At 38.8% G+C, this 227,898-nt stretch overlaps 2 protein-coding genes across 2 annotated transcripts; one reads left to right on the plus strand and one right to left on the minus strand.

Moving 5' to 3' along the window:
* Window positions 1-3,381: 3,381 nt before the first annotated feature.
* Window positions 3,382-158,956, minus strand: LOC126809984 (glutamate receptor ionotropic, kainate 2). The gene is made up of 14 exons (XM_050534870.2): window positions 158,555-158,956; window positions 59,263-59,424; window positions 41,228-41,482; window positions 38,939-39,114; window positions 38,097-38,150; window positions 37,054-37,227; window positions 31,788-31,940; window positions 31,198-31,299; window positions 30,524-30,628; window positions 16,007-16,207; window positions 13,304-13,864; window positions 12,525-12,750; window positions 10,362-10,621; window positions 3,382-9,197 (listed from the first exon to the last, which is right to left on the minus strand). Exons 1-14 carry the CDS (start codon window positions 158,649-158,651, stop codon window positions 8,910-8,912), a joined length of 2,814 nt encoding a protein of 937 aa, XP_050390827.1. The 5' UTR covers window positions 158,652-158,956; the 3' UTR covers window positions 3,382-8,909.
* A 46,534-nt stretch (window positions 158,957-205,490) lies between these two features.
* On the plus strand, window positions 205,491-222,947 carry LOC126809970 (uncharacterized). The gene is made up of 11 exons (XM_050534855.1): window positions 205,491-206,060; window positions 208,295-208,361; window positions 211,791-211,916; window positions 212,652-212,701; window positions 212,850-212,942; window positions 214,735-214,911; window positions 215,858-215,936; window positions 218,102-218,125; window positions 220,669-220,716; window positions 221,590-221,661; window positions 222,094-222,947. Exons 1-11 carry the CDS (start codon window positions 205,624-205,626, stop codon window positions 222,496-222,498), a joined length of 1,578 nt encoding a protein of 525 aa, XP_050390812.1. The 5' UTR covers window positions 205,491-205,623; the 3' UTR covers window positions 222,499-222,947.
* The last annotated feature ends 4,951 nt before the right edge of the window (window positions 222,948-227,898 follow it).

The raw sequence follows: 227,898 nt of genomic DNA on the forward strand, positions 1-227,898 counted from the left end.
AATCCTTTATAAAATTTCGAAACAATATGCAAATCATAAGACATTAAAGGGGATTTTTTTAAACGACATATTTGAATTTCTTTTAAAAGGTCGGTATTAGATTCAGCCACACTCTCCTTCTGTGACCATAAAAGGAAAAGCTTGTATTTTGTAAAGAAACTTACATGAAAGAAGGGCGTGGAAAAAAGAGAGAAGCCAAACGAGATATCATTAATGGATTTAAGTTCAAAAAGCGCTCAGGGCGTACTGGATACGCGAGTACAATGTTATGAACTGAAATGGAATTGAGAGAGAGAAAGAATGGGGTTTAACTTCCACTCGACACAGACTAGGTCATTTAGGGACTAACATATGGTTTATTTTTATTTTAATAATTCGCTTACGCCTAGGAGTCTTAAGCAGTGGGAGGAAACCGGAGGACCCGGAGAAAACCCACGAGGTTGAAATGGAATCGAGTTTAGCGTTCTAATGTTCTGCTCCGACTGGGCTAATGAAGACGGGCATACGCTATCCAGTGTGTTATGAGGGAAAGTTTGCCCAGACTACGACTTACTCTTATTTCGAATTCAAACCGTCATGGGTTAGTTTACGTGCACTCCAACGTGAAAACGTGACTTCGGGTTTTCGTCCCATCTGAAGAACTATGCCGTGTAGAATGTTATAGGTTCCAATACAAGGGTGGGGAGAGAAGAACCATTGAAATTTTTCAAGGCCGGCCTTAACTTAGTCCTTCGAATGAGACGAAAGCCGTGGTTTACTCGTGTAGGCATTTGCATGCACATAAAGGAACCAATGACAGCTGGCCAAAATGCCGCTTTCCGGGCAAAATTCTCTTGACCCGCATTGACTAAAATAACAATTACCAACACACTATGGACTGGTATGTACGTATGCATTTGCCGATTATCTTTGTTTTTACACTTTTTGCAACTTTACATTTTCTCTGAATCCACATGCAGCCGCGTCTATAGCTATATACCCACGTTATTCCCTGTGAAATTCTTTTTTATTGGCACGTGGGATTTTGTCTTGGTGCGTGTAACGTAAGATGAAATGAAACAATGTTTAACGTTCTACTTGTCTGCACTGACTGGGATAATGGAGGCGGGCATACACCATGCAGTGGGCTGTAATTTAAATTTTGCCTGGATACTATTTGAAGAGCCCCGGGGAAGAACGATCTAAGTCACGTTTTCAATGAACCCCAGTAAATGGCGCCATCTGGTAGCAAATTGTATAAGTTTCAGGTAAAAAAGATCGGAGTCACATCGAACCAAGGCCCTTCTGAAATGGCTTCCCGGACAAATACTTTCATCAAACCCCTTGTTTGACCTTAATTTGGCTGAAAAGTGGAAGTCAGTTGTTGTACTGCTAATTGTGATTCGTATTAAACATCATTTTGAAGTTGTAATTAAACCCACTCGTTGCTCTATTCGCGTCACGCATTCTCGTCCAAAAGTCTGTTTTGCCTTTTATACGTAAAGTCCAAAATGTGACTTAGATCGTTCTTCCCCTGGGCTCTTCATTTCTTATTTCCAATGCCAGAACAACCTACTATTACCAGAGCCAGATTATGGTTTTAAGGGACCCTCGCTATAATTCGGACTGAGGCCCCTCCACCTTATGCCCCCGTCAGATCGGAGTGGCGTCCTTACTGCGCGTCTGCGACCGTATGGCAACCAGAAAATGCCCAAGGTCGCCGGCAAACGTGAACACAACGCGAGAAAAAAGTCGCGTTCTCACAGCTTTCCAGGTCAAATTGCAGGATTACTAATAATATGGCGTCCTCGTAATTTTATCGATATTTTGGGACTAAGATTTACGAATATTGGTATTAAGAAGGATTGCCTTTTAGACCACAGTTTACACACCGTAGCATCATGACCTCGGTAAAACGTCTAGTTATCCGACAACTTACGTTGTTGAAAAAACTGAGAGAATACTCTTCGAAACCTACTTGCTTGAAAACGTAAAGAGAATACTCTTCGAAACGTCGCCTAAATAAAACAGTAATTGTCCTCCCATAAGTATGTGTTATAGTTTACTGATTTATCTAAATGCCTCTAAAAAATCATAAACGCTCCCATTTAATAAAATTGCAATGGTTTTATTTGATTTGTGTATGTGTGTGTGTGACAGATGTGAAACAGAGTAGAACCGCATTATAAAAAAGTATTGTTTCGATATGGTTGTTATTTAGAGAAGAGATCTATTCTCGAAGTAGGGAGTTCTGTGTGCAGAATGGTTAACCGCCACACACCACATTGCTGACAGTCGACCTGACAAGGACAGCTGTCTAGTCGTTCGCATGGGACGCAAAACCGAGGTCCCGTGTATACATTGGCGTGCCGGTAAAAGATTCCTTGGCAGTGGAATTCGATATAAGAGTAGGTCATAGTGCCGCTGTCCGGGCAAAATTTCCCTCATAGCACACTGTATGGCGTATGTCCGTCTTCATTAGCCCAGTCGTACCAGAAGAGTTATTTCAGTCGACACCCCTTTCTCCTCTGATCTATCTAGGAAGAGCATATATTTTACACACTATTTTGTTTTTGTCATACAATTCGTATAGCCCCTAAAAACAATTACCCGCTCCCCCTGGCATCCTCCCAGTTCGGCACTGCTAAAAGAAATAACCCCTGCCCCGGGCATCCTCCCAATTCGACACTGCTAAAAAAATACCCACTCCCTTGGACATCCTCCCAGTTCAGCACTGTGGAAAAAATACCCGCTGTCCCTGACATCCTTCCAGTTCGGCACTGCTAAAAAGAATACGCCTTCCCCCGGGCATCCTCCCAATTCGGCACTGCTAAAAAAATACCCCCTCCCCGGGCATCCTGCCAGTTCGGCACTGCTAAAAAAAATACCCCCTTCCCCGGGTATCCTCCCAGTTCGGCAAAGTACCCCCTTCCCCGGGCATCCTCCCAATTCGGCACGGCTAAAAAAATACCCCCTCCCCGGGCATCCTGCCAGTTCGGCACTGCTAAAAAAAATACCCCCTTCCCCGGGTATCCTCCCAGTTCGGCAAAGTACCCCCTTCCCCGGGCATCCTCCCAGTTCGGCACTGCTGAAAAAATACCCTACCAACTCCCCCGGGCATCCTCCAAGTTCGGCAATGCTAAGAAAATACCCCCCCCCCCCTCCTCGGGAATCTTCCCAGCTCTGCACTGCTAAATAAATACCCACTCCCCGGACATCCTACCAGTTCGGCACTGCTAAATAAAAAAAAACCCACCCACTCCCCCGTGCAGTCTCCCAGTTCGGCACGACTAAAAAAATACCCACTCCCATTGGCATCCTCCAAGTTCGGCAATGCTAATGCTAATCTGTGAATTGATGCACAACTGAAATAATCCACAATTCAGTTTTTCATGTAAAATTTATTTGTTCTTGCATTATTTACAGTCTAAATCACACATAATGCGACAATCGTCGGTTCATTCATACAAAACTAAAATAAAAACTAAAATATATGAATAAAACAAAATAAAACAATCTTTAAATTTTACAAAATTATTCAAATTGGAAAGACATCATTAACAATATTATTTGTCATTCTTATTATTATTTAAATCAATTAAAACCTATGGGCTACATTTTTGTACACGAAATACTAATTAAAATTCTTTTTTCTTTTTTTCTTTTTTGCCTAATCCATGTCAACAAAGTGATTCAACATATTAAGATACTTTCTTTTTTCTAAACATTCGGGAAATGTTCATTCGGTCGTGTGTTAGTGTTATTGTCATGGTTCAATGGCTGTTGACCTTGACCTTGACAAATCGTGCAGAACCTTCAGGAGATCGTATACAGGTCACAATTCTATGGAATACAATTACAATAAGCAGTAAATGTATTCCATAGAATTGTGACCTGTAGACTCCAGTTCAATTACTAAATGCCATTGAAACAATTTATTCAGTAGACCGTGTTGGTTCTTTTGCTATTCCCATATGTACAATATGTTGTATAGCGGTGGACTCTTGCACCCGTGGACTATTTAACCTCTTCAAACAATCAGGTTGATATATCTACAGATCTGATTAGGTGGCATTATCTGTATCCCCAGTGGCATGGTCCCGGTCTACTCCACTAACCCATTGGTCCATCCACGGGGTTTTCACGAATTTAAATTATCTTCCCTTTATCGTAGCTTGATCCTACGAACTATTCAACAGTTTACAGACCTGGGGCCTGTTTCACGAAATTTGAACTAAGATAAAATTCAAATTTTAGTAAATTGATTGGGTAATATTAGATTGATTTTAGTGCTTAGCCGATCAAAATTGAAGTATCTACTAAAATTTGGATTTTATCTTTAGTTATGATTTCGAGAAACAGGGCCCAGACTTAGCGTCATTGTTTACGTTCCGCACAATAATCTTGATCGAAATCTTTCGCTCACTTGATTGATCTATATAAATAGTAGAAGTATCAAGGGCAGATAATTTGACTATGTGTCTCCCCTGTGAATGGATCCAGGGGTTATCGGAGTAGAACGGAACGATACCACAGGGGATGCCGAGAATAATTAGGTGGAGATCTTTAGTAGCGATCATAGGATAATACTTGTGTTCACCAATTAAAGTCTGTGAACACCAATTGAGGGATTGGGCATCCCTCGCCAAATCATAAATTTGTGATGGTTTAATCTCATATAAAAAGGAAATTAATTCCACAAGTTTTTCAATTAATGTTCAGTATTTACAATGATATGATGATATTAAGCCGTGAAAAATTCGATAGGACTCACAGAGGCTTTGAAAATAATTACAAAGTGCTTTATTAAATTTCATTAAATAAAATAATGTGGTTGAACCATCTCTGTATATTAGTGCCCACAAATTTTACTTATATTAAACATATTCCAAATATAGCTATAACATTACATTTTATAGAGAGAGAGAGAAGAGAGGGGAGAGAAAGAGAGACTAACGTCCACTCGACGCAAACTTGGTCATTTCGGGAATAACATATGGTTCAATTTTATTCCAATAATTCGCTTGCCCGTAGGTGTCTAGCAGTGGGGGGAAACCGAAGTACTCGGAGAAAACCCACGAGATTGGACAGGCGACCCTACTCCTTGTCACGTAGAACCGAGGAATCGAAACCACGCCAGTTGGCTCAATGACAGACCTACCATTCACCCACCCAAACTCCCGATTAGAACACCGAAAAAGTCTTCTATGTTTCCGAGCGGTAACAGCCACACAGACGATTTCCAGTGCATTGATATTTCCTGTTGAGATTAGAAGAGAACATTAGTTCGAAATCCAACTATTCATAAAAGTATTGACTGTCACGAGACCAGAGAGAGCGAGAGAAATGGGGTTTAACGTCCACTCGACACAGACTAGGTCATTTCAGGACTAACATATGGTTTAATTTTATTTCAATAATTCGCTTGCGCGTAGGGGTCTTTAGCAGTGGGAGGAAACCGGAGGGCCCGGAGAAAACCCACGAGGTTGGATGTATTAATGAGACTTAGGTGTGACTACAATCTATACTAATATTTGTGACTGTCGTTTGCCCCGCTGCAGAAATTTGGTGTATAGAGGTATCTTGAACCGGAGAGGAACATAGGCCTGGTGATGTTACTTCCGGTTCACAGCTAAACCGGAGCTACGCCGGGTCAATCGCTATTGTCTTATAATAGATGTATATCGAATCCCGGAATTTCAACTCAGTTTAAAGGCCACTCCACTTTTAAGACCAATTATATTAAATGGTCCTAAAATCAGGATTACACTGTAATCTAATGGGAACTTTGGCATTTTCGGTTTAAAGACCATCCCCCCTGTTAAGGTCAATTTCATTAAATGGTCTTAATATCAGGATTAAACTGTAATCTAATGGGAACTTTGACATTTCCATATTATCCAAGATATGTATGAAATCTATTGTATTATCCAACAGCAACAGTAAAACTCTCTTGTAATCCAACTCTGTTTAAAGACCACCACCCTGTTAAGGTCAATTTCATTAAATGGTCTTAATATCAGGATTAAACTGTAATCTAATGGGAACTTTGACATTTCCATATTATCCAAGATATGTATGAAATCTATTGTATTATCGAACAGCAACAGTAAAACTCTCTTGTAATCCAACTCAGTTTAAAGACCACCACCCTGTTAAGGTCAATGTCATTAAATGGTCTTAATATCAGGATTAAACTGTAATCTAATGGGAACTTTGACATTTCCATATTATCCAAGATATGTATGAAATCTATTGTATTATCGAACAGCAACAGTAAAACTCTCTTGTAATCCAACTCAGTTTAAAGACCACCACCCTGTTAAGACCAATTTTATTAAATGGTCGTAATATCAGGATTAAACTGTAATCTAATGGGAACTTTGACATTTCCATATTATCTAAGATATGTATGAAATCTATTGTATTATCGAACAGCAACAGTAAAACTCTCTTGTAATCCAACTCAGTTTAAAGACCACCACCCTGTTAAGACCAATTTTATTAAATGGTCTTAATGACAGGATTACACTGTAATCAAATGGGAACTTTGGCTTACCTTTGGCATTTCCATATTATCCAACATATATATGAACTTTATTGTATTATCGAATAGGAACAGTAAAACTGTCTCTTGTAATACAATAAATGTAGTTCACCTCAATAAATATAAATCAAAAGATGAAAAACAATGGAACAAAAAAAACATATCTTTTAAAAACTGTAATCTTTAAAGAGCCAGGAGCAGGTATGTCGTAAAACTTTAATTTGGATGTAGTCGGCTCTTCCCAGTCTTATTCATTTAGCAATTAGCTGCTAAGGAGAATAATGTGTCGTCATTAACCAGTCTTTGGTCATGTACATCCTTAAAATATACTTATTGATTTTGACATTATAATATCGTCTGTGTTTTTCATTCGTTAAACCGGGGAATACAAGAATTTAAAACAGATCAGAGGGACACAATATATGTCCATCGCAGTAAAGGTAAAGTAAAATTCAGGAATTACGCAAGAGACGACTTTGCTCCGGGTTCTTTAAAAAATTACAAAATAAAACCAATTTACTGAAATAAATAGCAAAAATACAAGATGGTTGATAAAATGACAAAAATTCAATATTACAAAAGCGATATTTTAGAAAAAATAAATGATATTTGAAAATCTATTAAATCTGAAAATGTGTCAAATAATAAAATCACACTTGTGCATATTCTTTCTACAAACATACAGAATTATATACAGAATAATCCAGGTATCGGCGAATAACCCGCGCCTTTATCAATATGATTACATACTAGTAATAATTTAATTCATTATTATCATTTACACCACAGCATAATAACACTTAAATATACATATAATACATCGTATTTAGTAAAAAGGGTGGGGTAAAATACATTCCACGACACTTATGCCTATGATAACTGGTAGTTCATTGGTGCATCATTTTGAGTCTTGGTTATCAAGTAAGAAGTGTCTCGAGTCTTAAGGGTATCTTGCACCAATACGGATGGGGAGGGTGAAGTGGGAATTATGATGGCGACGGTGACGCAGTAATTTGTTTTCTGCCTTTGTAATTTACAGAAATCATAATATCCAGGTTTTAGAAAACCCTTTCGTTTATTTTAATAAGAAATATATTAATAGATTTAGATTTTAGTGGGGGTAAACGTGCATTTATCAATGAATTCTGGCCTCACTATCCCCTTCGGTCTTTTTCCTACGACATCCCCCTTTTTACGGGTATTAGAACCCTATATCTATCAATGCGCCTGTTTTGGGGACATGCTCTTTAACGAATGCACTGAAATCACATTTAATTATTATAGGTGTCTCAGGGATATCAGAGCCTATAATAGGCCGCGATAAAGTTAGGAATCTGACCAAGGGAGATAATTAGGCTGGACAACCCACCCGTGTTCTAAACACCGTCAATACTGTGTAAGTGGGTTTAACCAGTTAATTAGTTAATGACTGGGGGGTTAACCGGAATATAAAGGAACATAACTAATACTATCTATATTCAAAATTATATATCAATTAATTACAAACACATTAGCATAAAGATCCATTAATTGGAATGATTTTCATTTTGTGCTTAAAATTTTACAAAATGCTTTCAAAAATATGTGTTGCATGAAAGCGAGTGTCTAATGTGGAAAAAAAACTGTTGATGTTCTTATGAATAATACTGTCTGGATAATCAAGGCATAACAAAACGTTACGTCATTTTATCCTGATACGTCATAGCACTCGCCATGTTACATGCTCTTTTAGTATCTCGTTATCAGACTTAAATTGTATATGATCACACACGCATGCGTATTGATAACATTTTGTCTCTTTTGATATGCAAATAACTTCTGTTTGTTGCTCGATTCGTTGCTAGGTTACATCATCGCAATTGTTAGCACTGCATCCGTGAATTTTATCCTCGGAGCCTTGTCCTTGTTGCATACGGGGTTTCGTTGCTAAGGCACTGAATCTTATGTTACCACCCCGCTACAGCACCACAGTTTCGCATTAACCATCCATTAATAAATTCAGCATCGGCGTCGTATCTTTTGTATCATTAAACGAATGATGCAATAAAACTTGTGCCCTTTCACACACACAAGAAAAACAAAATAAAACTAATTAAGCTTAATAGATGTTTGATACGAATGTTGCCAAATGCTGTGACCTTGACTGTTGGTAATCTCCCATAAAAAGAGCGGAATAGAGTAGATGACGTCATTATCACCGGAATCATAGCGTTACGTACGTGGTCTTAGGCGTAGTTACTTTTTATGACGTTTTCAGCTAGTAATAGCATTTCACTGACGTCATCTGCTTAAAGTGATTCTATATTTAGGAATTGATTACGTCATCTCCATCACCCTTTATACTGTAATCTGATTGGTCCAATAATTGAACTTATTACCTGTTTCAAGAATCCTGGTCACTAAACTCCACGTGCAGATAGTCACCATTAAAGTCTTTGGAATACCCAGGCCGAAATTCCGTTTCGAATTCGCGACCCGGTAATGGCGATTTACGAACTTCTTTTAACTGAATGATGCCATTTGGTGAATTCGATGACCCTGCCACGCCGTGATCTTTGCCGTCACTTCCCTTCACACATTTCTTACAATTGTTTTTATATTTTGGTTTTACTGCAGAACCATGGCAACGCACTGCAAATGAGAGCTCCTCCGCCATTTCTGAACACAATGACTGCTGAAATGAATTTATATTAAGATAACCACTATCAAATAAAAATACAAAACTAATACTTGTAAACAAATATGAAATCGGAAAATTTAGGATTTAAATACTCGGCGTTGCTATTAGGTTCCCACTATCACGATTCACACGCTACGATTGAAATCGTGGTTTTAATCTTGAAGTAATCGTGGTGATCCTATCAGGTCTTATTATATATTGTGGTCAGTCGTAGCAATCGTGTTGATCGTATCGAAACGTATCCGAATGTGTCTGCATTTACCAGATCGAGGATTCCATAGGGACAATCCTATCGCAACGCATCACACGACAGTGGAAACCTAGCATGAGTAAGACGTGGAAGTCAGGTGTCCGACCCCGGTGTTGTTCATCTGGATTTTCCGGCGTGGTTATCTCTTGTCAGTAGTGCAGGGCAAGGTATAGTCCATTGGATAGGACGAACACCTAGGTTCCGTGTACATTGGCGTGCACGTAAAATAACCCTTGGCAGTTGAATTCTATAAAAGAGCAGGGGATCTCTCTACACCGGACCTCGGATTTCCGCCCTATTCCAACGACTTGACGCATCCCCCCACTCCACCGTTTTGATTCAGCTGAGATAGAGATCGGTCAAGGGAAATAACTAAGCATTAAAGTCTTAATTCGGAATCAACTGTGGTGTATTTTTGTGAGGCATGTGTAAAAACTCTTTATAAACAGACGTGATAATCCTTGCTGACCAATATAGGGTTAGGGTAAGTGTCTGGATCATTAAGTCTAACATCCGTGGCTTTCACCACTATTAGTAAGTATAGGAGCACCGACAAGATAAACCTGCGGACAAGACAACAAGACAAACCCGCGGACAAGACAAACATGGACATTAGAAGAAATAAACATATCAAGTTCAATGATCCGGGAGGGGGGGGGGGCGGTAGCAATAAGCGTCCTCTGAAACGACAATCTAACTGTAAATTATTAAGGCCATTGAACACCAACGGCGGGAAAACTAACTGTATAAATTGCGTTACATACAACATACTTACCCTATCGTTAGATACAACACACTTACCCTATCTTTAGATACAACACACTTACCCTATCTTTAGATACAACACACTTACCCTATCGTTAGATACAACACACTTACCCTATCGTTAGATACAACACACTTACCCTATCTTTCTCAGCATTCTTTCTCGACTTCCATATGAATTCAAACATGGCCACCATGACAGCTAGAGCTAGGCCCGCCAACAGAACGACGAATATACCCCCGACATTTTCTACACCTAAAGCATTGGCTTTTTGATCTTTCTGGTCATCCCTGGTACACGTTCCTGTTGATTTCCACCATTTATTGTAAAGCATCTGGATACGACCATTCTCCTGTAGTTCTAATATGGCCATGGATAACTTATCTCGGTACGGTGAATCTGAAAACAGAAGTACAACACGAATGATAACAAGTTCTAACTACTGTATGGATTTAGAACTGCGACGTCCTATACATTGTGGGGAGGGACAGAGAAACGGGGTTTAACGTCCACTCGACACAAACTAGGTCATTTCGGGACTAACATGGTTCAATTTTATTTCAATTATTCACTTGCGCGGTGGGGTCTTTAGCAGTAGGAAGAAACCGAGGACCCGGAGAAAACCCACGAGGTTGGAAAGGCGACCCTATTCCTTGTCACGTACAACCGGGAAATGCAAACCATGCTAGATGACTCAATGACAGACCTTATGTCGCAGCGCGCACGCGCTAACCACCCGGTTATCAACCCCGCGTCCCACCTATACTTAGGCCTAACCGAACTAAAGACGTAACATTGCGTGAAATAAAATTGAAATTTGTTAAACTGTTTGTTTTTGGCTCCAATCTTCGAAATGATTCTAGATTTAAGATTTAGTTTTTTGACGTTCGTTCGTTTCGTTCGTTTCTGGTGTTTTACGTCCACTTCCACCTAAGGTGATATCGTCGACAAAGTTTTTTGACAATCAAACGACCCCTTTATACTGTACTCCCATCAACCGCCGTTAGAAAAGGCGTCACGTGGAGATGACGTAATCATAGTGACGTGTTGAAATGATGTATGTTAAATGAAGGCGTTATACGTCAAGTCAATTCCCATTATTACAGTTCAATATGTGTTCCACCAGACGATATGTCATGACAAGTTATTCACGTGGAATGATGAAGAAGATAGCGTGTGTTTCTATTTCACACTTTATGCCACCATGCCACTCTATAAAAACAATTGATACGTGAAGATACATGGATTCAAACTTTTCGTTCTTAATATTATTCACTTTTGTGTGACAGCTATATATGCTCTATAGACATACTGTAATATGAGAGAGATAGAGAAATGGGGTTTAACGTCAACTTGACACAGACTAGGTCATTTCGGGACTAACATAATAATATGGTTCAATTTTATTTCCATAATTCGCTTACGCGTAGGGGTCTTTAGCAGTAGGAGGAAAGCGGAGGACCCGGAGAAAACCCACGAGGTTAGACAGGCGTCACTACTCCGTGTCACGTACAAGCGGGGAATCGAAACCACGCTAGTTGACTCAATAATACGATTCGGTCATCCAACCTCTATGTACCGAGTGTGTTAAGATGTATTATGTATGACACGACTGTTTTAAAACCTTAGGCTGTTCACTTTCTTTTAGATAAATAGATAGCCACGGTGGCTAAGTTTCCGACGTGGTTTCCCCTTGTCAGTGTTGCAGGACAGACAGCCTGACAAAGACAGCTGTCTAGTCGTTCTGATGGGACAAGCAGCCGAGGTCCCGTGCATACATTGGCGTGCATGTAAAAGATCCCCTGGCAGTTGGAATTCGGTATAAGAGTTAATAACTAGATAATGTAAGGGAGAGAGCGAGAGAGAAATGGGGTTTAACGTCCACTCGACACAAACTAGGTCATTTCGGGACTAACATGGTTTAATTTTATTTACATAATTCGCTTGCGCGTAATAATGTAAGGGAATATGTTAAAAAATTCATTCAGTCAAATTGCTCCACACTGAACCGAGATATTAGCCTTTGAAATTTGGGCCTAGCCTCGATCATCATTACTAAAGTCGGTATGGTCTCGAGTATCAATTTTTGGATTCAGTCATAAATTAGCGTTAAGCTGCAGATCGGATTCAAATCCAGTGAGAATCCAAAACATAAGATGGCATCGGGAGTTGAATATGGTTTGGATAAGTTAATAAATGTCTAATTAATAGTTTATATAACATTTCAGGCCAAATGAAAGACCTGCAATAGGTAGAGTTACCTCTTGCATGGTGTATGTTAAAAGTTATATAATATACTTACTGATTGGTGTTCCTATACCATAACCTTTAGTATCTAATAGTCCGCCAACTTGCATGAGCTCACAGTTCCGTTGTATGACGTAATCAATTGTCGTCGACTCCATCAGAAAAGCGAAGTTTCCTTCCAGAACCTTATTGATGCCATCTGCGTAGGAATCCATCAGTGCACCCGGTTCGTGGTCCTTCATAAAGGCCCACATTCTTTTATATATATCTATACTAGAATCCTAGAAATATGAAATAAAATGGGGTTTAAAGTCCTACTATTCTGCTATGACCGGGCTAATGAAGACGGGTATATACACCATACAATGTGCTATGAAGGGAAACTTTGTCCGGGCAGCGGTGCTATATACGGCCTTACTGGCTGCCAAAACTATATAATTTCGGAATACACTAGTGGTTCAATTTTATTTCAATAATTCACGTTGGCCGGGGGGGGGGGGGGGGGGGGGGCTTTTCGCAGTGGGATGAAACAGTCCGTAACTGAAAAATCCACGAGGATGGATATGCGGCCCTACTCCTTGTCACGCTCCAGTGTGGGCTCGAAACCACGCCATTATACCCAATTCCAGACCTTATTATGTAAATCGTACGCCTTAGACCATTAGACCCCATAGCTTCCCGGATAAAGATAATGCAGATAAGCATTTTTACTAGCAAACCGGTTTTTGAATACCGACCCATTTAAGGAAATGAATATATGATGGCACCTTCTCTTTCGGGACATGACACGCTATAGTATCTACCTAAATATAGATATGACATGGAGTTACCTACCCTGAAAAAGGTCATGGTGGAGCCACTTTTAAGAGTTCCGTATAAAATATCCGTCTGTTTCGCCAAGTCTTCAGCACTTTCGATAGGGGAGACCATTCTCTCCACAGTTAAAAACGCCGCTAGGTTCGCTGTATATGAGGATATGATAATTAGGGTGAAGAACCACCACGTGCCACCCACTATTCTAGTAGACACTGCTCTGGGATTCACGTCCGAACCCTGCTGCATCAACGTTCCGACTGTAAACCAAAAACTGTTGGCTAAATTAAATGTATTCTCCACTGTATCCGTGTCCGGATTGCAAGGGTGCGGATTGTACCATTCGTACGGGCTAAACCTCGCCAGAATAAATATTGTAAAACTCACTAACAAGTACGCGCCGATCACATACAGCCAAATCTCTACGGCTAACGGATTTAAAAACGAAAATAGTCCGGGTTTTTCACCCTTGGGTACTTTGAACAATATCGTTATCCCTAAATTTAAAAATGGTTTAGTAAAATCAATGACTTGTTCTCTAACATAACTAATGGTTAATGGCGCCACAGCTAAATCAGCTTTCTGAAATGATAAGAAAAGGATTATTTTAATATTTTGGCAATCGATACAACAAAAACTGACCAGTTAAACATAGAACAGAGACAACATTCCACACACGGACCAGGCTACGAGTTCAAAAAGCATTCTTAGACTTAAGTTGAGAATTTACTCAACTTTCAATCACTGTTTATAAGAAATATATGTGATCCAGGAACACAAAACATTGCACAACGTTCCTATTGGTCTATTTGATACATTAAAAGAAAACAAAGGTTTTATAAAGGGTTATATTTTAGCTAAAGTAAGGCGAACAGTTTTGAGATTCTTAACTTAAGTTTGAGAATGCGACAGGCGACATGAGCCATGTTTAGTAATGGTAAATAGATAATAGCTTAACAACAACATATAAGATGCTCTCTTCGCCTATGCTTCACTGAAACAAACCCCCTCTTGATATCGGACAAACCTGACCAGTTTCTGTGTTTAAGTCAAAAGTCTAGACGTGGCTATTCACTCGAGGTTTTACCTAATTTTATGTTATTTTATAATTATCGTTATGGTTCCCTAGTTACCCCTTTTTTTAAATTGTTGCTATACATTCTGATTAAAATACAGATCTATATAGTTTTGTTTTTTATACTTTCGATGTCAGGGGCCGCGTCAGGATTGTAAAACGGATTTTGACCTTATGACGTCAGACATTGATCAATCAATCAGCGTTGACGTTTCTAGTGGTTTACCCACAGTTCCGTGCATCGCACACCAAGAAGTCGCCGTAACAGATGGTTTCATTGACTAACCCCTCATGCCATCCAGAACGCAGGTTCCAGGTCCTAGTGTAGTGAAGACAAATAAAACGAAATTTTGAACTATATAAAAACGAAACGAAATAGGATCTGTGTTTTAATCAGACTGGTTGCTATAGTATGCACATTCATTGGCAGCTCTGTGTATGAATCTCATTTAGGCAAGTTTTGATTGAAAGATGCACTATAACTGCTAAAATAATAATACAGTTTTTTTTGTCAATTCACGAATATATTAGGGTCTATAATATTTATTATGTCTATCATGACATACACCAAAGGAGTCTATAATATTTATTATGTCTATCATGACATACACCAAAGGAGTCTATAATATTTATTATGTCTATCATGACATACACCAAAGGAGTCTATAATATTTATTATGTCTATCATGACATACACCAAAGGAGTATAACACGACATTGTAACATGCTTAAGGGTGAATCTTGCGTTTTGATTGGTCAATTAGACACTGTCGATTGGACAATAACACCTCTCTGTTATAGTAATTTCTTTTAAAATGCTAAAATAACATGTTACAATATCGATAACCACTTGCTGTTTCGCATTTAGAGGGGTGTTATTGTCCAAAAAGACATGTCCTGAGATTTTACACTAGAACCTGCATCTTGGGTCCTAATGATCTCAGGACATGTCTATTGGACAATAACTCCCCTCTAAATGCGAAACAAGAAGTGTTTATCTCCTAATTGAAACATACAAGGTCACAAGACACATGGATTTTCAGTAAGCAAATTCGTCATACATTAATATAAACAATTGAATTCTTTTCAAAACCGAGATAGACTTTACTGGCAAAATAAATATTAAAAGAAGCGTGTGTGACCTTTAAAGAAAATTCCGATTAAGTTGTCGGCCCCCCCCCCCCCAAAAAAAAAAATAAAAATAAATAATCATATTTCAGTTAGAAAAAAAATACAAGATCATTTATTAGATTTATCAAAACACTGGGATTTTTAGTTACTGTGGATAACCCATTAGAAACGTCAACGCTGATTGGTTAGTCAAATATCTGACGTCATAGAGTTAAAAGCCGCTCTTCATGTGCAAAATCGTCAACAAAAGCAAATAACAGTGATTAAATAGGGTTTAACGTCTTACTGTTCTGCTCCCTCTGGGCTGATGAAGACGGGCTTGGAATTACGATATGCCTGGAAAGCGGCTCAACGAACTACTCCTATTTCAAATTTCAGCCGCCAAGGGTTATTTGCGCCCAAGACAATGTTCATACAGAACCTCAGTTTATCGTTCCATCCGAAAGACTAGACAATTTTGCTGTCAGGCCAATACGGACAAAATAAAATATAAATAAAACATTTGTGACGATATTTACCCTATCTATTATTTGTCTTACTAAACCATTCCACTCTCCCGTCTCGTCATCTTTAGAGCCAAACATTCCATCAGGTACTTTTTCTATTTTATATTTAAAACCGACTATTCTGGATATTTCATCGAGTAAATCTATACAAAACCCTTCATATTTAATACCGTCGGAACCAATCATCTCTTTCTCTTTTATGTACGGCGCTTCCTGAAACAAATAAATTACTGTTTATTAGGGCAAATAAATAAAATGGGGTTTAACGTCCCACTTTTCTGCACCAACCGGTATAATGAAGATATTAGCCATATAGTGTGCCATGAGAGGTATTTTTCCTGGGCAAACACGTTGGAAAATCCAGATGAACTTTCTCGGCCAATGCAGGGATCGAACACAAGACCTCCAGGCTAGCGAGCCAGCGTCTTAACCACCTAGCCACCGTGGCTCCCTTACTAAATGCCTATCAAAGAAGTTATACGTCATCAATATGGAGATGTGGCTACCAGACTAATGAACCGGAAGTGAAATCAGAGGGCAAGTATATTACAGTTTGCAACAATGTGACATTTTTAATGTAGTAGGGATAGTGCTACTATTCCCAATGGATTACTTCCCAAACCACGCCACTTGTCTCAACCACTTAACCATTCCGTCACCCAACCCCCTTCAAAAATAGATAATGAAAAATGAATAAATTGAAAATGTCAGGCAAATTACTTGATTCTGGGCGAAGTTATGAGACGATAAGATTTATAATCGATGTAGGAATATAATTCGGTATCTTTTTGATGCTCTTTAACATCCTAGTTATTGTTAATTATGATATCCGTCCGCGATCAAAAACAAGTACGGCATGCTAATGACTCTTAATAAGGAGTTTCTCTGTGTATTTCTTGGTACTTAATGACGTAACATCATAGATCAACCAGATATTGGGCTTCTTTATTTATCCCTAATTCCTTACTTTGATCAAAACCATTTCCGCCCAGTCTGGTCATGGAAATACGAAACTAATAAATAAACTAGCTTTCGTCTTGCCTAGGATATAAATCCCTGTATATAACTCCCAGTAAAAATTAAAATTATTCTTAAGTCAATGAGCAGTCAATCATTCATAATCAGTACCAATGCAATTTATCACTATTTTCAATATTATACCCATTAAGTTCTAGTAAATTTCTGAATGGCGCAACATTAGAATAACTTTATTTCTATTTATCATAGGTCATTATGGTTCTGGTGACTTTGATAAAGTAGTTCACAACGTGATTCATTAAAGATGGCTTCAGCCCACTGATTTCGGGAAAAACAGGTTTTGATTAAAGATTGATTGGTCTTAAAATCGGTCAGATTGACCGGTCAACCCCGTAACATCTTATTGGACAACGTCCTTTACATCTGTGTTCCCAACCTGGGGATCCTGGAAGTCGTTGGGGTCTACAGTAAAATTCAGAAAAAAAATTGTGGTATTCGGAGAAATAATTTTAGTGGTTGATACCAGAGTCGCATTATAATAGGAATGGCATCGTCCTTTACATTAGTGTTCCCAACCTGTGGAATCCTGGAAGTCTTTGGTGTCTACAGGCGGTCCACGGGTCCGAGTAAAATTCAGAAACAAATTTGTGGTATTCGTAGAAATAATTTCAGTGGTTGATACCAGAGTCGCATTATAATAGGAATGGTGATCATCTTACCATGGGATGACGGGGATGTATTATTGCAAACTGAAATGAAATAAAATGGGGTTTAAGGTCCTACTGTTCTGCTCCGACTGGGCGTATAAAAACGGGCATACACCATACAGTGTGCTATGAGGAAAATTTTGCCCGGACAGAGGCACTACGGCCTACTCTTATATCGAATTCCAAATGCCAAGGGATCTTTAACATGCACGCCAATGTTTACACGGGACCTCGGTTTTTCGTTTTCGTCACATCCGAGCGACTAGACGGAGACAGAGAGAGAGAGAGAGAGAGAGAGAGAGATGGGGTTTAACGTCCACTCGACACAAACTAGGTAATTTCGGGACTAACATATGGTTCAATTTTATTTCAATAATTCGCTTGCGCGTAGAGGTTTTTTAGCAGTGGGAGGAAACCGGAGGGCCTGGAGAAAACCCACGAGGTTGGACAGGTGACCGATGTGTAAATATGTATATATGAAATGTTGTTGATTAAGTATTCATTGTATTGTTTTGTAGTTTATTCACTTATTTCTTTTATATATCCATATTAATTCTTGTATTTAGGATAGAGGTCATATATCAGAACAGTCCAAATACGCCTATTTATATAGGAAACAAATTGCCTAATTTAAAGACTTTTTTAACATGTTGCCAAGTTGTTATTCGCATAATTCAAAAATACAATTTATACTCGATACTTCTATGTTCTAACAAATATGCTCGACACATTAGCTAATTTGTGTTTTATATCGAACATATAACATATATACAGTCTTTAAAAAACATATCAGTCTTTAGGGTTCGGGGAGATAATACATTTTTTAAACTTCATAATCGGTTTACGTTTAAAAAGCACCATTGGGAACAAATTGTTCAATTTTCAGTCTGTTTTTTTTTTAAAGTTATATACACACATATGTATATATATATACATTGTATATTCAATTGTTTTGTGTTTTTCTTTTTAAGTTATATATATAATTGTAATTCTCCTTTTTATTTTATTTTTATTTTTTTTATATATAAAAATATATCTTTAGGGATTGGGGAACAATCATATCCGATATTACCCCCACCCCCTCCCCTGTCAGATATAGATACATGTATATATATTTTATTAATAAACAAACAGTATGGAAATATAATTACAGTGAATGTGTTATAGTTGTCCCTGGAACCGTCTCGTGATTCCGAAAAACCAGTGGACAGTTTTAAAAATATTGAGTGAGCTTTCTGTGTCGTTAATTCCGTGCATTAAGATAGTAGTGTTTCGATGGTTAGGCGGTAGATTATTTATTATTTTATAGCGGGCATCAGATGGGGTGGGGTGGGGTGGGGGCTAACGCCCACTCGACACAAACTATGTTTCAATTGTCTTTAGCATTAGGAGAAAACCGGAGGGCCCGGAAAAAACCCACGAGGTTGGACAGCCGGGAAATCGAAACCACGCCAGTTGACTCAATGACAGACCTTATGAGTGAACGCGAATGCTTTAACCATTCGGCCATCCACATTTACAAGATGGATTGTCAGAAATACGGAGTAAAAGTTTATGTCCGTTTTTGCAAGAGAGGCGTAGTTTACAATGAATGGTTTGGTTTAAAGGCTCAATACCACTCTTGTTGTAACTGAATAATATGTTCCAATCTTTATTCTGGTCAACAAATTGTACTATTTTACAATATTCCAATTAATTGATGATACAAATTTTATCTTAACACACCTAATTTAAAAAAATTGGAAAAATTCAACTAAATGATTTGAAAAGCCCGACGTAAAGCTTTTCAAATGTGACTTGGATTTAAAAATATTTTTGAACCCTCTGGACAAGTAAAATAGGATTTAATGGATAATTTACACAACAGGTAAGACACTAACACATCTAGTACTTAGAATAAGGCTATTTTTTTTTATTTTTTGGAGCTGTCAAGCCAGCAAGAGTGTTATTGTCCCTTTAAACGGGATCCACACAACAAAGTTTGAGGTGGTGTTGAGTATTTAGAAATAATGAATTTTTTTGTGTCTGCATTTAAATTGTTCATCCTACCTTTTTTTCAAAAATACATTTTATGTTCAACACGGGTATGTTCTCATTAATTTGTTCCATCCCTTACTTAATGCGATTTTTATATTCTCAATTGATATTTACTACCCAAAATGTGTTCAACACCATTACCTAACGCGATTTTTTTTATATTCCTAATGTATATTTACTACTCAATATTCTCAAACCATTTAATGTGAAATGGACGGAATATACAAATATTCATACCTTTATGAGAATTAAATTTGCTGGAATTGTAGAATGCGAGAACGTACATGAATTAAATTCTAATATATCTGACATGACAACACACAATAAACACTGCGAGAAAAAAAACCGAGGATCCAATCTAGCTTTACATATAAAATAGAATATATTCTCGTGGTGCAAGTCTCGTGAGGAGCACGTTCTATATAGATCGCGACTAGTTGATTTGATCGCTAGTAGAATAAATTGCTTTTAAGTAAAGTGGCACGCGTTCTCTATAATTTCGTTATTTGTCTTGTGGGACGAACTGACATTCATTTTTCGCCTATTTTTTTCTCACAAATTATAACACGAAGCAATATGGTTACAATTACCGACATTCCCTGGTGATGTGTTCAATAAACAGGAATATTTTCCCAACCAAATTTCACACCTTGAGCAGGTTCGTGTAGATTTTGGAATTAGCCTAGGGAAATACCCCAGCTAGCTACAAATGCAAACATTGAAAGGCCACATAGATAGGAATCTCTTCTCTCTCCCTCTCTTTTTGGTTCGTTTCGTTTTTTTTAAATCAGGTTCTTTTTATTGCTGCAACATATATTTGTTTTTCTTTTACCAGTCATCCACATAACATGACACTGGTGTGATAAAATGTCGTCACGAATTCTGCTTCTGATTCACAACTAGAAGATGTTACTGGACTGCGGGGGTGGTGTTAGAAGTTGACCAATCCATTTCCTCATTTTCTTTTCTCTTATATCTTTTGCCAATTTATCACTCAATCTGATACTCGTTTGATAAAAGACATAAGTTACCTTAGATTGGTCATGAAGAGGTTACTGAACTGCGGGGGTGGTGTTGGTCTAAAAAAAACAACAACCTTAGAACAACTCTAATCACGTGCTTGACGGATGTTTATCATTAATTATTGTTTATATTTTGAATTACATATATTATGGTAATCTCTAGCGTCTGGTTATGCCAGTCTACACCGATAGTATTTATTGCCCATACTCTCGAGATAAGAATATGGCGTCACCGTTGACATGACTTATGGAATATGTCTAGCTATAGCCTCGTTTATCGAGTCACTTGTTACAAACGGCTCTGAAACGCATTATGGTACACGAATCGTATATCAATGATAGAATGTTTTTTTTTTGTCTTACCCTATTGGATATCAGAAGCCCACCCTTTCCTTGTAAGATCACAACATCAATGTTGATTTAAATTGACAAATAATTTGTGTTTTCAATGTCGAAGACTTTGGATGATATTGAGTTAGAGAGAGAGAGAGAGAAATGGGGTTTAACGTCCACTCGACACATACTAGGTCATTTCGGGACTAACATATGGTTTTTAATTTTATTTCAATAATTCGCTTGCGCGTAGGGGTCTTTAGCAGTGGGAGGAAACCGGAGGACTATTGAGTTAGAGACTTAGCTACTTTAATTACGATCGTATGAACGAGCTCTGGATCTTACCCTAGTGCTTTATTATCGATATTTTCATTCGGCGATTATTTTCACATAATTATTAACTCCATCAATTTAACCTGGGTTCCGGAAACATCGCGATCATGACTTTAATTCAGTTTGACGGGAAATGAAATGAAATGAAATGGAGTTTAACATCCTACTGTTCTGCTCCTAACCTGGGCTAATGAAGACGGGCATACGCCATACAGTGTGCTATGAGGGAAATTTTGCCCGGACAGCGGCACTACGGCCTACTCTTATATCGAATTCCAACTGCCAAGGGATCTTTTACGTGCACGCCAATGTGTACACGGGACCTCGGTTTTTCGTCCCATCCGAACGACTAGACAGCTTTCCTTGTCAGCCCCTCCGTCCTGCATCACTGACAAGGGAGAACCACGCCGGGAAATCTGGATGAACTTTCTCGGCCAATGCAGGGATCGAACACCCGACCTCCAGGCTAGCGAGCTAGCGTCTTACCCACTTAGCCACGTGATCCCCAAGTTTAACGGGAAACATGGTTCTTTGTCGTAAACCCTCGGATCAGAGAGGATACCTGAGAAATACGCAATATGAAAATTGTGCAAAAGATTAAAAACGAGAATTTACAAATTGTACAAAAAATAACCGGAGATCAAATTGTATCGATTTTTAATAATTAAAGAAAGTACTTAATTTGTTCAATATCTTTCCAAAAAAAGTTCAGAATTTATCGATTAGGGTCAATTTTCTACGAGGTCTAAAATCGTAAGTCAAACAGGTTTAATAACAAATGTAAATATCAAAGACAGCCATCATCACACTATCGTTTGATGGTAAACCGAAGCGAATGGCCGCCATTTTATCCTAACTTCACCCCTAATAACCTCTGTCAGTAACCCGCCTAAGAACCAATTAAAAAACAATGCGACTTAATTTTCTTTGCACTGCTTTCTCGATGACTGGGTCGAGTTTGACAAATTGAGATAAAGAGATGCCATAATTCTCCAATAAGATGAAGATCTGTAATTTACTGCGGGATTGTAACAATTACTGCGGACCTGTAACCTCCATTAAACGATCAAAAGATAACACTTGGGTAGTTTATGTAATTTGCAGGAAGTTCGGTATTGGTTTATCGATTTCCTTTTAAAACAGTCAAAGTATGTTTTCTTAAGAGTTACAAAATAAAAGATCTTTTAATAGCTAGTCAAATACACTCGTAAAAAATTGAAAGATGTTTTTGATAATGAAAGAAAGGATCATAAAAACATTTAAATTTATTCAAGTTTTGAATTACAAGCAACACAACGTTATAATCTGGGCCCTGTTTCTCGAAATCTTAACTAAAGATAAAATCAAAATTTTAGTAGATACTTCAATTTTGATTGGTTAAGCACTAAACTAAATCTAATATTATCCAATCAAATTACTAAAATTTGGATTTTATTTTAGTAATTTTGAAATTGAAATTTTAACTCCAATGTGTACAACCCATATGCTTATTAGAGATATGCTATTCAAACAGTTGTCTATTTCATTGTATACGCTGGTGGGTGGCGTACATTTGGCGAGGTATGCTTAGTATGTTCGTTGGATGGCCGAAATCACGCTACCTGACTCAATGACAGACCTTATGATTCGGCCACCCTACCGCGCGAGTCCCCCTTAGAACACGCGGTACTATTATATGATGTATATAAATTAAATAACATGGCGTTTAACGTCCTACTGTTCTGCTCTGAGTGGGCTAATGAAGACGGGCATACGCCATACAATGTGCTATAAATTATATCGAATTCCAACTGCCAAGGGATCTTTTACGTGCACGTCAATGTATACACGGGTCCTCGGTTTTACGTCTCATCCGAGCGACTAGTCAGCTGTCCTCCGTCCTGCACCACGGACAAAGGGAAGCCACGCCGGAAAAATCCCGATGAACTTTCACGACCAATGCAGGAATCGAACACGCGACCTCCAGGCTAGCGAGCCAGCATCGTACCCACTTATCCACCAAGGTGTATATATACATGCACCTTTGTCATGATGTTGTATTCATATCACAAACTTTGAGATATAAAACTAGAAATAAATACTTTGAAAAACAATAAAACTAAAATCTATGATCCACACCCATTTAAATCTTCTGGCAATCTAAACTAAATTAAACAAAATCCCAGATAGCCGTGGTAAAAAACATGCATGGTGGGGTGGGGGTGGGGGTGGGGGTGGGTGGGGTAGGAGAGAGAGAGAGAGAATATCATGCTTTGTTGGAGGACCGGGCGGGGCGGGGCGGGGCGGGGCGGGGCGGGGCGGGGAAGATAATATTATGCTGTGTTTGAGGACTAGTTCTGGAAAAGAATTGCATGACATGTTAAAAGGAGAAAGAGAGAGAGAGAGAGAGAGAGAGAGACGTCAACTCGACACAAACTAGGTCATTTCGGGACTAACACATGGTTCAATTTTATGTCAATAATTTGCTTGCGCGTAGGGGTCTTTAGCAGTGGGAGAAACCTGAGGGGGTAGTGTTTGTGGAGGGGAAGAGAATCAGAAGCAGTATTTGTAGAATTCTAGACAGCACATAGCATGGTGGTTTAAATACGTACAGCGGGGTGGGGCGTGGGAAGAGGCGGGGGGGGGGGGGGTAGGGAACAGGGAATATTGCTGGTTTTCGATGTTGGGAATAGGTAGATAGCGCATAGCATGGAGAAAACCAAATCAGTCCCAGGTAACACGATTGACATACCAACAGAATCGTTGCTTTTAGAACTAAAGGTTCGTCTTTTCCCTACAAACAAAGTTGTTAATAAAAATAAACAATTAAAATAAAACATAAATATTAGACATGAATAAAACATAAATATTAGACATGAATAAAACATAAACATTAGAAATATAACATAAATAAAACATAAATTACACATTAGCTGTTTAACGGTAATAAACCTCTATGATTTAGTCGATATAAAAATATCAAATTGGGCTGATCAGTTCTGTTGGTGATGCAAGGTTCCCACAGTCGTGCGATGCGTTACGATAGGAATGTCTACGATCTGGTACGTGCAGATAGGTTCGGATACGTTTCGATACGATCAACACGATTCCCACGACTGACCTCAATATATGATCAGACCTGATAGTATCACCACGATTACTCCACGATTAAAACCACGATTTCAATCGCAGTATGAATCGTGATATTGGGAACCTAGCTTTAGTGATAATTGGTGAAGCCCTATCCGATTAAATTTTTGTTAAAAAAATAAATCTGAACATCAAGAATAAGAAATATTATGATTATCTACAGAAGAAAATAAATCTACATAAATGTTTAATGTACTTTATTTCGATTTATAATAGGACAAGCCCTATTTGATTAAATATTTCATTTTTACGCCCCCCCCCCCCCACCAAAAAAAAACCAAACAAAAAAACCCAAAAAACCATTAGCAGATGTAGGTTTTTCGACTAATTCTAGTTTCATTTTAGGCTTGACACGCTACCGACAGTTGAACCCAAATAAATAACCACGTCACAAAACAAACCAATATATTAAACTGATACGTATATTCTAAAACCAAATTACAGAGGTCTATAGTCATATTAAAAAGATAACAAAACAAATTCAACCACATAAAATATCACTGAAATACACTAAGATATAATAAACATAATAATAGGGTCGGGAAATGGTTATTAATTAACTGGGTTATTTAACAATGATTAAAACCCTCTGAATGTTTGGTAGGTTTTTTGTTGTATTAATAAATAATAATAATCGTCTATGTATATCTACAGAATGCTTTTAGCTGAGTATTAGGTGTGGTTTAATTGTCGAGAGCGAGACATTAAATTATATTGAAGCAACACGAGGGACATTATTCCCGAGTTGTTGTTTCGATATATTACACAATGTCTTAACCTTTGCAATGGAATACGTCACGCGGGTCCTATAGTTCAACAAGTATAAATAATGTACGCTTGGCACGTTGTCCGTACCATTATTTCAAATAATGGTACGTCAACACCAAAGGATGACGTCACATCTGTATTTTAAATGCATTTAAGGAGTCAATGTTACTGATATTGTACATTTTAAATAGAAGGCTTGATCTCGTTTTAACCCCACACATCTTATCAAGGCCTTCACGTAATTATCTACATATTTCGTCACTAATTTCGATTAGTCATGGATCCAGCTCAAAACCCGCCAGATTCCTCGATAGAAAATAGCATCGCAAATACCAAGTCTCACGCATTCCTAACAGTTTAGGAATTTAAGACTAATCTAGCAACGGCTAGTTTGGGAATTTAAGACTAATCTAGCAACGGCTACATGCCGTAAAACTCGTAGTCGTTGCTTCAGGAACATGAATATTGTAAGGCAATGTATTCCATAAGACCAGAGCAGAAAATGACAAAGATCATTTTTGTAAATTCAAGATTAATTGATGGTTGATGGAGAAATTGTTTATCTGTGGATATAAATCATATTGCCCACCTGATGAGTTAACGTGTCTGGCTTTTGTCCGACATTAACCCAACTTAAAGGGGGCTTATGTTAAGCTTACAACTGAAAGCAACTGGCGTTTCAGCAACTGGGAGCATCTGAATGCAAATCAAAAAGGTCGACCTGCGCGCTGGCAAATAGACAGATGGTCATTGCACATTTTCCCTTCCATGTTTACCTGTAACTACAATAGGGACCGAAGAATGTTCTAGGTTGATAATTTAGAACATTAAAAATAGCTGTAATACCATCTTGGCATAGATGTTCGTGGATACGAATAAATATAGTTCAGACTATGTGGACTTAAGTTACGGTACGTTACATCACGACCGCTGTGTATTCAGCTTAGACTGTTTTGAGCTTTTGCGCCCCTAGCAAAAAATCACGCGGTTTCAATGCCGATTTTAATATTATAATCATAATGTCCAACATATACCGCGGGTCAGATATGCTACAAATCGACTAAAGCATGTTCCACACACCCAGTGGCACTGGGAGGGACTGCCACCCCCCCCCCCCCCACCTTCGCACACACATATAAATATTGTTTTTTCGGGGGCGATCCATTGAAAATGAAGCAGTCTACATCAATCATGGCTGCCTCAAAAAGTACGCACGACTATTCTTAAATCTATAGGCTTGTTCGAATCCCCATTATTGTATGCCAGGTTGATTGTTGTTCGAGATTTGGTTTTCGTTGTATTTCTCTGATGAAATGTAAATGTAGACTAATTTTAAACAAAAATACATTTTACAAATCTGATATGACAAATGTCTGATTTGTAAAACAAATATTGATTTTAGGAAAAAATTGTTAAGTTTAGTGTACAAATGTCGAAATAAGACAACAAATGTCGAAATAAGACAACAAATGAAGAAATAAGAATTAAGGACTATGAATTAAGAACTAAGAATTAAGAACACTGAATAAAGAGGTATTTGTTCTTCCATATATATCACCTAAGCTTCCTAGTTTAATCTCTTAACTCTCATTTTATGTCACGCCTAAACACAATCTGATTAAAACACAGATCCTATTTCGTTTCGTTTTTTATAGTTCAAAATTTCGTTTTACTTGTTTTCACAACACTAGGATTTTCGAGGAGGTGTTATATAACAGGAGTTCTAGTTGATGTGAAGTATTAGCCAATGAAACGGTCTGTTACGGCGAGTTCTTGATCTGCTCAGCACGGAACTGTCAACGCTGATTGACAAACCAATGTCTGACGTCATAGGGTCAAAAGCCGCTCGGATGACCCCTGACGCGACCCCTCTAGTACAACTGGTCAGATCCTCATGTAATGTAGGCCACCGAAAGTATAAAAAAACGAAACGAAATATAGATCTGTATTTTAAACAGATTGGTCTAAATAAGAAAGAAAGACATTAAAATTAAGTAGAACGAAAAATTAAAAGTTCAATAAACAGCTGAAATATCTTGAATTAGCCTAGGTGAGAGAGAGAGAGAGAAATGGGGTTTAACGTCCACTCGACACAAACTAGGTCATTTCGGGACTAACATATGGTTTAATTTTATTTCAATAATTCGCTTGCGCGTAGGGGTCTTTAGCAGTGGGAGGAAACCGGAGGACCCGGAGAAAACCCACGAGGTTGAACAGGCGACCCTACTCCTTGTCACGTACAACCGGGGATTCGAAACCACGCCAGTCGACTCAATGACAGACTTTCTGGTACAGCGCGCGCACGCTAACCATTCAACCATGCAACCCCCGAATTAGCCTAGGTTTAATAAAGCCGGATATGTTTTATATCCAACCAACAATTGTTTCCGAATAAATGGCAACTGTGTTTTTTTTCTGTAATATGGAATAATGTGAAGGTTATTATTTAATATTACAGGTATACTGAATGATCTATAATCGCCAACTATTAAATACAATTATTTAATAAGCTGTCAGCTATTTTCATCAAACATCCAATCCAACTCCATTAAAATGTTTCTAAAGGGTTGCTCATGTCCGGTTGTATTGTAAAGTCAAAGCGACCTGTGCACTTTCAAATTAAATGGCGACGCGATCACCCACGCTGCAGAAAATACACGCAGATGAATGTGAGCATAAATTGATACGCTTCCTGTTCAAAATAAATAAATATATTGTTGTGGCGAAACAGCTTTCACGAATCATATTATTTTTCTTACAATCCAAAACAAGCAAGATCCCCACTTTTTCTGATGTAACTGTGGCAAAGTTTCCGATCGTTTTCTCGGCGCCTATTTGGTCTAAAGGTGCTGTCTATATATATTTTAATCTGATTAAAACGCATATCCTATTTCGTTTCGTTTTTTATAATTCAAAATATCGTTTTACTTGTCCTTATTACACTAAGATCTGAAAGAGTTTTTATATAACCCGCGTTCTTGGTGGCGTGAGGGATTAGCCAATGAAACCATCTGTTATGGCGACTTCTTGGTGTGCCATGCACGGAACAGTGGGTAAACCACTCGTAACGTCAACGCTGACTGATTAATCAATGTCTGACGTCATGGGCCCAAAAGCCGTTCATACGACTTCTGACGCGACCGTTTACTACAACTGGTCAGATCTTCATGCAGTAGAGGCCATCGAAAGTATAAAAAAAACCGAATCGAAATATAGGTCTGTATTTTAATCAGATTGTATATGTTTATGTGTGGTTTGTTATGTGTAGGTTTTACTGTACAGTTTACATGTATTATTTAATAAATAAAAGAAGCCAAATGAAAGTACGATTCAAAATCAATTTCATAAATTATGACGCGTGCGCATCTTTGTTCCTCGTGTCCTCTTCGACAACAACAAATACTGGTCTGCACAAAATAACTTTGAATTTTATACAGTGTCAAACGTTAAATAGATATCCTCAATGTCCGATCATTGGCTAAAATTGCCAAATGACCTTCACTTTGCATTTCCTGATTTGGGACATCATTTCTTATGCCAGAATGTCCAGTCTATAGTCATTATAGTTGTATATAGAATAGTAATATTATGGATTATATAAAACTCTGAAATAGGTTTCGAACAAGGTTGCACTGGCATTCTCAGTGCAAGGAAACCGGAAGACCAGGAGCAAACCCACGAAGTTGGACAGGTGATCCTACTTCTTGTCATGTACCAGCAGGGAATCGAAACTACGCCACACGACACAATGACAGTTCTTATGATCCAAAGCGTACGTGTTAAATAATTTTGCACCCCCCCCCCCCCCGACCATTGTTGTGCATTGACCTCATCTGTGGATTATGGAACTAAGGTTACATGTGAAAGAAGGTTATAAAGTGATGAAATAGCATCAATGTCGAAGAGTTTCATTTCAGGTAATTAACGGAAGAGTATAGGGCCTGCTTCTCACCCCCACCCCCCTCAGTGAGTGTGCAACGACCTCATCAATCTGTTTCACAGAGATCTCCTAATATCTCTGAAACAGATAACGCGGCGTCAATCATTGGCTCAATAGCGCGTGCATTGTTTACATAAGACGTTACTGATTCGGGCTAAATGGTCAATTTTACTTATTTTAATACCTATTTACACTAAATAGGAAATGATTTTTACCAACAAGCAATTCAAACGTCTTTATTTTTTTTTCTAATAAATGAAAATATGTTTTAGAATTTAATTTGACGGAAAAAAAAGGTTAATATTTGGGACTCATTTAGTCGCATCGATGTCATCCTTATCAGTGATTGTCGCGGCCTAGCGAAAATTCACTTCTGATCAGTGTGCGACCGCATCTGTAGATTATGGGAGTAACGTTGCACGTGGAAGAAGGTTACAGTACCAATGTCGAAGAGCTTCATTTTAGGTAATTGATGAGATAGTATAAGGCCTGATTCTCAAAACCTTAAACTGAAATATATTTTAAGGATTCAGAACTTTCATTGGCAGAGAGTTGGTTCCTAACCAATGAAAAGGTTGCTTTCTTAAAGTTAAAGTAAGCATGAGTAAATCCCAATACTTTTACAGATAATCTGCGTGTACAGTCGAACTTTATCTTGGCCTTCTCCACGCTACACTTCATAAAAGCCGGTTTGTTTTCATCGTGAAGTCAAAATTTCATTGGCTGCAGACCGGAAGTACCATTGCTGGTTGTTAATGGACCTATGCTAGTAATTTACATCCCAATGACTTCAATGTTAAATCCAAGACATTTCTGGAACTATTACATTTTACGAACATTCCCCGTGATCTTAATCTTATAACCATAAACAACACAATTAATTGTGTTCCGGTAAAAATTGTCCAGATAAAACATACATTATGCAAGAGGTAAATCTGCCTATTGCAGGTCTTTCTTTAGGCCTTAAATGTTATCTAAATTATTAATTAGACATTAATTAACTCATCCAGACCATAATCAACCCTCGATGGCATCGCTAGCCTGCGATACTTACTGGATTTGAATACATTTTGTGATGGATGATTTAACTTCAAAATGGATAATCGAGACTTTGTGAAGCAATTTGACTGAAATTTTTAGCATATTCTCTATATGCTATCCATTTTTAAACTATTATAACGAGAACTGTCAGCTCTGTATCTAATCTTACATAATGCTCCTTTAATGGACTTCTGGACGGCTGAAGTTTGGAATATTGACGTAACTTATTATATTTACTTACCAATATTGTTGTGACCACTAGACTTTTATTACCAAATGGATTAGAATTACTGTTTATACCAAAATCTGTAAAATTAACACCTGTATCATATCGCCACGTACCAGCCTAAAAAAACAGAATTATTGAAAATAATAACATTAAAAACACATATATTGACAGACATATTTCACACATTTTAGGTTCGACTGAAGTTTTATTTAGATCACATTGGAAGTAATTTTTCTGATGCGTTTTATCCGGGTCATCACGTGTCAACTTGTAAAAAATGCCAATAGTCAAAATAACAACGTTATTTAATATACATTCACAGGAATATCAGTGAAGCGTTTTAACCGGGTTATATAACTCTGGTATCCGACTGAAATTATAAATACTCATTTTCACTGTAATACTTGGATTCGGAATCCGGTTTGACTTGTTCCAAAGGTCTGTCGTAGCAAACGTGTTGATCGTTTCGTATTCGTATCGAAACATATCCGAACGTATCTGGAAGCACCGGGTCGTGGACTCAATTGGGACAATTCTATGGTAACAAATCGCACGAGATTGGGAACCTAGCATTTACATATAGATGCTACAGAAGATAAGATCATTTAATACCGCCTATACTCATTCTAAATATATAGTGCACTTCAATAATTCTAATTTTATAAAAATAAGGTTCATTGGCTTACCTTTTCTAAACCAGATTGTTTTAGTTGTAAAATATCTAACTGGAAGTCATATCTACGACCTTTATGTAGTTTTATGTTACCAGTCATACCGCGCATTGAAACCTATAATAAAAAAGAGATATTTTTTATATAAAAAAAAGAAACGAACAAGAAAACAAAAGCAACAACTTATAGAGAGAGAGAAAAAGGATTTGACGTCCACTCGCCACAAACTAGGTCATTTCGGGTAAAAAATATGGTTCAATTATATTTCAATAATTTGATTGCGTGTAGGTGGTCTTTAGCAGTGGTAAGAAACGTCGAAAACCCACGAGGTTGGGCAGGCTATCCTACTTCATGTCATGTACAAGTGGGAATCGAAACCACGTCACTTGACTCAATAACAGACCTTGTGATTTCACGTACACCCGTTAAACAACTAGACCCCCCCCCCCTTAAATTCAGTGATACTAACTGATGGAAACTCAGTTTTATTGTATATAGTGGCATGATTTTATGCGCACGCGTTACACAAAAAGACTCCGCCCCCCCCCCCCCCCTCTCCCAACGAATAATAATATATAAAACTAAAGACACTACACAACACTCACCTGAGTAAGATATGTATATAAATTCGGTCCTGAGGACCAGGGTTGGGGTGTATCACAGCTAACATTTACGGGCCGTAATACGGCACCACGATCATACGCTTCCAGCGCATGCGCTAATAAAAATACTGCATCGAAGATCAGCGCAACTTCGTGCTGAAAAAAAGAGACAATATCAAATAGTTAAACATATAAGTAAAAATCTTTTCGGGATTGTCGTTTGTTTGTTTGTCTGTCTGTTCCGGGTTGACTGCTACACTAGGGCTGTCCCGGGGTTGGCATTTGGTGTATAAGGGATAGCTCGGACCGGGGAGTAACATAGGCTTGGTGGCCATGGACTATCACTTCCGGTTTCGGAGTTATGCAACTTCCGGTTCATGGCTATACCCGTGCTATGCCGAGTCAACCGCTAGTGTTTGTTAATATTCTACTGGACGTGTTCGAGGGGGTGGGGTCGTTTTGTAGTTTAAAATATCCTTTTACTTATCTTCACTAGTAGGATCTGGAAGAGTTGTAAAATAACCCGTCAGAACATCATTTAGTGCAGGCCAACGAAAGTATACAAAACGATGAACATAATAAAGATGTTAAAAAAGAGTGTTATTGTAGCGAGACATAACACACTAGGTCATTTCGGGATTAACATACGGTTCAATTTTATTTCAATAATGCGCATGCGCGTGAGGGTTTTAGCCGTTAGAGGAAACCGGAGGACCCGAAGAAAACCCACGAGTTTGGACAGGCGACCCTACTCCTTGTCGCGTACAACAGGGGAATCGAAACCACGACAGTTGACTCAATGACAGACCATATGATACAGCGCTAACTATTCGGCCACCCCCCCCCCCTGCCACTTTAAGGAGAGAGCGAAATGGGGGTTAACGTCAACTCGACATAAACCATTTCATTATGTCATTTTGGGACTAACATATGTTTCAATTTCATTTCAATAACTCGCTTAATCAATGTCGCGTGCACGGGGTAATCGAAACCAAGTCAGTTGACTCAATCACAGAAACGCGCACGCGCTAACTATTCGACCATCCAACTCCCCCTGGTGATTAGAGACTTTAATGTTGCGAACTGAGCAGATTGTTATCTAAATAGTTTGTCTTTTGTGTCCATCAGCCGTTAAGATGGTATATATACTATATTTTATAGCACTAATGGAGGACAATATCTTTCTCCATATCTCACCCACTATGACTAACTATCCATATTACTGTAATATTCACAGCCCGAATCGCAATCCACGTGATTTATAAGCCAATATCTTCAACTAAATAACATCTCATTTATTTTAGATCAATCCGCGACAAGAAATATTTCCCTCTCTAACCTTTTCTACGCGTGATATATAAATAATGAAAATTGGTTTCTGTCTTGAGAATTGCCCAGTTTTATTTCCTGGAGATCAAAATCAAAGCCGACACGCTCTGGAATCAGGTTAATCACGATTATTATAGATATTGCAATAAAACGACCTCTATATAAGAAATAAAATAACAGATTCTATGAATATGTATGTCCGGCGTGGTTCTCCCTTGTCAGTGATGCAGGGCGGAGGGGCTGACAAGGAAAGGTGTCTAGTCGTTCGGATGGGACGAAAAACCGAGGTCCCGTGTACACATTGGCGTGCACGTAAAAGATCCCTTAGCAGTTGGAATTCGATATAAGAGTAGGCCGTAGTGCCGCTGTCCGGGCAAAATTTCCCTCATAGAACACTGTATAGTGTATGCCCGTCTTCATTAGCCCAGGTTAGGAGCAGAATAGTAGGACGTTAAACTCCATTTCATTTCATTTCATAAATATGTAAGGTTAATCATTTCGGATCAATGGGGTGGTGCGGGGTGGTGCGGGCGGGGCCGTGGGTGTCATTTTAAGGCCAGTATCTTTCCAGCAAAATCTAATTCTACCTGTTCCTATGCTACCGACACTTCATTTGGAAATGAAATGAAATGGGGGTTTAACATCCTACTGTTCTGCTCCTATACTGGGCTAATAAAGATGGGCATACACCATACAATGTGTTATGAGGGCAATTTTGCCCGGGCAGCGGCAATATGGCCTACTCTTATAAAGAATTCCAACTGTCAGGGGATCTTTTACGTGTACGCCAATGTATACACATCCGGATGACTAAACAGCTTTCCTTGTCAGGCCCTCCGTCTTGTAGCACTGACAGCGGGAACCACGTCGGAAAATCCCCATGAACTTTCTCGGCCAATGCAAGGATCAAACACGTGACCTTCAAGCCAGCGAGCTAGCATCTTACCCACTTAGCCACCGTAGTTCATGTGGAAGTTGCGTTCACCTATAACACGTGACAACGCCGACACGCTTTCGATTTAGTTTAATCGGGGCTATAAACAGATTATGTGGTCAGAGAGAGAGAGAGAGAGAGAGAGAGAGAGAGGTCCACTCCACTCAAACTAGGTCATTTCGGGACTAACATATGGTTCAATTTTATTTCAATGATTCGCTGAAAGGGGAGGGTGGGAGTGCATGTAATCAGGGCTGTACCCTTCCCACAAGAGTCAGTTCAATCTTTCTAACTTGTCAACAGTTTATTGGGGCATTTACAAGAGTTTTAGAGTCTTGGTTAATCGGGACTATAAAACGACGCCGACGTAACGAACCCAATCGGCAAGTATGACAATCGTTTTTCAAACTGTTCAAATGGGGTCATTTAAAACACCGAGTGCACATAACCCACGCGACAACGACTGGATCCATATTCTTCATAGATTTGCTCCAGGAACTGGCTCCTGGAAACGGGAGAAAAAAAGTCAGAATGAGTTTCCTACCAGTAAAGGTTTGACCCCGGTAGACAGAAGTTGTTGAACAAATTTATTGTTGTATCATGACATTATCTTGAATAATTAATTTAAAGTAGATTGTCATTGTCACCTTATTTCAGAAAGTGATGCAATATTTACAACATGGCGGGTATAAAACATCTGTCGATGGATGTCGTTAATTATAACCATTAAAACATTTCACCGACGGCTGTCGTAAAAACATTCTGAATACTATGATTAACCGAGGAAAGGGAATAATTTAATATTTAGTAATACTTATTGTACTCAGCGAGCCAGAAAATGTTTTATCTTAAAGGAAACGACTCTCTTTGATTCGGGTGTTAAAGCTACAATTTCATATTTTTAAGTTATATTTTTAAAATTTATTAAAATAAAGCCTTAAAATAGATGGTATCCATAAACAGTCCTACCTTGTTAAAGAATAATCCTATTAATCATATAAGTCACTATTGCCAGCTGAGAAATTGGCAAAAATATTATTTTCACCTTCAAATTCACACGTTTGAACATAGCTATTCCATGGAGGTAATAGGAAAACAAGGGAGGTAATTGTTTTGTTATTTCCTGTGTCAATGATTTTTAAGGGTGGGAAATAATGCCCATGGTCGTATAATAGTGAGTTGATAACCTATTGAGCAAAAGACATAGAAATAATTATGTTTTGACTTTCTTAGAAAATATGAAATTTCCGCTTTAAATTGGTCTTATCTGATGTTATTTCAATTAGCATACGCTAAGGAGGGAGAGAAATGTGGTTTCACGTTCAATTTGATTTTAATAATTGGTTTGCGCTTAGGAGACTTTAGCTAGTGGGGGAAACCGACCCTAATCCCTGTCACGCGACAGGCCATTCGGACACCCGAGCGCCCTAGTGATAAGGAGAGTTCTACACAGTTAAATGTAGTTTTTTTTTAAAAAAATAAGACGAACCAGGTTTGCTTAGAAACTTCAGATTAATTTTTGGTTTACTATGTCGACAGTGAAACATAAAATCTGTCACTTATTAAAACCCCAACAAATCAACGTTTTCGACCAAAACCCATTTTGAAGTGGCATTATGGGAGATTAGATAAAGAGTTGACTGCTGTTCTCGGTATAATGGTTAACAAATAGATTACCTAAATAGAATATGCTAAAAATTCCAGTCAAATTTCTCCACTCTGAACCAAGATATTAGCTTTCGAATTTTTGGCTAGCCTCGATCATTATTACTAAAGTCTCGATTATCCATTTTTACTTTTAATTATTTTTTCAAAATATTTATTTCAATCCGCTGAATATCTCAGGCAAGTGATGGCATCCAAGAGTTGATTATGGTCTGGATAAGTTAATTAATGTCTAATTAATAATTTAGATAACATTTCGATAACAAACAAAGACCTGCAATAGGCAGATTTAGCTCTTGCATGATGTATGTTTAATGACCACGTTTAGTATAATATTCACAACTTTATGGGGGGTTGTATGGCTGAATGGTAAGCACGTGAGCGCTGTATCATAAAGTCTGTCATTGAGTCAACTGGCGTGGTTTCAATTCCCCTGCTATACGTGACAAGGAGTAGGGTCTCCTGTCAAACCTCGTGGGTTTTCTCCGGGTCCTCCGGTTCCCCCCCCACTGCTAAAGACCCCTACGCGCAAGCGAATTATGGAAATAAAATTGAATCATATGTTAGTCCCGAAATGACCTAGTTTGTGTCGAGTGGACGTTAACCCCCCCCCCCCCGCCCCCTCTCTCTCTCTCTCTCTCTCTCTCTCTCTCTCTCACACACAACTTCATGGATTTACTACTTCTTGGTTTATTGCGTTTAGATTAGTCACATGTGTAACAGATAATTTCATATACGTAAAAGATTCGAAGATTTCACCTGAAAGTCTCATTCTAGAAATTGTTGGCAAGTTTACAAAATATTAAAATTCCTACAGGAATAGGAGCACTAAAATGTGTATGCCGTAAGCGCAGAATTAGCTTTGACGACGCTGTAGTAATAGCAGGGGTTGTCTTCGGTGACTCTCTAGTAATAGCACGGGTTGGCTTCGATGACGCTCTAGTAATAGCACGGGTTGGCTTCGGTGACGCTCTAGTAATAGCACGGGATGGCTTCGATGACGCTCTAGTAATAGCACGGGTTGGCGTTGGTGACGCTATAGTAAAAGCACGGGTTGGCCTCGGTGACGCTCCTGTAATAGGTTGGCTTCGGTGACGCTCCAGTAATAGCACGGGATGGCTTCGGTGACGCTCTAGTAATAGCTTCGATCACTGGTAATAGCGCCATTTAGCTTCGACGTCGCTTTAGTAAAAACGCAACGCGAGTGAGCTTCGAAAATTAGACTTGACGTACAGGTCGGCGAGGGGTAGGCGAGGGGTTGGCGAGGAGGTGGGAGTGGCCGAAGTGGCAGGAGGCCAATCTGTTTATTAAAGAAACGTCTATAGATAGAAATGTACTTACTGGGACAGATAAATATCCACTTCTATTTAAAAGTTTTAAATCTGTTTGTATTTCATAAATCTCCATATCCTGGATTATTGACTGCGTTAATCCGTCTTGTGGATTAACTAATCTAAATCCAGTTAGATTAACATAATTATGTCTGAAATCTTCCATATCTAATGATTCTATATCCTGGAAAGAAAACACAACAATCATTAACTACTTAACTGGCCCGCCACAAATCATGTTGAAGGAAAGAACAGAAACATGCTACTGTGACTTAACAGAAATTGTCTTTTAAAACAACAGAATCTAATTTACAGAAACAAAAATCCGGTAAATCTGCTGCCAGGATTTTTCTAGTTTTTTTTACAGAATTATTTTTTTGCAGTGCAGGTAACTGGGCTGATGAAGACGGGCAGACGCCATACAGTGTGAGAGAGGGCAGTTGGGGGTTTAACGTCCACTCGGCACAAACTAGGTTATTTCGTTACAAACATAAGGTCCAATTTATTTCAATAATTCGCTTGCGCGTAGGGTTCTCTAGCAGTGGGAGGAAACCAGAGGACCCCGAGAAAACCCACGAGGTTGGACAGGCGACCCTACTACTTTTCATGTACAAGTGGGGATTCGAAACCATGCCAGTTTACTCAATGACGTAAAAAATTTATATAACATTTCAGGCCCAAAGAGAGAAATGGGGTTTAACGTCCACTCGACACAAACTAGGTTATTCGGTCCTAACATAAGTTCCAATTTATTTCAATAATTCGCTTGCGCGTAGGGGTCTCTAGCAGTGGGAGGAAACCAGAGGACCCCGAGAAAACCCACGAGGTTGGACAGGCGAACCTACTCCTTGTCACGTACAACCGGGGATTCGAAACCACGCCAGTTGACTAAATGACAGGCCTTATGATACAGCGCGAACGAGCTAACCATTCTGCCATCCACCCCCCCCCCCCCCCAATATTACACAGACTGAGGATATTCCCAAAAGACTAAATGAAAAATATGTTGATTGTTTTAGCCGCCATGTTAAAATAGAAACAAAAAACACTTACTAAATTACTAATAATATAATGATGGTACGGGTCTATCATTCCTTCTTGTAACGCCTGCAATTTAAATGAAACAATTAAAATATTTCAGACTGCTTGTCCCGGCGGACATTTCAGACTGCTATTCTACTTGTTCCGAACATTCCAGACTGCTAAATCTACTTGTCCAGGACATTTCAGACTGCTTAATATACCTGTGACGGACATTGTCATGGCTCCAAGTTCATAAGAATTTACCGAACTTTCAATCACTGTTTATGAGAAATATCTTTAATCCAGAAACACAAAACTTTGCACATAGTTTCCCATTGATGTATTCGATACATTAAAACAACAAAAAGAGTTTTATCAAGGACAATATTTTAGTTAAAATAAGGCGAACAATTTTGAGTAGTAGGGACAATAACACTCTTGCTGGCTTGACAGCTCCAGAAAATAAAAAAAATAGCCTTATTCTAAGTACTAGATGTGTTAGTGTCCTACCTGTTGTGTAAATTATCCATTAAATCCTATTTTACTTGTCCAGAGGTTTCAAAAATATTTTTAAATCTAAGTCACATTTGAAAAGCTTTACGTCAGGCTTTTCAAATCATTTAGTTGAATTTTTCCGATTTTTTAAATTAGGTGTGTTAAGATGAAATTTGTATCATCAATTAATTGGAATATTGTAAAATAGTACAATTTGTTGACCAGAATAAAGATTGGGACATATCATTCAGTTACAACAAGAGTGGTATTGAGCCTTTAAGTCTGAAAATGCTTTGGGAACTCGGGGCCTGGACATTTATTACTAGAAAACGCCTGGTAGTATTACGTCCTATTGATGGACTAGGTCTTGTACTCACCATTTTAAGTAATAAACCCGTGTCATCAATAGAAAGATCAATCAGTATATTTGTCCATTTTTTCTCTTTACATTCTTTTAAAACAGTTCGCATATTGCCCGCGTCAACTTGGCGTACCATTATTTCAAACGAGGGGTCGTAACGACCCCTTATCACAGACTGAACTTTTAATAAATCTGAAAATAAAGAGAAAACAACAATATACACATCTGTACTAGTTGTTATCAGTAATTTCAAGCTGGTTAATTGCAATTGATTTCGTTTCGTTTCGTTTGTATTCTTTATTGTGGGGGCAACTGTAAATCACCGATCGAAATAGCATCTGTGATTTAACATGATTCATAATCAAGGAAAGGGTGACAAACATTTTTCCTAGAGCCCAGGGCACAAGGGCGATGGTTTCTCCCAAAATGTGAGGCAACCAACAAAGCAATCTGTTTCACACAGGATTACGAAAGTCTTCTAATTTCTCTGTAAAAGATGACTTCCTTCAACACATGACGTCATATCTCGCGGTGTCAATCATAAGCTCAATGGCGCGTGCATTATTTACATAAGACGTTACTGATTCGAGCAGAATGGCGCCTTTTACTCATTTTAATACCCATTTACACTAAAAAGGAAATAATTTTTACCTACAAATACGTCAAACGTCTTTATTGATTTTTCTAATACATAAAATAAAATGTTTTAGAATTTGATTTGTTGGAGGAAAAAAAGTTAATATTTCTGGCTCATTAAGTCGCATCGATGTCATCCTTATCAGTAATTGTAGCGGCCGAGCGAAAATTCACTGCTGATTAGTGTGCCAACAAAGCTGTCGAAATCAAGCACATTATAAGTGTGCGTGCAAACAACGTGCAGGCGACAGATCGGGGATTGCCACCGCTGATTGGTCAATGAAAACGAGATTATGTGATGACACATAGGCCTACACAGCGATTTGTGAATTATTTCAGAGCGACGAGAACTGGCGGCAAAAGTCGATATCGGCTGTCGTCGCAATAATGTGATGAGATTACGGGCAATATTTATACCAATATGGATGCATTTAAAACCGTTTACCAACAGCTAGGTTTAACACCAAATTGCTTAGTTGTCGGACAATTCTGATGAATACGCATGCAATTGTTCACTTCCTCACTTCCAACCAATTGAAATGTTTTGTTGGTATATTGTGTGATTATCCACGACGGCTAAATCTATTTGTTAAGGCCAGCTGAATTTTTGTCAAGGTCGTTGAGATTTAAATAAGGTTAGGGCATGTGATTGTGAGATTGTAGGTTAGGGTTCTGGTAAACATGGGCGGGGTCTATGTCCAGGGTTAGGTTTAAGAATTTGGGGGAGAGGTTAAGTCTCCACATAAGCACTGACCTAGGATGATGACCCAGTCGACAGGTGGTATATGTAAACTTACGACAGTATAGGACACCACGTGAGTAAATGACATGCTACACATGCATTACCCCGAGATTCAAATTAGAAAGACAGTTTAAAACGGACCTAGATTAGTCCTGGTCATCCAGTTTTAATCATTGAGTCTCACAGGGATTACCAGAGTGGTTTCCCTTTGTTAGTGGTGCAGGATGGGTGTTCGGATGGTACGAAAAAACCGAGGTCCCTTGTACACATCGGTATGTACGTAAAAGAACCCTTGACCGTTGTAATTTAAAATAGGCCATAATGCCGCTGCCCGGGTAAAATTTCACTCACTTCTCCGAAAAACACAAAATAGCACGACGGTTTGCAGACGCGTCTAATTGTGTCCCAATCATACGGTTTTAATTATCAGTCTGATTATAACACAGATCCTATTTCGTTTCGTTTTTATAGTTCAAAATTTTGTTTTACTTGTCTTTACTCCACTAGGATCTGGAAGAGTTGTTATATAGCCCGTGTTCTGGATGATGTGAGGGCTTAGCGAATGAAACAGTATATTGCAGCGAGTTCTTGACACATCAACACTGATTGGTTAATCAAATGTCTGACGTCATAGAGTCAAAAGCCGCGCATGACCACTGACGAGAACTCCCACTACAACTGTTCAGATCTTCATGTAGTAGAGGCCATCGAAAGGTAATATAGATCTGGACCCTGTTTCTCGAAATCTTAACTAAAGATAAAATACAAATTTTAGTAGATACTTAAATTTCGATTGGCTACGCACTAAAATCAATCTAATATTATCCAATCAAATTACTAAAATTTGGATTTTATCTTAGTTAAAATTTCGTGAAACAGGCCCCTGTATTTTAATCCGATTGTTTTAATTTATCACAGTACACTCACCATCTTTGGTACCATATAACACAAGCATTTGTCTCCATCCATAATATCTGATGACGTCAGTAAATGCTTTACTTAATGTCTCTATATCCGGGTATAGGTTGATTGACAGGCCGGGGGCGGGGTAAGCGATGGTGTCCATTCTAATTTCGAGATGAGGAATTTGTAAGGAGGCACACAATGAATTAACAAAACCTGCTAAATTACTATTTCTGGGTCCTAACACAGATACGGTATTTAATTCCACTTGATAACAAACTGAAAGTAGAAGAAAAAAATTCATATTATTAGTACATGTACATAATGGATACTCTAACCTCGTGGGTTTTCTCTGGGTCCTCGAGTTTCCTCCCACAGCTAAAGATTCCTACGTGAAAGCGAATTATTGAAATAAAATTAAACCTTATGTTAGTCCCGAAATGACCTAGTTTGTGTCGAGTGTACGTTTACCTCTCTCTCTCTCTCCGTATATTCGTATACACAAGCCCATCAGACAACTCTGAATTTCGATAGGGTTAAATTGAACAAAACCAGCAAGAGTGCAGAGTTGTGTTAAGAACAAACAGACGGACGGGGTAGACGACACGACAGAGCCACATAAAACATATATCCTCACCAGAATGGACTTAAATCAGTGTCTAAGTGAATATCATCAATTTTGATTTGATCATTAGCAACCATATTGGATCAATCAAATATGGCGCCTCTATTTGTATTAAATATCCTTTAATTTGGATAACAAATGTTTAATGTAAATGACATGGGACCATATTTTATGTCTACACAAAAGCGAAAGAAAGACTGGACAGTTTCTTACATGCCTAGTCTATGTATAATACAGATTCAAACACGTGCTGCCACCACACAATTGATATTAAAGGAAATTGCTTTTTTTTTATTGCCTTTCTATTTAATAAAATATTAAAGGTCAAGTGGCGATAGTTTGTTTTCAAGAAATAGACCCAAATCAAAATTTAAACAATGTTATTTGGAATGACTGACATTCCTTTTCTTGCAAATTCAAACTTTGTAGGGAATCTCTTTTTTATATTTTTTACTACAAATTCCCAACACAAAATACACCTTTTATACTGGTGTTACCTTAAAGATACATTATGGGACATTAGATAAAGAGCTGGCAGTTCTCACTATAATAGTTAAAATATAGATAATGTAAAGGGAATATGCTGAAAATTTAGCGATTGAAGTTTGGACCTAGCGTCGATCATCATTACTAAAGTCGGTACGATATAAAACATAGTCTCGGTTATCCATTTAATGATTTAATCATGTATGAAAGTTTAAAATTGCTGGACCTATATCTTGGATATGAGTGAAAATAGAGATTGTCTATTATAATGGATTTTGTTTTTTGTTTAATTGTTGATTTGTATTCTGTTTTTGTTGAACTTATAACGGCTATTGACAAAGTCAATGTTGAAACAATAAGTCAGAATTGGTGTTTACATCTGTTAAAAAGCCGACTTTCTCTTACATGTAAGCACAGATAAAATAGGACTATATCTTTACACAGATAGTAAAGTTTTCAATGGACGCTAAACCTTATTCCCTCATTCCAGAGTGGTTTCCCCTTGTTAGTGATGCAGGATGGAGGGCCTGATACGGACAGCTGTCTAGTCGTTTGGATGGGCGTGCATGGAAAATATCGCTTGGCAGTTGGAATTGGATATAAGAGTAGGCCATAGTGCCGCAGCTCTGGCAAAATGTCGATCATTGCGTATGCCCGTCTTCATTAACCCAGTTGGAGCAGAACCGTGGGGCGTTAAACCCCATTTCATTTATCCTCTTCAGTTAAACGTGGCCATTCTGCATGCACCAAGTCTTCAGCGTAGGAAAACACGTTGTTTGTTACGTTTCGTAAAAAAAAAAACAATTTTAAATAAGATAAAATCCAAATTTTAGTTATTTGATTGGTTAATATTAGATTGATTTTAGTGCTTAGCCAATCAAAATTGAAGTATCTACTAAAATTTGGATTTTATCTTTAGTTAAGATTTCGAGAAACAGGGCCCAGTTCAATATTTTATTTTGTCCTAAATCAAAGAGACTTAGTTCCTTTAAACAGAATTGAAACAAGCTTTTGTCTAATATCAACCATTATTGAGATTGATATATATGGTTTTATCAACTGGATCAATACGTCTACACATATATCATATAAAATCATAGTCTCGCTCCACCAGAGACATCGGATCAATTTCAAACAAACGAAGAGTCTGGTAGAGCGAATATAATCTAAGCGATCGTATCAAAGATGGCCGCCGTCATTTATTGTCACGTAACTAAAGTGATTTGATAGTAGTGGAATAAATTTGACGTAAGGGTCAAAGGTCTTCGTTCAATAAGGATATTAGTTTGTTCTGGAACAGACAATGCAACACAATAGCCTCCATCTATTGTTCAAGCATCGAAAACTTTCTGTCAGGCACAGCCGCCATCTCTTGATTGAGTGGTTTTGTGTCTGTTTCAATAATAACAAACAACATGTACTCCTACGCGAAGGATTTGGTGCATGCAACTCAGGGGAAATGAGATGAAATAGGGTTTAACGTCTTACTGTTCTGCTCCTGACCAGGCTAATAAAGACGGGCATACGCCATTCAGTGTGCTTTGAGGGGAATTTTGCCCGGACAGCGGCACTACAGTCTACTCTTACATCGAATTCTAACTGCCAAGGGATCTTTTACGTGCTCGCCAATGTGTACGCGGAACCTCGGTTTTTCATCCCACCCGAACGACTACACGTTGCCCACTGTTCTGTATCACTGACAAGAGGGGATCAAGCCGGAAAATCTGGATGAAATTTCTCGGCCCAATTGCAGGGATCGAACACCCTACCTCCAGGTTAGCGAGCCAGCACCTTACCCGCCTAGCCACCGTGGCTCCCATAACATCCAATAACACTTCACTATTTGCATTAATACATGGTACTATTGGTTTTCTTTGCTTACACGTACAACGCAATAATAATAAATAACCTGTACTCCGACGTCAGTGGAGCTGACATGGTTTCGATTCCTCGGTTGTACGTGCCTGCCTGACCAACCTCGTGGGTTTTCTTCGGGTCCTCCGGTTTCCTCTTGATGCTAAATACCCCTATGTACAAGCGAATTATTGAAATAAAATTGAAAGAAATGTTGGCTCCGAAATGACCAAGTTTGTGTTGTGTGTTGAGTAGACGTTAAACCCCATCTCTCTCCCTCCCCCTCCCTCCCACCCTCTCTCTCTCTCTCTCTCTCCTACGGCAGTGACCTCACACATGCATTTTTTACTTGAGGAGAATACGGGTTAGCGTCCATTAAAGCCTTTACTATACATTTACTTAGATTTTCGTTGGTTACACGAACAATGTTTGTACGTAGATGGTACAGGCGCTTTGCTTAGACCCGAAAACTGATCATGAAGACATTTCCTCTACGACAATCAAAATTAAAACCAGACATGATAAAAAAAATATCAAATTGTAATTAGTTTGCGATTCCACAAACACTTCTTCAAATTTCTACAACTATCTATACAAGGGGTCTGATCTTTTTCATCCATGACCAGATCAGCTAGGTATACCTTTCGTGGGACTTTGTAATGTATTTCTGAATTATGTTTTTGATGTCCATTTGAAGTGATCTTTTACGTGCACGCCACTTATTAGACATAAATGAAATGAGACGAATTAGGGTTTAACCCTTAACCGGTCAACGTCATTTTACGTGCACGCCACTGAATACACATGAAGGAAATGAGACGAAATGGGGTTTAACGTGCTTTTTTTTTCTTTTTTGTCTCTTGTTTTTTATTAGAATCATTCAACTTATTTTCCTTGACTAATTTACCACGACATACTACCCCACCCCACCCCCACTACCCCACCTCCAACAAAAACAAAAACGTAAAATTCCACCCTTCGTCCACGCCTCGTCCACGCCTCGTCCAGACCACAGGAAAGGTTTATTAAAGAAAAAGAGAGAACGGGCAAACACACCCTATAAAGAGTAAAGGAATGTGTTTGATGTATTTGGTTTTTCGAGTTACATTTCTTCTATCGTTCCAACACGAAAAATACTACCTGGTACCTACCCCAACCCCTCGTCCCCGCCTCGTCCGGAAAACACAGAAAAGGTTTATTAAAGAAAAAGAGAGAAAGTGCAAAACATACTATAGGATGAGTAAAGGAATAATGTTTGATGTATTCGGACATTTTCGCGTTACATTTCCTCTATCGTTCCAGCACGCTTTATCAAAATATGTTTTTTTCATCATTGTGTTGTCCTCTATACGAAATTGTACGAAATTATAGAGTCAAAAACCAAAATATGCTGTTATTCGAAAGTCAAAACAGTAGTACATATCTCCTTTCCTGCAAATTACCTTGCCGCCTCTTTTTTTCCAGAGGCCTAGGAGATAAAAGGAGATTGGAAAGAGTTAATAATCATGTTATTTTATTGCTTCGATAATAATGTTACTTTGAATCGATAGTTTAAACTGTTTTCAAGATATAAATGGTTGACAACATCGGTTAACTTCAACCATTAAGCTATATAATGCGAAGAACAGACCACTTTGATGTGTGCACGTACAGATCTCCCGTCAAAAGGCAACACCTAGTAACTCACGTTTTTACAAAGGGAAACTTAATGAAAGAATATTAAACCCCAGCTTATCCATTGATTTGACTATTGAGTTACTATGTTTTTCTGTGGCATACTAGTCAAATGAATGAAGTTGCTCGGTTGTGTCATGGGTGTAACTGCTTACAAAATCAAAAGATCGGAATGTCTAGTACAACAACAGAAAGCACATACCCTAGTACATGTAACTATAAATTTGGTCATAATTTAATATAAAAAAAAGTAAGTTACTAGGTTTTGACTTTTGACGGGAGAGATAATGTATTATTATTCAAACGTATTAGATTCAATAGATTCTCGGTATCTTAGTTTTTGCAGAAAATGTGAAAGGCTAAGAGAAATATACTGCATTTACAGCACGTTAAAATATTTAGTAAACAAAATTTAACGTCCTACTGGGCTAATAAAGACAAGTTTGCGCCATATAGTGTGCTATGAGGGACATTTTACCCGGACAGCGGCGCTACGACCTACTCTTAATTCGAATTTCAACTGTCAGCGGTTATTTTGATGTGCCCCAGAGAGAGCGAGAGAGAGAGAGAGAGAGATGGGGTTTAACGTCCACTCGACACAAACTATGTCATTTCGGGACTAACATATGGTACAATTTTATTTCAAAAATTCGCTTGACCTTATGATGCAGCGCGCGCTCTAACAATTCGGCCATTCAACCCCCTAGTACCTCATCCACGGTAAATGCAAGTCCAGTTTGTCCAAATCCCTAAGGGCCCTAAAGATATTTCGTACTAAATAGAAAATTATAATGGGTGTTACACGGGGACAGAAATTCCATCTTAAGATCTCATTAATGTGCGCCCCCGGAGAAAAGATGTCCAAACATTTCAAAAAGAAAATGATTTTTTTTGACACAGAGCTATTAATTTCCCATTCATCTGTTTCCTTACTACAAAGAAAGGATGGTTTTTATTCTCCCTAGTCATCCATCTTGTGGACAAGTTGTTCAAAAACATTGATAAAAACTAGATGAACTGATGAATGGAGGAGAAGAAAATAAATACATTAGAGACCGAAATGAAACTGAAATTAGGTTTAACGTCCTTATACTTTTCTATACTAACCGGGCTCGTTAAGACGGACATACGTCACCCAGTGTGGTTGTGGTGGTGTGTGGGGCGAGGGGAAATAAACAGGGAATGTAAAGCCGGCTATACATTGTGGCAAAAGCTTAATTAACCGGGCTCGTGAAGATGGGCATACGTCATGCAGTGTGGTAAAAGCTTAATTAACCGGGGTCGTGAAGATGGGCATACGCTATACATTGTGGCAAAAGCTTAATTAACCGGGGTCGTGAAGATGGGCATACGCTATACATTGTGGCAAAAGCTTAATTAACCGGGCTCGTGAAGATGGGCATACGTCATGCAGTGTGGTAAGAGCTTAATTAACCGGGGTCGTGAAGATGGGCATACGTCATGCAGTGTGGTAAGGGCTTAATTAACCGAGAACGTGGAGATGGGCATACGTCATGCAGTGTGGTAAGGGCTTAATTAACCGGGAACGTGAAGACGGGCATACGCCATGCAGTGGTGGGGAGGGGGGATCAACAGGGCATACGTCATGCAGTGTGGTAAAAGCTTAATTAACCGGGGTTTTGAAGATGAGCATACGCTATACAGTGTGGTAAGAGCTTAATTAACCGGGGTCGTGAAGATGAGCATACGCTATACAGTGTGGTAAGAGCTTAATTAACCGGGGTCGTGAAGACGGGCATGCGCCATGCAGTGGTGGGGAAGGGGGTGAACAGGGCTCGTAAAGACGGGAATACGCTGTACAGTGTGGTACGAGTGAAATTTAGCGGGCTCCTGAAGACGAGCATACGCCATACCGTGCGGTACGAGAGAAATTAAGGGGGCTCCTGAAGACGAGCATGCGCCATACTGTGCAGTACGAGGGAAATTAAGTGGGCTTATGAAGACGATATACGCCATAGAGTGTGGTATGAGGGAAATTAACAGGGGTAGTAAAGACGGGTATACGCCATAGAGTGTGGTATGCAGGAAATTAATAGGGGTAGTAAAGACGGGTATACGCCATAGAGTGTGGTATGAAGGAAATTAACAGGGGTAGTAAAGACGGGTATACGCCATAGAGTGTGGTATGAAGGAAATTAACAGGGGTAGTAAAGACGGGTATACGGCCATACAGTGTTGTAGGAAGGAAATTCTGTCTGGACAGCGGCGCTACAGCCTACTCTTATTTCGAATTCCAACTGTGAAGGGTTATGTTACGCCACGAAGACGTATACACGGATTCCAGACTCTTCGTCCTATCATGGGTTCCTTAATGGGCAAGCCATGGAATGACTAGTTTATATTCCTTGCCAGGCCCACTGACGACCGGAAACCAGACCAGAATATGCCAAAACACTTTTGGTACTGATGTAAACATATACCGATCTCGTAACCATTGGTTTCAAGCAACGTATATAAGCTCTGACGTCATGATTAGACATTCATTACGAAAGGAAAGATGGGACTTATGTTCATATATACATGTAAGCCAATCACCAAGACTTCATACCTTTTAATTGCATGACCAATATATCTTGTGGGGAGCCACGGTTGCTAAGTGGGTAAGACGCTGGCTCGCTAGCCTGGAGGTCGGGTGTTCGATCCCTGCATTGGCCGAGAAACTTCATCGGGATTTTTTGATGTGGTTTCCTCTTGTCAGTGATGCAGGACGGAGGGCCCGACAAGGACAGATGTCTAGTCGTTCGGATCGGACGGAAAATTGAGGTGGCGGGTATACATTGGTGTGCACGTAAAAGATTCCTTGGCAGTTAGAATTCGATATAAGAGTAGGTCACAGTGTCGCTGCTCGGGCAAAATGTCCCTGATAGCACACTGTATGGTGCATGTCCGTCTTCATTAGCCAAATCGGAGCAGAACAATAGGACGTTAAACCAAATTTAATTTTATTTCAATCTATCTTGCTCATCTAGCATAATGTAATCTGAAAGGCTGGATGTCCGTGAATATTGCTAGATTAACTGCGTATGTCCTACACGTTCTGTTAAAGGGACAATAACACTCTTGCTGGCTTGAGAGCTCCAGAAAATAAATAATAGCCTTATTCTAAGTATTAAATGTTTAAGTGTCCTATTTGTTGTGTAAAAATCCTTTACATCCTATTTTACTTGTCCAGAGGGTTCGAAAATATCTTTAAATCCAAGTCACATTTGAAAAGGTTTACGTTAGGCTTTTCAAATCATTTAGTTGAATTTTTCTATTTTTTTTAATTAGGTGTATTAAGATGACATTTGTATCATCAATTAATTGGAATATTGTAAAATAGTACATTTTGTTGACCAGAATAAAGATTGGGACATATTATTCAGTTACAACAAGAGTGGTATTGAGCCTTTAAGGTTTCGAATGTAGTTTAACACCAATGGTCAATCTATCTTGCTCATCTAGCATAATATAGTCTGAAAGGCTGGATATCCGTGAATATTGCCAGGTTAATCGCGCATGTGCTACACGTTGCGAATGTAGTTTAACACGAATGGATACAAGAATGAATACGTTCAAGCATTTTATTATTGCCATAACAGACAAAACTTTTTGTTGTTTTCTTTCTACTGTATTATTATCGTCATTAACTGCCTGACAATAAATCGTGCCTATTTACATTGCTATATAATTACACGAACGTTTATTATACGTGTAAAACAAAGCGCCATATGCAATTAGCAGCTAATACGTCATCCAAACTAGACGTGCTGAAGTACTCAAGGGGAGTTAATTACACGTGCTGAAGTAATCAAGGGGAGTTAATTACATAGGTAATCAGGATTATTAGATAATTAACTTATTACCTGGAAAAGAAACATGGTTGGCAATCTATTATGTTTAAAATGAGACATCTGTTGGTAAATGTTTTATAATTATATGACCGGTTTAACATTACATTCCCCAAAATAAGGAAGACAAAGGGAGATAATTATGATTAACTGTTATTTTAAATGGCGTCACTGCCTACAGATTACTTTGTCTAGTCATGGAAGAGAATGGAAACGGTCAACCTTATTTAATATTATGATCAGTCGCTTGTAACGAGTATAAAAGATTAAAATCATTGGAATATTCAAACATAGTAGTGGACCAAAAATGTCTTAGATTTAACATTGAAGTCAATGTACTTGGTTATTTCCGGACTAACACATGCTTCAATTTTATTTCAATAATTCGCTTGCGCGTAAGGGAATTTAGCAGTGACAGGAAACCGGAACCGGAACCGGAGTACCCGGACCCGGAGAAAACCCCACGAGTTTGGACAGGCGACCCTACTCCTTGTCACGTACAACCGGGGAATCGAGACAACCCCAGTTCACTCAATGACAGACCTAACCATTCGCCCCCCCCCCACTTCATTTAGCATTTTTATTGCACATGAATGAAAATGCCAAAATATACCTAAAATTTAAATGGTTACTGTCTCCTTCATTTTCTGGTTACCATGACATTATATTACAGAGCATATAATATATATATATGGTTCACTTTATGGAAGTTAACATTGATAAACCGACCAATCATCGGCCAATTACTGTAACACGTGGCCTATTATTAGCCCCGTACAAACCAGTCGTTTATTGTAACTCTACTTCAATATTAAACATTATACGTCAAATTACACAATTTTCTACATCGATTTTTCCATTATTACTCCATGGTTGATCATAAGTCCATTATAATCGGATTTCCCCGTCCTCAAACACTGTACAGGGAGTTCTTGTAGTTAACAGTTTTATACGAACACGTTTTTAAAGTTGCAATTTCATATTTTTAAGTTATATTTTTAAAATTTATTAAAATAAAGCCTTAAAATAGATGGTATCTATAAACAGTCCTACCTTGTTAAAGAATAATCCTATAATTCACTATTGCCAGTTGAGAAATTGGCAAAAATATCATTTTCATCTTCAAATTCAAACGTTTGAAGATAACTACTCCATGGTAGAGAATAGAAAACAAGGGAGGTAATTGGGAGGTAATTGTGTTATTTTTTCCGGTGTAAATGAGTTTTAAGTGTGAGAATGACACCTATGATCGTATAATAGTTAGTTGACAACCTATTGAGCAAAAGACATAGAAATATTTATGTTTTGACTTTCTTAGAAAATATGAAATTGTAACTTTAAAGCTGTGTTCATAAAATCTCTAATGACAGTATTAGCTTCGTTAAAAGTCAAGAGACATTTTACAATATTTACTACATACAAACCGTAGTACAAAATACACACTCTTTCAAATGTCATATTATATACAAATGTCGTCATGCATTGTAAATCCTTTCAGCTACAAAAGAACACAAATTCATTCGAATATTCCCTGTAAATCATAGAAAAGGCCCACTCTTTCAAATGGCATATTATATACAAATATCATTCATTAAAAAGCCTTGGGGTTACCGAGAGAGAGAGAGAGGGAGAGAGAGAGAGAGAGAGATGGGGTTTAACGTCGACTCGACACAAACTAGGTCATTTCGGGACTAACATATGGTTTAATTTTATTTCAATAATTCGCTTGCGCGTAGGGGTCTTTAACAGTGGGGGGAAACCGGAGGAACCCATGAGGTTGGACATGCGACCCTACTCTTTGTCACGTACAACCGGGGATTCGAAACCACGTCAGTTAACTCAATGCCAGACTTTATGATACAGCGCGTACGCGCTAACCCTTTAGCCAACCAAGGTCATTTCGGGAGTAACATGTGGTTCAATTTTATCTCAATAATTCGATTGTGCTTAGGGGTCTTTAGTAGTAGGAGGAAACCGGAAGGCTAGGAGAAAAACCACGAGGTTGGATAGACGCCTTTTGGCTCATTGACAGGCCTATGATTCAACGCGAACGCATTAACCACTCGCCCCCCCCCCCCCACACACACACACACATTCACAATGGAAATTTTGCTAATACAGCACGTACCAATTTTCCATAGGTTCCCTTGTACAGTAAGTACCCAATTTGCCTAATACAGTAGGTGCCGCAATACAGTGCAATACTAGGTTCCACAATACAGCACGTACCCAGTTGACCTAAAACATTACAATACTAGATTCCACCATACAGCACGTACCCAGTTGACCTAAAACATTACAATACTAGATTCCACCATACAGCACGTACCCAGTTAACCTAAAACATTACAATACTAAATTCCAAAATACAGCACGTACCCAGTTAACCTAAAACATTACAATACTAGATTCCACCATACAGCACGTACCCAGTTAAACTAAAACATTACAATACTAGATTCCACCATACAGCACGTACCCAGTTAACCTAAAACATTACAATACTAGATTCCACCATACAGCACGTACCAAGTTAACCTAAAACATTACAATACTAGATTCCAAAATACAGCACGTACCCAGTTAACCTAAAACATTACAATACTAGATTCCAAAATACAGCACGTACCGAGTTTTCCTAATAAAGCGCGTGTCAGTTCTTTCTAATGCTGTACATACCTGACCTAATACAGTACGTACATAGTTGACCTATTACAATATGTACCAAGATTTCCTAATAGAGTACGCTTCAGTGTTTCTAATACTCTGCGTGCGCAGGTTCCCCAAATCAATATCCTTTTCTCCTCATAATATGTAAAGATCAAAATATAATAGTTCTACCTTCCACGAACAAATCATATATTTGTCAATCATCGATATTTGTAGATTTGTTTGTGCTAAAGTTTGTTACGAATCAGCAGATCAGATCTAAATAGGCTTCCACTGTATCGATCTGTTAGTTTAAACGAAAAGGTGATTATCTTTCTTAACTGACTCTTTATTCTCGGAGGTAAAATAGCACTCAGCTGACGACGCGATAATGATATATAAAAAAAGACATTTAGCTGTTAAGTATAAGACTTTTAACTCTTCTCACCAAATAAGGCTTTTCTGAGATGGGGGATTTGGCAATTACTGGTCAATTAGACTATATAGACAGCGTTAAAAAGACGTATTTCTATGAGAATCGTTAGACGAAGTGGTTTACGCTTTAAACAAATGATGAAAGCCAGATAGCCATATTTTATGTTGTATTTCTACTTTTATGGGATAAAGAAACGTCTTGAAGGTCATTTTACACTCAAGATTGGACTAGCCTGTGATCTCATAGAACATTGTTTTCACGCATTAATAAGTTTGATCACTTTAAGCGTTAAGATTAGCCCCACCAGAACTCATGTTTTCGCGCCATAAATAGGCTGGATATAACTTTAAAGGAGCTAAATCGCTAAAATTGGGGATCTAGAAATTGATACAAATGGGTCGCAACGCATATAATAATATAATATGAATGTATATAAACTGATTTACATTCAATAGTTTGCGTTTTTACTGTAATTTCAAATCAGTTATGTTTGGCGAAATACGCCAGAAGTGTCAATCGAAAGGCAATCTCTAGTGTCTGGTTATTCCAGTCTACACCGATAATATTTATTGCGCATGCTCTCCAGATAAGAATATGGCCTCACCGTTTTACATGACATGTAGAATATGTCTAGCCTCGTTCTTCGAGTCCCTGACTTATTCCCTGATGCAATCTGATTAAAACAAAGATCCTATTTCGTTTCGTATTTTTATAGTTCAAAATTTCATTTTACTTGTCTTTACTACACTAGGATCTAGAAGAGTTTATATATTACCGGCGTTCTGGTTGAAGTGAGGGATTAGTCAATGAAACCGTCTGTTACGGCGAGTTCTTGGCGTTTGTTGCACCGAACCTAGAAAAGTCAACGCTGATTGATTAATCAATGTCTGACGTCGTAGGGTCAAAATCCGCCCGTATGGCACCTGACGCGACCTTAGACTACAACTGGTCAGATCTTCATTTAGTGTAGGCTATCGAAAGTATAAAAAAACCGAAATGAAATACAGATCTGCATTTTAATCGGATTGTTCCTCGATGATGTCAAACAGAATAACTGGCGTCATAACTAGTAGGGGTGTGGGGGGGGGGTCGAATGGTTAACGCGTGTGGGTTGCATCATAAGGTCTGTCATTCGGGCAAGTGGCCTGGTTTCGATTCCCCGCTTGTACGTGACAAGGGGTAGGGCCGTCTGTCCAACCTCATGGGTTTTCTCCGAAATGACCTATTTTGTGTCGAGTGGACATTAACCTCCCCCCACCCCTCTCTCTCTTTCTCTCTCTCAGAAGTAGCAATTCTGGTACATTGACTTAAATGTTAAATCCAAGACATTTTAAGGGTTTTTTTGTTTACATCAGTGTTTGAACATTCCAATGATCATGACATTGAATAGGGTTGACCGTATCCATTTTCTTCCATGACCAGACAAACTAATCTGTAGTCAGTGACGCCATTTTCATGGGTGATTTCCATAATGTCCTTTTACTTCCTGGTTCTACCGCCTCAAAATCATGAATATATACCAAAATCATGAATATATACCAAAATCATGAATATATACCAAAATCATGAATATATACCAAAATCATACCAAAATCACGAATATATACCAAAATCATGAATATATACCAAAATCATGAATATATACCAAAATCACGAATATATACCAAAATCATGAATATATACCAAAATCATGAATATATACCAAAATCACGAATATATACCAAAATCATGAATATATACCAAAATCATGAATATATACCAAAATCACGAATATATACCAAAATCATGAATATATACCAAAATCACGAATATATACCAAAATCATGAATATATACCAAAATCATACCAAAATCATGAATATATACCAAAGTCATGAAAATCATGAATATATACCAAACATCATGAATATATACCAAAGGCATGAAAATCATGAATATATACCAAAACCTGGCATAAAACGAAACTCAACAACTCCTATTCGTTTCTATATAGAAACTGAGAATATAAATTGCCATGCAAAAGGTGAGGAAACCCGAAATCAAGCAGATTCAACGAACCCTGCTAGAAAACGCAAATTCAACAGATGGGAAAAATGCAAATTCATGCAAATTCACCTAACCCTGATCAAAAACGTAAATTTAATCACTCTTATTCCCTTTTAGACAAAAAACAAATCGACAAAAAATGTCATGCAAAATGTCGTAGAAAAAGGCGAAAGGGAGAATGGTGATATACAGAGGAAACGATTTAATAGTACTGGCATTTAACGAACATGGTCTTAATAGTAGAAAAATGTGTCGACTAGTTTTGGTGTTGGAGAGAGTGGGTTAAAAGCCTCTCTAATCAATCAAGTGGTCTAGAGATGTGATTGGACTAACGAGGACGTCTACTATAACTAACATTTCTAAATGAAATACTAAATAAAATCACTGACATGAATTTACTAAAAGCCGAAAACACAAGGCTCAGTTGCTCACATTGTGGAATCAAGGCCGGGTTAAAACGGAGAGAGAGAGAGAGAGAGAGAGAAAGAGAGAGAGAGAGAGAAATGGGGTTTAACGTCCACTCGACACAGACTAGGTCATTTCGGGACTAACATATGGTTTTAATTTTATTTCAATATTTCGCTTGCGCGTAGGGGTCTTTAGCAGTGGGAGGAAACCGGAGGACCCGGAGGACAGACAACCCTACTCCTTGTCACGTACAACCGGGGATTCGAAACCACGCCAGTTGGCTCAATTAAAACGGACCCAGAAGAGCAAACACAAACAGAACTGGTGAGCAGACAACAAAGCAGGGCGAATGTTTCCCTCTACTGCTACTCCAACTCCTTTTATGTTGGCGGGAATGTAAATGCCATAGATAGAACGAGAGGAGAGAGAGAGAGAGGGAGAGAGAGAGGGTTAACGCCCACTCGACACAAACAAGGTCTATCTGTTTTGGACTAACATGGTTAAATTTTATTTCAATAATTCGCTTGCGCGTAGGGGTCTTTAGCAGGGAGAAAACCCACAAGGATGGATAGGCGACCCTACTTCTTGTCACGTACAACTGGGGAATCGAAACCACGCCAGTTGACTCAATGACAGACCTTATGATAGAGCGCGCACGTGCTAACCATTCGTCCATCCAACTCATCGGCCAGTTAAAGAGATGTTTATCTTAAATATTTGTTTGTGGTATGATGTGGGGTATGGTGTGGGGGTGGCAAACACACGCCTCTCTAATATAGGATAATGCACCAATCATAGGCGTAGGAGCCGGAATGGGGGCTGTACCCCCCGCCCAGCACCCCCGGAGGGGGGCAGATCCGGTGAAGCGTCTATTTTTCGGGCAACGTATTTCCGTTTTTCAGGGACAAAAATCACAGAATGAGGAAGATTAAGTTGTTTTTGAGCTTAAAGATACATTATGGGAGATAAGATAAAGAGATGGCAGTTCTCGCTATAATAGTTAAAAACTGGATAGTGTAAAGGTAATTTGCTGAAAATTTCAGTCAAATTGATCCACTATGAGCCGAGAAAAAGCGGGTGAAATCTTTGCATAGTCTCGGTCATCATTACTAAAATCATTAATATAAACAGCATAGTCTCGATTATCCACTGTCTTGATTATCCACTTTTATTGATTTAATTATCAATAGCCGTTAGCGGCATATAGGAATCTAATCCAGCCAACATCGAAGGCTAGCCTTGACATTAAGAGTTGATTATGGTCTGGATAAGTTAATTAATGTCTAATTGACTTGTAATAAACCGATTTTGCTCTTGCATAATGCATGTTTAACTTATTGTAAATTTATATTGTTGTTGTGTAATTGTCAGGGCCGTAACTAGCTCAGAGCAACGAGGGGGACGGGAAGTGTTCTCAGGGGTGCTGTAAAATTGACGGACAATGTATATCTATGGTCGACAACTTATTCACATGGAGCGGGGGGTGGGGGCGAAACTTTTTGCACGCCCCCCCCCCCTTTAGTTACGGGCCTGGTAATTGTGTAATTAATTAAAAGTAAACAAAGATTACAGCTTTGTGGAAAATTTGTTTAAGTTGTTGATTGATTCATTCTGAAAATTTGGGTGACAAAGAAAATTTTCGGGGCAAATAGTCTCAGCCCTTCCAAATGAGATTGGCCGGGATGCCTATGGCACCAATATAGCTCTGTGAGATTATTGCACAAGATGCACACGAGGTATTTCCATTCGACTGGAAATATCTTTCCCTACAGATAAATATTACTATTATTAATTTACTGTTGATTTGAACCACTCGAGTTATGACAACAAATCCAGAATGAGATTTGTCATATTTACTCTGTATGGAAAAACTAGGAATACGTTCAGCAATTTACAACAGCGATTGGGAGTCAGAATATTAACTTTTCCTGGGCAGTCAGGTTATCTTATTGTTGTGATTTACTTTACTTGTGATTTATGATAACTAGCGAAGTTTGACTTCGTATGTTATTGTTCCCCTGGAGCCAAGGTGGCTATGTGGGTAAGACGCTGGCTCGCTAGCCTGGAGGTCGGTTGTTCAATCCCTGCATTGGGAGAAATTTCCCCTTGTCAGTGGTACAGGACGGAGGCCTGACAAGGACAACTGTCTAGTCATTCGGATGGTACGAAAAACCGACGTCCCGTGTATACATTGGCGTGCACGTAAAAGATCCCTTGGCAGTTGGAATTCGATATGAGTAGGTCATAGTGCCGCTGTCCGGGCAAAATTTCACTCATAGCACACTGTATGGCGTATGCCCGCCTTCACTAGTCCAGTAGGAGCAGAACAGTAGGACGTTACACCCCATTTCATTTCAATTTGCATAAGGCAGTATTTCACAATGTGAAACATACATGTATTTAATGTAATTACAAAAAATAACTAGGTTTCTCCACATCAAGATTCAAGCATATAAAATATCTTGCATCAGTACTGCTATATTTTCTGGAGGGGATGGGGTGTGAGGTGAATAGTCGAATGGTTAGCGCTTGCGCGCTGTATCATAAGGTCTGTCATTGAGTCAACTGGCATGGTTTCAATTCCCTGGTTGTACGTGACAAGGAGTAGGGTCGCCGGTCCAACCTCATGGGTTTTCTCCGGGTCCTCCGGTTTCCTCCCACTGCTAAAGACCCCGACACGCAAGCAAATTACTGAAATAAAATTGAACCATGTTGTGGTCCCGAAGTCGACTTTAAACCCCCTCTCTCTCTCTCTCTCTCTCTCTCTCTCTCTCACTGTTAAAGACCCCTAAGCACAAGCGAATTATTGAAATAAAATTGAACCATGTGTTAGTCTCTCGCTCCACTACACACGAATAGCAAACAGTAAAATATAATTTTGATTGAAAATATCTCGCGTGCTATTCAATACACGCATCTAGAGAAATGCTTCGTGTTATCAACCGACTGGGATTTGAATAAAAACTTTATTATTAATAATATCACTTTACTGTTCATAATACAATATTAATATCAATTTCCTACTGGATAACAGTCACATTCTGCACCGGAAGTCAGGACGTCTCGATATGTTATCAAATGTGGTAATCAAACTGTCGTATTGATCGAGGCTAATGTAAAGGTCAAGGGTTACTGGGAAATGGCGTCTATAATTGAATATGAAGAGTAAAAGATTTGTATGAGTTGAGTTATTTCTACGCATTTAACAGATTTAAAATATTATAGGCCGTGAACGTGGAAATCTGTCGATTTTAGCATAAGGGTCTTTTATTCTTTTATTTATTTTGTTTTTGATGGGTGGGGCCGCGGTGGTTCAGAGGGTAAGATGATGATTTAATAGAAAGGAGGTCTCCCGTTGTTTGCCCAGAAGGTTCCTCGGGATTTTCCGACGGGGTTCCCCTTGTTTGTGGTGCAAGACGGAGGTCCTGACAAATAACTGTCTAGTCGTAAGGATGGGACGAAAAACTGAGACCCGTGAGCATATTGGCGTGCACGTAAAGGAACCCTTGGAATTCCAAATAAGAGTAGGCCGTAGTGCCGCTGTCTTCGTTAGCCCATTCGCGTGCGCGTTCTATCATAGGGTCTGTCATTGAGTCAACTGGCGTGGTTTTGATTCCCCGGTTGTACTTGACAAGGAGTGGGGTCGCCTGTCCAACCTCTTGGGTTATCTCTGGGTCCGGGTCCTCCGGTTCCGGTTTCCTCCCACTACAAAAGACCCCTACGCGCAAGCGAAGTATTGAAATAAAATTAAACCATGTGTTAGTCCCGAAATGACTTAGTTTGTGTCGAGTTGACTTAACCCCCTCTCTCTCTCTATCTCTCTCTCTCTCTCTCACTATCTCTCTCTCTCTCTCGCTCTCATTCGGTAAACACACAAGTAGGTAGTAAAATCCCATTTTCAACACATTTTCCTTTTGATGGACAAAAATAGAAAAGGGGCAGAGAGAGTGCATTTCTAAAGCAAATATTTCTCCGAACACAGCAGCGACAGCAGCTTTGGGAGTAACAATTAAAAAAAAAACAAATCTTACTTTTTTTCGAAGCTCTAAATCCATCGTTGATGGGAAGGTTCTGTATGTCATAAACTAGTTTAGATTTGGACAATAAATCGCGTTCATGGTTTACTCTATATACAGCATAACGAAAGGCATTTTCTACTCTTAGATCTTCGTCACCCTCTCCAAATAATCCACCTGAAATATAGGAAAATAAACAACCATAAATAAACTAACATGAAATAAAATGAAATGGGGTTTAACGTCCTACTGTTCTGCTCCTATACTGGGCTAATGAAGACGGGCAGTGTGCTATAAGGGAAATTTTGCCAGGGCAGCGGCACTATGGCCTACTTTTATATCGAATTCCAAGGCCAATGTGAGACCCTCCATCCTGCACCACTGATTAACTTTCTCGGCCAATGCAGGGATCGAACACGCGATCCCAGGCTAGCGTGCTAGCGTCTTACCTACTTGACGACCGTGGCTCTCTTTAGACAAAGAGACGCCGTAGTCTATTCCCCCCACTCTCACGACTTCAGGACGATGAAAGTATGTTTTAAACACAATTCAGCAAAGTCGAGGATACTGCCTGATGTTGAAGACTACAGGGCGTGTACGAACTCAAAATAATTATACACCTTGACCGGTGTTCTCCTAGACCAGTGGTTCTCAACCGTAAACACGGGGCCTCGGTTTTTCCAGGCTAGCGAGATAGCGTCTTACCCACTTAGCCACCGTGGCGTCCATAAACTATAACACGATGTCCACAAAAGTTTGTAAAATTCTAAAAATAATCTTCAAATCGTCCTTAATTGTCAAATGCCGTCACGAGGAATAAGGGGGTCTTAAAGATACATTATGGGAGATTAGATAAAGAGCTGACAGTTTTCACTATAATAGTTAAAAACTAGATGATGTAAATGGATTATGCTGAACATTTCAGTCATATTGCTTCACTCTAAGCCGAGAAAATGTTATTTAAAAATCTTTGTAGCCTCGGTTGTTATTGTCAGTGCTGTCGAGATAATTAACAACAGTCTCGATTGTCCATTTTTGCGTTGAACGGACATTGAAAAACAGATCATATTCAAATCCAATAAAAACCGGACAGATAAGATGGCAGCGAGAGTTGATTATGATCTTTTCATGTTACTAAATGTCTAATTAAAGGCCCAATACCACTTTTGTTGTAACTGAATAATATGTATCAATCTTTATTCTGGTCAACAAATGGTACTATTTTACAATATTCCAATTAAATGATGATACAAATTTCATCTTAACACACCTTATTTAAAAATTTTGAAAAATTCAACATAATGGTTTGAAACGTCTAACGTAAACCTTTTCAAATGAAACTTCGATTTAAAAATATTTTCGAACCCTCTGGACAAGTAAAATAGGATGTAATGGATAATTTACACAACAGGTAGGACACTTAAACATCTAGTACTTAGATAGAGATATTATTTATTTTCTGGAGCTTTCAAGCCAGCAAGAGTGTTATTGTCCCTTTAATAGTATATATAACATTCCAGGCCCTAAAAAGGGTCCCGAAATAGGCAGATTTACCTTTTGTATTAGGTATGTTTAATAAATAACGTTATTGTGACGCCATTTGTTAAATAACATAATGTTTTAGTATTTTTTAGTATTGAAATCCGACCCTTGAAGCTTTTTACCCACCCAGCATAACAATCGTATGTTTTTGATAATTCGCACCTGGTTCAATATCAAGTTTTTTGGGGTTTTTTTTTATCCAACTAGCATAACTTTTTTACCCACCCAGCAGGACAATCTTTTATTGAAATGGCACCCCGTACTATAGTAAGCTTATCACCCACCCAGCATCACCACCATTTATTCAAATCTTGCCCCGTACTATAGCAACCTCTTCCAACAGACATACTCAGTAAATTCTCCTCTGGGTTCCACAAAAATGTCTATGCCATAATAGTACAATACATCCACCGTGCTATATATGAGGGGGCTGTCTGAAGTACAACAACGTACAGACAGCTCAACAGACTTCATTAGAACTTAGTTATGAATAATTCTACAATAAAGCTGCGTTTATGAACTTGCGTCTATTATGTTTCTAGACGATATATTTAATTATATCATTTATAAGTCATGTTGGGTTGCTTCTAGACCCTAGACAATGTTTACATTTTGACTATGAGCCAGCGTGATTAAAATGTTTAATATAATTATCATAAAGTGGATTTTATTGTATAAAAACTGGAGAAAGCTAACGATGTAGGAACGCCAGACACGTGTGTAACTCTCCACATCTCAATGAGTCTGGCTTGGTGAAATAATAACCACTAAATTCTTAATAGATACATGGGATGAAATGAGCTTGAACGTTCTACGTTGTTGCTCCATTCGAGAGAGAGAGAGAGAGAGAGAGAGGAGAGAGAGGGGGAGAGAGAGAGAGGGGGAGAGAGAGGGGGTTAACGTCCACTCGACACAAACTAGGTTATCGCGGGACTAACACATGGTTCAATTTTATTTTCAATAATTCGCTGACGCGTAGGGGTCTTTAGCATTGGGAGGAAACCGGAAGACTCGGAGAAAACCCACGAGGTTGGACAGGCGACCCTACTCCTTGACCTTATTCCTTATTCGGACATCCACCCCCCCCCCCCCGCCCCCCTACACCGATTCGAAATAACAGTAGGTAGTAACTCCGTTACCATATTTGTCTTAAAGTGTACGTAAAATATCTTGACAGGTTGAATTCGATCAGTGTGCTTTGAGAGGAATTTTGCCCGCACAGCGGCCTTTCTGTCTCGGCCAGCACCAGGATCGAACCCGGGACCGCTTGGCCTCCTCAGTAGATACATACAAGATATGAATATTTGCTACCCTTTGCGTAATGCACTGGTCTGATCGATTCTACTCTGTAGCCACATTGAGTGTCCCAGCTAAGCGGGATATAAATACATGCGAATACAAGCAAATATCATTGAATACGGCCATTGAATTAAGTCATTGAATATTCCATGGTTGTATTCAATGGCTTAAACACGTACTCTTTTTGTCCAGAATTATTATTTGTTTGTTTATTGTTTGTTTGTTTTTTTTGTTGTTGTTCTTTTCTCTTTTTTTGTGGTAATCTGAATAGTGCAGTGTATTTTGAGATTTGCATGTAGTTATAGAATAAAAACAGAACTCATTGATTATTGAATACCGCTCGGGTTATTCTATGGTTCCAGAGAGTGTATCCCTGTCGCATTCCACTCGTGGACTGCTTGCGCCGAGATACACTCTCTTGAACCATAGAATAACCCGAGCGGCATTCAATGGTCATTGAGTTCTATATATATACATCTTCGAGTCCCAGGTACACGTCTTGCAAAAAAATGTGGCAGTTTGGTATGATCTCACCAGTATAAACATCGCTGTAGGAGGTTTCGCCACATAGCTTTTTAACTCTACACACTACGGTCTTAACCTTTACGACCTAAACCGATTTGTTGACCTGGCCTTTACTAATGCGACCGAAACTCTATGGCTGAAAGGGGGGTTGGATGGCCGAATGGTTAGCACGTGCGCGCTGTATCATAAGGCCTGTCAACAGGTGTGGTTTCGAATCCCCTGTTGTACATGAAAGAAGTGGGGTCGCCTGTCCAACCTCGTGGGTTTTCTCCGGGTCCTCCGGTTTCCTCCCACTGCCAAAGACCCCTGCGCGCAAGCGAATTATTGAAATAAAATTAAAACCATATGTTAGTCCCGAAATGTCCTAGTTTGTGTCGAGTGGACGTTAAAACCTCTCTCTCTCTCTCTCTCTCTCTCTCTCTCTCTCTCTCTATGGCTGAAAACCATGCCCGAATGGTTAGCACGTGCGCGCTGTATCATAAGGCCTGTCAACAGGTGTGGTTTCGAATCCCCTGTTGTACATGAAAGCAGTGGTTTCGAATCCCCTGTTGTACATGAAAGAAGTGGGGTCGCCTGTCCAACCTCGTGGGTTTTCTCCGGGTCCTCCGGTTTCCTCCCACTGCCAAAGACCCCTGCGCGCAAGCGAATTATTGAAATAAAATTAAAACCATATGTTAGTCCCGAAATGTCCTAGTTTGTGTCTAGTGGACGTTAAAACCCCTCTCTCTCTCTCTCTCTCTCTCTCTCTCTGGCTGAAAACTCTATGCACGAAACGTCTGATGGCCTGACATGTGCGAGACGGAAAACAAAAGATCCGAGATCTCCTAACTGAATAATGGAGGACTGGGTGTCAATAATTATAATATATGGGTAGATTATATTGTCCAGACAGTGGTAATTGAATGTATTTACCTACGTGTATTAATATTGAGACAATCGTCTCGATCCATTATAGTTTTCTCCTCAAATAACTGTGATGGAAGAGTGGTCTAAGTGTGTGCGCTTTAGAACACAGGGTCTGTCATTGATTAAAGGGGCTAAATCGCTTATATTTGGCACCTAGGAATGGACATAGATGGGTCGTAACGCATATAATAATGTATTATGAATGTATATAAACTGATTTACAATCAATCAATTATGTTCGGCGAAATATACGCCAGAGGTCTTAATCGAATGGAAATCTCTCGCGTCTTTTATTCCAGTCTACATAGATAGTATTTATTGCATAGTACATAGATTTACATTCAATCGTTTCTGCTTATACTGTAATGTCTAATGTTCGGCGAAATACGCGAAGAATTCAAATTGAATGGCAGTCTTTGTTAGATGCATACGTGTATACAATTTATTTTCGACCATATTTCGAATTCCAATACCGACTTCCGCCCAGCACGATTGACAAGGGGAAATAACGCTTTGCAAACTTTCTCGGCCGACATCACAAGTTTTCATGCCCATGTCACATATATAGATGAACCAAAACATAGGTTATTTAGATCGTCCAACCCAATTGTTTTTTATTTCAAGATGGTTTCCTAAAGAACGGTAACTCTATATTATGTAAAGGTGTAATAAAAAGATACAAGTTGATGTTACTAGGTGAATGTTTATTCACGTGGTTTCATTCTATTATCAGACCTTATTTAATCTAGAGCACGTGTCATCTTGTATCATATTTACCTGGATTTAATCATAACAAGGTGAACACTTGGCTCTAGTTGATTATTCCATCATCCAGACGCACAGTATTCGTTACCTTTTCAGTTGCAACACGTGTCGTACACGTGAAAGGGTATGCTGCTGAAACGATCATACACGTTTAGGGATTGTTGGATAAATACTGATTATACACATATAACACAACTAGTGATTGTTTTCCCTAGAAATTGTGTTGTGTTTTTATCGTGCAATTCGTGAGGGGCATCCCAGGGCATCTTTAAGGTCTATTTCCATCAAGGCGGCTTGTTAATTGAGACTATTGTAGGGTGTGACGAAGAGAACAGGTAATAAGGTGGCAACCAGGTGAAACAGGTAGATGTTATAACACGTGTAATCTATCGGAGTTAATGCAATCTTTATACAAACTTTATATTGAGCCAAAATAAAGATGCCAATCTAACGGTTGTTTTTAACCATCGTAAAGGACGTTCTTTAAATAAATGATGTGTTGGCCCCCGGCAGAGTCTAAATTTAAGAGAGGGAGAGAGAGAGAGAGAGAGAGAGAGAGACCCCTACGCGCGAAATAAAATAAAATTGAACCATATGTCAGACCCGAAATGACCGAGAGAGAGAATGACCGAGAGCGAGAGAGAGATAGAGAGAGTTTAACGTCCACTCGACAAAAACTAGGTCATTTCGGTACTAACATATGGTTCAATTTTATTTCAATAAGCTTGAATAGGTGACAATACTCCGTATCATGTACAAGCGGGAAATCGAAGCAACGCCACTTGACTCAATGACGGACCTTATGATCCAACGCGTACGCGCTAACCATTCGGCCACCTAACCTCTTAATTTAAGAATATCCGTGGTAGTCAAGTAGTAATTGTCTGCGATATCACTGTTGTGGAATTGGACGTTAAACCACAAGCTGCTAACAGGACAGTGTGCCCTCTATTAGAATGTTCCAGTTTAGAATCCGGTCACAGGCCGAGAAAAACGTTAGGCAGTGGGAAAAAATATCGATGTCCACCCGTGTCCATATTTCCGCGCACATAAAAGAATCATTGGCATTTGGAATTCGAAATAAGATATCAGGGACTGCCACTTTAAGCTCTTTTTATGAAAAGTTTTTATGAAAAGAAATGAAACGGGGTTTAACGTCCTACTGTTCTGCACCATTCCGGGACAATGAAGACGGATGTGTGTGTGATGTAAAGGTACATACTAGTCTATGGGTCAGTATCTTGAGACAGGTATTTTTGAACACGGAAAACAAAAACAATTCCCCATCATCAAGTTGAATTTGTGACAGCTTCTAGACGGTCGTGTGTGTAATGATCTATTTGTAGTTAAAACAACGGCTATTCTAGGATCGTATGAACAGGGCAATACAATGTCTTATTACATCAATAGTATTTATATTTATATCCAGCTATATTGAAACCATTATAGTCCAGTTTTAAACATACCTTATAATTATTTGCATTGTAATGACGTACAAACGTCTGTTTGCTTTGTGAAATTACGTCCTGTTTCCTTGTAAGTTTAACAAAGCACGCGCAAGATTTGCCTACACGCAAGCTGTACCATTTCTAGCTTAACTAATCATAGCCCATTTTACCTGTAGTCTTCCTACCCTAATCATAACCAATTTTACCTGTATCATTCCTACCCTAATCCCATTTTACCTGTAGCCTTGCTACCCTAATCATAACCCATTTTACCTGTACCACTGCTACCCTAATCCCATTTTACCAGTAGCCTTGCTACCCTAATCATAACCCATTTTACCTGTACCACTGCTACCCTAATCCCATTTTACCTGTACCATTGCTTTCCTAATCCTAAACTATTTTACCTGTACCATTGCTATCTTAATCATAACCCATTTTATCTGTACCAATGCTACCCTAATCATAACCCAGTTTACCTGTAGTCTTGCTACCCTAATAATAATCCAGTTTACCTGTAGTCTTGCTACCCTAATCATAATCCATTTTACATGTATCACTGTAAACCCAATCATATCCTAATTTCTCCCAAATACTCAAAAACGACTGTTTTAGCATCAAATTGAGATAGTCCCGTGGTCATGTTTATTTTCAGCATGATGAGGCCTAAAATTCGAAGTTTTGGCGTGATGAGTTGGGGCATGGCCCACAAAATGATAAAGAACCACTGCTTAGTGAAACGTTAGTGATACATTATGCAAGATTTAGATAAAGAGCTGATCATTCTTGCTATAATTTCTCATAAATAGATAATGTAAAATGAAAAATATTAAAAATGTCATTCAAATTACTTCATTCTGAGCAAAGTTATCACTGTTTGTAGTTTTGACAAGATGTGTGCATAGTGGTAACCTGGGCACTGGTATATTCGAGACTTAGCCTAGCTTTCCCCATTTTTAAATTAAATTTTTAAATGAACCGTGCTAATCTAGTTAAAATCTCGAGTATCCTATGCCATCGAGAGTTGATTATGGTTTTGTTAATAAATTTTTAATTAATAATTCAGATAAAATTTCAGGCCTAAAGAAAGACCTGCAATAGGCAGATTTACCTCTTGCATAATGCATGTTTAAGATATTCTTATAGTAAGGTGTATTTTTAGCCGTTCCGATTCCACTACGAGAGATTATTATAGACTAAGGGTTAAGTTAAATCATCAGAATTAGTCTATAAAGAAAGGATTGTTTTAACCAAGGATGAGTTATTCTATCGGTATGTTTATTTATCTATGTTAAAGAATATACCAAAATATAGACGTGTACGTAAACACACTGAGGATGGAAGGAAACTAAGAACACGTTTTATTGGTTACCTGCCAGTTTATATTTCTAGATATACCTGTCTCTATCTATATCACCTGGTCGATTAGAATAACTAATTACAGGTATATAGCATTCTTAGGTAACGTTCAGTTAGAGAGAGAGAGGGGGGGGGGCGGTAACGTACACTCGACACAAACTAGGTCAGTTGGGTACTAACATATGGTTCAATTTTATTTCAAAAATTCGCATGAGCATATTATAGGGGTCTTTTGCAGTGGGAGGAAACCGGCCCACCCGGAGAAAACCTATCTGGTTGAACAGTCGGCCTTACTCCTTATTACAGGTATCTAGTAAAATAGGTTCAGTACATGCACTGACGGGTAACGTTCATTACACTACAGGTATATTGTAGGTTGCGTTCAATACAGGTATAAAGTACGGAAAGGTATGGTTCAATACCGGTATATATAGCAATGATAGGTAACGTTCAATACAGGTACATAGTACGGATAGGTATGGTTCAATACCGGTATATATAGCAATGATAGGTAACGTTCAATACAGGTACATAGTACGGATAGGTATGGTTCAATACCGGTATATATAGCACTGATAGGTAACTTTCTTTACAGTTATATAGTACTGATAGGTAACGTTCATTACGGGTATATAGTACGGATAGGTAACGTTCAATACAGGTATATAGTACAGATAAAACGTTCAATACAGGTATATAGTACGGATAGGTAACGTTCATTACAGGTATATAGTACGGATAGGTAACGTTCATTACAAGTATATAGTACGGATAGGTAACGTCAGGTATATAGAACGGATAGGTAACGTTCATTACAGGTATATAGTACGGATAGGTAACGTTCATTACAAGTATATAGTACGGATAGATAACGTCAGGTATATAGAACGGATATGTAACGTTCATTACAGGTATATAAAGTACGGAAAGGTAACATCCATTACAGGTATATACAGGTACATGGTACGGATAGGTAACGTCAGGTATATATTACGAATAGGTAACGTTCATTACAGGTATATATAGACGATTATTAAATTATAAATAATGAATATCATAAAGAAATAACACCTGTTTTGTTAATAAATCATTCATATCATAATCTACAGGTACACCTTGTAAATTAATTAACATGTACCGTACTTAATTATTCATTGGGTATAATCCAAATTGAGACAACTAGTAATCAACGACATAAAAACAAGTAAAATTTTATATATAGGCTGGGCAGGCTCAAGCCTAGCGCCTCAACGTCTAGGGCAGTGATTCTCAACTGGTGTGTCGCGGAACACAGGTGTGCCGCGAGATCTTCCTAAGTGTGCCGCGAAATTTTGAACGGCACACTAAGAAAATTTCTCACTAAAGAAGCCAGTTATTTGACTGATGAAATTCTAAACACTGCAATAAAATAAGTTCATAGCTGTGTTGTTCTATATTTAGTTTGAGTCATTCTACGTGTCTATGACTAGTCTGTGCCCAAGGTTGTATGCCGTTTATGACTTACCAAATTAAAATATTTTTCATATATATTTAGCCAAGTGTGCCGCTATTTTTTCATGTGTTCTGAGGTGTGTCGTTGGTAAAAAAAAGGTTGAAAACCACTGGTCTAGGAGGACACCGCTCAAGGTGTATAATTATTTTGAGTTCGTACACGCACTGTAGTCTTTAACATCAGGCAGTATCCTCGACTTTACTGAATTGTGTTTAAAACATACTTTCATCTTCTTTTAGGCGTAAGAGTGGGGAAATAGCCTACTTGGTTTTTCTCCGGGTCCCCCGGTTTCCTCCCACTGCTAAACACCCATAAGCGAATTATAAAAATAAAATTGAACCATGTGTTAGTCCCGTAATGACCTAGTTTGTGTCGAGTGGACGTTTAACCCCATTCCCCCTCTCTCTCTCTCTCTCTCTCTCTCTCTCTCTCCTGAAACCTCAAATAACTCTGACCCTCAAACGCCCTGCTACTGTGATCGGCATGGCATGTACTGTCTATACCTTCTATAGAAGGAATATTTGGCTATGTTTATGATTGGTGCGAGTAGTTTGATAGGTAATGAGATGTGTTTTTTATAGAACCGGGAATAGTTTTATGGTCGTTGGTATTTTAGTAGACAAAAACGTAAAATAGTTATATTCTCCATTACACAAAAAACATGGGCTACATTATTTATACGGTGACGTGCAAATTAAAGGTCGGTGTGTGTTCGACGGTGTGTTCGAGAGAGAGAGAGAGAGAGAGAGGGAGGGCGAGAGAGAAAACGATGGGATTTAACGTCCACTCGAAATAAACAAGGAGAGAAGTCAATGTAATGGTTGTTTTTAACCATAGTATAGGAGAGAGAGAGAGAGAGAGAGAGAGAGAGGAGGGGGGGAGGGGGTAACTTACCCTCGACACAAACTAGGTCATTTCTGGACTGACACATGGTTCACTTCATTAACTAAGTTCTTTTGTGGTTAATACATTTATTTTATTTTAATTTCAATAACTCCTTTGTGTATAGGTGTCTATTGGGTTTAACAATTCGTTATCGCAATTAAAAGTTAGTATTTTATTAAATACTAGTAATTAAGTAATTAGAGAAATATAATGGCACTAGTATAACAGTCTGCTTTCAGGTCCAACCTGGCTAATTAGAGGGCGCATCATGCTAAGAGGGAAATTTTGTCCGGAAGCAATTGAAAATGCAACTGTAAACGGGTTCTTATACGTGCATGTCAATGTCTACATGTGACTTCGGTTTTTCGCACCATTCGAAGGACTAGACACTGTTCCTTGCCAGGTCCTTTATCAAACACATCTATATTTACAGAGGTGTGTATTTTTATAGACTGTTAGATATCATCAGTCGCTAGTATATTTACACATATTTGCATGTTTTGTTATGTAGACTGATAAACAGCTGCAGAACTCGTCAAATTCCTTAATAAAAATACAACTAACACTGTAAAAATAACTCATCCAATTCCTTAATAAAAATTCAACTAATACTGTAAAAATAACTCATAAAATTCCTTATTAAAATACAGCTAACACGACAAAAATAACTCATCAAATCCCTAATAAAAATACAACTAACACTGTAAAAATAACTCATCAAATTCCTTATTAAAAATACAACTAACACTGTAAAAATAATCCATCCAATTCCTTAATAAAAATACAACTAACAGGCAACGGTTTAAATCCCGTTCCATCAGGCAACCGTTTAAACCCCGTCTTATCAGGCAGCCGTTTAAACATCGTCCTACCAGGCAACCGTTTAACCCCCGTCCTATCAGGCAACCGTTTAACCCCGTCCTATCAGGCAACCGTTTAACCCCGTCCTATTAGACATCCGTTTAAACTCCGTCCCATCAAGCAACCGTTTAAACCCCGTCCCATCAGGCAACCGTTTAAACCCCGCCCCATCAAGCAACCGTTTAACCCTGTCCTATCAGATAGCCGTTTAAACCATGTTCTATCAGACAATGATTTAAAAAGGAATAGATTGGAATGTAGTTCCATTTTCGTAACAAATTAAACTAGGTCAGGTTAATGCTAATTGTGTCTGTAGTCTTGCTAACAACGCGTGCGTGTGTAATAAAGTATATTGTCAGTTTCTATTTGTAGTTTTGTTTAAAGTGTTTGCGTGTTTAATGGATAATAATGTCAATGCCACTTTCTATTTGTATTTGATAAATAGTCAAATCTCACAAATCTCCATTTCCAGGTTGTTTCCTCGGTTGTATGTGACAAGAGGTTGGGTCGCCTGTCCAACCTCGTGGGTTTTCTCCGGGTCCTCTACAGACCACTACGCGCAAGCGAGTTATTGAAATAAAATTAAACCATATGTTAGTCCCGAAATGATCTAGTTTGTGTCGAGTGGACGTGGCTTAGTATCCATGACGTTCAGGGATAAATATCGATGTTGGTCGAGAAAGTTGGTTTCAGGAGCGACCGGATGGGACCGAAAACCGTAACATCTTTGTAAGATCATAACGGCTTAATTCGGTCTTCGAAGATAATAGACAACCAATGAGAAGGTAGTTCGACCCACACAACATTAAGATCCGAACAAAGTAAAAGTATTAAAAGTACATTAAAGATACATTATGTAAGATTTAGATTAAGAGCTGACCATTCTTGATATAATAGCTCAAAAATAGATAATACAAAATGAAAATATTAAAAATTTCATTCAAATTACTTCATTCTGAGCCAAGTTATCAATGTTTGTAATTTTGACAAGATGTGTGCATTGTGGTAACCAGGGCACTGGTATATTCGAGACTTAGCCTAGCTTTCCCATTTTTAAATGACGGACCGTTCTTATCTAGTTCAAATCTCAAGTATCCGATGCCATCGAGAGTTGATTATGGTCTTGTTTTGTTTATAAATGTCTTATTAATAGTTTATATAACATTTCGGGCCTAAAGAAAGACCCGTAATAGGCAGATTTAGCTCTTGCATTATGTATGTTTAATAAGGTTGCGAATGCACCTTAAGATAAAAAAAATTGTAAATGCGTCAATAGGTAAGCAATGCCTAGCTATTAGATGACAACCATTGCCTAAACTAGACAATAGATAGAAATGATCGGATTTCACGGTATTTTCTAATCCTGGCACACAGTGGCTGTTATAAGATGTTATTCTACTGGCTAATAACCACCACCAGATGTCACTAACTACCTAAATAATGTGTTGAAAGGTCACGAACAGCACATGTGCCAATATTTGAGCATATTTTTTTATCTGGGGGAATTTTTTGATTAGGATCAGAGATAAAACAGGTAGCTCTGTGGGGCGTATTATATGTCCGTTTGTTTATTTTATTTCGCCGATGATACAATATTAATTTACTTTGTAACGTTCCCTCTGAGCAATGGCGCTTTCACCAATGAAATATCTGACATATTCCCCAGTACATGTAAAAATAACAGGACTTTTTCACATATTTCGCACAACGATTTGATCCGGATAACACAAATGAAATGAAATGGGGTTTAACGTTCTACCTGTCTGTATTGACTGAGCTAATGAAGGCGGGAGTGTGCCATACAGTGTGCCATACAGAGCTAGTTTGTCGGGACAGCGGCGCTACGGCCTACTCTTATATCGAATTCCAACTGTCAAGGGTTCTTTCACGAGCACGCTAATGTGTACACGGGATCCGAATAGAAACACAGGTCCTTTTTATTGTTTAGATTACATTTAAAATCCCAAGTCAAGTTTTCCGACATCATTTCCGGTGTTTAATTTTAGTTTCGTATCTACATAAACATGTCAAGTTTGCAGACATTAGTTCCAGTATTAAATTTTAGTTACGTATTTACACAAGCAAACAATAAAACACAGCAACTGGTAATTATTATAAATGCTTAAAGCGTCGAATGGATCCATACAAAATTGATCCCGTGCTATCATAGCTAAAATCAAATAAATATATACATCTAGAATGATGTAAATAAATATAGCTACAATTAAATAAATAACTATGTTGATCTATCATAGCTAAAATCAAATAAATATATACATCTAAAATTATGTAAATAAATATAGCTACAATTAAATAAATAACTATGTTCATCTAAAATAATAATTATGTAAATGTATAGCTATAATTATGTAAATATAGCTACAATTAAATAAATAACTATGTTCATCTAAAATAATAATTATGTAAATGTATAGCTATAATTATGTAAATATAGCTACAATTAAATAAATAACTATGTTCATCTAAAATAATAATTATGTAAATGTATAGCTATAATTATGTAAATATAGCTACAATTAAATAAATAAATAAATATATATATATATTAAAGTAGATAAAGTACATCTTTCTTTACGGTAGATAAATACATAAATAAATTTTTAAAAAAATAGCTCCAGGTAAAAAAATTCTCCACTTTACTTCATTCAGACCTACATTTAATCATATAAGCTAGCTAGCTGCCTTCTATAGGCGTCTTCGGATATCAATAAATATATATATATATAATATATACATCTAAAATTATGTAATAAACTATAACACATACTTAAAGGAGCTAAATCGCAACTTATATTTGGGACCTAGAAATTGACAAAAATGGGTCGCAACGAATATTATAATGTAATATGAATGTATATAAACTGATTTACATTCAATCGTTTCTGTTTTTACTGTAATTTCTAACCAGTTATGTTAGGCGAAATACGCCAGAAGTCTCATGTGAATGGCAATCTTTAGCGTCTGGTTTTTCCAGTCTACACCGATGGTATTTATTGCGCATGCTCTCCAAATGGCGCTGAAACGCATTATGGTACACGATTCGTGTACCAATAGTAAAATGTTTATTTTGTCTTGAATATTGGATATCAGAAGCCCATCGTTTCCCTGTAAGATCACAAGACCAATGTTGATTTGAATTGACAAATAATTCGTGTTTTCAATGTCGAAGATTTTTGATGATATTGAGTTAGAGACTTAGCTACTTTAAGGAAGAACAATTACTGATTTATTTAGGCAACGTTTTGAAGAGTAATCTCTCAACGTTTTCAAGCAAGTACTGTAACCAAAATGTAGGGCAATTATATATAGACACGCAATAACAACACACCAGAAACCATGCATGACAACAACAAATTATGTAAACGTATAGCTGATATTTATAGCTAATATTAAAGGAAAAATTTACACGGCTAAGGTTTTGCTACTTTAATTTGCAACAAGTGGGAATTAAATCGGCTTGGATGTCCATTTGTAAACCTACTGTGTTTTAACGTTATTGGTTAATAATACTACTATTCTATGCACGTGCTATGACACTATTGGTTGATCCAACTATTCTCTCCACGTGTTTATTTGATCGACAGCTAGGTAATACACGAGATTTACTTCATGTCATGTTAATCTCTCTACAAGAGACAAAACGTTCTTTTTACCACTCAACACCTACTTAACGTCAAATACAGAGAGTTATCTTCTCCTTCTAGAACGAATGGCATCCACGTGATAAAGGTCATTCAAATGTTCACTTAGCATTGAAAATTACATTAATAAAGACAAATGAAAAGAAATGAAATCGCCTTTCTGCAGCAACCCGACTAAAACAGGTGGACATGCGCACCTTGTAGTATGTGCTATGTGGAAATGAAATGAAATGGGGTTTAACGTCCTACTGTTCGACTCCGGACTGAGCTAATGGAGACGGGCATACGTCATACAGTGTGCTATGAGGGAAATTTTGCCCGGACAGCGGCACTACGGCCTACTCTTATATCGAATTCCAATTGTCAAGGGATCTTTTACGTGCACGCCAATGTGTACACGGAACCTCGGTTTTTCAACCCACCCGAACGACTAGACAACTGTCCTTGTCAGGCCCTCCTTCCTGCATCATTGACAAGGGGAGCCATGCGGGAAAATCTGGATGAACTTTCTCGGCAAATGCAGGGATCGAACACCCGACCTCTAGGATAGCGAGCCAGCGTCTTACCCACTTAGCCACTGTGGAAATTTGACCAAGACAGCAGTACTACGGCCTATTCTTATTTTAACTATCATTATGCGTTGTCGGATAGAGGGAGAAAGTCATAAACATAGCCAAATATTCGTTCTATATATAGATACAGACAGTACATGGCGATCACCAGAGTAATTTGAGGGTTCCAGTAAAGAGAAAGAGAGAGATGGGGTTTAACGTCCACTCGAGACAAACAAGGTCATTTCGGGACCAACACATGGTTCAATTTTATTACAATCATTAGCTTGCGCGTAGGGTCTTTAGCAGTGGGAGGAAACCGGAAGACCCGGGGAAATTTTAGTTAATTTAATTTTATTCTGATCTTATTTAAACTTTCTCGACTGAATATTTTTTTTTAATTTTTTTTTTTATTTTTTTGTTTGATCAATTCTCGTTTGGTCTACCAGACGGTGTTACACCCATTCAAATAAATACACATGCTTCCCCCTGCTGGCTTACAGATACGTCTGCTTATCTGGGAAGGCGGGAAACACAATAAACAGAAGAACAAAAGTTATGTTTTTAGGTTGTTGGTGGCCGATTTCTATGCGTGAAAGATTTTGCTAAACATGAATAAGAAAATCTTCTCTATATAATTTAAAACGAGAAAAACAACCCAATATAATGTATGTTTGTATGTTAAATGCTCGCTCTGTAAGACGACGACCTGTCCCAGTGTACTGCTGGGAAGACGGAAAGATACTAAGCGACAGGGTGAAAACAGCTCACATACAGCAACACCCAAGATTATCATGTGAAGGGCTAGTGAAGGCAGACATAAGCCATACATTTCCCGTATCTAGTAAAGGCGGGCATAAGCCATACATTGTGTGCTACGAGGGAAATTTGCCCGGCCACCAAGACCGCATAATCTTAATGAATGAATGGATGAATGACTGAATGTTTGAATAAGGTTTAACGTATTTCTGTCCTCCTGTGCCCACCGGGATAATGAAGACGAGCTGGAATCTCACATATTTCTATACATTGTGCTGTGAGGGAATATGCCCAGTTAACGAAACCGCATAATCTTAATAAATGAACGAATGAATGGATGAATGAATGAGGTTTAACATACTTCTTTCCTGTACCAACCGGGATAATGAAGGCGAACCAGAATCTCACATATTACATTGTGTTTTGAGGGAAATAAATGAATGGGGTCTTTCCTGTGCCCACCGGACTAATGAAATTGAGCTAGAATCTCACATATTTCTATACATTGTGCTATGAGGTATATTTTCCCGGCTACCAAGACCGTATAATCTTAATGAATGGATGAAAGAATGAATAAATGGGGGAATGAATGGAGGAAAAGAATGAATAAATGGAGGAATGAATGTATGAATGAGGTTTAGCGTACGTTTTTCCTGTACCCACCGGGCTAATGAAGGTGAGCCAGAATCTCACATATTTCTATGGTTTATGCATTAATGAAATAAAACCCGCTCATAATGCCTGGTTATTATGGCCGCTTGTCTCCGTGTAATACTTCCATTTTTATAATCAGCAGACGTCAAATAATCCATGATAAACGGCACGTGGGTTACAGTTCTGCTGTAATAAACATTTGGCGCGTAAATAAATGGCGTTTTGATTCAGATGTGATTTTATTATAACGTGTTATCTCGCGAGACGATCGATGATTAGTTCTCTTTTCAACCCATTCACTCTCACGAGGGTCTTCCCGCCAAAAACCCAATTCGCAGATTAATGTCTAGGAAAATCTCGTTCATGAATTTTATGTTTATCAGATCGAGGATATTTCTTGTAAAAATTTAATTGCGTCACGGAAGGAAGTATATTTCAATTAAAACATAAGTCAGCCATTTTAATTACCTACAACTATTTACCAAATGAGACGCTCTATTTTAAGTCGGGCTACCCTTCAGAAGAAAAAAAAAACATTATGGAGACATGTAGGACAAGGTTACTAGTGCCTTAAATAAATCACTGATATGGTGGAGATGTACAAATACTAAAAATAATTGGCGTTATCAAAGATGAATTGCCACGAACGTTTTTATAGGGTATATATCTCCAATAAAAGAAATAAAATGGGGTTTAACTGTTCCTATACTGGGCAAATGAAATGAAATGGGGGTTTAACGTCCTACTGTTCTGCTTCTATACTGGGCTAATGAAAACAGACATATGCCATATGAGGGAAATGTTGCCCGGGCAGCGGCATGATGGCTTACTCTTATATGGAATTCCAACTGTCAAGAAATCTTTTACGAGCACGCCAATGTATACACGGGACCTCGTCCCATCCGAACGACTAGACAGTTGTCCTTGTCAGGCCCTCCGTCCTGCACCACTGACAAGGGGAAAACAAGTCGGAAAATTCCGATGAACCCTCTCGGCTAATACACCCCCGACCTCCAGGCTAGCGAGCTGGCGTTTTACCCGTTTATCCACCGTGGCCCCCCATGGGCTAATGAAGACGGGTATACCCCATACAGTTTGCTATGAGGGAGACCACGTTCGAAAATCTCGATGAACCTTCTCGGCCTATGCAGGGATCGAACACGCGACCTCCAGGCTAATAAAAAAAGTGTCAGTATTCATTAAAGCTAATACAGTCATTGGACTTTTTCATTTGGCATTTTTGAACGGAAGTTTGGATACGAAATTGACGAGCGTTTTGCAAGGACTACCAATTTTAGCTTTGTTCATTGTTTTAAAAAATAAGATAATTTTAGAGAGGTTCAACTTGATTGATGCCATGTTGCAACGCAACGACAGAGAGAGAGAGAGAGAGAGAGATGGGGTTTAACGTCCACTCGACACAAACTTGGTCATTTCGGGACTAACTCAAATTTCAATAATTCCTTTGCGCGTAGGGGTCTTTAACAATGGGATGACTCGGAGAAAACCCATGAGTTTGGACATTGGACAGCCAGTAGACTCAATGGCAGACGTTATGATACAACGCGCACACGCTGACTATCGGCCATCCAACCCCCGATATCACTAATTGAAGTATGATGATTACTGGGGGGTTGGATGGCTGAATGGTTAGCGAGCGTGCGCGCGCTGTATCATAAAGTCTGTCATTGAGTCGACTGGGGTGGTTTCGAATCCCCGGTTGTACGTGGCAAGGAGTAGGGTCGCCTGACCAACCTCGTGGGTTTTCTCCGGGTCCTCCGGTTTCCTCCCACTGCAAAAGACCCCTACGCGCAAGCGAATTATGTAAATAAAATTAAAACCATATGTTAGTCCCGAAATGACCTATTTTGTGTCAAGTGGACGTTAAACCCCATTTCTCTCTCTTTCTCTATGATAATTACTGGAGGTCCGCTGACAGGAAAGTCATGTACTTCCAGGCATATATAATCCTTGATCTATTCATCTTCATACATGACGTGCTTAATTAAACAAGAATACACCCATGGGAGGATAACTCTCTTCTCAATTACTAGTCCGGTAGGTAGTCAACTTCCGCTTGACTGGCAAGGGGAGGTAAATACGATTACTTCTTCCTATTATTTGATAGTCCCCTGGAGAGGGGTGAGTTGACCGAACAGCTATCTCGCTGATCAAATTAAGGAAATCATCAATCAATATTTATTGTACTGATGTAGTCAATAATTAAATTTCAGTGTTTTATATTTTTTTTTTTTTTTTTACAAACTGCACTCAATCTTTTGATTTGTAGTGCGCGGGGGTTATGAATGTCAAAATGGCTGCCAATTTATATTACACGCGAGAATAACGATGAATGAAACATCAATATTTACTATAAAATAACCGAGTGTGAGAAGGTTTAAATACAATTTATGACTAATAAAAATACCGCTTAAGGCTCTGAAAATAAAAAAAAAGTTTGGAAATTCCATACAAGACAACGGTTTTGCGAATGTCTGGTTATCCCTTAAAATAATGTACGATGTTTTGTTTTAAAACTCTAAAACCCAAAGCAGGGTCATATGTAGAAATCGCCTAAACAACAATTGTTTCAGTAGTGATTGGGTAAAAAAATGAATTTTTGTCTAATCTTAGTGCAATACAATTACAGAAATGAAATGAAATGGGGTTTAACTTCCTACTGTTCTGTTCCGACTGGACTAATGAAGACGGGCATACACCATACAGCGTGCAATGGGGGGAATGTTGCCCGGGCACTATGGCCTACTTTTATATCGAATTCCAACTGCCAAGGGATCTTTTACGTACATGTCAATGTATACACGGGAAATTAAACATTATCATACAATGGCCGCTTCTGGTCCATTATATCTTATGCGTAACTGCATAACTCACCGAAACTGGTCACGTACAACCGGGGAATCGAAACCACGCCAGTTGACTCAATGACAGACCTAATCATACAACCTGCACGCGCTAACCATTCGGTCATCCACCCCACCCCCCTCCCCGGATATTGGTCAGAAGAATAGATGTGTACGGGGTGAAATTTGTATTGTATTAATTTAGAAATTTTATCCTTTGCATATCCCCCGATAACATATCTTACTCAAACCAACAGCTACTTTAGTTAGACCCGTTTCCATGTACGCATTTCTGGGCATGTTTCCAGAAAGCAAATATAATGAAAACCCACACGGAAACTCCGCGAAAACGCATACATGGAAAACGGGCTTCGATATTTTTTGATGTAAATCAATAGAGAATTACATTAGGTTAATCTGTGTATTTTCTATTAGTGTTGGTGAAGGTGTACATGGAAAACGGGATTTAATATTTTTTGATATACCGGTAGATCAAAGTAAAGAATTACATTGGGTTAATCTGGGGTTTTTTTTCGATTAATGTTGGTGAAGACATAAACCGGCTTTTGTTTGCTAATTTTACTGTGTATCGACAATTGAATACTAAAGTAGTTATGACACAACAATGACGTAAAAGTTGCAATAAAGATGGATTATCATCCCACCAAACAAATCCACACATAAAACGAACCAATTTACAATGAATTACAGAGGTATTATCGCTTTCAGTACGAAAATACTATAATAATACTATTTTATATGGGGATCACGTGGCTAAGTGGGTAAGACGTTAGCACGCTAGCCTGGAGGTCGGGTGTAGCACGCTAGCCTGGAGGTCGGGTGTTCGATCCCTGCATTGGCCGAGAAAGTTCATCCAGATTTTCAGGCGTGGTTCTCTCTTGTGAGTGATGCAGGGGCGGAGGGGCTGGCAAGGAAAGCTGTCTAGTCATTCGGATGGGACGAAAAACCGAGGTCCCGTGTACACATTGGCGTGCAAGTAAAAGATCCCATGGCAGTTGGAATTCGATACAAGAGCAGGCCGTAGTGCCGCTGTCCGGGCAAAATTTCCCTCATAGCACACTGTATGGCGTATGCCCGTCTTCATTAGCCCAGGTTAGGAGCGGAACAGTAGGACGTTAAACTCCATTTCATTTCATTTCACTATTTTATATAATACCATGTACATCATAAACTCGTTGTTCGCTTATACAATTTCTCCGTCGAATATTAATTAAGTAGCATGCTGTATTGTTAATGACGGTATGGGAGAGAGTTCAATGCCCTATCGACACAAAGTAGGTCAATTCGGGACTAACATAAAATGGTTCAATCATATTTCAATAATTCGCTTACACGTAGGCGTCTTTGGCAGTTGGGGGAAACCGGGGGATTCGGAATGAAACCCCCGAGGTGGACAAGCGACACTTATCCAAACAACTCGTTAATTTTGAAATGAAATAATTTAAATATTTCATGCTTCAAACTTATACATATCGTGGTAGCTAGAAAATGTTTTTTTTAATGTGGTTGGTATCTTGGTTTCCCAGAAAGGATTTCAGTCCATAATTTATCTCCGCAAAGTGTTAAAATTATTCAACTTAGTCGACAAACTCATTCTGCCTCTTTGGTGTCATCAACAATATGGTCACCTGGGAGTAAAACAACACACATCCATATGCTAGTCACCAGAACTGGACAAAATGGTCGAACTGAAGCGAAGAAATGTCAACGTAATAATATCATGACATTTCCCGTTATTTGTCAACATCTATCAACCCGGGAGCAGTGGTGATCCAAGATCTAGATTTAGATACAACTACTAACCTTAAATGTCGGAAGAACTGGTGGTGAAATTATCCAACAAACCCCTTGGCACAGATTTCATATAATCAGTAACAGATTTCATATTTCTACTGTCTGCTATATAATATACCTCCCACTGATTCTACACATTAACGTGATGAGACAGAGAGAGAGAGAGAGAGAGAGAGAAGTGAAATGAAATGGGGTTTAACGTCCTACTGTTCTGCTCCTATACTGGGCTAATGAAGACGGGCGTACGCCATACAGTGTGTGATGAGGGAAATTTTGCCCGGGCAGCGGTACTACGGCCTTCTCTTATATCGAATTCCAACTGCCAAGGGATCTTTTACGTGCACGCCAATGTGTACGCGGGACCTCGGTTTTTCGTCCCATCCGAACGACTAGACAGCTGTCCTTGTCAGGCCCTCCATCCTGCATCAATGACAAGGGGAAACAACGCCGGAAAATCTGAATGAACTTTCTCGGCCAATGCAGGGATCGAACAACCTACCTCCAGGCTAGCGAGCCAGTATCTTACCCACTTAGCCACGTGATCCCCTAGAGAGCGAGAGAGAGAGAGAGAGGGAGAGAGAGAGAGAGGGATGGGGCTACATGTTGCGAATGTAGTTTAACACTAATGGATATAGTCCGGCAGAGAGAGAGAGAGAGAGAGAGATTGGGTTTAACGTCCACTCGACACAAACTAGGTCATTTCGGGACTAACACATGGTTCAATTTCATTTCTACAATTGGCTTGCGCGGACGGGGCCTTAGCAGTGGGAATAAACCGGAGGACCCGGAGAAAACCCACGAGGTTGGACAGGCGACCCTAATCCTTGTCACGTACAACTGAGGATTCGAAACCACGCCAGTTGGCTCAATGACAGACCTTATGATACAGCACGCACGTGCTAACCATTCGGTCATCCACCCCCACCCCCCGATGAGCTAGAGGGGGGGGGGGGGGTGAAATGGGGTTTAATATCCTACGGTTCTGCTTCCACTGGGCTAATAATGACCCGCATACGCCATATAGTATTCTGTGAGGGGAATTTTTGCCCGGGAAGCGGCCCTTTGACCGACTCCTATATCGAATTCCAACTGCCAAGGGTTCTTTTCCGTGTATGTCAATGCATGCACGTTACCTCGGTTTTTCGTACCATCCGAACGGCTAGACAGCTTTCCTTGTCAGCCCCTCCGTCCTGCATCACTTACAAGGGAGAACCACGCCGGAAGATAGAGAGAGAGAGACCACGTCCCTTGAATCAATGTTAATAATTATTAGCCCGGTTCAATTTCTACAAAATCGCTAGTCAACAAATTTACAGAGTGAAACTAGTATTACAACACAACCGTCTTACAAACGTATTTTTTCTGCTATTTGTAAAGTTCGCCGCTAGCCTCCAGGTTCGACTACAGTTGTTACAAGAAACATATAATGAGCGGAGATTATCTGATGACGTATTCAGGCTACTAGAACATTTCATGATTAGTCCTGTCACTAACAGAAGTCTTGCTTCTGTTATGTGGCGGTATCGATAAGTGTGCTTGACTTTTATTCTTATTTATACCCTGTTCTCATTCTACTGACCTGAACTCACGTTGAATATAACATGATGGGTTGAATAAAGGGCGCATACATTGCTTCATAACCTTTCATTGTTAGAACGTTTGACCCCCCCCCCCCCTTTTGATCCACCGCAATCTAAGAGAGCGAGGATGTGTGTGTTTTTCGTACGTGACAAGGGGTAGGGTCGGTTAACTAATCCCGTAGTTATTTCACAGCTAAAGACCCTTAAGCGGATGCGCATTATAGAAATAAAATTTAACAGTATGTTAGTTCCGAAGTGACCTAGATTGTGTTTAAACCATCCCTCTCTCTCTCCCTCTCTCTTTCTCTCCCTCTCTGGGGGGGGGGGTGTTGGATGGCCGAATGGTTAGCACGCGCGCGCTGTATCATACGGTCTGTTATTGAGTCAACTGGCGGGGTTTCGATTCTCCGGTTGTACGTGACAATGAGTAGGGTGGCCTGTACAATCTCGTGGGTTTTCTCCGGGTCCTCCGGTTTCCTCCCACTGCTAAAGACACCTACGCGCAAAGGAATTATTGAAATAAAATTGAACCATGTGTTAGTCCCGAAATGACTTACTTTGTGTCGAGTGGACGTTTAAACCCCTCCCCCCTCTCTCTCTCTCTCCCCCCCTCTCTCTCTCTCTCTCTCTTTCTCTCTCTCTCTGTCCACTTCTCGAATCAATCTTAGAGAACAGGAACTAAAGTGCTACTAAATACATCTTTATGGATCACAATTACCAGCAATTTGATCACAACAGATTACTCGTTGGGACGTCACACGATTAAATTTGCTAGTGATAGCAATCTATAAGGTTGTGTTTAGTATTATTTTAATCTTTCCTGTCATGCCTTAGGCCAAACCAAATTGATTTCTGTTCTTTGGAAACTAATGTTAAAAACAAAATTATTCTTATTTCTTCGTGAAAAAGACTAGATTGCCAGCATCACTGGCAAGGGGGAACCACGCGAGACAAAACAAACTTCTTTAAAAATCCATTATGCAAGAGCTAAATCTGCATATTGCAGGTCTTTCTTTATGTCTGAAATGTTATTCAAATTATTAATTAGACATTAATTAACTTATCCAGACCATAATCAACCCTCGATGTCATCGCTAGCCTGCGATATTTACTGGATTTAAATCAGATCTGCTGCTCAACGCTCATTGATGATTAAATAAAAAAAATGGATAATTGAGACTCTGTAATTTATCTTACCAACTTTAGTAATGATGACCTTGGCGTAAAATTCAATTGCTAAATTCTCGGTTCACAGTAGATCAATTTGACTGAAATTTCCAGCAAATTCCCTTTACATTATATAGTTTTTTAACCATCATAGTGGGAACTGTCAGCTCTTTCTCAAATCTCCAATAATGTATCTTTAAATATTTTAACAACTGACAAATGTGGGAAAGAAATCAATTTCAGGTTTGAGATACAACCTTTAGTGTATGTTGTATTATGACATTCGACATTTGTTGTTCATCCTGCGGCAGCGGAAGAGGACGCCATTATTCTTAAAACCCCGCACTCAATTATTGATGAACCAAGGACACGTTGTTAATGAACATTAATTATCAATACCCTTAGTCTGCCTGGGATAATACTCACAGGAAATAACAGTCAAATATACACAGACATTAGGGAAATGCGAGTCATCATTTCTCCACAAGTTTCAACCAATCAGCGGCATACATAAAGAGAAGTGTGGAGGCAATTGGCGCTAGAACGTTTAAAACATCCCCGTGGTTTAAATAATAAATGACGTCAGAATGTTGTTGACAGTTATTGAAATGTTGACGAATTACCGCGGGAATTGGACGACATATATTATCCTTTTAGTTTACACTTTCTTGTATTTGGTGACAAGCTATTTAGATTTTAGAACTGGTTGACAAATTACGAAAACCCCCATTACACTTTTGTGTTTATTACTACACGATGTTAAAGATGTATTCCTCTGTCGTCCAAAATGTTAATTATTTGACCTCTAATAACACGTTTAGTGCTTCAGGGTAGAGAGTGAGAGAGAGAAATGGGGTTTAACATTCACTTAACACAAACTAGGTGATTTTGGGACTAATATATGATTTATTTTGATTACAATAATTCGCTTGCCCGTAGGGGTCTTTAGCAGTGGAAGGAAAACCCACGAGGTTGGACATGCGACGCTACTCCTTGTCACGTACAACCAGGGAATCCGAATCACGCCAGTTGACTCAATGACAGATCTTATGATACAGCGCGCACACGCTAACCGGTTTCGGGCAGACGTTATGACAATGAACACTATCTAGTCGTTTGTATGGCACAAAAATTCGTGACCCTAAGTAGACGAAAGGTGGCACGTTAAAGATCCTTTGGAAATTGGAAACTGTGGGTAGTATGTCTATCTCTTACGAGTTAAAGATGCATTATGTAAGATTTAGATAAAAATTAAATGAAATGGGGTTTAACGTCCTACTGTTCTGCTCCGAACTGGGCTAATGAAGACGGGCATATGCCATACAGTGTGCTATGAGGGAAATTTTGCCCGGGCAGCGGCACTATCGCCTACTCTTATATCTTTTACGTGTATTCCAGTGTATACACGGGACCTCGGTTTTTCGTCTCATCCGAAGGACTAGACAGCCGTCCTTGTCAGGCCCTCCGTCCTGCATCACTGACAAGGGGGAACCAAAGATTTAGATAAAGAGTTGGTCGTTCTTGCTATAATGTTTAAAAATAGATAATGAAAACTGAACATATACTTTGAATGGCATAGAAATTGTTATACATAAATTGTGGTTTATAGGAAAACTGATGCAGAACGGAGGGCCGGACAAGGACAGCAGTCTGTTCGTTCAGTTGGGACGAAAAACTGAGGTCCCTTGTACACATTGGCATGCACGTAAATGATCCCTTGACAGTTGGAATTCGATATAAGAGTAGGTCGTAGTACTGTATGACGTATGCACGTCTTCATTAGCCCAGTTCGGAGCAGAACACTAGGACGTTAAAACCCATATCATTTCATTTCATTTTATTGAAAATTTCATCTACATTACTTTATTCTGAGCGAAGTTATCTGCCATTGAAGATTTAGCATATTTAATAGTTTATATAACACTAGCAGCCAAAAGATTGACCTACAATAGGCATCTTTAACTTATCTGTGTGTATAATGCCGTCACACTGCACGTCCTGCGAGCAAGTATAACCAATGAGAACAGCGAATGTGATTAAACTACACAAGCTATGATGACGTCCCCTGGGATATCATATATACTCATCACGATGCACATTTCAAGCCATCATGAGTAATCGACACACACCATATGACGAGCAATGTACTTAACGATCATTAACTGTCATATTTCACTGTCATGTACTTAATTAAAACAATGGAAACAGTGACCCCCACCCCACTCTTTTTTTTAACGAGGGTTTCTGTTGGAATATTTCATTTATATTGACTTAATAGTACATGCAACGTACTAACACACGAAGTAATATTAGTCGTAATTTACGTGAAATGAAATGGGGTTTAACGTCATACGCTTCTGTTCCTGACGGGGCTAATAAAGACGGCATAGGCCATACAGTGTGCGATGAGGGCAATATTGCCCAGACATCGATACTACGGCCTACTCATATATCGAATTCCTACTTGCCAGGTCCTCAGTTCTGTACCACTGACAAGGGGAACCACGCCTGAAAATCCTGATGAACTTTCTCGGTCCAATGCAGGGATCGAACCCGCGAACCCAAGCCTATCGAGACAACGTCTTACCCACCGTGACTGTCCGTGATTTCTGTAAAACTTGCATCCTAAATGAAGCATTGTCGTGTTTGGCGATCTTAATATTTTCCGGCGTGGTTCCTCCTTGTCAGAGATGTAGGACGGGGGGGCTAGCAAGGACAGCTGTCCAGTCACTCGGATGGGACGAAAACCCGAGGCCCCGTGTACACATCGTCGTGCACGTAAAAGATTCCTTCACAGTTGGAATTCGAATGGGGCGTAGTGCCGCTGTCCGAGCAACATTTCCCTCATAGCACACTGCATGGCGTATGCCCGTCATCATTAGCCTAGTCGGAGCAAAATAGTAGGACGTTAAACCCCATTTCTTTTCATTTGACCAGTTAATAAAAATAATAACCTGTACAATCATCTAACAAAGTTTGATTTTTGTTACATTTTCAGGATCGTGACCGTAATAAATAGCCACACGTTGGCGATTGGATTTTTTTTTTTTTTTTTTTTTGGGGGGGGGGGGGCCAATTTCAAAACAAACAAGTATTTTCTCTAACCCTAACTCCCGAGGAACTAAAATTCAAATTTGTGTAGCCTAAAAATCAACAAAAAGTTAGCATTAAATTTTATCAAAATAAATAGTTTTGTTAATAACGATCTAACATCGGATATGTCATAAAATGAATATATTCTACCATAACATAAGGAGAACGCTAGATATTAAAGAAGTGACGCATGACGTCAGTTATATTCCCCCATAAGCGATAAACGTGATACTAAAGATGTGATGTCAAATTGTATTCTCATATAGGCGATAAACGAGATACTAAATATGTGACGTCAACTTATATTTTTTCATAAGCGATAAACGTAATACTAAATATGTGACGTCAATTTATATATTTTCATCAGTGATAAACGTGATACTAAAGATGCGACGTCAAATTATACTTTATCATAGGTGATAAACGAGATACTAAAAATGTGACGTCAGATACCTTGTAAGGTCAGTATTTCTGTAGTAGAAAATAGTCAATGAGTAGTCACTGAAATTGATATAACATCTAATTGGTCTGAATGTAATGATAATAATAATAATAATAATATGTCCATTTATAAAGCGCTATATCCACAAAACGTGTTCACGGCGCATAACACAGTCTCTAATAATATAATTTAAACAGATAAGTTTCCAAGTCAGATTTGAATTTATTAAGTGTAGGACTTCTCTGATGGTCTAATGGTAGTTTGTTCCACTTAGTAGATGCAGCGACTTGGAAAGAGCGACCACCGAATGACTTTAACGTCCACTGAGGAACACATAGTTTCTTTCTGATTAAGTGATCGTAACTGTCTAGATGGGATGTAAAATTTTAAGAGATCGCACAGGTACTTCGGAGCACTTCCATCCAGACACTGATAGGCAAGAGACAATATCTTGAAATCGATCCTGGCTTGAACAGGCAACCAATGAAGTTTTTTCAGTACAGGAGTGATATGAGAGTGTAAATTAGACTTAACCACAGTGCGAGCAGCTGTATTTTCGATGCGTTGAAGACGTTCCATTTGGTACTTTGGTATTCCTACAAGTAGACTATTGCGATAGTCAAGTCTAGAAAAAATGAAAGATCTAACCAGAGCTGCGACTGCGTCTTCAGTGATGAGATTTCGAATGGAACCAATACATTTGAGGTGAAAATAACACTTGTTGCACAGATCATTATAGTTGTCCATGTTTAACTGAGAGTCAATAAACACCAAGGTTTTTAGCAGAAATGAAATGAAATGAAATGGGGTTTAACGTCCTACTGTTCTGCTCCTAAACTGGGCTAATGAAGACGGGCATACGCTATACAGTGTGCTATGAGGGAAATTTTGCCCGGGCAGCGGCACTATCGCCTACTCTTATATCGAATTCCAACTGCCAAGAGATCTTTTACGTGCACGTAAATATGTCCCATCCGAACGACAAGACAGCTGTCCTTGTCAGGCCCTCCGTCCTGCACCACTGACAAGGGGAAACCAGGTTTTTAGCAGCTTGGGAAACAGGGGAGATAACATTGTGGATTGAAAGCGATTGGTCGGTTATTTTCTTGAGTCGTGGTTTGGGGCCTATGACAAGTTTTTCCGTTTTATGTTCATCCATAATTTTACATTCAGTATGCAAGATGTCATTTTACATTGTATTTCTGTCTGATTTATTTCTGGAACAAATGTACAGCACACAAGTCTATAAATTAACCATCTGGGTAGATAAACCAATAAATAATTAACATATATTAATAAATCTTGTCAATCACTGACAATCATAAATATTTATATTATTATCTGTGTAACACAATACTCCAGAATACTCAATCGTTCTCACTCTTTGTTCTTGTGGTTAAGAGTCTAATGTATTATGATCGAGCTGTCAAATCCTTTATCAAGGTCTTTTTTATTGTCTTATTAATGTTATACTATTACGTGAAGAAGATTCCCAATCGTTTCCAGAAAAACGTTGCTATGATGAATGATACTAGATGATATTTTCCAGTTTTATATACGTTTAAAGTTACAATGCATTTGATTAAATATGTCTAACTGTTACAATACAGTTGATTAAATATGTCTAGCTGTTACAATACAGTTGATTAAATATGTCTAACTGTTACAATACAGTTGATTACATATGCCTGTTGCAATACAGTTGATTATATATGTCTAAATGTTACAGTAAATTATGTATTGTTTAATGGTCGAGAGCGAGACATTAAGTAATATATTGTAACAACAAAAGGTCCGTAGGCCCGGGTGTTTTTACAATAATATTACGAAATGTCTTAAGCTCAATACCATTAAACGACTTAAAATACAGACATTCCACACGTGCTTTTACAGTGAAATTTGTCACGCGAGTCCAATATTTCACTAGTGTAAATAATGTACGATTGGCAAGTTGCGCGTACGATTATTTGAAAGAATGGTACGCCAACATCAAAGAGTGACGTCACATCTGTATTTTAAATATGTCTAACTGTTACAATAAGTTGATTATATATATCTAAGTGTTATAATGCGACATTGTCGCAAGTTGCCTGTACAATCATCTCTTCTTGAAATAGAACATAATAAAATTATAATCACAACACTAAACTTTTTGAAATTTGCAATGGATTAAGGTAAAAGGTCGAGGAACCCCGAGTGAATCAAATCTATGATGTCATTTCAGTTGATGACGTCCACTTTCTATGATGTCATTTTCCTTGGCGAAGTCTACATACTATGAGGTCATTTACCCTGACGAAGTCCACATACTATGATGTCATTTACCCTGGCGAAGTCCACTTAATATGATGTCATTTACCCTGGCGAAGTCCACATACTACGATGTCATTTACCCTGGCGAAGTCCACTTACTATGATGTTATTTACCCTGACGAAGTCCACATACTATGATGTCATTTACCCTGGCGAAGTCCACATACTATGATGTCATTTACCCTGGCGAAGTCCACATATGATGTCATTTACCCCGGTGAAGTCCATGCACTATGATTTCATTTCGACGTACTACAACACTAATATGTCACATTGTATTTACGGACTTTGAGTTTGACGTCTATCCACAAAAGCCGTGAATTATGGTTCAATTTATTTTCAACTTTAAAACCATTTCCTACCCGTTTCAGACCATCCTCAATATGAAATAACCATTCCATTGGCGTATCTATTCGTGCCATGGATGGTGGTCCAATTCATTATTTCGCTCACCTTGAAACTATCGACATAATCATCATCGTTACCCATTAACATTTCTATAGCTTCGAATATCACTTTAGTTCGTGGTGAAGATGATATTTACACCATGTGCACTGCATCAAATCTTCATTAAAACCTCTTACAGACCTCCATTGACTACTCAAACCTTTCAACATGAGGTCAAAGGTCAGACCATTAACGCCCCTCCCACCTCTTTGTCTTATACAAAACAGATTCCAATATCATCAACTTCTAAATGTCATCAATTGTATTTATTGTTGGAGCATACCTGATCAGGGGGCGGGTCCATGAATAGGGAAGGGAGGGAAATGGGGTTTAACGTCCACTGGACACAAACTAGGTCAGGACGGAACTAACACATGTGGTTCAATTTTATTTCAATAATTCGCTTGTGCTTAGGAGTCTTCAACAGTTGGAAAGAGAGAGAGAGGGAGTGAGAGGGGAGGGAGAGAGGGAGGAGAGAGAGAGAGAGAGAGAGAGAGAGAGAGAGAGAGAGAGAGAGATGGGGTTTAACATCCACTCGACTCAAACTAGGTCATTTCGGAACTAACACATGTGGTTCAATTTTATTTCAATAATTCGCAGTGGGAGGAAACCGTGGTGGTGGTGGTGGTGGATGGGGGTGGTGGATGGGGGTGGTGGGTGTCGACTGATCTACCCCGAGTGGATCCGGTCAAACAAACCGGTTGATCGATGTCATCTAAACCATTAAAACCGAAACAAAATAGACAGACCCGTCTAAATGATATACCTTTCGTCATCCTCTTGACCCCCAATTCTACCCCCGACCAGTCAGGAACGCCAATGTTTGTATTGACATTGTCGCCTGCTAAAGCGCGATCGCCATGTGTTCGGGGTATGACATGCTTGTTTTTCCTATGCACCCAACAACACGGAAACAGAATGCTTAGAATGACGTCGAGAGATGATCACAGCATTCTCCAGGAGAGTGATCTTTGATATCCTTAAAAGGATTTCCTATAGTAACTCGTATCTGTTTCTTTGGGAGAGAGGGGGGGGGGGGGAGAGGGAGAGAGATGGGTTAACGTCCACTCGACACAACCTAGGTCATTTCGGGACTAACATATGGTTCAATTTATTTCCATAATTCGCTTGCGCTTGGGGGTCTTTAGCAGTAGGGGGAAACCGGAGAACCCGGCGAAAATCCATGAGGTTGGACAGGCGTACCCTACTCCTTGTCACGTACAACGGCGGAATCGAAACCACGCCAGTTGACTCAATGACAGACTTTATGATACAGCGCTTCGATGACCCGTGGTGTGGACTGCCAATGCTTATGTATATATTTAAGCCATACCCTTTCATGTGATAAATTTCATTCATGCACAAATTCTAGGTCAGGCGACTAGACAACAGAGGAATGCATGCACCACCTAGCGGTTATGATGCACGTGCTGCCGTTACTGATGACGTAGCGGGTTAGAACCAGTCAGGAATGTTATCCTACCCTCCCAAGCGACTGTACGAGATGCACGCTCGTTTCATTACGGAATACTTAGTGCACGTGCATACCATCCATGTTTCGAGAAATTGTGGATGGTTGTCTGACATTCAGAGCACGAGATGGCTTTCATACCTGTCTTATTTGTTATGTCTTTGATGTTTTGCCGACAGGTGGTTGTTAGGTATCGGTGGTTGTTAAGAAGACTATGGGAGTTGTTTTACCATTATCGGTACAGTTTTTACAGGTTTCACATTCAAACACAAACAAGAGCACTATTGTTGCACACATGCATGTGTTATTGTGTTACACTGTTTATAGACTGGTGTATATTCTAGAATCTAGTTGGACCAGCCCATAACAATGTTCACTGCACTCACAAATCAAGATGCACCGGGTCTAATCTAAGTACGAAATGCATGCGAGTAAAAGAACCCATGACAGTTTGACTAAATGTCGTCGAACCGTCTTCATTAGCCCACTTCGTTCATTAGTCATTAGCCTACTTCGTTCATTAGTCATTAGCCCACTTCGTTTTGAAAGGTAGGACGCTAAACCCCAGTTCGTTTTATTTCCATTTATAATACTGCTTTTGTTGGACAATATATAACACATCTTGACACACTCCATACATGAGTCGGGCATGGCCGCATAGTATCATAAGGTCTGTTTTTGAGTCAACAGGCGTGGTTTCGATTCCCCGGTTGTACGTGACAAGGAGTTAGGTCGCCTGTTCATTACCTCGTGGGTTTTCTCCAGGTCCCACTGCTAAAGACCCCTACGCGCAAGCGAATTGTTGAAATAAAATTAAACCATATGTTAGTCCCGAAATGATTCTCTCTCTCTATCTCTCTCTCTCTCTCTCTCTTTCTCTCTCTCTCACCCACACACACTCCATACATCCGTAATTCATCTAAAATGTCACCGACGAACACTGAACAATCTCTCAACGGATTTGACGAAAAAAACAATATAATTGATGACTTCACCCGACCAGTTTCCAACACTTAATCCTTCTGTTCAATATTTTGTCTTTTTAATTACATCTGTTCACTTTCTTTCCCGAAATTATTTGGATAGCACCTTCGGAGACATTCGGGTACCCTCGAATATGTCGCGCGATCAATCAATAATCAGCTGGCGAAGACTGCAACAAAACCAACACAAAATTGGAAGCTACTCCCAATTAAGACGCTCCGGCAAATCATCACAACGGGACAGAGACAACTGTGACAGAATTCAATTCCATGTGACTTCATTCTCGATTGCAATTTCAACAGCCAATACACACAAATGTTCACGGGTGCCTTAAGTTATCCTTAAGTTTTAGCTATTATAGAGAAAACTGTCAGCTCTGTATCTAATCAGTACGTGCGCGTTGTATCATAAGGTCTGCCATTGAGTCAACTGGCGTGGTTTCGATTCCCCGCTTGTACGTGGCAAGAAGTAGGGTCGCCTGTCTAACCTCGTGGGTTTTCTTCGGTTTCCTTCCACTGCTAAAGACCCCTTCGCGCAAGCGAATTATTGAAATAAAATTGAACCATGTGTTAGTCCCGAAATGACCTAATTTGTGTCGAGTGAACATTAAACTTTCTCTCTCTCGCTCTCTCTCTCTCTCTCTCCAGCCAAACAACTAATTTGACTGAAATTTTCAGCCTATTCCCGTTACGTTATCTGTATGTTTTAGCTATTATAGAGATAACTGTCAGCTCTTTATCTAATCTCCCATAATGCTGTTTTAACGAAATGGAATGAAATGGGGGTTAACGTCCTACTGTTCTGCTCCTATGCTGGACTAATGAAGACGGGCATACGCCATACAGTAGTGTGCTATGAAGGAAATTTTGCCCAGGCAGCGGCACTATCGCCTGCTCTTATATATCGAATTCCAACTGCCAATGGATCTTTTACGTGCATTCCAATGTATACACGAGACCTCGGTTTTTCGTCTCATCCGAAGGACTAGACAGCTGCTGTCCTTGTCAGGCCCTCCGTCCTGCATCACTGACAAGGGGGAACCACGCCGGAAAATCTGGATGAACTTTCTAGGCCAATGCAGGGATCGAACACCCGACCTCCAGGCTAGCGAGCCAGCGACTTACCCACTTAGCCACGTGACCCCCCCCCCCCCCGTTTTAACGAAGACAGTTGAGCAGAATAACTATGATGAAAAGACTAGTGTAACAGTGTACATTGACAAAATATGCAATATATTTTATTTTAGATATTTTATTCTTATGTATATTTTATAGATTATATAGTTTATTTTAAATGTATATATGTTTATTAAAGACGTCGAGTCTATATTGCATAAATCAACCTTGACGCTGATTTGGTGTCAATAGATCTTAAGCATATTATATAATGTATACTGATATAGAAGAACTTGAATAGAGGGTCCTTTATTGGTTGTTTATTTTAAAGTAATTAAGTAAGATTAATGGTGACAGCTTTAACTTTAAAAACAATACCTAGGATTACACTGACGCTATTACTCGGGTAGTCGTTACCTGACATATTAAGTCAAGCGAGTCTAGATCCGGCCAATCAGATTTCGTATAGAGTAATGGGCGTCTTCCGTAAATGGTCTTCCACCAATCAAAAAAATGAGATTAATCCAACACGTGGCATCTCTAATATTTGCCGGGATTTTTGGAAGATATAAATATATCTAGCTAAACTTTCACCATTATCTTCACTTAATAAATTACTTTGAAACGACAATATTGGATCTCTCTTATATTCAGGTAAGCCTCTATGTATATTTTAATTGTTTAAACTCTATATATATTTTATTCTAACCTTTGACTTAGAATTATATCCTTTTATATCGGATCAATACGATTAGTAGAATCGAGTATTACATTAATAGATATTTCTACATCTACGTAAAATATTAATTAATAAACGGAAAAGTAAGAATTGATATGATTCATTACTTGTTTAATTACTTGAGAATATTTTACAATATATATATTTATTAAAACGGAAAAGTACGTTTGTCGACGAAATACTTGTTTGTTTAAATATGTTTCAATAACAGATAATTAATGTCTAAAATAATTAGAAATGGTTCGCGCTAAATTAAACGGAAAAGTAAGGATTTACATGATTTATTACTTGTTTAACTTCTAGCGAATATTTTACAATATATATTTTTAATAGACGGAAAAGTACTATATATTCGATAGATTACTTGTTTATTAAAGAAATGTGTTATTTAGATTAGTGGAAATAATTAGTGACTAAAAAGTACGGTATATGTTATTTTCGATTAATACTTGTTGCTAAATAGAGAATAAAGATTTAATAGTTATATTTACTAAAGATTTAATAGTTATATTTAATAAAGATTTAATAGTTATATTTATTAGTTACATTTAATAAGGATCGTACATTTAAGAAATTCTACATCAGTAACTTGTACCTCTTCACAAGCGAGTTAGCTCTATTGTATTACATTGAAATTATACATATATTATTATTGTTATTATATGCTACACCACCCTATGTATATATATTATTATAAGCTACACCATCCTTTACATAGTATTTACGTTATATTGTTATTAATGTTTGAATTTGAATAATGATGATCTTCACTTAATAAATTACTTTGAAACGACAATATTGGATCTCTCTTATATTCAGATTAAAAACTACCGAAAACCACACTTTTACACTAGCAACAATAAATTACCACACTCAATTACCACATCAGAAATCTGCATATATTTTAAAGCAACGTGAAAACTCAGTTTCTCAGTTTTTTTATAGTACAGCAAACAGCTAGCATGTCAACACGCGATATAAATATTATTACCAGTTCCACAATTTGTAAATAACTGTCACAAGAAAACAAATATTAAATTGCTTTGGGTAATGGAATTTACATGAAATGTCACTTAAAGAATATTTGCCATTGAGTAAATATGTCCCATGGGGGTCAAATATAACGGATATTTTTAACAATTATTTGTGAAGTGAAATTTTCTGCATCAGCGGGCTGATAAAAATGGGTATACGGCATAGAGAGTGCCAGATGTGAGGTAAGTTTTGCCTGAACAGCGGCATTTCGGACTACCTTTCAATAAATTCCAACTGCCAGAAATCCTTTAAAGATACATTCCCACGAAGGTATTTATAGGGTAGATATATCCAATAAAAATATGGCAAATTGTGGGAACAGTGAGGGGTTTAAACGTACAACAGACTCAGCGGAAAAGAAGGTTGGCAGAAGATAATCCAGGAACTTATTTGGGCATTGATATGTATGGTAAATGGACAGCAAGTAGCGACAAATACAATCTGTAAATGAAGCCTCCTTCAATCAAGTTACACAACAAACAAGTGACGACAATACAAGCTGTAAATAGGCCCTCCCTCAATCAAGCTATATTGACAGAAGATAATCTAAGAATTTACTTAAACATACATTATGCAAGAGCTAAATCTGCCTATTGTAGGTCTTTCTGTAGGCCTGAAATGTTATATAAATTATTAATTAGACATTAATTAACGTATCCAGACCATATCTAGTCTCTATGTCAATGCTAGCCAGCGATATTAGTTTGATTATGAACCGATTTGCTGCATAACTTTCATTCTCGATTTAACGATTAAATGGATAATCGAGACTTTAGTAATGATGAACGAGGCTATGTGGAACTTTCGATAGCTTATTTCTCGATTCATAGTGGATCAATTTGACTGAAATTTTCAGCAAATTGCCTTTACATTATCTAGTTTTAAACTATTATAGTGAGAACTGTCAACTCGTTATCTAATCTCCCATAATGTATCTTTAAGCATTAATATGTATGGTAAATGGACAAAAACTAACTACTAACACAATCTGTAAATGAACCCTCCCTCAATCACTTTCCACAACGAACAAGTCAGCTGAAAGTACATTTCTACGGCATTAGGTAGCTACTTTTCCAATTAAAAGCAAACGCTTGATAAATAAATTAGTTTGAATATGTTTTTAGTCCAAATCACACAGTGTGTACGTTTTTGGTCCAAATCACACAATGTTTACGTTTTTAGTCCAATTCATGCAGGGAATCACGTGGCTAAGTGGGTAAGACGCTGGCTCGCTAGCCTGGAGGTCGGGTGTTCGATCCCTGCATTGGCCGAGAAAGTTCATCCAGATTTTCCGGCGTGGTTCCCCCTTGTCAGTGATGCAGGACGGAGGGCCTGACAAGGACAGCTGTCTAGTTCTTCGGATGAGACGAAAAACCGTGGTACCGTGTATACATTAGAATGCACGTAAAAGATCCCTTGACAGTTGGAATTCGATTTTAGAGTAGCCGATAGTGCCGCTGCCCGTCTTCATTAGCCCAGCATAGGAGCAGAATAGTAGGACGTTAAACCCCATTTCATTTCATTTCATTCCAATTCATGCAGTGTGTCCGTTTTTAGTCCAGACCACACAGTGTTTGCGTTTTTAGTCCATTTCACGCAGTTTGTACGTCTTTAGTCCCGTTCACGCAGTGTGTACGTTTTTAGTCCAATTCACGCAGTGTTTACGTTTTTAGTCCAATTCACGCAGTTTGTGCGTGGGAGGGCATCTTTAAGGTAAAAGAACTTTTCACACTTGAAAATCATATCTAATGAAATTGTTTATTTAGTCTGTGTGTGTATGAAAGATGTTCAACGGATTGGAACCAAATCAAACAATAGCGTACTAGGGCAAAGATCTGTGTGCAGAATGGCTTACTATGAAGTGGGCAACTTGAAGTGAGAGCTCTAGACCTTTCAAATGTTACCAATTATGTAGCTTCACATGACAAACAGTTTAAAGATGGCTGAGAACGAAAATTGAGAATATATCCAGACCTGTCAAATGTTACCAATCGCCATTATGTAAGTTCACAGATCAAACAGGTGAAGATGGTAGCAATTTTCAATTATAACACAATCATTAACAGACGAATTTAATTTCCAGAATCAAAATCTAATAAAATTTTAATTTATCGTCTACTTTCGGGCATTAAGTGAAAGTGGACTAATCCGATCTTTCCTTGTGGCTATTTTTACAGACGACTTTCACCCGCGTGCTACGTGCCTAGAATACCAAACGTCTTATTTTTCCCGCGCGTTTTTTGGTTTTTGCGGCTTTTATTATTCTGGAGTTTGAAGTGGATAAAGCAGACGAGATTTGTGACTTTGATCGTCTGCTAATCACACGTTCATTGCCAACAAATTAATTCCATCCTTGATATTGTCGTCTGCAACGCCATTAAACGAGAGAGCAATTTTCACTAGGAACATATACCATCGTTATTAATCGATTCTAACCTGAAAACTGCTCAAGTACGAGTTAACTTTTATGTGCTACTTGAAATTGGCAGATTTACGTCGTGAGTGGATATTTGCTGAAAACCTCGAGACGATGCACAGTGAGTTAAAAACAAACAATGTCACCAAAATGGAAAATAACTGTGGCCAAACGATTTGAGAAATAAGCAGGCGTATGATAATATCTTAGAGACGAGAGAGAGGGGGGGGGGGTTAACGTCCACTCGACACAAACTAGGTCATTTTGGGAATAGCATATGGTTTAATTTTATTTCAATAATTCGTTTGCGCGTAGGTGTCTTTAGCAGTTAGAGGAAACAGGAGGACCCAGAGAAAACCCACGAGGTTGGACAGGCTACCCTGCTCCTTATCACGTACAACCCCTGGAGACGAAACCATTCTGATTAAAATACAGATCTATATTTCGATTCGTTTTTTTTTTTGTACATTCGATGGCCTCTTCCACATGAAGATCTGACAGGTTGTAGTGGAAGGGCTTGTCAGCGGTCATGCGTGCGGCTTTTGACCATATGACGTCAGACATTGATTAATCAATCAGCGTTGACGTTTCTAGTGGTTTACCCACGGTTCCGTGCACCTCACACCAAAAACTCGCTATAACACACCGTTTCATTGACTAATCCCTCACATCATCCAGAACGCTGGTTATATAACAACTCTTCCAGATCCTAGTGCAGTAAAGACGAGTAAAACGAAACTTTGAACTATAAAAAACGAAACGAAATAGGATCTGTGTTTTAATCAGATTGTGACGAAACCGAAATGAAATGAAATGGGGTTTACCGTCCTATATTTCTGTTGTAACTTGGCGTATGAAGACGGGCATTCGCTATGCATTGTACCGTGAAGGGAAGTTTGTCCGGACAGGGGAAGGGGTGGCAGAACGGTTAGCGCGTGTGCGTTGCATCATAAGGTCTGTCATTGAGTCAACTGGCGTGGTTTTGATTTCCCGGTTTTACGTCACAAGGAGAAGGGTCACCTGTCCAACCTCTTGGGTTTTCTTTGGGTCCTCCGGTTTCCTCCCATTGCTGTTTCGATTTCCAACTGTTCCGGGAACAAATTGTGATACGGTTGTATAAAAACATTATACTATTTAAATCTTTCACATACTTTGATCTTGCTAATTATTTGCGGATATTATACGGGAATTGGCTGTTTCCGGAAATTGGCCGTTTATTTCTTAATGCATTAGAATCGTGGTGGTTTGGTTTTTTTTTTTTTTTGCACAATTGGAGAAACTTTTACACGTGCTGTTTCTCAGCTGGAGTTAGATGATCGAGATGGCCTCTCACAGTTCATTTCCTAGATTTTAATTACATATATTTCGTAAGTTTCGTTTTTGTTTAACATTGTTAAAAAAAAAAACAGAAACAATAATAATTGCTTTTATACTGTTTTTGTCCATTCGACTTTTATTTTTGATCTTATTTTTTGTACTTTTACATGTCTAGTGGAGTGCGTGGTTTAAAAAAACAATTTTATTTCGGGTAGGAAATGAAATGGAGTTTAACGTCCGACTGTTCTGCCCCGACTGGGCTAATGAAGACGGGCAGCGCCATACAGTATGCTATGGGGGGACATTTTGCCTGGATATCAATCAGCACCACGGCCTACTCCTGAATAGAATTCCTCCTGCCACAATTTCTTTTACGTGCACGCTAATGTGTACACGGGACCTCGGTTTGTCGTTCCGTCCGAACGATTATACGTTTCCCTTGCCAGATTTCGAGTAGGACATACAGCATAATAGATTTGAAAACAAGCCGAGAGAGAGAGAGAGAGAGAGAGAGAGAGAGAGAGAAAGAAAGAAAGAAAAAGAGGGTACAATCGACACAAACTTGATCATTTCGGGACAAACGTATGATTCAATTGTATTTCAAGAATTCGTTTGCGGGTAGGGGGTCTTTACATATTTTATTTAGAAAAATTAAATAATTGCCCCTATAGCATTTATCCATACGACCATATATTTGATCCTAAAATATTTTTAAAATTTTAAATTGCCAATGATGTGGGAAGGCTTCCATTGTTTTATATTTTTTTTTAATTTTCAATAAAGTAGGACCGTGTTAAATTCAAGTGGATCTCACCCGCTGATTTCAATGAAGTTCAGCTCGTGTTACAGGTTGGGTTGATTATTCGGACCAATATCACACAGTTCGTCGCATCCGTGGGGTTTTAAAGACAGGGTGATTTGATGGCGGTATGTGTAATTCAATGTGTGGTATTGATTCCGTATTAAAGAAAACTTCTCGGAATTCAGATTGTGTATCAATTGAATTAGGTGGGTAATTGGTGTTACATCACGCTTTGTTAAACATAGATTTAACTTCTTGTACAGATAGACCAGCTGATTTGCTTCCAGAACAAACTCTATTCAAACTTCTTGTACAGATAGGACAGAAAATTAGCTTCCAGAACAAACCCTATTCAATAGTAACGTTTTAATAAAACTGTAAGTAATACTCAATGGATCCAGAGACAAATGAACTTAGTATTTTTATTCTTTCAGATTCCAAACCTGCAGTATTTTATCAACAGCGTTTATTTATTTGTAATACTCGTAAAGACAACATTACAGAACCGTAAATTAGCTTTTAACGTAACTTTATACGCGTAAATTTGCTTTTAACATATATTTGAAAAGAAACTTGTCACGGTTTAGAAAATTCCATCAAATAAATTTGATCCGGCTCTAAAAAAGAGTGTGGAATTGCAGGAATATAAACCAGAATATGAAACTTCATTAATTGTGCATAGATAACAGCAATGGCCTAATCATTTTGATTCCCAGGGGTCACGTGCGACCAATGGTACACATGAAATGAAATAGGGTTTAACGTCATATTTTTCTACACAGACTTGGACTAATGAAGAAAGGTGTGCGCTATACAGTGTACCATGAGGTCAATTTTGCCCGGACAGCGGCAGTTGGAATTCGATATAAGAGTAGGCCGTAGTTACTCTTTTTGGGAAAAATTTCCCTCATAGCACACTGTATAGCCTATGTCCGTCTTCATTTGGCCAGTCGGAGCAGAACAGTAGGACGTTAAACCCCATTTCATTTTATTAATACAGCGGGGCAGATAAGAACTATGAACCAAATGCTTCTCAAACATAATCCAATAAAAATTCCGTTTAATATTTCATGGTACCGATCATTGTGGTAATATTTGTAATTTTCTTGACCAACGGCAACAGAACCAGCACCAGACTCATCAGGACACTGATATACTACAAATGAATTAAGACAAATACCGGATAGGCATAGAGTTTAACGTTTCGTATACACAAAACATTGCACTGTAAACCGGGTATCATTTAATCTTGTGTATTTAGCACTAATTTCTTTCACATTCATTCAATATCAAATCTTTGTTTAAAGATCCGTAAACATCGTTTAAAATCAACAAAAATCATCTAATTTTTCCTAGCGTGCAGTTTAAAGCGGACCATTCAATTTTGATATCAAGTGTCCACTTTACAAGTGTTTAATATCTTGATCACTGTTTTTAATACCTGTAAATTGGGAGCTCATTATCAGAATTAATCAGTCAGCTTTAAACTGGACACAAGTAAAAATTAGATGATTTTGGGTGATTTTAAATGATTTTTACAAATTTTTAAACAAATATTTTATATTAAGCGAATGTGAATGAAATTAGTGCTAGATACACAAGACTAATGGAATACTGGCCTCATTAGGCAGACAATACGTCTTACACAATGTTACAAATTTAGAAACGTTCATTGTCCTCTGGTCACGTCTATATTCCATATGTACCCCATTCACCCAAGTGCGTAACCTCTTCATACAAATACTTCTATTTTTACCCCGTACCCGGTAACCATCTGTTGATTCTAAATGAAGGTACAACTCGCCAATTGCCTCTCTAATTCCGACAAATAGAATTGGTCTACACGCCACTAACGCCCCCTGGCCGTTAGTTTGACAAACTAAGAATCAATAACAGTTATACGCGAATATTAGATTACCCAGTCTGAATCTTATACACGTATTTCAAACGATTATATATTTGGTTATCCAGACACGCCAGCTAAACCCATTCAATTGTTGATTTAATGAAATACGAAAAAATATCCTATAAAGTTTAAACAAGCTGCCTGGATGTCGCGGATTTATTGCACAGTTTTTGGTTCCCGACAATACCATTAGGTGGCTAATTTTCATCTTAGATTGAATTTGTGGGGAAGAATTATTTCCCTCTGCAAAACACTGAGTTTCCAGTGAAGAATGCTCTACAGGAATTCTTTTATTCAACATTTTACCATTGTTTATTTTAAAATTCATCCTGGCAGACGACGAGAACTTGAATAATTGTTTTATTGAATAAACTGAACTAGTATAAACATCTCACACGTAAAGAGAGAGAGAGAAAGTGTGTGTGTGTGTGTTGGGGTTAATCGTCCACTCTACACAAACTAGGTCATTTCGTGACTAACACATGGTTCCATTTGAGCTAAATAATTCGCTTGCGCGTAGGGTTCGTTAGCAGTGGGAGGAAACCTGAGGACCCGGAGAAAACCCACGAGGTTCGACAGGCGACCCTACTCCTTGTCATGTACAACCGGGGAATCGACACCACACCACTCAATGACAGACCTTATGATACAACGCGCCCGCGCTAACCATTCGACCATCCACCCCCAGCCCCCCGCCCAACAAACACCTAATACCTTGGACTGGGTAGTATATATGTTGCTAATATTCAACCAGGTTATATCATGCACATAAAAATGGTAATTGGTGAAATTTGCTCACAGTAAGAGACATTTGACGTGAATGTAATCGATCATAGTCAAAAATATTACAATATTCATCGCTCGTTTAACCGCTTTAACGGTTCCATGTTAGGAGAAAAGTCGCTGATTTGAATAGGAAAATTGATGTTTAAGAAGTACAATAAAATTGCACTTACGAATAATAATATTATTAATAATTGTAGGGGTATCTGGAATCCAATAGACGGATTATATATTATTAGACGGATTATATGGCATCCTTAAAATGAAATGGGGTTTAACGTCCCACTGTTCTGCTCCTAACCTGGACTAATGAAGACGGGCATACGTCATACAGTGTGCTATGAGGGAAGTTTTGCCCGGACAGCGATGCTACGGTCTACTCTTATATCGAACTGTAACTGCCAAGGGATCTTTTATGTGCACGCCGATATGTACACGGGACCTTGGTTTTTCGTCCCATCTGAACGACTAGACAGCTTCCTTGTCAAGCCAAGTGGCGTTTTATAAGCAGTTTCTTGCTAATAATAAATTATCTCCTGGATGATCGGAGGTTAAGATATTGCTAAAACGTTTTCTGGACAGTTTCTATCTTTGAACAGTTTCATGCTAATAATAAATTATCCCCTGGATAATTGGAGGTTAAGATATTGCTAAAACAGTTTTCATGTTTCATGATTAACCAACTCGTGGTGACAAAAATCATTTTATAATGCGACAATCTTCAGTTAAACTACAGTAAAATAAATGGCTTGTTGAATGAGATAGTCTTCTTAGTCATCTGTATCGTTAAAATATCATTTAATCACCCACGTGACGGATCGAATTGAACGTTTCCTTAGCACAACACATCTTTCATTTTGCGCATTTTTGTTCGATGGTCACGTGCAATGACGGGTCATGAGGTCGCCGGTCCCTCTGTCAGCGTAGGGGTTCAAGGGGTCCATCGAGAAATATTTTAAAATTTTGACCTGAAATTGTGGTCTGTGGAGTATATCCCGACGAAAAGTCATATTTTTAGTTCTAAGTAGTTATAGTGTCGATCTAGATTAGTAATCTGGATGAAGTTGCTGCAGATCATATCGAAAAAAGGCCACTTTGGTTCAAGATTTTTGGGAAATGGGTGTTCATTATTTTTATTTATTTTTTTACCAATGCCACGGGGTGCTCTAGTGGTTTAACGCGTGTGAGTGAAATCATGAGGTCTGTCAATGAGTCAGGTGGCATGGTTTCGATTCCGCCTCTCTCTCTCTCTCTCTCTCGTTGATTCTGACATGTATATTCAATTTTAACAATGGCATTGTTGTGTTTAATAAACTGTATTTTAATGAAACCAACTTTCTTATGATATTATATAACTTTAATATCAATATCAGTAATACCAACTTCACAAGCGTCTAATAAACGGAATGGACTCGTTGTCAATCATTGGATAAGAATGGTCTATACAGATGGAGAAACAGATCTAAATTGGATTAACATCCAGACGTGACGACAAAATAATGACGTAATTTCCGCTAGTTTCATTTACTAATGGTGAAAATATTACATATATATATATATATATATATATCTCGTCCGTCTCAAATCTCAATAGAAACAGTCGGGTGATTTTATTGTTGATGGGTAGGCTATATAAGGATTATTATTTAAGATGCATTATGTAAGATTTAGATAAAGAACTGACAGTTATCGCTATAATGGTTAGAAACTAAACATTGAAAAGGGAATATCTTAAAACTTTTAGCCAAATTACTTTATTCTGAGCAATGTAGTCTCGGTTGTCATTACTATCGTTGTTAGAGAGTAAACAAAGTCTCAATTATCCATTTTTTAGTTAAATCATTAACCGCTTATCAAGTCTAAATCCATTGAAAATCTCAAGCATCCGATGACATTGATAGTTGATTATGGTCTTGGCAAGTTAGTAAATGTCTAATTATATAAATAGTTTATATCACATTTCAGTCCTAAAGAAAGACCTGCAATAGGCAGATTTGCCTCTTGTATAATGCATCTTAAATTTACGACCAACAGATCCAATCGTCTTAGCAGGACATAGTATGGCCTGAATCACCTAGAGACCAGGTCCCGTGTCGCATTGGCGTGTACGCAAAAGACCCCTTGGCAGTTGGAATTCGAGGAAGAGTAGGCGGAAACGTCCTCGTCGGGGCATGAGAGAGAGAGAATTATTGAAATAACATTGAACCATATGTTAGTCCCGAAATGACCTATTGGACGTGGCCGTTAAACCCCATCTCCCTCTCTCTATCGCTCTGTCTGCGATATCACATTGATGGAAGCAGGCATTAAACACTAATAGACGAAGGTGATCGTGAATTACCATGTCGTCCTGAAATGACCTTGTTTAAGTCTGGTGGAGGTTAAACTCTCTCTCTCTCTCTCTCTCTCTCTCTTTCTCTCTCTCTCTCTCTCTCTCATGTTAACAAGTTTGTAAGATGCTTTATATTCACTGGGAAGTGCGGCTCATGGATACACAAACTAGTTTGACCAATGGATTCTCAACGTTATAACTCCGCTATTTGAAATAATCACAAACCCCTGTCGTAAATACAAGAACACCTTAGAAATGTTTAACTATATGGATTGGAAGACTTATATGGTGATCTAGAAAAGCAAACATTATCTGTCAATTTAAATCAGCATTGGTGTTGTGATCTTACCGCGAAAAGGTAGGCTTCTGGTATCCAATATTTAAACAAAATAATCATTTCACTATTGGTAAACGAAGCGTGTACCATAATGCGTTTCGGTGCCATTTGTTACATGGGACTCGAAGAACGAGGCTAGACATATTCCACAAGTTATGTCAAAAGGTGACACCATATTGTTACTAACGGTGTAGACTGGAATAACCAGACGCTATAGAGGTTGCCATTCGATTGAGACTTCTGGCGTATTTTGCAGAACATAACTAATTTGAAATAAGAGTAAAAACGGAAACGGTTGAATGTAAATCTGTTTATATTCATTCATATTATTATATGCATTGCGACCAATTTCTAGGTCCCAAATATTAGCGATTTAACCCCTTTAACAATAATTGGATCAATTAAATAATATTTAGCAATAGCAGCCGCTTGTCTAAAACGGCTAAAACATATACAACATACGCCCCAAAATTGCAATAATTTATGAACAAAGCATAACAAAGGTTATACTCTCTAGTGGGAGTGGTCTAGTGGGATGCAGATTGTAAGGTATGTTCTGTTATCTAAACAAGACAGGGGTTCTCTTAGCCCCGGAATAATTTGGTTGAACCCCACCCCTCTCTATCTTAATAATTGTATATACACCGTCACTGTTTGATAAATGAAACAAAATGAAATGAATGTTAACGTCCTACTGACCTGCACCTACCGGGCTAATGAAGACAGGCTTGATAAATATATATGAAACAGACCTTGATAGATTTAATTTAAGGAAAGATAAGCGAAAATGTGATTGCCTCGACAAATTTCGTCTCCCACTGCAAACGCGACCTTAGTAGATGAAGTAAATAGTGGATACGTCTCAATATGTTTTGTGTTTATTAGAATATAAACTCATTTCTTTAAGGAGTTTACATCGTACGTCCACTTGACACAAACTAGGGTTGGACAGGTGACCCTACCCCTTATCACGTACAACCAGGGAATCGAAACCACGCCAAATGACTCAAACACAGACCTAATGATACAACGCGCACGCGGTAACCATTAGGTCACCCATTTATGAGAGTTATAATACCTCTTTACTGCTTATATTAGGAGTGTCAGTGAGGATGGTTTCTTTTTTTTTTAAAGAAAAGATACAGAATAATAAGATAAGGATTATTCCTCCTCATGTTTGGTCAACATTTCAGCACTTAAAGCAGCTCACCACACCATTGATAACAACACGTTCTCGTACCTCTAATACAAACATCTTAACAGCTTCATACAGCAACCATACTTTTTGTACGTTTTGTATTTTTTGCGGTTCAAGAACTGTTAATCTATTCTGGAGAGGAGTTGGTCGCGTTTTAATTGTTGTGATATCGATAAGAGATGGTGTCCATCCAGTACCGGGATATTGACTTGTGGCAAGATATTGTGGAGTTTTTTAAATCATACATCAACAACCAATTACCGTGAATAAATGTTTAAATAGTAAACGAGAGTAAAATCGATCTTTATTTGTGGATAAAACACAAAATCCTATGTATGAATTCGACAAAATCAAAAAAGGAACACCGAATCAATGTAAACATCGGTCTTGAACATTCCACACTAACACTATTCATGGAAGAACAATTACTGCAACGTTTCGACGGTGCTACTTTCGTTTTTATCAAGCAAATGATAAAGACGGAACAACCAATCTGATTAAAACACAGATCCTATTTCGTTTCGTTTCTTATAGTTCAAAATTTCGTTTTGCTTGTCTTTACTACTCTAGGACCGGGAAGCATTGGTATATTACCGGCGTGCTGGTTAAAGTTAGGGTTTGGCCACTAGAATCGTCAACGCCGATTGATTGATGAATGTCTGGCGTCTTAGGGTCAAAAGTCGCCCGTATGACCCCAGCCGCCACCGCCCACTACAACTGGTCAGATCTTCATGAAAGTATAGATCTGTATTTTAGTCAGATTGACTAGAGTATCGTCGTGAAAACGTTGCATGTTAATAAATAGTGTTAGTGTGGAATGTTCAATTATTAAATGCTACTTAAAGAATGTCCTGAATATTGTAAAACATTCTGAAGTGGATTTCTTACCTTGAAACAGATAACCTTTACGGTGTAAAGTCCTGAAAAAATGGGAGTTTATATTCTAATCAAAACTAACCCACTATTAACTTCATCTACTGGGAGGTTGGGTGGCCGAATGGTTAGTGCGTGCGCGTTGTATCAAGACGTCTGTCATTGAGTCAACTGGCGTGGTTTCGATTTCCCGGTTGTACGTGATATGGATTAGGGTCACCTGTCCAACCCTTAAAATAACACTGAACCATATGGTAGTCCCGAAATGGCCTAGTTTGTGTCGAGTGGACGTTAAATCCCTCTCTCTCGCACGCGCTCTCTCTCTCTCATCAAACAATGAATTGTAGTTAAGTTGGATAATATTATATTCAAAATAGCGGCTGGACGATTTACCCAATACTACCAAATACCATCACATATTAACTCAATATTATGACAAACTGGCAGACGACATGAATTATACACCCACCCCAAAAAATAAATTGAATTACTGCTATACAATCTATTATAAATATGGATCTCAAAAGAATCAGGGGAGGGCGGGGGTGGATGAATATATATAAAGAAGGAGAACTAGATTTCAATAAGAACTGACGACATGAATTATACACCCACCCCAAAAAATAAATTGAATTACTGCTATACAATCTATTATAAATATGGATCTCAAAAGAATCAGGGGAAGGCGGGGGTGGATGAATATATATAAAGAAGGAGAACTAGATTTCAATAAGAACTGACATTTACGACATTATTTAAATTCTCTTAAAGATACATTATGGGAGATTAAATAAAGAGCTGGCAGTTCTCACTATAATAGTTAAGAACTGTAAAGAGAATATGCTAAACGGGGGATCACGGTGGCTTAGTGGGTAAGGCGCTGGCTCGCTAGCCTGGAGGTCGGGTGTTCGATCCCTGCATTGGCAGAGAAAGTTCATCCCGATTTTCCGGCGTGGTTCTCCCTTGTCAGTGATGCAGGACGGAGGGGCTGACAAGGACAACTTCTAGTCGTTCGGATGGGACGAAAAACCGAGGTCCCGTGTACTCATTGGCGTGCACGTAAAAGATCCCTTGACAGTTGGAATTCGATATAAGAGTAGGCCGTAGTGCCGCTGTCCGGGCAAAATTTCCCTCATAGCACACTATATGGCGTATGCCCGTCTTCATTAGCCCAGTTCGGAGCAAAACAGTAGGACGTTAAACCCTATTTCATTTTCATATGCTAAACATTTCAGTCAAATTGCTCCACTCTGAACCGAGATACTAGCGATCGATTTTTCGACCTAGCCTCGATCATGGTTACTAAAGTCGGTACGATAATAAACATAGTCTCGATTATCCAGTTTTGGATATAATCATCAATGAGTGTTGAGCAGCAGATCGGATTGAAATTCAGTAAATATCCCAGGCTAGCGATGACATCGAGAGTTGATTATGGCCTAGATAAGTTAATTTATGTCCAATTAATAATTTAGATAACATTTCAGGCCTAAAGAAAGATCTTGCATAATGTATGTTTAATATTCTGGAAAAAAATGTTATTATAACGTTTTGTTCCATAAATATTTCGTCAACAAGAAAACTTCCCTAACTGATAATGTTACTGGGTTCACAGCACTACAATTAGCTGAATCAGGTAAAAAACAATGAAGATAATAGTATAGCGCCACCCAAGATGCAGCGAGATCAGATAGTCGATTAAGAATTTCAGTGATAAAAAACAAATATTTTTTGTTGTAACCAGAATGAACAGATCGGTGAGCAGTGCATAGTTCGGTCATTACTCGCTCAATAACAACACAAAAAATACTTTCTAAAAATTGATCTAAGGATTTTATGATTCTACTTCTTTATAGACAGGAATCTGGGTATAGACGTAGACTTTTATAACCAGACATGCTAAACTTCTAGATGTCAAGAACACGCTACTATCGGCACCATTTACATGTAGACGTTTATAACCAGACATGCTAAACTTTTAGATGTCAGGAACATGCTACTATCGGTACCATTTACATGTAGACTTGAGTTTGAAGAAATTGTCTGTCATTGAGTCAACTGGCGTGGTGTCGATTCCCCGGTTGTACGTGACAAGAAGTAGGGTCGCCTGTCCAACCTCGTGGGTTTTCTCCACGTACAACCGGAGAATCGAAACCACGCCAGTTGACTCAATGACCATAGGCAGTGGTATTTTTTATCACGGTTTGTTATTTGCCTTCGTCACCATTATTCTACCAATCAAATTACGCTACACGCAAAGTAAAAATTGCGTTATGTTATTATTCTTTGATAAGAACCAGCAAAAGGAAAGATAAAATCAATTCTGCGTTAGAATCTGATGTTTTTCTTCGTGTAAAGAATTAAAAAAACACAAACAAATAAACGAAATATTAAAAAACTTACATGTTGACAAGAATTGAAAAATGTAATCAAACGTTAGTTTCGTTTTACAATATTATTAAATATTTGTGAATGTTAGAAGGGATGTTTTATACGCGTATGGATATTTGTGAATGTTATAAGGGATGTTTTATATGCGTAATAATATTATAAAGTAATTTCTTAAGAAAAATTAAAGAAACATAATGATAAGAAATATTTATTATAGAACAGCTAAAGAAACATAATAACATTACATATTTCTTATAGAACAGCTAAAGAAACATAATATAATGTAATGTTTCTTATACAACAACTTGTGGCATTATTCATGGATTGATTCAGCTTTTACGATGGAATGTCAACACAAGCTTTAAATGATAAAACGGTATTATCTCTGTGGCATTATGATTGGTTGACATATCTTACAATGATCAAACGTAAAGTGTATAAGAAATCAAACCTGGATTATACATGGTAGCTATAAATATAATTCGCTTGTGCGATGGGTCCTTTAGAAAGGAGAAAGAGAGAGAGAGAGAGAGAGAGAGAGAGAGGGATGGGGTTAAACGTCCACTCGACACAAACTAGGTCATTTCGGGGCTAACAAATGGTTCAATTTTATTTCAATAATTCGCTTGCGCGTAGGTGTCTTTAACAGTGGGAGGAAACCGTAGGACCCGGAGAAAACCTCGATCATCATTACTAAAAACCATTAAATCATGAATGAAAGTTGAGCAGCAAATCGGATCCTAATCCAATAAATATCGCAAGCTAGCGATGACATCGAGAGTTGATTATGGTCTGGATAAATTAATTAATGTCTAATTAATAATTTAGATAACATTTCAGGCCTAAAAAAAGACATACAGTAGGCAGATTTAGCTCTTGCATAATTATAATGTATGCTTAAGCCACAATAAAAATTTTATAATTAGTTCCCGTCTGGCTATCTATGGTATCGAGCCATTTGTAATCAGAAGACTTGAATGTGAGTGTACTCTCTACAAAATAACCGAGTTGTACGGAATAGGGGCTAAACTTAATATCTAGTACCAAGTGTAATGGCTTCTTGACGTGATTAAAATGACTGGTTTATGAGCAGCCGCGTGGTAACTAGTTTCTTCAAACTGTTACCTGTTTTCTACTAAGAATCCCATTCTCATAATTAAAACAATATCAAGCATGTTGAAACATCAATGGCGTCCCTGGCACCAGACCTGGATTTCATTCCTGACTAATTATTTTGATTTAAACCTAATAATAACTCGTTTTTTCTGTTGATATTCACTTACAAATATTCCACAATTATCTTGAAAAACCTGGTGTTAGCCTAGCATGTTGGCGAATAAATACATTATACCCGTAACTACCTAACATGTAAGTTAAAAAAACTTTAAAGTGAAACACCCACGCTCGACGTTTATTTCATTAATTCAATGTCAAATACTCAAAATCAACTTTGTACAGTCACTCAAATGAATGGCGTCTACCTTCGCAATATAAAGAGGGGAGTCACGGTGGCTAAGTGGGTAGGACGCTTCTTTGTTCGATCCCTGCATGGCCGAGAAAATTTTTAGGGATTTTCCGGCGTGGTTCCCCCTTGTCAGTGATGCAGGGCGGAGGGCCTGACAAGGTCAACTGTCTATCCGTTCGGATGGGACGAAAAACCGAGGTCCCGTGTATACATTGGCGTGCACGTAAAAGATCCCTTGGCAGATGGTATTCGATATAATAGTAGGCTAAAGTGCCGCTGCCCGGGCCAAATTCCCCTGTATGGTGTATGTCCGTCTTCATTAGCCCAGCCGGAGCAGAACAGTGGGACGTTAAACCCCATTTCATTTCATTTCATTTGCAATATAAAGAAGTACAGCTATTCAGATCAATAAGAGTTCGGCTGCTTAAACCAATGGAGTCCACCTACTCAAATAGATTGAGTTCGTCCTACCAAATCAATGGGCTGCTGCTAATTAGACCATGAAGGCCAATTAGGCATATAAATCAAGGACATTACTCCAACCATGACAGTCCAACTATCCAAATCAATGGATGACAGTTACTCAAACCAACATAGCCCAACTATCCAAATCAATGGATGACAGTTACTCAAATCAATGAAGGGCAGTTACTCAAACCAACATAGCCCAACTATCCAAATCAATGGAGGACAGCTACTCAAACCAACATAGCCCAACTATCCAAATCAATGGAGGACAGCTACTCAAATCAATGGTGTCTAGCTACTCAAATTAATGGCGTCTAACTACACAAATTAATGGAGTACAGATAATTTGTGGAAGCAGACATTATACTTAAACCACCAAGAGACGGACGCAACCAAAATTAATATCTTACTGATGCGTTCTCAACGGAAGTGCTTATGCTAGGTTCTCACTGAAGTGCGATGCGTTACGATAGGATTGTCTCTATTGAGTCCGTCAGTGGCGCAGAACGGAGGGCCTGACAAGGACAGCTGTCTAGTCCTTCGGATGAGACGAAAAACCGAGGTCCCGTGTATATATTGGAATGCACGTAAAAGATCCCCTGGCAGTTGGAATTCGATATAAGAATAGCACACTGTATAGCGTATGCCCGTCTTCATTAGCCCAGTATAGGAGCAGACCATAGGATGTTAAACCACATTTCATTTCATTTCCTATTGAGTCCACGATCTGGTACGTTCGGATACGTTCGACACGATTGCTACGACTGGCCTCAATATATGATAAGACCTGATAGTATCACTACGATTACTCTACGATTAAAACCACGATTTCAATCGCAGCACGAATCGTGATATTGGGAACCTAGCATTACAGAAACGATTGCCTAAAATTACCAATTTATGAGACAATGGTGGACAGAGAGAGAGAGAGAGAGAGAGAGAGAGAAAAAAATGGGGTTTAACGTCCACTCGACACAAACAAGGTCATTTCGGGACCAGACATATGGTTTAATTTTATTTCAATAATTCGCATGCGCGTAGGGGTCTTTAGCAGTGGGAGGAAACCGGAGGACCCGGAGAAAACCCACGAGGTTGGACAGGCGACCCCACTCCTTGTCACGTACAACCGGGGATTCGAAACCACGCCAGTTGACTCAATGACAGGCTTTATGATACAGCACGCACGTGCTAACCATTCGGCCATCCAACCCCCCGGTAGGCTAGACGTTAGTGTCTATAGTCTTGTGGATGTTCCACGTTTCTTACTAAGTTATAGATACACCGAACCTTCAACTAAATATTAATCCCCGAAACGTTTTTTATTGAAAAGACAACGTTTACGTTAATGTGTAAAATTCCCGTAAAAATCACGTTTAGACGTAAAACAAGAAACGAGTGAGTGAAAGAGTTTATGTAAAATGCCGCGTCGTTTCATTAGTCGCCATCTTGAATTGGAGTAAGGAAACAAATGGCGACCTTAATGCCGCAATTGAACAATGCTATTTAAACAATGGAAGCAAGATGGCGATGTCTGAGGCTATAAAAGAGAACAAGAATTCAACCCGAGGGAAATCTACAAGTCTAAGTTTTATTACACTATCAATTATCCAAACTTTGTACACGTATTATATCAATACTGTAGGAAAGTTTAAAATTATATAGCTCCCACGCTTGTCGTGGCTAAGGCAGTTGTAGGCAGGACTCGTGTAATGATGGATATTCTCAAATAATGCATAATTATGTACTATTATAGGGATCACGTGGCTAAGTGGGTAAGATGCTGGCTCGCTAGCCTGGAGGTCGGGTGTTCGATCCCTGCATTGGCCGAGAAAGTTCATTCAGATTTTCCGGCGTGGTATCCCCTTGTCAGTGATGCAGGATGGAGAACAGTTGTCTATTCGTTCGGGTGAGACGAAATACCGAGGTCCCGTGTACACATTGGCGTGCACGTAAAAGATCCCTTGGTAGTTGGAATTCGATATAAGAGTAGGGCGTAGCGCCGCTGCCCGGGCAAAATTTCCCTCATAGCACACTGTATGGTGTATGCCCGTCTTCATTAGCCCAGGTTAGTAGCAGAACAGTAGGACGTTAACCCCCATTTCATAACATATCATATCACGTATTATTATATGTTAAATCGCTAATATTTGGGACTTAGAAATTGACACAAATGGGTCGCAACGCATATAATAATGTAATATGAATGTATATAAACTGATTTACATTCAGTCGTTTCTGTTTTTACTGTAATTTCTAATCAGTTATGTTCGGCGAAATACGTCAGACGTCTCAGTCGAATAGCAATCTCTAACGTCAGGTTATTCCAGTCTACAACGATAGTATTTATTGTGCATGCTCTCCAGATACGACTATGGCGCCACCGTTTGACATGACTTGTGGAATATGTCTAGCCTCGTTCTCCGAGTCCATTGTTACAAATGGCAATGAAACGCATTATGGTACACGATTCGTGTACCGATGGTAAAATGTTTATTTTGTCTTAAATATTGAATATCAGAAGCCCACCTTTTCACGATACGATAACAACACCAATGTTGATTTAAATTAACAAATAAATCGAGTTTTCAATGTCGAAGACTTTGGATGATATTGAGTTAGAGCCTTAGCTACTTTAGGTTGGGGGGTTGGATGAGACTTAGCTACTTTAATAATAGGTGGTAAACAACAGTCCGGTTGCCGGTTAGCGATACCCTGACATGTTTACCCAATGCTTGTCCCATGGGTGTTTTCCGGGTTGTCCAGTATTTTTCTAGTATACTTTCCATATATAAATAAAATAAAACTAAGTACAAACAATCTCCAAACCATTAGACAAAAGTCGAAGGGCTAAAAAACGGTATAGGCAAAATAGTGTAATCAGCAAATGGACTGTTCACCGTGTATACCACATTTGCCATACTTTTAATGGAAATAACCAGCCGATAAATATTATTAAATGTATCTTTAATAATAAGTGGTAAATATTGATATATCTAGTAAATACAAGCAGTATATATAATTATTTACACCACATACTTTATCAAATTTAATACTCGTCGCCTCGGATTATATCTTTACCGGTCGGTCGTGAACATATATCACCAGAAAATACCAAGTTTCGTCTTTGAGTGGCATTTAATAATAGAGCAGTAGCACACTAAAGCGTATATATGGCAGAATAATTACTGGTTTATTAACATGGAACGTTTCGACGATGGCATTCTCCTCAATATCAAGGGGGATCACGTGGCTAAGTGGGTGAGACACTGGCTCGCTAGCCTGGAGGTCTGGTGTTCCATCCCTGCATTAGCCGAGAAAGTCCATCCCGATTTTCCAGCGTGGTTTTTCCCTTGTCAGTGATGCAGGACGGAGTGCCTGACAAGGACAGCTGTCTAGTCGTTCGGATGGGACGAAAAACCGAGGACCCGTGTACACATTGGCGTGCACGTAAAAGATCCCTTGGCAGTTGGAATTCGATATAAGAGTAGGCCGTAGTGCCGCTGCTCGGGCAAAATTTCCGTCATAGCACACTGTATTAGCCCAGTTTAAGAGCAGGACAGTAGGACGTTAAACCCCATTTCATTTCCTCAATATCAAGTAATCAAATTCGAGGGTTAGCAACTCGATCATTCGGAAATATCTACCCAGTTATCCTAGAGGTTCCGTTCCTAGACGGGGGAGGTTGAGGGTGGGGGTACAATTACCTTGTACAACATTATATAACCGACAGTGGAGAAATGAAATTTCAGAGTAAGGGCTACGAACCCGATCACCTTCGTCTATTAGTGTTTAATGCCTGCTGCCATCAATGTGATATCGCAGACAGAGAGATAGAGAGGGGAATTGGGTTTAACGTCCACTCGACACAAACTAGGTCATTTCGGGACTAACATATTGTCAATTTTGTTTCAATAATTCGCTTGCGCGTAGGTGTCTTTAGCAGTGTGTGTGGGGGGGGGGGGGGGCGGAGGACCCGGAGAAAACCCACGAGGATGGACAGATATCGCAGACAATTTGTCTTATTTTTAGTATGCTTAGCGTATCCCCAAGCCACCCATACAAGAAAGCATCTTATACCAACCGTCGACTAATGCCATTCCAGAGTTTAGGTTATGAATTCGATCACTCATCCGTTCCAGATAAGCAGGCATGATACACCAGCCGTTCTTAATTGTCGACCAACTGGTTCAAGAATCCCGTAGAACGTTCTCGGGCAATACCGAGATCGAATTCGGGACCTACTGGTTAGTGAGAGATCGCCTTACTCACCGAGCCAGCCCGGTTTGTTTTGGGTTTGTTTTGTTTTTTTTCTTTGGGGTTTTTTGTTTTGTTTTTTTGTTGTTTTTTTTTGGGGCGGGGGGGGGAGATTTTATTTGCGGAAGCAATGCTGAAGCAATGATAACATTTGAAAATATACTAGTAGTGATATATCTTTACTCAGTGTGACATAGCCAAGCAATCAGACAGTAACAGTCACGCAATCTGCCCATACATAGTAAATGAGATAGCATTAAATTACGTGCCAAACGACTATATCATTTGTTTTTGGTGTTTTGTTGGCGATATCACTTCACCATGGAAGAGGATAGATATACACACTACATCATTATATTGACAAGTGTTGATGTTATCTCTTTTTGACAATGCAGCGCCATAGTGGTAGTAGTAGTATATATATGGTAGTAGTAGTAGTAGTAGTAGGGAGATGACGTGACCTAAATGGGACTACAACTTTAATCCGATACAAACCATAAAATAACTACTACTTGAATTCGAAAAACAAACCATAAAATGACTTGAACTAAATGGTACTAAAAGCATAAAATGAATAAATGGGACTACAACTTTAATCCGAAAAACAAACCATAAAATGACTTGAACGAAATCGGCTACAACTTTAATCCGATATAAATGTTAAATGACTTGAGCGGAAAGGGACTACAACTCTAATAAGACACAAATAATAAAATGACTTAAGCGCAATGGGACTACAATTTTAATAAAACACAAACGATAAAATGACTTGAACGAAATGGGACTACAACTTTAATACGACACAAATGATAAAGTAAGTATAAAGTAAGAAGATTGCCGGTGAGAGCCTGATCGTTACATAATAAACCACCACCACAGGTTTCAGTCTGTCTTCATCAATTATTTAAAATCAATTAGATGTGAGAAGCGAAATCTTGTAGTGACAAATCTCAGTTGATTTCAATGTTATAACATACAACAAGAGGTGTAAGAAAACTAATAAAATATTCATATTTTGACAAACACACATTACGCTATGCTAAAAGTGCTAGGTTTCTGATCTAACCATTCTGACTGAAAAAAGACTCTAAAAAATATTTGAATCCAAGTCAAACGATTGACACCCATGCGCCATTAGGTGTAATAATATCTATAAAATTATTCACATTTTGAAAAACTGACATTGTGGTATGCTAAAATTGACAAGTTTCTGGCGTAACCTTTCTGACTAAAACAACAAACACCAACAATATTTTTATTAAAATGAAACGACTGACTGCCTTTATAGACCAACTGGGCAAATAGAGACACCTGTTGACCATAGAGCCCCGGTGGCTAAGTGAGTAAGACGCTGGCTGGCTAGCCCGCAGATCGCGGGTTCGATCTCTGTATTGACCGAGAAACCATAAATTCTGTTATGGAGTCAACTGGCGTGGTGGCGATTCCCGAGTTGTACGTGACAAGGAGTAGGGTCGCCTGTCCAACCTCGTGGGTTTTCTCCGGACTTTCCGATTTCCCCCTACTGCTAAAGACCCCTACGTGCAAGCGAATAATTGAAATAAAAGTGAACCATATGTTACTCCCGAAATGAGCTAGTTTTTGTCGAGTGGAAGTTAACACCACCCCCCCCCCCTCTATCTCTCTCTCCCCCTCTCTCTCTCTCTGAAATCAACCAGACCATATTAGCTTTTACTCCGACCGTGTAACAGTGAAACACAGCTATAGCCGTGATATCAAACCTAGCTGCAGACGAGAATCACAGCGGATTCAAAACTTCCAGACTATAGAATTTTAAAATTTGATGAATCGAAACATTTGTGACAGATTATGATATATAGGTCTGTTGAACTCATGTGTTGTAGACGACAATTAGAGGATAATTAATTATTTAAACAAACGATGTGTTATGACTGTGATGGCATACACCAAGTCCGTCAAATTTTGAATATTTTATAAGTTCTGTAATGCTTTATGAGTTTCAGACATTCAGTTGTTGATGCCCGACTCATCAGATAACTGAATTACAATTATATGCCAACAAACAAACAGATGAAAACATAAAGGGAAAACATAAAAGGGAACTGGGTCTATAAATAAAACAAATGAGAGAGGGAGAGATGGGGTTTAACGTCCACTCGACACAAACTAGGTCATTTAGGGGTCTTTAGCAGTGGGGGGAAACCGGAGGACTCAGAGAAAACTCACAATGTTGGACAGGCAACCCTACTCCTTGTCATGTACAACCAGGGAATCAAAACTATGCCAGTTGACTCAATAACAGACTGTATGAGACTGTATGATACAAGTTCCACTCAAAAACTAGGTCATTTCGGGACTAACATATGGTTTAATTCTATTTCAATAATTCGCTTGCGCGTAGGGGTCTTTAGCAGTGGGGGGAAACCGGAGGACCCGGAGAAAACGAAGTTGAACAGGCGACCCTACTCCTTGTTACGTACAACCGGGGATTCGAAACCACGACAGTTGACTCAATGACAGGTCTTATGATACAACGCTCAATGACAAAACAAATGAAAACATAAAAAGGAACTAAAACAAATGAAAACATTGAACTGGGTCTATAAATAAAACAAATGAAAATAACACAAACATAATAATGAAATAATATAGAGCTTACCCCTCCCCCTCCCCCACCCCATTTTTTCTGTCTCAACTTTGGATAATGAAGACATCCATAACCCATAAGGTGTGCTTTGACAAAGTGGTGGTTCTGATAACTCATGAGAGAAATTTTGCGCGGACCTCGGCGCTATGGCCTACTCTTATATCGTAATCCAACTGCTTACACTAGTCAATCAGGTCTAGAGTGTCAAGCACAGTATATAAAACCACAAACAAAATAGTCTAATCATTCTTCATCATGGCCGGTAAACTGAACGTCGCACTAACTGGATCATCCTACATCAGACATCTCCAGAAGTACGCCAAGAAAACAAAACAACCGATCCACAATTGCCACAACATACTGGACTACGGAGTAAGTGGGGCCAGGGTTTCATCATGCAGAAGTAGACTGAGCCGAATATCCAAAGCCACAGATATAGCACTTGTTTATATCGGGGGCAATGACATTCAGCCCGACACCAACCCCGGAATACTTGCTGACCATATCATCGAGGTCATGCTAGCCATTCAGGGCAGAGTCGGGATGATTCCTGTCATTTGGATAAATTCCTACCCAAGGCTTAAACCCAGATACTTCGCTGGTCCTCTCGAGTATATTCATATACAAGAGAAGTTAAATCAGCACATGCTGAGGAAACTGGCCTCATACCCCATGTTGCACTACGGGGGAACTTACTCCTACCAGAAAAAGAACTGGAGAACGGCCTCAGAAAAGATGCTACAGAAAGATATGATCCACCTGAACGACAGAGAACACCAAAATCTACTGGACATGATTCGAATTATGATAGACGAAAGTGCCCAACACTATTATGGGATAGATAAGCCCTACCAATGCATAGGTAAACCATGGAAGATTGACAACTGCCTAAGTCTCTTCCATGAATCAACCAGTATCTTTTAAAATGTATAATCAATCATTATTATAATCCATAAGTAATTTATTATTCTCATTATCACCATTAAATTCATGAGTAATTTATCATTCTTATTATTTATCTGCAATTCAGTTTTTTTTTGTTTTTTTTTTTTATTTTTTATTTGATTCGATTCCCCGCCCCCCCCCCCCACGAAGCCTTACTAGACGAAATAACCATAAAATCAAAGTAAGATCAAATACTCTCTCTTCTCTAGCTTTCTTTTTCAGGTGCTGGATTCTTCCTTCAGAGAACCAACAATAAAAGGAATGAATAACAGAAATAAAGATGTAACAACGCCACAATACCGGACAACATACCCAAATGGAAGGAAGAATGGACCAGGACTCATACTCACCAACAAAGCCCCAAGGTAGAGTTGCACCGCCCTGCCATTCTACCGGACAGAACGACCAGACCAACCCAAACGACCCAAAATATATATATATGTACATATTATGTCTTTGTCTGTGAAAATGTCCGTCTTTGTCCATGTCTGTTGCGTCAAATCGCATGCTTGTAAATGTCTACTAACACCTGTTTCGTCCTTTGCACATGTTATCCTACTGTTGTTTATTGTCCTGTGTACATATATATGAAAACCTAACCATCCTAATATTTCTCACTAACCACATTGTAAATTAATGCACTTTGAACACATAACATGTAATTGTCTGCGATATCACCTCGGTGGAAGCGGACGTAAAACACAACTAACAAGTAGTAGTAGTAGTGCTAAATTGAAAGAAAATGAAGTATTAATAATAGATGAAGGCCTAACTGCAGACAGTCTATGTTAGACCCCAGTCAATCTTTTATATCCTATTTTATTTATCGGGAAATAAATAGCTTAATTCTGAATTATCCTTTTCAAAACAAGGTAGCACAATCGAATTAGAAGCATTTAATGCCAAGGACATCTGATATCAAGTTGAGCAAAATCCAACAATATTCCAGTCTGGGATATTTTACAAAATAAAAGAGAGAGAGAGAGAGAGAGAAAGAGAGAGAGAGAGAGAGAGGGAGAGAGAGAGAGAGAGGGAGAGTTTAACGTCCACTTGACACAAACTAGGTCATTTCGGAACTAACACTGCTAATATTCTACATGTACATCCGTCCCTATTTGCAGTGAGTTCATTTGGTACAGACATTGTAGGAAAGACACAGAGAGAGATGGAGTTTAACGTCCACTCGACTAGGTCATTTCGGGACTAACATATGGTTCAATTTTATTTTAACAATTCGCTTGCGCGTAGGAGTCTTGTAGCAGTGGGAGGAAACTGGAGGACCCAGAGAAAACCCACGAGGATGGACAAATTAATTAACTCAGTGATAAGTGGTAAAAATCAGGGCACATTGCTTTGTACACGAGATATACCACGGCTTATAAATGAAAGAAGCGGTGGTTTAGCCTTGGACACCAGAAGCTGAGGCTAACATATCTTTCAGATGGAACAGTGAGTCTGTGTATGGGTGGATTTGTTACCAATCTGATTAAAATACAGATCTATATTTCATTTCGCTACATGAAGATCTGGCCAGTTGTAGTGGGGGACGCGTCAGGCGTCATACGAGAGGCTTTTGCCCCTATGGCGTCAGACATTTATTTGATTAACCAATCAGCTTAGATGTTTCTAGTGGGTTACCCACAGTTCCGTGAACTTCGCAGTAAAAGACCGTTTTATTGGCTAATCACTCACATCATCCAGGACGCGGGTTATATAACAACTCTTCCAGATCCTAGTGTAGTAAAGACAAGTAAAACGAAATTTTGAACTATAAAAAACGAAATGAAATAGGATCTGTGTTTTAGTCAGATTGTTTTGTTACAGAGGTGTTGTCTGAATGGAAATGAAATGAAATGAAATGGGGTTTAACTTCCTACTTTTCAACACAAACTGTGATGATGACGGCGGACATACACGGGCGTTTCCGCCTACTCTTAGTCATATTCCAACCGTCACTAGTTATTTTAGATGCATGTCAATGTTTACACGTGGCCCCGGTCTTTCGTCCAAACCGAACTACAAGGGGGTAACACAGAAACATCCAGAGGAACTTTCTTATCTGTGAGCCACCGCCTCACACACTCAATCACCGTCCTACACACCCAACTACAAACACCCAACCACCGTCTCACACACTCAACCAAACGTCTCACACACTTAACCACCGTCTCATACACCCAACTACAAACACTCAACCATCGTCTCACACACTCAACCAACGTCTCACACACTTAACCACTGCCTCACACATTCAATCACCATCTCACACACTTAACCACCTTCTCACACACCTTACTACAAACACTCAACCACCGTCTCACACACTCAACCAACGTCTCGCACACTTAACCACTGCCTCACACACCCAACCACCGTGATTCTCAAGTTGTTTAAATACATAAGCTTTGCACTTCGGACGTGAGATACCAAGCCGTACACTATATAATACAGTGGATTTAGTCCAGTAAGTCTTGGTCATTTAAACTGTGTTACGTGTGTCGATATAAAACAGGACCGATAACCCAGTTATCTCACCGTCATACACAGACTTAATGACATTTCCTTTGTAGACATTCGATAGTCCCATCGTGTCTAAATTAATCATTATATTGTTACATTTGCCGATATTTAAGTACGAAGATGTGTCTAGTATAGAAATGGAATATTAAAATACGGGATATGTAAAGTTTAGAAATGTGATATTTAAATACGAAGATGTGTCTAGTATAGAAATGGTTTATTTAAATACGAAGATAGGTCTAATATAGAAATGGTTTATTTAAATACGAAGATGGGTCTAATATAGAAATGAAGTATTTAAATACGAAGACATGTCTAGTATGTGAATGAAGTATTTAAGTACGAAGATATGTCTAATATAGAAATGGGATATTTAAATACGAAGATATGTCTAGTATGTGAATGAAGTATTTAAATACGAAAATATGTCTAGTATGGACATGTGATATCTTCTCAATTTCTGCGACATTGCTTTGATCTGAACGAAATATGGAATCGAAATGACGTGTTATTTTATCAAGAAATAGTTCAATTTGACGCAATTTTTAATTACATTACCTGGTGTTGATATATTGGTGTTTGTTTAAATCCAACCAAATCTGTTCGTTGCCGCCCCTAATAAGTACACCTATACGTAGTATTAGTATGTCTACAGTTACCCCCGCTTAAGAACAGACACTAAGCTAGTTGACCGACATTTTAATTTCTAAATCGAAGATTTTAGTCGAAAAAACTAAGCATACTTCGAAAATGTTGAGAAGAATTTCTTCCGCTTTTATTAAATACAGTTGAAAAGATGTATCTAGTCTTTGTGTTTATAACAGATGTGAAACGAAGTAGAACCGCAATACGAAATAGTATATCAATTTTTGGATTATGGCGGTCATTTAGTGCAGAGATCGATTTTGAGAAGTATTTATTTCTATTTCATTCAATACAGTTGAAAGAGTTTATTTAGTCTATGTGTTTATGACAGATGTGAATACAAACAGTACACGAATTAATTTTTGGATATGGCGGCCATTTAGGGCAGAGATCGATTCTTAAATTAGATAGTTTGCAGAATGGTTCATGTATTTATATTACTATTAGAGAGTGAGAGAGAGAGAGAGAGAGAGAGAGAGAGAGAGAGAGAGGGGGGTGGAGTTTAACGTCCACTTGACGCAAACTATGTCATTTCGGGACTAACACATGCTTCAATTTTATTTAATTTCAATAATTCGCTTGCTGGTAGGGATCTTTAGCAGTGGGAGGAAACCGGAGGACCCTCAGAAAACCCACGAGGTTGGACAGGCGACCCTACTCCTTGTCACGTACAACCGGGGAATCGAAACCTCTCCAGTTGACTCAATGACAGACCGTATGATACAGCGCGCACATGCTAACCATTCGGCCATCCCCCCCCCCCCCCTTATTACTATTAGGTGATATACTAAGCTGCCAGCTATTATTCTATTTACGGTATTGTTATGGAAGATGATACATGATAATTTGGTGTGTTGTTATCAACAAGTTGATTTGTGTAATTATTATCAGTTATTTGTCTGATGGTAGCTTCAGGGTAATTACATTAGGTCATAAACATTACATGTCATGACAACCTCGACTATCTCAAGCCCCTTGCTCTCAAATACAGTACTAGAAAGAAATGGCGCGATAACCTTGACTATGATAGACCCCCCCCCCCCCCGTCTCTCAAATACAGTACTAGAAAGAAATGGCGTGACAACCTTGACTATGATAAGACGTCCGTCTCTCAAATACAGTACTAGAAAGAAATGGCGTGATAACCTTGACTATGATAAGACCCCTTCTCTCAAATACAGTACTATAAAAAAAAATGGCGAGATAACTTTGACTATCAAAAACATCCTAGCTCTCAATCAAAGTAATAGAAGGAAATGGCATGATAACCTCGACGATCATAAAATGCCGTGATAATTTTGACTACCAAAAACATCCTAGCTCTCAATCATAATAATGGCATGATAACCTCGGCGATCATAAAAACTCTCTAGCGGAGTAATATAAAGAGATAACATCGACTATCATAAAAAGAGAGAGAAATGGGGTTTAACGTCCACTCGACACAAACTAGGTCATTTCGGGACTAACATGGTTTTTTTAAAAAATTTATTTCAATAATTCGCTTGCGCGTAGGAGTCTTTAGCTGTGGGAGGAAACCGGAGGACCCGGAGAAAACCCACGAGGTTGGACAGGCGACCCAACTCCTTGTCACGTACAACCCGGGATTCGAAACCACGCCAGTTGACTCAATGACAGGCTTTATGATACAGCGCGCACGTGCTAGCCATTCGGCCATCCAACCCCTCGACTATCATAAAACTCTCAAAGTAATTCTTGCAAAACTCTAAAACGCATTGGCGTGCAGGTAAAAGACCCCTTTGCAGTTGGAATTCGATATAAGAGTAGGCTGTAGCGCCGTTGTTCGGGAAAAATATCCCTGATTGCACACTGTATGGTGTATGCCCATCTTTATTAGCCCAGTTGGAGCAGAAGAGTAGGACGTTAAACCCACATTTCATTTGTATGGCGTATTAGTCCAGTGGGTACAGAAAAGTAGGGCATTCCAACCCATGTCACTTGAACATGAAATTTGTTTTATATACATTGTTTTTCTTCAAACCAATGTTGTATATCCGGCGTCTTAAAATTTTGTTATTAATAACATTACCACAATCGGTCTGGTGTTTACTAAACTCAAGGACCACGTGACCGCTGTCTGGCGACTGAATTACCACAAATTACCAAAAAACAATTTTTATGTTATATTTCGTGGAGAATAAAGGAAATTGAATTTCTCCTAAAGGCAGTGTAGGGGCGTTAAAAATAACGAACTCAGTAATGAAATAACTGCCGTTGTCTGCGGCAATAACAGGAATTTGACCAAACGATAATTTCTCCCGCCAATATCTTAAAGAAACAATAATTGTATGTAAGTTGGAATAATATGTTGCCATGTCTTTTATTATATGGTAACCATGGTGGCTCGAGGAGAATAAGGTTAAGTCTACTTGATGGGGGGGGGGCGGATGGCCGAATGGTTAGCACGTACGCTTTGTATCATATGGTCTGTCACTGAGTCAACTATCGTGGTTTCGATTCTCCGGTTGTACGTGACAAGGAGCAGGGTCGCCTGTCCAACCTTTTGGGTTTCTTCAGGTCCTCCGGTTTCCTCAGACTGCTAAAGACCATTACGCGCAAGCGAATTGTTGAAATGAAATGGGGTTTAAAGTCCTACTGTTCTGCTCCGAATTGGGCTAATGAAGACGTGCACACGCCCAAACAACGACACTACGAATTCCAACTTTCAGGGGATCTTTTACGTGCACACTAATGTGTACACGGGACTTCGGTTTTTCGTCACATCCGAACGACTAGACAGCTGTCCTTGTCAGGCCTTCCATTCTGCATCACTGACAAGGGGAAACCATGCCGAAAATTTTGGATGAACTTTCTCGGCCAATGCAGGGATCGAACACCCGACCTCCAGGCTAGCGAGCCAGCGTCTTACCCACCTGGCCACCGTGGATCCCAGCGAATTATTGAAATAATTGATCAGGATGTTAGTCTCGAAATGACCTAGTTTGTGTCGAGTGGACGTTAAACCCCATCTCTCTCTCACACTCTCTCTCTCTCTCCCTGTCTCCCTCTCTCTCTCTCTCTCTCCTCATTTACCCGATTGGTGCGGACGTTAAACCCCATTTCATACAAGACAATAGGTTTATTTGTTGAATATATAAATGAAGTGACTTCTCTTGAGTGATATCACATCTGACAGTTAAGTCATGGTTAGCTAAATCCTATTTAATACACTGGAACAAATTCTCGGTGAGTGGATAGTCCACAATCAATCATCGATTGTCCGTGAAAGTCACCCAAAGGTCCCGCAAAACTCGGCCAAAAGAACGTATTGTCCTGTACGTATTTAATACACGATATACTAATGACTGGGAATTAGAGACTAATGATAACCTTGTCGCCTTGATTAGCCAGACAGTTTTAATTAGCAATCAACTAACTGGCCATAGTAGGTGGTGTAAATAGCACGGAAATAAATACAGATCAATACAAAATATCAACAGTGAATGATCTCAGTTGTAAAACCTTATAAAATCGAATTAAATGCATCGGGTATACCATTATTTAAACATACATTATGCAAGAGTTAAATCTGCCTATTGCAGGTCTTTCTTTAGGCCTCAAATGTTACCTAATTTATTAATTAGACATCTATTAACTTATCCAGACCATAATCAACTCTCGATGTCATCACTAGCCTGTGATGTTTATTGGATTAGGTTCAGATTTGCTGTTCAAACTCCCATTCATTATTTAATCATGAAATGGGTAACCGAGACTATGTTTTTTTTTATCGTACCTACTTTGGTAATGATGATCGAACCTAGGCCAAAATTCAATCGCTAAAATTTCGGTTCAGAGTGGATGAATTTGATTGAAATTTTTAGCAAATCCCTTTTACATTATCTACGTTTTAACTATTATAGTGAGAACTGCCAGCTCTTTGTCTTATCTTCCATAATGCTTCAAAGTTTATTTCCCTGGTCGCTACCAAATCAACACCTGTCTTCATTATCCCAGTCGGTGCAGAACAGTAGGACGTTGATCCCCATTTAATTTCATTTCACCAAATCAGCAATGAAATTGAAAATAAAAACATTTCCAACATAATTTCAACATATTATATATTTAAGTTTAATTTCCCGCTCGCTACCAAATCAACAATGAAATTGAAAAAAACCCATTTCCAGCATAATTTCAACATATATATTTAAGTTTATTTCCCGGGTCGCTACCAATTCAACAATGAAATAGAGAACAAGATCATTTCCAACATCATTTCAAACGTGTAAAACTTTTTAAATTGGAATTATATATTTGCGAATACATTTACGTTTATTTTCCGGTCAATTTTGTTTCTGGTTTAGTTTTCGTCAATCCACATTTAGTGAGGCGCTCAATCTGATTAAGGGTGGGGGGGGGGTGATGGCCGAATGGTTAGCACGCGCGCGCTGTATCATACGGTCTGTCATTGAGTCAGCTGGCGGGGTTTCGATTCCCCGGTTGTACTTGACAAGGAGTAGGGTCGCCTGTCCAACGTCGTTGGTTTTCTCCGGGTCCTCTGGTTTCCACCCACTGCTAAAGACCCCTCCGCGCAAGCGAATTGTTGAAATGAAAAAAATTAAACCATATGTTAGTCCCGAAATGACCTAGTTTGTGTCGAGTGGACGTTAAGCCCCATTTCTCTCTCTCTCTCTCTCTCTCTCTCTCTAGTTGCGACATGACATCAATCAAGATGACAACAGAGTTGAACCTCTCTAAAATTATCTTATTTTTTTAAACAATGAACAAAGCTAGAATTGGTTGTCCTTTCAAATCACCCATCAATTCCGTATCAAACTTTCATTCAGAAATACCAAATGAAAAGGTCCAATGACTGTATTGGCGTTAATGAATACTGACACTGTTTTTTTTATTAAATCCAAATCTAATCTAATCGTAGTGTTATAACCTTTGACCTTAGGTCTCTGCTGGTTTGACCATATCACGATTGGTTTCAATAGAATCCTGGAGGTTGACTTTGATTATTCTGTTTGTATGGTAACATAGCTGCTATGGTTACCAGAGCTACGAATGCAGATCCAACAAGTAGATTTCAAACCAATCTCGTTGTAAAGACCGAAACATATTATTTATCCTTCTCTCACTTTTTAACATTTAATTTCAACCAACAAAATGCTGAGATGGAGAAAGCGTGTTTTAATTAAATTGGTTCCCTGGTCAACCATTTTTTCTTATAATGTTCAATATCATTTAATGTTTTCTGAAATCTTTTAAACCACTTTAATCATGCTGAACAAGTGCACAGCATTGATAAAGAGTTGAGTTTAAGCCTATGTTTCTGAATCACTCGGGTTGATCGAGACCGAGAGAGAGAGAGAGAGAGAGATGGGGTTTAACGTCCACTCGACACAAACTAGGTCATTTCGGGACTAACATATGGTTTAATTTTATTTCAATAATTCGCTTGCGTGTAGGGGTCTTTAGCAGTGGGAGGAAACCGGAGGACCCGGAGAAAACCCACGAGGTTGGACAGGCGACCCTACTCCTTGTCACGTACAACCGGGGATTCGAAACCACGCCAGTCGACTCAATGACAGAGTTTATGATAAAGCGCGCGCACGCTAACCATTCAGCCACCCCCACCCCCACCCCCCTGATCGAGACCGGCTTTAGCCATCTACGGACATTTTTTCTTTTCAGTTATTAAACCCCACCGAAGTTACTTCTTGAACCATCAATACAAATTCGGCTACATTATGATTATTCATTGATTATACAATCAACATTTGTAAATCTTGAAGGGGAGGTTAAATTCACCCGACACAAACTAGGTAATTTCGGGACTAACATATGGTTCAATTTTTTCTCAATAATTCGCTTGTGCGTAGAAGACTTTAGCAGTGGGAGGAAACCCACGTGGTTGAACAGGCGACCCTACTCCTTGTCAGGTACACGCGAGGAATCGAAACCACCCCACTTTACACATTGTCTCCCACCATGTGGTATTGCACACGTGACCAGTGAGGGATCATGGCGAGGGGGCCCGGCGATTTGGTGACAATAATTTTTTTTTTATAAAATCGTGAAACAAAGTAGCCTTTTTTCGATATGATCTGCAACAACTTCAGTCAGATTACTAATCTAGATCGACCCTAACTGATTAGAACTAAGAATGTGACAACCCACGTGAGAAATACTCCACAGACCACCATTTCAGATCGACATTTCAAAAACATTATCCCCCTCCTAGGGTGTCATCTTATCACTGGGGTCCGGCAGCTACGTTGACAGAGGCCCCGGCGACCTCATGGTCGATCATTGCACGAGACCGTTGAACACAAATGTGCAGAATGACAGATTTATTGTGCCAATGAAACGTTCAATTCGATCCGTCACGTGGGTGATAAAATGATATTGTAACGATACAGATGACTAAGAAGACTATCTCATTCAACAAGCCATTTATTTTACTGTATTTTAACTGAAGATTGTCGCATTATAAACTGTTTTTAGTCACCACGATTTGGTTAATCATGAAACATGAAAACTGTTTTAGCAATATCTTAACCTCCAATTATCCAGGAGATAATTTATTATAAGCAAGGAACTGTTTAGAAAACGTTTTATCAACATCTTAACCTCCAATCATCCGGGGGATAATTTATTATTGGCAAGAAACTGTTTAGAAAACGCAACTTGACCTGTCACTCAATACGAAAATACCGCTTAAGCAAAATACACATGCATAAGGTATTTGTATAATCTCCAATTTAATTAAAATTAAAACTTAATTTCGTTTTTATATTTTCTTTCTGATTTTCTGGGTGAATGAAAAGGGGTTTAATGTCCTATTTCTCTGTTCCAAATGACACTGTGTTTTTAACCTACTGTCTATGACAACCGTGGTCGGTCAATCACAACCCGTGGTCGGCCAATCGCAACCCGTGGTAGGCTAATCACAACCTTGGTCGGTCAATCCTAGATTTATTTACATTTGCTAGTCGTACTTGTAGTAGTAGTAGTAGAGATAGCTTGTAGTTTAAAGTCTGCTTGGGGTGGGTTGGGGATGGCCGACCACGTGTTGTGATTGACCGACCACGGTTGTCATAGACAGTAGGTTATCATAAGGTCTGTCATCGAACCATGTGTTAGTCCCGAAATGACACAAACTAGGTCATTTCGGGACTAACATATGGTTCAATTCTATTTCAATAATTCGCTTGCGCGTAGGGGTCTTTAGCAGTGGGAGAACACCAGATGACCCGGAGAAAACCCACGAGGTTGGACAGGCGACACTACTCCTTCTCATACTAGCTTTAAGCACCGTAATATAGTAATGTCGTCAAGAGGAAGGGAAAATCTATTTCTAGACCGATGTTTGATCGTTGTATTTACGAATGAAAATCCTCAGGGATGTTTATCATCTAAATGTGGTCTGTTCTAGAAACAATGACCTATTAAATCAATATCATATGATGCTTAACCTTACGAGTGATGGGGGTGGGGTAGGCCGAATGGTTAGCACGTACGCGCTGTATCATAAGGTCTGTCATCGAGTCAACTGGCGTGCTTTCGATTCCCCGGCTGTACGTGACAAGGAGTAGGGTCGCCTGTCCAACCTCGTGAGTTTTCTCCGGGTCCTCCGGTTTGCTCCCACTATTAAAGAAGCCCTACGCGCAAGCGATTTATCGAAATAAAATTGAAATGTTACTCTCGAAATAACCTAGTGTGTGTCGAGTGGACGTTAACCCCCATCCCTCGCTCTCTCTCTCTCTCTCTCTCTCTCTCTCTCCGAGTGATAGGACTGCGTGAACCAAGAAAAACATAATTACGTAAAACCGCATCTCTGTTCTTCAGGTCGGTGATCATATTTCTGATGAGCAAGATTTATAGCTCCTTATCTCAGAGGGGATTTCAGAGAATATCTGTGAATTAAATTGCTTAGACAATTAGATTATACTCTAGGACAGCAGACACAAGACCACGGGAGACATTCTGGATTCTTCGAGAAATACCAAACATATCACCTGATAATCATCACTACTTCCGGGGCGCGTCCGCGGCGCACAATTTACATTATTTTCTAGGAAAGCAGACACGAGACCACAGGGGGAATTCTGGAATCTTCAAGAAATACCAAACATATCACCTGATAATCATCACTACTTCCGGGGCGCGTCCGCGGCGCACAATTTACATTATACTCTAGGACAGCAGACACGAGACCACAGGGGAAACTTCTGGAATCTTCAAGAAATACCAAACATATCACCTGATAATCATCACTACTTCCGGGGCGCGTCCGCGGCGCACAATTTACATTATTTTCTAGGACAGCAGACACGAGACCACAGGGGAAATTCTGGATTCTTCGAGAAATACCAAACATATCACCTGATAATCATCACTACTTCCGGGGCGCGTCCGCGGCGCACAATTTACATTATTTTCTAGGACAGCAGACACGAGACCACAGGGGAAACTTCTGGAATCTTCAAGAAATACCAAACATATCACCTGATAATCATCACTACTTCCGGGGCGCGTCCGCGGCGCACAATTTACATTATTTTCCAGGAAAGTAGACACGAGACCACAGGGGAAATTCTGGAATCTTCAAGAAATACCAAGCATGTTACCTGATAATCGTCACTACTTCCGGAGTGCGCAATCACATGATACTCTAGGGCAGCAGACAAAGATCACGCGAGACATTCTAGAATCTTCAAGAAATACCAAGCTTGTCATCTGATAATCGTCACTACTTCCGGAGTGCGCAATTACATGATACTCTAGGGCAGCAGACAAAGTCACGGGAGACATTCTAGAATCTTCAAGAAATACCAAGCTTGTCATCTGACAATCGTAACTACTTCCGGGGCGCACACGGGGTGGTCTGGGCAGAACTTCTTTGGCCGATATTCATTGCTGTGGAAGCAGGCGTTAAACCGTCAGATACTATGTAAAATGACCGTAACTGAGATTTGGTTGGGGCGAGCTTATACACTCTCAGTTATTTCCGTAAACAAATGGCTTGAGGAAAGAATTTCCCCATGAGCTCTGCTGACAAGAGCCTGTGGGGCCTTTGCAAGTTTTAAACCCGATCGAAAACGCCATCGTTTTGTAATCAACCGAAATGCCAAAGTAACGATTATTGTCTTGAAAAGTGTACAGAATAAGCTAAGTGTCTCCCAAGAAATACTGAGCCATTTGCAAGACTAATAGCGATCCAGAAACCATTGGTTAATTCCGTTCATTTACGTAATCAACCGATCCGGCGTGCTTTCCCCTCGTCAGTGGTGCAGGGCGGAGGGCCGGACAAGGACAGCTGTCTAGTCGTTCGGGTGGGACGAAAAACCGAGGACCCGTGTAAACATTGACCTGTACGTAAAAGATCCCCTGACAGGTGGAATTCGATATGAGTAGGCCATAGTGCCGCTGCCCGGACAAAATGTTCCTCATTGCATCCTGTATGCCGTATGCTCGTCTTCATTATCCCAGTCGAAGCAGCTACAGAACAGTAGGACTTTAAAACCCATTTCATTTCATGTGTAATCAACCGAATGTGATGAAAACGGTTATTTTTGTCAAAAATGTATAGAATGAGCTAAGTGCCTCTTAACGGATACATAAACTAGGTGCTTGTTAACTTCACATTATACTCTCACAAATATTTAAATATTATTCCATACATAAACAACATATTAACATGGCTGTCTTTCTAATTACACCCCACACCTGGCTTCTAACTTGGTAAATAGTTGTCATGTTGTTAAACCTATTAACTATTTTAACAAACCTAAATACCTTTACTTAATTCTTTAAAAATATTTACAGATCATTGGAATACTGTCAGACATGACACGTTCCTTTCTCTATATCTCTAATCCTTGAATGTGTAATAAAAAATGCGGCCGATCTACTTAAAACCAATCAAAATGCACCCCTCCCCCCAAAACAGAAAAAAATAAAACAAATTAGAACAAACGGTAAATAAATACAGCATGATTTAAATGTTGTCTTCTCTGACATGACTCATTGACATTACGCGTTTTCTTTTTTAATAAAAACAAAACAATCTACTTAAAACCAATCGAAATGCGACCCCCACCCCACGTAAAAAAAATTATAACAAATTAGTACACACTGTAATTGAATACAGCACGAATGGAATGGATTTTTTTTTACATGTTTCGTTATCATTACGCCTTTTGTCTTCGGGATTTTTTTTTTCTTCTTGTATAAACAATATTTTATTCAAATATTTATCTGAATGGATTAGAGAACCGTATTGTGACATATCTTCAAAATTCTCGTTTTACCAAAGGTTTTGCATATCGTATGCAGCATCTCACACTGGATATTATTGCTAAATATTATTAGTTGTAAATATATTTCCCATCATAATATTTTTGTATCTGTAATTGTCTTGTCATTTTCTTCTTGTATAAATCAGGTGGTGTGGTTTCGAAACCCTGGTTGTATGTGACAAGGAGTAGGGTCGCCTGTCCAACCTCGTGGGTTTTCTCCGGGTCCTCCGGTTTCCTCCCACTGCTAAAGACCCCTACGCGCAAGCGAATTATTGAAATAAAATTAAACCATATGTTAGTCCCGAAATGACCTAGTTTGTGTCGAGTGGACGTTAAACCCCATTTCTCTCTCTCTCTCTCTCTCTCTCTCTCTCTCTCTCTCTCTCTATGATTACGTTTTTGTATCTGTCTTCTCATTTATTATTGTTTAAATTATCCGAAATATGTAGATGTAGGTTTTCTATATTCTATAACTGTCTTTAAAAAAAACAAAGGTTTCGAATATCGTAATCAGCATTGTTGTTTAAATTATCAGGAATATTTAGCTGTAAGAATACGTCTATGATTATGCTTTCAATAACTGTCTTCAAAAAAAAAAAACATCCTAGAGGTTTAGAATATCGTACTCAGCATGTCATATTTTTTTTTATCATTGTTTAAATTATTAGGGTGTAAAAATATATGTATGATTATGTTTTGCATATCTATAACTGTCTCGTGATTTTTTAAAAAAAACATCAGGAATATATATATGTATGTATATAGGCTATAGGTGTAAAGATATTACTATGTTTTGTATATCAGTGTTTTTTTTGTTATAAACCATGTTATAGTCGCTGATTAATCATCTCAGTTTTCCTGGTTATCGTTAGTAATTGATTTAACAGATTACCTCATTATAGTTAACTAGTTCACCGTTTAATTCTAGTCTGTTGAACAGATACAATTCCCCCATTTTCTCTTATGCCGCTTACATAATCTAAATTACCGTTTAAATCCTTTGTTTCTGTTTCAAAATAACATGTAGTTCACCGTTTAATTCTAGTCTGTCCAAGAAATCCCTCCCCTTCCCCCCTTTCTCTTATGCCGCTTACACAATCTAAATCACCGTAGTCCACCGTTTAATTATAGTCTGTTGAAGAAATACCCCTCCCCCCTTTTTTCTTATGCCGCTTGCACAATCTAAATTACCATTTAAACCCTTTGCTTCTGTTTCAATATAACATGTAGTTAATTGTTTAATTCTAGTCTGTTGAAGAGATACCCCCCCCCCCTTTTCTCTAATGCCGCTTGCACTATCAAAATCACCGTTAAAACCCTTTGCTTCTGTTTCAATAAAAGAATTGTAAACGATTTCTGGTGTATTCTGTAACACCTATAATAACGGAACTAGCAAAGACGGGAACATGCCACCACGGTGCTGTATGAACCAGTCTGATTAAAATACAGATCTATATTTCGTTACCTCTTTTTATACATTCGATGTCTCTAATACATGAAGTTCTGACCAGCTGTAAAGGGAGGTCGCGTCAGGGGTCATACGAGCGGCTTTTGACCCTATGACGTCAAACATTTGATTTACTAATCAGCGTTGATGTTTCTACTGCGATAACCATAGTTCCGTGCACTATACGTAAAAATCTCGCCGTAACGTACCGTTTCATTGGCTAATCCCTCACATCAACCAGATCCCAGTGTAGTAAATACAAGTAAAACAAAATTTTGAACTATAAAAAACGAAACGAAATAGGATCTGTGTTGTAATCAGATTGTGTATGAACGAACTTTCGTCCGGACTTTGTTCCTTGTCAGGCCAAATATTATGTACCACAGGATTCCATACTGAAAAATACCGAGGAACTTTCTTCGGCCCATACCGAGCCATCGTGGCTCCCATTTCATGAAGGTCTATCGTATACTTCTTATTGTTTCATTTTGAGACAGGTGGTGACATAATCTTATCATAGATACGGTCATGTTTATACTATGTCACTTCCGCTCATATCTTAATCATTTTTTTTTTTTTACTTAAATTCAATATTAGGGTTATTTGTGAAAGCGAGAAAAACGCAGACAGGTCATTTGAGCGGCCATGTTTATATGTCTAGATCCGCTTTTGATTATTTATTTTTTTTTAAAAATAAAATCAAAGTCTATAAGTCAGTGGACAAATTTTGCACATGGTTTTTCTACAAGATAAATGATGATACTCGGTGATTGGAATATAATATAATTTCTTATTTTTCATAAAAAAAATTAGCCGTTCCAGTGTTTACACCTGGGATAAAACGATAAAAACTTTTATTATATTTACAAGAATGAACCGTTGAACGTCAGTCTGATGAAACAATAAAATTGAACCATATGTTAGTCCCGAAATTCGACCTTGTTTGTGTTGAGTGGACGATAAACCCTCCTCTCTCTCTCTCTCTCTCTCTCTCTCTCTCTCTCTCTTTTTCTCTCTCTCATACATCATGGGGATATTCTCTCACTTTATTAAAATTCTAAATAATCAAATCCAAAGTATTATTATTAAGAGGATGGGGCTGTGTACGAAAGTACAAGTTCACCGCGTAGAGGAATGTTATTTTAACTGTGCAACATTTTTTAACGTCATTATTTTATAATTTTCAACTAGAAAATGGCGGAGGAAAAAAAACCCACATATATATATACATGAAGTACGCGGAATTTTAACCCAGCGGGTGACATTCTCTCATTCTATACCATTTTTTCTACCATCGTTTATATTGGTAGAACACGTCAGACAGCATTCCATCCTTACGGTTAAATAAAACAATCCAAAGGCTTATTGTCTGCGCCATGGCAATTAGAGAACACGATTCTACCCGTGCTCTATAAGAGAGAGAGAGAGAGAGAGATGGGGTTTAACGTCATTTCGGGACTAACACATGGTTCAATTTTATTTCAATAACTCGCTTGAGTCTAGGGGTCTTTAGCAGTGGGAGGAAATCGGAGGACCCGGAGAAAACCCACAAGGTTGGACAGGCGACTCTACTCCTTGTCACGTACAACCGCGGGGAATCGAAAACACGCCAGTTGACTCAATGACAGACCGTATGATACAACGCACATGTGCTAACCATTCGGCCATCCATCCTAGCTTTTTCTGGGTGTTGAATGGATGTTAAATTCTCAGAGACAGTTATTTACAAATTGTGGAACCGCTAATAGTATTTATTTCGCTGCATGTATGTTCGCACGTTGACTCAAAATATATTCATAGTCGATCGGATGGGAGAAAAATCCGAGGTCCCGTGTACAAATTGGCGTTCACGTAAAAGATCCCTTGATAGTTGGAACTCTATATAAGAGTAGGCCGTAGTGCCGCTCCCGGTGCAAAAAGTTCCTCATAGCATACTGTATGGCGTAAGCTCGTCTTTATTTGTCCAGTCGCTACAGATCGGACGTTAAACCCCATTTTATTTAATTTCATCTCTCCTTCTAAGCAATATGTTAGTCCCGAAACGGCCTAGTCTCTCTCTCTCTCTCTCTCTCTCTTTCTCTCTCTCTCTCTGCCAGAACAAAACAAATAACAGATCATGTTCCATATTATTAGTCTATGCACCTTATTCTACATTCCTCACAGTTAACTCAACGTCGAGATATTTCTACGGTTAAAAAGTTGACAGGAATTCCACGGCATCCAGCTCATTAAGTAAATATTATGTTATGTTTGGGGTAAATGAATTGTGAAGTTAAGCAAGCTTTGGTTGGAATTTGGTTTGAATTTATTCATAAATTGTCAACAACAAAAACAAAGACCTGCGTGAAAACAAAGAATGTGATAGAATTAAAATAACAAGAGCTGCCAGACAACGAGACAAAATATTACAGCTGAGAAAGTTACTGGGGATTTGTCGACAGTGTTTACAAAACAAATATAAAGATATGATAGATGCGCATAAGATATTGTGATATACTAAACTTAGACTGTCTGTCTTCAGTTAGCTTCTCTTGAGTACAGACACTAAGCTAGTTGGCCGCTATTTTAAAAAATAAATCGACTATCTTAGTGGAAAACACTGAGTAGACTATACTTCGAGAATATTGTTGAGAATTTATTCTGCGTTCATTTAAAAAAATGGAAAAAGTTTGTTTAGTCTTTCTGTTTATGAAATCGGTATAGGAACGCATTAGAAAACAGTATAGGACCTACTACTTTCTCTGGGTCAGGGGCGGGTAGTGTATGAGAATCTTTAATTGCTTAGCACTAAGATTAGACCCCAGAAAACGCCATTTTGTTACCCAAAAGCAACCGAGACAATAATTGGCCAGGCTCTTTCTACATATGGCAATGGGTGTGATTAGTGTTAAATGATAAGGCCAGCTCAATTTTTCGTCATAGATGACGAGATGTAAACAGGGCTAGCGCTAATCCTAACCCTAACGCTGGTCCTAGCCCCAATGCTTACCCTAACCTACAATATCGCTAACAATCACGTACCCTATAACCTTATTTACATCTCAACGACCGTGACAAAAGTTGAACTAGTATTAGCAAAAAGATTTATAACTCTGGGTGTGATATCACCGTAGACGTCATCACCTTTTGACACTCCATGACAACACATCTAAAGTTGTCACGTATCCATCACATTATTTACAGCTGCAAGTAACAAAATATCAGTTGAATGCAAATAGTTTTGAAGGATCAAAATAGCAACCGATCAAAAATTGATCATCTGAACGTAGACTACAATTAGCGAAATCTGGCAGATTTGGTGTGAGTTATTTCCCTTGACAGAACGTTGTCAACAGATCTAATAACGTCATCCGTTATTCTTGGACTTTGGCGCGTTAAAATTACATTGGTATGACGTCACCGACACATTGTATGCCTTATTAGTCTGCTGATATCCCCCTGGGGGGATTACACAAGTTTCCCGTGGCCTGTCTATCCTCTGCATCATGACAATCTCCGTATTATATATTTAATTAATTGCTAGTCCAGAGAAGGCAATTAAAAATAATTACGGAGGATTCAGCCATAATTTACTGCGTGATTAATTATTAATCTAGTCTTTCAATTCTAATATTCGTCCAAACTTCTCCAGACTTTCAAAATGTCTTCGTCTGATAAAGTTTCCTTAATATTGAGACTTATTACAAAAATAGTTAATTTAATTGTTCGGCATACGTAAAGTGTTTTGTAATAATTTCTGTCCTGGTAATAATTCAAATTTATAAATTTATTCCACAAAGAAATGTTTGCTACAGACCTTCAACGCCTTGGATTTTTGTCCCATTCGAAAAGCTATGTGCTTTTTCTCGCCAGCTCCACCCCCCACCCACAATCTCGCACCGCTGACAAAAACGTAAATCCCGGGGAAATCCCTAGTAGTAGTAGCAGTAGTAGTAGTGATAGTAGTAGCAGTAGTAGTAATAGTACAATAGTAGTGGTAGCAGTAGTAGTAATAGTACAGTATAGTCGTAGTAGTAATAGTACAGTAGTAGTGGTAGCAGTAGTAGTAATAGTACAGTATAGTCGTAGTAGTAGCAGTAGTAGTAATTGTACAGTATAGTAGTAGTAGTAGTAGTAGCAGTAATAGTACAGTAGTAGTGGTAGTAGTAGTATATATGTAGTAGTAGTATAGTAGTAGTAGTAGTAGGAGTAGTAGTAGTAGTAGTAGCAGTAGTAGTAGTAGCAGTAATAGTACAGTAGTAGTGGTAGTAGTAGTAGTATATATATATATATATAGTAGTAGTAGTAGTAGTAGTGGTAGCAGTAGTAGTAATAGTACAGTATAGTAGTAGTAGTAGTAGTAGTAGTAGTAGTAGTAGCAGTAGTAGTGGTGAGGTAGCAGTAGTAGTAATAGTACTATTGGTAGTGACAACAGTAGTAGTAGTAGTAGTAGTAGTAGTAGTAGTAGTAGTGAAATGAAATGGGGTTAACGTCCTACTGTTCTGCACTATTGGTAGTAGCAGTAGTAGTAGCAGTAGTAGTAGTAGTAGTAGCAGTAGTAGTAATAGTTCAATATCACATATTACATATTATATCGAACAGGAATATTTTAGCGAGAAGATTGACAACGAGGGATTTTTGCAAAAAATAAGATGATACTTAACTATTATATACAATAAGTAGCAAGCATAGCACATAAAACAAACTAATTGCAAAATAACGAGTCACAAATTATGAAGGAAATTATAAAAATTCGTGGCAACACAAATAGGAAATTGCATCAACATTATCCAAAAAACTGTGTGTGTATATTAGAGAATGTTATGCGTGGGTATTGATCACGAATATGAGTTGTCTGGGGACATTTACAAATCACATGCTCCTCTTTGTAATAAATAACTAGGGGTTTTTTTCAGGAAAAAATCTTCTTTTTTACCTTAAATATACTCCAAATATATTATCCTACCCCCCCCCCCCCTATATTTCTTATTATATGTGTCCCCATATTATAAGCACATTGCATATTGTATATTTATTTTAAATTTTCTGTTTTATGAACTCGAATATATACTATATTTAATCTTTTTAACTGATTGTTATTTAATGCATCAGTCTATATCTTTTGTAATATATTTTCTATGAAGGGCAGAATGTTAGAACGGCTATTATAGCCTAATATTCAATAAAGTCATTATTATTATTATTATTAACCACAAACACACTAAAGTTCATCATGTTTTATCCTTGCCCAACGTCCTGTTTCAACCCCTACATCAGGGGCTGCTCAGATTATATTCCGAAGCAGGTCTATCCTACTCGCGGTCTACGCTAATTTCCAATTCCAAATGTAAAGGTCCCTTTTGGTCCCATTCAAACGACTAGACGCCGTATGTTTTTTCTGGGTCACACGTCCTGCCCCACTGACAAGGGGTTTCAGACACATTTACCTCACCTATATTGATCTAATTTGCTGTAAATGGACCAATCCTTCCCTTTTTTTAATAATTATTCCAATCTATATGCAAGAGTTAAATCTGCCTTTTGCCCGTCTTTCGTTAGGCCTTAAATGTTGACAAAAAAATTCAATTGGAAATTGATGAACTTACCAAGACCATAATTAACTCTCAGTGGCATTGGATGTCTCCGATTTTAAATAGATTTAATCAGTTTAGCCATTTAATGATTTAATTTAAAAATTGATAATCCAGACTTCGTTTATTATCTTAACAGCGGTAGCAATGGCAATCGAGTCTACCTTGTTCTTCTAACACCGCAAACTCGGTTCAGAATGAAGTAATTTGACTGAAATATGCAACATATTCCCTTTTCGTTACCACGTTTTTAACTATTATATAGCGAGAACTATCAGTTATTTATGTAATCTTAAATAATGCCCTTTTAATGGTGTTAAATTTATTTTTTTGTTAAAAACCATATTAAAGCTTCTTGAAGTCAAGTTGAAGGTTATTTATGTATCCGTCTAAACGTTGTTTTATAGCAAATGGCGGGGTTATTATATTCATCTCCTGGGAAATAGCACCAAACAGATTCGGTTCATATCCTATATTTTTAGACTATTGTTTGCATTTTGAAAGAACAATTCATAATATCATTTGTATTGTATCTAAATTTCTTTGTCTAAATCTATTGGATTTGTGGCGTCAAACATGCCGTGTTTCGTTTCTACAGTACATGCATTGTCGGAGCCTTGGTACTTTTTCGAAGACGAGAGAGAGAGAGAGAGAGAGAGAGAGAGAGGGAGCTAAGAATTAAGAACACCGAATAAAGAGCTGTTTGGTCTTCCATACAAGTCCTTGTCCATGAAACACAAAAGTAAACAGTTTATGTTATTTATATTAAAGCGAGAATTTCAAATTTTCGAAGAAAGTCAAAACATAATTATTTCTATGTCTTTTGCTCAATAGGTTTTCAAATCACTATTATACGATCATAGGTATCATTTTCCCACTTAAAAATCATTCACCCCGGAAATAATAACACAATTACCTCCCTTGTTTTTGTATTCCCCGCATGGAATAGCTATCTCCAAACGTTTGAATTTGGAGTTGAAAATGATATTTTTGTTCATTTCTCAACTGGCAATAGTGAATTATAGGATTAATAGGTGTGACTGTTTAAAGATACCATCTATTTTAAGGATTTATTTTAATACATTTTAAAAATATAACTTAAAAATATGAAATTCTCGCTTTAAGCTAGAAATTTAATAATAAAATTAATCAAATAATATCTGGTTTCATACTAAACTTAGGCTGTCTGTCTACAGTTAGCTCCATGTGGGAACAGACTCTAAGCTAGTTGACCGACATTTTAAATCCTTTAAATCGAGAATTCTGCAATCTTTCCGTGTATGACTGAGTAGAAACAGTATACTCATTTCTGAATATGGCGGCCATTTAGGGCAGAGATCTATTCCAGAAGAATGAAGTAGGCGGATCTCTGTGTGCAGAATGTACTTTGTGTAAGACCTTCAGACATGCTAATTATATTTATTGGTTAACGTTTTTTAAACCATAAATCTGGGTTAATCTAGGTCTTATGTGCAAATGGCAAAAGGTTTGTTGTTTTTTTTAAATCGATTTGTGTTATCACAGTGTAAATTGAGTTTGTATTGTCTGCTTACGTCGGTGTAATTACTAAAGGCCTGCGCACGCCCAGGGTCATCTTCAATAGAACGCTTGACCTGGCTTTAACTACGTTCATCTTATCAAGGCCTTCACGCAATAGCATGCACGCCCAGGGCCATCCTCAATAAAAGGCTTGGTCTCACTTTAACTACGTTCATCGTATAAAGGCCGTCACGAAACACCCTGCATATTTCGCCATTAATTTCGATTGGATACAAGCTCAGCTTGTCAGCCTATCAGATTCCTTGGTCGTCGTGAATACCAAGCCTCGCGCTTTCAAGCTAAAATGTCGACCCGTGATAATCGAGTTGCAAAGTTCAAGGTTCGTTTAATGTCAAGGTCTCCGTGAAGGTCGCTATATCACAACCTCTGATTGGACGTTACTGTTCACGTGTCTGCAGATAACGTAGCTTTTAAGTTCGGGAATTGTAAAGTAATCTAGCAACGTCCAGATGTTGTAAAACTCGTAGTCGCTGCTTCAGGAACATGACCCAGGGCGTACGTATGTACCGTGATTGTGTTCCCTGGAGTGTTGCAGAAGAGATATCAGTCGAAGACCAATATCATTCTTGTGTACGGGCACTTAAAAACGACTTGTTTCAGAACCTGTAGACTTCAACTGCACGCGTATTTATATTGGTTCGAGTACGTCAATTCAAAGAAATGCCGCGGTTGGATGACCGAATGGGTAGCGTGTGCGCGCTATATCATAAGGTATGTCACTGAGTCAACTGGCGTGGTTTCGATTCCCGGGTTGTACGTGACAAGGAGTTTGGTCGCCTGTCCAACCTCGTGGGTTTTCTCCGGATCTTCCGGTTTCCTGTCACTGCTAAAGACCTCTACGTGCAAGCGAATTATTGAAATAAAAGTGTTACCATATGTTAGTCCCGAAATGACCTATTTTGTGTCGAGTGGACGTTTAACCCCCCTCTCCTCCCTCCCTCTCTCTCTCTCTCTCTCTCTCTCTCTCAAAGAAACGCCCTATTTTATATTCATGAATAGTATTGATTATTGACAGTGACAGAGTTATTGTCCTTGCCAAACCGGAAGTATCTTCTATACAGTAAAATTACACTTTACAGTTGGAACTCGAAACACGAGAAAACCGTAGTGCTACTGTTCTGACCATATTTCCTTCCTAGCACACTGTAGGGAGTATGTTCGTCTTCATTAGTGAAGTCAGTTCAGAAAGGTAGGACTTTAAACCCCATTTCCTTTTATTTATAAAAACTGGTATTTTGATATCCAGACCACACCTGTATCTAACATGTGTTGTATTTATCTAGCTGTTGTGACGTATCGGAACTAGATATTTTAGTTAAATGTTTGTCGTTGTAATCAACACCAACTTCACCTGTTCATTTCTACAACTGTACAGGTATATGCAATGAAATAAAATATATGGGTTACGTTTCCGCAACAACATGGCTAAAAAAAGACGGCCCGGACCGGACAGTAGCAGTATGGCCTACTCTTTATTTTGAGTTCTAACTGTCAATTATCATTTTACTGGATAGAAGAGACTTCCAGTTCTGAACGAGTAGACGCTGTTCCTTGCCATAATAATAATAGTCTATTTATATTGCTCAAAGCGATCACAACTATCACAAAGTGCACACTTTCTTAGTCTGGGTCTAAAATAATCTGATGAAAACACAGTATTTCGTTTCGTTTTTTATAGTTCAATATTTCGTTTTATATGTCCGTACTACACTAGGCTATGGAAGAGTTGTTATATAACCTGGGTCCTGGGTGGCGTGGGGGATTAGCCGTTGAAACGATCTGTTATGGCAACTTCTTAGCGTGCGATGCACAGAACGGTGGGTAACCCACTAGAAACGAAACCGCTGATTGATCAATCAATGTCTGACGTCATATGGTCTAAAGCCGCTCGTACGACCCCTGAAATGATCTTCCAGTACAACCAGTCAGATCTTCATGTAGAGTAGGCATTGGAAGTATAAAAAACGAAACGGATTGGGTCTAAACCTAACAATATCTGGAGAGTTCTTTATTTCCAGTGACATAATCATTCCACTCGGATGGGACTGGGAGAGTCGTCCACTAGTCCGCGGGTTTACTAGTCCGCCACTATAAGAAATACTATAAATATTGGTATCAAGAAACCTAATCCGAACCCTAACCCTAACCTTAATAATAGATATCGCTAGACTAATGAACCAGCGGACTAGTGTACCTTAATCCGACACTAACCCAACCCCTATTAATACATATCACTAGTGGACCCGTGGACAAATGCACCTTTACCCTAACCCTAACCCAACCCCTAATAATTGATATCGGTGGACTAATGAATCCACGAACTAGTGGGCATACCCCGGGACTGAGTAGGGAGAGAGAGAGAAATGGGTTTAACGTCCACTCGACACAAACAAGGCCATTTCGGGACTAACATATGGTTTAATTTTATTTCAATAATTAGCTTGCGCGTAGGGGTCTTTATCAGTGGGAGGAAACCGGAGGACCCAGAGAAAACCCACGAGGTTGGACAGGCGACCCTACTCCTTGTCACGTACAACCGGGGATTCGAAGGGACTGAGTAGGAAAACGATCTTTTGCCCAAAACGGGCTGTTTTAAGCTTGTATCCAAAGCATGTTTTGTGTGTGAACTGATAATATCTATGAAAATCTATAACTGAATTAGAAGTCTGCCATTTATTCAAAGGTACCATGTAATCTTGTAGAACCAATAATTATTAAATCTATATTTATATAAAACATGGCCACGGTGGCCAGAAAACAGAAACATCAGGTGTTTCAGAAAGAAAAATTGATTTTTTAAAAAAAAAATAAATACATAACGGTAGAAACAATTAGCACATATTAAAATGATTTTATTGTGAAAGTGGTGCAGGGTCAGGAAAATAGCACTTAATCATTTGGATGGGACGTAAAACCCAGGGCCCGTCTGTTTAATCATTCGTGTGCACTTCAAAGATCTACTGGTTTGTTAGAATTCCAAGAAGAACAAGCGGAGAACTGAAACCACTATCCGGATACAGAGAGAGAAAGGGTGGGGAGGGGTAACGTCCACTCGACACAAACTAGGCCATTTCGGGACTAACATATATTTTTTATTTTTTATTTCAATAATTCGCTTGCGCGTACGGGTCTTTAGCAGTGGGAGGAAACCGGAGGACCCGGAGAAAACCCACGAGGTTGGACAGGCGACCCTACTCCTTGTCACGTACAACTGGAGATTCGAAACCACGGCAGTTGACTCAATGACCGGCCTTATGATACAGCGCGCATGTGCTAACCATTCGACTATCCAAACGGCCCAACCGGATACAACATGTTGTATAATTAGCCAGCAGAAAATTAGGATGTTAAACACCATTTCATTTCATTTCGTATATCGGAATCCTATAGAAATGAAATAAAATGAAATGGGATTTAACGTCCTACTGTTCTGCTCCTATGCTGGGCTAATGAAGACGGGCATATGCCATACAGTGTGCTATGAGGGAAATTTTGCCCGGGCAGCGGCACTATCGTCTACTCTTATATCGAATTCCAACTGCCAAGGGATCTTTTACGTGCATCCAAATGTATACACGGGACCTCGGTTTTTCGTCTCATCCGAAGGACTAGACAGCTGTCCTTGTCAGGACAACTAATTCCTTGTTATATAAAAAACAGAATTAACGCAACGTCCGTTTTTTTTGTACAATGAACCATTACAATATAAGAGTGCACAATTCACAATTAATAATAGCAACCACATAATTCCTTGCTATAATAATAATAATAATAATAAAACAGTTGTAAACAATTACAACACAATTAACAATAACCACAACATACCAACGATCAACAATACCTCTAATTCTATATTCTTTACTGTTATTTAAATCAACCGTGACTACATCTATATTTAATTCATGTATAATATTGACAAATTCTAAATGATGGCCTTGGTTAATAGGAATACGTCAGGTATATATAGAACTCGCTTTTAACAAACTGTTCATATGGTGCTCAATGCAGTGCACGGATGAATAAGTTTTTGCTGGGTTTACATAAGATGAGCTATAGTAATTTTCTGTGTAGGATGAAGCGTGAGACTGAGGTTATGCTGGGGAAAGAAAGACAGAAAAAAATAATCCGAGAAAAAAGAAAAACCGAGGCCGACAGACCTAGGTTTTTCTGTTGAGGGGTTTTTTTTTCTGAAGATTTTCTTCCCCAGCATAACCGAAGTCGAATCAACCGTCTATATTTACATGTGCGTACAATTCCAGTAAGAAAAGTCCTTTATCATGTTATCTTATGGAAAAAAAACACCCTGGAAGATTAACCCGATACAGGTTTAAATAAAAACTTTCAGAAATATAACCCTAAATTCCCCTGTATATATTCATCAAAGCCGCCCCCGACTTTCAAACCGCAAGTTATTCCGGGCATAGAATATACCCCAAAGATCAAAGAGATTTACCGTTATAGGTTTATAAAAATAAGTCAAAGGATTTTCTTCTATAATAAATTGAGACCAGGGGCCTGTTTCACGAAATTTTAACTAAGATAAAATTCAAATTTTAGTAATTTGATTGGATAATATTAGATAGATTTTAGTGCTTAACCAATCAAAATTGAAGTATCTACTAAAATTTGGATTTTTCTTTAGTTAAGATTTCGAGAAACAGGGCCCAGGTTTATTTTCTATAATACGTTGAGATCACGGTTATTGGGTTAATTTTTGTAACAAGTTAAGACCGGGGATTTGCTGTAATAAATTGAGATTAAGGTTTTTGTTGTTTTGGTTTTTTGGGTGTTTTTTTGTTATAATAAGTTGAGACCGAGATTATTAGTTTTATTTTGATATAATACAATATAAAATTAATTGCATTTATTTCCTTTTTGAAAAAGGTAATGGCCCTGTTCGTTATCGCGGTTAAATCCTCATTGAAATAACATGTGTTAAATAAAACAGTAATTTCATTTTACGATATCGGGGTCATTAAACGCGCAACACAAACAGCAATAACTGCACTTTAAAGGGACAATAACACTCGTGCTGGCTTGACAGCTCCAGAAAATAAAAAATAGCCTTATTCTAAGTACTAGATATTAATCCCGAAATGACCTAGTTTGTGTTGAGTAGACGTTTAATGTAGATATAAAAGTGCGATATATTATTCGCGACCCAGATAATAGTTTTTATATGGTTTGACACATTGCATTCAATGGGTAGATATTAATATATTCATAAACAAATGGATGAGTTTAGTAGACGATGCAGCTGAAGCACACAAACAAATTTTGGGCTAATGAAGACGAGCATACGCTATACGAGGGAAATTTTTCCCGGGCAGCGTCTCTATGGTCTACTCTTATATCGAATTCCATTTGGCAAGGGATCTTTTACGTGCACGCCATTTACAATTACGGACAATTTGTAAATATTTCATTTTATTTCAACCTAGGGTTTGGTATAAGAACGATCTGATTGTGTAGTCGCCACACGTAGAGGGACTTAAGTTAATTCGCCTTTCGTGACTTGTTCTGAATTTTAAAGAAAAAAAACGTATGGACAACTGTGATTCCAGTCTGTCTGAATTGTTAGTCGTCTTAGTGTTTTGTACTGTTTTCTGAAAATATTATAGATTTCGGTAGATATGGCAATATGTTCTACTAAATAAACCTTTAAAAATGAAAAGAAACATGGCTTAACGACGGCCCACTGTTTTGATCCAACCGGGATTATGAAGACGGACTAACGCCATGCTGTATGCCTTAAAGGACAATATTGGTACCAGTCGTTATCACATATGTGATAGAGCTGGTTAAACACTCGTCAGTTATATAGAGGTATGACTCGTGTTTTCCTTTGGCGTTCGTCACTTCCGATTCAGGAAACCTGTATTACTCAGCTATCGTAGCAATGATCTCTGTGTTAAAATTATATTTGGAATGTGTTTAACCAGCTCTATCACATATGTGATAATGACTGGCACCAATATTGTCCTTTAAGCAAAGTTTTGCCCGGACACCGGCGCAACGGCCTACTCTTATCCCAAATTACAACTATCCATAATTTTACGCGAGCAGGCCAACGTGTACATCGGGCATCGGTATTTCGTCTAAACCGAAAGACTCAACACTCTACCGTGTAAAGCCCTCTACCCTGAACTATGTTGGCAAATCAACGGGAACTTTCTTGGCTATCTCCGTGTTCACAAAGCATTCTCAAACTTAAGTTACAACTTTCAATCACTGTTTATGAGAAATATCTTTGATCAAGAAACACAAAACTTTGCACATAGTTTCTTATTGATATACATGTATTTGATATTTAAAACAACAAAAGTTTTATAAAGGGCTATATTTGAGTTAAAAATAAAGCGAACAATTTGGATTCAATTCTTAACTTAAGTCTGAGAATGCTCTGTGAACTCGGGGTCGGCTTTCTAAGACACGGAACTCAACGTGGACCTTCAACGCGGCTGGAATTCGAAATAAAGAGTACGCCATTTTGCCACTGCCCGGGCAAAATTTCCCTCATAGCACACTGTATGGCGTATGCCCGTCTTCATTAGCCCAGTCGGAGAAAAACAGTAGGACGATAAATACCATTTCATTTCATTTTATTTCATTTCGCTACTTTAAATACACGTATATTGTATACTGTCGTGTTATAAATGACATCATTAGCGCGAGGAGAATTAGTACGCATCAATATATGCATGATTATGTATACATAAATAATGAAATAATTACTCGTGGGTTACAATGGCGGTATCATCTACACACGGCATAATAAATATAAATTATTCATAAATAATTCATAAATATCTCATGAAGTCAGCATAGCATGGAAGGCGATTATGGGAATGCTAATTGTGTTGAACAAGTCTACACTGACAATAACAACCTACTGAATTTTTTTAGTTTAAACATATTTTATTGTTCATTGAATGACAATAGAGTGAGACAAACGTTTTGCAGCTCATTAAAGATGTATACATTATGGGAGATAAGATAAAGAGCTCGCAGTTCTCACTATAATAGTTAGAAACTAAATAAAGTAAAGACAATTTGCTGAAATTTTCAGTCAAATCGATCCACTATGAACCGAGAATCAAGCGATTGAAATTTCGGCCTACTCTGGATCATCATTACTAAAGTCTGTACGATAAAAAAAAAACATAGTCTCGATTAGCCATTTAATGATTAAATTATGAATGGAAGTCGAACAGGAAATCGCAACCTAATCCAATAAACATCGCAGGCTAGCGATGCCAACGAGAGTTGATTATGGTCTGGATAAGTTAATTAATGTCGAATTAATAATTTAGATAACATTTCAGGCCCAAAGAAAGACCTACAATAGGCAGATTTAGCTCTTGCATAATGTATGTTTAAGCCTTCCCATTTACATAACGTTATTAATCATAAAGCATATTACAATAAGGTACATTTATATGAATTTACTTGATAACATCTTTGTGTTCAGCTGTTTCAATGCTGCATGTATTTAATAGTTTGGAAATAAATGAAATGAAATGAAAGAGAGAGAGAGAGAGAGAGAGAGAGAGAGATGGGGTTTAACGTCCACTCGACACGAACTAGGTCATTTCGGGACTAACATATGGTTTAATTTTATTTCAATAATTCGATTGCGCGTAGGGGTCTTTAGCAGTGGGAGGAAACCGGAGGACCCGGAGAAAACCCACGAGGTTGGACAGGCGACCCTATTCCTTGCCACGTACAACCGGGGATTCGAAACCACGCCAGTCGACTCAATGACAGACTTTATGATACAGCGCGCGCACGCTAACCATTCAGCCATCCAACCCCCGAAATGATATGAAATGGGGATTAACGGTCTTCTGTTGTGGTCCGACTTGGCTATGGAAGACGGGTATGCTCCATACAGTGTGCTTTGAGGGACAATTGGCCCGGCAGCGGCGCTATAGCCCACTCTTTTATCTAATTCCAACTGCTAAGGTATTTTTAAATGCACGTCCCATCTGAACGATATATAGCTGTCCTTGTCAGGCAAGCCGTCCTGCACCACTGACAAGGTGAAACCACGCCGGAAAAATACCGATGAACTTTCTCGGCCAATGCAGGGATTGAACCGGCGACATCCAGGCTAGTAATTCAGCATCTTATCCACTTAGCCACATGGATTAAAGATACATTATGTAAGATTTAGATAAAGAGCTAGCCATTCTTGCTATAATACAGTAGTTCGAAAATAGATAATGTAAAATGAATAATTTTGAAAATTTCATTCAAATTACTCTATTGCGAACGTAGATATTAGCCTTTGAAGGTTTGACAAGACGTGTGCAATAATTTCAAACACCGTACTGGTTGTTCAAAGCTAAGTCTCGCTCCTCCATTTTTAGCTTAAATCAAAATATGGCTGAACTGTTCTAATTTTTAATATCGGAGAAATCCGATGCCATCGAGGGGTGATTATGGCCTGGATAAGTTAAAAAATGTCTAATTAATAATTTAGATAACATTTAAGGCCTAAAGAAAGACCTGCAATAGGCAGATTTAGCTCTTGCATAATGTATGTTTAAGCCATGAAAATTTTGATACCATCCGTAAAATTAAAATCACGCGCAAAGACCTTAATTGTTTCTACCGTTATGTATTTCTTTAAATTCAATTTCCGATGTTGAAATGCCATTTCCTGGACACGTGATATTTCAAGTCTTTTTTTTTTTACAGCGGCCAATTATTATTTTCTTTTATTTTTATTTTTTTGTTTTTGATCTGGTTGGTTAAATATAGTGAGCTTTTCATAATAATGTGTCTATATTATACGCCCTGTTGCTCCATTAGTAGACTATCCATTATCAGTTAAAAACATCAAATGTCATAACAACGGAATATTAAAAATTTATTATTTATATACAGTATCGATTACATTCTGTTTTAATATATAAATTTTTTTCAATATCGTTTGGTATGATATGAAATGAAATCGGGTTTGACGGCCTGCTTTTCCGCATAAGAGAGAGAAAAATGGGGTTTAACGTCCACTCGACACAAACTAGGTCATTTCGGGACTAACATATGGTTTAATTTTATTTCAATAATTCGCTTGCGCGTAGGGTGCTTTAGCAGTGGCGGGAAACAGGAGGACCCGGAGAAAACCCACGAAGTTGGACAGGCGACCCTACTCCTTGTCACGTACAACCGGGGAATCGAAACCCCGCCAGTTGTCTCAATGACAGACTTTATGATACAACACGCACGTGCTAAACATACGGCCATCCAACCCCCCTATTGACGACGGCATAAGTCATTCAAGTAGTTAAGTCTCTAACTCAATATCATCCAAAGTCTTGGACAGTGAAAACACGAATTATTTGTCAATCTAAATCAACATTGATGTTGTGATCTTACCGGGAAAAAAATGGGCTTTTGATATCCAATATTTAAGACAAAACAAACATTTTACTATTGGTACACGAATGGTGTACCATAATGTGTTTCAGCGCTATTTGTAACAAGGGACTCGAAGAACGAGACTAGACATATTCCACAAGTCATGTCAAACGGTGACGTCGTATTCTTATCTGGAGAGCATGTGCAATAAATACTATCGGTGTAGACTGGAATAACCAGACTCTAGATATTGCCATTCGATTGAGACTTCTGGCGTATTTCGGCGAACATAACTGATTAGAAATTAGAGTAATTGAATGTTAATCAGTTTATATACATTCATATAACATTATTATATGCGATGCGACCCATTTGTGTCAATTTCTAGGTCCCAAATATGGGACGAAAAACCGAGGTTCCGTGTACATATTGGCTTGCACGTAAAAGATCCATTGGCATTTGGAATTCGATATAAGAGCAGGCCGTAGCGCCGCTGCCCCGGCAAAATTTCCCTCATAGCACACTGTATGGCGTATGCCCGTCTTCATTAGCCCAGTTTAGGAGCATTTCATTTCATTTCAGGTCCCAAATATTAGCGATTTAGCTATTTTCAGTCTGCAAGAGGAGGGATATTTTACTCCTACTCATTGTTAGATTCGTGTTGTTCGCCCCAGGCGCCTAGATACTCCCCCCCCCCTCGCCCCCTGCTAAAGAGCCCTACGCGCAAGTGAATTATTTAAATCCCGAAATTACATAGTTTGCGTCGAGTGGACGTTAACCCCCCCCCCCCCCCTTTCTAGTTTGTGTTAAATGGTGGTTAAACTCTCTCTCTCTCTCTCTCTCTCTCTCTCTCGCTCTCTTAACACCAAAACAGCGATGCAGATATGCAAATGAGAAATTAAATAAAATGAAATGATCTGAAAAACGAGTTCTATATATACCTGACGTATTCCTATTAATTAGGGCCATCATTTAGAATTATTTGTCAATATTATACATGAATTAAATATAGATATAGTCACGGTTGATTTATATAACAGTAAAGAATATAGAATTAGAGGTATTGTTGATCGTTGGTATGTGGTTGTTATTGTTAATTGTGTTGTAATTGTTTACGATAATGTTTTTATTTTATAGCAATGAATTAAAAATAACTAGTTCTACAGGATTCCGGGGTACGAAATGCGTCTTTAGAAATCGGAGGAAACTGTAATACCCGGGGAAAGAAACCCCACGAGGCTAGGAAACCGAATCTAACCCGAGAGAGTGAGAGAGAGAGAGAGAGAGAGAGAGAGAGAGAAAGATGGGATTTAACGTCCACGTGACACAAACTAAGTCATTGCGAGACTATCATATAGTAAAATTTTATTTTTATAATTCGCTTGCACGTAGGGGTCTTTAACAGTGGGAGGAAATCGCGGAAAAAACTCACGAGGTTCGACAGGCGACCCTAGCCCTTGTCACGTATAAACGGGAAATCGAAACCCTGCCATTTGACTCAAAGACAGACCTTATGATTTAACGCGAATGCTTTAAACTATTTGGCCACCTAACCCCTTTATTATACGGGGATCACGTGACTAAGTGGGTAAGACCCTGGCTCGCTAGCCTGGAGGTCGGGTGTTCGACCCCTGCTTGGCCGAGAAACTTCACCCAGATTTTCCGGTGTGGTTTCCCCTTGTCAGTGATGCAGGACGGAGGGCCTGGCAAAGACAGCTGTCTAATCGTTCGGATGGGACGAAAAACTGAGGTCCCGTGTACATAATGGCGTGCACGTAAAAGATCCCTTGGCAGTTGGAATTCGATATAAGAGTAGGCCGTAGCGCCGCTGTTCGGGCAAAATTTCTCTCATAGCACACTGTATGGTGTATGGCCGTCTTCATTAGTCCTGGTTAGGAGAAGAACAGTAGGACGTTAAACCCCATTTCATTTCCTTTATTATACAATAATACAAGTAAAAAAGAGATGTTATTAGATGTTCGTGAATAAGCACGCACTCTTTTGAACCTTAACTTATTCTGACATAAAAGAGACAAGCGCTTCATCATTAGCTTGCATGGAGCACACACAAAAAAACCCAAGACGTTAAGAAATGGTGGAAACTGTTTAGTTAATATAATTTGGCTAATGTTTTCAGAAAATAATAACATCTTCAGATCCGCCATTAAACGTATGTAAACAAAGTATAAAAAAACACGTGGTTGTATATATTTTATGGTATATATTTATTCTACATGTTCACAGCATCAAGGGGAGGGGGGGAGGATAGTTAGCACGTGCGCGATGTATCATATGGTCTGTCATTGAGTCAACTGGCGTGGTTTCTATTCCCCGGTTGTACGTGACAAGGAGTAGGGTCGCCTGTTTCCTCCCACTGCTAAAGACCCCTACGCGCAAGCGAATAATTGAAATAAAATTAAACCATATGTTAGTCCCGAAATGACCTAGTTTGTGTCGAGTCGACACAGCATCAAGATAATGTCTCAATGCTGCTTGAGAATCACGTGCTACGATCGCTAATCGGACCAATTACTGGGTTCGTTACAAATCAATTCATAATCGTTTAAGAGACGTTTAGTAATTGGATAGTGTAATAAACTATAACACATATAAATGCAATTTGGTTTAACGTCCTACTGTTCTGCTCCGAACTGGGCTAATGAAGACGGGCATACGCCATACAGTGTGCTATGAGGGAAATTTTGCCCGGACAGCGGCACTACGACCTACTCTTATATCGAATTCCAAATGTCAAGGGATCTTTTACGTGCACGCCAATGTGTACACTTGACCTCGGTTTTTCGTCCTATCTGAACGACTAGACAGCCGTCCTTGTCAGGCCCTCCGCTACTCATATAGTTTGTATCACTGTATAAGCTGGGTAACGTTGAAAGAATACTCTTCTAAACGTCGACCGACTATATAAGTAGCTGTTTTCTATAAGTATGTTAGGGTTGTCTCCGGGTTCTCCGGTTTCCTCCCACTTCTCAAGACCCCTAGTTTGTGTCAATTGGACGTTAAATCACATCACATCTCTCTCCCTCTCTCTCTCGCTCTCTCTCTCTCTCAAATTAGTACCTTATTCTGAGCGAAATGTCAGTGTTTGAAGTTTTGACAAGATGTGGCATAAATAGTTTACTGTCATAGCAACGACACTTGTTAATCAAGATTCAGTCTCGATACACATTAATTTTTTAATTCAATCAGAAAAATGCTGATCGTGTTGTTTAAATCCATTTAAATCTCTAGATAGTTTATTATAGGTTTGCCATGTGAATAAATGTCTAAATAATAATTTATACAATATTATAATATCAATAATAAGACCTTCAATAGGTAGATTTAGCTATTACATAATGTATCTTTAAAGAATCACGTGAAGCCTGTAATATTGGATTAGATTGTACACCTCTAAGATACGACTCACTGGGCAATATTACCTGCACCATACAATTCAGAAATAACTCATCGACTGTTTCTAACGCGGTAACATATCGACGGAATCTGCATCAAATAAAATGGGGTTTTACGTGCTACCTTTCTACACCAACCGGGATAATGAACATGGGCATACGTCATACAGTGTGTTATGGGATAAATTTTTCCCGGACAGGGCCGCTTCCACCTAGCCAACTCATCGTCGAAGACCAGTTGCCAAGTGTTCTCGAAGTCTTCGTTCCATACGAACAACTAGAGTCTGTTAATGACCACGCCTTCCATCCTGCATCCCTGCAAAATCTCTGCTGGTCAATAAGTAAGCCGTCTACTCACAGTAAACGTGTACATTTAAATATTGTAAAATACTGAACAAACGATAAACAAAGATTCTTTAAATTGTTTTATGACCTGTCCATATGTTAGTCAACTCGACACAAACTAGGTCATGGTTCTATTTTATTTCAAAAATTCTCTTGCGCGTAGGGGGCTTTAGCAGTTGGAGGAAATCGGAGGACCCGGAGAAAACCCACGAGGTTGGACAGGCGACCCTACTCCTTGTCACGTACAAACGGAGAATCAAACCCACGCCAGTTGACTCATTGATAGACCGTATGATACAGCGCGCGCGTTAAAACACTAGACCACCAAAACCCCTTTTCTGTCATAAACATTCTTTGTACGAATTTTAATTTTTAACTCTTTGTTTTTCCTCCTCATGTCAGATGCGCCTTTACAGAAAGACAATTTGAGAATAAAATATTCACAAATTACAAACAAACCAACCACATAAACATAAACACACACTTCAAGATGGCTGACTAAAACTAACCATTATACACCACATCTACATATGGGCCACGCCACATTGATCCGCAGTGAATATTCGCTAGGCCGCAACAATCACTGATAAGACATAATGAACTCTAAATATTAACTTTTTTCCTCCGACAAATTAAATTCTAAAACATTTTTTTTTTTATGTATTAGAACAATAACGTATTTGTAGGTAAAAATTATTTCCTAGTGTAGTGTAAATGGATATCAAAATGAGTAAAAGGCGCCATTCTGCTCGAATCAGTAACGTCTGATGAAACAATGCACGCGCCTTTGGGCCAATGATTGACGCCGCGTGATATGACGACATGTGTTGAAGGCAGTCATCTTTTACAGAGATATTAGAATACATTCGTCATAGTCTGTGAAACAGATATGGGCCATGCATGCATCACCGCCGAAGAACAAAAAGTAAATAATATGCTGTTTCAAACAAAACAACATTGTAAATATGAAATGAAATGAAATGGGGTTTAACGTCCTACTGTTCTGCTCCTAAACTGGGCTAATGAAGACGGGCATACGCCATACAGTGTGCTATGAGGGAAATTTTGCCCGGGCAGCGGCGCTACGGCCTACTCTTATATCGAATTCCAACTGTCAAGGGATCTTTCACGTGCACGCCAATGTGTACACGGGACCTCGTGTTTTCGTACCATCCGAACGACTAACCATTAAGCAAAATAAGCATCACTGATAGGAGGCATCACAGTATTTTTGCTTTATTGGATAATGAATTCAAAATATTTAATTTAAAAATTAAAGGCTCAATACCACTCTTGTTGTAACTGAATAATATGTCCCAATCTTTATTCTGGTCAACAAATTGCACTATTTTACAATATTCCAATTAATTGATGATACAAATTTCATCTTAACACACCTAATTTAAAAAATTGGAAAAATTCAACTAAATGATTTGAAAAGCCTGACGTAAAGCTTTTCAAATGTGACTTGGATTTAAAAATATTTTTGAACCCTCTGGACAAGTAAAATAGGATTTAATGGATAATTTACACAACAGGTGAACACCAACACATCTAGTACTTAGAACAAGGCTATTTTTTTATTTTTTGGAGCTGTCAAGCCAGCAAGAGTGTTATTGTCCCTTTAAAAAGGAACTTTTAATCATTTTTTTATTATTATTTTTTTTTTTTTGTCTTTTCTTACCGTTTCCTTCTTTGTCTCAATATAATGACGTGTATAAAACCTCATTGGAACTCTAATCACGTGATTGACGGATTGTTTATGGTTTGTGATTGTTTACATTTTTAATTGTATAATATACGGAGGCCCCAAAATCTTTCAAGTGATTAGGACCTCTATAGGTCTTAATCTGACCCTGGACACGGTAAGCAATAATATGATACAAAATATCGTTCGATCAAATAATATGCCCATTTTTCATCATTATGTTGCAGTATTGGGTGGTGGAGATATTGAGGTAGTACTGGGTAGTATTGGGTAGTATTGGGTAAGTATTGCGTAGTATTAGTATTGAGTAAATCGTCTCAATCGTATAATAAAAATCCTAGTTTTTGTTTTGGGTAATAAAAATAATGTGTTCTATAAAATAAAACATTTATGAGGATTAATAACAAACGGAGTTATATATCAAAAATATCAAAAACTGTTTCAAAATATCATAATTCATAGAAATATCATTTAATTTGTTTCCTCCTAGATGATATTCATCATATAAATTAATCCAAATAAATTAATCCCAGAGCAACAAACTTGATACTCCAGGAAAAGCTTTTCGTGCTATAGCCATTCCTCAAATGGTACAGTGATAGTTTTATTCGTCACTTCCTTGGAATTTTATATAAAATAAACCATAAACAAAGAAATGGGAAAGTGATGCTGGGCGACGCCAATCTGATTAAAATACCGATTTATATTTCGTTTCGTTTTTTTATTATAATTTCGATGGCCTTTAATTTTGAACTATAAAAAACGAAACGAAATAGGATCTGTGTTTTAATCAGACTGGGCGACGTCCAATAGTTGGGACACTTGATTATTTCATTTGACGTAACTAATGGGTGATTCTGGGTCTCTAATTCTTTGTTGGGACTAATATGGGAAATCTTGGGTTCCTTTCGTGTGGGCCAACAAAAGACTCTTGAGGTTTGTTTGGTGAGCTCAATGGAGACGATATAGTTCATTTGGTGGGGTTAATGATAGACGCTATGCTTCCTTTAGTGGCGTCAATTATAGATGCTATGCTTCATTTGGTGGCACCAATGATAAACGCTATGCTTCATTTGATGGCGCCAATGATATACCCTGGCGATTTTTGGTGAGCTAATGGTGAGTTCTATGATTTCATTTAACAGGGCTGTGGGGAGATTCTGCGGGTCTTATTCTGTGGTGAAGCTAACGGGGAGTGCGGCCCAATATGAGACTCTCTGGTCTCTTCAACGGGGATAACAATGGACTTTATGATTACGTTGGTCTCCTACAGGAAACTTTACGGTTTCTTCAATTTGCCCACAAAGAAATATCTTTAATGAAACGGTGGCAGTTGCGTGGGATCTCCCGGACTGCTGACCTTTCCATTAAATATTTTTCACCTCATTATGTTTCATTGATTCTGTGTTTTCTACGACTATTGTGTATTGGGTTGTGGTGTCTGTGTTTGTTTAATTTTTTATTTATTTTTTTAATTGCAGTCTTTCCTGCAATAACTATCGGGGGGAGGTAGGGCATGTGAGTGATTAATAGCGAGAAGCGCAAGTTAGCAAATAGTAAGTAAACAAGAACGTTGGTATGTTGAGTAGGGTCGTAATGTGACAAACAGCCGAATTTTATTGGCAATTCAAAGATAAAGATCCAATGTTGACGGAATGTTTCCAAACTATAATCAATTATCCGTTTAGAGGACTCAACTGCACAAGTGTCTTGTAAAATTTGTCTTAGCATAGTCAATTTAAAGTAGCTAATTCTCTAACTCAACATCATCTATGAAATTGAAAACCCGAATTATTTGTCAATTCAAATCAACATTAATGTTGTGATCTTACATGGTAAAGATGGGTTTCTGATATTTCTAGGTCCCAAATATTAGCGATTTAGCTACTTTAAATAGGTATATGTTGCTAATAACTCCTTTAAAATCTTTGTTTGTCATGGTTCCCGTTTGGTAATATGTGTTATGTCCATTCGCAAGTGGTCACTGCATAATGGTAAATCAATGTCAAAAACGTCATGCGTGAGGATAAATTCATTTAGTGGGGATTTCATAGGGTTCGATTGTGCAGGTTCCATTCAGAACAAATTATGAAATCGGGGTGGGATTGCTTTGGTTCCGGGGTGGGATATCAGGGTCTGGTTCCGATCAGAACAAATTCGGATATCATGATCGGATTCGACAGGTTCCGTTTGAAACAATTTCTGTTAAACGGGGTCGGATTGAACTGGTTCCGTATGAAACAAATTCTGTTAACGTGGTCGGATTGAACTGGTTTCGTTTGAAACGAATTCTGTTAACGTGGTCGGATTGGACGTTATGTCTTAGAACAAATTATGTTCTCATGGTCCGAATGGACAGGTTATGGATAGTAATTGGTGTAATAAAACTCTGAACTAGGTCTTCTAATTGCGGACAATCATTGTCAATAACAGGACTTGAAAACACGCATTTCGTAGCAGTAAATACAACAACAGAATGTGTAAGGAATCGGATTTGATGGTGGGTTTTTTTAGCATTAGCAAGAGATCAAAAACTAACAGCATTAATAATTAAATAAATATTAAAATCTACTTACCAATCTTAAGAAGTTCCGGTAGACAATCCGAACATTGCAACAGAGATAAACCCAATAAGAAAAAAGTAGTTAATCTTTTCCAATGTCGACTCGTCATTTTAGTACACACAAGCCCCTCCACACGGGCTTCTCGGCGCGCCCTTAACCAAACACTAGATACTTCAGGAGCGGGAGCTGTTACAGGAGAACTGGTAAATCCGTTCCCAAAACCAATAGATAACCACAATTGAATAATAATAATACTCCTTATTTTTACATACACACTGAACACGTTTTCCCATTTCACGTCAAACTTGCACAAAATGATACCATTTTTCAACAAGAATTCGTTTACATTTTGTATATTAAGAATACTCCTTTTGAAAGCACCGTTTTTACGAGAGATATAAGATATTAAAACATTATATTCAAGATGAGAAAAAGACAGAACGAGATGGGTTGTGTTCCTACACGAGCTTCAGCAAACCGACATCATATAACTAGCCGTTTACAGTTCGCACATGTTATTCACTGGAGCAGTCCATTCGTTGTATTATAACAGTGCCGTCAGCCTTGTAGCAGTCGCTATAGTTAGTTCTGTATGAAGAGCCGTAATGGAAGAAGCGCTGTTGTTGTTTCCCAGTGACTCGAGGTTTAACTTACAACGAACTGAGTTTATATGTGTATAATGTTATTCTTCACCGAGATTATATCAGAGATCAAAATACAAGATCATCCAAGTAACTCTCTTCACGCTTCGATGGTTTCAAGGTGTCATGACTTGTTTTAATTAACAATATATCGACCATTATAATACCTGTAATACGATAATCTATAATTATAAAACTATTATCATTTAGTTTACACCAAATTATTCATTGGTTTTAAATATTAAATTAGTAAGTAGTTCAGCTCGTACACATAGCAAACAGTGCTAATGCTCATTACGAGAGAGAGAGAGAGAGAGAGAGAGAGAGAGTTTATAACGTCCACTCGACTCAAACTAGGTCATTTTGGGACTAACATATGGTTCAATTTTATTTCAATAATTCTCCGGGTCATCCGGTTTCCCCCCACTGCTAAAACCCCAACGCGCAAGCGAATTATTGCAATAAAATTGAAACCATATGTTGGTCCCGAAATGACCTAGTTTGTGTCGAGTGGGCGTTAAAACCCATCTCTCTCTCTCTCTCTCTCTCTCTCTCTCTCGCTCTCTCTCTCTGTCTCTGTCTCTGTTATTGTTGATGGAACTCCCGTACCTAACGAACCGTCTCTTTAATTAGAATAGTAATTATGTTTCATATTATGTGTTTGAGTTTATTACGTGGTTCTATTACTAAGTGAAGCCCGACGAAGATTTTATAATTCACTATACATAAAATGAGTCTTTGTTTTTAGATATTAAATTATTATTCTGCATAATATATTATTATACTATTGTAATAGCAACCCGTTGGTACAAACGTTGGTAGATATATCAAATTATCCACGACTTAAAGATGTATTATATAAGATTTAGATAAAAGAGAGAAAGATAGAAATGGGGTTTAACGTCCACTCGACACAAACTAGGTCATTTCGGGACTAATATATGGTTCAATAATTTCAATAATTCGCTTGCGCATAGGGGTCTTTAGCAGTGCGAGGAAACCTGAGGACCCGGAGAAAACCCAGGAGGTTGGACAGGCAACCCTACTCCTTGTCACGTACAACCGGGGATTCGAAACCCCGCCAGTTGTCTCAATGACAGACTTTATGATACACCTCGCACGTGCTAAACATACGGCCATCCAACCCCCCTATTGACGACGGCATAAGTCATTCAAGTAGTTAAGTCTCTAACTCAATATCATCCAAAGTCTTCGACAGTGAAAACACGAATTATTTGTCAATCTAAATCAACATTGATGTTGTGATCTTACCGGGAAAAACATGGGCTTTTGATATCCAATATTTAAGACAAAACAAACATTTTACTATTGGTACACGAATGGTGTACCATAATGTGTTTCAGCGCTATTTGTAACAAGGGACTCGAAGAACGAGACTAGACATATTCCACAAGTCATGTCAAACGGTGACGTCGTATTCTTATCTGGAGAGCATGTGCAATAAATACTAACGGTGTAGACTGGAATAACCAGACTCTAGATATTGCCATTCGATTGAGACTTCTGGCGTATTTCGGCGAACATAAATGATTCGAAACCACGACAGTCGACTCAATGACAGACTTTATGATACAGCGCGCGCATGCTAACCATTCAGCCACCCCCCCCCCCCCCCGATTTAGATAAAGGGCTGACCGTTCTTGCTATAATAGCTCCAAACAAAGATAATTCAAAATTAATATATTGAACATTTAATTACTTTATTCTGAGCCAAGATATCAATGTTTGAAGTTTGTCAAAATGTTTCAAATATTGTTTATTACCGTAGCAACGTTATTTGTTAATCGAGACTCGGCCTCGCGTTTCCATTTTTTTTTTTTTTTTTTTTTTTAATTAAATCATTAAATTGACGATCGCATTTCAATCGGTTTAAATCTTATCCAATGAAATGGGGTTTAACGTCCTACTGTTCTGCTATGACTGGGCTAATGAAGACGGGCACACGCCATACAGTGTGCTATGAGGGAAATTTTGCCCGGACAGCGGCACTACGGCCTACTCTTATACCGGATTACAACTGTCAAGGGATCTTTTACGTGCACGTCAATGTATATGCCTCATCCAATGTTCTAGAGAGATGGTTACAGGCTTGCCATGTAAATAAATGTCTAAATAATATTTATATAACATTTGAAGCCAAATTTAAAGACCTGCAAAAAGCAGATTTAGCTCTTGAATAATGCATACTTAATCCACGCTGCAATTTAACATTAAATTAGAGACAAAACGGAAACAATTGAATGTAAATCAGTTCATATACAATCAGATTACATTATTAAATACGTTGCGACCCACTGGGCTCAATTTCTAGATCCCAAATGTTAGCGATTTAGCTCCTTTAAGTAAGAAAACAAAATCAAAATAATATTGGTAGACAATCTCCAGGCATGGGTTCAATTGAATTAAAAATCGAAGCCCATTAAAATCTGTTGCGAAGATTACGTTTGGCGCTCACTTTTGATCCTATCCTGTTTATATCACCAGCAGCGAAATAATAATGTAGTCAGATTTTCAATTCTTATCTTTTAATACTGAACGGAATTGAACCATTTTTGCAATGACTTCCTTTTTTAAAAGATTCAACTTCCACAGTAATGTAGTTCGCAAGTGATTCTACAATCCTTTAAATACCGATCGGTATGGAAGACCAAACAGCTCTTTATATAGTGTTCTTAATTTTTAATTCTTAATTCATATTTTCTTCATTTATTGTCGTATTTCAACATTTGTATCTTAAAGTCAATATTTGTTTTACAAATCAGACATTTGTCACAACAGATTTTTAAATTGTGTCTTTGTTTAATGAAACTGTGTCAACTGGCGTGGTTTCGATTATCCGCTTGTACGTGACAAGGAGTTGGGTCGCCTGTCCTACCTCGTGGGTTTTCTCCGGGTCTCCCGGTTTCATCACACTCACACTATTAAGGACCCCTACACGGTATGACATAACTAAACCCCATGTCTCTCCACCTTTTGGAATTCGAAGAAAAATTGGCGGCGACGTCGCTCCCCTTGCAACATCCCCCACCCATCGCATTGCACACAGAACATTTGCCATACATTTGTTGTCTCAAATTAACCGAATTATGTTTACAAAATGATGATCGAAATTCCATTATAATATACTTGATGGTTGGTGGGATTTGATATGTGGTATTTATTTCGTGTCCGCGGGTTTGTCTTATCGGTTTTATTTTGTGTGTAGTGCGGTCCTCCTACACTTACTTTTAGTTGATTTGAGTTGTTGTCCGCATGTTTGTCTTGTGTGTAGTGCGGTCCTCCTACACTTACTTTTAGTTGATTTGATTTGTTGTCCGCATGTTTGTCTTGTATGTAGTGCGGTTCTCCTACACTTACTTTTAGTTGATGAGGTTGGTTTATAGTTTATGGTGTCTCTAGTGGTTGAAATTACTATGTTGGTCGACAATCACATGTTTTATATCTACAAATTTTCATGTTTGACACACCAATCGATTTTCACTACAAACTGGCTTGTTATACACAGCTTGAGACTACAGCTCTGTTTATTGTCAATTTAACTTGGTGGTATACATATATCTATATATTATTTAAAATGCCTTATGAACTTGTTGGGGTGAAAGGCGATAGTTTTAATAATGTATCGAGTTTATTCCCTTTATTATTATTTATTATTTATCATTGATAGAGAGCACAACTGTCACATAAATTTAAAGATACATTATGGGAGATAAGATAAAGAGCTGACAGTTTTCGCTATAATAATTAAAAACTAGATAATCTAAAGGTAATTTGTTGAAAATTTCAGTCAAATAGGTCCACTATGAACCGATATATCAGCTTTGTAAATTTCCGCCTAGCCTCGTTCATCATTACTAAAGTTAGTACGTTAAAAAGCATAGTCTCGATTATCCATTGTTTTGATTTAATTATCAATGAGCGTTTGCAGCATATAGGATTCTAATCCAGCCGATATTGAAGGCTAGCCTTGACATCGAGAGTTGATTATGGTCTGGATAAGTTAATTAATGTCTAATTAATAATTTAGATAAGATTTCAGGCCTAAAGAAAGACCTGCAATAGGCAGATTTAGCTCTTGCATAATGTATGTTTAATGAGCTAAATTTAATATAATAATACAGTTACTCATTACAATGTACATAAATGTCAGTTGATTGTGTCCACTTGACACAAACTAGGTCATTTCGGGACTAACTTAAATTAGGGTTTATGTATAGTGAATTATAAAATCTACGTTGGGCTTCACTAATTAGTAATAGACACACGTAATAAACTCAAACACATAATATGAAACATAATTACTATTCTAATTAAAGAGACGGTTCGTGTTAGGGGCGGGAGTTCCCCTCAACAATATCAGAGAGAGAGAGAGAGAGAGAGAGAGAGATTGGTTTTAACGTCCACTCGACACAAACTAGGTAATTTCGGGACTAACACATAGTGCAGTTTTATTTAAATAATTCGCTTGCGCGTAGGGGTCTTTAGCAGTGGGAGGAAACCGGACAGCTATATTGAATGTGTTTTTTATGTACGGCATTTTTAAAACTATCTAAGATTTTAAATTAGTATCCAAACACGAAATGATTAGGGGGGGGGGGCGAATGCTTAGCGCGTGCGCATTTTATCATAAAGTCTGTCGTTGAGTCAACTGGCGTGTTCTCTTTCTCTGCGTGCTCTCTCTCTCTCTCTCTCTCTCTCTCTCTCTCTGCGTGCCCCCCTCTCTCTCTCTCTCTCTCTCTGTCTGACGTAAATGAATAATACCACTGATATGTTATTGTTTTTGGAGAGAGAGAGAGAGAGAGAGAGGGGGGGGGGGTAACGTCCACTCGACACAAACTAGGTCATTACGGAACTAACACATGGAGAAGTCATAAAAAAGACCATCGTGTCATTGAAGATTAATTCGGATTTTCGCATTGATATGAGCTAATTACTATAGTAATTGATTAATTCAGCTATACATATCGATCTAAGCTTATTACTAGTATTTTATTAATTCGGATTTGAGTATTGATTTAAGTATTGATTTGAGTATTCATTTGAGTATTGATTTAAGTCTACTGTGTTATATTGTACATATTGTAGATTATGGTAATATTGTATATACGCCTATATACACTGATGAGTTTTATACTCAAAATAAAACTGATAACTGATTAATTAGGATTTAAGTATTGATAATTGATTAATTAGGATTTAAGTATTGATAACTGATTAATTAGGATTTAAATATTAATAATTGATTAATTAGGATTTAAGTATTGATAATTGATTAATTCGGATTTAAGTATTGATAATTGATTAATTAGGATTTAAGTATTGATAATTGATTAATTCGGATTTAAGTATTGATAATTGATTAATTAGGATTTAAGTATTGATAATTGATTAATTAGGATTTACACTATTGATAACTGATTAATTAGGATTTAAGTATTGATATTTGATTAATTAGGAGTTGTTGAGAGTCTAGGTGTTTGATAAATGTTATGAATCTTCTTTAAACTCGTACAACCGCTGATAGCCATTCGAATTTAACAGACAATATCTAAATCTTCGCCGCTTGATCCATGCTAGCCCAAATTGACCAAAATTAGTTAATTAAGAAAACCAAATCAAAACATTAGTGTTAGATTATCGATTCAATTGGATTAGAAAGAGGCCCATTAAAAGTTTTTATCCGACATTTAAAAATACATTATGCAAGAGCTAAATCTACCTATTGCAGTTCGTTCTTTATCCCTGGACTGTTATGTAATCTATTAATTAGAAATTTATTAACATAAAAAGACCTTATTCAACTCTCGATGCCATCTTATGGGTCTGATTTTCACTAGATTTGAATCCGATTTGCTGCTTAAAGTTCATTGGTGATTTAATCCCCAAAAATGGATAATCGAGACTATGTTTAGTAATGAAGATCGAGGCTAGGCCTAGAATTCAATCGCTAACGCCCTACTATTCTGCTCCGACGGATATATGCCATATTGTGTGCCTACTCTTATATCGAATACCATCTGCCAGGGGATCTTTTGCGTGTACGCCAATGTGTAAACTGGACCTCGATTTGTCGTCCTATCCCCACGACTATACATCATTCCTGCACCACTCAAAAAGAGGAACTACACCGGAAAATCCCGTTGAACATTTACGGCCAACGCAGGGATCGAAAACGGGACCACCAGCTTAGCGAGCCAAGGTCCTACGCACTGAAATACGGTGGCTCCAAATATCACAATGGTCAATTAAAAGAAATATCATGTCACTGAAGTTGTTTAATAACTCTGTTTTTTATCAACTGTCAGATTAGGATTCTATTAGGTCATGATCATATTATATTATTATTCAAATGTACACGTTTTGTGGCGTCGCGGTGGCTCAGCGTTATGGTGCTGGCTCCCTGATCAGGGGTCTCCGGTTCGATCCTTGTGTTGACTGAGAAAGGTTCTTTGGGGGTTATGCAGCGTGGCTTCCACTTGTTAGTGATGTAAGGCAGAACGCCTGGCCTTGGACAGCGTCTTGTCGTTCGGATGGAACAAAACCGAGAGATGGGCTAAGGTAAAGATGGAGAGAGAGAGAGAGAGATGGGGTTTAACGTCCACTCGACACAAACTAGGTCATTTCGGGACTAACATATGGTTTAATTTTTTTATTTCAATAATTCGCTTGCGCGTAGGGGTCTTTAGCGGTGGGAGCAAACCGGAGGACCCGGAGAAAACCCACGAGGTTGGACAGGCGACCCTACTCCTTGTCACGTACAACCGGGGAATCGAAACCCCGCCAGTTGACTGAATGACAGACCGTATGATACAGCGCGCGCGTGCTAACCATTCGGCCACCCAACCCCCCAGGTAAAGTTGGAGTTAATCATCAATTTAAAGAGATAGAAAATCCAAGTAAAGGACGATAAAACCCCCACACTCGAAAAAAAGGAGGGCGGAAGATTCGCTAATACAGTGCAGGTAAGTCTGGATCTCAGTGATACATCCGGGGATAAGCAGGAACCGATCCGTGAAAAATATCAAAAAGGGCGGACAGCCCGAAACATGTTCCAGATCTAGATTATAATTTTTTAAACCATCTACACAGTGTTGTGAAGTTTGTTGCCGGGGATCCTCTATTTTTGATTTTTAATTTAAAGAGATCTTGTAATATACAGATCCATATTCGGTTTCGTTTTTTTATACGTTCGATGGCCTCTACTACATGAAGATCTGACCTTGGGAGGTCGCGTCAGAGGTCATACGGGCGACTTTTGACCCTATGACGTCAGAAATTTAAAGAAGAACCAATCAGCATTGATGTTTCTAGTGGATTACCCACAGTTCCGTGCACCTCACCCCAAAAGCTCTACGTAACAAACCTTTCGCTCACATCATCCAGAACACGTGAATGATAACAACGCTTCCAGATTCTAGTGTAGTAAAGACAAGTAAAACTAAATTTTGAACTATAAAAAAACGAAACGAAATAGGATCTGTGTTTTAATCAGATCGTATAAATAACCCTTAAACTTGACATAATCTGAGGATTCAATCTGGTTAAATCTCGCTCTAATTAATCGTTTGTCTGTAAATCTTAATCTTAAATCATTTTCTCGTCAGACGTCTTATAATCTACCATGAATCCAAGTATAGAAGTTGACCTGACATAAATATTCTTTATAATCTATCAAGTCCCGAGTTCACAAAGAATTCTCAGTTCTAAGTTAAGAATTTATTCAAAATTGTTCGCCTTATGTTAACTAAAATAATATAGCCCTTTATAAAACTTTTGTTGTTTTTAAGTATCAAATACAACAATAAGAACTATGTGCAAAGTTTTGTGTTTCTGGATCAAAGATATTTCTCCTAAACAGTGATTGAAAGTTGATTAAATCTCAATTCAAGTTTGAGAATGCTTTGTGAACTTGGGGCCACGAATCCGAAATTATAAGTTGACCCGACATAGATATTCTTTAAAATCTACCAAGAATACGATATTAAAAATTGACCTGACATTGATATAAACTTTGCATATATCCTGATTCCCACAAAACCAGCTATGTTTACCAAATTATAACTCTTTTAATTTGTAAATCCGTCACTCATTATTTGAGTGCATTAGATAGGATTTCAATAAAATGTGGGTATAGCCTGACAAGGACAGCTGTCTAGTCTTTCGGATGGGACGAAAAGCCGAGATCCCTTGTACACATTGGCGTGCATGTAAAAGATCCCTTGACAGTTGGAATTCGATATAAGAGTAGGCCGTAGTGCCGCTATCCGGTCCCGTGTACACATTGGCGTGCACGTAAAAGATCCCTTTAAAGTTGGAATTCGATAGAAGAATAGGCAAAACTGCCGCTATCCAGGCAAAATTTCCCTGATAGCACACTGTAAGGCGTATGCCCGTCTTCGTTAGCCCAGTTCGGAGCAGAACTGTAGGACGTTAAACCCCATTTCATTTTTCAATGGGTGTATGAACCCAATGATTAGTTAAAGATACAATATGGTCGCAAAGACCATAGTATTACAGGCTGTTTTTGTATTTCCAACAAATTTGATTAAGCATCAGTCATCTGAACACTTATAGCTTTGTTAGGGAACTGCAAACGAATTCTTTGTAGCTAAAAAAAATAAAATAACAACATGTATTAATGAATCGACCATCTAAATACTTCTAGTTCTGTGAGAGAACTGCAAACGAATTCTTTGTGACTAAAAGAAATAAAATAACAAAATGTATTAATGAATCGACCATCTAAACACTTATAGCTGCTCTGTGAGAGAACTGCAAACATATTCGACCTTGTTCGCGTCAACTCGATTAAACAAGGATAACTAGCATCATCAGAAACATTTATTATCAATAATTGGAAAATGTTTCCGAGTTCATGGTTACCAATATCTTAGAACAAGTGTTCAATTATTTTCATGAAACGTTCCAATGATGTTAATAATAAACCTACGGGTACAGCTGTCAGTTAGCTGATTAACCTTGTCTACAATCATTATTATAGTCCACATCATCAAGTGCCTAAAGACTATACTTATTTTGAAGACTCTGCGCCTTATACGTAAAATTATTTGGGTCCAAGCTAAATGAAATGAAATGGGGTTTAACGTCCTACTTTTTCTACGCCGACTGGGCTAATGAAGACGGACGTACGCCATACATTGTGCTTTGAATGAAATTTTGTCCGGTATACTCTTAGTTCGTTGTTGTTGTTTATTACACAGAGAGAGGGGGGGGGGGGGGGTCGGTATAAACGCTCACTCGACACAAACCAGGTCATTTCATTTGTAGAACTAGATGACAAAACTAAAGAGAATTCACGGACATTGTAAGCCGAATAAGAACTAAAACCGAGAAAGAGAGAGAGAGAGAGGGGGGGGGGGTTAACGTCCACTCGACACAAACTAGGTCATTTCGGGATTAACATGTGGTTCAATTTTATTTCAATAATTCGATTGCGCGTAGGGGTCTTTAGCAGTGAGTGGAAACCAGAGGACCTGGAGAAAAACCCACGAGATTAGACAGGCGATGTGTTTTATTACAAATGTAACGTCAAATACATAATACATGATATTATGGACAGATTATGAACAAGGTTCTTTTACGTGCACGCCAATATGTTGACGAGATCTAGGTATTATGTGCCATCTGAACGACTAGATACCCTCCTTGCCAGGCCCCTCCCCCACCCATCACATCATATACCACTGACAAGGGGAAACCCGGATCCTTTTATACATGTAGGTGAAGTCCTTTGTCTATAACAGTGATTCTCAACCAGTGTGCCGCGAGATCTTCCTAAGTGTGCCGCAAAATTTTGAACGGCACACTAAGAAAATATCTCACTAAAGAAGCCAGCTATTTGACTGATGAAATTCGAAACACTGCGATAAAGTAAGTTCATAGCTGTGTTTTTCTTTATTTAGTTTGTCATTCTATGTGTCTAGGACATGTCTGTGTCTACGGTTGTATGTCGTCTATGACTTGCCATGTTTTTATTTTGCGAAATTCAAATATATTTCATATATATTTAGCCAGGTGTGCCGCTATTTTTCCATGTGATCCTAGGTGTGCCGTTGGCAAACAAAGGTTGAGAGCCACTGGTCTATAAGTTAGCTGAAATTTCCGGTAAAATATGGAAAATTAAATAAAAACGAGTGTACCTCTAGGGTAGTGAATATGGAAATCAGATGTTTATCATTTGAATGTTGATATATTAAATTCTTCTGAACAGGTCTTGTGAAATATTAAACCGTAATAAACAAATAATTGTAGCCGTATTCATTCAGCCGATTCACTTTTTTGTCCAACCTCTTGGGGTTTCTCCGGGGTCTTTAGTAGTGGGAGGAAACCGGAGGACACGGGGAAAACCCACGAGGTTGGACAGGCGACCCTCCCTACTCCTTGTACGGTACAACTGGGGAATCGAAACCACGCCAGCTGGACTCAATGACAGACCTTGTGATACAACGCGCACGCGCTAACCACTCGGTCATCCAAAACCCCGTAGAAAATGGGGATTATTATAAAACGCGAAAAACGAATCGTAATTTTCATCAAATTAACCCTGTCAGTGGAGTTGGGAGAGAAGCGTAGCAGGGACCTCTGTCTAGTCGTTAGGATGGAACGAAAAACTGGGAAACCTTGGCTGCCCGGACAAAATTTCACTTATAGCATATTGTATGACGCGTGCATTTTCTTTAGCACATTCCCATTGGGGCCACTGCGGCTAAATCTATTTGTTAAGGCCAGCTCAATTTTTGTCATGGTCGCTGAGATGTAAATAAGGTTAGGGCACGTGATTGTTAGCGAGATTATAGGTTAGGTTTAGGATAAGCTTTGGGGCTATATCCAGGGTTAGGGTTAGGGTTGCGATAAGCCTTGTTTACATCTCGTGACGTATGACGAAAAATTGAGCTGGCCTTATCATTTAGCACTAACAGCTGATAGGCCTAGTTTTAATTTATATTTTATCAAGATGGATGCGTTCCTTTAATCAATGGTTAATTATCAACTGATCAGCTGTGAAATCTATCTATTATCCACAATAATTCCATCGGTAATTAGTAATCAAATAGGACACTACTCGATCAACCAGTGTTAAATTGTTTTCTGATTGATACTCGATCAATCAAGTCCATGTGATTTGTTTGTGTTAGATACGATTCTATTTGTATTGATGTTATCGAAGATGTTCTGCAAATACTTCTACAACAAATGTGACAGCTACTCTTAATCTCTAATCGGCAAACTTCGTCAACACTCGTCAACACTCGAGAACGGGATGTATGATCTGGGGTTTTTTTCCAATTCATTTTGAACAGATTTTCTTTTCTCAATTTATTGTTATGAACAGGGTTTGACAGGAGTCTTCCATTTTTACATTTTCATAGGATATGTAATAAGCGAAGACTTAATAACGATGACACTTTCCACATTTTCAAATTTAATTCAGTGTATGTTGTTGAATATTAAACGAGGTAACTCGCTATTATTGTGGACACAAATGGGTCACAACGTATATAATAATGTATTATCAATTTATATAAACTGATTTACATACAATCGTTTCTGTTTTTGTTGGGTTTTTTTTCTTAATTTCTAATCAGTTATGTTCGGCGAAATACGTGAAGAGTCCAAATTAAATGACAGTCATTGGCGTCTAGTTATTCCAGACTACATCGATAGTATTCTCTTGTTGGTTATATTTAACCTCGGTCATCGAGTAGCTTCATTACAAATGGCGCTCGCAAGCATTCTGGCACGCGATTCGTGTGCCAATTGCAAATTTTTTATTTTGTCTTAAATATCGGATATCCGAAACCCATCCCTTCACAGTAAGATAACAACATCAATGTTGATTTAAACTGACCAACAATTCGTATTTGAAAAGTCGAAGACTTTGGGTGATATTGAGTTAGCGACTTGCCTCCTTTAAAAATATTAAAACTGTTGCTTGTTACAAATATTATAAATTTTGCTGTTTTACGCATAAATATTTAAACTACTGTAAACGTATACTGCTGCATCACGCGCATGTGTACAGAAACGTCATGCATTCAACAGGCAGTTGGATAAAGTTCGTCTTCTTCTTCCGTATTTAGGACCAAATATACCACATGCACCTGACGTATTATTTATTGCAAGGTCTACTTTTTCTGTCACAGTTGTTGTCTCTCATAATATGAAATGAAAATGAAGTGGGGTTTAACGCCCTACTGTTCTGCTCCTATACTGGGCTAAAGAAGACGGGCATACGCCATACAGTGTGCTATGAGGGAAATTTTGCCCGGGCAGCGGCACTATCGCCTAACCTTATATCGAATTCCAACTGCCAAGGGATCTTTTACGTGCATTCCAATCTGTACACGGGACCTCGGTTGTTCGTACCATCCGAACGACTAGACAACTGTCCTTGTCAGGCCCTCCATCCTGCACCACTGACAAGGGGAAACCACGTCGAAAAATCCAGATGAACAATCTCGGCCAATGCAGCTCATAATATGGCTACAAATAAAATTAAATAAATTGTTGTTTAACGTCCCGCCATTCTGGTAATGAAGGCGTAAAAAAGATGGCGAGAAAACCAAGATACACCATTTATTTCTCTATTTTCAGTTTGTCTATATTCTCGAATGTGTCTACAAAATACACAATATACACACAAAATTCAAACTGAAATACGAGAGCAGAGGAGGCTCGTTGTGCGCTCCAGGGTCGGAATTTAGATAAAAAGAGGTAGTAGGCTGTTCAACTTATGAGGCCCCCTCCCAACGGCCACCATCACGACCAGCGTAAGATGAAAAGCTGAGGATGATCGCTCATGTTAGAAATATTATACACCTTGTGGCCCTAGGCTCCCGCTTGCCAATTTTACAGGCCTTGCGATATGTAACCTAAGGAATTTACCCCCCTCCCTCCCGGACCCCCCCCCCCCCCAGAAAACAACAATCCCCACAATTTTACATCCCTACTATAGGCCTACAATAGTAAACTGAATGCATCCATTTCACGACTCGACGTGTAGAGTCGTTTCCAGGGACTATAGTCTAATTTTATAGGCCTTGGGATATGTAACTTAGGGAATTTCCCCCACCCCTCCCGGAAAAAGAAACAGAAAACAACAATCCCTACAGTTTTATATCCCTACTATAAAATAGTAAACTGAATGCATCGATTTCACCACTCGACGTGTAGAGACGTTTCTAGAGACTAAAGTCTTCATTAATTAACGTCATGACTTAAATGACGTCATGGAAGTTTAGACTCATGCAATCTTGTAAGTGTATAAGTTTCTCACGCTGATCTGCTCAATTACGACGAATTAACCCCGACTTTTCACAAACAGTGTTGTCATCCCCTCGCTCTTACCTAGTTTTTACCCCTAAACCTCAATCTTACTAAAAGACAGTGAGGGATGTTTTGACGTGAAGTGCTTGCTAGAATCGATAGTAACCCGAATGAAGAATGTTAAGATGGTTGAAGTAGATAGAATTGGTGAATAGAGATAGATTGTAGTTTAATCACTTAGTACACGCTGTGGTGCAGCATTCTAACACTAAATCTACAGTCAAGTATTCTAGACTCTATTGTAATTATGCTCTACCCGGACCATCGATCTGTGTTCTGTATAGTCACAGCTGTACCAGGAGCAGAAAGCGGCGTCGTTTCTTTATATAAAGTTTCTAATGTAAGTTGCTTATTATTGAAAATTATTCACTTGTAAAATCGCTTGCATATAAATGTAAGTTTGGATCGTCCTAAATTTAATATAATACAATTACTCAATACAATGTACATAAATGTCAGTTGATTGTGTATATTGTACATACGTTAGAGAGAGAGGGGGGGGGGATGGGGTTTAACGTCCACTCGAAACAAAGTAGGTCGTTTCGGGACTAACGCATGGTTCAGATACAAAAATTTGAATGAGAGAGAGAGAGAGAAAGAGAGAGAGAGAGGGTGTGGGTGGGTGTGTGTGTGATGGGTTTAACGTCCACTCGACACATACCAGGTCATTTCGGGACTAACATATCGTTCAATTTTATTTCAATAATTCGCTTGCGCATAGGGGTCTTTAGCATTGGGAGGAAACCAGAAGACCCGGAGAAAACCCACGGAGCTGGACAGGCGACCTTACCCCTTGTCACGTACAACCGGCCAATCGAAACCACGCCAGTTGACTCAATCACAGAGCTTATGATACAGCGCGCACGTGCTAACCATTCGGCCATCCTTCTTGCCCCCCCCCCCGTATAATGTACATAAATAATACAATGGAGATTATCCTACAATGGAGAACATTTTAAAGCAAGGTATTCTGCCATGATATTTACACGACAACATTCATGGCTTTTTCCACCATAGCAAATAGTTGCCATGTCTAGCATCACGTGACTCCTTCTACATAACCAGCAACACGTCGAAATTAATATAACTACATATACGTTATTCACTAATATTTTTGTTTTTTGTTGTTGTTTTTTGCGTGTGTGTGTGTGTGTGGGGGGGGGGGGGGGTGACATGATCATTTTATTAAGAATATCTGAATGGGATTGAGGATCAGGCTTTATAATGTAAAAAAAAAACCCTCCCTAAAAACTACATGTGCATATAAAGACAAAGAGAAATGAGATTTAACGTCCGCTGGACACAAACTAGGTCATTTCGGGACTAACTTACGGCTGAAATATTGCAAATGAGCAAATGTCTGGGTAAAACACGTAATCAAAAGATTCAAACACTCCACGTCATCAATGGCTCAACGTCACAAACATTACCACATCATCAATAGCACAACGTTACAATCACTACCACGGCATCACCAACATGACGTAACGAACTATTACGTCACCACTAACCCAACGTCAGAAACACTAATACGTCATCCAACATGGCGTCACAAACACTGCTACGTTATCAAAAACACGTCACAAACGCTTATACCTCATCCCCCAACATGATGCCACTAACACTACCATCTCACCACGTCATCACCAACACCACATCACAAACACTAATAGGTCATCACCAACATGGCGACAATAGCGTCTCTGCTTCATTGCTTTAAGTGAATCAAGAACTACTTCAATATTCTGGAAATTTAAATATATTTGATGTATTTATATAGAATCTATTATGTAGAATATAATTATTTTATATACTTGTATTGTTACTATACTTATATAAAATCTATATGTACTGTTACTATAGAATGTATTTGATATACGTGTATATAATCTATATGTACTGTTATAATATATCTATAACTGTTGACTTTAGCCTGTATTATAGCAATCTAGATCTTAACCGAGTTTCTATATTGAACATAGATTAGCTATTAGAAAGTTGACCGCTGGAATCATAGCAAGTCAATGGACTATGCTGATAGATATGATGAAAATATTCCAACATGTCATCATTTCTTACAAGTGAATAAATCTTGGGTCCATTTGACTCGCATTATGTATAAATAAAATAAAACCAAGTACGAACAATCCAAACCCTAAGACAGAATTCGAAGTCCTAAAAAAACGGTATAGGCAAAATAGTGTATTCAAGCAAAATAGTGTAATCAGCAAATGGACTGCTCCTCGTGTACAAAATACACGACAAACAGTGGTAACAGGTGTCCGGAAGAGTAAGCTTACCCTGCCTGGCGCCACACCCGCCATAGCTGCATCCAAACTATTAGGCGAAATGTCGGTAAAATAGCGTGATTGGCCAATGAACTATCGGTATGCAAAATGCACGCGATGAACTGTGTTAACGATGTAGTAGACAGACAGACATTATCAGGGAGATAGTAATGTCATTTTGAGACTAAGATAGGGTAAATTGTCGATGGTTAAGTGTCTAATACGGTGGTTTCCACTTCTCAAGGAATCTTTTACCTGTCCGTTGTTTGTTAGTGTTAGTCTGATTAAAATACAGATCTATATTTCGTTTCGTTTTTTTTATACTTTCAATGGCCTACACTACATGAAGATCTGACCGGTTGTAGCGATAGGTCTCGTCAGAGGTCATACGAGCAGATTTTGACCCTATGACGTCAGACATTTGATTAACCAATCAGCATTGATGTTACTAGTCGATTACCCACAGTTCCGTGCAAAACACGCCTAAAGCTCGCCGTAACAGACCGTTTCATTAGCTATTCCCTCACATCATTCAGAACACGTTAATGATAACAACTCTTCCAGATCCTAGTGTAGTAAAGACAAGAAACACGAAATTTTGAACTATAAAAAACGAAACGAAATAGGATCTGTGTTTTAATCAGATTGATGTTAGTGTCACATGAACCACCTTTCACCAATGACTTCTCAGACTGCGGCGAGATTCGAACCAGAGGATGCGCCGAAGTCAAAATGAAATGAAATGAAATGAAATGGAGTTTAACGTCCTACTGTTCTGCCCTGAACTGGGCTAATGAAGACGGACGTACGCCGTACAGTGTGCTATGGGGGGAATTATGCCCGGACAGCAGCACTACGGCCTACTCCTATATCGAATTCCAACTGTCAAGGGATCTTTTACGTGCACGCCATTGTGTACACGGGACATTAAGATCGCAGCCCTAAAACTATAGAATAGACATCCACACAAGCAGCAGCAATGGGTCATCAAGTTTTAAAATAAATGTTACATTTCATTTGTTTAAAAGAGCTTATGATTAATTGTCTGCGTCATTTCATTAGTGTATTTTATTTTTAATAACAACATCTCTGTATACAGTTTCAATGTCTAACTATATTTTACTTTTAACATCTACATCTACGATCATCCTAGTTAATATTTTTTTAATATTTACTTGTGATCGTTTCAGTTAATGTATTCATATTTTACTTGTAGTATCTGTGACTGTTTTAGTTAATATATTCCTTTTATGTTTGTCATTCCATGTAAAGTGGGTCAATTTTCAGAAATCTGGGAAATCGACCCCCTCGAAATAATCTGGAAAAAAATATATGTTATTGAACATGCAAGAACTAGAAACTTGTGCGAAATTTGTGGTCTGTAGCTTACAAATTGACTGAGATACAGGTATTTGAGTTTCATGAGTTACCGATAAGTTTTCGAAACAAAATATGTATCAATAATTTACCCGAGTTTCATATATCTTGTTTTTACCTTTCTAGTAAAGATATACAGCCAACCTTCCTAGTAAAGATAGCCCACCTTTCTAGTAAAGGTATACAGCCCACCTTTCCAGTAAAGATATACAGCCCAAATTTGATAGCATTAGAGAACTTTGTGTCTAGATTACGAATCTGCAATCAGATGACAGGTGAGTGGTAGGGTTCGCATGTTACCGGGCCATGAAAACCGAAAACAATTTGGTGTAATTGTATATTTTTTGGATTTTGTAGTGCACCAGGAGCTACAAGGTAATAGATATAGTTCCATATTTTGGCCTATCCCGAGATTGCCGGCAGTACTATATAACAAACATATGAAAACGCATTAGTATTCACTAGATTCACAGAAAATTGACCTCGAATATGGTTTTAGACACAAATTTTTGAAAATTGCCTCGTATTCTTGAGCCGAAAGAACCCCGTAGATGAGCACCTAAAATTCTGAAACTTGTTGTGATTAAAGTTTGTGACCAATGTCTCCAACATGTGTTAAAACCATTCTTGCCACATACTGTCTAGATATTTTTTTTTTATTTTTTCAAAATCTGTGTTTTAGGTCAATCTATTTCGATTTCCACTTGACATTGGATGACCCATTTGTAATATGTGTAATCGTTTTAGTTAATATACTTATATTTTACTTTTAATATCTGCGACCCTTCTTGTTAATATACTATTCAAAAAAAGTAGGGGATATTTGATTTTTAAGTGTTATTAAAGTCACCTAATGAAACTGACGAAGAAACAAATGACAAAATGAAATGAAGTTCACATTCATCGATTTATTCCAAATGATCGTTAGACTAAGTAAGGCACAGACTGACCATTATAAGGGTAAAATGATACCCGGGGTCAAACAGCAAAGTTACCACAGCATCACAACCAAGTCAGTAACGGGTAAATCCTCCTCTGTTTGCCAAACAAGCATTGATCCGACGTGGCATACTCCTAATGAGACGTCTAAGGTCATTTTGGTCCAGATTGTCCCTTGGACATTGGCAGGACGTTGTTGACGTTGACGTAACCTCTGTCCAAGCATGTCCCAGACATGCTCGATGGGGGAGAGGTCGGGACTCAGTGCTGGCCAAGGTAATGTGGTGATGTTCTGTTGTTGGAGGTAACCTGTAACGATCCTGGCCCTGTGACATCTTGCGTTGTCATCCTGGAAGATGAAACGGCGGCCATGACGTCGTGCGAACGGCACAACATGGACTGCCAAGATGTTGTCCCGGTAGTACTGGCCTGTAACATGCCCTGCAACAACATGTAAAGCCGTTCTTCCAGCAACAGTGATGCCTCCCCACACCATAACAGAACCACCCCCAAATCGATCATGTCTGATGACGTTAACGTCTTGGAAGCGCTCGTTTCGACGACGCCACACCCTCCTACGTCTGTCCAAAAAATCAACAGTGAACCTTGACTCATCTGAAAACATCACATTGCTCCAGCGTCGATTATCCCAGTGTTGACGATCCCTACACCAACGACGTCTTGCCTGAATGTGATGATCTCTCAAACAAGGGATCACGCGAGGACGTCGGGCGCGAAGGTGACCCCTATGCAGTCGATTCCGAATCGTCTGGTCACTCACTCTCACACCAGTGTCTGTTTGAAGACGAGCGCTGATCTGATTTGCTGTGATGACACGATTTCTCAAGGCCAAGGTACGGATAAATCGATCCTGGGCTTGAGTTGTCGCCCTTGGTCGACCTGAGCGTGGTCTGTCCTGTACAGATTGTGTATCACGGTATCTGGACCATAGCCTGCTTATGACAGACTGAGAAACATTCATCGTCCGCGCCACAACCGCCTGTGTTGTGCCGATCTGTAGCATGCCAAGGGCACGTAACCTTTCATTTTGGGTAAGCCGACGCATATCAAAATTTGTTTTCTGGTCACTAAAACAATTAAACTGATGTTTCCACCCTGGAATTCAATGCCACAATGACTGTAACATTCAAAGTCAGAGTCGTGCAAATCTTGGGTTGGACCCCCATGATGATCCCAAGCATCACCTGCATTCCATGCGGTAGCTATTGGTGCGTTTGGGCGTCACATGTAACTGGAAATGTTTCTTCTGTTAGGTTATATAGTGACTTTTTTCGTAGTCATTTGCATATTTTAGTATTATGCCCCCAAAATCAAACATCCCCTACTTTTTTTGAATAGTATATATTGATTTCATTTTGATCGTTTTGATTTATATATTTATTTCATGTTTAATATGTGTTATCGTTTTAGTTAATATTTTTATATTTTACTTTTAATATCGGTGACTCTTCTGGTTAATATATTGATTTCATTTTTTTAATATCAGTGATCGTTTTGATTAATATATTTATATTTTACTTTTAATATCTGTGACCCTTCTTGTTAATATATTAACTTTATTTCTACATGGGTAGCCTATATGCCATACACTAGTTTGTGTCCAATGGACGTACTTCCCCCTCTATCTGTCAGCTTTCTTTTGTTGGTAATAAGTCTTGGTATTTTGTAAGGCGCTTTAGAAAGTTTGTAGCAGACATAATTATATCACCAGGTTGACGGACGTAATAAAATAGTCCGCGTAAAACGACCATAAATAAAAGAGCCGACTAGATTTATTGCTCGCTTTTTCTTCACTTCATCAAGAAAATCTTGTATGTTGAAATACGTTACAGAAATAGGGTCGTCATCAAATTACGCCCTTATTTATCAAAGACAAAAAGGCTTTTTGACTTCCTCATATTCGTCCAGATAAGAAAGAAATAGCTATAATATTCATCGAAGATATCTTATTATCCCACAAAACAAATTAACATTTAAAATCCAATGGACTTTACAATTTTATTTTGGAAGCATTATAATACAAGGGCCCAAATTTATTTTTGAAATTAATTAAAATTATGTGTGGATCTAAATCCACGAGTAAATATACACTAATATATACATGCAGAGAGAGCTTCAGTCGTGATGCCTTACAGTGCATTTGCTTCGTTCGTATTCATGTTGAGTTCTTATAATCATTAATATACATATAATATACCACGAACACATCGACCATGAGATAATTCACGTTCAATGTAATCCAACAGAGAACTAAAACCCAGTAAATTGAACCACGTTTAGTTGCACATTATTGTCGGCCTGTGAATAAAACCCTTCACTTCATTTGTAGGCCTAGATGACAAAACTAAAAACAATTCACGGACATTGTAAGCCGAATAAGAACTAAAACCGAGATTACCAAGGAAACCAACCCTAGTGGTAAATTCCGAGTCTATGAATTAAAACCTTCACCTAATATCTGACTTAAAATAAATCTAAAGAAAAATACAAGTCCAAAACTGTTATTCACAAAATGGTTCATTGACATCTAATTTTAATAGAATAAAAAATTTACAAGACAACAGTCTGTATAGAATCGATTATTATCGAGTGGATAAATAAAAGCCTAAAGTACTATGACTTATGGTCTTTTGTTTTATTAAATTAATCAAGTTGAAGTCTTGACATCAAATGTTTCTGACACTATCCAGATACATCGGTATCAACCAGTCGCCATTTTTATTCCGTGTCCTACAAGATTAATACAAAATAATAACTACTTACACTCTCTACAATTATCTCCGTTTGAGAACAGACACTAACCTAGTTGACAGACACATTAAAATTCCTAAATCGACGATTTTAGTCGAAAACTCTAAGTATACTTCGTGAATTTTGAGAAATATTTATTCCACTCCCATTTAAATAAAAATAAAATAAAATGGTTTATTTAATCTTTGTACGTATAGCAGATGTGAAAAGGACTAGAACCGCCTGACAAACATGGCGGCCAAACATGGCGGCCATTCAGGACAGAGATCTATTCTCGAAGTAGGTAGTTCTCTGTGTGGAGAATGGCGTTTAGTGAGTTGTATTAATCCTCGGTTACCCAGTGTACTTATTCCGTTCTACTCCACTATACCCTGGGCTAATCCAAAGGGTTTCCACTGGGTAACCGAAGATGGATAGCCCCTAAAGAATTGTAAAGAGTGCACGATACCTTGTCAACATGGAAAGATTTTTTTTATATATATATAAGCAATATTTTTATTAAGATTCGTGACAAGGAGTAGGGTCGCCTGTCCAAACTCGTGGGTTATCTCCAGGTCCTCCGGTTTCCCCCCACGGCTAAAGACCCCTACGCGCAAGCGAATTAGTGAAATAAAGTTGAACCATATGTTAGTCCCGAAATGACCTAGTTTGTGTCGAGTAGACGTTAAACCCCATCTCTCTTTCTCTCTCTCTCTCTCTCTCTCTCTCTCTCTCTCTTAAGATTCATATCCTATATTAAACCGTCCCCCCCCCCCCGTCAGATATAGATCCATGTATTTATATTTTATAAATAAACAAACAATGTACAAGTGAAAATATAATCATAATTACAGTGAATGTGTTATAGTTGTCCCTGGAACCGTCTCGTGGTTCCGAAAAACGAGTGGACAGTTTTAAAAATAATGAGTGAGTTTTCCGTGTGGTCAATTCTGTGCAATAAGACATTAGTGTTTCGATGGATAGTAGGTAAATTATTTATTGTATTATTTCAGGCATCTAACATATCAATAGAGAATCTCCTACTCGTCTTTTTTGATATCAAAAAATATCAACACAAGTTAATAAAGTAACAAATAACGAGGCTCTGTCGAGTTTTATTTTTTACTTTATCAACGAGTGATGATATTTTTTGATATAAAAAAAGACGAGTAGGAGATTTTATTTATCACCCAATTCCTTCTTACATCCACAAATAGATAAATATAATTCTTTGCTGTAGATTTCACTTTTACTGAACATTACGGCGTAGTGATACATCATTTTTTGACAGCAATTCAACCATTGCAAAGTCCGAGTCTATAAATAAAAAGATTATCTTTCCTTGTCGGTTTCCGCGTGTGTGTGTGGGTGCGTGCGTGCGTGTTTTTAGCGTCCACTTGATAAAAACTAGGTCATTTCGGGACTAACACGTGGTCCAATTTTATTTCAATAATTCGCTTGCGCGTAGGGGGTCTTTAGCAGTATGTGGAAACCGGGAGACCTGGAGAAAATCCAGGAAGTTGAACAGGCAATCCTACCCCTTGTTACGTACAACTGGGGAATCACGCCAGTTGACTCAATGACGGACCTTATGACACACGCCAGTTGACTCAATGACGGACCTTATGACACAGCGCCCACGTGCAAACCATTTGGCCATGTTATAACGCCACGCAATGACTGGCTGCGTTTTTTTTAATAAAAAAAACCACGTCCTGCACCACTGAAACCATGTTTTCTTAGTCAACATCGGGATCGAACCCGGAACCTCCTGGATAAGGAACCAACGCCTTACTCACTGAACCACCGAGGGTCTAGTGTTGGTCGGATGCCGAATTGTCTTCCATACAGAACACAGCTCTTTTTTCTGTTCAGAAGAGTTAAAACGCACACAAGAAATACTGGAAACAATCGAGACAATACGTCAAATCTTGAATATAGACACAGAAGACAACGGACCACATCGTTATCGACCAGTGTCCTGTGGGATTTATAGTCGAATGGACGACGTCTCTTTTATTGACTGGTAAGATTTTAGTAGACATTTTGTTTTCTACAGGGAGAGATCACATAACACAGAGTCGTCCGTAATCTATATACAACTGTCATATGTTACCCCATGCTTCTACATTCTGAGCAGCAGACATTATGGAAAGCAATAAAGTTCAAAATTTCTTATTCCGTTTTGATTCCTAAGGGAGAAATCATGTCGTATACAATCTATAACACTGCTATATGTCAACACACACTTCGGCATATTGAATATCAACCGTTGTAAAATATGGGAAGCAGGGCGGCTAAAAATTATGGCAGGTCGTACACAGAAGAGGTTTAACGTCCACTCGACCAAAACCAGGTAATTTCGTGAGAAACATATGGTTCAATTTATTTCAATTTTTATGTCTATTTTCAGTGCGCCATACAATGATCTATGGGGGACATTTTGCCCGAACAGCGGCTCTTATTTCGAATTCAAACTGTCAAGGGCTCTTTTAAGTGCACGCCACTGTGTACACTGGTCCTCGTTTTTTCGTACTATGCGAATGACTAGATGCTGTCCTTGCCAGGACCCTCGACTTGCACTACTGACAGGGGGAAACCGCGCCGGAAAATCCCGAGGAACTTCTCTTGGCCAACACCGGGGATGAACCAGCGTCTTACTCGCTGAGCCAACGTGACTCCAGAGATTGGAAAACACCAAGAGCGAAATTAACATCCTTTTTTACTGAAAGCTAGCTTGGATTTGCGCTATTACGTCATATTATTTATGGTATGCAATTTTTTAAAGATTTTAATCCACCAGGGTCAAATCACCGCTCGCGTTCTCCTTCATACCTGCTTGTGGAGATTAAACTATAACACTAGACTGGATATCCTGCACTTAATGACGTCAGACTTGTTCCTACGTCACGGCGCTATTCAGACAAGGAGTGATGTAGGAGCGAGTCTGACGTATTAGAGCAGGTTATCCAGTCTAACTATAACACATACTCATGGAAAACGGCTACTTATTTATTTTGGCGACATTTCGAAGAGTATTCTTTCAACGTCAATAAGCTAAGACAGTATGCGTTGTACTTTATTGCTCTATCAACTTAACCGTTCATGACCGCAACTTTACGAAGCTGGTAGGTAACAATGAGTTTGTTATAGGCGTAGCAGAACTTATTATTCCAGTAGCGTGAGCATTTAATAAATATCCGCCACCACCGACCTTTAACTTTTAAAAATAAGATGTTTCTACTCCACAAAAAGTACAAGTAAACGACCATTTAACGAACTAATTTCAAACTGGCTTCTCTAAAATACTACAGTTCCATATTATAATTGAAGTTTTTTGATCACATTATTTATTTTGTATTCAGCCGCACGACCCAAGCTTGAGACTTGAAGGACATTCAACTGTTTGAACTGGCAGTTCAAGTCATTATTTTTCAATTTGCTGCTCAAAAAACTAAGTTTAACCGATAACGTCTCTCCTTTTTTTAAAACTTTGCCCTTCTATGTCTGAAAAATAGATTTAATTTGAAAAGGTCAAGTGTGTTGCTATGTATGTGAAGGAGCCAAGGGAGAAAAAAGTACGTGTTTTTGGTTTGGGTTTTTTTCTTATCTTTTTTTTCGGGGTGGGGAGGGGGAGAAGGTATTTTAAAAACGGTCAACAACGCATACGAATACATTATAGTCACGTGTATCAAACGAGATTTAATTTGAAACGGTCAACGGTTTGTTGGGGATGGTAGGTAGTTAAGGAGACAAAAGGCCAAGGGTTTGTTTGGGATGGTAGGTAGCTAAGGTAACAAAAGGTCAGGGGTTTGTTGGGGATGGTAGGTAACTAAGGAGACAAAAGAGAATATTGTTAGGGATGGTAGGTAACTAAGGAGACAAAAGGTCAAGGGTTTGTTTGGGATGGTAGGTAGCTAAGGTAACAAACGGTCAAGGGTTTGTTTGAGATGGTAGGTAGCTAAGGTAACAAAAGGTCAGGGGTTTGTTGGGGATGGTAGGTAACTAAGGAGACAAAAGAGAATATTGTTAGGGATGGTAGGTAACTAAGGAGACAAAAGGTCAAGGGTTTGTTTGGGATGGTAGGTAGCTAAGGTAACAAACGGTCATGGGTTTGTTTGAGATGGTAGGTAGCTAAGGTAATAAAATGTCAGGGGTTTGTTGGGTATGGTAGATAGCTAAGGAGACAAAGGGTCAAGGGTGTGTTTGGGATGGTAGGTAGCTAAGGAGACACAAGGTCAAGGGTTTGTTGGGATGGTAGGTAGCTAAGGAGACAAAGGAGAATATTGTTAGGATTTGTTTATTAAAACGGTCGACAAAGGTACTGTATATCCTCGATTCTTTCCTCGAGGCATGTCCTCGATTCTGAAAGGTCGAAAAGTGTGGTCGAATGGACATTATTCCCCGTCTCAAATCTTTATTGACAAAATAGCCTCAAGATATTAATTAAACATACATTATGCAAGAGCTACATCTGTCTATTACAGGTCTTTCTTTATGCCTAAAATATTATATAAATTATTAATTAGACATTAATTAACTTATCCAGACCATAATCAACCCTCGATGTCAACGCTAGCCCGCGATATTTACTGGATTAGGATCCGATTTGCTGCTCCACGTTCAATCTTGATTTAATCATGAAATGGATAATCGCGGCTGTGATTTTTATCGTACCGACTTTAGTAATGATGATCGAGGCTAGGTCGAAAATTCAATCGCTAAAATCTCGGTTTAGAGTGGATCAATTTGACTGAAATTTTCAGCAAATTCCCTTTACATTATCTAGTTTGGAACTATTATAGTGAGAGCTGTCAGCTCTTTATTTAATCTCCCATAATGTATCTTTAATTGAGAATAATGAGAATTCTTTTTTTGGAAAAGAACGACAGGACATGGATGTAAAATGGATGTAAAAATGTTTTTGAAATAGTTCCGAAAAAAAAAACTCTTAAATATTTGTGCTACAACATCGATAAACACGCTCAGGACTGTTCCGAATTTATCCGGGATGCATTGTCCATTTAACTATGCTTGAACCTTGAGAACACGTAACAGTAAATATTTATCCTTTAACTAATACATACCACACAATCTAATTAAAATATATATTTCGTTTCGTTTTTTTTTATACTACATGAAGATCTGACCAGTTGTAGTGGAAGGTCATACGAGCGGCTTTTGATCCTATAACGTCAGACATTTGATTAACCAGTGTTTCTAGTGGGTTACCCGCAGGTCTGTGCAACTCACACCAAAAACTAGCCGTAACAGATCGTTTCATTGGATAACAACTCTTTCGGATCCCAGTGTACTTGTCAACGATATCACCCTCGATGGAAATGGACGTAAAACTTCGGGAACGAACGAACGATCCTAGTGTAGTAAATAAGTAAAACGAAATTTTTAACTATTAAAAAAAACGAAACGAAATAGGATCTGTGTTTTAATCAGATTGTACAGATAACAGTCATGTTAATCAAGTCTAAAACTCCTTATTTGGTTACACAACTTCATTGAACTATTTTAGTGAACATATGATGTCTTAATATAAAGAAAATAATTCAATAACCTAACTTTGATCAGTTGACAGAAACGATCAACAACGCGTAGGAATACATAATTGTCACGATTGTCAAGTCTAATGACCCAGAGAAGAACGTTTCATTGAGTGACCTAACCCCATTAAATACGATGTGAAATCTAAGATGAAGAACTTGAATTATTAAACCAACTTTGATCAACTGACCTTAAATTTGCCAATGTCATAAAAATTCCCCGTAAGAAGCAGTTCATTTGTTTTTGTCATGACCCATGGCTTTGGCGAGCCAAACAATCACTATAATAAGTTGGGGATAATCAATGGATTTCATAGATTCTCGTCTTCTGCTTTGATCTTTCCGAGAATGATGGAATATTATATAGTTAAGAGTAAACTAGGACCTCGGCTGATAGCGTACTCCTTCTTAAAGGAGGGGGGTTGGGTGGCCGAATGGTTAACGCGTGCGCGTTTCATGATAAGGTCTCTCATTGAGTCAAGTGGTGTGGTTTCGATTCCCCGGTTGTACGTGACAAAGAGTAGGGTCGCCTATCCATTCTATTGGGTTTTCTCCGAGTCCTCCGGTTTCCTCCCACTGTGAATCAATGAAATACAATTGAACCATATGTTAGTCCCGAAATGACCTAGTTCGCGTCGAGTGGACGTTAAACCCAATTTTTCTATCTTAAAGGAGCTAAACCAGTAACTCCATAATATTTAAAATTAAAGATGATGGTCTAGTCACTGACCTCAGCTGATACCCTGATCTCTCTTCATTATAAAAGTCATTGAGAGAAAAAAAAATGACGAGTGAATTCCGAAATATCTTAACTAGACAGTATCAAAATCGGCACACAACATAAAAGCCAAAAACATGTCAATTCCAATTTGAGTTCTCAAAAGGCGTTATACGCCATTGTCGTATCCATTGGTTTCTAGTAGGTTAAAGTAATGTCTGAATCTATTATAAATTCTGTTTGTAAAACAGTTGTATTGATTGACGTTGAAGATCGATATTCAAATCGGATCATTGATTTGAAGGAGAGAGAGAGAGAGAGAGAGAGAGAGAGAGAGAGAGAGATGGGGGGTGGAAAATATTTCAAAAATAACATTAAACTATTACAAAGTATATGTCTAAAGTCTGTTACGCCCATGTTCGTAAGCGAGATTATCAAATATTATCGGTTATTTGCCCTTGTGTTAGGAATTGGAATCAGATCAGTTATTAGGGACCTTTCGCATCGGTACGAAAACGAATACGAAAACGAAAACGTCATCGATTCGTGTGTACTTGTGACGTCAATCCGTAATGGATGTTCGTCCAGTGAAAAACGTTACGCGTATTGAGCTTGATTTGCTTGATCTGCCTAAAAATCGATTAAAAACTTTGGCTTGACCGAGAAGTTCATGGAGTGGAAATTAACGCCGTCTAGCTATTATCGTACGTCGGAGAAAACGTCATCGATTCGTGTGTACTTATGACGTCAATCCGTAATGAGTGTTCGGCCAGTGAAAAACGTTACGCGTATGGGGCTGGATTTACGTAGGTATGCAAATGAATATGTTTCTATTGTCTCATATATTGAATTTTTCACCATTTTTCGAGCCTTTGTGTATATTGTTGATTGTGCAGCGTTCGTAGAATGAGCTTACAAGAAATATTCTGCTTGATTTGTTGTACATTTGCCGAAAAATCGACTGAAAACTTTGCTTTGACCGAGAAGTTCATGGAAAGGAAATTAACGCCATCTAGTTATTATCGTACGTCGGATTGCGAAACCGAGTGTTAGAGGATACGAAAACGAAAACGTAAACGAACATATGTTCGTTTTGGTGTTCGTTTTCGTACCGATGCGAAAGGTCCCTATTATCTCGCTTACGAACATCTAGTTAACAGGCTTTAGACATTACATACTTAGTCATAGCTTAATGTTATTTTTGAAATATTGTCCACGTTACAGGCGCCTGTGGTTTCGATCCGATAGACGCTGGAGCGTTGTCTATATAACACTGTGTTTTTTCTCCAACTTCTTTAGTCCTGTTCCACTTCTAAAGACATACATATGTATGCCCTGAATGGATGTTTACCCATATACACATTTGGCAGTTGGAAGCGCCACTGTCCGGGCAAAATTCTCCGCTCTAGATATAACATCTCTCTGTCTCTCTTGTGAGGTGGTCTAACGCGTGCGTGTTGTATCATAAGGTCTGTCATTGAGTCAGGTGGAGTGGTTTCGATTTCCCGGGGTATACGTGACAAGGATTAGGGTCGCCTGTCCAACCTCGTGGGTTTTTCCATGTCCTCCAGTTTCCTCCCATTGCCAAAGACCCCTACGCGCAAGTAAATTAGTGAAATAAAACTGAACCATATCTTAATCCCGATATTACATAGTTTGTGTCAAATGGTGGTTAAACCTCGTGGATTTTCTCCGGGTCTTCCGATTTCTTCCTACTCCTAAAGACCCATGCGCGCAATCGAAATATTGAATTAAAAAAAATTATTGAACTATAAGTTAGTCCTGAAATGAGCTAGTTTGTGTCGAGTGGACGTTAATCTCCCCCACCTCTCTCTCTCTCTCTCTCTCTCTCCCTCTCTCTCTCTGTAAATGTTGTAGGTCGGTATATAAACCAGGGTTTATTACAAGCTATGATGTAATTAAAATCATGAGCTTTCCTCGCCTCACCAGATCTCATGTCGATTTACTTAAATACTTCTCTAAAGATTTTCTTCACTTCGTGTCGACCGTTCACAATCCCCGCCTGCTATCTCGCGTGCTTCTAGCAGCGTTGAAAGCACGTTCCATGCTCGAGACAAAATTAGATTCCTCTGGTGGTATCCCCGAGTGACATTACAACGAACTCAAACACGGATTCTTTTATATCCGGTTACTGCTCTGACATGCATAGGATATGTAGTACGCAGGCGTAGAAATGTGCCGGGATAATTCACGTGGGATTTGGCAGTATTTCAACGCCTGTATTTCCGTTGCTGGAAAACAGAAAAATAAAGCAAGCCATGAAATTGATAGTTAAAGAAACAGCAAGGGACATTTTCTAGGATAAACCCAGAATGGATCAGGATCAATCATCTCATTCCAACAAAACTTTAAATTGATATGGGTTAAAATCGAAATTTAAATAATGTCCCTTGGGTAACAGAGGTCATTATCTTATAGGTTAGTGGGAACTTTACATTCGTCGATTTAAGTAACGTCCATTCCACTGATGGATATCGCAAGGGCCTTCTCCAGTGGACTTCAACAGATTGCTTAAACAGTTTTTTCATCAGGGAATTGCTGACTCAACTACTCTAAATTATCTGTTTAAAAATGGTTTAATTAAGATATTGTGAGTAGGACGTTACCCCCCCCCCCCCACTTTCATTTCATTTTAGTATATTGTGAAAATACTACGACATAATGAAGCTGTGTATATCTGGAACATCCTGTAGGTACATACCGAATGGTTATCGCGCTGTATCATAAGGTCTGTCATTGAGTCAGCTAGGGTAGTTTCGATTCCGCGGTAGTACGTGACAAGGAGTATGGTCGCCTGTCCAACCTCGTTGGTTTTCACCGGGTCCTCCGGTATTTCCTCCCACTGCTAAAGATCCCTACGCGCAAGCGAATTATTGAAACTAAATTGAACCATATGTTAGTCCCGAAATGACCTAGTTTGTGTCGAGTGGACGTTAAACCCCATCTCTCTCTATTTGTTCTGACGGCCAAGCAGTAGGAGCCTATACAATCTTAAACCAGCTATAACAGGACTCAATAGGCCTATTGGTACACAATGCTTAAAACCAATCGGAAGTAAAAACCAACAATAAAGTCGTGTGATAACCAATGTCCCGGGAACTGGAGAACTATTTATAAACAATTCCAAAAGACCAGTACTAAAAGATTTTAGTAACTGAAGACCTAGTATAAACAAAAGACCAGTACTAAAAGTGTTTAATAACTGGCGACCTATTTATAAACAAGACCAACACTATCAGTGTTTAATAACTGAAACATGCGTCTTCAAAAAGGAGTTAGTAAAACATGCTAAATCTTTTAACCCTTGTTAATTACTGTTGTCCTCTAAATGTTTATTTGGCATTTTTTTTCTTTCTAAAGTGATGAATTGAAATAAGTTTTGATAAACGTAGGTTGTCAGAGAAAGATGTATTGTTACGTTATTGTCGGGGGGATGTGGCTGTTTTTGTTCTGGGAATAGGTTCAATGTAACAGAATAGGATAATGTTGAAACTAAGAAATGTCGACCACAGATTTTACACAGATTTTAGTTTTAGAGGCGATATGATCAAGTAGCGGACCCCGATGGTGTTTGCGAACGTTTGGATTTGTTTTCCATTTCCGCGACTGGTGTCTTTTCCATTTGGGAGAAAGAGAGAAATGAGGTTTAACGTCCACTCGACACAAAGGAGGTCAATTTGGGACTAACGAGGTTGGACAGACGACCCTACTCCTTGTCATGTACAAGCGGGGAATCGAACAGACCTTATAATACATACATTCGCCCCCCACACCCTTTTCCAAATGACAAATAAAACAATTGGAAGAGCTCGTTGCCTACAGATATTGATAATAGAAATCTTTCTCTCTCTCTCTCTCTCTCTCTCTCTCTCTCTCTCTCTCTCTCTGTGTACCGTAGGACCATTGGCGGGATTGCGATTTCTAAATGACGAGGATTAGACGGTCACTCAGTTGTTTTAATACGTGTGAATTGATCTCGAATACGAGTGAAATGACCTCCAATACGTGTGAATTGACCATGATTTGGATGATATTTACGGACACTTCGAGGTGTGAAGCTTTGTTTTAACACCAACATGGAGTTTCTACAGATGGTCGTGTCATTCTGTCATCCAGCATAGCCATGTTGTTGTTATGACGTCAACGCGCCATAATGTATTAATAATATATACAGTGCGAGATGATTCCATCTCATGTGATTTACTAAACTCTGAAACCATGGTGACCTTAAATACCCTTAATAGTTTCGGCCAACTGAAGACTCGGAACCATCCTGCCTCCTCCATTCAGTGGTAGAACGTACTCTAGGGCTAAATTTATTTGTTAAGGAAGCTGAGATGTAAATAAGGTTAGGGCACTAGATTATTTGCGAGATTGTAGGTTAGGGTTAGGGCAGGCATTGGGGCTATGTCCAGAGTTAGGGTTAGTTTTGGGATTAGCGCTAGCCCTGTTTAGATCTTGTGACCTATGACGCAAAATTGAGCTGGCCTTATCATTTAGCACTAACCCGTAGATTAGAAGGCCTTGCCCAATACTCTAGACTCGCTACTACGTCACTCCTTTCCGTTGAAAGCGACATTCTGTTAGAACTGAAGAACAAGTTGACTGGTGTCATGGATGGGGTGGTGTGGGAGTGGGGGGGATACAGTGGGGAGCTTCAGACTGAATTAGCCCGTTTGATTCACCAAAATATATCTAGAATGACTCCTTTCCCCGTCTTCATTTGTCCAATCGGTGCAGAATGATGGGATTTCTTTCAATGGAGGCGCTGGGCGGTCTAACCAGATCATAACACTTGTCATTGAGTCGGTGTCATTTTGATCCCAATGATGTACGTGACAAGGATGTACGTGTGTTTTCTCCGGGTCCTCCGGGTCCTCCGGGTTCCTCGAATTATTGAAATGAATTTGAACCATATGTTTGTGAGCTAGTGTAGAGTTGACTCTCTCTCTCTCTCTCTCTCTCTCTCTCCAATAGTCAATGATTTCACTATGGGAATTATGTTAATTGTATTTATGCGTAGGGATCGTTAGCAATGGGATGAAACCGGAGGATCCGGAGAAAACCCAAGATGTCGGACGGGCGACCCTACTCCTTGTCACGTACAACCGGGAAATCGAAACCACACCATTTGACTAAATGGCAGAGCGTATGATACAACGCGCACGCGCTAACCATTCGGCCACCCAATCCCGCTATTGTAAACCAAAATCGACACTAATATAGCTTCTCACGACATTCTCATTACAAACACGAGAGGCGGATGAATGGGGTATAACGTCCACTTGAAATAAACAAGGTGATTTCGGAACTAACATACTGATACAATATTATTTCAATAATTCGCTTGAGTCTTTAGCAATGGGTGAAACCGGAGGAACAGGTGAAAACACACGAGGTGGGACAAGCTACCCTACTACTTGTGGTCAAAACCATTTGGGATATAAGGTCAACGACATTGATCTGGTAGGTCCACCCGGCGCACACCTGGATGACTTTCACCTTGGGCGCTTCCCTGCAAACACATTGTGTCTTACCCAAAAAAACTAAATCAAGCCTATTTTGTGGATTCCTCTGGCTAGTTTCTTAGGAAACACTTGTCTACATAGAACTCAAGGAACGAACGAGCGGTCTAGTAGGCTGCGGTACCCGATCCAGTTGCGGAGTTATACGACTCAGAATCGGTTGTATACAGCTAGTATTTATATACTATTTTGTGATCTATAGATATATGTATGTAGATAATCTTTAACTGTTTATGTACTATACACATGTTTATCTAGAAGAAGAGAGCCACGGTGGTTAAGTGAATAAAACGCTAGCTCGCTTACCTAGAGGTGGCGGGTTCAATCAATTCATCGTGATTTTCCAGCGTGGTTTCTCCTTGTCAGTGGTGCAGGAAGGAGGGGCTGACAATAACGTGCACGTAAAAGATCCCTTGACAGTTATAATTCGATAGACGAGTAGGCCGTAGCGCCGCTTTCCGGGCAAAATTTCCCTCATAGCAAAATCAGGTAGTAGTAAACACTTAGACCAAAAATGTTCCGTTGGACAGCATCAACTTCATGGAATGCTGTGCCCCAGCCATATTCCTCGCATTGATTCGTTTGATTAGAGCTAATCCTACTTAACACTATTGTAATGGAAGCAAATTTCTGTTCCAAATTATGACTGGTCAAAAGTCTGATTAACAACCAATAGCTAACTGCGTAACAATATCATAAATTGGACCAAATATATTTACATAACATTACGTCATGACTCAAGATTTGTTTATTCCCAATTAACCAGTGCATAGCAGAATATCGCAGGAAAACTAATAGCGTGACAAACGAGGCTATCAAACGTCTACAATCTAAACAATACCCTTTTCAATACCTTAAATCACCGTCCAAAGTTTTAGGGAAGACCCCAGATTAAACGAAGGGCTGTCCTGTTGCTGTACTTAGGATATATTTGATTGAACGGGAAGAATAGACACACTCCAACCAACGCTCAAATATCAGAAGCCAATCTAGCAATGGTCAGAGTGGGATTTCCCGGGCCATTGCTTCAGGAATATGTGCCCCAGTATGTTAGCCTTTCTCCAGTCTTATCTTTCTTCATCAAGTTTTGCTTAACAATATGCCTTTTTAATTGAGCAAATGCACTTCGATCATGCGCTATATAAGTAGTAGTTATTAGCACACTTTCCGAGGTGTATCGGTGAAGATCAGGACAGTTTTGGTCGAGGTCGAGGGGCCTAGCCGAGGCGGAGCCAACAAGATCGTCAAAATAACTTGTCCCTGGCGTAGAAGACTGCAATTATATTAAACGTAATGTAAAGGAAACTGCACAACGTGGGTCAATCCTGGTGATGTGTGCATAGGTGGATGGTTCGTCCGTTGAAATTTATTTGTAATAAAATTTATGACTTTCTAGGCGTTTGTTTTCATCCTGCTTGTATAAAAGTGTTCGTTTGTCGGAAATGAACAGTACTCTTTATGGGATTTTGGAAAGCGTACATTTCTGATACAGGGATACTTTTATGCCTGTATTGGCAATAAACAGGACAGTTTTATCAAAGGTTGCCAGTGGCAACGAGGTAGAAGTAGGATGTAAACATGGTTATACACGAAATTCAGACAAACCGTTCGACGCGTGTCTTTTAGTTTCGTTATCGTCTAATAACCGGGGACTACCGAATGGTTACTGCCATAGTTACCCATTATAATGTTATATAAATAATACATATTCAAATTATTTATTGTTAAAAACAATAAGCTGACATTTAATTCGCCGCGTACTTTTTCTCTCCCGGGGAATCACTTCACAAAGGAACTATTTTGTAATCATGTCGATGTGGCGTCACAAACAGAAACGGGGATTCCCACGTGAATACCGTTGCATGTTTAAACGCGAGAAAAGTTGATATACAAACGACCCACTTAGTTGAACCAAAAAAAACGCAAACCACAAGTTGGGACTTGATAATTTCAAAGGCGTGTTCAAGAATTTGAGCAGCTGAGGGGAGGGGAGGGGAGTCCAGGGTGAATAGGAAGTCTAGTGTGACGTGAGGTCTAGGGGATTTCCCGAGCGTATTGACCGTAACATTTAAAACTAAAACTAATACAAACATACGATAATTATTCAGGCGGTGGGGGGTCGAATGGTTAGAGTGTGCGCGCTGTACCATAAGGTCTGTCATTGAGTCAACTGGCGTGGTTACGAGTCACCGGTTGTACGTAAAAAGAAGTAGGGTCGCCTGACCAACCTCGTGGGTTTTGTCCGGGTTCTTCGGTTTTCTCCCATTGTCAAAGACCCCTACGCGCAAGCGAATTATTGAAATCGAACCATACGTTAGTCCCGAAATGACCTGGTTGGTTTGTGTCGAGTGGACATTAAACCTCTCTCTCTCTCTCTCTCTCTCTCTCTCATTCGAATTCAACTTTTTGAATGAGAACACTGATCAGTGGTAGGTTTTCGCCTTAGGCGTACGAGCCAGGGGGGCAGGGGGGGGGGGGGCAGCTGCCCCCCTAACTTTCGGGCAAGCTGACTTTTCGGGCAGACGGATAAAGTGAAAAAAAAAAAATATTTCATCAACTTGGCAAAATAAAGTGCCCGAAATTTGATTCACTTTCTAAAATTTAACTTTTGGTGTAAATTTTCATTTTCTTAAAAAAAATACATTTTCTTTAAAAAAAAATATATTTTCTTTAAAAAAAATACATTTTCTTAAAAAAAAATACATTTTGGTAAAAAATACATTTTGGTAAAAGAGATACATTTTGGTAAAAGAAATACATTTTCGTAAAAGAAATACATTTTGGTAAAAGAAATACATTTTTGTAAAAGAGATACATTTTCGTAAAAGAGATACATTTTCGTAAAAGAGATACATTTTCGTAAAAGAAACGCATTAACCCATTTTCGTAAAATAAACCCATTTTCATAACAGAAACCCATTTTTCTTAACAGAAACACATTTTCTTAAAAAAAAAACACATTTTCGTAAAAGAAACAAACACATTTCTCAACAGAAACCCATTTTCTCAAAAGAAACAAATACATTTTCTTGTATTTTAGATAGTGGAAAGTGTCAAGTTCTCCATGCCAATCATGTGCCGGTTATTGAATATACAGTTTAATATGAGTGCATTTGGGGATACCTCTCTGTGTCAATCGTATTCATGTTAGGAAAAAAAGAGACAAATTATATATTGAATATGAGATTTATTTTGAAAGTAGTGGAGTATAATTTAATTACACCGCCATCTGCAGTTCTTCTATTGCTTTATACCTCCTTGAGGATAGTCGGGGATCACGTGGCTAAGTGGGTGTTCGATCCCTGCATTGGCCGAGAAAGTTCATCCAGATTTTCCGGCGTGGTTCTCCCTTGTCAGTGATGCAGGACGGAGGGGCTGACAAGGAAAGCTGTCTAGTCGTTCGGATGGGACGAAAAACCGAGGTCCCGTGTACACATTGGCGTGCACGTAAAAGATCCCTTGGCAGTTGGAATTCGATATAAGAGTAGGCCATAGTGCCGCTGTCCGGGCAAAATTTCCCTCATAGCACACTGTATGGCGCATGCCCGTCTTCATTAGCCCAGGTTAGGAGCAGAACAGTAGGACGTTAAACCCCATTTCATTTCATTTCATTTGAGGATAGTCGACATAATACATTAATTTATACACACGGGTTAAAGTGGCGCTAAACGTCGTTCGGCAAAGAATCCATCCGCGTGCACATCTTGGTCTTCCCCTGGATCTGCTTGGCCATTAGGGGGTGAGGGCTCAAATATACACTATAAGGGGTACAGACAGGTAACACTAACCCCAACCGATACTTCCAGATAGCTACATGAATTATCGTGAAATCAAATTTAATGAAATGGGGTTTAACATCCTACTGTTCTGCTCCGACTGGGTTCATAAAGCCTGGCGCACGCCATGCAGTGTGCTCTAGTCGGGACGTCAAATGACAAATTATCACTGAACCCACTTTTGCTTGATATATAATGTTTCTCGGTGGATTCTTGTTGGGTAGGGTCCCCTCTAATTTTCCAGGGTGGGTGTGGTCGTGTCACCCTTGGGGAAAATTAAATATTCAAGATGGCGGCCAAAAATGGTAAGAAAAATACAAATAAAAATCATTTTTCACCATCCTAGATCGTGTAATATATCGTTTTATATGTTTTTGGGGTCGCGGAACACGAAATCGGGCATATTTTTAACATCCGACCTATTCCGAGCAATATAATTTAAATGACGGCCAAAAATGGCGGCGGAAGTACAAGAATTCCATATTTCGCCCTACTAATGCCAATTCAGACATGTTTTTAACATAAGACCCATCATGAAGGCGGAAAATAGAATAAAAAGTTCACACAGCTGGATTTATGATAAATCATTCCAGAAATCTCAATTTCGAAGATTTCAAGATGGCGTCCAAGATGACCACCATTTCACACAATTCCCTATTACTACCATAGTATTTAGTCTAGTATGCTAATTTTGGTGTCTAGACTAAATGGGAGTGAGAACACGATCTCTGATATTTCTTATGAACGATCGAAGATATCGGCTAAATCTATTTGTTACGGTCAGCTCAGTTTTTGTCAAGGTTGCTGAGATGTAAGTAAGGTTAGGGCACGTGATTGTTGGCGAGATTGTAGGTTAGGGTTAAGGATTTGGGGGAGAGAGGTTGAGTCTCCGCATAAGCACTGGACTAGGGAGATGAAAATCTAGTTCGTGATATTTCCTGCTTTTATAAAAAATACATGCAATACATTAATTTTATATACAAAGTTGTTTTAGCTGTTTTGGTGTTGGTGGCGCTAATGGTCTTCCTTAGTTGGTGCTTGTGGTAATCTGGTATTTTTGTTTCTGAAAAAAGGAATGAATTTGAGGCCCTTGATTTAGGGTTGGGGTTAGCGGTAGCCCTGTTTACATCTCGTGATCTAAGACGAAAAATTGAGCTGGCCTTATCCTTTAGCACTAACCGTGGAACATCTGAGACACGTGAACAATTTTAATTAAAGAGACAAAATATTCAAATATTGACCTGTAGTAGTCTCATACCCGATACCCTGTTAGCGCAGTCGCTGGGTCAAAAGTCGGTATAACCATTTCTAGCATTCCCCGTGGGGCTGTTTTGGTCTTGATTTCGTTCGACGAGGTGTTCATGTACGAGATGATAATGGTTATTATGGGTTTGTACTCTGGTACGCAGGTCGCTAGGTCAAGGGTCATTATAACATTACGGTTTCTTGCATTCCCTGTTGGCGTTTTTTGATCGTGTTTTTGTTCGATGAGGCGTTAATGCACGAGAGGTTAAAGGTCAATATAACTTTGTATTGATGATTTTAAAAGGCAAATTAACAAGATCCCTAGAGGAGTAATATTAGAATAATCAAGGAATTGAATTAGGGTACCACTCCAGAATTCATCAAGTGCAGTGGTCATATCGATTTAGATCAAGGTCACATTTTAAAGTAACCCACGCCAGTTCCCGCGACTGGTTCTCGCAAAAACGATTTTTTTTCTAATTAATTTAATAAATTATTTTATTTTATAACACAACATAGTTCTATCACTATATTATATACACACGACGTTTCAACAAGAATTCGTGTGTATATAATATAGTGATTGTTATCCATAGAACTGTTTTGTGTTATATTATGTTCAATCGCTAAATCACATTCAAAGATTATATTTTATTTTACTTTAAAGATACCCTCCCGCGTACAAACTGGGGGATTCGGTGATATATTTGGACTAAAAACATATTCAAGCTAATTAATCTATCAATCTGTTGCTTCAAATCCTTCTCAAAACATTGTATTCGCAAGGAAATACCCCAAGCTATACAAATCTATTAAAAGACGTCATGTTTGTGTCAGGTAACTTGGCTATCGCAGTACCTAGCGACGGGTACGGAGCCGGAGGAGAATTCATTGCGTATAAAAGACGATGTTGTCTTTAATCGCTGTCCATTTATCATAAATATTGAATGCATGAAAATGGTAAAAAAAAAAAAAACAACTCCCTCCTCAGACGGAAACCCTAATCCTGATATTTCTTATGAAAATATATAAGAACAACCGTGGAATATCCGAGACACATGAATTATTTTAATTAAAGAGACAAAGTAGTCTCATACCCGATACCCTGTTAGCGCAGTCGCTGGGTTAAAAGTCCGTATAACCATCTCTAACATTACCGCTTGGTACCTCCGTTATGGAAAGTCGTGTAATGATGAATATCGGTATCTTCCCATGGCAACCATGCTTCACGCTGAATTTAAAAAAAACCAAAACAATATGTTAAAAACTGTTGCCCCTGTGGCCAGACTTTCCATATTTCCAGTTACAGCGCTCCGTAGTATGGTCGCTTTAAACTGTGGATTTCGCATGGGAATTCCTCTATCTACGTCGTGCCTGTTCATCTTGTCTCACCCGTCGCCAAATCGAAGAATATTGTGCGCAATCTGACATTAAATCTAAACCATTTTCAATGATTATGTAGCTGAGTGAGTAAGCTGTTGGCTCGCTAACCTGGACGTCTCGTTTTCGATCCCGGTGTTGGCGTACCCCCCTTGTCAGTGGTGCAGGGCTGTAACACTATCTTAGTGATAACAGAGATCAGTTTAGTAAATATATGATTTATTTACATCAGGCATATAAAACAGCTACATAACTACAACAGGAACATATATTAAATAGAAACTAGACTACGACAGGAACACATCAGGACGGACGATACATAACTATATTAAATCCACCATTCCGCCCCTCTGCCAAGGCAGTGGCTGAACTCGGGTGAGTCCATGTACTCGTCCAAGCCTCTCTTCTCCCCTCGCTCGTCTCTGGTAGTCTCTCTTACTGTCAGTAAACTCCTGGTTATATAGCGTTCGACAATAGATAAGACTCATGATCATACATGCATTTGTCTCTTTATCACGTCATGGTATGATTACTGACCAGTGTGTATTTCTTTGAAGTCAGGTCATGTGTAGGTCAATAAGTTCAATTTGATAAAAGTTATAGATCACTTTGTCACAGGGACAACGTATAGGCGTTCGGGTGGGAGTTCCATGTACACATTGGCGTGCACGTAAAAGATCCCTTGGACATTGTAATTTGATATAAGAGTAGACCGTAGCGCCGTAGTCAAAGCAACATTTTCTCATAGCACACTGCATGGTGTATGCCTGTCTTCAATAGTCTAGTCGGAGCAGAATTGACCAGTGATTGACCAGTCCTTATTGTTGCAGATGTGCACATAGAAAGAATATCCTCTAGTCGTTCGGGTGGCACGACCAGATGAGGTTCATCCGTGTGCTTGTTGGCGTGTACATGAAAGATTCCTTAAAAATTTGAATTAGGCGAAGAAGTCTCTCATATTACACTGTATGGTGGTGTATAGCCGTCCCCAGATATATACCATTATAAGCATGTTAAAGATCCCTTAAAAGCTATTCGCTTGTCCAACCTCGTGGGTTTTCTCCGGGGCCTCTGTCCCCCCACCCCACTGCTAAAGACCCCTTCGCGCAAGCGAATTAATGAAACAAAATTGAGCCATACCGTACTCCCCAAATGGCCTAGTTTGTGTCGAATCTCTCTCTCTCTCTCTCTCTCTCTCAGCTGTTAATTCCTCTTCTAAATCTAAATTGTTTTATTGTTCCTTGTTTGTCGTCTACCTTTTTTTGTTATTTATCAGCAGACCCAACTTCCGGAATACCCGCCACTTCCTGTTACAGCCGATTGGCTGCTTGTAGCATAGTGGTACATAGAAAAAACAGTCAAGTAAACTGAAATTGGATAGATCTAGTGTTTATTGGTTTAGAACGAGAGTTTATCGATTGGATAGTGTTATATCACACTCTAATTGACAACTAGATTCTTCCCGCCAAATTTAACCTTGTAAATTGATTCAAGGTCAGACTAGCTGAATCAATTAAAAGCTGCTTTAGCGTCAATAATTCTATAAACTTTGTATCTTCCACCAATATAAATCCTTCTGTTTTTTAGTTGGTTATATGCGCGTGTTATTTTTAACCACACGGGCTATACATTATCCCGGGGGCCGAATGGTTAGCACGTGTGCGCTGTATCATAAGGTTTGTCAATGATTCAACTGGCGTCGTGTCGATTCCCCGGTTGAACGTGATAAAGAGTAGGACGACGTTAAACCCCATTTCATTTCATTTAATAGTTTCGATCAACTGAAGACTTGAATCACAAACCACCCTGCCTCCTCTATTCGGTGGTAAAACGTAGACTAGGGCTAAATCTATTTGTTAAGGCCAGCTCAATGTTTGTCAAGGTCGCTGAGATGTAAACAAGGTTAGGCCACGTGATTGTTGGCGAGAATGTCGTTTAGGGTAAGCATTGAAGCTATGTCCAGGATTAGAATTGAGATTAGCGCTAGCCCTGTTTACATCTCGTCATCTATGACGTAAAATTGAGCTGGCCTTATCATTTAGCACTAACCGTACATGAAGACATGCTGACAGATTACGACAATCACCATTATACACAACCTGTTTGTACAGGAATTAATGCAGGATGGAGGGCCTGACAAGGACAGCTGTTTAGTCGTTCGGATGGAACGAAAAACCGAGATCCCGTGTATACATTGGAATGCACATAAAAGATCCCTTGGCAGTTGGAATTCGATATAATTCATTTTGTACAGGAATTAACGACATCCTGCTCCATTGAATGACGTGTGAAGTCACAGCCGTGACTTGAGATAAAATGAAATGGGGTTTAACGTCCTACTGTTCTGCCCCGATTGGGCTAATGAAGTATCAGATGTCAATCCAGCAATGGCCAGAGAGGGATTTCTCGGGCCATTACTTCAAGAATATGCAAAAACTCTGTGTCCATTGTACTGAGCTCCTGTTGTAGGATACAGGGGACTATTAAACAATATTTTGATTGTGTACACAAACTACAAACCCCGAACAGGTCATTGGCGAGTTCACTAGAACACGACACTCGGGGCTCGTTAGACGTTGGTTTTATTTCCGCTAAATTAACTTATCAAAATGGCGGATAGATTAATCCTAGTGTAACTGCTTAGTGGTCCTGCGGGGCCTATATTCCCAGGAATTTATATTTATTATACGATTGAGAGAGAGAGAGAGAGAGAGAGAGAGGGAGAGAGGTCAACGTCCACTCGACACAAATTAGGTCATTTTTGGTTTCCATAATTGACTTGCGCGCATGGGTCTTTAGAAGTGGGAGGAAACCGAAGCTTCCGGAGAAAACCCACAAGGTTACACAGGCGACCATAACACTTGTCACGTACAAGCCGGAAATCGAAACTACACCACGTTGTGGTCCAACGCTCACGGCCGCCTACCAGCCCCCCCCCCCCCGTATACGAATTAGAAGAGATCTTAAATGGAGGGGTAGAGGTGGGGGGGGGGGGGGGGTAAATCTGTATTAAATGGTCAAACATTCAAGATGAAATTAAATGTGGTTTAACATTCTACTGTGGCTCCTAAACTGGGCTAATGAAGACGGGCATACGCCATACAGTGTGCTATGAGGGAAATTTTGCCCAGGCAGGGACACTATGGCCTACTCTTATATCGAATTCTAACTGCCAAGGATTCTTTTACGTGCATCCCTGACAATAGGGATCGAAATACCAACAAGCTGTTTCGTCGCTGGGGGTTGGATGGCCGAATGGTCTGTCATTGAGTCAACTGGCAGGGTTTCGATTCCACGATTATACGTGACAAGGATTGGGTCGCCCGTCCAACCTCGTGTTTTTTTCCGGGTTCCCCGGTTTCCTCCCACTGCTAAAGACCCCTACGCGCAAGCAAAGTATTGAAATAAAAAAAAATTAAACCATATGTTAGTCCAGAAATGACCTAGTTTGTGTCGAGTGGACGTTAAACCCCATTTCTCTCTCTCTCTCTCTCTCTCTCTCTCTGTTTCGTCGCTGTTGTTTTTGTCGTAAAGTCAACGTAGCATTCTCAGACTTAATTTAAGAATTTACTCAACTTTCAACCACTCTTTATGAGAAATATCTTTGATCCAGAAACACAATTTTTTGCACATAGTTTCTTATTGATGTATTTGATACATTAAAACAACAACAGTTTTATAAAGGGCTATATTTTAGTTAAATTAAGGTGAACAATTCTGAGTAAATTCTTAAACATACACTATGCAAGAGCTAAATTTGCCTATTGCAGGTCTTTCTTTAGGCCTGAAATGTTATATAAACTATTAATTAGACATTTATTAACAAAACAAGACCATAATCAACTCTCGATGGATACTCGAGATTTTAACTAGATTAAAACGGTTCGCCATTTAAAAATTTAATTTAAAAATGGGAAAGCGAGGCTAAGTCCCGATTATACCAGTGCCCTGGTTACCACTGTGCACACATCTTGTCAAAACTACAAACAATGATAACTTGACTGAGAATGAAGTAATTTGAATGAAATTTTCAATATTTTCTTTTTTTATCATCTGTTTGTGAATTATTATAGCAAGAATGACCAACTCTTTATTAAACTCTTAACTATAATGTATCTTTAACTTTAGTCTGAGAATGCTTTGTGAACTTGGGTCCAGTATTGATAAACACTATTTCTCTCCAATATGACTCTAAACCATAGGCCTACGAGCTGGGGGTGCTGAGGGGGGGGGGGCGGCCGCTGGGAAAATTTGGGCACACAATTGTACTTTGTAAAAGTTGTATAAAAAATATTGTGTTCTTGAATGTGTCCAATTTATTATTATTATGTAACATACTAAGAACCTAACTACATTTTTTGGGCACCAACCACCACCGCCCCCCAGTCAAAAATTTCCCCGTACGCCTATGCTCTAAATCCCGGTCTCTACTGATTCAAATGATGATAAATAACCGGTGGTCAAGGTGGCCGGATTAATTAGGAAAATTTATCAATAAAAGGGAAGCGGAACTTGTAATTACTTCCTGTAACAGCAAAACTCTTACAAGTTTCACAAACCAATTAAAAACTCACTTGTTAAAACAATCTTATGCTGACTAAATTTTTGAACAGAGTTTATGCATATAGTTTACTACTCATAAAAGCGCTTTGAGGATGCTTATGGATGGAATTGGCGCTCAAGAAATCGGCATTTATTATTATTATTATTATTATTATTATTATTATTATTGTCCTACTTATAGTCCACATCATCAAGTGCCTAAACACGATACTTATTTTGAAGACTCTGAGCCTTATACGTGTAATCCTTTGGGTCCAAGCTAAATGAAATGGAGTTTAACTTCTCACTTGTTCTCCACCGACTGGTCGTATGAAGATGGCTTACGTCATACATGGTACTATGGGGCAACATTTGACCGGGTTCGTACCATCCGAACGACTAGAGATCTCCGTCCAGCATCACTGACAAGGGGAAAAGGCACCGAAAGTCCCAAGGAACTCTGACCTGTATTGGGGACATTTATAGAGCGCCAACATCCAGCTAGATTAGCTGCTCTGTGCTGTGTATGAGTATGTTGGTGGTGGTTGCCAGCGAACATAAGGACTGTCACCGGACGTCGCATTCTCTAACACAACACGGTGTATACACAACTAGGCGTCATATTCTCTAGTACAACACGATGTATAAACAACTGGACGTCGCATTCTCTAGTACAACTGGGCGTCATATTCTCTAGCACAACACTATATGTAAACAGCTGGACGTAACATTCTCTAGCACATTGGGGGGCGGGGGGAATGGCCGAATGGTTGGCACGTGCGCGCTGTATCCTAAGGCCTGTCATTGAGTCAACTTGCGTGGTTTCGAATCCTCTGTTGTACGTGACAAGGAGTAGGATTGCCTGTCCAACCTCGTGGGATTTCCGCGTTTCCTCCGGTTTCCTCCCACTGCTAAAGACCCCTACGCGCAAGTGATTAAACCATGTTATTCCCGAAATGACCTTGTTTGTGTCGAGTGGACGTTAAACCCATCTCTCTCTCTCTCTCTCACTCTCTCTCTCTCTCTCTCTCTCTCGCACATCACTTTCTCTCTCTCTCTCGCTCGCAGCAATGATGATAATGCTCATAACCATAATTAATTCGGTAATGCATATATTTTATACAATCATTGATTTAAGAACATGTTCAAACTTATAATTGACAAATATATAATATGTTGCCTTGTAATACTCTCTCTCTCTCTCTCTCTCTCTCTCTCTCTCGCACATCACTGTGTGTAAAAACTGCTTACAATAGAAATTATTGATTTTATCGCATAAAGCTTAACAACATATGGAAGACATATTAAATAAGCAACAATGCGTGTTATTGTATCCATATCTAGTATATAAATATAGAATTAACAGAACACAATTTTTATGGGAAACAATCACCAGTTTTATTCTAAAAGCACGACGTTTCGACAGGTATCCTCTTATCGTTATCGTTAAAACCAGTGATTGTTTCCCATAAAAATTGTGTTCTGTTAATGTGTTTCCCAAACGCTAAATGTCACTCAAAGATAGATATAAAATTGATTATATAGTAATACGTAATAAAAATATTATTTAAACATATAATCTATAAATGAGCAATAGATTATTTTAATACTATTTTAATTCACCAAAGTTTAAAGTTACATTGTGCTTAAATAAAAACAATTAAGGAAGAGACTTGGATGAGTCTCTTGGAGATGTTGTTATATCGTACATGGATTGAAATGAAATGAAATTTAGCATCTTACTTTTTTGCACCTAACGGAGGGGCGTGGTTCCACCTTGTCAGTGATGCAGGACGGAGGGTCTGACAGGGACAGCTGTCTAGTCGTTCGGGTGGAACGAAAAACCGAGGTCCCACATTGGCGTGCACGTAAAAGATCCCGTGACAGTTGGAATTCGATATAAGAGTAGGCCGTAGTGCCGCTGTCCGGGCAAAATTTCCCTCATAGCACACTGTATGGCGTATGCCCGTTTTCATTAGCCCAGTTTGGGGCAGAACAGTAGGACGTTAAACCCCATTTCATTTCATTTCATTTCTGCACCTAACGGAAAATTGACGAGAGGGATTTTTTCCCCAAACACCCGCACTACAGTCGACTCATGTTTCGAATTCTATCAGGATTCGATACGTGCATACGGGGCCTCTCGGGTTTTTTTTTTTAGTGCTATCTTAGCGACTAGAGACTTTTCCTTGCCAGGCCCTTCGTCCTGCATAACTGACAAGGGAAACCATGTTTGGAAATCCCGGAACCTTTCTCCGCTAACACCAGGATCAAAGGTCACTCCTAATAAGTGACCGAGGTCCTTATCTACTGAGCCATCGTTGCTCCCTTTTAGACCACAAAATAGATATGAAAGTGGGGTGTACTAAATTTAATTGGTATAAAATTTATGTTAAAATAGCATTGAATTATTCATAAAAGTTGTCGAACTGTTTCAAGTGTTTGACAGCGGTAATGCGGAAGCCTTGGTTTACAATGTTACGTCACAAACTGGTCCAGGCAGAATTGGCGCCCTGTACTATTTTTATACTTTCGCGTACTAATTTATGAAACCATTTATACTAAATAGGAAACGGAAACGGAATGTTAATCAGTTTATATACATTATTATATGCGGTGCGGCCGGCCCATCTGTGTCAATTCCTAGGTGCCAAATATTAGTGATTTAGTTCCTTTAACGCCTCGATAGGTCATTATCACTTTCAATCAGTGATTTTAACTGCTGGTCCGTTTAAAAAGGTTTCTCTTTAAATAGTAGCCAATAAACACCATATGGTACACACGGCAGATTATATACATGTAGTTTGACTATTGGATGATAAACAGCTACAACATAACCACTGTGGTCTTTTCCTATATCGCACTCACGACAGAGTGACTATTGGATAACAAACAGCGACAACTGTGGCCTCTTCCTATATCGGATCGTCCATCGGTACATATTGAAATAATATGGATCTATTAAGTGCCCGATTGTTTTTTTACTTTTTCATCTATTTTACATGTTTTATTAGTCTGAATTATGGAAGCGAGGAAATCGATCTAACGACAGAACCAGGACATTTAAAACCATTCGGAACCGGGAGGCCAATCCATGACATTGAGGAAGTACAGGGTTTCCCAAGTCCGGACGATTTTTTCAAAAACTATTTTTTTCCACAAAAACCTGTTAAAATAGCATCCGGTGCCAAAATGTCGCCTGCCTTTAAATTGTGGACGGACGAATATTTCTTGAATCTGAATATCCCGGAACATAGTACTGTTTTTCTGGAGACGGTTAAAAAAGAAAGTCGACAACAAAAAACGATGAATATGGCTTTCAAGAAGTTTGTGAAAACATACATGAATTCTACTTATTACATGGTGGACAATGTACCAGAATATCTAAAGTAAGATCTATTTATGTATTGTTAAAGGGCAATTATGTGTGTGTGAGAGAGAGAGGGGAGGGAGAGAGAGAGAGGGGGAGATAGAGGGGGAGAGAGAGAGGGAGAGAGAGAGAGAGATGGGGTTTAACTCCACTCCGCACAAACTAGGTCATTTCTGGACCAACACATGGTTCAATTTTATTTCAATAATTCGTTTGCGCGTAGGGGTCTTTAGCAGTGGGAGGAAACCGGATTTTCCGGAGAAAACCCACGAGGTTGGACAGGCGACCCTACTCCTTGTCACGTACAATCGGGGCTTAGAAACCACGCCAGTTGATTTAATGACAGACTTTATGATACAGCGCGCACGTGCTAACCATTCGGCCATCCAACCCCCCATCAGATAGAGAGTTGACAGTACTCGCTATAATAGTTACAAACTACATAACGTAAATAGAATAATATTATAATCAACACGATTGCTACCAATGACCTCAATATATGGTAAGACCTGATAGGATCACCCCAATTACTCCACGATTAAAACCACGATTTCAATCGCAGCACGAATCGTGATAGTGGGAACCTAGCACGGGGTTGGCTGGCAGAATGGTCTTATAGGTGCGCTGTCTAGAGCATAGATCTGTCATTGAGTCAAGTGGTGTAGGCGCAAGCGAATTGTTGAAATAATACTGAACCATATGTTAGTCTCGGATTGACCTAGTTTGTGTCAAGTGGATGCTAAACCTCATTTCATATGGGTATTCCGTTCTATTAGGTAATAATGAGCTGTTCTATTAGGTAATTATGGGCTGTTCTATTAGGTAAAAATAGGCTGTTCCATTGGGTAATAATGGCCTCTTCTAATAGGTAATAATGAGCTGCTCTATTAGGTAATAATGACCTGTTCTGTTAGGTAATAATGGGCTGTTCTATTAGGTAATAATGGGATGTTCTATTAGGTAATAATGGACTGTTCTATTGGGTAATAATGTACAGTTTTATAATCATACAGCGTGGTTTCCTTTGTCACTGATGTATGAAATTGGTGTGCACGCAAAAGAACCATTGACAGTTGGAATTCAAGTAGGTCGTAGCGCCGATGTCAGGGCACAATTGTCCACATAGCACACTGCATGACGTATGTCCGTTTTCATTAGCCCAATCGGTGTAGCGAAGTAGGACATTAGTATGAAGACCAAACAGCTCATTATTCAATGTTTTTACTTCTTAGTTCTTAATTCATAGTCCTAAGAATAAAGAGCTGTTTGGTTCTCCATACATTAGACCCTCCATATCAATATATTAACAACTAATCTTAGGTAGCATTTATTCAAATTGATTATTATGGCTATTTGAACTCTACAATTGTTATTTATTGATTGTGGTTAGAAGTTTGTTTTATATACCTTGGTATGCGTGATTACCCTATTTATATACCCAGGGAGAGAGAGAACGATACAAACTAGGTCATTTCGCAACTAACATATGGTTCCGAGAGAGAGAGAGAGGGAGAGAGAGGGGAAATGGGGTTTAACGTCCACTCGACACAAACTAGGTCATTTCGGGACTAACATATGGTTCAATTTTATTTCAATAATTCGCTTGCGCGTAGGGGTCTGTAGCAGTGGGAGGAAACTGGAGGACCTGGAGAAAACCCACGAGGTTGGACAAGCGACTCTCTCCTTGTCACGTACAACCGGGGAATCGAAACCATGCCACTTGACTCAATCACAGACCTTGTGATACAAAGCGCACGTGCTAACCATTCGGCCATCCAACCCCGCTATTTATATACCCCATATACATACTATAGCCCGTGTGTGTGTGTGAAATAGCTTTATTTAACGTCCGCTTCCACCGAAGTGATATCGCAGACAAGCCATTGTTCATAACGCATGACTCTTAATATAGCTGTACAATATATCATTGTCAGTGGCGCAGGGCGGATGGCCTTTCAAGGACAGCTGTCTAGTCGTTCGGATGAAGCGAAAAACTGAGGTCCCGTATACACATTAGCGTGCACGTAAAAGATCCTTTGGCTGTTGGAATTCGATCTAAGAGTAGGTCATACAGTCGCATTTTAGTTCCAAGTTCTCCGATTTGCCTCTAACGTGCAATCAAATAAATGAAATTAAAATGTTAGTTCCGAATAACATAGTTAGTGAGTGGACGTTATACCTTATATTTGCCCACTCCTGTACACGTTGGTATGCACGTAAAAGAACCTCTCATTCATTTCTTTATATTTACAGATCTGATCTGATTGTTCCGTGCAGTCTACAGTGTCAAAGTATATTGGCGGGAAAACTGGATGATATCGTAATAAATATATATTATTTTATTAATTCTCGTATATTTTAATAGGTCGTAGCGCCGTTGTCCGAGCAAAGTTTCCCTCATAGCCAAAGCCCAGCTTAAACGGAGCGCGGCCCTGGGCCAGACTAGAATCGCGTGGCCCCTAAAGCTACGAAAATATTATTTTATATCTTTTCGAAGGTCACGCATGTCCTTTTGAATGGCACGCATGCGTAACATACAATAAACGGTCTGCAGTACAATAAGAAATTACATAATATCTGATCAAATAGGAAATCTATTCAGTTCCGAATGGCATATAATTAGCATACCTGCGATCACAATCGCCTATGTCACGGGTTTCGACCAATCACAAACAAGGTTGAGAGATAGAGGACTCACACAGTCTCCGCCAATCTCGCCGCTAGACCGATAAGTGGAACTTTCATCTGGAATTTAATTGTATTTTTTCTCGCTTTGACATGAACCGCGGGACCTGGGCCTGGGCCCATTTGGCCTATGCCTAAGGTGGGCTTTGCTCATAGCATACAATTTGACGTGTGCCAATTTTTATGAGCCCAATCGGAGCAGAACAGTTGGCTGTTAACACAGCTTCATTTTGTAATTTAGAACTCCATAAATGATACAAAATACGTTTTCCTAATCCCCGTGTACGTTAAAGATCCCTTGACAGGGGAATTAAAATCTCGCCAGTTGACTCAATGACAGACTTTATGATACAGCGCGCACGTGCTAACCATTCAGCCATCTAACTCCCCCCCCCCACCCCCGATAAATGATACAAAATAGGTTGTATTTTCTTAATCCTGGTTGGGGGGGGGATGGCTGAATGGTTAGCACGTGCGCGCTGTATCATAAAGTCTGTCATTGAGTCCACTCGACACAAACTAGGTCATTTCGGGACTAACATATGGTTTAATTTTATTTCAATATTTCGCTTGTGCGTAGGGGTCTTTAGTTGTGGGAGTAAACCGGAGGACCCGGAGAAGACCCAGGAGGTTGGACAGGCGACCCTACACCTTGTCACGTACAACCGGGGAATCGAAACCCCGCCAGTTGACTCAATAAGAGTCCTTATGATGGACGTTAAACTCTCTCTCTCTCTCTCTCTCCCTCTCTATTTATTTATGTACATTATGCATTTTTTAAACTCCCGAACTTAACCCTTTTACCTCCCTCTCTCTCTCTCCCCCTCTCTCTCTCTCTCTGTATTTTTTTATGTACATTATGCATTTTAAACTCCCGAACTTAACCCTTTTACCTCCCTCTGGCTCTCTCTCCCTCTCTCTCTCTCTGTATTTTTTTATGTACATTATGCATTTTAAACTCCCGAACTTAACCCTTTTACCTCCCTCTCCCTCTCTCTCCCTCTCTCTCTCCCTCTCTCTCCCTCTCTCTCTCTCTCTCTCCCTCTCTCTCCCTCTCTCTCTCTCTCTCCCTCTCTCTCTCTCTCTCTGTATTTTTTTATATACATTATGCGTATTAAACTCCCGAACTTAACCCCTTAACTCCGCCCGTGTACGCCCTTTACCACAACGGTTGTTTATGGTGGCTGATTGGTATCATGTCGTGATGTCGGGTTGTCGTGATTTCGGGCTGTCGCTTTGTCTACTTTCATGATCTATTATGTTGTTCATGATCAATTCTGTCCTATTTTTTATTAATAAGCTGATAAAATTCTCAACAGTAATAATGACGTAGAGTCTCTTTGTCGTGGTGCCGGGTTGTCGTTTTGTCTTGGTGTACGGTAGAAATGTCGTGATGTTGCGTTGTCGGTTGGTCACCTTATAAAAGATAACAACATTACGACATCACGACATTATACCAATCAGCCACCACAGTTATTTGAACATTGTATGAATAATTTATTGATAACCATAAAATCTTAGGACGTATACCGTGGATCGAAGTCAAAACAAATCTATTTATTCAAACATACGGGAATTCCATACAGTCAATATCACCTGTGAAATGCATTATTTGAAACTGGTCATTGATTTCAGGCCTCAAGTTCACAAAGCATTCTCAGACTTAACTTAAGAATTTACTCAAAACAAAACTGTTTGTCTTATTTTAGCTAAAATATAGCCCTTTATAAAACTTTTATCGTTTTTATGTATCAAATACATCAATAAGAACCTATATGCAAAGTTTTGTGTTTCTTGGTCAAAGATATTTCACATAAACAGTGATTGAAAATTGAGTAAATTCTTAAATTAATTCTGAGAATGCTTTGTGAACTTGTAGCCTGCTTTCGCCTGCCTTTATATCTTCTGTCGTTGGCCGATTATGAACTTGTTTTCCAAGTGGAGTAGATTATAAATATTTTCAAGGGCGGATCTAGTGAGAGTGAGGGTGGGGGTGGGGGGATTAACCTCACGTTGGCCCGATTATGAACTTGTTCTCGAATTTGAGTAGGTTAAAAATATTTTCAAGGGCGGATCTAGTGAGGGTGGGGTGGGGGGTCACCTCACATTGAACTTGGTCTCGAATTGGAGTAGGTTAAAAATATTTTCAAGGGCGGATCTAGTGAGGGTGGGGGTGGGCGACGTATAATTGTTTGGAAGGAACAAAATTCCGAGGTCCCATGTATACATTGGCGTGCACATAAAAGCTTCCTTGACAGTTGGCATTCGAAATGAGAGTAGGCGCCACATTTTCTTCATATATTACACTGTATGGCGTATGCCCGTCTTCATTAGCCCAGTTTAGGAGCAGAACAGTAGGACGTTAAACCCCATTTCATTAGCTCAGTCGTTGCAGTACAATAGGACGTTAATCTCATTTCATTTAATTTATTATCATCCGGTGTCCACATTATCCCGGGGTTGGCTAGTTACTTTAGTAACGGGTACTTGTCGGCTTTGGCCTGTATCCGTTACTGCCTCATCCGTTACTGCGTGAGTTTCATAATGGCGGATCATTTCAAACGAATTTTGTTTGTATTTTTGGATCGCTAAATTCTATATGAAAATAGTGTTGGATTATTATAAATTTGTGTCGGATGTGGCAAAAAATAATTCCCTTTGGCACAAAAAGCAGAATCACGGTGAAAAATAGACAGTAAGGATTCCAAAATAGCCTTAGAACCGAGATGGGGTGAAAGCCCTATTTTCATATTAGTTGTCTATAGGATGAGGCAGTAACGGATAGAGGTCAAAGCCGATAAGAATCTAGGGAGAGAGAGTGAAATGGGGTTCAACGCCCACACGACACAAACTAGGTCATTTTGGGACTAACACATGGTTCAATTTTATTTCAATAATTCGCATGCGCGTAGGAAGACCCGGAGACAACCCACGAGGTTGGTCAGGCGACCCTACTCCTTGTCACTAGGGGTTAGCCATCTACCGTTCTCCATTCGCAATATTTGATGTTGCTTTTTTTTCCAAGTCTGAAATAAACCAATATTTTTTGTATTTTTTTTTTTAGCTGATGTGGTTCAGTAGTGGTGGAACCAACTCAGTTGTACACCATGATGGATTTGACAACATAAACTGTGTGTATCGTGGAAGTAAAGATTTTATAATTGTAGACCCGGTTAAATTTAAAAATATGGTAAGTTAAACATACATTATACAAGAACTAAATCTGCCTATTGCAGGTCTTTCTTTATGTTATATAAACTATTAATTAGATATTTATTACCACGAAAAGACCATAATCAACTCTTGATGCCATCTCATGCGTCAGATTTTCACTGGATTTGAATCCGATCTGCTGCTCAACGCTCATTGATGATTAAACCCCAAAAAATGGATAATCGAGACTATGTTTTTATCGTACTGACATTAGTAATGATGAACGAGGCTAGGCCTAAAATTCAATCGCTAAAATCTCGATTCAGAATGGAGCAATTTGACTGAAATTTTCAGCATATTCCCTTTACATTATCTAGCTTTTAACTATTATAGTGAGAAGTGGCAGCTCTTTATCTGATCTCCCATAATGTATCTTTAATTTATTATTGTATTGCTGTATTAGCTTGAGGGGGTGGATGGCCGAATGGTTTCAATTCATTGATCTTGTTTCAATTCATTGAAAATCGCGAACATCCGATGGTAGGCTAGTTGATTATGGTCTGAAGATGTTAAGAAATGTCGGATTGAGAATATATATAACATTTGAGCCAGCACCCCCACCTCCAAAAAAAGAGATCTTCAATGGACGGATTTGGTTCTTACATAATGCATTCTTAAACTGACATTGTCATTGCCGCAGAGAGAGAGAGAGAGAGAGAGAGAGAGAGAGAGTCTATTATTGAGATAATGCCATGTATTTTTCTTTGTACAGGTACCTATAGATAGACCAGAGGGAGCTTATTCAACCATTGATGTAGATAAGTAAGCAAGTTCTTTTATATTTATCTACGGTAAGACGTTGGCTCGCTATACTGGAGGTCGGGTGTTTGATCCCTGTCGTTTAAGTTATTGAATATTGACCGACAACAACGAAAGCCACCAAATATATATTATATGTTTTTAATTTCAGAATGGATTATACAAAATATCCCACGTTAGCCAAAATAGAATATATTCATGCGCATATGGAACCCGGTGATTGCCTGTACATACCGTACAAATGGTTAGTATTAAACCAAATATATTCATCTCTATCCCAATCTCATTAAAGTACAGAGATCTATATTTCGTTTCGTTTTGGTTTTTACTTTCAATGACCTACAGTACATGAAGATCTGATCGGTTGTAGTGGAACGTCGCGTTAGAGGTCATACGAGCGGCTTTTGACCCTATGACGTTAGACATTCGATTATCCAATCAGCGTTGGTGTTTCTAGTAGCTTTACCACAGTTCCGTACACCTCACGACAAAAACTTGTCGTAACATACCATTTCATTAGCTAACCCCTGCCTGACATCATCAAGAACGCAGGTTATATAATAACTCTTCCAGATCCTAGTGTAGTAAAGACAAGTAAAACGAAATTTTGAACTATAACAAAAAACGAACCGAAATGTGTATTAATCAGATCGATACAAAGTAGGATATTATATTTCAGTTCGACGATCGTTAGCAATCTACCAGTTATATATTTATCAAGTAATATATTAAGTAATATAACAGTTAGTATATAGTAATATAGCAGTTAATATTAAGTAATCTAACAGTTAGTATATAGTAATATAACGGTTAATATTTAGTAATCTAGCAGTTAATATTAAGTAATCTAGCAGTTAATATTTAGTAATCTAGCAGTTAATATTTAGTAATCTAGCAGTTAATATTTAGTAATCTAGTAATCTAGCCGTTAATATTTAGTAATCTAGCAGTTAATATTTAGTAATCTAACAGTTAGTATGTAGTAATATAACGGTTAATATTTAGTAATCTAACAGTTAATATTAAGTAATCTAACAGTTAATATTTAGTAATCTAGCAGTTAATATTAAGTAATATAACAGTTAATATTTAGTAATGTAGCAGTTAATATTTAGTAATCTAACAGTTAATATTAAGTAATATAACAGTTAATATTTAGTAATCTAGCAGTTAATATTTAGTAATCTAGCAGTTAATATTAAGTAATATAACAGTTAATATTTAGTAATCTAGCAGTTGACATTTAGTAATATAGCAGTTAATATTTAGTAAACTAGCAGTTAATATTAAATAATATAACAGTTAATCTTTAGTAATCTAGCAGTTAATATTTAGTAATATAACGGTTAATATTTAGTAATCTAGCACTTAATATTAAGTAATCTAACTGTTAATATTTAGTAATTTAGTAACCATATGTTACTCTCTCTCTCTCTCTCTCTCTCTCATAAAGTGGGTGGGCAAAGTGGCATGGTTTCGATACCCCGCTTGAATGTGATAAGGAGTAGGGTCGTCGCCTGTCCTACTTCATGGGCTTGCTCCGGGTCCCTCGTCCCACTGCTAACGACCCCTACGCGCAAGCGAATTTTTGAAATATAATTGAACCATATGTCAGTCCCGAAATGAGTGGAGATAAATTTCAGGGGAGATAAATCCATTTATAAGTAAATTAAGTGTAAAAATATCTTCGCCAATCAATGTCATATAATTTTAATTTCTATCTTATTTTTTAACACCAAAATGCATAAAATTAGTAGATTTTAAGTCAGCAGTAAAGTACATTAACGATTAGTTAATTTACAATTTAATGGCGATGTTGAAGTGGTCATATTTTGCCTCAATAAATTTTCTAATATGAAATATAATGAATCCTTTTCAATACAATGTTCATTACCCATTTTAATAGTTTCCTATTAAATAAATAGATGACACATTTATTTGAATGTTTGTAATCCACTTTAAGTGGATTTAATGAAATACAAGATTTAGAATTACATTCTCTCTCTCTCTCTCTAATAGTAACCTATCTATTACAGGATACATCAAGTGAGATCATATAACAGTAATTTAGCTGTGAATATTTGGTGGAATCACTATTCAGCTTTAGATGTCGACACCAGTCAATGCAATAAAAAATGTGATCCAAATATGACCTTGCATGGAGTCAAAACTAAATCATCCAATAGGTTACCAACTTCCGGTGAACCTTTGAGGTAAGTAATATAACATAAATATAGACACAAGTTAAATTACTGCAATCCGTGTGACCAAACGCCCCCAGCAACGACACCCACCCCAACCCATCCTCTAATAGACACACCACCCAACCGCCCTGTAAAACAACAAAGCCAAGTATTTAGAGGAAAATAAAGACGACCAACCATATTATCATCTTTATTTTCAAAAGTAAATTATGTCTTCTGTTCCACCCACAAAATTGTTTAATTTTTAACGACCAGGCCCCGAGTTCGCAAAGCATTCTCAGACTCAAGTTAAGAATTTACTCAAAATTATTTGCCTTATTTTTACTAAAATAAAACTTTTGTTGTTTTAATGTATCAAACACATCAATAAGAAACTATGTGCAAAGTTTTGTGTTTCTGGATCACAGATATTTCTCATAAACAGTCATTGAAAGTTGAATAAATTCTTAAGTTAAGTAAGGGAATGCTTTGTGAACTCGGGCCAGTATACATATATTAAACCCCATGTTTGGCATCAAGTACGATCCTCTATGGATCAGGAATTGACCATGTTGTTGGATGAAATCAAAAATCTAATTTAACAAATCAATGCTGAATTGTTCAAAGAAGAAGAATACAAATTGCCATGTGGATCGGACTTGAACTGACGGAGCCTTCAGCTTTGTCGAAGAACATCACCCCAATAATTAACAAAGAACAACAAAAGCGGTTAGTGACCGGGGGCCTGTTTCACGAAATTTTACTATGATAAAATTCAAATTTTAGTAATTTGATTGAATAATATTGGATTGATTTTAGTGCTTAGCCAATCAAAATTGAAGTATCTACTAAAATTTGGATTTTATCTTTAGTTAAGATTTCGAGAAACAGGGCCCAGTTCCTGTTCCCCAACAACTGGACTGTTGACCGTAGTGTGAACATGGTGTCTAAGTTACGTTACCAATCGGTTTTACAGGGCTTACATAATGGATGAACTGAATTTAGTACCAAATAAAATGGTGCCGTATGATGAATTTATTTTAGAGCTCATTCCCGTAAGTATATAAGTTCAGATGAAAATAAACGGTAAATATAGACACAATGATAAGTAGTATATTCCACAGAAACTCCATTGGCTTCCAGTTCGAGCGAGGGTTCAATTTAAAGCTCTTGTGAATGTGTTTAAATCAATTTATTCTGACACCGCACCCAGTTATTTAAAAGAACTCTTTGATTTCTACACTCCCCGGCGATCCCACCTTCGTTCTTCAAGTGATCGTAGCATATCGAGGATCCCCAAATATAATAAGCGTTCTGGTGAATATGCTTTCTCCGTCAGAGCAGCTAAAATGTGGAATGATCTTCCAAAAACTCTTCGAGAGTCCTCTTCCATCCAGAGCTTTAAGACGAACTTAAAAACATACTTATTTCAAAAATGTTTTTGAACTGTTTTTTTGTGAATGCGCTTAGAAACACTCATGTGTAATGAAGCGCTATATAAATCGAACAATAATAATAATAATATATTCGACACTTATTGCTCCAAATGTTATTCGGAGAGTCATAACTAAAGTTGTGAGATGAAAGATCGATTCATGCCCGTGTATACATTGGCGTACACGTAAAAGAACCATTAGAGACTTTTGGCAAGCGGACTTTGTCCCATCCGTATCACGTATCCGTGCCGTCACGTGATACGTTGCGTCAATGTAGTTCTAGAGGTTTGGTAGATTTTTCGCGCGGCGTACGTATGCGTAGTTGAGCTGAACTTAGTTTTATTACAGCATGATGATAGTTATCTACCAAGATCACCGTCAGTACTAGTCAATACTTAGCCTACAAATTCACTAATGTATCATGTCAGAAAGTTTTAACCCCCCCCCCCCTTATCATAGAATCACACCATTTACAGGTTTGCAAGGTCCCGAGTACCTCGATTCCTCGTTTACATGTGACAAGGAATAGAGTCGCCCGTCCAACCTCGTTCGTTTTCTGTATGTTATTGGCAAGATTCATTCAGGTTACTTCCGGTACATAGTACAACATAATTACTTCCGGTGAGTTGTGCAACATGATTAGATAGTACAACATAGAACTTCCTGTGTATAGTACATCCTGAATATAGTAATAATAAAATAAAACAAAACCAAGTACGAACAATCCAAACCTCTAGACAAAATTCGAAGTCCTAAAAAAACACGATGACTTCCGGTAAATAGTGCAACATGATTACTTCCCTATACATAACTTCCGGTACATGTACGTACAAGACTTAAGCATAGAGTTGCCGAGACATTAGAAGCCATGCCTTTCCTTTTATCCCCGAACGCTTTGCATTGCAAAAAGATGGCAATGCCCAGTAAGGTTCATCGGATTACCTGTTGTCATAGCAATGAAAGTGTCTAGTAGTTTGGATAAAACAAAAACCGAGGCCCAGTAGGTGTAGTAATATGGAGGGAAAGAATTTGTGCTTTGAAACATCTATGTAAAATAATATTAGGGTTTTGATTAATTATTCTCCATTGTCAAAATATTAGCTAGGGTACAAGTTAATTCTGAAACGCAAATTAAAATTGGTTATGAATATTGTGACAATAACAAGACATGGGGTCTAAAGACAAGAATGTAGAAATATGATGGCTAGAACAATAGCGTTATCTTTCATATTATTGATTCTAACTTCATAACCACAAATATAGAAAGTATATGCCGGTTATTTTGATACGTTAACTGAGCTATAGATTAATGAGCATGTTGGTCATTTACATTTTTCTTTGTTATAAAATATATATCATATTTGTTGACCAAATAAGGTAACAATCCCTGGCGATGTTCAGTTTGGGGTGCATGTCCTTTCCTTATTTAGAACTTAGTTGTTATCAGTCTTTAGATTAACACCTCAGACAAAGGAATAGGTGCCTATAAAATAGGGTTGGGAAATAGCATTCGGCAGAGCTCACTCCGCCGGTCATACCAGCCATTTAGTTATTTGAGACTAGGAAGAATTGTAACACTTCCAGTTTGTAGAAATAAAGTATTTTAAGAAAAGAACCTGAACTGTAGTTGTAACTTAGTCACGGAAGAAAACACAGCGTGAAGATTGAATATTGAAGATTGGCCATCTGATAGTACTACAGTAGGCGGAAACGTTGTTATCAGGGTAAAATTTTCCTTCCGCATACCCAACTTCATTAGCTCGGTCTGTTTTTTTTATCTTCAGGTTATAGTGCAGGCCGAAGGAGACGTAAGTTTAATTTGTTATTCTTCTGGGGGCGATCGATTGGTTTAAGGTCTGTCATTGAGGCAAGTGGTGTGGTTACTATTCCAGATTGTACGTGACAAGGAGTAGGGTCGCCTCTCTAACCTCATGGTACTTCGGGTTTCCTTCCCCATCTAAAGCCCTTACGAATAAATGAAATAAAGCTTAAACGTATGTTAGCCCCGAAAAATGACCTAGTTTGTATTGAGTGGACCACACCCACCCCACCCCACCCCCTCTCTCTCCTGTTTTTACATTATCATTCTTCTAAGGACTGTACCTTTGTGCCGTTCAGATCTGGTCGACAGTTTGCGGTTCATTGATTCCGCGTTACTGACAGCAGACAGACCATCGTTGGTGTTGCACATCGTTGCTAATCAAAATAGTTTCTTTGATCTGGTTGCAAAGATAAATATACTATTCAAAAAAAGTAGGGGATATTTGATTTTTAAGTGTTATTAAAGTCACCTAATGAAACTGACGGAGAAACAAATGACAAAATGAAATGAAGTTAACATTCATCGATTTATTCCAAATGATCGTTAGACTAAGTAAGGCACAGACTGACCATTATAAGGGTAAAATGATACCCGGGGTCAAACAGCAAAGTTACCACAGCATCACAACCAAGTCAGTAACGGGTAAATCCTCCTCTGTTTGCCAAACAAGCATTGATCCGACGTGGCATACTCCTAATGAGACGTCTAAGGTCATTTTGGTCCAGATTGTCCCATTCCTGTTGCAACGCAGCAGCAAGTTCTTGGACATTGGCAGGACGTTGTTGACGTTGACGTAACCTCTGTCCAAGCATGTCCCAGACATGCTCGATGGGGGAGAGGTCGGGACTCAGTGCTGGCCAAGGTAATGTGGTGATGTTCTGTTGTTGGAGGTAACCTGTAACGATCCTGGCCCTGTGACATCTTGCGTTGTCATCCTGGAAGATGAAACGGCGGCCATGACGTCGTGCGAACGGCACAACATGGACTGCCAAGATGTTGTCCCGGTAGTACTGGCCTGTAACACGCCCTGCAACAACATGTAAAGCCGTTCTTCCAGCAACAGTGATGCCTCCCCACACCATAACAGAACCACCCCCAAATCGATCATGTCTGATGACGTTAACGTCTTGGAAGCGCTCGTTTCGACGACGCCACACCCTCCTACGTCTGTCCAAAAAATCAACAGTGAACCTTGACTCATCTGAAAACATCACATTGCTCCAGCGTCGATTATCCCAGTGTTGACGATCCCTACACCAACGACGTCTTGCCTGAATGTGATGATCTCTCAAACAAGGGATCACGCGAGGACGTCGGGCGCGAAGGTGACCTCTATGCAGTCGATTCCGAATCGTCTGGCCACTCACTCTCACACCAGTGTCTGTTTGAAGACGAGCGCTGATCTGATTTGCTGTGATGACACGATTTCTCAAGGCCAAGGTACGGATAAATCGATCCTGGGCTTGAGTTGTCGCCCTTGGTCGACCTGAGCGTGGTCTGTCCTGTACAGATTGTGTATCACGGTATCTGGACCATAGCCTGCTTATGACAGACTGAGAAACATTCATCGTCCGCGCCACAACCGCCTGTGTTGTGCCCATCTGTAGCATGCCAAGGGCACGTAACCTTTCATTTTGGGTAAGCCGACGCATATCAAAATTTGTTTTCTGGTCACTAAAACAATTAAACTGATGTTTCCACCCTGGAATTCAATGCCACAATGACTGTAACATTCAAAGTCAGAGTCGTGCAAATCTTGGGTTGGACCCCCATGATGATCCCAAGCATCACCTGCATTCCATGCGGTAGCTATTGGTGCGTTTGGGCGTCACATGTAACTGGAAATGTTTCTTCTGTTAGGTTCTATAGTGACTTTTCTTTTTTCGTAGTCATTTGCATATTTTAGTATTATGCCCCCAAAATCAAATATCCCCTACTTTTTTTGAATAGTATACTTTCTTTTCACTTGCTTCTGGTCTTAGGGTCCAGGCTATGAGAAAGACAACAAAACGATCAGAACAGTACAGTATCATGATATAACTGATATTTCCAGGCGACTGTGTGTGTATAATATTTCGTGGAGTTGATTGCGAACTCTTAGGTATTGAAGGAGCCACGGTGGCTATAAGTGGGTAAGACTCTGGCTCGTTACCCTGGAGGTCGGGTGTTCGATCCCTGCATTAGCCGAGGAAGTTCATCGGGATTTTCCGACGTGGTTACCCCTTGTCATTGGTGCAGGACGGAGGGTCTGACAAGGACAGCTATCTGAGATCCAGTGCATATATTGGCATTACGTAAAAGATCCTCTGGCAGTTGGAATTCGGTATAAGTGTTGGCCATAGTGCCGCTGCCCGGGCAAAGTGTCCCTCATAGCACACTGTATGGCGTATGCCCGTCTTTATTAGCGCAGTCGGTACAAAACAATAGGACGTTAAACTCCATTTCATTTCTAAGGTGTTTTAGCTATGTTCAAAATTTAGTATTTCTTATATTTTGGCATATAAATAATTATTAAAGATTTCCTTTCAGGAATCTGTAAAAGTGGCTCTGGATGAAATCAAAGACTTGGCGAACAAGGTGGGGAATCTTTGATTTGAACATGATCGCCATTTTGTAACTTCATATATTATTTTACATTGTTAAGATAACAATCTATTTTGTATTTTCACTGTCGACACTAATCCTATATGCAAGAGGGGTTGGATGGCTGAATGGTTAGTGCGTGCGCGCTGTATCATCAGGACTGTCATTGAGTCAACTGGCGTGGTTTCGAATCCCCGGTTGTACGTGACAAGGAGTCCAACCTCGTGGATTCTCTCCGAGTCCTCCGGTTTCCTCCCACTGCTAAAGACCCCTACGCGCAAGCGAATTATTGAAATAAAATTAAACCATATGTAAGTCCCGAAATGACCAAGTCTGTGTCATCCCGGTTGATACAACACAGAAAATAGTACGTTAAACCCCATTACATTTTATTTGAATTGTCTCTGCTCTGATGTACTGAATTGGCCGTTCTTGGCATAATGGTTCAAAAATAGATAATGCAAAATGAGTACATTGTATATTGAAACTTTTCTTCAAATTACTTTATTCTGGGCGAAGATATAGCCTTTAAAGGTTTGACAAGATATGTGCACTGATTGTAACCATCATAATGGTTGTTCGAGGCTTAGCCTCGCTTCGCCATTTTTAGATTAAATCCTTAAATGGCCGAACCGTTTTAATCTACTTAGAGTTGATTATGGTCTTGTCATGTTAATAAATGTCTAATTAATAGTAACATTTCAGGCCTAAAGAAAGACCTGCAATAGCCAGATCTAGTTCTTGCGTAATGTATGTATAACTTAAGTCTGAGAATGTTTTGTGAACTGGGGCCAGACCCCGCCTCCCCCCCCCCTTCCCAATTCAATCTTTTATTTTTAAATCAAGTTGATTCCTTTAATGTTTCAGCTTTTAAAAGTATTAGATCAAGATGCAGATGGACAAATATCTTTACAGGAAGTAGCGTCACAGTCTTCAGATGTAAGTTGGATAAACAGAAAAATAGTTAACCTCTAGTAGGATATAAAATATATTTACTGCTTTTGTATATGGGGGCGGGGGGCTGGGGGGGGGGGGGGGTGGATGGCCGAATGGTTAGCACGTGTGCGGTGTGCCATAAGCTCTGTCATTGAGTCATCTGGCGTTGTTTCGATTCTCCGGATGTACGTGCCAAGGAGTAGGGTCGCCTGTCCAATCTCGTGGGTTTTCTCCGGTTTCCTCCCACTGCTAAAGTCCCCTATGCACATGCAAATTATTGAAATAAAATTGGACCATATGTTAGTCCCAAAATGACCTAGTTAGTGTCCAGTGGAGGTTAAACTCTCTCTCTCTCTCTCTCTCTCTCTCTCTCTCTCTCTCTCCAGGATAAATAAATTTTATTTTCTTCTCAACAAATGTCCCTTTTTTTATTAGAACATGTTAGTCGCTGGTGATATAATTAAACAAGTACAACAGATTCAGTTTGCTCTCGGAGACAAATATGCTTATAATGACGAAGGTGGTGCATATGGTGGTGGTACAGAGGAAGAGGGTGAGGATGATGGCGATGTCTTTGGGTCTTCCATTGCGCTTGACGAGGAGGGTCAACTAGATGATGGCGGTGTCTTTGGATCTTCGATTGCGCTTGACGAAGAAGGTGAGGATGATGGCGATGGTGATGTCTTGTGGTCTTCCATTGCGCTTGGCGAAGAAGGTGAGGATGACGGCGATGTCTTGGCGTCTTCGATTGGGCTTGACGAGGAAGGTCAACCAGAAGAGGACTTAATTGGTGAATTTGATGAATTTGATGAATTTGGTGAATATCATGACGAGCTTTAAAACTGGTTTCGTTGCTGGTGGGACTCACGGTTGCATCGGGTTTGATGTAATGAATTTAGACTAACATGTGCCTATCATATTGATATAGTGCTTCCTTTGGGTCTATCATATTCATAGGGTTTTCCTTTGTGCCTATGATATTCATAGGGGTTTCTTTTGTGCCTATCATATTCATAGGGTTTTCATTTGTGTCTATGATATTCATAGGGGATTCTTTTGTGCCTGTGATATTCATAAGGTTTTCCTTTGTGCCTATCATATTCATAGGGATTTCCTTTGTGCCTATGATATTCATAGGGGTTTCCTTTGTGCCTATCATATTCAAAGGATTTTCCTGTGTGCCTATCATATTCATCGGGTTTTCATTAGTGTTTATACATAGACTATGGTGTGCCTATCGTATTGATAGGGGATTCCTTTGTGTTTGGACATAGTAGTGTGGGAAAATGTCAACGGTATTAACTTACTTATCTTCGTTATTTGTTATTGTGTTGTCGTCGTTTGTGTGTGGCAGATCAGGAAGGTTGTGTGTGTGGGGGGAGGGGGAGGGGCACGTAGTTTGGGGACAGCAAGACGATTGGGCACGGAGTTGCACGCAGATTAGGGAGATCTGGAAGGATGTTGGGGGTGGGGTGGGTGGGGTTTGTGGGTGACACGTTGTTTGTAGAGATCAGGATGGTTGGGGATGGGATCACGTCGATTAGCGAAAGCAGGGTGGTTGGGGAGAGGCTCGCATCGTTTAAGAAGATCATGATGTTTGGGAAAGGGATCACACCGGTTAGGGGAGATCAGGATGGCTAGGGAGAGGATCACACCACACAGGTTAGGGGTGATCAGGATGGCTGGGTCGTGGATCACATCATACCGGTTAGGCAGATCAGGATGGCTGAGGAGGAGATCACACCACACCCGTTAGGGAGATCAAGATGACTGGGGAGGGGATCACACTACACCCGTTAGGGGTGATCAAGATGACTGGGAGGGGACACACCACACCGGTTAAGTGAGATCAGGGTGGCTGGGGAGGGGATCACACCATATCGTTTAGGGGAGATCAGGATGGCTAGGGAGGGGATCACACCACACCCGTTAGGGAGATCAGGATGGTTGGTGAGGGGATCACACAGGTTAGGGGTGATCAAGATGGGTGGGTCGTGGATCACACCACACCGTTTAGGGAGATCAGGATGGCCGAGATGGAGATCACACCACACCCGTTAGGGAGATCAAGATGACTGGGAAGGGGATCACACCACACCCGTTAGGGGTGATCAAGATGACTGGGAGGGGACACACCACACCGGTTAAGGGAGATCAGGGTGGCTGGGGAGGAGATCACATCACACCGGTTAGGGGAGATCAAGATGGCTGGGGAGGGGATCACATCACACCGGTTAGGGGAAATCAAGATGGCTGGGGAGGGGATCACATCACACCGGTTAGGGAAAATCAAGATGGCTGGGGAGGGGATCACATCACACCGGTTAGGGGGAGATCAGGATGGCTGGGGAGAGAATCACATCACACCGGTTAGGGAGAGCAGGATGGCTTGGGAGGAGATCACACCACACCGGTTAGGGAGATCGAGATAGCTTGGGAGGGGATCACACCACACCGTTTAGGGGAGATCAGGATGGCTGGGGAGGGGATCACACCACACCGTTTAGGGGAGATCAAGGTGGCGTGGCAAGAGATCACATCGGTTGGGAAGAAGATAACACCGGTTTTGGCGATTAAGATGTTTGGGAGGGGTGGGGGGTCACACCGTTTTGGGAGCAGATAACACCGGTTGTGGAGGGAGCGTTGCTGAGATCGGGAAAGTAGGGGAGAGGATAACACCGGTTGTCGAGATCAGAATGGTTGGAGAGTATGGCGGTATATTAGATTCAAAGTTCTATCGTGCTATCATCTAACATTTATTCATGTAATTTCTAATCAACCTGCTACTAACTATAATTCTGCTGGACTGGGTACAGCTATTATTGTTAATTTGAAACCAAAATACTAGATTGCGGATTGAAATGACAATGGACTTTCGAATTCCAAATGTCGGCAGATATTTAGCATGCTGCAGCTAGTGTTATACATCGGAGTCTCGGGGTTTTTTTTGACAAGCTGGATGGAGATTATTATGGATGCATCAAAGACCAAATTTAACAAAATACTGACGGGACTCATGGGCAGCCAACTTTGTGCCCCTTTTGTTACTGGTCTGTTTCTTTATACACAATGTTTTGCTAGTTCAATTTCAATGATCGGTAAATGAAATGGGGTTTAACACCCTATTGTTCTGCTCCGACTGGACTAAGAAGACGGGCATACAGTGTACTATGAGAGAAATTTCGCCCGGACAGCGGCACTACGGCCGACTGTTATATCGAAATCAAACTGCCAAAGAATCTGTTACGTGCACGCCAATGTGACCTCGGTTTTCAGAGAGAGCTTTATTTCCATTGGGAGATTGCCCCCACTCTGTTGGGGCTAAGTAGTGGGGGTAGGATGACTGAATGGTTAGCGCGTCCGTGGTGTATCACAAGATCTGTCATTGAGTCAACTGGCGTGGTTTCAATACCCCGGTTGTACGTCACAAGGAGTAGGGTTGCCTGTCCAACCTCGTGGGTTTTCTCCGGGTCTTCTGGTTTCCTCTTACGGCTAAAGACCCCTACGCGCATGCGAATTATTGAAATAAAATTGACCTAGTTTGTGTCGAGTGGACGTTACCCCCCTCTCTCTCTCTCTCTCTTTTCTCTCTCTCTCTCCCCTCTCTCTCTCTCCATTAGTCACGAAGTAATGAGGTAATTGGATCAAATCAAATAGATTTTATTATTCATGTTCTTTTAGCTGAAAATAAAAATCCGAAACATGTGAACGTGCGCTGTGCTGCGTTTGGCGAATCTAAGATTATTGGAATCGAAGAGAGCTCGGTGAAGTGAGCTTAATCATGGCGTTTTATTAACAAAATCTCTTAGAAGTATTAGAGGGCCACAATCCCATTTCAATTTGTCGTCTTTATGAGAAGTTTAGATACTCGTTACAGTGTTTATAAAGTAAACCGACCATTAAAGTTGGGTGAGGATAAAACACGAACACGTATCGATCAAACTCCCGCCATTTCTCTCTTTTTGTTTGGGGGCGTGGTAGTCCGAACACCGTGACATGCACCAAACAAAAATATAGACTGATTTATTCGTTTGGGGGATTTGCCAATTCCATAAACATAATAATTCAGGATTTGTCGGGATTTGCGTGACTTGGTGCATTTGGGGACGTACAAATTAGATTGTATATTTAGATATATTATCCAGGGCTAATTGTATATTTAGATCTATTATCCAGGCCTAAATGTAAGAGATTGTCAATCCTCTGAAAATTATAATATCGTGGAATTTGAATCTCTAAAAAAATATTATTACGAAAATGGTTCAAAGTGACAAAGTGCTCCATAACTCGTATCATATTAAGATTATATTGCATACATGTAAATTATTTATTTAAAATGGTTGAAATATAGTCGTATACTACATTAAACATACATTATGCAAGAGCTAAATCTGCCAATTGCAGGTCTTACTTTAGGCCTGAAATTTTATCTAAATTATTAATTAGACATTAATTAACTGATCCAGATCATGATCAAATTAATTAACTTATCCAGACCATAATCAAATCTCGATGGCATCACTAGCCTGTGATATTTACTGGACTGGAACCCGGTCTGCTGCTACTTCTTAAATAAAAAACTGGATAATCGAGGCTATGTTTTGTTTTGTTTTTTGTACCGACTTTAGTAATGATGATCGAGGCTGGGCTCAAAATTCGATCACTAAATATTCGGTTCAGAGTTGATCAATTTGACTGAAAATTTCAGCAAATTCCGTCTACATTATCTAGTTTCTAACTATTATAGTGAGAACTGTCAGCTATTTTTATAATCTCCCATAATGTATCTTTAAAGTACTGTGTTTATATTCCTGATGTAGTTTAGTTTTTGTTTAAAGAAGCTAAATCGCTAATATTTAGGACCTAAAAATTGACACAAATGGGTTGCAACGCATATAACAGTGTTATATGAATGTACATGTATATAAACTGATTTACGTTCAATCGTTTCTATTTTTACTGTATTTTCGAGTCCCTTGTTTTAAATGGCGCTCAACGCATTGTGGTACACGATTCGTGTACCAATAGTATAATGTTTATTTTGTCTTAAATATTGGATATCAGAAGCCCATACTTTCCCGGTAAGATCACAACATCCATGTTAATTTAAATTTACAAATATTTTGTGTTTTCAATGTCGAAGACTTTGGATGATATTGAGTGATATAGAGGCTTAGCTACTTTAATATTATGTTCCTGTTGTATTTATGTAGCTGTTTTATATACCTGATGTAAATAAATAATATATTTACTAAACTGATCTCTGTAATCACTAAGATAGTGTTACATCAATTCCGTTCAGTATTTACAAAGATATAAATTGATAATTTGTCAACATTCGGCGTCTACTTGCACACGTCATATCGGATATAATCAACATATGCCAACGCGGCCTATGAGTTTGTCTGAATCTTGCCATGGATCTCTTTGTCAATCGGTGGATTGGGGGGCCGAATGGTTAGCATGTGCGTGCTGTATCATAAGGTCTGTCATTGAGTTAACTGGCGTGGTTGCGAATCCCCGGTTGTACTTGACAAGGAGTAGGGTCGCCTGTCCAACCTCGTGGGTTTTCTCCGGGTCCTCCCACTGCTAAAGACCCCTACGCGCAAGCGAATTATAGAAATAAAATTGAACCATGTGTTAGTCCCGAAATGACCTAGTTTGTGTCGAGTGGACGTTAAACCCATCTCTCTCTCTCTCTCTCTCTCTCCCTCTCTCTCTCTCTCTCTTTCAATCCGATAAAATCAAAGTCGGGATATTATCTGCCGTTGCTATTTTCATCTGTTTTCTTAATTGTCTTAAACATACATTATGTAAGAGCTAAATCTGCTTATCGCAGGTCTTTCTTTAGGCCCGAAATATTATCTAAATTATTAATTAGACATTAATTAACTTTTCCAGAGCATAGTCAACTCTCGATGTCAACGCTAACCTGTGATATTTATTGGATTATGATCCGATTTGCTGCTCAGCTTTCATACATGATTTAATCCTGAAATGGATAATCGAGACTATGTTTTATCGTACCGACCTTAGTAATCATGACCGAGGCTATGCCGAAATTTCAAATGCTTAATTCTCTGTTCATGTATCCCATAATGTATCTTTAATTAAATGATAAACATTATGATTACATTTTATTGTATGAACCGTGGAATATTTGGTATTTTCTGAAAAACGCAAGTTCTTAACTTGTTATTAATGCCAAACAGACGCCGGTAAAACAAAGATTAAAATACG

Source organism: Patella vulgata, chromosome 2 (genome assembly GCF_932274485.2).
Source record: "Patella vulgata chromosome 2, xgPatVulg1.2, whole genome shotgun sequence".
NCBI lineage: Eukaryota > Metazoa > Mollusca > Gastropoda > Patellidae > Patella > Patella vulgata.

What these genes read in the sequence shown, in the direction of transcription:
- LOC126809984 (XM_050534870.2), bottom strand. Translation starts at nt 158,651, where the DNA reads ATGACGAGTCGACATTGGAAAAGATTAACTACTTTTTTCTTATTGGGT. An exon ending in TATATACATATCTTACTCAG is followed by an intron (nt 31,300 to 31,787) that starts GTGAGTGTTGTG and finishes TTTTTATTATAG; the next exon opens with GTTTCAATGCGCGGTATGAC. An exon ending in TAGTGGTCACAACAATATTG is followed by an intron (nt 16,208 to 30,523) that starts GTAAGTAAATAT and finishes TATTTGTTTCAG; the next exon opens with GAAGCGCCGTACATAAAAGA.
- LOC126809970 (XM_050534855.1), top strand. Translation starts at nt 205,624, where the DNA reads ATGGATCTATTAAGTGCCCGATTGTTTTTTTACTTTTTCATCTATTTT. An exon ending in TTATTTTAGAGCTCATTCCC is followed by an intron (nt 215,937 to 218,101) that starts GTAAGTATATAA and finishes TTTTATCTTCAG; the next exon opens with GTTATAGTGCAGGCCGAAGG. An exon ending in TAGCGTCACAGTCTTCAGAT is followed by an intron (nt 221,662 to 222,093) that starts GTAAGTTGGATA and finishes TTTTTTTATTAG; the next exon opens with AACATGTTAGTCGCTGGTGA.